The sequence below is a fragment of the Ornithodoros turicata genome, chromosome 4 (assembly GCF_037126465.1).
Source record: "Ornithodoros turicata isolate Travis chromosome 4, ASM3712646v1, whole genome shotgun sequence".
NCBI lineage: Eukaryota > Metazoa > Arthropoda > Arachnida > Ixodida > Argasidae > Ornithodoros > Ornithodoros turicata.
The window spans coordinates 66,357,732-66,590,785 of record NC_088204.1 but is presented as its reverse complement, the minus strand read 5'-3'; the positions used below and the strand labels follow the sequence as shown (position 1 = coordinate 66,590,785).

The 233,054-nt window shown below is 45.6% G+C and overlaps 6 protein-coding genes, 1 long non-coding RNA gene, 1 other non-coding gene and 1 pseudogene across 10 annotated transcripts; 6 read left to right on the top strand and 3 right to left on the bottom strand.

Moving 5' to 3' along the window:
* Positions 1 to 5,645: 5,645 nt before the first annotated feature.
* Positions 5,646 to 125,077, bottom strand: LOC135393348 (uncharacterized). Its single transcript, XM_064623818.1, has 7 exons — positions 124,767 to 125,077; positions 70,581 to 70,982; positions 19,558 to 19,640; positions 18,537 to 18,793; positions 12,536 to 12,836; positions 11,084 to 11,344; positions 5,646 to 9,119 (listed from the first exon to the last, which is right to left on the bottom strand). Exons 1-7 carry the CDS (start codon positions 124,774 to 124,776, stop codon positions 8,565 to 8,567), a joined length of 1,869 nt encoding a protein of 622 aa, XP_064479888.1. The 5' UTR covers positions 124,777 to 125,077; the 3' UTR covers positions 5,646 to 8,564.
* LOC135393618 (U6 spliceosomal RNA) lies at positions 13,853 to 14,012 on the top strand (annotated as a pseudogene).
* LOC135393612 (U6 spliceosomal RNA) lies at positions 72,647 to 72,749 on the top strand. The gene has a single exon (XR_010422708.1). It is a non-coding gene; the product is annotated as a U6 spliceosomal RNA (small nuclear RNA).
* Positions 105,924 to 114,275, top strand: LOC135393347 (uncharacterized). The gene is made up of 3 exons (XR_010422583.1): positions 105,924 to 105,960; positions 106,041 to 106,478; positions 113,658 to 114,275. It is a non-coding gene; the product is annotated as an uncharacterized LOC135393347 (long non-coding RNA).
* Positions 125,078 to 171,896: 46,819 nt separating the features above from the next.
* On the top strand, positions 171,897 to 186,988 carry LOC135391742 (probable endonuclease 4). Of its 3 annotated transcripts, none has more exons than XM_064622164.1 (7): positions 171,897 to 172,054; positions 172,669 to 173,181; positions 182,896 to 183,192; positions 183,701 to 183,796; positions 183,886 to 184,017; positions 184,095 to 184,199; positions 186,038 to 186,988. In XM_064622164.1, exons 2-7 carry the CDS (start codon positions 172,671 to 172,673, stop codon positions 186,211 to 186,213), a joined length of 1,317 nt encoding a protein of 438 aa, XP_064478234.1. In that variant the 5' UTR covers positions 171,897 to 172,054; positions 172,669 to 172,670; the 3' UTR covers positions 186,214 to 186,988. The 3 variants fall into 3 exon arrangements, with proteins under 3 accessions (XP_064478234.1, XP_064478233.1, XP_064478232.1); XM_064622163.1 differs by having other exon boundaries at positions 172,666 to 173,181; XM_064622162.1 differs by having other exon boundaries at positions 172,659 to 173,181.
* An 8,401-nt stretch (positions 186,989 to 195,389) lies between these two features.
* LOC135391739 (meiosis-specific with OB domain-containing protein-like) lies at positions 195,390 to 212,729 on the top strand. The gene is made up of 12 exons (XM_064622159.1): positions 195,390 to 195,964; positions 196,156 to 196,287; positions 196,400 to 196,475; positions 197,101 to 197,299; positions 206,810 to 206,910; positions 207,004 to 207,056; positions 209,673 to 209,765; positions 210,407 to 210,484; positions 210,598 to 210,751; positions 211,256 to 211,445; positions 212,305 to 212,391; positions 212,477 to 212,729. Exons 1-12 carry the CDS (start codon positions 195,799 to 195,801, stop codon positions 212,582 to 212,584), a joined length of 1,437 nt encoding a protein of 478 aa, XP_064478229.1. The 5' UTR covers positions 195,390 to 195,798; the 3' UTR covers positions 212,585 to 212,729.
* On the bottom strand, positions 199,402 to 206,594 carry LOC135391738 (ubiquitin carboxyl-terminal hydrolase 39-like). The gene is made up of 6 exons (XM_064622158.1): positions 206,303 to 206,594; positions 205,420 to 205,668; positions 205,068 to 205,217; positions 204,780 to 204,983; positions 201,249 to 201,407; positions 199,402 to 199,940 (listed from the first exon to the last, which is right to left on the bottom strand). Exons 1-6 carry the CDS (start codon positions 206,561 to 206,563, stop codon positions 199,476 to 199,478), a joined length of 1,488 nt encoding a protein of 495 aa, XP_064478228.1. The 5' UTR covers positions 206,564 to 206,594; the 3' UTR covers positions 199,402 to 199,475.
* On the bottom strand, positions 212,595 to 213,629 carry LOC135391741 (ADP-ribosylation factor-like protein 16). Its single transcript, XM_064622161.1, has one exon. The coding sequence runs from the start codon at positions 213,415 to 213,417 to the stop codon at positions 212,899 to 212,901; it is 519 nt and encodes a 172-aa protein (XP_064478231.1). The 5' UTR covers positions 213,418 to 213,629; the 3' UTR covers positions 212,595 to 212,898.
* A 1,136-nt stretch (positions 213,630 to 214,765) lies between these two features.
* Positions 214,766 to 230,448, top strand: LOC135391740 (ras-related protein Rab-40B-like). Its single transcript, XM_064622160.1, has 5 exons — positions 214,766 to 214,981; positions 223,293 to 223,594; positions 224,920 to 225,058; positions 226,538 to 226,760; positions 228,770 to 230,448. The coding sequence occupies exons 2-5, from the start codon at positions 223,338 to 223,340 to the stop codon at positions 229,000 to 229,002; spliced, it is 852 nt and encodes a 283-aa protein (XP_064478230.1). The 5' UTR covers positions 214,766 to 214,981; positions 223,293 to 223,337; the 3' UTR covers positions 229,003 to 230,448.
* The last annotated feature ends 2,606 nt before the right edge of the window (positions 230,449 to 233,054 follow it).

Below are 233,054 nucleotides of genomic sequence, written 5' to 3'. Positions count from 1 at the left end.
AAGTGGAATTCACCTCTTTCCTCGCGTCTGTTTTCCAACCAGCTAGGAAACACGAGGGAGGCGGTAGAGGATAAGCGCATGCGCTGTGACGGAGGAAGAATAAGTGGAATTCACTTCTTTCCTCGAGTCTGTTTTCCAACCAGCTAGGAAACACGTGGGAGGCGGTAGAGGATAAGCGCATGCGCTGTGACGGAGGAAAAATAAGTGGAATTCACTTCTTTCCTCGAGTCTGTTTTCCAACCAGTTAGGAAACACGTGGGAGGCGGGAGAGGAGGATAAGAGCCCGCGCATGCGCTGTGACGGAGGAAAGATAAGTGGAATTCACCTCTTTCCTCGCGTCTGTTTTCCAACCAGCTAGGAAACACGTGGGAGGCGGGAGAGGAGGATAAGCGCATGCGCTGTGACGGAGGAAAAATAGGTGGATTTTCCACTTTGGCTGACTTTTAAAGCAACAGTGAAATGCCCCTCCATTTACTCCTGTGTGGCGGTGGCGTGTTGTGCAACAAATAACATACATGCTCTTGCGTAGGAACGACGAGCGCATCTGACCAACAACGCGCGCGAGGCCTCTGGGGCCCTATTCTCGTCAAAGTAATCGACCTGGATTACTTTGTGTCTTGCCTGTCATTGGTCATTGCGTGAAGAAGGCGTAAGGAACAGAAATGAATGTCACGCGCCCTCAATCCGTAGTCGAGCTCTTGGTCCTGCAATCTTCGTGATAAAGTAGATAAAGCTTGAAGAGTCAGAAGAGTGCAGGATCAAGTGCTCGACTATTGGTTGAGGGCGCGTGACATCCAGTGGCAGTTCCAAGGGGGGGGGGTCGCCCCCCCCCCCAAAGCATAGCCTGGTCCCGTTTTCGTCTCTTTCCCTGTGACACTCTCAAGGAGAGCGAAGAGGGCGCACCCCGAAACTTGTTACTCATAAGACTTCCCATCGTCTAGCATACCAATCCTTCCCGCTGACCGCAACACACAACAGACGGGAGGTAGAGGTGCGGTCCAGGTAGAGTACAACAGGCTTTATGCTGGGCACTATGCCTAAAATGGATTACCAGTTATAGGATTTCGTGCGAGAAAAGGTTGAGCCCGTGTCCAGAACCCCTCCCCCCCCCTCGCACCCAAATGGATAGCGACTGGCTAAAGGCTCGCAGACATCGCCCCCCCCCCCACACACACAAAAAAAAAAGCTGGGACCGCCCCTGGTGACATCAATCTCTGTTCTTCACGCCTTCTTCACGTAACGACCAATGACAGGCGAGACACGAACCATCAGGAACCATCATGCACAATATTTTCGCTGTACGGTGTTCTATCACTGCACAATCAAATTTAGAAAAACAGCAAAGCTCCAAATCTTTACAAACAAGCTTGGAGAAAGCAGGCCCGGCCTGATCTCCTCGCGTGACGTCATCATACCTACGTAGGGAGCGCGTCTCCGTGGTTACGACCGCTCGAAGCACGTTCGTGATTGGCTACGGCCGTTGAAAACACGATGAACACGGAATGATATGGAAGTCCGTGTTTCAATTGGTACAATGCAAGCGAAATTAGTTCACAAAGCGTTACCGTTTAGAGAAGAACAACACAACGCAAACCCTCCCATGGAAGAAAATCCTGGGAAAATCGCTGCTTCGTATAGCGACCACCAGTCCGCTTCGTTGTCGCACTATGTTCTTCGCAGCAGAGCCGTATATTAAAAGGGAGTCTGGCCATTGGGAGGAGTCACAAAAAGAGGCTCGACCTGTCAATCACAGTCTCGCTCCTCTGATTGGTTTGCTTTTTACCAAGGGGGTCGCCATGACACCATACTGCCACCCAAAATGGCGTCGAAAGCAAACATAGTGAAGCAGGGATTTCGTGACAAATTTTTTTCACAGACTACTCTGATTTTACACTGCAAATGCACATTGTCATATACGTTTCTCGGAAATCAGTTTCAACTTACGCTCATCCGTCGATATCTAATCGAAAATAATACGTTTTGTCGCCGACGTTAGGCCTAGTGAACACGGCGATCGCGGCGATCACAACGAAATCATAACAAAAACGGCACTGTGCAGTACAATCTTATATTTAATTGCTGGATTTCATGGATATAAACATTCTTGCCTTTTATATTCCAACTGTTCATGTAGATTTGTTTAAAAATCATTCCGACGACAGAATGTGTCCCAGCAGGTGGTTCTGCCGGCAGCGGTGCAACGACGGAAGCAGACGACAACTCCCGACGTGCCTTACGCTCCCTAGGTGGCGCTCATCAAATTTGCACCAAAAATCCACTAGTTCTGCGGGTTGCGAGAAGTATCCATTTCAATCCCATCCAATCCACTTGCCACCCAAAATGGCGCTGCCCATGTTGGATGGGGGGACAAATAGTGAGGATAGGTTGATTGATAGCGCCCCATATTTCAAGACTTCATTGGTCAGAAAGCTGAAAAAGTGGGTGGAGCTTCAGGTATAGGCATGACCCATTAATGGCCAGACTCCCTTTTAATATACGGCTCTGCTTCGCAGGAACTGCTCCGTGGCGTGGTACGCGCGTACACGTGCAGCATGGACTAAAAACACCGACGCACGAGCTGAAGCGGCGTTCACTGCTTAGTGCCAAGGCAAGAAAGAGTCCGGTAGAATTCTGATCGTAGCTTCATAAAAGAATCACAGTTTTGAATTACGACAACAAGTGCGAAATTAACATAGCGTAGTAACGTAATTTGAAGTGAACTTGTGCAAGCATTTTAGTGTCGCTTTAAGGTATTATAGTGGTGGTGGTGGTGCTAGTGAAAGGACTCGCCATTGTCGGCCTCACAGAGGTGGGCAACGTTACGACTGACGCTCTGTGGGAATGTGCGTCAGGGACGAACTTCTAAGGGAACCGTGCCGACATATATCTGAAAACGTCTGAGGAAAACCCAAGGAAATCCCCAGACAGCACAGCCGGCACCGAGATTCGAACCCGGGTACCTCCCAGTCTCGACGTGACATGGTCAGCACGCTAACCATTGAGCTACGCGAGCTGGTGAGGTATTATTGGACGTCTGGGGTTACCCCAACCGTCCAATAATACTTTAAGACCTTAGGCTCTGGGGTAACCCCAGGAACAAATTTTCAATAGGGCTGGGATAACCCAAGTAGATCCTCAGACAGCACTGTCGTACACCTGTAGTGTTGGGGCTACTCGCGACCTTTGTCATTACCCCAAGAATATGTTGATGTGACGCCAGGGACTTTAGGGGTAAGACCCCAAGGGTCCCTAGGGTAACCCCAGAAAGTCCTGGGTAAATAAATAAACCACAGAACTGATTTTATGGTAAAAAACATGGGTTCTTAGGGTATCCCCAGGACGTATTAGGGTAACCGAGGACGTCTTGTGGCAACCCTAAAGTGTCTTAGGGTAACCCTTAGTGTTGCTGGGGTTACCTCAGCAGAACCTCAGGATTTGGGGGGTAACCTCAAGATTTTCTGAGGTTACTTCAGACCTTTTTTCAATAGAGCACGTTCAATGACCACTGGTTTTAATGATCATTGAAAACTGCCCTTGTGACAGGTCCGAAGCGTGTATCACTTGTCATGGAACACAATTAAGCTAAATATAACCAGAAGAAAACAATGCTGAGCTGGATTTGAACTATCATGTGACAGGATCATGCGACAGGGAAGTTTAACCCAACGACGCACTGGAAGAGCCGTTCGCGGGTTCGATCCCGGTCGAGGACGGTAGCACTGTGGGGGAGTGCATACCCGTATTTGCAAACCGACGTGCTGAAAGGTTACTGCGCTGCTGTACGACGAAATCCTGTTGTTCGCCTTGGCACAATACAGGATTCCTTGGGTAACATTTTTTATTGATGGCATGAAAGATGAACTTTGTGCTTCAACTTGCGCTTCCTCGTGTGGTGGGAATGTCGGGAAGTTTTGGAATACACTTGCTGGGAGGTGCTGTTGCAACCCACCGTGAATCTTGCTTATCACGCACGGATCAAAAGCGATAATAACTTTGTCCAAGATATGGTTGGTTGGGGCCTCCTGTGGGGGCCTCGTTACGGACTAAGAGTATGTCCAGTCTGTTTGGATGTTATTGTAAAAAATAGAAATGTATGTGGTATATCAAGATGTTTTTCGAGTATATAGGGCCAAGCACAACAGTGAACAACCTCTCCTCTCTGCAACTGATGCCTGACTACGGAGCTGCACCCTTGACAATGATCCTGGTGTGTCCTGTGGAATGGTGAATTTAGTGGAGCACGTGCCGTGCTGTTTTCGTGCACAATTCGATAATAAAATCGTATTCCAACCAATTTGAAAGTTTGTAGCTGCTGATGGCGACGTTGATTTTGCACGTGGGCGGCGTTAACCCTTTGTCTTCGCTATTCTCTTCCTGACTGTTGCGTGAATTCGTGTGTCAGGTCTATTCTCCACCGCCCTGCTTGGTTTCAGCGTTTGCACGTTGGATGCCTCTACCGGAATGCACACGAACTAGTCGTGGGAGGTGTTGTAACGGTGGCAGTGAACTCATCATCGAGCCGGCTAGGGAACGGGCACGAGCAAGGAGGTTGAGGTACGGTGAGCTATAGTTGAGGTGCGCTCGAGGGCAGGAACAGACGAGGTGCGATTTAGACCTGGCACCAGAGGATCGAGACTGGGATCAGACGACCTTGTTTTATTAAGCTCTTTGTTTGTCTCGTCATCCTGACATCACCATCTTTTTACTCCACCCATTCACCAGTGTGGCTGCATTTGTGACTTGCGTCGTCTAGTTTACTGAGCTTTCTGCTTGTTGTTTGCTTTGACGCCTATGCTTTTTGACACCAGACCACCATATAGTATCTATATGCTCCATATACCAGCAGACGACGATGTGAGAAGCAGTGACACTGCGGGCCGTGGTTGGTTGGGATCTCATTCTCACAACTAACGTCACTGTCATGAGACGGTGAACGGATGAGAGTAGGGGATTGTTTTTTACAGGTGCAATTTTACAGTGTGGTTGACCATTAAAGGGGCAGTGAAATACCCCTCCATCAATTATTCGTTTTTAGCAGTGGCGCGCATTGTTTTTAGCAGTGGAGCTGACCGATGAGGCGCGCGAGGTCTCTGATCTGCACAGCCTCCAGAAACCCTCAGCTCCCACACTCACCCCTTCAGAGGGCGTGTAATTAAACGAGGTAAGTCGACATCACTTCGTGACGTCAGTAGTCCCCATGGGAGGGCTGATCAAATGTGTGGACATATAGGCCGGCGGAGCCAACACGCTGTTGCAGTAACAGACGAACTTTCAGTGGTCAGTGAGGGCTCACGGCTACACGCAGATCTGACGCCACGCTGACGTTACCGCTGACGTACTCCTGACGTCACGCGAGGATATCAATTTGGCAAATATTTTGGTTGGTAGTTCCCGACAGAATGCTCGTTGAGTGAGACGGGATTTTCGACCAAATAACAATACGAAATGAGAGTGCACGTCTTCGGCCGACTTCAGGAGGTGCTTATCTGGAACGTTTACCCGAAGGTTTAGTAAGGACTTTTAAGTACAGTCGGTCGCATCCTTAATCACTTCAGTGTAAGAGTGGACAGAGCGGTGCTTGCATTGATTTAGGCTTCCCGCCGTGGACTTGCAGTACTGGACAACGACAGAGGCAGATATTTTTGTAAACGTATCGTTTTTACAAAATAGCCATATACATATATGCACATGCACACAAAAAAGCGACACTGTTTCATATTTACTGTACAAGGAAATTCAAACGACGACATTTCAATGCTGTAAAGACACAAGAGGAACCAGAAAGGATGTGCACGCCAGTATCATAGAACAACATCGTTATAAAGAGAAAGCAAGTAACACAGAATCAATGATCGTGCAATTAGAGTTGTGAACTATGCCGTAAATAAGCTAAGAGACTACTAACGAGAACTATGATACACGTTTATACATTATAGTTCAAGTAGTTGCTGCTTTCGAACGAACGCTATGGCTCTTTGTATTAGTCATCTTTTTATCTTGTCATACATCACGCGAATGCTGACTAATGAGTTTACAATCCAGGCGAGTTTACTATGAGGAATTTTTACAATAATTTTATTTTCGAGCTGTGCAGAATATCAACTGCAAACTGCTGATTAGGTGATAAATGGTCAATTGATAAGAATGGGATATAAATATATTTCGTTGTCACTGAAGTTATGGACAACATTTACCCAAAAAGGTCTACATAATGCGCATCGTATGCGTTACCTTTTACCATAATCGTCGTTGTTTTAGATACCTCGATGAAATGTCGATATGATATATGATCAAAATGGCGATCAGTAGTATCTTCTTACTGAGTTTTTAGAAAATTTTCATTGCGTCTCTCAGTCACGATGTGCGCAGCGTGCACGGTGGCAGATTTAATCGTCATCTTCGATTTTTATTTTTTTTTACTTGTTCCTCGCATCTAACGCCGATTTCGCTTGGTCCGCTTCACGGTGCGAGAACTAACTGAAGCCATTCATACAAAATAATTGAACAACAACAAATAATTAATAAAAATGAATTGAAATAATTGTTATTTACCAACCAAAAAATAATTGAAGTTATTGATAAAAAATCGCATGCCCTGAAATACCGTTCTGTATGTTTTCTATAGCATATTTATTTATACTTCCACATTTGTTTGTATTTATTTAAGAATGTATTGCTAAAAAAACGATACAACGCCATCCGCATTTTTATGACATGTCAAATTTAGAAGACATTTGCGTATGAATATGAAAAAAAAAAGCTTTGTGCTAACATTCTGGATAAAATTTTTATTTGACTAAATGGAAATATATGAATAAAAACAGGAAAGCAGGAAAAAAGTCAAAAACTCGCGATAATGATATCAAACAGCGCAATATTTTAAAGACGGCTTCACTCAATCCTCGCCAAATAATTCAAATAATCAAAATACTACTGAATCGCCATGTTGCCATTGTGTAGCATGTAACTGTGCGTGGACGAGATGGAATTCTTAGCTAGTGTGGGATTTTTTTTTTTTTATTCCAAGAAAATTCTGGCGTCTTAAAAAAGCGTTTCGCTTTACATTTCAAGCTCTGTTTATCTATGCTTTGACATAGTCATGCGCATGTACAGTATATTACCCGCCAGCTTGCACATAGCTTTGCTACAATGTAACGGCGAAATCACGATTTAACGATTTTTAAACGTGCAAAATTTTAATTTGTAATTTACATTTAAGGGACCAAACAAAATCGGCGTTAAATGCGGGGAAAACGCTTTGCTAGTGACATGACTTGCACGCAAATATTTTCGTGCAAAATTTTATTTCTCGTTATATATCGTGATTTCGCTGTCGAAGTTCTCGCAAACGAAGCTTTTAAAAAAAGCGCGCCAAAATGCACTGAAGCCATTCCCACTCACAGCGTGCGCTATTATGGCCACTCAGCTCCGACGTCAGTGCATTTCAACCACCAAGCATTCAAACCATTTCACTCGAGAAGGGGGTTACGGGGTTGAGTTTAGAAGGGGGCGTTAGCTTGAGAAAACGTTCGGCGCTCTTGACGCATACCACGGCGCATAAGCTCGACACCAGCGTGTTGTCGCCACCACCATGACGTCATTTCCGGGCACACGACTGCCGGAAACGGCGGAAGGGTACGGTACGCTTGTACTATACGTAAACGGGCACAAAAATAGCACTCAAACAAAAAAACAAACAAAAACTTTTTTGAATGGGATGTAGTCGTCGTGCAAATTGTAAAGATTGGGTGTGATATGATGACGTACTTCCGGTTCCTTCTTTTCTAGTGTATGGCCTCTCTGTCCTTTCTAACGGCAGTGCTTAGCAATCTCGATCTCCTCAGCTTTCCTCCTCCCAACCTTCGATGGTGCTTTCAGCATTCCCAGCAACGAGCTCTCCCTAGACTTTCTCACGTACCTCTCCAAGTGGTACCTCATACCAGGTGACCATTACGGTATATAATCTTTCACCGTCCCTTCCTCCTTCTCGTGATGGTAACGCCCACTAAGTGACATCAGAACACAGGGGAACATTGGTAAATTTTGTAGGTACGCCTACCCACAGTCACGTGGAACACTCTCGCACAACATGCGATAAAATACATATATTTACATACACAATACGAAAGTACCCTTTGTTAGTCCTGTGGGTAAATTTGGTACCCCAGTGCCCAGTTTTTCTATAACACGGCCTTGTGCGTTCTAGCTATGCCTCTCACGACTTACACAAATAGGCGGTGCCGAATGTTCCCGTCTGCACTGCGTCCCGAAGGGAACACCCTATGGAGTACCCCGGCCCGTCACACTCCACGATGCCAAATATAGGATCTTCACGATACGATATGCCTTGCTTGATTTGAAAAAAAAGAAAAAGAAAAAGAAACGGTTTCCTGACCTGTACACTAACTTATACACTATAAAAAGCGCGAAGCTACAGAGGACCCGATGTCCTCTCAAAGGTACTTTCACCTCTGCACTTGACAGCGAGTGTACCACTTTCTTTCTTTTCAAATTCAACGTAAAATACCTACGCGTACCCTGATCCTTCACACGCCATTATCTTGTCAGTGGTGATACGCCACAGCATGGTGGTGGTGACCGTGCTGGTGCTGGTTGTGCCCCAAACCGACCCCCTTCTCAAGCACTACCCCGAACACAACCCTGCCGTTCAGGTTTACTTTCGGCTTCGGTAAGAAGGGTAAGAACAAGTTCTTGATCACCCCCATCGGGCTGACTCCGTAACCGTGGCTGCCGTGGTCGCCATGATCGCCGCCGCCACCTCCGATAGTAAAGGTGATCCCTTTGCCGTGTCCCCCGTGGCTCGAATGGGAGTCACCCGCGTTAATCTCGTAACCAGATCGATCTTTCGTCGGATAGGCGGCGCTTTCGGACGATGGGTGAAGTAGGCCTCGTTGAGCGTCCACCGGGTCGTAGTGACGAGAGCCGTAGCGGTGGGGAGGGTGATAGGGATTGCTGCTGGGTGGGGGAGGTGGGTTGTAAGGTGGATGCGAGTCGCTGTTTGGTGGGGGAGGGTTGTAGCTGGCGCTGTACCCGCCGACCGATTGGAAGCCAGGTTGAGGGGGCTCGGCCACGTGTGGCTGGACGGAGTTTGCGTTCGGCTGCAGAAAGTGAACAGGGTGTGAATTAATATCAAGTTTGCCACCTCTTTAGAGAGAAATAACTTTATAGAAGTTGGGGTCGGACGGCTACGTTATTATAGTGAACGTTGAGATAAATGGGAGACAGAAGACAAAAGTAGGGGAAGTAACAAAAAATTGCTTATTAAAACTTAAAAGTTATAAAAGCTAGGGGTGACGTCTATGTCACGGCGGAAGCTCCGCCTTCGTCAGGACGAAATTACTAAATGATTAATAACTAACATTTAGTTATTTCGTCCTGACGAAGGCGGAGCTTCCGCCGTAACATAGACGTCACCCCCTAACTTTTAAGTTTTAATAAGCCATTTTTTGTTACTTCCCCTACTTTTGTCTCCCACTTATCTCAACGTTCACTATATAATATAAAATATATAAATTGCTTTATGTATATATATATATATAATTAAAGTGGGTGGGTGGGTGGATGTACCGTCGTGGAGGTACGTCCGTGGCTAATTTATCTGGATTATATGCGATATGGACACGTGATATGGCCTCGTGCCCTACTTACAGGGCTACTGCAGTTAAAGGGTAGTTTTACCCTCGTATTTTCCGGCACATATATACAGTATTTAAGTTGACCCAAACGCACGGTGCGAGTATAGGCCCCGTGTTGAAACTCCGCGAAACTTGCACGGAAAATATTCGACAATGGTACGAAACAAGGGTTGACGTTTCTGCGGTGGACAGAAGTTTACAAGAAGTGTACAAAGCCTATTTCAGCCTCTCATTCGCAGTCTCGTACGTGGCAATTCGGATTTCCAGCACAGTATGCCAAGACTTGGGATCTTACCACGTAAAACACTGCCAACAGGGTGTTCAAGCTAACGTACACCGGAATATATATATATAAAAAAAAACACGGTGCGTCATATACACAAATGAAAAACTGCAGAATATTGTGAGGAGTCGCGTGTTCTAATCACATGTACTTTTTCATGCTGACTGATTAATTAATTAGGCGAATTTTATTAGCCAATGAACGATGAAAGAAGGAAGTCACTAAAAAGGTTAGCCAGCTGCAGGACTCCTTTCTCTGTGTTCCAGCCTCAGAACATACAATTCCGTTGACTAGTCAACTTTTTAATTATTAGTCTTAGGGCTGAGATGTGAATTGGGCCGTGCACGTCGAGAAGCAGCCATCGCAATTGTTGCCTGCAGCGTACGGCTTGCATGCAGTTCTTTTCTCTGTTGTTGTTGTTCCTGGTAAGAAAGAACGCGCGAGAAATCCGACAGTCTATCATGCTACACGAGGCGAGCGCACATACGCGCGCGCCTCGATTTCTTAAAGCTCTTGAATACACAAGAACACATCCGTCATCTGCCGAGAAGCGACCAGAGCCAACGCCACGTAGATAGAGAAAGCCTGAGCGCTCGTCGACGTGACGTAACAATTAAGAGTCAGCCAATCAGGATCGTGTCTTCAACGGCCGTAGCCAATCACGAACGTGCTTTCAGCGGTCGTGGCCATGGAGAACCACCACCGTCGTCTGCGAGTGTTGATTAAACATCCCCGCGTACTAAATGGGGAATTTTAAATTAAACCCTAAACGATCCCATATCTTCGTCAAGACTGATTTTCAGGAAAGCGCGTTGCACTTTTTATCTAAATATTTAGGTCTGCAGGTTCCAGGTGAGCTTCAATCATTTGCAGGTTTTTCAGTTCGCAGAACGGCGAATCGCAGTAGCGAACGAATTCTGACTCTTAATTGAAAGAGGGAGAGGAGGCAATGCGTAGGCTTTCTCTGTCTAGGTAGCATTGTCAGAGCTCACCTGACGGTCTCTTTTCGGCAAATAACGGATGTATAGTAGTTCTTCAGTGCGCTTGAGAGTCCTGAAATCGAGGCGCGCGCGTCTTTGCACAGTTCGAGTCCTTTATTGAGGAACAAAGGGGGGAACAATCATGTACGACGTTGTCAAATTACCTGGAAAGGCGACGGTGGCGGAGGCGGCAAGAAGGGGTTGGGGTTACTTCCATTTCTCCTGGTGAGCACCTGTTGAGGAGGAAGGTAGGAGGGATGATAGTGGTGGTGAGGTGTCTCGTATTCGTCCCTCGGTCGGATGGGAAGCCGTGGCATGGCGGCCTCCGAGTGGTGGTGCATGGCAGAGGAAGAGGGAGGATCAGGAGGGACGGGACGTTCCAAGAAGCTCTGCTTCGGTGGCAGCGACGGTTCATAGCGAGCGTCCTGGAGCAAGAAAGATTAAAATGCACCTTCTGTCCTTTCTTTTCTGTGACCGGCCAGTTACTGGAATGAAAGAACAAATCTACACCCTCCTATTTCCCGTTAGGGATTCTACAAGTTCTCATGGGCGTTCCGACAGGGGGGGAGCTCCAAGATCACTGGCTGTAGGAATTGAATCAACACCTCCTAGATAGCACCAGGCCTGCGCCCCACGTGACACAGCGAGCGTCACATACGAAGGCCTGCTGTGGATGCTGCTATTGAAATCAATCAAAGAGCGAACAAGAGAAAACTTGTACTATCTAGGAAGTGTTTATTGAATGCGCTTTACTCGCAGGTCGTCATTGTCAAATGTCGTCATAACAATCTGAATCTTATCCACCGGATTCCCTGCATATCAGAGGTTTCGATTGTCGTCGTCGTATTATCCACGCTTTGCCTCCCCTTATTGGAAGCTATTTGTCCTTCCCCATAGGAAAAATCCTTGGAACGCCCATGCCTCTAAGGAACGCGCCAGGCAAGGTTAGGAAGGACAGTTGCCTTATCAGAATCTATTCAGGAACAATGGACACTCCACACCACATCCCCATCGCCAGAACGCAGCATGGTCTTCGGAAATCTCGGAGATCGATTGATTTCTGCCGCCGACCTAGCAAACCTACATGTAACTTCACCTTGCACTGTAGTAAATCTACGCTCTTGCGTATTCTGGAGAGACTATATCTAAGCTATAGATCGGTTAGGTCTGTCAGATAGATATATTATTTTCGTCTCATAGTATGTTATATCTGACCACGTAATAGGTCTGGTCTAGTTCTATCTGGTAGATCACCTACATGCCGCTAGCACATACATTCCAGGTCTCTTATCTGATATGTCAATGGTGGTGGTGGTGGTGGTGATGGTGAAAGGGCTCGCCGTTGCCGGCCTCACAGAGGTGGGAAACTTCACGACCTACGCCCTGGGGGAATGTGCGTCCTGGGCCGACTTCTAAGGGAACTGTACCGACATATATCTGAAAGCGTCTGAGGAAAACCCAGGAAAAACCTCAGGCAGCACGGCCGGCACCGGGATTCGATCCCGCTTACCTCCCAGTCTGATACGACAATGAAATCTATACGTATTTGGCGGGGTCCACTCAGACCTAACGGCTGCTTCTTCCTCGTCACCCACTTTGAATGATCTTCCACCCACCTTATGGAACCCTCCACGTGCGTCTTTCTTAGCGTCCGGTAGCGGGGCGAACACCACGAACTGGGGTGTCCTGCCGCTGCCGTCCTTAGATGCACTGCTCAGGATACGGTTCAACATGTCCGCAAACTCCGGGGAATGGGGGTCCAGCGTTGACGTCGAAGGCGCTGCGGTCGTCGATTTCGTCGGCTTCGGCGTCGTAGATCTCGGTGTCGACGGCATTGCGGTAGAGGTGGTGGACGTGACTTTAGCCGATGTGGCGCGTGACGTCGTGCTCATCGTGGTGCTGGTTGTCGTGGTAGTGCTGTAAAAGAATATAGAAGAATAAGAAAGAAATAGAAGAATAATAGAAGAATCGGTCACAAAGAGATTGGACGGTTAAAGCTCGCTTGTGCCAGAGGTGTACAGTACTCTGAAGTTTCACGCCTCGGGGAATAACCCTATAACTTAATTGCTATACTTGATTTCGCGATGTCACTCTTCCCGCCCGTCGTAATACTACTGACAAAAGCCAGTGAAGTCAAATTGCAGTGAAGAGCCGGTTCGTGGAATCCAGCATTTCCCCTCCCGTTTGTTTCGGATTCAGTCTGTCTACCAACGTCACGATGACGTTTCTCGGATAGAGGTCTATTCGTTTCGTACGATATGTCCGATCCACCAAGTTGAACGTCGAAAGAATGGCTAGGAAGAAACGAGCTGGTGACAAGAATACACGATGAAAAAATCCCGAGACTAGGGAGACGACGAAAAACGGACACATGCATACGAAGTCTCTGAATGTCGAGATTTCAAGTCAGTGCAAGGCAGCTTCTCTGCATTATCGCGCTGCTTCGTGGGGAAGTTCGCTTTTCGGCGCGCTCGCATTTATTAGCCATGGAAAATGACCTTTTCGTGTTTCCGCCACTGTACCTAATAAATGTTTAATATATGAGCGAAAAACGCGAATATAACGTACGTGTAACTTAACCCTAAGGAATCAGCTGTCGCACAATTTCGTTGAAGTTTAAGGTGGATTTATGATCGGTTACTTAAATCCAACGTCCCCATCGGGTTGCTAACGCTGCTCATCTCACTATAAATAATGGGTTTTCGATATAAATACGGGTGACGCGTCTTAATAATTTTCGCGTTGTATCACTTTTGTACCTGACGAAATGTAAACTACTGAAAGAAAGCTTGTACGGCTCACGTCAAAGTTAACTTGAACACCGTTAGGGCCATCCTACGCTGTTATTTCTACTAAGCACCACTAAAGTCCGCAGTTCGGAATGGCGCTGAAATTAACTCTGCTACGTCCTGTACGTTAATAAACGGTAGTTTCACTATTTTTCTCTTTTTATCACTTGTGTTGCCCGTACTTGACAACGATGCAGAGAAGATTAGCATGGCCCCGTCGTCATTCATGTAGTAGTTGTTGTTGTTGCAAGCATGGCCCCTACGCAAGGATGACACGCAAAATCGTGAAGCGTTCCGTCCTGTTTTTTTTTTCCTTCTTTTTTTAGTAATGCTTCGCCGGAACTGCGCGTGTGGGTTGAAATTCTTTTTCTTTTTTTCGAGTTGGATGTCCTTTTTCGCTCTGCGTTTCAATTCTGGCAGCCAGTAATATAAACCGTTATCATAAAATAAATAAATCATATATAAATAACATCAGATTTAAATCGCGAAACAAATGAATTCATTGTAGTTCCAGTAGTTGTGTCTGCGTTGTTCGTTCCGTCTCCGCGTTCCTTAACCATTTATTGGTAAAAACAAATCGTTTAGGAGTATACTAACAAGTTTTGTCGGATACTTGTAGTGGGTGTTCACGCATATCGGACGTTAGCCGTTCATATATATTTTTAAGATATTCTTTCATTGTCTTACGTATATTTCTCCGAATTGTTTTCTGGCTCCCTAGGCCCTTGAAAGATAAATAAAATAAAATAAACTTCGATTCGTCTTTTTGCTTTCCTCGTTTTCCGTTTAATAACGGTTTATTTAAATTCCTACATCGTTTTTAATTTTTATGTTAGAGAAAGATTTCCTGATATGAAGCCAACACATACACGCACTGATTTTTTTACATTGTGTATAAAACGTATAAAAACGGCAAATCCTGTGCCTGTTTTTTTTTTCTTTATAAATCATGCTGTTCAAAATTATAAAAACGGCAAATCCCGTCTCTGTTTTTGTTTTGTTATAAATCATGCTGTTCAAAATTTAGTTGTGCAACGCCGGGCCCCAGCTCCCCTCTTTTCAACTTTTGCTCCGCGCTGTTTATAATAAGTTTCCTGATAAGCCATTATTTGCACTGACATTGACGTAATTTATTGCCTGATTTCCTTCGGGCTGAGTAGGGTTGTCTATAAATAAGTAATCCGCTACACTGTTCACTGAAGAAGTGTTTGCTCGCGCCATGATGAGGCGGCGGAGACTCAATGCTGCCGTTGGAAAATCCGACGTGAGCGGCTGTTGTGACGGAGAGTAGCACAATATTTGCTGCGTAGCGGTCCTTGTGGCTCAGCACATGTACACTATGAATAGAAAACACGTGTCATAGGTGATTCTACGGGGGATTTACGCACAGATACGACATAAGGGATTGTAGATTATAGAAAAAAGTTTCATTAGTCTTGTAGTTCACCGTTTGTCTTACACCTGCACAACATTGCCTATAAATACGAATGTGAACTGCTATCTGATACATACATCGGCGAGAGCCGAACACAAACCATCCAGGCAGTTCGCCTTGCAGTCCCCGGCAGTGTGCCGGGGCTTTTTTTTAAATTTGGTCATTCCATGCGAAATCACCCAAAGGTCGTGCTCGACTCCCCTCAGTTTTGCTTCCAAAAATTATCATGGACTCCTTATTGGAAATAAAGACATTTTCCCGAGTTTTACTGGACAATGTTGAACCGTTGTCGATTTAAGCGGGGTCAAAGTTCGTCAGAGTCGCGAAAACCATGCTACGAAAAAAGTTACCTACTGAGCAGGGTTTTGAGTCTAGGTGGACTTTAGTGGCATAGAATGAAAGACCGTGTCCCTACCATTCTGCCAGTATCAAGTTCTTCCATCGCGTTTCATTTTCGGCCAGTGAAACAGGGCTGCTTTTTGGCGCTATTTCTTACAACTTTGCGCCTTGCTAAGGGCACTTTTCGCACAAGCTGGAAGGGCGAAATAAATTCAGCGTGTTCTGTATCTTCCATACTTCAAAATCACATGTTTTGAAGGCCGACCACACAATACTTTTTGCCCCATTTAATCCCAAATGCCGTACTTTTGGCAAAGTTGGCCGTTTTCAACGCCATTTTTGAAAATGAAGCGGTCGGCCGAGAACAATGCAAATAGATGGAGATGACAGATCAATATCTATACTAAAGCATATAAAAAATTTGAGAAGGTACTTACTGATTAGGGTGAGAAAATAATTTTTATATCCCATCCACTCTACACATAGTTACGCTGAACGGCGCACGGGTGAGTCGCGAGGCTTGGCTCGGATAACGTTTTTCCGTGTGGTGAAGTTTCCCTATCCCTTATGAAGGACCAGAACAGACATTATATTCAGCTAAGTCACATCTATGCTACTACCGCGGACTGGCCCGAGATGTTCATGTGGTGCTTGCTAATCTATCCACACTGAACAGCTGGCTGCTGATGATCAGCCAAGCTGCTGGAATTATAAAAACAGTTTATTTGCGATTCAGACTGTCTACACATTTTATTTTCGCGATTGTAACAGTTTGAAGTAAGAGCAAAAAGATATCCACGTAAATGAATGCACAACGGTTTCATTATTATTTCATATTTTCTTTTCAAACGGCAAGCAAAGGCGACCACTGCTAGGGTATCTCATTAGAAGTGACCACTACAATTTCCTCTGTACGGCGAAGAGATAGGTCTTGAACGCTGCTCCGACTGGAGTTTCCGTGAGTGCCACGCACTTTCATACCGTAGCCCTTCATTTTGCACGCGCGCATTTGCTGACGTTCATACTTCGGCCATTGTTCAACACAACGACTTCAGCAAGAAACTTGGAGCAATTGGTTACCCGGCATGCATCACATGTGAGAAAGACGATCATAAACTAATCAGCTGAGCCGCGGATGAGCTCTCCTAAGCCGATTTCAAGGCCATGTGTTAAAGGTTAGTGGATGTACGAGCGCGTTTTTGGACGCTACAATGCAGCAAAAGCTATCCGCTCATATTAATCATAACAAACACGCATTCGAAGGGATAGTATGGTTTGCTCATAATGTTCCTTGTGAGTGTGAAAGCATCGCTGTCGTTTCTCATGACTACCACTTTAAAACGCCGCGAATGAAAGACGCTGAGAAACACCTACTAACAATACTTACCAATGCAATGATAACAATAAAAACTCTGCATTTGATTAACAAAAGGGCTGGCAAACAAGAGGAAATGCTCATATCCGGCCGCACGACGCGGCTTGTGAAACCTAGGCACGCGATCTGTTCGCGCGCCTCACAGCACAGGGAGCCATAGGGAGCCGTCTCGTGCGGCCCGCGCGTAACCATGTGGGACATAAAAAATATTTTCTCGCCCTTATCAAAAAGTACCTTTCTCAATTTTTAAATATGCTTTAGTATAGATATTGATCTGTCATCTCCATCTATTTGCATTGTTCTCGGCCGACCGCTTCATTTTCAAAAACGGCGTTGAAAACGGCCAACTTTGCCAAAAGTACGGCATTTGGGATTAAATGGGGCAAAAAGTATTGTGTGGTCGGCCTTCAAAACATGTGATTTTGAAGTATGAAAGGTACAGAACACGCTGAATGTATTTGTTCCTTCCAGCATGTGTGAAAAGTGCCCTTAGCAAGGCGCAAAGTTGTAAGAAATAGCGCCAAAAAGCAGCCCTGTTTCGCTGGCCGAAAATGAAACACGAGGGAAGAACTTAATATTGGCAGAATGTTAGGGCCACGCTCTTTCATTCTATGTCACTAAAGTACACCTAGACTCAAAATCCTGCTCAGTAGGTAACTTTTTTCGTAGCTTGGTTTTCGCGATTCTGACGAACTTTGACCCCGCCTAAATGGACAACAGTTCAACATTGTCCAGTAAAACTCGGGAAAATGTCTTTATTTGCAATAAGGAGTCCATGATAATTTTTGGAAGCAAAACTGAGGGGGGTCGAGCACGACCTTTGGGTGATTTCGCATGGAATGACCCAATTGTCTTTTGTCATGTTGTGGTTAGAACTATGCAAACAAGCAAACCAACGGGATCATCCTCTTCCCCACGTTCACTCTCATTCATGTTATGAGAAAAAAAGAAAAGAAACGTTTACTGCACAATATGTGTGCTTATATGGAATACGGAAACGCACAAAACGACAGCATGTAGAGAAGACGTTTTTGCATGGGCTACGTATACTTCTGCAAAAGCACTAGATATGATGAAAGATGAAAGTCACTGAAAAGGTTAGCCAGCTGTTTCCAGTGACTTCCATCTTTCATCGTTAATTTCTTAGGCAACTTGAGGCCTTGTATGTGATTGTCCCGTCTATGTTGTTCCAGCCTCAGAACATCACTTCTCCCATGCATTAGACATGGTTGCCTAACCAAAACCTACATAGCTGTTCACACTCATGCCCCTGTGGACGGAGAAACAATAACGAGAACCTGGAAAACAACTAATATCTAATTCTGTCTGCTCCATCTATCGAACAAAACAGCTAATTGTCCATTGAGACGACAGTTGCAGGATAGGGGAAAGGAGCGGGGTACCCATTCAAGAGGGGTGGAGCAACTTAAGCCCCAGGAGACATAAATAATGACCTTAATTGGGGACTTCAAACGACGAGGATTGGTATAGTACACCATTATAAGAATATCGTCCGCACGTGATGCTTATCTAGTGCCACGATTGTCTGAAAAATATAACGTTTTTTATTCAATGTCTGATATTTATGGTTGGCTGGTTGGTATACGCGGCTGTTTTTCTTAGCGGTAGTAGCAACAGTAGTCAACAAAACGCAAAGGAGATTAACTGAGAGTACGTACTCTTGCACGGCGTTGTTCTTGTCTTTATCCCCGACGACAAAGTGAACGACGTAGACGGGCTTTTCTCCCGGCCCGCCCCCTGAGGCTTCGATGATGGACCCTTGGGGGATCTGGGCAGGAAGGATGGGCAAGGAGTTGATGGCGTCTTCGCCGCCCCTGTTATCATCGGATGGGACATCTGGTGGAGGTATGGCCTTCACGGGAGGGAGACCGGAGAAGTCGTTCAGGTCGTATCTGTCGTCGTACAGCGTTCGGTCCTGCAGAGATAATTCGGTCGGAATTCGCTCTTCCGCGCATTCTGCTCTATTTCCTGTGTTCGAATTACGCTAAGACACAAACACAAGATGAGGGGCCATTACAATAGGGGACCCAAGAACTTTGGGACGGGCAACGTCGCAACTACAGCACAGGGGGGCCCCGTGCGTCCAAGGCAAACTTCAGAGGGGGCTGTAGCGTCTCAAAGCGTCCGGGGAGAACCCAGGAGGACACTCAAACAGCACAGCCAGCATCGGGTTCGAACCCGGGTGTGGCCACTAGGCCACAGGAGCCTCTCTCGGCAGTTTTGTAGCCGCGCTAGTACACGTGATCTCAAAGCCGCAGCCAATCAGCGCAGGGCTTATGCTGCGACATACCTGTCCTCAAGAAACCTCGAAGGGTTCGTTCATAAATGTTATTGCAATTTATAAACACCCTGTATATATGAGCTGCGCGTGGTGAGCGTTCGTTTCGTACATTATGGCGCTTGCGGTCTTCTATTCTCATGCAACCTATTCTCAAGCTATTTAATGGCATCTAGGCTTTGCGTTTCTGCTGTTTTACAACACCCAACTTTTTTCTCATTCATCGTTGCCGCCTGGGTTCAGTCAGTCAAAAATCTGCGCGTAATCTATGAGTAATAACTTATTAAACGATGATTAGTTCATTGGTACTGCAAAGCAAAGGCTGCTATGATGGCAAAGATAAGGAAGTGCATGTTTCAAGTAGCCTCGTTATCAATGCTTAACTAAATAAGATGTGGTACCTGAATTCGCGCCGTGGGATCGGCATTTTCCCGGGGAGCCGTTGCCATGACTGTCTCTGCGCTCACAGCCCATGCAACCACACCTGAAAGCAAGAAACGAGTTCATGAATTTAAGACTGAACACTTCAACACGCGGGCACAACAACTACAACAACAATGATTATCAAAATTCGAATAAGAATTCGACGCTCACTTAAAAATGAATGCCGTTGTGAATTCGTTAACTGGAATATTTGCGCTGCATAAATTTTGAGCAACAACAACTTTATTGTGAGACGACGAATGGGGGAGTTTCATCGCCAGGGGCGATGCTCTACCCCATTGCCGGTGGTGATGCGGGGAATGAAATAATGAGCCCCTTCACGATAAGGATCGACGTCCTATGGTATCCAGAAAGGTCAATAGAGCTTTGAGGGCAGAGCGTTGGTGGGCTGGATGTGGCCAGGGACCAAGCAATTTTGTGAGAGAGAGGGGGCGAGAGTATAGATCGTTAAAGTGCCACCCAGGACTTGGGAAAACAGCCTTTTTTTTGTTTAGTTCATGAAAAGAAGGCGCCTCAAGGATTCTATACGCGAAATTTCAATCCTATTTACGAACGCTGTGCATTTCCAGCCATTTTTGAAGATCTGCTGAGCCTCCACAAGTTTCAGTGACGCGAGGAGCGGGTGACCTAATCATAAGCCCACAAATTGCAATGATGTCCTAGCAACGACGCCGGCGTCAGGGGAGGGTCACGTGGTGGAGGAGTCACGTGACGCTGATCGAAAGATGGGGAAATGGGAGGGATGTCTCCTCCCTCCTTTGTGTTGTCTCGAAGGTCGGAGCCGTCGGAGTATATGTCACGTGGGACTCCGCTAACGGAGTGCAAAAAGGTAGCCCCGCGGGAGATGCGAAAGGGAACAACGTTGCCAGATGAGAGCCGGGCGCTCCGTCGGTGCCTAACATGACGTCACGGTTCTCAAAAATAAAAATTAATTTTCTCTAGCTTTCGCGTCACGGAGAGCCAAAATATTTTGCAGGAATGCAAAGTGAGACAAGAACATTTCAGTGACATAACTTTGGTAGGATTCTGAAGACACGAGGTTTAGTCTGTAGTGGCACTTTAAGGGATCCGGAGAGTACGGTTTGGGAAGGTTGGTAGTGTGGGCAATGGAGAAGAATGTGCTCTAGATCTTCTACAGCACCGCAGTGACAGCATTGGGGAGAGTCAGCTTGTCTCAAGCGGTAGCGCCACTGCGCTGTAAAAGCCACATCGAGGCGCATTCGATGAAGTAATGCGGCATCCAGACGGGAGGTATGTCGAGGCATGCGGAAAGCGAGCGCTGGATCAACTCTGCTCAGCATGGCTGGGAAGGGGGGGGATGTCAGTGGTACATTGGTGGGAAGCCAGGAGAGTCACGAGGCATCGAAGTACGGAACGACGATCTCATCTCAGCAGCGCAATACGCGCCCGTCTCCGAGACGGGAGAGCTGCTTCTGCGGCGCTGTCCGCCTTGTTCATTCCCTTCGACACCGCAGTGGGCTGTAACCCACTGGAGAACCAGCTTCGGATGCCAGATTTTTCAAGTGCAGCGCTTCAACTTCAACGCTTCAAAAATACTTTGAAGAGTCTTTACACTATTTTACAGCTTTCACTTTATGTTTATGCCCACGACTGAGCCATTCATCTTCTACTTAATGTACATGTACTTAAAGTACTATCTGAGTACTTGGTACTTCAGTTAGTTCCCATCATTGTACGGGGTGTTGGGGAGGGGGGGGGGTCTTGATAAATCACTGACAAGAAATATGAACGACATGTTCGCGTCCGGTTTCGGTTTCACCTTGACTTCAGCATGAGGAGGCACAATACCTTGGCAGACGTCACGTGGGAACGCAACCGAAAAAAAAAAAAAATAGTGATGGGGGACTTTTCTGAGACATGGCCATACGTAACACGCCAGTTTTGCATCGAATGGGCGACTCAATGACTAGCAGGACCGCATAAGAAAGCATGTGCCGACATTTGTTTAGCATTGTTCTGGGACGTGATTGCCGCTTCGAATTCCATACGCCTTTAATTACCTAATTGGTGTCGCAGACGATGCACTAATAAACACTGGAGCAATAACTATTACGACGCATAGCTGTTCCGAAGAAGCGAACAGAGGAGCTTATTATTATTCAGCATGACTCCTTTAGTCACCTGGTCTATACCACGCGACTTTAGTCAAACTAGAAACGCCGCTGCTTTGAAAGATTCCAGTAGGCACGCACGCGTCCAGAAATAGACTTCTTTGTTTACAGAACACTTTTTTTTCCTCGATTAGCAGATGCACTACCGAGTAGCAAAACTGGTAGCCCAGGAAAAAAAAAAAGAAGGAATGAAGATGATGGACGTCAAGCCTTACATTGTCTACGTACTAGGCCTTTTTTTTTTTTGCACGTGTCTTCCACGATGAGGAACTTTCACACATTCCATTCCTATTGTCTCGTGCGTTTCGTGTGTCTAGATGGACGCACACGCGTCAGTGGCTTTTACTACAAAGTGTACTGTAAACTTTTACTGTGAAAGTGTAGGTCTAAAAGAGTCACACATGAGGTGGTATTATAATAGCCGGTTCAAGAAGCAATGCGATTCAAACTGACATACGTCTGTATGTCTTGTCTTGTATATATTTGTCCCTTCTATGTTGTTCCAGCCTCAGAACATCAGTTCTTTCATGTTCTTTCATACGTCTGTCCCCGTTGTCGAATCGCACGAGGTATGTGAACAGATCCCATAGGAACTTACATATCTATATTTTTCATTTTCTTTGAACAGGGGACGAGTTTTAGCTTTCTTGAAGCATGAAGCGCCACGTTACCTGAGAAAACCTTGGGACCTCCATCGACATGTTACGACCACACTTACGCAAGAATTCCGAAGCTATGCTATGCAGCCAACTGTAAAACCGGAACCGGAAAACTCGAGGTGACGTCACGACTACCCTCTCACTCCATTTTTTTTTCCTTTCCCGGTGCAGTGGGCAGTGGGCTGCTCTCATTCCTTCCTTTATTTATACCCGTGTGAAAGGGGCGCTTTCAGCTGCCGTTGAGCCAAAGGCATTTGACCTTAACTACAGTTGGGTTGAGTTACACGGCACCACGAAACGTGAACAATTTGTGATAGAACACAATTCCAAAACAAAGCAAAAATACTCATAAGAAAACAAAAATGGCAAGCTGAATTTTAACTACACGTGACAGGACCATGCGATAGAGAATGTTTAACCCGACGACGTACTTGAAGAGCCGTGATAACCACGGCGAACTGAAGTTCAGTTAGAGGCCCATTGGGAAATCCAACTGCCGTTGGCTTCAACGGTAGCTGAGAGGGTTCGTGACAGGTACATTGCGGTATTAGAACTTCCAAATATTGCACAGTAATCATCTGCAAGAACTAGGAATTTGATCTTGATATTGTTCCCCACAACACCTAAATGTTCTGAGTGATCCAATATCGTACTGAATATCACATTTAGAAAGTGCGAGACGCAATGGAAATGTGCCGATGAAAGTCGGTTAAGCTTTCACACGTGTTTGACGGACGAGTATAGACACACCGCCACACAATGCCGTTCTGGACTTCCTTACATCAAGAAAGCCTCGTCCCCATACACCGTCGAGGAAAGAAACAGAAAATGTATCACGATTTCTCGGCAGCGTCCAGAGCGCATCCATTGACGCCCGCTCGTCACTATACACAGCAGGGACGGTCGATCATTATTAGAGCGGGAGTCCTTTTTTTTTTTTTCTTCTCTTTTTACGGTCAGCATGTGGGCCTCACGAAGCGCTTTCTAGCGCATCGTTTGAGGAAATGAGAAGAGGAATTGCTGCGGGCGGAGTGTCTCATAAGAGACCTACTTCAATTAAAGCACTCTGAAACGTAAAAAAAGAAAATCGTTGTCGCGAAAAACGGAAACCAAGGATGAACTAGATCGGAACTTGATCCACTTTTGACACCGTTGCGTCATTGGACGACGATCTTTGGTAAGGTTTCGAAATCTCGACTCGGTCTTTGAGGCGCCACTTATCTGCTTTTGGAAATCGCTGAATTGCTGCAAATATGAGTAGTGGTAGATACTAAGTTGGTAATCTTTTGTGATTGGTTCCTTTTTGTTTCATGGAATCTTAATGAGTTGTATGTGCTGCGTAAATTGCATTTATTTGTTACGTATATAATAATAAATTATGAAATACGTATATATCATTTTTTAAATATAGTATTATCTATTTGTCGTGATTTGTTTATAATATACACTCTTAGAAATGAACTTCACCGCATAGCACGCTCCTAGCCAACCATCACCTCGAATTATATCGTTATCTGCCCTGATTTGTTGAAAACGGGGGGCGTACGCCTTTTCTGTGACACTTATGCTGTTCATAATTGTCACAAAAAGGCGTACGCCCCCCGTTTTCAACAAATCAGGGCAGATAACGATATCATTCGAGATGATGGTTGGCTAGCAGCGTGCTATGCGGTGAAGTTCATTTTTAAGAGTGTACGTTTTATTGTTGGACATTTTCCCTCTTTCCGACATTAAAGGCAGTCAAGTGGGTAATTCGGAATATTTATAGAACCACAAACGCAGTCCGCAATGATGCAATCTCTGCACGACACGGATACTCCGAGCATTACAATGCAAATTGTTTTGTACTCTTTCTATAGAAATGCCGCCAACGCCGTCGCCAACCCTCGCTTTTTTTAAGCCCGCCATTATGCGCGCGAACAACAAAAGAAGGTCTGGCAACCGATGCGTGTTGAGTTTGAAAATGAGCGTATTCACATATGAGGTGAACAGCCCTTACGACCGCGATCTCTTCTTCGTATCCTTTACACGTGTATTTTTCTGAGATTTTGCATTCAGCATAATTTGTGACATCGTTCCACTTTGCTAAATATGGTTTGAGTTGAAAACGAAACAAAGACAAATGTTGCTCTTATAAGTAGTACGAGATATCAAGGTTGGTGGGGGGAGGGCATATAAGATGATATCTAAAAGCCTGCACGTACGCGCGCCTGCGAAATTAGAGAATAATGGGAAGGATAACCAACTTTATGCAAGCGTATATAGGGGTCACGCAGTATGGAAGGAAAAGTGTAGTATACTAATATAAGGCTTTCACTATACTATCGCTTACCACTGTTCCAAGCAGTAACCGCGTGCCGTGAATAAATTATGTCGGCTGGTCGTTGCGTGGTGTATATAAAGTAAAAAAAAAAAGACTTCATTCGCACAACGGGCCACGAACAGAGAGAATAACAATGATGCAATAACTAATTAAGCTATGGTAGCGGAAGACACGCAGAGTCCGATCGACACAGCGCTGAAACTGCATGTCCAGACTACTTTGTTCTTTTCTTTTTTTCAGATGTCAAGCCTAAAAGTACGTGTGTGGTTTCTGTACAGTGCAGTATGTGCAATTATTAGGTCGAATTAGAAGCCGTCGGTTGTAGCTGGTTATATCAACTATATCTCGACTATATATCAACTATATCTCGGCTATATATCGACTATATGGACTGGTTATAGCGACTTCCCTTCTCGCTGACGTGACGCGCATCTATTTATTTTTGTTTTTGTTGCCGTTGTTCTTGCGGCTTATATTGCGGTTGCGCAGTTAATTCAAGACAGGAGCCATAATGAAAGTAACGAAGAAATAAAAAGAGAGACAACAAGAACAACAATTTTATTTGGATGACGAGTAGGGAGAAAAGAGAGAGAGGAAAAAGAGAGCGAAATCTAACTTTCTAATTTAATTCAACAATCAATCTATCAATCAATTCACGCGGCTCAAATGAGATGCACATATGTGTGCAAGGCATGAAACGAGGTAACATAGCCAACATAACTTTAAACAATATAAGGAACGAACCCTGGTGTAATAGGAACGCTTTCCTATTACACAAGGGTCTGTTCCCTATATAATTGGTTAAAGGCGGTGTCAACAACCACGTGACATGAACTGCCTCGCCTTCATTGTCTAGCTGCCCCCTATATTCTGCTCGTAGTCGTAGACAGGGATTTTTCCAACACTCCAGACCCCCACTTAACAGCTCTCCTCCAAAGATTCTTACAACAACACCCCTTAAAAATACCTGCCGAAAAAATGTCCCAAAGACCAGCAAAAAGGGGTGTCACACACCTCTTCCCCTATGGAATTCCAACATCCTTGGGAAGACAAGAAAGTCCTGCGCGAATCCCTGGGCGTAGAAAAGTAAATACTATTACAGGAAAACCAGTAGTTCCAAACATTGTCGGCTTTTACGAACGCAGAACTCGACTCTTCTTTGAGAATATATCAAATAGAGATACTCCATACATAAAAACGAAGACCCAGATTTTGACAGTGGCAGTAAAACGTGTGTAGTATTTGCCTTTGCGGCATTCTCCATTGTTTAAACGCAAGGCGGAAGCTGTCGGCGCTTTATAACATCCACCGACAAAGCGCACAGATGGACCTTCTTTTTTTTCTTGCTATTTCTCGTCATGTGGGAAGTTGACAGAGAGGACGACGTCGTCGGGGTTTCTCAAGGAGTAAACTGGTGGAAAGAAGTAAATAAGTGACGCCGCTTTAATTTATTTGCCGTTCCCATTTGGAACTACAGCGGCGTACACGGGTCGAGGCGTACATTTCGCACACGGATGGAGCGGGAGATACAAATACCGATGTAGGAAAGATTACGGCTTTCCTGCTTCGCGCAGTTCGGGATATGGTTTGCGATGTTTCCTCAATCCTGGACGTGGAATAGAAGCGCCTTTCTGGTGGTACCTATATGTGGCCTTCGAAGGTGCGGACTGATTGCGGGCTTGTTGGAACTTTTACCGACGAAATATTGCTAGTAACTATCAAAATGTTGCTGAGAAAATATTTCTAGCACTGGGGTATAGCGATACATGAAAAACGGTATCGCTATACCTGTACTTTCGGAAGCGTGTCGTTATTTGACGTCACGATATTGGCTCTAAACTGGAGACCGAGCAGACGTTGGTATTTTTACTAGTGAGATATCGTTAGCAGTAGTAAAATTCTGATATAGCGATACCGTTCTTGAGTATCGCTATATCAGTACCACAGAAATTCATCGGGAACGTCGTTATTTGACGCTACGGCATTGGCTTTGAATCGGATAGTGGTCAAACGTCTGCATTTTTACTAGTGTAACGTTGTCAATAGTAAAGAAGTGATATAGCGATATCGGGATTGTGTACCGCCATATCAGTATCAGTCAGGTTCTCACATGCATGTTGTAACGAGACGTCACGACATACGTGAGGGATAGCGCTGGTAGTTCTGAGCATGCGCAAAACATAAAGAGAGCTTCACACACTGCGCAGAACCGCCACGCTATCTCTTACGTACGCAAAGGCGACAGCGTACGACACACTAAAACTCACTACTATTAGCCATCCCGGACTTCCGTGCGGACGAACAAAATGTCCGCACGCATCTTCAATTCAGTTTGATATTTATCATATGAATAATCATTTTTGTCATATCATGGTCATCGCCCTGCATCATGTAGTAATACTTATAATAAGCGATAATTCTAATAGCCAAGTATAGAAAAAACCGGATGTCGAAGAAAGTAGTATTGAAGCAGGAAGAATGCGGTAAGCTAGTTGGTTGGACACTGGCACTGAAGACATCTCCCTGACTGAGTCGAGGACAACTCGACACAAAGCTGCAAAACAACACAGGGCTCAGATGTACCTGCACGCGGCTATCAGCTATTTATCCCGACACGGCTATCTAAGCCGGGTGTTGTGTTGCGTCTACGTCGAGCCTTCCTCAAGCTCAGGTAAAGCCTTCTGTGTCAAAGTTGTTTTGTCTTTTGCCCAAGGTCTTTGTAGAATACGACACTCCGTAACCGAAAAAAAAAAAAAGTAATTCGTTTCAGCTGGTTATCTCTCTGGTTAGTGGACTTATAAAGTTAAGATACATTTAAAGGAAATGCCTAAATACTTAATCGAATGAGTCGGCAATGAGTAGAGGCGGGAAGAATAATCAGTGGACGAAAAAATAACCTATCTACACATGCTGCACCGCCGAACTCCGCGGGTAATTAGTTCAAACTGTCTTCACGGGGAAACAACGTGCAAATTTCCGCAGGATTACCTAAATTCCCAGCCCTGGAAACTGGATTTTCAGTTTCTTGATAGACGTAAAATTACCGATTTTGATAACCGTAAAATTTCGTATTTATGTGTACGGGTTGCCTATCGTCCATGTTTGGACAGCAATGACCAATGCACAGCAAATCAATAGAAAATTTGCTCGCATGGTTCTCGATCTTCAAGAACTTCCTCTGAAGATTCACCATCGTTCGGGAAAAACCAATGTTGTCGCTGATGCTCTATCACGCACAACCCCCACAACCTTTGGTTGCGTCACTAATTCTCACTGCCGAGAATTCTCATCTCTCCAATCACCAACAGTCAGATCCGTTGTTTATTAGAGATTTTTGAAGTCCTCAAAAATCCTAATATTTCTTCTCGCAAAGCTGAGAACATGCGGAATACATTCATGTTGTTGAATGGCATACTCTGCCACAAAACCACTCAACAAAACGGACTGACAAAAACAAGGATTGTCATACCAGAATCTCTTAGGAAAGAGATACTGCTTAAGTTTCACGATAAACGTGGTCACATGGACAAATTCAAGACCAAAAGCAGTATTCTGAGTAAATACTGGTGGTCGTCCATTAATAAGGACGTCAAAGAGTACGTCCAGGCACATCAAAACCTTGCGGATCTTAACGCACCAAAACACTTTTTGTTTCGCGATCTTATATACTTTTTCGGTCGTGTATACTCCATGTGTATCTTATCTACTTATATACTCTTATAATCTTATATACTTTTTAGGTTGTGTATGCTTCATTGTGGTAGCGGGTTCGAACGCGGCCGAGGAAATTGGCGGCGCGGTACTGGTTCGCAGAACGCGTCGACGTCCGCGGAGGACATTATTAAACAAGGAGTGCCGCGTGCTAAAATTTTAGCGCAAGATAAGGGACGCTAAAGTTGGTAAAATTAATGCACAGACCTTGCATTGTGGCGTGGCTCATGATCACAGTTGTCTCGCAACGTAACATTCACAATCATTATTTAAACTTTTCCGACGGGGGCAAAAGATGGGCACTTGACGGTAAGACAAAATATCACATAGCGAGGAGTAGGGAGTTTATTCACTTATTTCGAACACAGTAGCAGTAAGCAAGCGGGCTGGTGTATACAATTTTTTTCTTTCTATATATTTCTATTCTATTCTACGTGAGGAAGGTATAATATATAGCATTTCATCGACGCTGAGGAGTGGGGATGGGGACGACACGGAACAAGGATGCTCCGTCCTGTGATCCTTGTTCCGTGTCGTCCTCGTCCCCACTCCTCAGCCTCGTGATGTACAGGCCCAGCTTATTAAGTTTGGTTTCGACTTTCGCTCTTCTTTTTTTTAAAAAAAATTCTGTGTTAGCGCCGCGAAGCAACTGCGGCTATGAGCGGCGTACAGACGCGGACAGATGGAGAGAGGACAGCAGGAAGGAATGGGGACAGGGGGTTAGCATGCGTCCTGGGCCGACTTCAGGGGGAACTGTGCCGACATTCGTCTGGACGACTTTCGTTCGTGCCATCAGTGGCGTGGTCAGAGGGGAGGTGTGTGTGGGGGGGAATGGGGGGGTCGGGGGTTCACTTACACACACACACACACACACACACACGAAACCGCACCTTTGTAAGTGCATTTGGGAGAGGGTACAACAACGGCGGAATATAGAAAGTAGGTGAGTATGAAAGGATCATCTCCTCCATTTAAAGTTCCCGTAGAGCCCGTCCCGAAATATTGTTCTGGCTACGCTACTGCCTGCCATATATTATTTCGAAGGCGTGTATTGTCATCAAGCAGCAGAACATGTATTGTCATCAAGCAGGAGAACGTGTATTGTCATCAAGCGGGAGAACATGTATTGTCGTCATCAAGAAGGAGAACATGTATTGTCATCGTCAAGCAGGAGAACATGCATTGTCATCAAGCAGGAGAGCTACCTATGGAGGAGCAGGAGAATTATTAACGCTGCAAGCATGGAAATTACTGCATGGGATATGGTACTCATAACGTTCACATAGTACAAGAACCGGTGAACATATATACTACCTACATTATGGCGGCAAATTCGCTGCCGACTGTGGCGCGCCCCTGCGGCTGACGTCACGCGAATAAGCCCCATATGTCAGTGAAAATGGAAATAACATAATGGCGCACATTACATAAAACGCGTCCCAGTCAAATGCATAGAAGTAGAAAACGTTTCCGCGCTCCCTATATAGCGTGACGAGGAAGAGAAAATAAAAAAAAAATGGCTGTCGATGGCCACTTTTCTGAACCAATGGTTTTCGTGCGAATCAATCGTAACAGTAACACAACCACGCTTCGTAAGCTTCCGTTTTCCACGAGGGTTCACTCTCGCCGGCAGAGTTGGAAGCAGTCTTCGTAGGGGGCTGAGGAGTACGATTTATGAGATATTGACGTGCACGCAAGAGAGACGATAGGAAGCGGAAGTACGATATACAGACTTGACCAATGATTTGTTGAGATTTTATGCATCGCGTGATACGTGCACCAAACGTTACCTCGGTTCGTTTCTTATATACCTTGCATGCGACGATTATCCGCGTATCGCTAGGGGCAACGAGATATTATTTATCTGTGTACGTTCTAAAGCAACGATATCTAAAAGGAACGAGGCCTGCTCGAGCAGCGTGCCAGCAATTCTACCAATCACAGCCACGTTGCTATGGGAACGGTGGCGGTGGTGGTGGTGAAAGGACTCGCCGTTGTCGGCCTCACAGAGGTGGGCAACGTCACGACTGATGCCCTGGGGAATGTGCGTCCTGGGCCGACTTCTAAGGGAACTGAGCCGACATATGTCTATGGCAATGAGATGCCTTCAGCCGCACAAACACCCAATCGTAGTCTCGAGGAATACCTCGTGCAGGCCTCGCATAGACTCAGTGGCTGTGAGGACGTGTAAGGGGCTGAGAGTGAATGTGATGTGTACGCGTTCGATGAGGAATATTATTACCAGTTAACGCATTTTGTGTTTAGTATACGTTAACAGCGAGGGATTCGGCAGCGTATACCGTGTCGGACGTTTCCTCACGAAGGTGCTCACGCCTGCCGTTCGATGTCGGGAGGTTGCTTCGCCTACAGGATAAAAACAAAAAGAAGAAGAAGAAAAGAGAAAGAACATGTCCGAAAACAACGACGACATTTCATTTTGTTGACGACGAGGGGCGTTTTATCACTATAGGCGGTGCTCTACGCTATTGCTCGCGGTTTGATGACAATATAAACGTAATGATGAGCTCCACAGTGAGGACTGAACTTCTTCTGCGTCCAGAAGGGTGAGTATGAAGAGTACTGCACGTTATTGAAGAGCTATGCTTCGGACCGAAGTAACATTGTACGAGTTGGCACTGCGTCATCTGATCCATTCATTTCTGTCTCTGGCGTACCTCAGGGTAGTAACTTAGTAACTGCTCCTGTTTTTAGTGTTTATTAATGACCTTGTAAATGTTGTTAAGCGGTCTCGTGTACTCTTATTTGCGGACGATGTAAAAATATTTCGTTCCGTCTCAACTATGGAGGATAGTTTATTGCTGCAAGAGGATGCAGTAGAGATTAAGAACTGGTGTGAAGTTAACGCATTGTGTCTGAACGTGTCCAAGACTAAAATTGTATCGTTCACACGGAAGAAGACCCGAATAGCACAATTTAATTATGTTCTTGATAACTTGTCTACAGAGAGGGTTGAGGTTATCCGTGATCTTGGTGTCTTTTTCGACAGTGCATTGAAGTTCAATCACCATGCTTCGTATGTGTACTCTGCCAGTATGAGATCTCTAAGGTTTATTTCTCGTATCTGTAAGGGATTCAAGAACTTCTTCACTTCTTACTCTGTATTATAGCCTTGTGAGAAGCAAACTGGAGTTTTCTTCTGTAGTTCGGAACAGCTTATCGAAATCATCGTCGGACCATTTGGAAACTATACAACAGAGACGTGTCAGTATTGTTTTACGACAGATTTGTGAGTCGGACGTGGTACTTCAGCTATAACAATATTCTATCTAAGCTGAGCATGATGCCTCTAAGTAATAGACGACAGCTGCGTGATATGATATTTTTTCACAAGCTTGTTCATGGAACAATGGATGCTCCCACACTTTTGTCTGAGGTTTGCTTTTACGCCCCTCCAAGGCTAACTAGGTTTCCTTCTACATTTTACCCTGGTTTCCCTTATATATCCTCTCCGATTGTTCGGATTCAGTGTTTTTACAATGACTTCCAAAATAATGATGTTGATATGTTTTCTGATTTTAAGGTTTTTAGAACTGCTGTCTATTCTTGTTTGTGTGTCTAATGTTGCTTAGCGCTTTTCTGTTTTATCTGTATTATTTACTGTATTGGTGTTTTGTCAATTAGAGAGCACCTCCGTGTAGGCTTCAGCTGTTGGTGGGCACTGACAATAAATAAATAGTGCATATAGGGCATGGTGTTGGGCAGCTGGATTCATCGTCAGAGGGCGAGACTTTGGCTGATTTAAATACGCTCTAAGTGTAATCCTGCCATTGCGTGCAATGGAGAAGCCTGTGTTCCAGATTTTCCCACGTCACCACCGCTTGGAGAGTCCACTTATCGCAAACGGTAACGCAACCAGCAGAAAAAGTGACATCGAGTCGCGTCCGATGAATTAACGAAGCACGGATCCTGACGGCGATATACGAAGGGTGTTCAATTCAAACCGGGACTTTCTGTCTCCTGAGTGTGCAAATGGCTCGCGCTACTTCTTTTTCCTCATTTTCACACGCGACAGGCCTCCGCGTTCACCACGTGGTGGTCCAAAGTTTGTGCAAAACAGAAGACACGTGCTGGACAAGATGGCCGACAACGAGGTGAGCGCGCACATCGAACAGCGAATTGTCATGAAGTTTCTCGTGAATGAAGGCGTAAAGTCATCTGAAATTCACAGAAGACTTCAGGCTCAGTACGGCCACGATACACTTAGCCGCAGGAAAGCGTTTGAGTGGTGCAAACGGTTCCGAGACGGCCGTACAGCAGTGCAGGACGATCCCGGCGGGGCCGGTTCAGAGCCCAGTGTCAGAGTTCGTGAGAAGATTCAACTTGTGGAGCGCCTGATCCTCAAGGACCGACGGATAACATGTCTCGAACTGGCTCGAAAGACGGACCTTTCTGTGGCAACGTTGAACACTATCATTCATGACCACCTCCAGTTTCGGAAACTTAGTGCCCGTTGGGTCCTGAGGCAGCTCTCCGTGTTTTACCGGCAGAGAAGACTGGAAATCTCCCAAGAGCTAAGGTACCGTTTCGACACTGAAGGACAGCCGTTCCTTGATCGGATCATCACGTGCGATTAAACGTGGGTGCACCATTTCACTCCTGAGTTTAAACGCGCATTAAAACAGTGGAAGCATCCGGGCTCGCCAGCTCCCAAGGAGTTCCGAAGCACCCCGTCTGCGGGTAAGGTCATGGCCACGGTTTTCTGGGACAAGGCTGGCGTTGTTCATGTTGATTTTCTGTCCAGTGGTACCACCATCAATAGTGCATATCACTGCCAGGTTCTCAGGGATGTGCATAAGGCGCTGAAGCAAAAGCGGCCGGGCCTCATCACCAAAGGAGTCCTCCTCCTACAGGACAATGCATGCCCGCATACCGCGCATCTGGAACTTGGCTGGGAGTTGCTGCCACATCCCACTTACAGTCCATACCTCGCCCCCAGCGATTTCCATCTTTTCGGGCCACTGAGGGCGTTCCTTGGGGGCCGCCACTCGAGCTGCGACGATGAGGTCAAGGATGCGGTGCGATCATGGCTGCTACGCGCCGGTAAGGATTTCTACGTTGCTGGCATCCAAGCCCTCGTGAAACGCTGGGACAAGTGCATTAGTGCAGCTGGAGATTACGTTGAAAAATAAAACTAATTTCTTGCCTGTAAGTTCATTTTACTTTTGCGAAAAATGAAAAGTCCCGGTTTGACTTGAACACCCCTCGTATTTCGCTGCACACAGAGAACGGGCGTTGGATCAGCGCTTGCATGTATAGATGTGGAAGGAATGTCCGCACGTTGCCCGCTGGCTCGAGGTCACTGGATCCACCAAGCACTTCCCAGTAGTGCGGAACTCGTGCCTTTCGTAGAAGAGAGAGCTGCGGCGCAGTCAGCCTGCACATTCCACGAACTCCGCAGTGGGCAGGAACCCACTGGAGATCTAGCCTGTGGCCTGCTTCGTGTACCTTTCGGAAAACCATCAGTCCCGTCACCACGAAGGCGGACAATCCCCGTATGCCAGTGCTCTCAATGGCTTGCGGCGTAGACGTCGAGTCGGTGATCGCCAGAGTCGTTCCGATGGGGCAACCGAAAGAGACAACCGCCCCTGTCGCCTTCGCAAGAAGGGGCGACAGACGGCGGGTTCCGGGAGCTGTTGGACAATAAAATGAGAATCAAGAGAATTTGGGGCTCGGAGCTGCATGCTTTTTCTTTTTTCTTGTTTCCAGAGCGTCTTGTGGGGAGGAGAGGGGGCTTCACGTACGTAATCGTGCCCCAGGCGCAGGCTCGCCTCGGGGCGGCTCTGGTGAACGCTATTCATACACGGCGGCTAAAATCAATTGTGTCATGTATTGCAGAAAGAAGAGAATAGCATAAAGTTCTGTAGCTGCTGACAAGTTTTTTGTGCGAAAGGCATCGTCCATGCCCTACGCCCTCAGATTGTATTAGAAAGGCAAAAGCTGGCATGCCGTTTCTTGAAGCGTCATCCGTGTGTACCGTTACAGAAGTACCGTTACAGAGGTCGGGCGTGTCATCTGCTCCACGGGTCGGCCCCCGGGTGGGCCGTGTCTTTGAACGCGCGGCCTATCAAACGGTCGTCGGGACAGCATCGCTTGCGGGGCTGTTTCCGGGAAGATTTTTTCCTAAAAATCTGCTCCACGCGGTAAAGGTCACTTTCGGCGCGGTATCGAATTACTTTTCCGGAAGAGTGGATGACGACGGTGGTGTGCACGCAAGCGGAGGTGGTGCCGAGCTGTTTCTTTTTCGAGTAACACTTCAATTGGAAGTTGTCCGGCTTCCGCCAGACCCTGTCGTGTCTCGGATATTCAGGAAACCCCAAGGCAACGAGCATTATAAGAGCAAAGGGGCTTCGAAGAGCATTAAATGGAGATGTGGCAATTCTTTAGAGGACTGGAAGCCTGTAAAGCACCGTCGCTCCCACCAACGCGTCGTGAACTGCAAGGAGGGAGCGCTGGCCACAGACTCGTCCAGGTCCAGAGGAGATATGCAGAACAGAAAGATGCAATGGAGTCTGCGCTCGTGAAGCATGGGTTAGTCGGGATCGAAACGGTGAACGGCTGTGTTCTCATGGAAATGTGAGCCACTGTTCCGAACTTGAGCAGCGTTCACCGGAAGGGTTTGACCATCAGTTACCATGGTCTCAATTTCGTGTATGCACTGCGGCGCAGAATGCCATGACAAGAAGGGCTGTGTGGGCCGGTTTGTGCCCACTGTGGCGAACTGGAGCATGAGGGATGTGATGCACTGCGCGCCGTTGGAGACAGTGGCGTAGCCACAGGGGGACTGGGGGTTCGGAGGTTTGGTTGTGCATTTGAGAGTGGGAAAATTGTAAATAATAATAGGGAATAGGGTTTAGCATGGAAATGCAGCAGTTTACGACAGACAGGAAGCACGGAAAGCAAGCGAACAGAGGGTCAGAGTGCCTGGCAAGCTCCATTGGCTTATCAGACGCTCGGTTCCATGTTCGCAATAACGCGCATAAGTTTACCTGGGTTAACTCGCGTAGCTGCTTGCCGTAGTCGGCCTCTACTGGAGAGGGGTCCTTTGATAGGGGGTCCCTTTGATAACGCGGCCGTGTCTTTGAACGCGCGGCCTATCAAACGGTCGTCGGGACAGCATCGCTTGCGGTGCTGTTTTCGGGAAGATTTTTCCTAACATCTATACTCATGGAGCACTCGGTCGAAGGTCTTCCTCTGGTCAAAAGAGTCCAAAACATATGAACTGCGCCGACTATGTGCCCAAAAAGAGGGAATCACGGAGCACTTGAGTGTGAAGCGTGATGGACCGCCCAGGGGCAGCGCATGTGCCTGAAAAAGGAGGAATCACTTCGCCAAAAATTAGCGAAATACGATGACAAATCGCTTTCGACACAATTTTGCAGTTGGTATTCTGTAACAATACCTGGCGGTAAGCATTGGGATCTCGCTTTTTAGAAGTGTCTCTGCACAGCAAAGTCACAAGGCTCTCCCTGATGGACGGGTCGAGAGGAGGTGGCGCGTCAAACATTGAAGAGCAGTTGAAATGGATGAAAAAAAGGTTGAAGAGCGCTGTCAGACGACCAAGAGGTGTTGACCAAAAACTGGAGTTTGAATCAGAAGTGGGTGTATTGACCGCAAGTAGGAGAACTACCTTCTATTGAAGGCTGGAGGATGAGACAAAGGGCAATACTTGACCCCATCTTCATAGGAAATCAGTGCGACACGTACACTAAACATGTGACTGCGTAAAGGGAGACGCAAGTTGGCGAGTCGAGTACGTGCTAGAGCACTGCCCGGGCTTACGCGAAAACCCAGGCCGGATAAAGTTTTCTTTTTGCGGGCCTGGTCTGGGCTTGGGTTTGACCATTATGAGCCCGGTCCCGTACATCGCAGTACCTGTGTTACTCCTGTCTTAGTTAGCCACGGTCAAATTTTACAGCCTGATACAGTGGGCCGGGTATCCTATAAATTTATCGGGTTGGGCCTGTAAATTTAGAATCCTTCAGGAGAGCTATCTATGGAGGTACGTTACAATCCTACAAGCTAGATAACAACACTCTCTCAGTTTGATTTTCGTACTGGCCATAGCAAGCGAACAATCCAGACACGGGAGGGTCGCTGCGGAGAGCAGTACAGTCCTAGCGAGCTGGCTATAGAACATGATTTGCCACTCACCCTGAACGCGGCGGAATAGACGAGTAGACGTCAGCCAGCGGTGAGAGCACTCCACAAGACCGTACAGTGCTTCCTCACGGACAATGTGGCTACGAAGCCATGCCCTGACAGCGGGCCAATTGTCATTGCCATCAGTCTTGTGGCTTGGCGGGCCACAACACTGATGATCCGCATGCGGTTAGCAGGATTCGCATGTGACCGTCGGGCGAACGCAAGACGAGGCAAGGTTTCGCGAAAGTCCACGGAACACCGAATGCGTGTGGACCTTCGAAGATTCTGCCAAAAAACTTTGGCTACACGACAGTCGTAGACGACAAGTTCGCTCGACTCGGGGGTGTCGGCAAAAGGGGCACGTATAGTGTGGGGTATGATTCTCCGTATTGCCAACTGTAGGATGGGACAAGCGAAAGCTTTTGTATTGTTGACTGATTAGATGAGTCACAGAATTAGCGAACCCATTTTCCTTATCGTTTTAGCCTACCGTTCCCTATATCCTTGATCTCACATTGTATTGTTGACGCCATAAGATGAGCCACAGAAGATTGTGTAGTCATCTTCCTAAACTTTCCCTAACTTGCCCACAGTGTGTATTGTCATCAAGCAAGAACTTTTTTTGTATTGTTGACTCTATGAGATGAGCCACAGAAGATTGTGTACTCATTTCGTATTGCCAACTGTAGGATGGGACAAACGAAAGCTTGCCCACTCAATATGTATTGTCATCAAGCAGGTGATGTACCTATGGAGGTAGGTAGGTTTGCCTCCCAGCAAAAGATATATGTGTTGCGAAAGAAGTGGATATAGAACGGTCTCACCGGTCTCAACGCATAGTGCCTGCTGACATGAGGATTTAAACGCGAAGCGTAGACTTACAATTTTAGCGGTGAGTACATTGTTTTGCAATAACCGTTCACAGCTGGTCTACAAAACTGTAACAGCAAGGCGCAGTAATTAAATTGGGCGACGGACGTAAGATGGTTTGGTCCACAACCGAAAAGGAAGAGACGCTCGGAAACACAACGTCAGATTAATGTTTGTTCCCGGACTGCTATCTGGACTAAACACATGCCTGGATGATGCCGCCTTTCCCTCCTTCGCCACGTGACCTCCCCTGTGTCATGTGCTTGGGGAATGGACAACCTCTAAAAGAGTCGAAATGAGTAGGAGAAGCCAGTACCCCACGCCCGCCCCCCTCTGTTGTCATGCACCTCCAGCAGAACCACTGCCACCGTCCTTCACCGGATCCGCATGGGATCTGCCTTCACGCACAGCTGGCTTCATCATTTCGGACTTACACCGACCCCCCTATGTCGGCAGTGCTCTTCAAATTCGGACACCATAAATCACATCCTGCTCGAATGTCCCACCTACAACGAAGCACGCAGACAGCTGCTCAACCCTGACCCCAGCATCTCTACATCTGACATAATCTTTGGTGGCAACTCGCCTGGGGAGCGACGACGCCGGACTGCTGCTCTGGTCGCCTCCCTAAAGGAAACGCGGCTTATATTAGAGCCCTGCACCATCCGCGGATGGAAGCGGATATCCGCGGATATCCGCATGATACTTGAGGATTCGAATGAAAATTCAGAACTTTCTGCGGTGTTCGGATCGGATGCGGATACGAAGGCAGCGGGTCGGTAGCGGATCGGATGCGGATATACCGCGTGCTCTAATTTTTCCACCAGCAATTTATTTGTATTGCGCTGCGACAGCGAGTGCATGCTCGGGTTCACCTTTGACCATGCACGGCCAAGACGGGAGAGAAGGCATTCTGGCGTCTCGAACCGCGCGAGCACCGACGAGGTAGCTTTCCAGAAGTCTCTCCATAACGCGTTTGTTGAAATGTTTACCTTTGCTTGTCGTCGTGAGTCGTTCCGTGACAGCATGGAGGCATCCGAAATTATACCAACATATGCTTCCGGCGGTCTTTACGCGTCCTTCGAAACGTGCGGATTTTGCGGATCGAATGCGGATGGTGCGTTTTGGTCAGCGGATCGGATGCGGATGTAAACTGTTGTGTGTGTTGCGGATGCGGATCGGATGCGGGTCGGATGCGGATGCCAAAAATCTCATCCGCGCAGGGCTCTAGCTTATATCACGCCTATAGTGTAGTGTAGTACAGCCCTTTTTTTTTACTGCGTTTTAGTCGTGACGCTGCCCGCTTCCAGCATGGCCAACCTTGGCGAGCAGCTTTCATCTTCACCACCAACACCACCGCGGAAACTCGAAGCGCGTGGTTTTGATTTGTATAACTATTAATGACTGCTACTAATGACTCGGGTAGGTAGAAGACTAGAAGCCCTTTTACAGGCACTGTCCGCGCTTCTGTCGGTTGTTAGAGGCCTGCATGACGCCTATATACGGCTATCGAACACAGACGGTTGGAACGACGACACATATACCGACGCAGACACACAATTCTCTGCGCTTATCGAACACTGAATAGCCATGTACTTAGAAAATGCTCGGAGACTCTTCGAATCTGCTACGGTTCAGGCTGGCAATAAAGCTATCGACGCACCTCTTCGAGTCCAATTGTTTGGAGCTACCACGACAGCGACCGATACCCATAATCAGTGAAACAACCTCACTGAAACGTATACCCGTTCCGATGTTCACTCGCTCCAGTTCGCCAGGCAGCGGAACTAAAATTAGGTTTCCTTCGTGCAGAAGCCCATCAATAAAAAGGAGGAAGCAACTTCGCCGGGAGAAAATACGAAGCGTCTGACTCTCAATGATGTCTGGTTCCTTTCTGACCGCTATAGCTCGTCTATACGTCGCCCTGATGCCTAATTAGGAATAACATGATATACCCTCAGAAAAAAAGGGTGGAGCAGTTACACCTTTAAGGAGGTAATAGTTTTCCCATATGTTGTGCCTAAAAGGTTGCAAAGTTCTATCTGCTAACCTACGAATGATAGGGTTATCGTTTCTCATTCGGTGAGCGAGGGGGCCGTACGCCTTTTTGTAGCAATTTGTGTACATATATGATAATTGCTGTTATAAACCTTTTACACCCTTTATTAGACGCGATGTTGGCCTAGGCGGTAACTATAGAAGTTACCACCTATTCACACACTTTTTTCTTAGAGTGTATGAAGGACGTTATGATGGATGACAAGTATCCTTATCTATATGTTTCCGCCGCTTACATAATGGTAGCGGAGAAAACGAGGAGAAAATACATAAGCGGAAGAAATGTCGCCGTATACCAAAATTATGCCCGGCCCAAATTATTATTTCTTTACGAACGCCCCCCCCCCCCCCCCCGTATGGGTATGGTGTCCCTTTAACTCTCCAAAATATGCTCGTTCTTCCCGTCTTTTCCTGTGGTTGGTCCAACGATTATGGGCACACGTCGGTCGCCTTCTTTTGCTTTTTGAAGTTATAGGTCTTCTTTCTTCCCCCTTCTCTGAAGTTCATCCATAGGACATATTTACCGAACTTTCGGGTTTCACAGAGTGAACTAGTCAACGTGTCAGTAGCTTTATATTCAGAATGCAAAATCAAGCCCGTTAATAAAAGGTGGACGTTTATGGGGGACTGTATTTTTCGGAATCGAATCGTATCGACGCGGTGTGGCAAAACAATAAAAGAAAATGAGGGAGAGAAAGGACGAACAAAAAAGAGACTGGTGTATTGCAGAAATAGAAATGTACAAGCATACGTCTGCATAATAATTCGTGACGCTACGTGTAAGGTTTGTCTGCGCAGTGTGGCGACATGTTGCACGTGCCGCAGGTTATAGGACTGCGGATAATTTGAACCACCTGGGGTTCTTTTGACGTGCGCCGGAAATCTCTGACACACGGTGCTGGAAGCAATGTTTACCTCCCGGGTTCGATCCCGGCCGAGGGCGGTAGCAATACGTCTGCATGCTTGATCACACTCTAGAAAGTGTTGAGAGTGCACCATGAGGCCGCCGTCATTGGCTGGCATATTACATGTAGTTTCAGCACGTGTCACATAAACCCACATGGGTTAAGTAGTTGCCGAGAGCTGCGGCCGTGTTTTTTTCTTCTTCTTTTTCTTGTCATAACAATACCAAGTGCGTTACACGCAAGGTTAGCATGACCATTCTTATACACGTGCCTTCAGAAGGATGTCTATTACCGTCTTCGACTGACTGACTATATCCAGTACAGTGTTGATTGAATGATTACAAGGTGGTACAGCCCCTACCTTCCGCCAGCATCCCGACCCCCAAAATTAGAGTCCTGGGAAAATCCCTGGTCGTATATGGTTTCCGCCAGGCAAAGGTACCCAAGCAGCACAACATATTGGCCCAATATTGGTCCAACATGGCCAATGCTGTCCCAATATTGGTCCAACATGGCCAGTGCCGTCCCAATATTGGTCCAACAATGCCAATACCGTCCCAATATTGGTCCAGCATGGCCAATGCCGTCCCAATATTGGTCCAGCATGGCCAATGCCGTTCCAATATTGGCCCAACATGGCCAATACCGTCCCAATATTGGTCCAATATTGGCATATACCGGCCCAATATTCGTCCAACATTGGACCAATATTGGGTCAAGATGCTGCGCTGCTTGGGCACACATTCTTAAAACAGAACCTCACCACATAAGGCACTGAAGACCGACCGACTGTTGCACAGAATGATACCGATACCACTCCTGATTTTGGGAAAAGCGCATGGCGTACGGCTTTTTGTGACACTTGCCATAACTGCGTAAGTGCCACGAAAAGGCGTACGCCTCCAGTTCTCAAAGAATCAGGGGAGGGAAAGATGTCATTCGGAATAATGGCTCGTTAGAAGCACGTTATGCACTCAAAAAACAGAACTTCACTGCATAGCACGCTGTGCGCCAACCATTACCACGAACGATATGGTTTATCGTTTCCGATTCGAAGAAAGGGGTGGGCGTACGCCTTTTTGTGGCAATTTGGGTATATGATAATTGCCACAAAAAGGCGTACGCCTCCTCTCTCTTCGAATCAGAAGCGATAACCCTATCATTCTTCGCAATGGTTGGCGCACAGCATGCTATGCGGTGAAGTTCTGTTTTTAGAGTGTGTGGTGAACGTCTTTTTTAAGAGCGCAAGAAATGTGGCCTGAGTTTGCGCGAGTCGCACCCTTTTTTTTTAACTTGATTTTATTTTTTATTTTTTTTTGTCTTCTCTACCTCTTTTTCTGTCACGCCTTTTCAAACACACTCTAAAAACAGAACTCCACCGCATAGCACGCTGTGCGCCAACTATTACCGCGAATGATATGGTTATCGCTTCTGATTCGAAGAGAGAGGGGGGCGTACGCCTTTTTGTGGCAATTTTCATATATCCAAATTGCCACAAAAAGGCGTCCGCCCACCTCTCTCTCTTCGAATCAGAAGCGATAACCATATCATTCCCGCCAATGGTTGGCGCACAGCGTGCTATGCAGTGAAGTTCTGTTTTTAGAGTGCAGCTTCGCATCCACGTGCTATGAAGCGGACTGGGTTAAACTTATAATTGCCCACCATTCTTTACATCTTCGTCGTGGAATCGTATATGGAGAGGTCGCCACAAGGCAAGCTCTCAATAGGGCGAGTGTTATGGCGAATTCAGGTGATGCATTTGGGGTGCCTTTTTCTGCCCCGAACCCGAGCGGTAAATTCGGGCGGCGCGGTCAGAGCAAGAGCCGCGTGTTCGCGTGATGCACTGTCACTCTAAAAACAGAACTTCACCGCAAAGCACGCTCTGCGCAAACCATTGCCACGAATGATAGGGTTATCGATTCTGATTCGAGGAGGCGTACGCCTTTTTGTGTCAATTAACATATATCCAAATTGACACAAAACGGCGTACACCCTCCTCTCTCTTCGAATCTGAAGCGATAACCCTATCATTAGTGGCAATGGTTGGCGCAGAGCGTGCTTTGTGGTGAAGAGAGTGTTCGGAGCAGTATATCACCCCAAGAGCCCCAAGAGCAGTTTTTTTGGCTCTTGCTGCGAGCATGCGCATCTATGTGCCTTGCGAGTGTCGTCTGCTACGTATTGCTCCTGCGCAGAGGTGGCCAAATGCCCTCACGATCTTTGCCCTCACCTCAATTTTCGTTACAGATGTTTTTCCTCACCTCACCTCATTTTTGGGGGGACTTCGTTCCTCACCTCACCTCACCTCCTTTTAAAATTATTTTCCTCACCTCACCTCACCTCAACCTTCTTTCTGAAGTATCTTCCTCACCTCACCTCACCTCAACCTTCTTTCTGAAGTATTTTCCTCACCTCACCTCACCTCAACCCTCTTTCTGAAGTATCTTCCTCACCTCACCTCAACCTTCTTTCTAAAATATGTTCATCTTTGTTATAATTTTTGCCTCGTTGAGCTCACCTTAACCGGTTTCTGTAAAACGTTTTCACTTCACAATTGCTCTTTCAATTAGGAGTGGCGTTGTTCATAGCCACAGTTGCTTCGTGGTGCTAACACGAAATCAAAAAGGTATTAGGAGTGGGTAGTGTATACGTTGCAGTTGGCTTTTTACTGCTTCGTTGGTTGATTCCTGACAACAAGTTACAAGTACCCACAGCTAAGATTCATTGCCTTGCTTGGTTCGTCCTTCTTGCAACAAGTATCCACTACATGTACGATCAGTAAAAATTGGACGTAGGGTACATGGGTAGAGAAGTTGCACAAACCGAGCAATTTTGAGTTGTTTTTCATACTGACAAGGCAGGAATGGCTTTTATCGAGTATCTCTCAAGCGAGAATGATAATGGAGCTGCGGAAGTCGTTTTCGGGATGCTATGCAGTTATACGTCGAATTACTTGTACATTTTGCATTTTTGTCGGTTATGACTTTATAGTATCTATCAATATTATTTAAATAGCAGACGTATTCATTTGTAGCCGTAATTCGGGGACCTTTTCTTCATGACCCTTGTTTTGAAGCAATCAGGTAGACGTGCTGTACGGATTACTAGTCACTTATGTGTTGACTTACTAATTAAATTACTTTATGTAGACACAGACCTCTTGTGCCTTTTCACCTAACTTCATTGCCGTACTAAAAGCTAAAATATTTCAACTTGTGGCAATACGGAATATATGCCATTATTTGCGCTTATTGCACTTAAAGCGCGTGTGTCTTGCCTCCATTTATTACATCAGTCTCTTATAAGGCCATTGGTTGTCATGTACTATCGTTCCAAATAATACGTGAAAGCCATCTCCTTACAGACTGACTAGTTTGGCTTTGTTGAAATCAAAGCACACTCAAAGCACACGGAACTATACTGAGTTGTTCATGTGTCTCACATCATATATGTGACTCAACTGACTAGTTTGATTGTGTTGAAATCTGAGCTAAATACATACAAAGCATACATAAGCTATATTCACTTGCACGTGTATCTGATCTGACACGTCTATCATGTATCTGACTCAACTGAAAGTCTGGAACTAATGCGCTTACAGCGAACACATTTTAGTGTAGACAGCCTATGCTCACAGTAACATTTCTGCTACATTGGTAATAGAAAGAGCTGGCTCTCGGTGCCCTTTTAAGAGATCGCGAAAATAGCCGCTCCACATTTCCTCAACCTCCCTCTCAAAAATTTTTCGTCGCCTCACCACACCTCACCTCAATCTCAATTTCGGCGGAAATTTTTCCTCACTCACCTCACCTCAAAGTCCTTGTCAAAATTTTTCCTAACCTCACCTCAACCTCCCTCCCGAAACATTTTCCTCATCTCACCTCAATCTCTCTATTGAGAATTTTTCCTCACCTCACCTCAATTTCCCTTTTAGATATTTTTCCTCACCTCACCTCACCTCAATGTGCGTGAGGTGAGGGTGATGTGAGGGTGATGTGAGGGTGACGGCACCCTCACCCTCATTTGCCCTCGTGAGGATGCCCACCTCTGCTCCTGCGGCTGTGTGCCTGTCACCTGTTACTTTCTTGCGTTCATCATTGACGTCACGGATCTTTACGAAAGTAGCAGCGATGAAAGTTTGATTGACACCGAGAATGCAAATGACAAGGAAGATGTGACCTGCTTCTCACAAGCTATGCTTGTGCCTTGTGGTTCGGACCACAACAGGCGAAATTGCGTGACGACGCCAACGACGCTGCCGGAAGTTCATGAACGCACAATGCGTAGTGAGGCGCCTCTCGTAGAAGAGCGTTAGAGGCGGTATAGAGCGTCCGACAAGTTCGGGTGATGACTGCCCCAGAGCGACTCGTGCACTGGACTTGGGCGCTCTCGTTCGGATTCCCATATGCATCACCCGAAATCAGGATTAGTAGACCGTTGATAATGTATACTACCACACCCAATCAACGGATAAGATTCTGAGTCATTCATGCTGTGGTTCGTTCTGGTATGTACGATAACTTCACGGTGTCGTTACCAACCAACTAACGCTTTCTTATGAGAGTGAACATTGCCCAGTGTAGACTAGTGTACCGGCGAACCAGACGGCTAGGACGAGAGCTTTATAGGCTACTCAGGATGACCATTACAGTTCCACGGTTCAGCAAGTAATTCAGTTAAAGTTACTCACCAAATGTAATCGAGTTACCTTTGATTACTTCAGGCGGTGAACTATAGATTATACAAATTTTAAGTGAACAACGAAGCTTAATTGCAGAAAACAGGGCACCTCAACAGAAGCAAGATTCAACGGGATTCATAAGTTGCGCCGTTCACGACTTATGAGCGAAAGAAACCACAAGTTGCGCTTTCCATCTCCTTCTCAAAAGTGCGAAACGCGGAGAGGCCTCGTATTGGTCCCCCTAAACGATCTTCAGCGATGATTGGACAAATCGTTTTGAGGCGACCAATGAGGGCCCGCTCTGCATCGTGGGCGTTCTTCAGGAGGAAAGGGAGAAACTACACTGTTAAAGCAGAACTTCACCACATAGCACGCTCCTAGCCAACCACCGCACCGAATGATATCATTCTGTGCCATGATTCGTTCAAAACAGAGGGAGGAGCCTGGGACAAGGATAATGTGTCCCAGATAGGCGCCTCCTCCCATTTTCAGCAGATAAGGGCACAGAATACACTCTTAAAAATGAACTTCACCGCATAGCAAGCTCCTAGCCAACCATCATCTTGAATGATATCGTTATCTGCCCCGATTTGTTGAAAACGGAAGGCGTTCGCCTTTTCTGTGACAATTATGAACTGCATAAGTGTCACAGAAAAGGCGTACGCCTCCCGTTTTCAGCAAATCAGGGCAGATAACGATGTCAGTCAAGATGATGGTTGGCTAGGAGCGTGCTATGTGGTGAAGTTCTGTTTTAATAGTGTATTCGGCATCTTCCATTCCATATTCCATCTGCAAGGACAAAATTGCACTTTATTGCCCTTTCAAATAAGGCGATCCTTATTAACACATAAATGCACCACCTCCCGTGGCATAGTGGTTAGGATGACCGCTATCCACACCGAGACTGTGAGGTACGCGGGTTCGAATACCCATACCGGCTGTGCTGTCGGGTGTCTCCCCTGGGTTTCCCGGTAGACTTTCCAGACGAACGTCGGCGCAGTTCCCCCTGAAGTCGGCCCAGGACGCATACCGACCCACTCCTTCCTTTGTGTCCTCTCTCCATCCGTCCACGTCTTACGCCGCTCATAGCCACAGTTGCTTCGCAGCGCTAACGCGGAATCAAAAATAAATAAATGCGCCATTACGGAAAACGTGCACACGAATGTAATGATATCGCAAGGCCGTTGACGTAAAGAATGTAGCCCACGCCATCGTATCTCGTTACGTAAATCAAAACGGGAATGCCAGGGACGAATGCACGTTCGGGAACGCATGGTTATCAGTTGATGCGGCGATATGATTATCATTTTCGTCTCGATCGAGGCAAGGTGTATCTTAGGGCTGCAAGAAGGAGTGTAGCTAAGTTTCAATCACCCGTGTGTATGCCATGTTATCGCAGCAGAACTTCACCGCATAATATATACCTGAGCCCCGGTTGCTGAATTCGTTTTCTGCCTTCGTTTTCTGGACCGAGCTCGAGAAAGTGTTCGACGGACGAGTTTTGACTTCGGCTGGCAGCTGATCAACTTCTTGCACCCATAGAAAATCGGAAGCATATACCTTTCGAATCGGTGATCGTTTTGGTTCTGCACTCACTCACATGTATGTATCTTTCATCAATTACTTGTAGAAAAAATTTTCTATTATTTTTACTTCTTTACCTTATGGAGCAATTGGCATCCATGTTGATGGAGCCTCCAGTTCAATTTGTATTGTTTTTTTTTTCTTTTTTTCCCGGGAGTAAGAAACGATCTGGTTTGCGTTTAAAGATCCCTTTCGACGCATGAATGCGTAGGAGAAAAATGCAAAAGTAACTTGTGTCGTACCACCTCCTTCCGGCAGCTACACAGACACGCACGGTTCTATACATACGACATGCCAAAAAGCCCCCTGTGAAAGAACGCATACATGTCCTTTCTGGCGTCTAAGCTATACTATGCGCGAGACCTCGTTTCGACAGTATACGTGTTCGAGAAACAGATGCACGAGCCGGAGTACCAGATGTCTTAGAATTCCATTTCGGTCTCTGTTCGTATTTTCCGTGTCCCAGAGCATGCAGGAAGTACCTGGTCACGGACACACCCTGTTCTTTCTGTGTTGTTCACTTCCGCGCCGATACATTAACATTATTTAAGATATACGTTACACAATCGCCGCCTTTAGCGCCTCTTTATAGCCTCTCAATCGTGAGCTTTTTTACGCGCACAGAATGTGTTCTGCACTGGCCGCTTGGGAAATCACACGCTGGTACTTTCTTAGCGTCCATAATGAGATACAGTTCTATTTCTGCCTCTGCTTGTGCCGTGTGCAACTCCATGATGGCTACTCCGTATCGCTTATAGCTCCGTGTTGTATGTTCATGAAGGTAATGACGAGTTAAAAGGGAATTAAATGTTCAGAGATGATGTCACGTCAAAAGACAAACCGACTGACAAGAGGTCACTGAATTAATAGCGAATCCAAGCGCCAAATAACCCGAAGGGTCAAATAGTACTTTATCAGAAGAAAGGACAGCAGTACATTCAGAGTACGCGAAGCATATGTATCTTGCGACTGTTAACCAGGTTTTTGGTGAGTTTTCATAGCTTATACATGGTGTCCCGGCTAAATGCGAACATATTTTTTAAAGAAATATATATCACTTTTTCCGAGATGAAATCAATTGCAGTAGAGCATATATGCTGAAGGGCACTCATTAAGAAGGCACCAGCGAGCTCCTAAGGCAATGTCTTAGTTTACTTTCAATAATTAACTTTTTAATTATGAAAGCTACGAAGTTATCCCATCTGGTGCCCTCGGTCACCTGATACTGTAGCCGTTTTCAGAACAAAAATCCGTTCCGCAGAACGTCCGCAAAAAATTCGTGAAGGAACACCTTTTTTTTCTTCTTTATTTTGTTTATTGCGCATCTTTCGAGACGCGTATTTCCTTCACCCCCAATGTGAGAGGGTCGAAAGAGCACACTATCAAAATGATTGAAAGAAAACAGAAAATGCTTCCCAAGATAAGGGCAATTCCGATAGAGTCACCCGATACATTTGTTTTTGTTTGGTTTTCAGAAGTTAAATCTCCTCTTCAACTATTGGCAAACGGGAGGCGTGGGCCTTTTTTGTGACACTTATGAACTGCATAAGTGTCACAGAAAAGGCGTACGCCTCCCGTTTTCAAAGAATCAGGGCAGATAACAGTATCATTGGAGATTGTGGTTGGCTAGGAGCGTGCTATGCGGTGAAGTACATTTTTAAGATTGTACGGCTTTTTGTGACAATTGTATACAAAAAAATTCACATGTTATGCAGACGTGAACGAAAGGATGTGATGTGAATAAAGACAAAAATGGGGATGTTAGTTTCGACGAAGTCAAACTGGCTATCCCAGTACACTTAATACAGAAAGTTCAAACCGATGATGAGATGATGAAAACACAAAGGGATGATGTCCAGAGACGAACTGAGATGATAATGGAGTTCAACATGTAGGATGATGGTATGTGTTCATTTCTAAGAGGACCTGTGTAAAGTTCATTTCTAAGAGTGTATGCACCGCGCTTTCCACAGAACAGGACAGGTGTGATATACCATATGGTTTCGTTCAATGGTTTACCTTCAGCGTGCTATGTGGTGAAGTTGTCTTTTAAGAGCATATTACCTGGCTCTGCGTACCAACCAAAAAGCTGATCACAACGGAGATAACAGCTTCTCCACCAGGGGCGCAACGTGTCTGCGTTATCAGATCACTCAAACCGAAAACAAAGCTGCCGGAGGCTGAAAGCACACATTCTATGCATATGCTCCGTAGTATACGCGTACTATAGTAGGCCAGCTAACTGCCGTTTGCAATGTGTGTCATGCAGCCGGTTTTCCAGCTCAATCTCAGCACTCCGGAGAGACGACGCGGTATCCCCAGCGGTCAAGTGCGCTCCCGTCTCCGAACGCTCCTCGTAGCCTCGTTCTAAAGGAGGTTCTTTTGTTACTCGTCGCCTAAACGTTTGTCCGATAACGCATAGGTTGGGCCGTGAGTGTTTATTCTCGAATCTGTGTCAAGGTGCGTCGTATTATAATAACATGGCGTGTTATCGTTTCGTAAGATGCTACCAGAGGTAGCCGAGCCACGCCTGAGCTGCTGTATCGGCACGTTCCAATATTTATTTGTGGCGTACCGCCACGAGGACAACGGTGGCTAAGGATAAGGTAGCATGAGGTGTTTCACCGCATCCTGACGTTACCTCGCAAGGTTGTCCATGCTAAGACACAAAATGTGTCCCTGATTTTCTCAATATTCGCCTGTATTGAAAAAGCAAAAAAAAGGGGGGTCAATATTTTTGTGACATTCGCTTTTTTCTCTTTCTGGGATAATCTGCGGGCTTTTTTCAAACGGGGTAAGTGTCACTTGTCAATCTCGGTCGTTCCCGTGTTTAGGCCTTACCACCTGCGTTCAGTTTGCTTAGAGCTTTCGAACTGTTCTCTGCACTGCAGCCCTCGAAAAAGTGTCTGCGCTCCAATGCCGAAGAAAAATCTTGTGAAATTGCCGCTTGAGAAAAAGAACGAAGTTTCGGACAGGGACGAGGAACCTGCAGAGAATCTGCTGAGGCGGGGTGGGTGTGAAACAGAAGTCTTTGGCAATAGCATAATGGTAATAAGACGTTGTTCTTCAGGCATACCAGTCACTTCTACTATAGGAAGTCTGAAAACCCAGAGAAAGCCTCAGGCAGTACAGCAGGTTGTATATAGGATTCGAACTCAGTACCTCCGAGACTTCAGCACGTCCTTAGGCTACCACCAACGAGCGCACACTCTTAAAAATGAACTTCCCCGCATAGCACGTTCCTAGCCAACCATGCATAATATCGAATAACATCGCCATATGTCCTGATTTGTTGAAAACGGGAAGCGTACGCCTTTTTTTTTGGGGGGGGGGGCATTTATGTTGTTCATAATTGTCACAAAAAAGGCGTACGCCTCCCGTTTTCGACAAATCGGAGCAAATGACGATATCATTCGATATTATGCATGGTTGGCTAGGAACGTGTTATGCGGCGAAGTTCATTTCTAAGAGTGAATGCTTCTACCCACTCTCGACCACGCCTCCCACTTGATGTAAACCTCAATGAGAAATACACTCTAAAAAGAGAACTTCACCGCATAGCACGCTGCACGCCAACCATTGTCACGAATGATAGTGTTATCGCTGGTGATTGGAAGACAGAGGGGGGCGTACGCCTTTTTGTGGCATTTTTCATATATCCAAATTGCCACAAAAAGGCGTACGCCCCCTCTATTTCCGACAACAACAACAACAACATAGATGAATGGATGATGATGATGTGGGATGCCTCTATTTCCGAATCAGAAGCGATAACCCTATCATTCGTGGCAATGGTTGGCGCACAGCGTGCGACGCGGTGAAGTTCTATTTTTAGAGGAAATGTCTTATTTAAGAGACATTTAAGTTTCATTTGGGACTGCGAGGTAAAACGTGTATTGCAGGATGCAAAACCTAGTAGCGAGGACGCATCTTGTGCTGACACGGAAGTGCTTATTATTTGTTTTTCACACTGGGCTTTCTATACTGTAAAAACGGAACTTCACCGCATAGCGCCCTCTTAGCCAGCCATCACATCCCGCGAATGACAACGTTCTCTCCCATGATTTAGCGAAAACGGGGGGCGTTTTGCATAACGAATTACAAAAACTCGCAACCACGTGTGTTTTCTTCAAGAAACGGGCCTAGCACGTTCCTAGCCAACCATCATGTCGAATGATACCGTCATCTGGCCTGATTTGTTGAAAACGATAGGCGGACGCCTTTTTTGTGACACTTATGCTGTTCATAATTGTCAGAAAAAAAGGCGTACGCCTATGTCGGCACAGTCCCCTTAGAAGTCGCCCCAGGACGCACATTCCCCCAGGGCGTTAGTCGTGACGTTGCCCACCTCTGTGAGACCGACAACGGCGAGCACTTTCACCACCCCCACCCCCACCACCAATGGACGAGTTCAGAAAATCCCAGAGTGCTTAGCGTCGCTTTGAACTGTGGGAGTTTACTAATACGAAAGAAACGGATGGCCTCCAAACTGTTCCGATTTCTCCCTTGCAGGTCCATTGTCCACGTCGTGTCAAGGTCAGCGAAAGCGAAATGTAAAGGATTATTCTTCGTTCGCCCGCTCAGCAAGCGCCCAGGATGCAGTGCGTGCGCAAAGAGCACTGGAATTTTCTGAACTCGTCTATTGGCACCATACTATAGCAGTTGGCTGAAAGAACGACAACGACGCCACATGTGCCTGACTATTTGGAAGGTGCCACTGAACACAAAGCGCACGTATACACGTGTCTTCTGTTATGTAAATTCCACGCGTAGAGAAGTTCCATTTAAACTCTGCACGAAGTCGCGGAAAACTATACAAAGGCCTTGCCGGCGTGGGATGTTCATATACTATACTACATAATAGTGTCAATAGAATAGATCACGCGATGTGCTCGATAGCCATAGAAGCTGAACGAGATTCTTCTGGAAATAAAGCTTACAGTACAGTATTTACTTTTCCGTGTGGCGTCCATATGTACGCAGCGTGTGAAATGTAGCGCAAGTCAGCGAAAATTCCCACGATATCTGTGGCAACGATAGCGACCGCCGATCCGCAGCGTCCGTGAGGCTCGTCCTCATGACGTCACGCGCAACCTTTCAGTCACGTGGCATGCGCAGACACGAGGATGCTTACAGGCGTAATTACAGCCGACAGAATGAGGCAACAGCGTGTGTTTTTACAATTTCCTCTCGTAATTGCACGCATACCGCAATGATTCATGCCCTCCTAACTGTGACTATATCTCGAGTCACGTGACCGAACGTAACGTCACTGCACAAGCCCTTCGTATTCTTCGGTGCAATCTTTATTCTGTTCGTGACTGGCTTCGAGAGTGGCAAACGTAGAATAATGACCAATGAGATCTTATTTTGCACAACGCTCCAAAAACACAACTTCACCGCACCGCTGTACGCCAAACATTGCGACACTCTAAAAACAGATGGTGGTGGTGGTGATGGTCGCCGTTGTCGGCCTCACAGAGGTGGGCAACGTCGCGACTGACGCCCTGGAGGAATGTGTGTCCTGGGCCGACTTCTAAGGAACCGTACCGACATACCTCTAAAAACAGAGCTTCACCGCATGACACGCTCCTACACTGTTAGAACAGAACTTGACCACATAGCACGCTCCTGGACAGCCGTCATTCCGAATGATATTATTTGCTGAAAATGGGAGGAGGCGCTTATCTGAGACACATTATGCTTGTCCCAGATAGGTTCCTCCCCCCGTTTTGAACGTATCATGACACAGAATGATACCATTCGGTATTGCGGTTGGCTAGGAGCGTGCTATGTGGCGAAGTTCTGTTTTAACAGTGTAGCCAACCACCATCCCGAATGACAACGTTCTCTCCCTTGATCTGATGAAAACGGGGGCGTACGCGACTTTTGTGGCAAGTATGAACTGCATAATGCAAAAAATTGTGTACGCCCCCCGTTCTCAGTAACTCAGGGGAAAGAACTATGTCACTCGGGATGACAGTTGACTAGGAGCGTGCTATGCGGTGAAATTCATTTTTAAGAGTGTGGGTTATCGCTTCATGCAGCCAAGCATCTACACTGCATACTTTCCATATCGAACTAAATTGAATTAAATTAAATTGAACATAAACTAATGTTGGTGGTAGACCAGATATACCGAGGCACGCTATTCTCTCATTTATTGTTCTATAGTATCTGCGGTTCCAGAATAGGCTTCCATTGAACGTCACCACTGAGCATGTTGAAGGGCAAGCACTGTACAGAGTGATACAGCTATCACTTCTGATTTGTGGGAAGCGCAGGGCGTACACTTTTTTGTGACAATTAACGCAACTGCACAAGAATTACAGAAACGGCCCATTCGCTTTCCATTTTCAACAAATCACGTGAGTGCACGACCGATGCCATTCGCTATGACGGCTGGTATACTGTCGTGCGGTTAAGTTCTGCTGCGAAATAACCAACCAAACCAGAAGTCCCTCAATCTTCCCTGCTTCCAGACTAACAAATACCAAGCTATGTCTGTCCTGCAGAATTCAGCCACGTCAGTGGGCCTGGGTCATCACAAGCAGACGCACACACAGATGAGAAGGCATACAAAAGCATTCCCTGTTCTGCAAACTTGAGGCAGAGCACAAACCTGCAAACCTGTTACAAGCGGACGTACATGGGTGTGAAGTTATACAAATGCAGCCTCTGTCCTAGAGAGATCAGCTGCAGCATAAACACACACCAGCCAGAGAACAAGCTGCTAGCAGAGCATGAGCTATTTCAGCCAGAGCATGAACCTGTAGCTCCACAAGTGGCCATGACAGATGTCAGATAGAAACTGTAGCACAGCGTAAAGTGCAGCAAAAAAGCAAAAAGAGAAAGAAATGTGAGACGGACTTGTATTCAAGAAAGTATTGGTCTTAGTTGATAGTGAGTAAAAAACAGTATGCAAATATTTTCAACGTTAACACGGTGCGCGGCTGGTAGACTGCGAACGCACACCCTTAGAAATGAACTTCACCGCATAGCACGCTCCTAGCCGACTATCATCTCGAGTGACGTACGCCTCTTTTGTGACAATTATGAACAGCACAAGTGTTACAAAAAAAGGCGCACGCCGTCCTCAACAAATCAGGACAGATAACGATATCATTCGAGATGATGATTGGCTAGGAACGCGCCATGCGGTGGAGTTCATTTTTAGTCTCTAGTCGTGACGACGCCCACTTCTGTGTGGCAAACAACGGCGAGCCGATCCTGCCATTACACGACCACCCTCGTTTTTAAGACATATGCCGGCACAGTTCCTTTAGAAGTCGGCCCAGGACGCACATTTCCCCAGGGCGTCAGTCGTGACGTTGCCCACCTCTGTGACGCCGACAACGGCGAGCGCTTTCACCGTCCACCACCACCACCACCACCACCATCATTTTTAAGAGTGCAACAGAAAGACAACGAACTGAACACGGGCCGTCCTGGTACCCTTTGACACTGGTAGAAGTACCACTAGTATCTTACCATTCAACATTACCAGAACACTACTAACAGCCCTAGCTAAAATCCTTTCTACAATTCGAGTCCCATATAGCGTTCACTGTCCGTTTCCGTCTCCTGTGCCAGCCGCGCTCGTGTACTGAACAGAGTAAACAAGGTTTCTGTCACCATCATCAACGCATTGTGCAGGTGGGTGACGGTCGATTAGACTTCACACTTCGTCAACGGCTGAGCGCTTCGCTGCTTTCCAATTGGCCGGTTCCCTTTCATTTTCCAAGGGGTCGACAAAGTAAATAATAGCCAGCCGTTGAAGTTAGGTGAGCGTGTCCTACGTCGTTTCGTTCTTTCATCGGGGTTCGCGAAGCAATGTCGACCGTTATGCCTGAGCGAGGACGCTGGACACTACGACTGTACTCGTATAGTGACAACGCCGGGACTTTCTTCGGGGCTTTTTATTTTAAAGGGCCACGAAGGTGCAAGAATTCCTCGTCGTACGTGATTTATAAGTAGGGTTCCGCCAAAAAAAAAAGAAAAAAAATCACGGTAAATTTTCTACACTCTTAAATCAAAACTTGACTATACATAGCACCCGTTTTCCCGTTTTCAACAAATCAGGAGAGAGAACTATGTCACTCGGGCTATCTTGCATACTCACAATAATGCAAGGTATTGAAATAAAGAATAATAATCCCATTCGCCGTTATTGTGTATTCGAACCTGGGCCTGCGCATGAATTATAATGTCATTAAAAGATAGCCCCACCGCATTCATTTTCTGTTTTCCTTTCTTTCTATTAAACATATCCATTTTCTAAAATATAAAAATCACCCATTTTCTTGTGCCCTACCAAGAGGGACACCGAGGAGTTTCAATTCAATGCGATAGTCCTCACTAAACGACAAGCTGTAAGAATCTGAAATTTTATTTGACGTAACGAGTACTCGCGCGAAATAATTACGAAATAAGTAAATGCAATCTGTCAACAACATCAGCGAAGATCTTCCTTGGAGAGCACCGCGCAGAAGCAGAAGCTATATTTGAACAAACTTTCTGGCCACGCGCTCTTATGGTGTTGTATCAGCCGATTTGCAGATTTCCACTGGAGAGAACTTGACGTTCCATCACTCACAAATTCACAACGATGAAGCCACCGGGAATGAGTGATGGCCATTCATGTTCTCATCCGGCTAGCTGCGAATGAGGTCACGGGAAAGGTCGAATCGGAGAAGGCTTGTCGCTGCCTCTCCGCGATGACCTCGAACTACCTTCACCTTGCAAATTCAGGGTCATTCCATAGATGCAATCATCGCACTCTCACTGGGTGAAGTTGAACGACGTCAAGGAAGATATCAGAACAATCGGATCAATTCGACTTATAGGATAACACGGGATCTTTGCTTCGGTGTATATATCATGCGCTCAGTAGGAAGACATTCAACATGGCTTCAAGTATAGGCCATTGTCAGAAATCTTGTGCAACCCCCTCGGGGTCTTCAATTGTTCATGGAGTTCTTGACGACCACCAAATTTTTCCAGACATTTTAATGTTAGACCGTGTTTTTTTTTTTTTTAAGACCCTTTGTGTACTCTTTTTCTTGATTTCGTCCTTCATTTGTTCTGTATTGCACAGTCATTCTGAAGACTCCTCAACCGTTGTTTGGAACTGCTTAAATCATTTTACTTCAATCTCCTAGCGTTCATGTAATACCCCACATGCATGGGCTCCGGCACAAGGGGGGGGGGGTTCAAAAACGTAGGGTTTTTGAGCCAAGACAGCGTAGTTGCGGGCGCAAAAAAATCTGCGAGAATGTCAAACATTCTGCCCTACCCCACCACCTCTGGAAAGAATCCTGGCGGCGCCCATGCCCACATGTTATAGGATAAGGTGCTGTACTCCAGCGGTGTCGTCATCATCCACTTGTTGTTTTTGCATGTATTATCAACCGCACATATAGTAAATAATCGATTGGCTCATTATTTATAGAATTATCACCTCGTGTCCACGATTTCTGGTAGAGGATAATAGTGTTGAGTGGCTGTACGGGGCTATCGTCTTATACTCTTTCGCGAAAAATTCTATGTTTATGACCGTGCTCCCCACATCATTGGTTCTTGGAAACATTAGAAAAATCACTGTGCATGCTCACATTTGACGTCGTCAATAGTCAGAGGTCAGTAAAGTGTGGGAAAGGAAATCTAGAATATGAACACTCTTTGTATTCGTCCGTGTTCCTCGATTTTCTTCTTTTATCTTTATACATGCCGTTTTCACCGCCCCCGGTTTGGTGCCAAAGCGACATCCGGTTTCAGAGCAAACAAGCTCTGCGCCAACCACTGTGCCGAATGATGCAGTTATCGCTTCTGATTTGAAGAGAGAGACGGTTGCATACGCCTTTTTGTGGCAATTCAAATTGCCACGAAAAGGTGATATAATTCTGCATGGCGGCTGGTTCCGAGCGTCTTAGTCGCGGAAGGACCAAAAAGTTGTGGCGGGGGCTTGTGTATGTTTACCCGAGAATGTCATGTATAACCACATGTGTGAGAAGTGAGCAGTGACGTCACCCCGATGCCTTTGATGCGTTCAAAAGAAAGCTGACGTATGAATCTTCCAATACGCTGTGCGAGTAGGTCAGCCATCTACGCAGCTCCCCAGTTTCCCTCTTTCCTCTACTGCCCTGGAGCGACCTCAATGGTTCATCTCCCAAAATATGGGGTATAGAACACTTCAAGATTGTGACGCACCTAGCTTCTTCTCTGGACCCATGCCAGTCTACGAATGCCCATTTATTGCTGCCCTGTGAGTGTATACAGACATGCACTCTTAAAAATGAACTTCACCACATAGCACGCTCCTAGCCAACCATCATCTCAAATGATATCGTTATCTGCCCTGATTTGTTGAAAACGGGAGGCGTACGCCTTTTTTGTGACAATTATGAACAGCATAAGTGTCACAAAAAGGCGTACGCCTCCCGTTTTCAACAAATCCAGGTAGATAACGATATCATTTGAGTTGATCGTTGGCTAAGAGCGCGCTATGCTGTGAAGTTCATTTTTAAGAGTGTGGTTTCTACAAACTTTACACTCTCCCCTGTGCAGAGACAAGTTGTGGTTGTGTGATAGTTTCCGCGAGAAAAAGAAATACATACACTAAAGCAGCTGAAATCGGACAGAAATTTTCCGCTAATTATATTGCCATTTAAATTTAGAGATATTGGCCTCTCACTCTAAAAACAGAGTTTCAATCATATTGCCACGAATGATAAGGTTATAGCTTCTGATTCGAAGAGAGAGGGTGGCGTACGCCTTTTTGTGTCACTTATCATGCACTCTTAGAAATGAACTTCACCGCAAAGCACGCTCCCAGCCAACTAGCATTTCGAATGATATCGTTATCTGACCTGATTTGTTGAAAACGGGAGGCGTGCGCCTTTTTAGGACAATTATGACCAGCATGAATGTCACAAAAATGCGTACGCCTCCCGTTTTCAACAAATCAGGGCAGGTAAGATATCATTCGAGATTATGGTTGGCTAGGAGCGTGCTATGCGCGAAGCTCATTTCTAAGAGTGTATATCCAAATTGCACAGAAAGGCGTACGCCCCCCTCACTCTTCGAATCAGAAGGGACAACCCAATCATTCGCGGCAATGCACTCTTAGAAATGAACTTCACCTCACAGCACGCCCCTAGCCAACGAAAATCTCGAATGATATCGTTATCTACCCTGATTTGTTGAAAACGGGAGGCGTACGCCTTTTCTGTGACAATTATGAACAGCATAAGTGTCACAAAAAGGGCGTACGCCTCCCGTTTTCAACAAATCAGGTCAGATAACGATATCATTCGAGATGATGGTTGGCTAGGAGCGTGCTATGCGGCGAAGTTCATTTTTAAGAGTGTGGTTGGCGCAAAGCGTGCCACGCGGTGAAGCTCTGTTTTTAGAGTGCACAAGCTGGAGCCTGCTCTTTTTATAGAGCACAACACACGTACTTAAACACAGGGACCGTAACTAACCCCACTAATTTTCTTGACTTCCCTTAAAGTTTACCAAGACAGATATAGTCCCAGTTAATCTGAGCATAGTGAAATAAACAGAACTATAATTCTGAGTTTCTAGACCTCCGTCTGCCTGGCTCTATGCTCATTGTCGTTGGCGAGAACGACTTATTTGCTTCAGACTTCGCGCGCATTCAGGTCACCAACAGGACTCAGTGGGTAACAAACGGGCACGATCTAGCACTATCAACACGCCCCTGACTCGCTAACGTATCAATAAAACCAAACTTAAATCACTGTTCCGCGGGTAGGGTGAAAAAAAGAAGGGAAACTCACGCCCAAATATGGAACAGAACGCGGAACGTGTAGTCACGCCAATACGGTTGTACAATAGAGCATGACCAACAGATTTGCCCCTATGGTTTATAACAGTGATTTGGCCCATGTCCCCATGAAGGGCCTCTCGTCTCTTTGCTTCCCCCACCCCTCGAGAGATCCGTTTCCGCCGACCCCCACTCCCCTCCCTGGATCCCTGGAAAAACCTCAGCACCCACCCCTGTAATCAAACAAGCGCGTCAGCCAGACATTCATCTTGACTCGAAAGAGCAGCCCTGGCAATCTTTTCAGGAAAGGAAGAATGCGAGGCACGCTAATAAAAGTGTCCTACATGCGGTTGTAAACTCGCTTTCTTTTTTTTTTATAATTGTTACGGTTTAGACGGCTCGCTTGATGTGCTCTTTACGATGTCCGATTTTGGTGCGTGCTAAATCGGTCGTTGATGTTGATGTTGATGCTGACGAAAGAAATAATGGGGAGAGATTGAATTTGTCACACAACAAATTCGGCTACTCCCACACTCTAAAAACTGAACTTCACCGCATAGCACACTCTTAAACAACCATTGCCACGAATGGTACACTGTTAAAACAGAACTTCACCAGATAGCACGCTCCTAACCAACCATCATACCAAATGATATCATTCAATGTCATGATTTGTTCAAAACAGGGGGGAGCCGCCTATCTGGGTCAAGATAATCTGTCCCAGATAGGCGCCTCCTCTCATTTTCAACAAATCAGTGCACAGAATGATATCATTCGGAATGATGGCTGGCTAGGAGCGTGCTATGTGATGAAGTTCTGTTTTAACAGTGTAGGGTTATCGTTTCTGATTCGAAAAGAGAGGGAGCCGTACGCCCTTTTGTGTCAATTTGGATATATAATAATGGCCACAAAAAGGCGTACGCCTCCGTCTCTCTTCGAATCAGAAGCGATAACCCTATCATTCGCAGCAATGGTTGGCGCAAAGCGCGCTATGCGGTGAAGTTCAGTTTTTAGAGTGCATAGACAGACCCCCCTCCCCCCCCCCCCCGAAGGGGGAAAAAAGAAGATAATTCGCGGCTTTCACGATAACTATCGGCTACATGTCGGTCGTGTTGCTTATCAACGCGTTTAGTTCAGAGTTTGAAGGTATACCAGGTGTTTCAGTTAAAACCCCGAGCTAAATAATTCTCGAACGGGTGCGCCAATCGAAGAACTTTCTTTTTTACAAGTATCTATCCGATGCCGCCTACAAGCTGCGCGCCGTGTGAATGAGTGAGAGGCGATCATTATTTAAAGAAAAATTCAAGTGAATTTCGTAAAAAAACATAACTTCTAAAGCAGGGCGCTGTCAGCATTAAAATGATTACTACCGGTTTTGGGAACTTCAGAGGACACCTTTTAGAGAAAAATCTGCCACCTAAGCTGGTCATTTGTTGCAGTAATTAATTGGTTTCGGTTTGCATAATTTTGTCGCGGCTGGTCGCGGTGAAGCGCAAAAGGACGCTCTTTTGCTCCCTTTATTCATCAATGAATTACGTCCTTACACCAATGAAATACACCTTTTTACGCTTCGCCGCGACCAGCCGCGACAAAAATACGTAAAACCTAAACCAATTCATTACTGCAACAAATGACCCGCTTCGGTGGCAGATTTTTCTCTAAAAGGTGTCCATTGAAGGTCCCAAAAGGGGTAGTACCCATTTTAATGCCGACAGCGCCCTGCTTTAGAAGCACGCTTTTTTACGAAACTCATTTGCATTTTTATTTTAATAATCCCACTCATTCACACGGTGTGCAGCTTGTAGGTGGCATCAGACAGATACTTGTAAAAAAGAAAGTTCGTGGATTGGTGCACCCGTTCGCGAATTATTTAGCCCGGGGATTTAACTGAAACACCCGGTATGTCACAGTTAGCGAGCGGATTTCTGCTGCTCCGGGAAGCTCAGGCGCAATCATGGGCGCAATTTTAATGCCTCGCCTGTAGCACAGAGCCACCCGGGCACATGACAACTGTTTCGTGAACTATACTTCAGCCGCTTCCATTTCGGTCCAACGTGCTCTGTCTCTCACGTGTGATGGTTTAACCGTCTCGGCAGCAGCAGAAAAAAAATGTGGATAGAGGGATTTCTGTTGCTCCTGCTTCGATATCATGACATTTCATCATCTCAGTCAGTCGTTTGGGTTGCATTTAAAAAAAAAATCGGAGTACAAGGTCATCATTCGCAGAATGCCACCTCTCAATCATGATGTTCTTTAATTTGCCCTTCGTGCAGGTGCAGAAAGCTTACGAAGACTTTCTTCACAGAAGTGTCACCTTTCCTTCTGTTCTTTTTTTTTTTTTTTTTTTTGTTAATAAACATATCCTCCGTGAAGATGCGTTCTCATGGAGATGCAGACGGGGGTGCGAGAAGGGCAGCCGCCCTGGGCGCCCCCTCCAGAGAGGGCGCCGAACGGCAAGCCCTGGAAGGTTGGTTGGGCAGTGTAGGCAGGAATGAAGAGAACCTTAATTTACGGTCTCGACAGTGTAAATGGACGTTTTCTTCTCTTTGTTTACGAGGCTTCTGACGGCAGTGAGGGAGGGGAAAGGGGGCGTTTCAGATTGGCCCTGCCCCGGGGCCCAAACTCACCTCGCGACGGCGCTCTGCCCCTATAACAGCGCACGTGACGAACCACGTAACATTTCACACGCCATACTGTCATTTCTGCGCCGCTGTGACTGATTTCCTTTTAAGAGAAAGCGCACGTAAAAATATATGCGTGTTTGGGAGCAATTTGTGACGCTAGTTCCAGTTCGAAAAAATAAAATAAAATAAAAACCTTTCTGGCATCTGTTTTCGTTTTTCTTTTTACTTTTTTTATCTCTCTTTTTTGGCGATTCGGTCTCGTTCAGCGAGAGCAGCGGCCGATGTGTATTTATAGGATGAGAGTATTGCGTTTTGCTGGTTGACCTAGTTGCTGTCGAAAAGCGTGATTCGATGCGCCGCGCTGTTTGCTCTCTTCGAAGGATGCGGGCGAGCCTGGGTGGAATCCACGATGGACGGTGCACAGTCCGAAGGCTTTCGATAATGAGGCCGTGAAATCATGCAACAACAACATGTCAGACGCTTCTCAAGCATTACAGCCAGAGACGTATCGGGGAATGTTTTCTCCTTCCAGTGTAGTTGCGTGTAGAGGAATCTTTCTTTCTCGGTGTGGGAACGATATTGTTGTCGTGAGAACTATGTTGTTTGTTTTATTAATATTATTATTATTATTTCTGGGCACTGTGGTGGGACTTTGAGGCAGCGGTATTCGTCCAACGTTGACTATATGTGAGCTATTTGAGAAAAATATTAGCGAAGCTTCGCGTTATTGGGATAAAGAAACAAAAGCGCGAAACTGCACGGCGAAAATAGCGCGTTTTCCCTCTAAATTTCTGCAGTGTGGTTTCTCAAGAACCTTTATCGTTAAGACGATTAACTAGTTAAAAATCAATCACTTGATCGAGATCAATAGGAGTCCTACAGCCATTGAAGGGGTAAAAGGAAGTCTCACCGTTCCATAAATGAACCCAAACGTTGTATTGAGGCTCCACATTTCTGCCATGTTTGTGGACCATGGATACCATCAAAGGAGGCTTTGATTTGATTCTTTTAGTTACGCCATACAGAACGAGTAATAAACAACATCCTGACCAGAATTTCCAAACACTGTTCGGGCCCATAGACAATGGCTAACCCTGTGATGGTTGGTGATGGTTATGTTCGATTGGTGATGATGTTCGATTTGTTTGAGTTTGTGTGGATGGTTATGCATCGCCCTCGTAATGTCGTTTTCTTTTCTTTTTTTTTTTTTCTGGATTGGTTACCGAGATTCGAGTTGATATGACGGCATACCGTTTGAGGGAGAGGAATCTTGCCTCCTGGGACGAGTTTAGGAGAAGTTTTGCCTATACTTGCCTTAGAACGTATAAGAAAAAAAAAAAAAAAAGAAACGCACGGAAAACACCCGAACAGCACAGCTGGGGGAGGGGGGGGGAATCCAAATACCGGGTCATTCACCTTAAATTTTCTCCCGTCTTCTCCTAAACTGTTTGGCCACTTGCACCCCGTTTATTCCTCACGTAACACCAATCACGCTCCTCCGCGAAAACAATAGAGCCGACAGATGGCATTGTTGTTCGTATACGACTTTCGTCTGTCTGTTACGTGGCGGTCGTTAACGCACCGCGTGGAGGGGTCGCGTCAGAGGTCGTCGGCGAGAAAATGCATGACGTCCAACAGCGCAGTAGACGTCGGGGGTGCATCGTCCTTGTCGCCCGCAGCGACCCAGCGAGCAGGCCGTATCCTTGACATTGGGAAAAACAAGCGGCAAGATGGAAAAGCGTACGCGGAAGTAGATCAGCGTGCCACGGGGTCGGTCGCAACCTCACCCTCCTCCTCCTCTGTGAGGGAAAGGGAGAGAGAGGATAAAGGCAGGGCCGGCGGACGATAAAAAAATAAGCTTTTTAGTTGTCGTAATGAGATGAGAGCCTCGTTACGAAGGGGATAAATAATGCCGTGCCGTGATGGAAAGATAAGGAGAAAAGAAACGTTTAGGATAGAAGTAGTGTGAGAATGAGTGTGGATGTCCTGGAGTACCAGAAACTGAGATATAGTGTTGTGTGTATGTGTGTGAGAGAGAGAGAGAGAGTGCAATTAACCCTGACTGATAAGTTGTAAGACATGAGTACCTGACGAGGAAGGGGTGAGAAAGAGTAGAAGAAGAAGAAGGGGTAGAAGTAAAGTTGTTGTTGTTGTTGATAGCAGAAAGCAATAAACAAAAGGGAAAACATGTCCTTTCTATGTGTTCTCCAGCCTCAGAACATCAATTTATCATGTTCAACAGATGCCGCTTGCGTCGATCCCGTCGTATGAATGTGTGTATGAGTGAGAAAAATGTAAGAGTGAAAAGGGGGGGATGAGTGAGAGAGTGGTTGGTTTGTCCCTTCAGATGACGCGCCCTGGTAGTATACTGCAGATGTTGGGACGCGGAAGACAGGGACTGAAGGAAGCACACAAACACAAGCGTCCTGGTAGTCGCTGGAGAGGTGTGATAGCTTAGCTCAATTGGTAGAACCCTGGACCGGTAATCGAGAAGATGTGGGTTCGAGTCCTACAGCTGGCTTACCTTTTCAGTGACTTCCATCTTTCATCATGCAAAATTAAATTTTCTTGCAGCGACAGTGTTCTGTTTGGGTTCGTCTGTTTGTGTATTACAGCCTCAGAACATATATACTTTTCATCGTGTTATTTTCCGAAAGTGGCAACGTGTCCTTCAGCTTGGGGAATATACAAAGAACACACAGAACGAGGTGGACGACGCAGGACTCGTGTGACAAGGCGCGAGGAAGTATCGGCCCTTTCTACAGTACACACAAAGCTCCTTTGCAGTTTGCACTAATTTGTTCATCGATGTTGCTTTTCTCGTGTCCAGTCCAATCTGGTCCAGTGGTGGTGGTGGTGATGGGACTGCTCGCCGTACTCGGCCAAGGCGGGCAACGTGACAACTATAATATGATCCAGTGCAAGGTCGATGAAAGAGCACGCGGCAATCACCTTTGTGCACGATGATCATCACTGGAGTGAGCGTCGGAAGAGCAGAGATATCCGCAGGACTTTCATCACACTCGCAGGAGTGTACGTGCGTGCGCGCGCGTGTGCGTGAGCGTGTGTGTGTGCGTGAGGGGGGATTTGCATCGGGGGTGCGCGCGTGTGTTTCGAAGGTTTCAATTCAATACACGAGTGTGACACCCATATCTGATGGCTTTGCTTTGCCCTTTCTAAAGCAGATATACATTTGTAGGTGCGTTGTAAGAATTTTGAGGGGTGTATGGGGGTGCTGATAACATGTCTGCGGAAGAGCAGTTCCGTGGTAATAAATTCCCCTAAATTGGGCTAATAGTTGTAAAAGGGCATCTAATCCCCCAAAAGAACTAAAAGTAAGTCCTCTCTTTCCCCGTATAGCGTATGGGACCCGTACTAACCCTATGGCTTCCTACCGTCCTCTCTTCTTCAGTACACGTCTTTACGTTGCTCACGACGACAGGTCCTTCGCGGTGTTGACACAGTTTCTTTTGAAATAAAATATATCCGTTTTGCGAGAAGCCCCATTCTGCGAACTCATAAATTTTTGCGAGGACTTCATTTTCGAGATGGGCGACCAGGAAACCCTGTATACGTTGTGTCTGAAAACAGGCGAAAATTAGTGCCCGTTTGCATATCATTAACCCCGCCTGGCAGCTCGGCTGTATATGCATGCCGTATCCGTGGCGAAAGTCACTCAGTACGTGGTACGACCCAGCGCATTCAAACATGACCTCATCTCAACACGTCCGTGCTTCTTGCAAGCGCTCTACCAACTCAGCGCTGCAACGCAGGCGACTGCGGACAACACCGCAATAGACCTCTACCAGAGAAACGTCTTGATGACGTTGGTAGACAGACTGAAACCGAAACAAATCGGAAGTGGAGGGCTGGTTTCCACGAATGGGCACTTGTTCGCTGTCTTCTATTGAAAGAAAAGTAGGACCGAAGGTCGCATCCCTTTCAGGAACCATCGTAATCCCTTCAAGACCGTGGCTTTCGGGCGCGACCTTGTTCGCCCCTACCTTCCAGCGTAGTTCAACTCTACCAAATTGGTGGCGCTGTCGAACACTATGACGTCACCTGTTTACAAGCAGGGAGAGGCCAATTTCGAAAGTGTTGTTTCAAAGTAACACGTTTCTACAAGGTCAACAAGTAATTTACGAAAAATCGAATGAGTGCCAGCGCCAGGGATTGAACGTAGACCCTCCTGATTAGCGGTCATGGGTACTACCTTTACACCACATTGGCTTGGCGTTCTCCTGAATTTGTGAGCCTAAAGTAATCTGGACGGACATGTGACACACTCCTTTCCACTCACTCACACATCCATACACAAGGCAGGCGGCTGCTGTGAAATGCTACTGCCGTAAAATGCACATAGTAAATAATGACATTCTGTGTATCAGTGTTTCTGCGGATCCTTACTGGTGTGGTCGCCACAGACATGAAATCAATCAATCAAAACCACTGCCTGCCACAGTAGCTCCTTCGCGATCCTGATGTCACTGAGTTGCGACCGGGCCCAATCTTATTCAAGCGGTGTCCGCAGAGCCGCTTAAATGTCCCTATCATTTATCACAGCTTGTCCTCGTCCTTATCACAGGCTTTCTTATTTTGGATAATAAAGCCTACTCAAAACACAGAAAACAATAAATAAATAGAGATGCCAATGACAAAACGTCAAAGCAGCGCCCAGAAACGCTGACAACCCAGTGAGCACGTACATGCCCATTATATTTGCCAATCCATATATCAGATACACAATGGCTGTGCTCAAAAGACCAGTGACAGACACGCTTCTGAGTGGCGACGATCTACCGTTTACAAAGCCCACCCAATCACGAAACCACGCCGGCGTGATGTCATGAATGGCCAGAAATGTCAAGTGGCTTTGTAACTGTGCACCAATTCATACGCAAAGTTCGTTCTTTTTTTGTTCTAAATAACGCAGGAACGAAACCACGATGGCGTCCGACAAGCATGGTTGCCAGCATTCATCAGAAAAACGCCGATGTCGCCCTCCACGAGCATGAATGGCATTCGGTAGTATAGTAGTGATCACAATGGCGGTCAAGATTTCAATGGTCCTTTTCTGCGCGTCAAAACGGCTGCACTCGGGTCTTTCTCGTCCTGTCATTATTAAAATGGCGGCATGTAATCCGAAGCGTGTCGTCTGCTCCGAAATGAATGCTGCATTGTGTGACCGCCAGGGGAGGCGGCGGCCAAGAGCCCATTGTTGGTGTTCGCTTAGCGAGTAACACTGGATTCTGTTGACGTTTTGTACCTGTTTACTTGGCTTCGCATTTGTCTGTTTCTTCTTTCTTCTTTTCTAGTTGTGGCACTTTTACGGTAACCATTTTGAATAGTCTCCGCTGTCCAGTTAGTGTCCGTTAGTGTGTTAATGTCCTGCCTTCGCCTTTTCCTTCTTTTTCTTTTTCTCTCCAACCTTCTTAGGGGACACCGACCGACCAACCAACTATTAGGGGCTAAGAAAAAACAACAAGGACTGGTTTAAAATACGTCATATAGGCATGACGTTGTCCGCAGAGGCTTCGACGATGAGACACATATGTTGACGTCTCAAGCTATATAGGGTGTTTTCACATGACGTCAAACGAACGCGTTTGGTCGCCATGGTGGTGGTCACTTTTTCGGCGCGGGTGCCGAGATCATCTATAGCATTTACTCGAAAACGAAGCCTTGAATGGTGCTTTGAAATCCGGTAGCGGCCGTACCCTTCTTTTATCTCGAAGGCACTTCGTCATTGTCGTTCTCACGTTTTCTTTTATGAAAACTATGGTTGTCGCATTGAAAATTATCCACCAACGTGGTGCGGAGAGCGGAGACGCGCTGTTGGGAGGACTAGAAAACTCCGTAGCTCCCCCTAGTGGCGTCACCTGTTCTTGGAGAACACGCGGCATTGTCGACGCGCAAGCGTAACACACAAAATAATTAATAAAGTCGGAGGGCCATTGAAAAGCATGCCACGTTTTATGTCTCAGAGACCTTTCAGAGACCTCTCAGAGACCTTTGCGTGAAGTATTTTTGCCACATGGCGGATTCAATAAACTCCGCAGTAACCAGGTCAAATGTGAGACAGGACCTCTTTTACATCAGCTGTTGTCAAAACCGATAAATTGATGCAAGTCGATGAACGGCCTTCCTGCTGAGCAAGACATCATTAAAACGGCGCGTACGCAATTTTTATGTGTGCACAAGACATAGGCGACAAGTTACGTGATTAGACCATTTTTCTTTCGTCAGGGCTGTCCTCCTCTTACGACGCCTCCTTATTCTGAAACTACTACGGTCGTCGATACACTTTATTGTAGATAAAATCACCTGATAACTATTCCCTGTGGCAGCGATTCATTACGGTATCCAAGATGGCGAAGAGTCAATTAAGAACAAATGGTATTCTCATCCTCCTGCCTCGAAAGCACGATGTTGCTCTACTTTCGAAATTATAACGTCTGCTAAGAATGTGGGTAGCCACTGCTATGCGTCAAACCAAAAATAAAAACTGACAAAAGAGCTCGCACCCGACACGGGGGAGTGAAAAACTATAGTTAATCTAAAAGAACCAAGGAAGGGAAAAGGCGACTAACCTATAAACAGCGAGCATAAGCGCATTACGTGTTTCACCTGAGAATCAAGAAAAGTCGCAGAAACAGCAACAAGAAAACCTCGTCTGCTATATACGAGAGAGCGCTTGCGCGATCAAAACCAGTTGCAGAGCGGAGCGTGTCGTCTGCTATTTTTAAAAGTGGATGCGACCGCCGAGTTAATGGCGATGAACGATTTTGATGGCCCATCTATTTCACGTGTCTCTCCTTTTGTGTTGGGGGTCATTTTGCGAGTGTATCTGTCGGCACGAATGGACATGAAGGCGTTTGAAGACGTCACTCCGTTTCGGCGTCCGAAAGTGCTCGTCTGCTACGCTACATTTGACGGTGCTCGGCCAAGAAGAGCGTTCTGTTGCATTGGAGAGCGACAAGAGCGACGTTCAGCACAGTTAGAGGCTTCCTATGCAGAGAGTGGCGCGGCTCCTTAAGCTTCTTTGAGTGATAGGGCAAAGCAGAAAAATGCCCACCGTATGGCTGAATGTTGATTGACTTGCGACGACTTGAGACAATGATGCAATAATTTGTTTCTGAATATATCCTCACCAGGTGTGTACAAAACGGATCACATAATGAGGCATCTGACCACAAAAAGAAACTGTCCAAGTTAGGACCGAAAAATCGCGCTAGCAATATGTTTTCATCGTTTTGTGTTCACAATCGACATCACTTCTACTTGGATGATTGACCATCTGTCCATCACTCTGAAGTATGTCAGGTGAAGAGGCCAACTTATATCTGTTGGAGTTACCGACCTCTGACATGTCTAATGCAGAACCTGGCACCTTTACGCCCGCAGACCTATCATATGGGCGAGAAGTACAGGTCAGAGTGAGAGGCGTGTCTACACGCTTCGGTCACATTTACATTGTCTTTTAGGAAGAGAGTAGGCAACGTTGCAAGTAGGTGTCCATAAGAGTACGGGAATGAGTTTGACCCAGACACTTTTGAAACCGGTGCGTTATTACACAAACATCGTGCTTGGCACTTGACCCGAATGAATAGTATTTCCATTTCATCGGTACCTTCTTCAATATGAGAAAGTACACCGAAAGAAAGTTTACACGACTGTCATATCACAGATGGCGGGGTCACTTTGTCTGACCCATAACCACATTAAATATTTGAAAAAGCCATAAGTACTGGTCGAGAATACTGCTGCTTCCAGAATGCGTGAATGACTTCTCGACAGCTGTAACTGCGAACAGTTCAGAGACTCTACTTGAACTGTTTGCAGTGCTACGCATTATTATTAGGGCCTGACTTTTTCGGGTTTTATTTTTGGCCAATTTCGGGGGGTAAATATCGGGTGATATTTTTCATTTGAAAATTCGGGTGTATTCGGGTTAAATCCCGTTACGGCATATTCTGTCGTCAGGAATTCGGGTGATTTTTTTGTTTAATAAAAAATTGTCTTAACATGGAACTAATGTTTAGCAATAGTATCAAACTTTATTTTAATGCACGCTTACGAGTGTGCCAGGCGACCCTGATGTTTTCGGGTAGATTTGGGTTAAACCCGAATTTTACAGATTTCGTTGGGGGGTAAATATCGGGCGGATACGGGTTTAACCCTAAAAAGTCAGGCCCTAATTATTATGCATCAACTTCACCAGCTCGCTTGCTCGTTAGCCATCTTTTCGTTGCATTACGCTTGTTTATGTTATGCTTACTTCTATGTGAAAGTCTAACGAACTATACGGTCGGCTTAGGGTTCTAGCTTCATCTAGTCCTCCATGCAATACACTATAGGCCTGAAAGCTTCACTATTCCCCCATTGAAAACTTGTGCCGAACTTAGTTTATTGATGCATAATGTAAAACCCCGAGACTAGGGAACATGAAGGGACAGACGCAACACGAAGTCTCAATGTCTCTCTGAAGTCTCGCATGTTCCCTGGTGTCGGGGTTTTACATTATGCATCAACTTCACCGGCTCGCATGCTTCTTATAGCCATCTTCTCATTAGTTTACTAGCTTACCGCAGGTGGCCCTCGCTTACGTGACCCAGATAAAGTAACTGGTTCCAGTGATTTTAGGCCCAGAAAGGCCCCGAATGGAAGCTATGTCGCTGGATGGCGCAAGGTGTATAGATTGTGATAACATGTCTAAGAGTAACAAGATAGAGGTTTATAGCACGCATATTGAAGAATTCGATTCTAGAAAATACTCGAATATCATGCATGTTTGCGAATCATAAAAAGTGTGAAGATGACGGCGATCAGCTATGATCATCCCATGACGCACAGCGTGACGACCGACGGCTAGCGTTCAAATTACCTCCAACTAGTATTCTTCCTCAAATTCCAAGACATGTAGCTTCTACTCGAAAACACAGCTGTAACGAATTAGATATTACGGGGCGGAGGGAGGTACTTTATAACTGTTTCTCGTTGCAGGTCGCGATCTGCACATAACAGCTTGTTTGGGCCATCTAGGAGGCGCCAACCTCGCTGGTAATCGAACTAAGTCTGGGGCACATCTGCTGTCTCTTAGGAGATTTCAGCCCTGGTGTACGTAATACATGGATAGCTAGGCCTTATAGTAGCTGGTTCTCGTCGGTAGCATGAGCCTACGGATCTAACAGCCTCTGGTGGGCAGCTGCCCGTGTATCGAACAGAAACCGAATGTACGGAAGAGGATTGATGCACTCATGCAGTTCGTGTACATTTTTGAGGTTGACATCTGTGGTTGTTGGTCTACAACTACGCAGACCCCCAACAGCGTCGGTCATCGTTGTTTGGCCTGAGTGGGGGCTGGTGATGTAGAACGGGTTCGCAGACTATTGCAACTTCCGCGCCAGTCAGGTGCGGAACTACTTCACCCTCACCAGATTCTCGTAGAAAAACGTACGAACAAAGAAAAGTTGAGAAGCACTCACCGATGACTCCCGCCAGCGCAGGCAGTATCAATCCTAGCGAGATAAGACAACGCATCCTTCTTGTTCTTGCTTTACTGCTGCTGCCACTATTTGAAGCCGTGGTATTATTCCCGTGTGGTATCCTTCCGCCCTTTCTGGCCCCTCCTGACACGAGGGCAGCCGAGGCACCGCTCCCGGCGTGTGCCGTCCCCAGGCCGCCGCTGTGGACACTACTGCTCGCAGAGCTGCTGCCGTCGAATTGATGGGCTGTCTGTGCTGCAGCGTAGGCACTGTTGTACGCGCCTTTCGGAGTTGTTTGGTAGTGAGGATGGGAAGGATGGTAAGCCGGATGATGGTGTAGGGGGTGCGGGTAGTGAGGGTGCTGGAGACCCGAGTACGGCGGCCGTCCTGGGTAGCCCCGGTCTGAAAAGTAGAGAACAGGAGGTGAAGCATGCTAGAGTAATGAGAAAAAAAAAAAGAACTTTGTGGACATCAATGCCTCGAACTGGTATTCAACGCAAAAAGTTTTTCTACGTGCCGTACTTGGCGAGATATAAATATAACCCATAAACACGTGTACACGTGCAGCTGTGACGTCGGAAGGACAAGCGCTGCGGCCATTCCCATTGGTAGTCACAAGCACGTGATTCCGTTCAAAATTCGAATATACAGAGGTCCAGACTCGATTCGAAATCGAACGGTGCTCGAAAAATTCGAATATTCGCACATTCTTAGGTTGCAATATTCCTCTCTGAGCCATTTCACGGCGCTTCAACGTCACCGCAATAACCCTTCACGAAACGTTGGCTCATTTTTCACGACACATTTTTCATCCGACGTATGGAATATATAGCGTGCTCATAGATTTCAGGACCTTTTACTCGCTCCGCCGGAAGTGGAATGGATGACGTAACCTCCATAGACTGATATGAACGAATCGAATCTTTTATCAGACGACCGTTCGACTATCATTTGGGAGTTTTAGGAAATCGTAAGCGCCCTCCGATTCCGATTCCGTAGCGCTGATAGTCAATCAGATATCAGCAACGTGATGTCGGCCACCCCAAAGGAGTCAGGCGATTGGCTTGTTTTCGGAAATGTGAAACTTCTACGTTCTCCTAAAACCCCCTGTAGATTGTGTGGCTTTGATGTAGTAGTGATGCCACATTGAAGTACCACAATGAGTGCCACATTGAAGTTTTCGTTTGTTTGTTTGTTTTTACTCGCGTGTTGCAGTATCTGGACTCGTGAAGACGGGCGGCATGTCGCGATTTTTGCACGTGGTACAGTAGTGTAGTGCCTATTTATCCTAAGTATCCACGCAATCTTTAGCACTGACGACAGCATACGAAATGTGTACACACAGCCGTGGTCATGAAACATTGACAAACGTGGTAAAATTTTGCGTGCTTTTAGACTTCGTACTCATCAGAGGCCTATATTGTCATCGCAAGGGCAATGGTGGGATGCATGTGCCTCTACAAATTGGGAAATGTTGGCGCATGACGTCCCCACCCCACACACCACCACCACCTACATGGTGGCTAACATTTCCCTTCTTTTCTTTGTTTTTTTCTATCAGCATAAAACATATATACCCCCCTCAGCGCATGACAGCCATCCAACAAAGGCGCTAGAGATCAACAGGCGCTACAGAGTAAACACGAGGCTCAGACCTCCTCAGAGGCTCCCAGACGTTACCCCTTCCACTTCCCTGTTCGTAAGGTGCGCGTGCAGCATGTAGCATAGAGGGCATTCCGTCTCTTTTTCGGAGTTTCGTTTCTGCAGCTTATCGATCACTAGAAGCTCTAAAAATGCGCACAAAAAAAAGAAAAGAAAAGATGCTGTCGAGGAGCGAACGGTCGCCGAGATGGGGTTAATTTCTAGATAAAAATGTTCCAGCAGCGTGTGTACTCTATTTTGATAAGAAAACACGTGCTCAAAGTCTTCCTTATACCGAAAAACATATGAGCTCTTTTGCTGTTATAACGGTGTTATGAACATCTAATCAAAAGCTTGTGATCACACCCTTTCGGAGAAAATCCCAACCATATCACTATAAATACCAACTCGGCGCCCTCTCTGTCGTACTTCCAAAGTACATATACTAAAATTGGAACGATACAGAGAAGATTAGCATGGCCCCTGCGCAAGGATGACACGCAAAATCGTGAAGCGTTCCACATTTTTTTCGGAATGCTCCGCCGAAATCGGTATGAATAAATTTTAGTCTGGCAAACCACCAAAGATGGGGTTATGTTTTTTTCTCTTCCTTTTTTATTGCCTGCTCGTTGACGGCTCAACTTGGGGCAAACGTATGCTATATCTTTCCACATTTCGTCATGTCGTAAAAATATATGATGGGGCCTACCCACCTTATACGTTGCAGACTGATAGTCACTTTTTGTTTTGTTTTTACCTTTTATTTAGTTGTTTTTGAAACGTTATAGTCCCGTAGAAACAAAACTAAATATCCGGCAAAATCTCTCCCCCAAGTTTTTTGATTGGCCTATCTCACCTAAAACTGTCATTTCTTTTATTAGTTATTTATTTATTTATTTTTCTCTGTGTCAGCTGCAGTTTTATGTCGCCCTAATTTGGTCTCCTTTCGAACTGTCTCAGGTGCTGAGATCCAATAAAAGACACTGTTTCTTACAGTATTTAAAAGGTCGGTAAAAGTACATATTCATTAAGCGGAAAAACAAATTCGGAAACTGCAAATATGCTAACACTTCTCATGCTGGCTTTCGTTGTTATATTCCATTCAATTTTTTCGGTCTCCTACAAATCTAATCATAATCCAGTGATAGTCTGCACGATAGTCGCTTGTTTATCTGTTTGCTTTCAATGCTTTGTAATGTGCCTGTACTTCACCATCCCTATCTTTCGTTGCTTAGCTCCTATACAGCTAAATGTGGGCCCGTGCAAATAGCCATTTTGAAAAACGAAGCGATTACGAAGTGAATAATTGTATAGCGGAACCGCATACATGTACGGTATACATACGAATACACACATGTGTAGAGCATGTTTAGGCGACATGCATATTCGGATCAGAATAAATAGCGCTCAAATTGTTTCATACTCGCCCCGGTGCCATTTTTCGATCATATCGAGTGCAGCTTCGGGACTATCTCAATATCGGTTCGGTTCAAGATTGGAACGTATAATTCCATATTTAATTCCTCCATCTGTCCACGTCTGAACGCCGCTCATAGTCGCAGCTGCTTCGCGGCTCTAACGTACGGAATAAAAAAAATCTAAATATCCAATTCGAAATTCGAATCCAGAATTCAATTCACAATTAATCGCTTCCGTATTCGAAAGATTCCAATATTCGCACAACCCCAACTTAATGGAGTCTATGTGAATGTCCTGGGTAAATGTTACCCTTATTGTGAAGGGGCTCATTATTTAATTCCCCGCATCCCCACCAACAATAAAGTTGTTGTTGTTGTTGTCCTATGTAAAATGTAAATAGTGACTGTCCTATGGTATAAAGAGTGCCTCTCAGCAATTGGTTAATATTAACCGTCGTAGAACATATCAGGCATCGGAATAAATGGTGAGAAAATATGATTATTAATTGACTGGCTGAACCGGCCACGATTACCGTAATGACACACGCGTATACGCATCTTTTCATTCATGCAATATGTATGAAAAGAAACAAAAGAGCGATGAGGCGATATGTATGCTTTATCTTGCATGGAATACGTCACACCGGTCTGCAAGTGCAGGTTTTCGATGCTGTCGGGACCTCCAGGTTTATATTCACGGGAACAAGATGCAAGGGCTCTGTCATTCCAATACGATATACAAAGTATCTATGTAGACTGTTTGATAATTGAGAGATAAAGTATTGGAACAAAGGAACTTACGAAAGGAGCAAATATCCTTGATGAAATGGCACTGACGAACCAGAGTTCCTTACTAATCTGAAAGCGATTGTGTCTTCTTCGTGTTTCTGACTTTTAGCTCGGGTTTTTATATTGGTATCAACAATAACCTTAAACTCGTAACCAATCTGCTGTTCCATAATTATAACATATTCCTACAGCCTCATCGACTGACGTTGAATGAAGTTTCATACCTTGGCAAAGCTCAGTTAAATGTATTATCTGTATCTCGCCATTATAGACACGCTGTATTGAACCAATATCGGCGATTTCATCGGCTCGATAACGGGACTGCATCGGTGTTGGTGGTGATGAGGGAACGGCTTGCCGGAGTCGGCCCACGCTCAGCCATGATGCCGGACAATGTTGCACGGCCAATAGTTCACCAGTATACTCTACGTTGGCTGCCAATGTCGAACCTATATTGGTCCAACGATGGTGTGCTGCCCGCGCATGTAATCCAATATCGTCAGCCGGTCCGCGTGTGATACCATGGGTCCACTTACGCTCGTACATATCGGGCACAGTGCCTTGACGGAAAGCGAGAAAGTCCGCACTGAAGCATGTAATCAAGACAAGGCTCTCGGAGAAAGCACCAAAATGGAGTCGACAAGTATCGTCTCTTGCAGAAGCAGGAAGCCTCCGTGTTACAATACCGTTGAGGAAAAAAAGAACGTTAAATACATAGCTTCTTTCTTCCTTGGAAGCAAGAATGTCTGATCTTAGCATACGGCTACAGTTGGGAGTGGGTGAGTGAGGTTAAAAATGCGCATTAATCTTACATCGCTGCGAGGTGTTTAGATAACGATTTGATAAGGATTTTCTTTTTCTAGGACGGGTCATATGCAACGGTTGTTTGCTTCGGCTGGAGCATTGGCGTTAGGAAATGTAAGGTACGGCTAGCGGTTCTCTTCAATATATTTTGGGAGAGAAGTGACGCTAATTCATATGGCGGATAATAATACTTGGTAAGCGGTGTAGTGACGTCGCGCACCTTCACCAGTGCAACCTCATCCAGAATCGCAAGCACGGGGGGTGAGTGGGGTCTGAATGAATAACTGCCCTCACCATGCAGTTAGCTGATCAATTCGATCATCACATCAGTCAGCGCTTTTTCTTGTGCGTGTGTGAACACACACTGATGACATAGTCATATTACTCTTTTTATAATACTCGTAAAAATTTAGTTCCACATATAGTTCATAGTGGAGACAGAATCCGTTGAACTTTTTCCACTGATAATACACTATATACGATAGTGCCTATGTTACTGTTCCTCTGTGTGTGAAAAAATTGCCGTTGAACACAAGTACCGATGAGAAAAACGAGGCCAACGCACGAATGTGATTGTAAACTTGTATCGTATAATAAAATTAGTATAATTAGTAATAAAAAATGCAGAAAGCGTTGAACCGTGCGACACCCTGCTTGCATGGAAACCTCCCACGACGGGTCCTTTTGAGACATATTTCCCTGTAATCTATCGGGTGGTGAAGAATACGTAGCGACTCATATCGTGTGCGACCCAAATAACGTAAGTTATGCGAGAGACTTGCCCGGTGGTGTTGCTTTTTTCTACTCCTGCCGTCTCCAATATTCTAGTCACGAACTACGGAAACTTCGACTGCGGCAGGACACTCCAGTCGAAGAGAGCGAGTTTTCGTTGTAGCGTATACGCAATAAAGTAGCATGTTCACAGTGCGCACGCGCCGTACGCAAAGCGGTACTAATAATCTCTATTGCCGTTCCTGACCATATCTTCTCAATCCACTCATATCGAATGACGTCACGGTGTATCAGCGTTCGGCGCCAACGAAGTGTGTGTTACCACCGCGAAGCAACCGTGGCCATGAGCGGTGTACACACGTGGACAGAGGATAGCAGGAACGAGTGGGGTTTAGTTTGCGTCGTGTGCCGACATCAGCGGGAACTGTGCAGACAACCTTCTGGAAGGTCTACGGGAAAACCCGAAACAGCACAGCCGGTGGTAAGAATTCGAATATACCACCTCCACGAATTGATGCTTTTATCGACTGGGCCATGCCGGTAGTAAAAAAAAATGAAGTGAAGACTATGAAAAGATCTTCAAACGCGAAAGTGAAACCGAAACTAAGATACGTACGCGCCATGTCACAGGTTTTGCTCTTTTGCTCTAAAGTAGCGGCCGAAGAACATCCGGGTCGAAGTTAGACATGTCTTAAAATCAGAACGTTAGCGTATCTAAAATCACACAGCTAACATTACGTGGGCACGATGTTAGTGCTGAACGAAAAGTTAAGAATCAGGATTTCTAAATATAGTTTTCGTTTCAGGTCGCCATTGTTCTGACGTCACAGTGTGTCTTATTGGGGCTACCGTGGGAGAGAAGGACGTATGACTCAAATCTATTCCAATTACCTGCCGTTACCTATTACTCAAGAACACGCGGATGTAAGACACGTGTTATAGGCGTGAATCACGTGCTTGCACGCGGTCGTGTTCCGAAAAATTAATGTAAGGTGTCCCTTTGTGCAGTTCCAACCGTGGCGTCAGAGATTATAGGAGGGGGATTTGTTTCAAATGCGACATAACGGAAATCGCCGAAAACAAAAAGATAAGAAAACAAGGATACGAAGGGTCCAACACACATTTTAGAAGGCCATCAAAGCCGCTTTCAACTGAAATCCTTTACTGGCCTTTGGCATTGATCGGTACGTGGAAATTATGTTTCAATAAAAGTTATTCAAGTGCTAAGTTTTTCACTGACAGGTTGTTCAGAAGTCCCGGTATAAGGGCTACATTCACTATGCTCAAATGTTTAATTTCACAAGTGACAAAAAAAGTGTATATCCTCCCTTTTGTTCATACTCCAATACAATAATTTTTCGCAACTCAAATTAATGAAAAAGTGCCCGTTCTGCGCAGTGTTTGTGATATTATGACAAGTAAATTGCAAAGTTTTGCAAGTTTTAAAGACGGTGCCGCATCAAGTGATGGAAGACAGTAACACTGGGAACGTACGGTGATATCACCTAAATTGAACTTAATTTCAATAGATATTCAAACTATATCGATAAATAAGCACATAGTACTAATATTCTAACATTCAATCGCTAACTCCTCATAATCGCAATATGAGTGTTGATGTACCTCATATGCTATGGTCTGCTTCGAAAGCGAAACCAGGACCAACAGCATACTACCATATCGTAAACATCCAGCACATCTCACGCATATTTCGAAACTATTTAGAAAGCACTGCATTAACGTAATACATACCAGCAACCAACGAACCCAGTGTCACGACAAAGCTCAGTCATCCCGTAACTCCTGAAGGATGCAAATCCGAAACCGAAAGCGCACGTATCAGGCGAACTCTCTCCGAAGCTGACGGGTAGGCACGTCCGCCGCTTTGCACCGAAGCACAGCACGAGTAAAGGAACGACCAGTGTGGTCGAGTCACTGCACGAGACGACCACCACAAGGGGTAAAAGTGAAACACAGAGGCTACTCAGAAAGCGTAACTAAAACCCAAAAAAACGAGGGCACTGTTCGCAGGTGAAAGCCCTCGAGAAGAAGAACTGTTGCCCAGAACGGGACCAGTGGAGCCAGCGTCCCTTTCCCACTCGTTTGCCTTCTCTCTTGTTTCTTCTTTGTGTTGTCTTGCCGATTCTGTAAAGATTTGCTTTCCCGTTCGGGTATCGGGCAAGTTTGGAGTCCGTTTCGTAGCCCACATCGGCGCCGTCTAAGCAGACGAACGCGCGTTCCAGATTGGCAGACGAGATGGATGAGGCAGACGACACTGGCTTTAACGGTTTCGATTTAAAGGTCACGGGCTTCGCTTTGTTTGAAAAGGAGGAGAATGCGCTCTTCAAGATCAAGGCAGTACGTTATAATTAAGTGCTTGATTATCTTATCTCAGCTTTCATCTTATCCTTTTTGTGCTGTTGTCGTTGCTGTTGTACCGTTGTGTGTACCAGTGTTGCGGAGTTGCCACCCCGGAGTTGGAATGATTCCGGAATCATTCCAGATTTATCAGAGCCTGGAATGGAATTGGAATGGAATGACGGATATTGTCCTAGGAATGGAGTGGGAATGCAATTATGCAATTGCATGTATGCGTTTTCTTCCTTGCTTTTCTTTCTTTCTTTCTTTCCTTTTTTTTTTTTTTTTTGTGGAATTAAAGGAATGGAATGGGGTTGCCGAGCCATTCCAGGAGTGGGAATTGACCACACCTTTCCATTCCGAGGAATTGAAAGAAATGGAATTATCACAAATCTCCATTCCTGGGAATGGATTTGGAATTGAATGGGTGTCCCCATTCCGCAACCAACCGGCCTCGGTGGCTCAGTCGGTAGCGTGTTCGCCTTCTGATCCCGAGATCGCGGGTTCGAACCTGGCCGAGGACGCCAGCAACTTGGTGGCAGGGTACAAGTTGCTTAGACACGCCGTCTTCGGCGAGGGACGTTAACTACGGGGTGCCGTGTGATGAGCCTTCATCGCACGTTAAAGAACCCTCAGGTGGGCAAAAGTAATCCACAGACCGACCGCTGTGGCGTCGCTCATGATCTCAGTTGTCTCGCGACGTAAACACCCAATTATTATTATTATTATCATTCCGCAACCCTGGTGTGTATTGCGTCTCAGTGAATGCCATGAAAGAAGAGCAGACGACGATTGAAGCAGAAGCCTCAGATAGGCATCTGCCTAGCCGATATTTCGAACAGTTGGCGGGGTTATCTCATTTGTTTCTGCTGTTAGTCTGCGTGCAAGGAAAATGAGAGTTCTGATGGAACATGATTGAGAGACTTTGTCTGCGCACACAGAAGCTCAATACTGGTGATAACTGCAAACCAATGTGTAATGGTTAAGGAAGTGTACGTTACCTACTTACAATGATGAGCAATATCTTCACGATTTTCCTCGATGGGAGATGTGACGGAAACAGATTAATGCCTGCGCATATGGATATGCCTGCACATGCCTGAATTATGAAGGATTGCGCTAGAACACGTAGCCCTGTTCGGCTGGGACGATTATGTCTTCCGTCAAATATACCACCCCGTATTAAATCAGAGAGTAATATGCATATACCGACCTGGCAGTTATCTGGGGTAGTTGAACCGGTTTGTGCTTAATCATGCATAGTGTTCGCGCACCATTCTTTAATCTACTAGACAGGTACATCAGTATTTTTAGCAGTCGCGCTGACTTTTATAACTTTCGTTCAGTTTCCTGATATTAACCCGTTTTTAAGTGTTCAGGGGTCATTTTATATATGCCCCCGGCGTCGCAGGTTATAGTAATGGATTTTGGCGTCAGCTTCTGACTTCCTGTAATCGTCCTGTTTTTCCACTGGCGCAGTATTTTTTTTTTTTTCGAGTCTCCTATGAATTCCGGATCCAGGATGTGACACAATTTTAGCTATACTTCATTTCAATAACTTGTCAATGAATATTCTTGTCCTTAATATATTTGTAGTTTCTACACACCTATAATTTTCGTTTATGTGTATTACCGTGTTCAACAAACAACAGTGAACTGCATTGAATTTCTAGACAAAAAAAAAAAACGTGTTTTATATGATGTCTGTAGAATGCACAAAAATGTGGCCATAGAACTCTTACTCTCGTAACCCTGGCATTTTTGTTACGTTCATTCACGTTTGCTTCCAAGAACAACTGTCGTCTGCTACAGCTCCCCAACTTTCGTGTTCAGTTTCGCTTTCTTTTTCGTGCCTCCTGCGCAGAGGCTTCGTTCTGATTCCTCCAATACTGAGTTGGCGTGCGGACAAACTTGTTTTCTAGGTTAACATAATCCTGATTCAGATGTGGCTGGGCGATTTTATATGGATCAGGTCGATGACGCTGGAATAGCTGACGCCCAATGAAGAAACAGAAGTTCGTCTGCAAAGCGAACGACTTTGTTCTGGAACTAAGGACGGCATGGTGGTCATACAAATGCGCCTTTTCTTTCTTACATAACGCGTGAGTAGACGCTGAAGCAGGTTATTTCTGTCCTTTTAAAAAAAGGGACGCGCCACGTTCGGCTTTACAGGTGAAAGAGGAAATGCCTCTCGGGTGGTTCGGGGTTCACCTTCATTAGTTTCGCCCGACCGATTTTCTTGTTTTCAATGTGGACACTGAGCTTCACGCCCGAGGAGATACTGAAAACGAAAATAAGCTGGTACCGTAGAATCTAAACCGTATCCCTTAATGACGTCGCAGGTACAGCAGGACAATACAGAGCTGGGTACCGACGCGCAACAGGATTGCAGGTGTGGCAAAGAACGTAGAGCACCTGCTCCTCGTGCATAACCAGGAATGTAATCTGGTATCTCGTCGGTAAGGAGGAGTCTAACCTAGTCTTTCCGGGAAGCACACTTCTGGTGCAGCGCTTCCCGAAGTTGACCCCCGACGCGCGTTGAACTCGTTTGGGGAAGAAAATCTGTAAAACTATTTAAATTCGCGGTCGTCTCACGCGAGTCCTCTAATTAGCTATGTCACACGTTTTATGCCTTCCTATAAAGCCAAGTTCTTGTGCATAGGTGGGCCTGTAGAATGTTTGCCGGTTATGAAAATAAAGTCTGTTATTATTGTATACATTGTTTTGGACCTCGATTGTCCGAACGAAAAAAAGAAACTTTATATCTATCGCCGTCGCACCAATCAATTCAAACTTGCTACGTGCGTCTTCTACTTTCTTTTCAATACCATCGATTGATTGATTACACTGACCCATATGGAAACGGATGTACACAATTTTGGTGTTGCGCTTGCGACGTGCTCCTGTAAGTGAAAAAAGAAAAAGAAAGAGCCTGAAAAGAAACAGGACAAGAAAGGACGGACTACCAAAGGGTCGGTATGCGTCATATGCCAACTTCTGGGGGAAGTACGCCCGGACATGCATCCGGAAGTATCCCGGGGAAATTTTAGAGACAGCAGTAAGAATGAAATCCCGGGTCACTGCTCGTAGCCTTGGCATGAAGAACGGGTACTAAACTACAACCGTATAAAGTAAATTACGTGTGGGCTGCATCTCTAATCATGATTGATTCTTAACTATCGAAAGACTGATCAGCGATATCCCGTCTTGCAGATCGTACCTCACACTAATAATCTGGTAGAAGTGATACGGCTGACAGATATGCCACGACACGCTTTCTTGTAGGTAAGCATGTATGCACGTATGGAGTGATTTTAAATAGGAGGTCATACTTATAAAGGGTCAACCCTTTTACACCGTTTGATTGATTTCAAGTTTTCTCTATTTTAAACCGACTGCCAGCTAATTTTCTTACCATTATATAACAATATTTTTCTTCGTCACACCCTGAAAACATATGTACAAAACTGTATTTGTATTTGTCTAATCATTTTGGGGCACTGCGTTACTGTATTGTGCAACAGTGCATACGTAATGACGTAATACGTAACAGTGTATCAGTATATCCGCAATTAGTGTCATGCTGTACCTTGTTTAGTTTATTTTGGTTAGGTATATGTTTTCTACTTCGTTGTGGATATTTTTCTTTTTCCTTCTAATTATACATTTCCTGTTCTTTGTTTCGAAGGGCATTATCGTACGTGTAGACATCTGCTGATGGGGGCACGAGCAAAATAAAATAAGAATGGTTCACGGTTGGTATTTTGTTCTATTAGTCTCTCATGCCTCCCATTATGTAGTACATTAACTCCGCTAACCTACTGACAATAAATAAATAAATCCGTAAATAATTACACGTCTGCAGGGCTGCGGTTGTACCCGCGAATCCGCGCTGATACCTGCACTAATCTCGAATATGCGGATAGGACATGTGACTTAATGCGAGTCGCGGCTAAAGTGCGGGTGCGCCTGCGTTGCCGCTACGGGTCGTGCGGGTACCCGCGCTGTACCCGCGTTCACGCGTTTTCGCGAAATTAACGCGCAAAAGTCCGGACTTCCAGTGTGTCCTTTTTTTTTTTTTTTTCAACAATTATGTACCACGCGTTTCATGTACCAAATGCAAACTGCGACTAAACGTCCACAAACGCTTTCGAGTTTTTCTTCTTTCCACTGCAGTCACTGTAACTTGTGCAATTCGGCTGCACGCCCCTGTAGTGCGAGTTAGCGGATATACCCGCACGACCCGCAGGTGCGGGTAGCTCCACCAAGAATCGTGCGGGAGCGGATTGGGTGGGACACCCCGTCTGCGGGTATACGGCGCGGGTCGAGGATTAGGTACCCGCGCATACCTCTACAAATAATCATCTCAATCTACCGGTAGTCCAGTCGAATTAATCGTTTTATATTATTATTATTTCGCTCATCAATTCATCAGATTGCGGTAGCCCGTTCGCCTCTTGCATCATCCTTCAAATGGTAACGAAATGATTTTCTTAGAACTATACTCCCATTGGTGCTCGATGTGACTGTATGGGCACCATCTGTGTTAATGACGTCCTGACGATGCGCTTCTTCTGTGTGGTCAACAACGGCGAGCCGATTCAGACATTACCCCCACTCCTGTGCAATGACAGGTGCATCTAATATGTAGGGCGTTCAACGGTCCAGTTTCTCGCCGTAATCCGTGTGAAGTGACGCATTTATATCCTTCTATATATCGTTGAGGAAAAATGGCCACAATTCGTAGAAAGCAAACGGAACATCCTTTCTTCTTATATAGCTGTTACGCAGAATACGCGGACGATTATATTCTTACGTACGCGGCTAAAGGGGGAATGCTATAGGACATCACGTCGCGAGACAACTATATGGATCACTTCTGTCCGCATGGGTAGTTGATGTACGATAACTTTTCATTTGTTTCAGGCCATTGCTACATTAATTAATCAATTATCTTTTTTATAGTCACTTAGCTTCTTTTTGTTATTGTTGTTGTTGTTGTTTTTTGTTCTTTGATTCCGTGTCAGAGCCGCGAAGCGTCTGTGGCGAACTAGAGCGAGGACAGCAGGAATGAGTGGGGGACCGGGGGGGGGGGGTTAGTATGCGTCCTGGGCCGACTTCAAGGGGAACTGTGCCGACATTCGTCTGGAAAGTGTAACGAAAGCCACAGGGAATAGCGCAGACAGCACAGCCGGTGATAGGATTTGAACACGCCACCTCCCATGCAGTCTTCAGCATGACCTTGGCTGACACGTGACGCCAACGAGCGACCATGCGCCGCCGGTGAGGTAGCATTTTGAAAAATCTGAATTGCGAGACGTCGCACCGTGGAGTTACTGATTATATTTGTTAAAAGTAATTGAGTCATGAAAAAATAAATAAAGGAATATTAATCCAGCGTAGAACACTATTTTTCGAGCGCTATCTCGATATTGGCTCGATTAACAGACTATTTTTATAGTCGAGGGAACTCATTTTTGCGAGTACTTAAAACTGTTTTTTTTTTGTATGTTCCGAATAATATGATAATTGCTAATGATGCTTGATGTTGATATTATGAGACGGAAGATGTTCTATCGCGATCATCATCATCGTATCATCGTGCCCCACTCGTTCCCTCGCTCTCTCGCCTCTCTTATAGTTCGGGGATCTGAATAAATAATTCCCCCGGTTCCTGTTTCCGTGTCACATTATTGCTAATGATAATAATTTGATATTGTGAATTTTTGTCACAATTGCCAGTTAAGACTTCATTTAAATAATGATTAAAAATATAAGAAGACGTACAAGAGTGTGAAGCTCCATGTTTACTTATCACCCCTATGAATGATTTGATTACGTACCAACGCGTGGGACGGGACACATCAAGTCTTGCATTCGGAAACTTAATCGCACATCCAGTTCCGCAACATTTCTATTAATATTATTTAGGAATCCCTTCAAAAAGAATGTATTACTAGTCTACTTGATAAAATCATTAGCCCAATGAAATTACCAATCATTAATTAGCCATTACAAAAAAAAAAGACATTTTCTGGATTATGTCAGATTAGAGGGGGAAATGTGGAGTCTGAGGACGGGGTCAGGAGTAGCGTGTTGGAGGAAAATTTAATATAACGTGGTAATGCATACAAGTGTGAATACGACAATTAGTACAGCAAACAAACAGCAATACTTGTAGCCTGGGAAAATATACAATGACAAAAAAAAAAAAGAAAAAGAAAAAATTGAATAGCTGCATCACCAATGATAGCTAGATACTATAGATGTAGAAAGCTCGAAATGAAGAGATCGAGGACTCTAAAAAGGGATTGAGGAAAATTACAAACTGACAAATAAATCTCGAGCAAATCTCACGACATAGTCAACATAGGTGTACGGTACGGTCGACTAGTATGGTACGTCTGACACCAACAATAATAAAAATCGACACAAGATCACAGGATATCAATAAGATTAGATCACCTTAAAAACTTCTTCAACACCGGCGGGGCCCTCTCCATTGGAGATCTCCGCCGGGTTTTGGGTGTGAAATTTACATCGGTCACTTTTGATTGAATTGAACAAATATGTTTTGTTTTCGCTCGTCAATTAAGTTAATTAATAGTTTTACGCCACACCAAATTTTAACGCCAAAGCGTTACATTAAATTTGTATGACTATGACGTTGTAAATTTCATGAAGTATCAGCCACAGAAACTGCATGTGCGGAAGACCTCTGCGTCAAAAACAGATTACATTTTCATACGTAGCATTGGGAGTCTTATACTCAAAACGGAAATCTTTTATTTTATTTTATTTCTTTTATTATTATTATTATTCTCTCTTTTTCTTTCTTTTTGCAATTCCCGGAATAAACTTCTGTCTCACATGGCAGTGTTGTAAGCCAATTTTCGGGAAGCCTCCGATTCAACGGCGCTATAGTAACGACAAGGGAGCGGTCATTTCGGGCCGAAGGAAGAATACACAGAATTCAATCAACGGAAAAGCTGAGGAAAGTGGGCTGTATCCCACGTTAGCACCGGGAGAATGTGATATGGCTCTACGGGGCCCCCTGCAGTATGTAGCACCATCGCAGGACTCTGCAGAAAGCAGCTGCTTCAGAAATGAGCAGCTAATGAATGTGGATTTTGACCCGGCGACCGGTTTTCGTCATTATTCATCTCCGTGTTTGGACACGCATGGAGGTTATTTTTAAGCTCGTGCCGCCTTTTAGGAAAGCAGAAATGCGTTCGCTACACCTGCTACAGCAACATTCCGTCTCCTGACTTCCGGAACAAGGGTGCTTCTGCTGGCCATTACGAAAGATATGTTTCTTTATCTTCTCTTACGATTCGATTGGTTGATTTCATAATAACGAGCTCCGTGGATAACATCAGTTCTAGTCGCGAAGTTATTCTTGGTTTTTGATGGAGATGAGGAACATGGGAAGTGTTGCGTGACTTAGCAAGAAGGGATAAATTTTTTATGACGGAGTATTTTATCTCGTGTAGTGCTTATATAATACAACGAAACTACATAATATTATTTAAAAAATAATAAAATGTTTGACGTAGTAGATTCTTTAACTACATATATATGAAGGTATGAAGGGGCTCATTGTCTCATTCCCCACATCACCACCAGCAATGGGGTAGAGTATCGCCTCTGGAGATGAGAGAGAGAGAGAGAGAAATACATGATGACGATGATATGGGGATGACTTCCGCTCATTGAGCGGAATGCTACCCCATTGCTATTGGGGGAAAATGAGAGGATGATGCTGACGACGCTGACAGGGTTTTAGAGAGAGTCGATCAGGCCGGTAGTTTGCAGGAATTTGATGAAGGAGATGAAACCCTCATTCATCATCTTAAAATAGGGTTGTTGTTGTTTAACTACCCAAGCACTGATAAGCTCAAAGGGGCTGTCCCAAGCTGTCGACTAATTTCAATATAAGTTCTCTAGACTCTAAGTTACGTGTGGATGCCATATGCAAAATGTCACCCAACAGAGCCGTATATTTCTGAGTCAAACAAGGAAAATAAAGGATGTGTTCACGTCCGTCTTTGTTTTCACGATGATCTATGCTACCGCACCTTGGTGGGTGTCAAAATAAAAGTATGTGAAAGAATAAAATTCTTTCCCGGAACAGCACCGCAAGCGGTACTGACCCGTCGACCTTTTTATCGGCCGTACAAGTCAAAGACTCGGCCCACCCAAGGGCGAACCGCGTTATCAAGGGGCCCTTCTCCATATATGAATGATCGGCTCCCTTTCGCCTCCCTCCACCGCGAAAGATCTGGCCCCAAAAGGCGAAAGAGTATGTGACAGATGAAGGTGACTGAGGCTATGTCACTTAGGCAAAAGACAGACCTGCTTAATGCCTTCTCTTCTTCCTTCGCTACGTGAATATACATATGGTGGTGGTGAATGCGATGGGACTGCTTTCCAAAATTGCTAAACTGCTTGCCAAAGTGCTCGCCTCAAAATTGTCGTCATATTAGACTGTGACGTCTCTTGCACTCAGTGTGCTGTGTTCTTTGTATCACACATAAAAATAACCGTTTTCCCAGAGTTCTTCATATAGTGCAAGAGCCTTTCTCTGAACCTTTCCTGCATCGTCGAGCACGAAAAAATGGCTCACGATGTCCTGACGGCATAATTTTGAAGGAGTTTTTAAAGGTGAAAAATACGGACGAACCGAAGAGCTTTAAAATGTTATTTCTCGAACGGTTATGTTTCTGAGTGTAGAAGATGCTCATCCCATTCATACTGAACGTGTCCTAATTCGTTCTTAATTGTCAAATTAAAGGAAAATGTCGAAGCAGGAAACTGGTTTTCGATATTAGAATGATCTCCAATCCTCGATTGCGTGTAAAAGCAAAATTGTATTCGTCAGCGCTTCGTAGTTTTGGAATTAAATTGAAAAATGGATCGCATGCGCAACCGGAGTCGATTTTACGGTGACGTAAGCATTAGCAGGCGCACCTTTTCGGACGTCACGGGAGTGGGCGACGGAGATAAAGGCAATTGAGAGAAAGGTTTTGAGACCCACTAAGAGTCTGAGTTACGCTATGCTGCGATTAGTTCCGGTAAGTACGACACTCCCACGTTGACTTTACCAGCGCTCTACTAAAACTTACCCCCGTCAGGCGGTCTAATTTAGTGTCACTTTCAACGAGTTACACTTGGCATCTAGCATCATTCGTGTGCTGTCACAAGGTATCTTTTAGTGACACTCGGCAGAAAGTGCACTAAAGATATACTGGGTTCCCTAAACTCACTTCTCTTCGGTGACCGATTGTGCAGCCTCGACGGCAGGCTTTGTGGAGCAGGTAAACATTTTGAGAAAAATCGAGGGGCCCCGACACCACAATATTTTAAAAAAAGTATTTTCAACAGAGTGTTTATATTATTTTAGTACAGTGTGCCATTGTACAAAAACAAAACAAACACGTAATTATACTCTCGATAACAGCCTGTGAGAACTTCGCGATCTCGGCGATCCGGCGGCGGCCATTTTTGTTCTGGCACATGTTTGAGGTCAATTTGTTCAATGTTCGAGGAAGATTAGCAGGAGGTGTTCCTAAATAAAAGAAAAACATTCCGAGGAAGGTATTGTGGAGCGCGCCTAAAATTTGCCGACCGTTTATTCTTATCTATCGTAATTGCCATCATTGTTGCGTTTACGTTACGGTTACGTTATCTATTAGGTTACTTCTCCAATGACATCCTAAACATCCCTATCGCGTCCTTTCCTTTCGTTTTCTTCTTGTAGCTCACAACGAGCTTCTGGTAGCCAGTGATCCAGTGATTCTTCAACAACCCAAGTTAGCGATACTGATAAAGACGAAGCACGTGATATAGTCGCTCATCGCATCAGCACCATCCTCATCATCACGATGCGTGAGACCTAGTCGGACTATCTTTTCCTTTTTTCTCTTTTTTTTTTTTTTCAGTATTTCCCCGTGCTCCACTTTTTGAAGATTCTCCGCCCGGCCGATGTAGCCCACAGCCATTGCCCAGCTCGGGGATTTATACTACGCGATATGGTGTGCAAGAGAGAAAGAACGAAAGAAAAAAAAAAAGGAAAGAAAAACCGGGCCGGCGCTTTTTACGTAAAGACGTCACCCTGGGGCCTGCTCTAAATGGAGCCCAGTAAACATCCTTGTTTGTTGTCCGTTCGCGCCATTCTCTCTCCATGGCCGCGATACGTGCCTATTAGACAGTTAGTAATTAGTCGCCGTTTTTCGCGCTGAACGCGAATGAGGACCTACACCGGTTTCTGCGGGGCGGCAGCCTGCGTCATTTGCTTTTCAACACAGTGGGGTAAGATTGAGGTATGGCGTAAGGGAGTCACAAGTTATCTTCCTCATGTTGGAGAATGTAACGCCTCCGATCACTCAGTGATCTGCCGCTAGATGGCGCGGCATGATGTGCGGTAACGTTTTCGTGTCTAGGGCCGGCTTGATGAAGCGGGTTCGACTCCTCTTTTTTTTTAATTCCGTGTTAGCGACGCGAAGCAACTGTGGCTATGTGCGGCGTACAGACGTGGACAGATGGAGAGAGGACAGCAGGAAGGAGTGGGGAACAGGGGGTTAGTGTGTGTCCTGGGCCGACTTCAAGGGGAACTGTGCCGACATTCGTCTGGAAAGTGGTTCGGCTCCTGCCTCCGGCGTGCTGTATGGCTGTTAGAACAACGGCTTCATAAACACTCTATGACCACGTGACGTGGTCACGTGATATGGCCACGTGAGACCCTACAAAGCTACCGCATTTAAATGTTTTTTGGCACATTGCCCCAAGATGTAGGTAATGCTTTTCTTTGTTTATGTTTTTGTTTGTTTGTTTTTTCTTTCTCCGGCGCCTTAGGACAAATACCGACACGGTTCTCGATGAAGTCGTCCCAGGACGCTCGGTCCTCCTCGAGCAACATACTGCACTGCGTGGTATAGGCAGATCGTTTCGTGGTCACATTTAGTGAGAGACTTGTGCAAGTATCGGCCTGAAAGGCATTCCTGCTGGCGGGTATCGATTGATTGATTGATTTGTAAAAGAAAAAAATGGAGATGTTAGTCTCGAGCCGCTCCTGACTGGTTACTCCAGGACGCGTTATTCAGGAAAGAAACTAACGGTATCGAACTCCGGTTCTTTGTAATCATTGCGTGAGATGGAAATCGGTCGAACGAATTGACAAAACGTGATTCGAACGTTCCTTTGATGTTTTTTCCAGGTCTGTTTTACTGTGAAAAATACATTGGACAAAATGTGTCTGGAAATGAGTGATTTCAGGAGTGCAATTGAAGGAAGGCGCCGGATTCATTTTGAAAGGACAGGAGGTATTACAATGCGCCTACACGTGAGCTTTATCATTCCGTAACACGCAACAAGGAATCCTTTCATAATTGCTAGTTCACTAACAATGCAGTAATTGCTGTAAGGAGAGAAGCAATGCGGTGACATTATTACGAGAAAGAACAAAGACTAAGGCGAATATATAGGGTTACGCGGTGGCTAATGCTATTGTATAGTGTGTAGGCTTTGTGGAGAAGCTCGAATAAAGTGGAAGCTTCAAATGACACTCAGAAGACGTCGGACGTGTCAATATGAGGATAGCGTACGCTGCTCAACCAACCAGTCTTGGGTAGTATAACTTGCAACTGTAACGAATTACTTGTTGCAGTAAGCAGTTGCTTTTCTACAAAAGTAACTTTCCTAGCTGTCACTATAGTTGCCACTTTTGGCAGAAGTGATGTAACTCTAACCAAGTTTCTCAGGTATTCTAGTATTTTCTTCACATTAGTCCTCTAGCGCCATTTTGTTGAGACTTCAAGTGTCCTGCTGTTTTTCCAAACCAAGAGTTCCAGGAACTGTCCAGGAAGCGCGCGGATCGGGGGGGGGGGGGGGTTCCAGGGGTCCGAACCGCCCTCCCCCCCTCAATTCTAGACTTAAACATAGGGTTCAATGCACCAATCCCGGCATGCACGTGGCACTTGTCCACAGCGGGAACCTCCCCCCCCCCCCCTTCCCTCGGGAAAATCCTACATCCGCCTCTGGTCCAGGAACCTCTGGGAACTGTCATCCCATACGTAACCGGCCGTGATGGCCTTAGACTGGCCCGTAAGAAATGCTCTGTTTATATCATGGGAGAACTCTGCTTGGACAGTACAAGCACTAAAATAATTTTTAGTCACTTTTATTCAGCTTTTTAAAAACGTACATGTAAAGTAAATAAGTTACTTTATGTGGTAAATGTAGCTGTAACTGGTTGCATTGAAAAATAAGTAATCATAACTCACTTGCTTGCAGGCCAACTGTAACTGTAGCTTAAATACCCTTTTTTTTTTCTAGTAACTTACCCTTGACTGTGCTGAACTGACATCTCAAATTAAGAGTACGTGCCTCGTTCTTAAACGCCACCATGTATAGAGTTTATTCACTGACGTCACCCCGCCTGAGGGCACTAGCTTCGAAAAGGCGAAATCGCCGCCATCTTGTCGCAACATGCGTTGAAATATCTCATAGCCGAATCTTGACATGCAAATGAGCCGAAACCGAAAACACGGCGACTGGGAGCGCCAAGAGCACTGCGCTCATTCTACGCCAGAGGGCCACATGCTTTGGAGCGATGGCGATGATTGGAGTATAGGCGCTGATCTGCTGGCCAGATTAACCGCTTTTCGGCACCGATAAGCCGGCTCATTCGTATATCACAATTCGACTATGGATATATTTCAACGCACACATGTTTTTCATCATCATCGTCTTCTTCTTCTTTTTTTAAACATGGAATGGCTTTCAACGAGTCATCCGTTCTGCTATCTCGCTTTTGCTCGAAATCACCAAAAATGATGTCCACCTCGCCATATAACTCAATTGAAAAAACGATATTTATGTTGCTCTCATATGGCTTTTTTTTATAGAAATGTGTTGCGGATAAAATTGAACACCCTGTATAGGAGACACATGATTATGGCATTGGTATCGTCTTCTAGTATAGAAACGATAGAACTGTCTGTGACGTCTTAGTAATAATATCGCGTTATTTTAAGTGTTCTAGTATCGAAGCGAATAATATGTCTGTGTTCAATTCGAATTCGAAATCGAATGTGTGTGTGCGTGTGTGTATTCCAATTTCGAGCCGCGTGCAACAAAAGTGAGCGCTGCTTCACGCGAAGATCCGCATGCGAATAGTGCTGTTCAGTGATGCGAGTCGTCACCTGACATAAAAAAATATATAAATAAATAAAATAAAATTGTACAGGACAGACGTCTTTAAATATTCTTTTTGTCACGTACTATAACGGAATGGAACAAACACATCTACACAAAAAACAAGACAAAATGAAGTAGTTGAATATGTCGTATTTTTGAGTTTTGTTACACGAGTGACTATACGCATGATTGTGTATTGTTGTATGTATAGTTTGCATCTGTCAGTATTTTTTTTTTCTAGTTCTCGTATGCTTTTGTATTTTGCCCACTCCTGCTATTGCTCCGACGGGAGATGGCAGTATTTTGAAATAAATAAATCACAATTTGTTCCGTAACTGGTGCGGTGATATTACTATACGTTTCGTATTTGTTTAGTAGTGTTTTCATTGTGTATTGTAGTGTTTTTCTGTATTGCATTGTGTTCCGTTTTGAAATGGTCGTTCGCAGAGCCTTAATTATATCTAAGCATACGTGATGTCTACAAAAGGAAATATGGAAGAAAATATTTCTCCTCTTTTTTTTTTCCTTACAAACAAACAAATAAAATATGCGTGAAATTGTATACCCTAAACAAATAAAACAAGTGCGAAGCAGAGCATAGCACGCTTTGTCAGCAAACCGAAACCGCTCCCGAGCCTTTTAGATACGCTAGTCATCATCTTTGTCTTCATTCTGAGACGAGCGGTGGGTGAAGTGACTTTTCTTACACCTGTAACGTACTGTCTAACGATGACAGGGATGGGTGAGAAATATCCGTGTGGCAAGATGTGTGAACATCCCTATTCTATACCGAGAAGTAACTCTGGTTTCAGCGATGGTTTCAGTGCTCTGGAAGACAGCAATTACAAGAAACTGCAAATGAAGTTATATTGGTTATTTTTATTTTATTTATTTTTTTAAAATCTGAAGTCGTACAAATATTGGACAGTGGCGCAGTAAGTCGTAATCTTCTTGCGTTGCTCTGCGCGGCACTTATTTCGATTTCACTGTATCAGAAATTCTGCGAGCAAATGCAACATCTTTTATACTGACATATGAATACGACACGTACTTCATTGGGCATTTAAATCTGAGTATGGATACTTGTGTTTCTCCTCAACTGTGCTATTACAGAAAATTAACCCGAGTCCTGCGGGTGCACTGTGCACAGTGCGGGTGCACTGTGGACACTTCGGAACGCACCTGCTCTTTCTCTTTTCGTTTCTTTTTTTTTTTCATACTGTAATGATTGTTGTTCGGTACCATACTTAAATGATATTCGATTTAATTATAATAGAAGGAAAATAAAAATGCTTCAAGACTTATCCTTTTCTCTATCTTACACATATCTCAGTTTTATCATCATCATCATCATCATCATCATCTGTCTGCCGTTCCCAGTAGAGAAGCAGTTCGGCTATAGTTCGGCTTAGGCGGGCCTACGTTGTACTATATAATGATAACTGCGAATAAAACGAAATTGACTTGAAAATAACGGATAATTATTATTAGATGCACTACTACTACACGTACAACGTGTGCCTTTTACCATTCTACACGACGTCTCCACTGTATTTAAATTGTGCTATCAGACGTGACTACGGCGATCGCACTTCCAGTTCCCGTAACAGTTTTTGTTGCCACCCGGCTGGTATTTAACCGGCACGGCCGGTTATTTGTTGCTCGTGCCGGTTGCCGGCTGAAACTTGAAAGGTAGTACCGGCAGCACTTTGCCGTTATTTTACCATAGCAGGCGTTCTTGTGAGGAATACGCGAGGCATATCTCCAAAAATAAGCGATTTTTGGTAGTAGGTTTTCGTTATTTCGTCCTTTAGTAGTTAATCTTCAAGTTCTTTATGTGCTTACATTGTAACAGGAGCTGTCCAAACGGAACAAGCAGCAAGTTTGTTATCTAAGCTGCTGAATGATCGAGCACCCTTTCTCTCTTGATACGCTCCCCCCTTTTATTTTTTCTATTTTCTTTATGTATTTCCCTCGCCCTATCAACTGCATGCTCCTCATCCTCTCCCTTTCAATCTCACTCACTCAGTCGGTGTTTTTCGTGGCGAGAGGTGGTAGTAGGTATCAGGTACCAGTACCAGTGGCAGTATAGGTATACAGTGAACCCTCGTTATTATGACCATGGTCGTTCCAGAAAATTTTGGTCATTATGCCGAATTGTCATATTAACGGAGGGATTTGCAGAGGTTTCACTGCATTGTTCCCCGGGAGTATGGTCGTAAAACGCGTATGTCGGATTATCGGGGGTCATATTAACGAGGGTTTACTGTAGATACCAGGGAGGTACCAGTACGCTTTTCGGTGGTATCTTTTTCAACGTGGTAAATACTGCAATTAGTTTTTGTTGAATTATAGCCAAATCGTCTACCAGGAAGAACTGCCTCATGCGCGGAACTCGTTTGAGCGTACTATTTTCAACTTGGGTTTCGCGTTCAACTTCTCTAATATTGCTATACGTCAGCTATGAAGTCGTCAACGTTGTACTACGCTAAGGTTTCTCGATCGGGGCGCCGCGCCTACGTGAGCATTCAGCGCGAGGTCGCTTGTTCTATAGATTGCAGTGCTGCCGACCTGTCCTGTTCAGTTGCACACTGAAATATACTTTTAACACCGGACATGCTTTTAATACACTTACAATTCAATCCATATATTCAAGTACAGTGGTAATGGCTCTGCGATTGCAGCTTCTGCTCCTCTCAGCCGTCTTTCTTTTTTTTCTTTTTTTAATGCGGTAGAAGCTATACTCATGAGGCACGTACCAAAAAGGACAAAAGTATATGATCAAGTCCCTGTTTCTTGCGTGCACAAGGTTTGTCTTTCTGTTTTATAGAATAGTGGTCAGTAACCTCGAATATCGCGCATATCGAAGCTATGGAAAAAGTCGGAAATCTGTACTATCGGTTCTTCTGGCACCTCCACATTTCAAATGCTTCCACAGCAGAATCTTCTTCAGGAAGCTGCGAATAACGTTGAAAGGGGAAAAAAAACTATAGTATAGACAGAAGCTGCGGACAGCTTATTGTTCCTCCTATATTATGGTCGAGAACGCAAACTGTCACCTACGACATAGAATGCTAAAATCATCGACGATGCCATCGATAGCTCTGTCGAGCGTCGGTTGTGGCGCTCTTGCCACGCTAATCGCGCGATTGACTATCGACTGCCTATGGTCGATAGCGCTTTTTTTCGATTCCAACGAACCAGGAAACCGCACGTCTTTAAACTCTGCCCCGTAAAGGTAAAAATCTCGAATCTCGTGACCCGCGCTTCCCGCACAACTGAGGGGGGGGGGGGGAATATGTTTATTGCGAAAAAAAAAAGAGGCAGGTAAAAAGGAAAGGTCAGCCAGGCAGGAGCCGACTTGCTATTCCTTGTAAAAAGAAAAGAACTGACACAACTGACTAGCATCTTCCGAACGCTCATTTTTCCGCTTCAGTGCCCACTTACCATAATAGTTGGCAACCCTGTTGTGCCTCATGTTGGCGATTTGACACTGTGTCGTAGATGGTCAAGTAGGCAGGCACGACGAGCAAGTACAGCTGCACACATGTAGGCAAACGGTTGGAAAATAAAATCCTTGGACGATGATCAGATTTTATCCGTCGTTGATGGCGACACAAGAAAACGACGTCCACTATGTCTGTCTTTGTGGGGATGCACTTTTCTGCGTTCTATTCGTCTTGTTTAACAGTTTCTTACATAGGGCGAAGACAGAAGTCGGAAACCCTTTCAAGGTCGCAGGCGAGATTGGGTCAACGCACTACCGTGTTGGAAGGGGCGTTTAGAAGATGTTCCCCTGGATGTGGAACACGCCGCTTAGGAGATTATCCTTTCTAATTCATCGGCACAGCTCTTCTCCACACTTCTCCTCCTTCCTTCTGTCGGTAACTCCACTAAGAATAAGTTGTCACAATCCATACACCTCACCACCCACCAGTAGTCATCCCCGTTCACGTCCACATCCTAGTCAACACGACTTCAACATGATTTCCACTACGATTCACCGCTAAATGTCCACAAGAACGCACCAGGCAGACTTCGAGAGCGGAATCCTTCTGAAGACCTCTGCCAACACGTCGCACGTGACAGCTCTCGACGTCGTCGATTTCCAGGCGACGTCCCCTACTATTTTACACGACGTGAAGCACAGTATGACGACCTCAGAACCGGTGTCCCAAACCGTACACCCGTTCGAAGACTGGATATAGAAGTTCCGGCAAAAGCGGGCTAAAGTGAACCGCTTGGCCTAAAGAGCAGAGACTGGACTGGATAGGAATTCAAACTGGTCCCGTTACGGAGCACACGGAGCAGCCGACGGTGGAGAGAGGAAGATGGCTCACGGGTTTAGCATGAATAACCTACTTTGAGGGCGAATCCAGCTCTCTATGCCTGGGTACGGTTGCCTGTAGTAGGGCTGTTTTGCGCCCTCTTCCGAGCGGCGAAAAGAACCTCTCTCTCTCTCTCTTTCCATCATTTGATGTCAGGATGTCTCGCCTGTCTCGTTTTGATTGTCTTCTTTTGTGAGAGAAATGCGATTCAATTAAGCGAAGGTGTAGGATGCCACGTAAGAGGCGTCTGTTGACTAAGCAGGGCTTGTTTGTCGCCTGATTGACGTCGTAGCGGAGGGGGTGTTTATCTCGTGTTTAGGAAGGAGCATTTAATTTATAAATAATCACGAAAAGAGCGATGGTTGTTTGACGATGGAGGCATGGAGGCGGTAATTGGAATCCGGCAAACGGAATTGTATGCAGCTGTTGCTGATGTTTGACGGACAGCATAGAGAAAAGCGAAAATGATTGACATCCCGTTGGCTACCGTTGGCGTACTACAAAAGTGTAACTCGTTAAACATAGATAAATACAAAACAAAGCACATAACGATTATTCTGCATTAGCAAGCGAGCGAAGCTTCTGCATAATGTCATTCCAAATGCGAAATGACACCTACAAACCCTGTACCAACACACCTCATTGTTAGAGCTGTGACAGGAACTAAAAATGTTTCCACTGAGAGTTTGATTAACTGTATGTGGCATTCTGAAACTTGCTACAACCATAAAGCTTCCTAGCACGCGATCTTTCTATACTAATTCTTCTGTTTACAGGTGTGCAATAAGTTGGCACAGATTTCTCTTTTTTTTTACACATTCAGTGTCTAACAAAGACGCTATCTTATATGTTTCAGTGGGGAAGATCTTCAGTTTCAGTTCCTATGCCGTTACAAAGATGGACTGCTTTCGCGAACGGCACGGCTTTCGTCCTTGCAAACATTCAATGTTACATTGTCTCAGACAGTATGGCGTTATAATGCACGCCTAGCTGGTGGACACACTCTATAGTGCAAAAGCAAGAGCCTGGGCACAAACAGAAAAACGATGCCAACACAAAATGGTGATGGTGATGAGGTATAGAAAGAAAAGGGGACAAACACAAGACTCAGCGTTGACTTGAGTCTTGTGTTGGTGGCATCCTTCTGTTTGTGTCCAAACTAAGGCTTTTGGACACGGAGTTTTGATCGAACAGCTTCTTTAATGCAAGTAGGGTCCCGTGCTTTCGACATGTTCCGGAAAACTCCGAATTATACTTTTGCATATAGTGCTACATGCTGAAAATGCCTGTACCCGATTGCATTTTTCTTCCTCCGGGTCACAGTTTCGTTCTGCCCTCGGTGGTGAAAGGTGATGGTGTCGGCCTCACAGGATGTAGGCAACGTCACGACTGACGCCCTGGGGAATGTGCGTCCTGGGCCGACTTCTAAGGGAACTGTGCCGACATACGTCTGATAGTGTCTGAGGAAAACCCAGGAAAAACCCCAGACAGCACAGCCGGCACCGGTATGCGAACCCGGGTACCTGCCAGTCTCGACGTGACATGGCCAGCACGCTAACCACGCATTTTCCGAAATATGCAGAAAAACACCGACCGAACATTTTTGTTTTTGTTTTTAATTCGGCATGTTCCGGGAAACTCCGAATTATACTCTTGCATATGGTGCTACATGCCGAAAATGCCTGCACCCGATTGCACTTTTCTTCATCCGCACTCTTAAAAGTGAACTTCACCGCATAGCACGCTCCTAGCCAACCATAATCTCAAATGATATCGTTATATGCCCCGATTTGTTGAAAACGGGAGGCTTACGCCTTTTTTGTGACAATTATGAACAGCATAAGTGTCACAAAAAGGGCGTACGCCTCCCGTTTCCAACAAATCACGGCAGATAACGATATCATGCGAGATGATGGTTGGCTAGGAGCATGCTATGCGGTGAAGTTCATTTTTAAGAGTGCGGATCACATTTTCGTTCTTCCTTCACCTCGTTTCCGCAGGTGGAATGTGTGGTGGTGGTATAGTGGTGATGATGGTGAAAGGGCTCGCCGCTGTGGGACTCACATATGTGGGCAATGTGTGGTGGTGGTGGTGGTGATGGTGAAAGGGCTTGCCGTTGTCAATGTGTGAAATAGCAGCCTGCGGAGCTGCTAGCCACACAGAGTTCAGGGTGAAAACCGTCCTCTGTAATTCACCAGTGAGTCCAGAGGGTTCAAGTACAAGTGGAACCTTCCAACACAGGAAAGGAAACTTTTCTCTTATAGTACGTACCTTGTATTTCTTGTATACTGAGACTGGAGAAGGTAAATGACATCGTTTCTAAAGGACGGCGGCCGTGTGGCGCGCACTAGTCCGAGATTTTTCAGCAGTCAGGTTTTGTCATATTTTGAACATTTCGTAGACAAGTGAAGTAAATATTCTATTCAGAAAATTATTTGCATTCTCAATGTCCTCCTACCAGTCACATCTCCATCCATAGACCTTCTCCTTAGTGATTATAGCTGCCGATTTTTCGGCATCTATTTTTGTCGCAAATTTTTGAAATACTCCAAATAGTTCGAGTTTGACAAAACATATAAATACCGAAAAACACCCTCCAAATACAATGAGCCCTAAATAACACGTCCTGGAGTAGCCAGTCCCGAGTAGTTTGGAACAAACATCTCTTTTTTTTTTTTTTTTTTCAATCGATCAATCTACCCAGGAATAAATGCCGAAGATGCGGAACCTTAAATACAGGTGTAGACCAAGCACGACGAGGAAGCAAAGCAGCTAGTCGTCTGGTTTTACCTTGGCTCACAGCATGCGATATGCTAACGCTAATGATATATGCTGATTTCCCCATTCATTATCTTTAATTTATTTGTTGTTGTTGTTGTTGTTGTTGTTGTTGTTATATGTTATATTCGTTGCGCGAGCCTTCTCTGTGGCATCCTCTTGAACGAAGGCGGGTTTATTTTACTGTTTATACTTCTTAGAAAAATATTCATATTTTATTAGATATGCCTTCAACGCAATGCTTTGTCACCAAGAACAAGAAGAAGCATTGCATATGTTCACGAGTTTTACTGCATGTTTCGAAGATTTTTAGTGGACAACTGCATGCATATTTCAAGAGCTTTTAGTGCATATTTATATCCGCGCTCTATAGTAATAAGCATAGACATACATTCGAACGACCACCATCGTCAGCTACTCCCTCCCTCTGCACATATTCACATGATACACACACACATAAGAATAACGACAGCATTTACTGGGACGTTACTGGGAAATTACTGGGACGTATCATCGCAATGAGAATACGTTGCTAAGGATATCTATTAAAACAGTACTCTATTACCTCTACGACCGCATCTATGGTGTTTAATATTATCCATATTTCCTACGCCTGTTGGGGCATGACCTGGAAACTTTCGCACGACTCTATATACAGTATTGGAACATCTTCGTTCACAACTCCACACTGTGTGGTTCATTCACAAGGACCCTCATTTTACAAACGATACGTCCATTGTTCATCGACTGCTGTTTATAGTGTTACTAATAAACATATTGGCGATCGGCAGAGAAAGTCACCCGACCATGGTCTAAGGGCTTTGCCTAATAGATTCTTCATACTCGTGAGAAGGAGGAAGGTTATTTGGTCGTAACGAGACGGTGGTATTATTAGCGTCATTATTGCGGGAGAAAACCGTGGGACAGTCAGTTCACGCGTGCTACAGCTGAACTTTGAGGAATTGCGGCATGTGCCGGATCGAAAATTAGGCTAGTAAAGAATAATCAGGAAAAAAAAAAAAAAAAGACAAATTGTGTATCAGTACGCATTTGAAACACTATATAGGAATAGAATAGAAGTAGAAATTTAAAAAAAATGGAAACGTAGGTCGCACTGGTGGGGTTTAAAAGATGATTTAAAAGATTTTTTCAGCACGTATATCTCCTTGAGGGTGTCCGCCAGTGAACACAGCGTAGGTTGTTGGTGCTGCTTTGGCCAGCTCCCCAGTACCTTCTGAATACTAAAAGGCCGGTTGTCAAGTTTAGCGAGGGCGTTCTTCAATGTTCGCCAGTCGAAGCTTCGGAAGGTGATCAGCACGTGCTCCGTGTTCTTCACAGCTCCGCAAGTCAAACAGTTCGACGATCAAACGACACCTATCCTATGAAGGAATTATGCTGCTGGAAACGGGACGTTGAATCGTACACTCTTAAAAATGAACTTCACCGCATAGCACGCCCCTAGCCAACCATAATCTCGAATGATATCGTTATCTGCCCTGATTTTTTGAAAACGGGAGGCGTACGCCTTTTCTGTGACAATTATGAACCGCATAAGTGTCACAGAAAAGGCGTACGCCTCCCATTTTCAACAAATCACGGCAGATAACGATATCATTCGAGATTATGGTTGGCTAGGAGCGTGCTATGCGGTGAAGTTCATTTTTAAGAGTGTAGGCGATGGATGACGGATACTACACTCCTAAAAATGAACTTCACCACATAGCAGGCTCCTAGCCAACCATCATATCAAACGATATTGTTATCTGCAGTGATTTGTTAAAAACGGGAGGCGTACGCCTTTTTTGTGACAATTATGAACAGCATAAGTGTCACCAAAAGGCGTACGCCTCTCGTTTTCAGCAAATCAGGGCAGATAACGATATCATTCGAGACGATAGTTGGCTAGGAGCCTGCTATGTGGTGAAGTCCATTTTTAAGAGTGTATACACTCTTAAAAATGAACTTCACCGCATAGCACGCTCCTAGCCAACCATCATCTCGAATGATATCGTTATCTGCCCTGATTTGTTGAAAACGGGAGGCGTACGCCATTTTTGTGACAATTATGAACCGCATAAGTGTCACAGAAAAGGCGTACGCCTACCACTTTGAACAAATCAGGGCACCTAGCGATATCATTCGAGATAATGGTTGGCTAGGAGCGTGCTATGCGGTGAAGTTCATTTTTAAGAGTGTATAGGACTGTGGCAGTATTATTATGTAGTTACTCGTTTTTTCTCACTCTCCTACTCGTCTGCATCAAGTGTGGAATGTAACCTAAACGTCTCCGTCATAGTTAACGGCCTTTAACTCGAGCGGAAAAAAAAAGAAAAGAAAACGAGAAAGAACTATGGACTGGCGCCCTTTTCCTGGTGCCGCGGGCCTTTCGCTTGGCTAGCCAAACGTTCGAGATGCTTCGATTTATAGACGCTTTCCTCCTCCTTGGGCGTTCCTCGACATCTACTGACCGAGAAGTATTACGCAGTGAACGGATGTAATGGAGTTCATTCCTACGGGCGTTTCTGGATATGGAATGCCGGTTAATTAGCGAAAAGGGTTATACCGGCCGGACATTTTAGTCATAGGAAAGTGAAACTGGGTATGAAAAGGCGGATGTGTTCGCCGAAAGCATCTGTGTCCTTTTACAAGGCGAGACTTTACGTCGATTACTTTCATCAGTTTCGTGCTCAACGCTAGATTTGTAAAGTAATTAATTACGAGTAACGCAGTTACTCTAATTAATTACATTCTCAGTAACTAATTACTTCCTGATTTAATTTACGATATGATGTAATTGTAGCTGTAACTTAATGACTTTCGTTAGTAATTTGTAATGCACTTGGAGCAACTTTTGGAATTACTTTTCAAATTGTCATTTTTCACCGTTTTACTTTGGGCGTGCATTCATGTGCGATGCTTTGCAGACGGGGCCAGGCATATTCCCATGTTTGTACCACGCATTGGTTTCGAAAATTCGCACTTCACTACTCATTTCATTAGCCATTTCAATATAGTTTCATATTTGCGCTGCATCCACACGAGAGAAGTCAAAAGTAATATATATAGTAAAATTACGTACTAAAATGAATGTAAGTCGATGTACCTCAATTGCTTTTCAGAGTAACTGTAATGTAATCAAGTTTCAATTACGATTCTGTAATTGGAACTGATATTACGAGCATGTACTTCTAACCGCAATCTAATTACTTCTGAAAATGAAATTTACAGGTCTCATCATTGCTGCGTGTAATTGGAAACACTGATGGGTAAACGGATGGCCGGGCTTTTAAAGAAAGCAGAGTTCCTCCTTAAATGGACTGGACCCTCGTAACCTCGTACTCCTACATGAAAATACACGTAGCGATCACTTGTGTCGTGGTGTTCCTTGAATATCACGCGTAATCCAATTCTGGGACCTTATCTGTCTCCGGGCCATTGCAACTGTGGGAGGAAATCTGCATGACGAACATTACGTTACAAATGTCTTTTCCCCTTCAGCAAACGAACTCTCGGGAACATTATGTATACAGTTGTCCAATTTAAAGGAACAACAGTGCAAGGGATGGCACACTTCAGCCCCGTTTTGGATTTGCCGCAGGCTCTAAATTATGTGTCCCCTATAGGCAGCCCCGTTCTCTCTTTAATGTTGCAACACTTCGTCCGATGCCGGTAAATGGGAAAGCCAATTGTCCTACCTTCCCAGTTCACCAAAAGGGTAATTTGATGCGTAGAAGATCGGCAGCGCAAACTACAGAAACCTGATTGGACTCTGACACCCTGCAGGTGTCTCAACGAATGAGGCAGCGCCGGAGAGGCCACGTGCTTACGACTACCAATGGGAATGGCATGTATATATAGCTCTTACTCTTTTCACGTCAGGGCTTGAGGCGTACGTGTGTTCGAGGGTTTACATCTTGTGTTATGCGTGTGTGTTCTAATATGCCACGCTTAGCAACATGAGCTAGGGCGAGCGCTTGTGGTCGCGTGGTCTCTTTTCTGTATGATCTGGGAACCGGACGAATAAAGGTTGTTCGTTGGAACTCCGGACTGGCAAACGTCACTTACTTCCGCTTGTTTCATGTACTCTCCTGCGTGCAGCTCAGTGTGTGCACAATGTAATGAACCATAAATATCAGAGTGTCATTTAGAGCGCTCCATAAGAGGGCACTCAAGTACGAAAGTTTCTCATCGCGGACAGCAATACAAAAGGAACGGGATTCAACGGTGGCGTCGTTCCTGATTTATGCACGAGGGAAACCGCAATTTACACTTCCCCTTTCTCTCCTTCTCATTGGTCTCCTCAAATGGTAACCCGCGATGACTGGACAAATCATTTGAGGAGAGACCAATGACAGGGCACTCTTCAGAAGGAGAGGAAAAGCATAAATTATGTGTTTTGTTATATCGATCATAAAGCACAAACGAAACAAAAGATGCATCCCGTTCCTTTCGTATCGTTGTCAAGGTAACAAGATATTTCATTCCTCGATGAGAAACTTTTGTACTTTGGGGTACCTTTAGGAGTAACGGCCGTGTGTCCGTGTCGTCCTTGTCACATCCTATACCGCTTCAGCCTTAGCGCAACTGACGTACGTTTATCTCTCCGTTGACCGCGGCCTTAACAAAATGCATTGAGGCCGCTCTGACCAACCGCCATCTTCCGCGATCGGCCGCCGTACTTCTTTTCTTTTTTTTCCCCGTTTCTTTCTCTTTTCGGCCTAAGCTGCTCAATGTCCCTTACACGATGATTGCGTGGTATACCATGACACGTGAAAGATGAAGAGGGCGCTACTTGTTAGCGCACTTTCGCTGACCATCGACGGAGTTTATTTTTAGTTTAGAACAAGACGCGGCGGCGGATGAAGCATTGTTATTAAGGTTGAGATAGCTGACGTGCTGTTCAGGAAGGGATTATGATGATACGATGATGAGAGGCGTTCATTTGAATACGGGCCAAGCGTGTTGGAAATGAAGGCATCGCTTTTCTTACCGAGACAGCGATCCGGACACACGTCGAATTCGTTGAAAGGAAGAAATATGATACGTGTATGGCCGGAGTGCAAGTGAGGAAGGTTCAATGCATCGATCGCGGCTTCCGGGAGATTTAGGAAGATTAAGATGGCGGTACGTGTGAGAAGTGTGTTAGTTCGTTATAAAGGTTTTATGAGGTGTTTTTGATCTTGCCTCCGTCCGGGGAGTTTTAGTGTCAGGAAGAGCTATCATGTGTGACATACAACACCTCTAAGACCCCTTCTCTGAATGCTTTGCGGAAATCGGTGATAATCGCGTTAGAGGGAAGCCCAAATGGTAATCTTCGACAGACACGTATTGTTCAGGTGTGTAAATGAGTTCAAATGTGATTCAGGCTGTCTTCCCCGATGGACGTTAATGTGTCGCGTCCTGATTCAAGGCACGTTGCACAGCCTTCTGGTGGGCACAATTAGTCCACAGACCGCCAACTGCGGCGTCCGTTATGATCATCAAGTTAAGAATTACCACTTATCGTAACATTATTGTGCTATAATAGTCACCTAAATGCCCTGTACGCGTACATATACCACTTATTAAGCATTGGACCGGCAATCCAGAAGATATGTGTTCGTGTCCTACACTCTTAAAAATGAACTTCACCGCATAGCACGCTCCTAGCCAACCATCATCCCGAATGACAACGTTCTCGCCCCTGATTTGTTGAAAACGGAGGCGTACGCCTTTTTTGTGACAATTATGAACAACATAAGTGTCACAAAAAAGGCGTACGCCTCCCGTTTTCAACAAATCAGGGGCGAGAACGTTGTCATTCGGGATGATGGTTGGCTAGGAGCGTGCTATGCGGTGAAGTTCATTTTTAAGAGTGTACAGCTAGTTAACCTTTTCAGTGACTTTCATCTTTCATCGCTTATACCTCAGCCAGACGGCAAACTGAATGCCGTTAGCGGAACGGCCGTAACTTCACCTCTAGTCCAACCATCATTTCGAATGGCATCGTTCTGTGCACTGATTTGTTGAAAACAGGAGGCGTACGCCTTTTTTGTGACAATTATGAACTGCATAATTGTCGCAAAAAGAGGTGTACGCCTCCCATTTTCAACAAATCAGTGCACAGAACGATGCCATTCACTGCCGTTCCGCTGACGGCCTTCGGTTTGCCGCCTGACTATAGGGTATTAAACTGCGCTCAAAACTTGACATAATCTTAAAAATGAACTTCGCTGCATAGCACGCTCCTAGCCAACCATCACTTCAAATGATATCGTTATCTGCCCTGATTTGTTGGAAACGGGAGGCGTACGCCTTTTCTGTGACACTTATGCTGTTCATAATTGTCACAGAAAAGGCGTACGCCTCCCGTTTTCAACAAATCAGGGCAGATAACGATATCATTTGAAGTGATGGTTGGCTAGGAGCGTGCTATGCGGCGAAGTTCATTTTTAAGAGTGTATAGCAGTAGACAGTTTCAGGCTTATATTTATAGTCTGTCTGTTTTTTTCTGTTCTTTTTTTTTTTTTTGGGGGGGGGGGGGGGTGACGTCTTTTCAAACTTTTGATGGAGAGGGGTAAAAACCGTATTTTAGCAGAAAGGAAACCTTTGTTTTGTGGGAGAACATGCATATTCACTAAGCACACTGTTTATTGTCATTGCCATTGCTATCTCTCTCGTTTTCGTCATTTACGTCCTGTTATCCTTATCAGATATGGTGGGACCGCGGCGGATGGGGTTGCCCCCCCTCTCGATGCCCTCTTTAAGTTTCTCACTAGAGTGACCCTGAGAACGGATAGCTGTAGAAAGCATTCCCACGCGCGGACAATGAGAACGTCCGCGCTCCCGTTCTCAGATCAGCCAGGTTTGCATGGAACATTGAATCGGAGATACATGCATATTATGCATGCAATATCGTTTCGTCTCTTCCTTCAACTTTCGAAACGACTTTTGCTTTTCGATGTTTGCATAAGTACTGCTGGAATAAATTGCCGTGGTAATAACGAAAACACAATATATTTAAGCCCCACCAACGTCCAAGCAATCATCTGAAATATGGCCGTTGACGAAAACTCAGCGAGTATATGTCCCTGTGGCTGCACTCGAACACACACCCCTGGTGGTGGTGGAGGAAGAACACGAAGTTAAAAAACTGTAAGGGAATGAAGGATCCGTACACCCCTGGTCAATATCCCTCCGTATAGATCACGGCAACTGCGTGTGTGAGGAAGAAGGTGCGGTCCGAAAGAAGAAGAGAAGGAAGAAGAACAAGAAACGCGTAACTAACCAGCGTCTGAGGTGGAAGAAGAAGAAGAAGAAGAAGACCTCCCAGTCTTGGCCCTTGGTGTACGTATGGTAAGCCAGCTTACCACACTTGGTGGATCAACGGCAGAAAGTGCGAGAACGTGCAAGGGAATAGGGGCTCTGATTAGCAGGCAACACCGATAAATGCCGGCCTCGGTACCAGTGCCCCACGACAGATCATGGCATACCGTCGCCGGAAGACATTCGAGACGCAGAGCATGTCGACAGCGGAAGAGAACCTCAAGGCGCCAACCACTGGTACCCATGGAGAATACAGCCTGAGCCTGGGCAGCAAACAAAAGAAGGCGACGCAGACGGCGGCTGTCGTCTGTGTCACCTTGTTATGTTTGCTGCCCAAGCTCAGGCTGTGTTCTCCACAGATATCGTCCAGCAGCTGTCCTGCGTCCATGCGATATCCCAACCACCACCACGACACATGAAGGCGACGTCTGCGAGACAGCATCAGTAATGGGAAGTATGACTGCGAAGGACATCAGGGACATCATAGGTCCCTATGTTTCTCCCGAAAGAAGACGGCATCCCGCTGCCGGTCCCTCGACCGCTATACGGTGAGTCAGACGTCGACCCCATCCCCAAGGGATCCATAAGCGAAGATCAAGAGAGCGCTGCACGGTTATTAATTAATCAATAAGGTTTTTTGTGTTTTGTGCTTCTCCTCATGTGCTTCAGCAGTTCCAAGCTGAAATTTGCGTATATGGTGTCCAGGACGCCGGTCGGCCCTGAAGACACTGCATCCCTCGTCCTGCAGGCCACTCGGCAATGGTGAACATAAGCGCGTTCGAGGTGCAGCTGTGGGACACGCAATCGTGTATAGTCCTACTTCTGTACAATCTTAGTTCTAGTACTATATAGTCCTTGGTATAAAAACAGAATAATCGTTCTATACCGGAAAGTGAATCTCCGTTCGCCAACTGTCTATACTCCGGGGACAAGTTCAAAGACATGTATAGGAAAGATATGTTGCTGACTGTAAATGTCGAGACTTGGACGACAATGCATTACAGAAGGCATCTATATATTGCATCACAACTGCATTCGTCACGCACTCTGAAAGGAGAACGTCACCGCATAACGCGATAGAGAGACACGTCGTCATTCTGTGTGGCGGTTGCTTCTGAGCATATTATATACGATGAAGTTTCCTCTTCAGAGTGCAGTGTTGAAAGTGAAGACAAAGCTATAGGCCGTATTGCGTACACACTTAAAACAAAACTTTCATCAAAATTTCAATTCCACAGAATACCTTTATCACTCTTGATTTATGGAAAACGGGGTTGTGCACCTTTTTGTGACAATTAACGTACTAACTGTACAGGTGTCACAAAAATGCGTACCCCTTTCCAAGAAATAAGGGTAGAGAACTGTATCGTTCGGAACGGTGGTTGGCTAGTACCGTGTTGTCTGGAAGGCCTGTTTAACAGTGAAGTTGGTGCAGAGAGTGTTACGCAGTGAAGCTCTGTATTAAAGTGCAAGAGGCGGTCTATCATGTAATCCCATTTGTCGACCAGCAAGACAATCCACCTCGCGGTTAGTCTCTCCCTCATCTACACTCTCACTCTACACTCTTAAAAATGAACTTCACCGCATAGCACGCTCCTAGCCAACCATCATCTCGAATGATATCGTTTTCTGCCCTGATTTGTTGAAAACGGGAGGCGTACGCCTTTTTTGTGACACTTATGCTGTTCATAATTGTCACAAAAAAGGCGTACGCCTACCGTTTTCAACAAGTCAGGGCAGATAACTATATCATTCGAGATGATGGTTGGTTAGGAGCGTGCTATGCGGTGAAGTTCATTTCTAAGAGTGTACGTCTGCAGGGGAGGAGGGCTTGAGGAACGGCTATCTTGCTTACACGAGAGAGGCCATCACAATATGAATATTGCCCGGATACTGACTGCTTTTTGGTTTTTTGTTACTCTGAGAAATAATAGAGGTTTAGTTAATAATGTTAGAAATGTTACATTTTCATTTCATACAATCTTCGAGGTGTGTTCTAGTAGAGAAGAGGAACTGCCTTCTCAACGTGGAGTTTGAGGCAAGGATTCAAAAACGTGCAGGCTGTCGACTGCGTCGGTGGGCGTCTGTTGCACCTATTTGGCCATCACGCGTCAATTGAAATACCCCAAGCAGCACAATGTACTGAAAGTCGAGTGCAATAGGGGTGGACGGGTAGGTGGAAGGCCTTGAACAGACTCGTGAAACTAAAGAACTTTGATAAGACACATACCGTCCACCCCTATTGCACTTAACTTTCAGTACATTGTGCTGCTTGGGACAACGTCAAGGAGATTAAGCGTTAGAGAAGTCGGAGATAGCACGCGTCAGGGACAGAGCCTCCCCAATGACCGCATCATGCGGCGTTAACTATAACCTAGATCAGTTTCACGCAGCCATGACCCAGCACTTCATTTAATGTGCGTACTTATTTTTCCTTTTCTGTACTCACATAGTGTCCCTCCCTATAAGGGCCCTTTCCCGTGTGCCGAAATAAATAAGCACTTTCTATGGAGTCACGTTTGGTACCATTCCAACAACCTCGATCAGGATCAAACAGCCTTGATAGGGGACAACTCGATTACGGCAATCTACAACCCGTTATGTATTACTATCGATTACAGGAGGCGCGTGTTGCACGCGTTCTTGCATGCTTCGCTACCCAGAATACGGCGATCTTGTCATCTGCTCCCGTAATTTGACCAGGAAGCTCGCGACGAAGGGTGCGATAAGGATCTCGCTTCCGGTGCAAAAAAAGGAATGCTATAGGGCTGCTTTCGAGGGTGGGTATTACCCGGAAAGATCCGATATTGCCGGCCGATAATGCGAGAGCAAATATAGAACACGATGCGACGGCGGCGTGGAAAACGTTTCTTTCCGGTGCGACTCCTTCATTAATTGTTGTTGTTGTTGTCGGTTTACGTTGAAGGAAAAGATTTTCCGGAAATTGGCTACCGGTCTCGTCATCGTTTTGTTTTGGCAGTCTTCCGGTAGCACCAGGGTTGCTCCTGCTGCGTTTCGTGTGGTGTGTTCGCTCCACAGTCGTCCGCTCTGTTTGCACCTCACTCGACACACTCAAGGGCCGCAAGAACGTGGTTCAGCGCACCCTTGGGTGCAGGGAACGGTAATTAAAATAGATTTAAAAAACCAGTGCTGGACAGCTAAAATAAACGGCACACCACACAAAGCACTGCAGCAAGGAAAGCATTGCGGTAGAGTTTGCTTCGTGAATCGACGCTATAAGGATATCTCTGAGGACGCGCAGAGGCTGCGATAGGGTTCATTACGTCCCGTATGTTACTCAACATCACGTACAGCCTTGAACAGAATTAACCTAAGTGAGGTTTCGGGGGGCGGCCTCCAGGGTGCCAGTCAGAGCTCTTTGGTGTCGTCACCATTTCGCGGCACCTGCGCAAGGTGCCGAAGCTCTTCAATTACTATTGGTTCCCGCGCACATTATATGGACGCGTAGGGCCTCGTACACGCTAGGAACTGCACGGTAAGAATCAGCCGTTCGCGGAGTAAATGAAAGTGAAATGAAAGTTAAAAATGAAAGTGTTTTGTCTCACCTTATACGTGTACTGGGGTAGCCAGTCCGATTTAGTTGTGACTCAGCTCCCCGTTTTTCCCCTCTTCTATCCATCATCATCATGATGATCATCATCGTGCGTGTAGCTCTAATAGACGATTTTCAAAAGATGCGCGCGCCACCAAGCGCGCGGCGCAAAGCAGCATGGGAACTTAGAGCGACACTGCTCCGTTAGCTCTGTTGTCTGCTATGGTTTACCCCGGCTGACGCTGCTGCTGCGCACATCGGGAATGTTGTTGTTCTTCTTCTTCTACCTCCGCCTGTGGCCATCTCGTAATGCTCTGAATCGCTCCAAGTTCCCATGATCCCTTGCGTGCCACAGGTGGCGCTTGCTTTTGCAAAAAGGCCGAATATACCTTTTTTTTTCCTCGTCGTTCGCTTCGTTACTTCCATAAGTGCCCTCACCGGTTGTATCAGACAGCGTCGAATTACGTAGCACATTAGTCGGTGAATTTCAGCCTTCGTGAAAGGGAGGAAGTTGGGATAACTAGTCACTAAAAAGAACAATGAAATCACTAAATTAGAGGTGGCGAAATTAGCTTCGTTTTTCAAACATTCAACTAGCAACACTGATCTGAAGCGAGGAGACACCAGAGGGCGCCAGAGGAGGAAAGAGAAAGAGGGAAAGAGAGAGGGGATGGAACTTGGATCGAGCAGCGATGCAAAAATATCGAAGGTTTCGATATCGATAAACATCAACACCGCAAAAAATAATCGATACAACCGATTAATATATCGATAATTACATCGATAAATTTTATCTCTCTCTATATATATATATATATAATGAGGGAAAAAAGCCATTAAAGAAACAAGTAAATGACACTAGACGTGTTTGAGATTACTTGTTTCTTTAATGTTTTTTTTTTTTCCCTAATTATAATCCACTGGCTTGCACTGTGGCATTGAGGAGTGCTCAGTCACCCTCCCAGGTGTATATCGCTCGCTGAGCGACCCCTGGTTTGCCAATTCCGAACGATCCGCAGCTACCCAGAGCTGACGAGCCGCAAACACGGCAAAACACGTGTCCTCTGGTGCTGTCGCATCGTTACATGAGTATATATATATATATATATATATAAAGAGGGGGGAAAAGCCATTAAAAAATAAGTAAATGACGCTAGACATGTTTGAAATTCAAACTTACAGATTAAGATGGCTTCTATGGCTGCACGTAGAGAAACAGATACTCATGGAACGAGCGACAGCACCAGAGGACACGTGTAATTATATATGTAATTATATATATATATATGTATATATAACTAGTGCAAGAATTTTGGTGAGAGCAGAGGATGTTGCCCTCTCCGGATCCGCACCAGCTTGACTGCCTCCTCCTTTGTTCTTGGAGGAGTGGACATTTGCGGAGACAGAGCCAGGGCAGCAACAGAAAATCATCGGTTTCGGCTGCCGTGTACGTTGCGCGCTCGGTGAACTCGTTCCGCACATTCCGATACGTTGTTCGGCACGAAATGCAGCCCCGGACGATCTAGAAACGGTTACAAAACTATACAAAGTTTTCCCCTAATGTGCACCACATCTTTACAGGAAATGTCGGCATCGTGTTGTTTCATTTTCTCCCCATCCCCCACCCTTCCTCATCGTCACAGCAAGCCGAAATCATGAGAGAGAGAGAGGAGAAAAATCCGTCAAGTTCGGTTAATAAACTCGTTGACCCGCTCCTTTTTTCACATCCTGTTCGGGCGCAGGAGCCACCGAATTATTGATATTTCTATCAGCATGTGTGTCGATATCTATATCGGTGTGGATATCGATACTTTTATCGATAAATATCGGTATTTAAAAGTATCGATAACATCGCATGTAAAAAATACCGATAATATCGATATATGCTTTGCTTGATAATGTGCTCTGGCGCATTAAATATCATGAACAGTAAGCTACCGTCGCTCCACATCACTTTTGTTCGAGTTTGTATGATATACAGGCGTTTCCCCGTTGAATCCAAAAGCTGATGCTCCAGTTTACTCGTACATTGTGTTCCTCAGTGGTCTGTACGCAAAACCTTCGATGCGCTAATCCGTCTAAAGGCAAGTTCCAGAGTTCGTATAGCAGTGGCTTCATCCAACGTCCGTGACACGGTATAGCTATAGCTTTGTATGATATACGTCACTGCACTCTAAGAAGAGAAAAAACGGGTGAAAAGGGGGAGTACTAATTGCAGCTTCTAGTCCCTTAGACTGCAATTACTCCCCATTTTACTCCCCTAACCCCGAAATTTACTCCCCAGCACTGCAAACAGTCACTGAACTTCGCGAACGGTCTTCCGAATGCAACAGTCTATACGTAAATATGTGCTCTAGGTCAATTTGATGGCATAAGGCTGTATAACTCAGCCCACTTAGAGATTTTCCACCCACACAGAGTAAGAGACATTTACGCTTCTTTCTTCGCAAATTGTGCCCTATGTACTCGCACGATTTTATATCACTCAATATATTACGGTTGACGGTTTGATTTAAAGTATTTTCATATATGCACACAAATTATGTACCTGGGACCATTGCAACAGAGCGTGATATGCGTTCCCGCTCTGTGACATGCATTTACTCCCGTGCATTTACTCTCAGAAGGGACTATTTATTGTACATTTAGTCTCTCTCCTCTCTCTCTTTTTATGTTTTCTTTTTTCTTATAGAGTGTGCGTGGCGGGGTGAACCGAATAATATTGACAAATGAAAACATGGTTGCAAAGCTCGGTGGCTGCAAATTGCTCGTTCTAAATCTCGGCATGCCCTGTCGAAGACAAAAGCTCCCGGACGCAATAATGGCACGAGGCGATATTAGTTCCGCCGGCCATAACCCGAAACATGGGCAGGAAATGGACCGTCTCCACCGGTCTATACTTAGAGGCCGCGGAGACATCATTCAGTGTCTATGCGTCCTGGCCATTCGTCAGCGCACAGGTAGCTGGCTTTCTATTTTTTTTTTTTTTTTTTCATCTTTGCTATTCTTCATTGAAGCATGACCGTAACGTCGTCGTTCGGTGGGCTTGGCCATACATTTTGTCTATTTATTTCCTTTTCTGGGCGGGAATGCGCGTCTGATATTACGTCATTCGATTGACGGCCAGGCACAGGCTAATGGATATCTGGGTTTGTACGATGAAGGCCACTGAATTGGGTACTATAGAACCCAACTTTGTAGGTCTCCGAGCTCCATGAGAGATTTGGAGAAGCGACGAGGCATCGTAAAAGTTGTCTTGTACAGTCGTATTACGGAAGAAACTTCTCCTGAATCTGTCGTCCGGACAGCACCCAAAAAGTATGGCATCTAGAGATCTGCTTCACACCGAAAGGTCCTATAGTCCTTACAATTAAAATTGAGGACGTCCATAACGATGCTGCCTGCCTGTTTCCCTGCTCCCGCAACGCATATGAAGAAAGTGTCATATGACAGTGTAAAACAGGACTTCCCCGCATAGCACGCACCTATAGCCAACCATCATCTGGAATGATAGCGTTATCTGCCCTGATTTGTTGAAAAAGGGAGGCGAACGCCTTTTTTGTGACACTTATGCTGTTCATAATTGTCACAAAAAAGACGTACGCCTCCCGTTTTCAACAAGTCAGGGCAGATAACGATATCATTCGAGATGATGGATGGCTAGGAGCGTGCTATGCGGTGAGGTTCGTTTTTAATAGTGTAACTTAACACGCGACAAAAATATGTAAACCGAAACCAATTAATTACTGCAACACATGACCCGCTTAGTTGGCAGATTTTTCTCTAGAAGGTTTCCACTAAAGGTCCCAAAAGGGGTATAATACCCGTTTTAATGCCGAAGGCGCCCTGCATTACAAGTTACGTTTTTTCACGAAACTCATTTGAATTTTTATTTAAATAATGAGCGTCTCCCACTCATTCACACGGTGTGCAGCTTGTAGGCGGTATCGGACAGATATTTGTAAAAAAGAAAGTTCTTGAATTGGTGCACCGGTTCGCGAATTATATTTAGCCCGAGGATTTAACAAAAACACCATAAACGTACGCATTGTTGTGCAGTTACGTTAATTATCACAAAATGCCGTACGTCCCATTCTCTCCACAAATTAGGAGTGATAACATTATCATTCTGTTCTCCTCCATAGTGTTATCTGATGAAGTTTTGTCTTAACAGTGTACGGCCAGCTGAAAGGACTTACGAAGAACAAGTCCCACTCTAAAACGAGTCCAGAGACGACTTTTAACTGAATCAATCAAGCCAACCCACTCGACGTCCGGACGACGACACGTCGGACGTTGAATAAGACAAGCCAAGAGAAATGACAAGACAGAAAGTATACCAGTATGCCAGTGAACTGAAACGAGTCCACTATGTGTCACCTTCACTTCACGAAACGCGTTATGTAGTATATGCACGATACGGCTTCGTGTTTAGACGCGGTCGCACAAGTGAACCGGTTCACAAACGCTCACCGAAATACCTCCTGCCACTCAGGAGTCAGGACGGATTTTCGGGACGACGCCGCATAATGCATAATGGCACGTGACGTTCTCTTGCTTTCGCCCCCTTTGAAACATCCGAGCCTTATGGAAATGGTGTTCGCCTGTGGTTGTGAAGACCGCTTTTGACTTTTCAGTCGTTTTTGTTTAGTTTATCTTTTCTTGCTGTGCGTGGGACGTTTCCGTATAAAATGAGTTCGAGAAGAATTGATGGTCAAGGAAGCGAATGGTATACGCAGGGGTTGAAAGGTGACGCGTCAAGATAGGTCGTCTAGTGTCACTGTGGGACATGCTGTCCATGTGAAGTGTTGTAGGGTCATCGTGTGGTTGTGAGGTCACAGTGCTGAACGCAACAAAAAAAAAAAAAAAAAGAAAAACCGGGGGGGAGGCGGGGGGGAAAGAACAACGTGGAAATCGTGGCTGGAAAGTGATGGTTATTTTTCTCTCTCTCTCGCTTTTTTTTTTTGTATAATAATAACGCGGAATACTTCACTAAGATGTGTATTATAATACTAATACAGTAATAACGTATTGACCGGTGTATTATATTACTGCCTAGACTCTAGAAACAGAGGGGGGAGGGGGGGTAATGGAACACACTTAGAAATGAACTTCACCGCATAGCACGCTCCTACACTCTTAAAAATGAACTTCACCTCATAGCACGCTCCTAGCCAACCATCATCTCGAGTGATATCGTTATCTGCCCTGATTTGTTGAAAACGGGAGGCGTATGCCTTTTCTGTGACAATTATGAACAGCATAAGTGTCACAAAAAGGCGTACGCCTCCCGTTTTCAACAAATCAGGCCAGATAACGCTATCATTCGAGATGATGGTTGGCTAGGAGCGTGCTATGAGGTGAAGTTCACTTTTAAGAGTGTAGCCAACCTCTCGAATGATAGCGTTATATGCCCTGATTTGTTGAAAACGGGAGGCGTACGCCTTTTCTGTAACAATTATGAACAGCATAAGTGTCACAAAAAGGGCGTACGCCTCCCGTTCTCAACAAAGTAGGGCGGATAACGATATCATTTGGGATGATGGTTGGATAGGAGCGTGCTCAGCGGTGAAGTTCATTTTTAAGAGTGCAGGATCGGCTCGCTGTTGTTGGCCACACAGAAGTGGGCGTCGTTACGACTATAGCAACAAAAAAAAAAAAAAAAAAGAAGGAAGACGAATGGAGGATAGAGGATGAAGGGCGGAGATGCGCAGAGGGTGCATGAGCTAGAAACAGAGCTTCGCCACATAGCACGCTCAAAGCCAACCATCACCCCGAATGACAATGTTCTTTCCCTTGATTTGCTGAAAACGAGGGGCGTACGCCATTTCTGTGGCAATTATGAACGGCATAATACCACAAAAATGGCGTACGCCCCAGTTTTCATTGACACACACACACATGACACACACACACACATATCCAGGGGAAGAACAATTTCGCTCTCGCTGATACTTGGCTAGGAGCGTGCTATGCGGTGAAGTTCATTTTTAAGGGTGTATAGTAACATTGAATTACAATACCTTGGTGATGCAAAGTACTTTGCTTTTAACTTATTTATCTCCTTTGTTCGATGGCTACAAAAGCACGAAAATGTAAAACTCCGACATGACTAATATACATTCACAGTGTTTTTGTTGTTTCTCCTTTTGCAATTGGCAGCCTCGAAAAACGTTGGTTTGGTTTGGTTTTAAGAAAAAATAAAATGAAGAGTTTGGAAAACGAAACGAAAGGAATGCATATACCCTAGCCATGCTGCCCCGCAGCGGCAGAAATTGCATTGAATTTGAAATAGAAGAAAAATATGGAAAGGTTAGTCCCGAACCAACCCAGTCATGACTGGCTACTCCAAAAGAAGCAGAACTTATCTATACCTTTCTTTCCTTCCAATTTCTAGGAAAGCATCGAAATACATATCTGGAGTGCTGTATAGCGATTCTAATCTGATTGATAAACACAAAGATCCCTATGTCTTGACAGGTACCATACAGCTGACTCATAGGAACAGTCAGTGCTAAGGTTGTGAGATTATTACTCTCTAGCGCAGTCATATAATGTACTCGTAATCCGCATGTTCTCCACTATTACAATATGTACACAATTACTTCTTTCAAACGTGCACTCTAGGAATAGTATAATTACATGATTTCTAACGTTGTCAAAATTAGTAGGAGTCCTCGCGAAAACCACCAAAGATTGACTGCTCTCATAACTACACTCTTAAAAATGAACTTCACCGCATAGCACGCTCCTAGCCAACCATCATCTCGAGTGATATCGTTATCTGCCCTGATTTGTTGAAAACGGGAGGCGTACGACATTTTTGTGACAATTATGAACCGCATAAGTGTCACAGAAAAGGCGTACGCCTACCACTTTGAACAAATCAGGGCACATAGCGATATCATTCGAGATAATGGTTGGCTAAGAGCGTGCTATGCGGTGAAGTTCATTTTTAAGAGTGTAGTATATGCAACATGTGTGACCAATAGAAAGCGGACTTTTAGGCACTAACAGGGGGGGGGGGGGGGGGGCTCTTGACCGCATAGGACGAAGTATGCCAATCATCATCGCGGATGATATCGCTCTATCTTCCAATAAGCTGAGAAAGGGGGCATACACCCTTATGTATCAACTCTCCTTCCAATCGGAAGATAAAACGATACGATTCTGAAGGTTGGGTGGCCTATAGAGGGATTTGTGTGACGAAGAGCGTTACCTGTTAGTGCCTAACGATTCGCTCTCTAAGTATTGACCACCCCCAGGGGAAGGAGGTGTCGTCCAAGTAGAGACAGGCGGGTTTTGAACCCGTTCGCTCCTTGACGTCCCGTCGAATGTGTTCACCGCACAAGCGCTAACCATTCATCATGTTAGGCAGGTGACGTTTGTTCGGAACACGTTCACTCACGTGACTCTTCCATTTTTCTTTTACTTTTTGTTGAGCAGAGACTGCAGTTTGCTCATTACTGACAGTGTTCGCAATCGACCTTGGAGTTTATGTTATGTTATGTTCAAGATAAGCTTGTAAGAAGTCGCTTGTTTTCCTTGCGACATTGGTTGTATACCAGAATGTCTGTCAAGCAAATTGGTAGAACAGTTGCGAACACTCTGAAATGACGCGAGAATAAATAACAGGAACAAGCGAGCCCTATATACGTTTACCTCTTATTTCTTTTCCCCGTCGAGGACGCCTGCTGACATTTCCTGACATTCACCCTACTAGAACTCCGTCATAATGTTTACTGACAGCTGGTCACAGCATTAAACACGAGACGAAACGAGTTTGTGAAAAAAAAAAAAAGAAGAAGAGAAGAAATTTACAATTCTCACCACACGAAAGCGCTCAATTGATAGCAGACGACAGCGGCAAACTCGAGCAGACGACAGTCACGAACCGCGTACATTTTCTACCACGCCGAAACATTAACGGAAGTTCCCCACGCGTGTCAACCCATGACGATCAGTCGCTTTTCCTCACCACTTCCGTTAGCCTAACGATGCTTGATGAACACAGTCATCTGCCGTCTTACGACATTTAAAAGGCTCAACATGCGACCTGCCCCTACCTTTGTTTTGCCAGTCATCTAGAGGAAGACTATTTCACGGAAACAGACGATGTGAACTCTATAATCAGGAAGCGAAAGAGACTTGCGGCTATATAAACGCACTGTGTAGTGCTATGCCTAAGCTAAATCGTACGGAAGTCGCAGGGCGAATTATGAATGCGGTTAAGAGATTTAAAAATGGTGTGCACGTGCGAGTTCAGTCAACTTGTCCGTTGGATGGTGGCTCAAGAGTATTATGCAGCGGGAGATTAATGTCACTTTGACTTTTCTGCGAGGAGTTTACACTGGAGGTGGAGTTCGAGTGGAATATCATATGCAGTGACCCTTTATATAGGACAGCTGCTCTTACGTTTATTCCCTGTGGGTATAGTGTCCTATCCAAGCTTCCGGTGTCACTGCTTCGACTATTTTTTTACATTCAATTGCTTTGTGTCCGACTTAAATATATTTATTTTGTTGTGAGTAGGGGTGAGAGCCTCGGTCATTGCTATTGGTTCTCGTAAACACGTGACCGCTCCAGTGACTGGCTCACTGACGACGATGTTTGCCGTGATGTCATGACATCCCTGCGAACAGTCTTACAACTGAACTGCACCACAGCTTCGCCTCCCTTTCTCAACAAATCATGGTACGCATTCTTAAAAATGAACTTCACCGCATAGCAAGCTCCTAGCCAACCATCGTCTTGAATGATATCGTTATTTGCCCTGATTTGTTGAAAACAGGATGCGTACGCCTTTTTTGTGACACTTATGCGGTTCATAATTGTCACAAAAAAGGCGTACGCCTCCCGTTTTCCACAAATCAGGGCAAATAATGATTTCATTCGAGACGATGGTTGGCTAGGAGCGTGCTATGCGGTGAAGTTCATTTCTAAGAGTGTATGTTGACCTATACTGTTAAAACAGAACTTCACCACATAGCACGCTCCTAGCCAACCATCATTCCGAATGATATCATTCTGTGTCATGATTTGTTCAAAACAGGGGGGAGGCGCCCATCTGGGACAAGATAATCTGTCCCAGATAGGCGCCTCCTCCCATTTTCAACAAATCGATGCACAGAATGATATCATTCGGAATGATGGTTGGCTAGGAGCGTGCTATGTGGTGAAGTTCTGTTTTAACAGTGTACACTCTAAAAACAGAACTTCACCGCATAGTACGCTGTGCGTTAACCATTGCCACGAATGACAGGGTTATCGCTTCTGATTCGAAGATCGAGGGGGGCGTACGCCTCTTTATGGCAATTTGGATATATGAAACTTGCCACAAAAAGGCGTACGCCCCCCCTCGGTCTTCCAATCACCAGCGATAACACTATCATTCTTGACAATGGTTGGCGCGCAGCGTGCTATGCGGTGAAGTTCTGTTTTTACAGTGTAGGTGGTAACTATAGAAGTTAGTACCTTCTCACACCCTTTTTTCTGAGAGTGTATGATGGTTGAGTGGTTGGTGCCGTCTCGGCGGCGAAACGTCCTACAACATGGTCATCACTTAACACCCTAGCCATACGGCAAACTTTATGCATTAAACGGAATGGCATTTACTTCACCTCCTAACCAACCATCATCTTGAATGACATCGTTCTCTCCTCTGATTTGTTGAAAACAGGAGGTGTACGCCTTTTTTTTGTGACAATTATGCGGAACATAATTGTAATAGAAAAGACATACGCCACCTGTTTTCAACAAATCGAGGTCCATTTTTTTCTTTTAAAATCAATCAATCAATCAATCAACAAATCGAGGTAGAGAACGATGTCATTCCACGCTCTTAAAAATGAACTTCACCGCATAGCACGCTCTCAGCCAACCATCATCTCGAATGATATCGTTATCTGACCTGATTTGTCGAAAACGGGAGGCGTACGCCTTTTCTGTGACAATTATGACCAGCATAAGTGTCACAAAAAAGGCGTACGTCTCCAGTTTCCATCAAATCGGGGCAGATAACGATATCATTCGAGATGATGGTTGGCTGAGAGCGTGCTATGCGGTGAAGTTCATTTTTAAGAGTGCAGATGATGGTTGGTTAGGAGGTGAAGTAAATGCCATTCCGTTTAATGAGTTAAGTTTGCCGTGTGGCTAGGGTATTATTTGTTGTTATTATTGTTGTTGTTTGGGGTGTCGTGACTACCTCGCATCGCGGGTTACCAACCCCTGCGACAAGTTAGTGTGGCACTATAGCTGCTGAACAAAATTCACCGTACAGCTGTCTTTCGCGAAGCATCCGCGTGTGATGTGGTGAACTCCATGCTTGCCTAGAGGTACAACAACAACAACAATGACAACATTATATTATGAGATGATGAATGGGGAGTTTCATCGCCAGGGGCGATACTCTATACCCTTTGCTGGTGGTGATGTGGGTAATGAAATAATGAGCCCCTTCGCAATAAAGATCGCGGTCGGTATCCAAAAAAAGGTCGAAGGAGCTTTGAGGGCAGGGCGTTGGTGGGCTGGATTTGGCCAGGGACCAAGCAATTGTGAAAGAGAGAGAGAGAGAGGGGAGGGGACGAGAGTCTGAGAGAGAGAGAGAGAGAGGGAGGGAGAGTGTGGTTCGGGCGACACTGATGCGTCAGGTCGCAACGGTCATCATGCCTGATGTTCAATAAAACCGAGCGGCATACGGGCGGTTAGTTCGGTTGCCGTGCATCAGGCACACGCGTTCGCTTTGTCTGGTTCCGTGGGCAGAACATGTTCCCACATTTGGTGACCCGAACGTTCCAGTCACTGTTCTGATGGACGTCACTTTGCCTCCTGCTACGGGAGCGCAAGCTTCTTCTCAAGCCCACGACATCGAGGACAATCAGACCATCCCGCAGTCGGGTCAGATATTCGCCTTCCTCCGTTTTGGCTCAAGAACCCTCGAGCCTGGTCTTCACCGGTCGGCGTGTCGCACAAGCGCGCATGTTTGTTTGTGAATATGTGTTTCAAAGCTGTGGCTTTTTCTCCCAACTTAGGATATGTACAGAGATATGATAAACTCTGAAGAACATCATCCGTATATGCCAACAAATACACTCCGAGAGCCAAGAACCCCACGTAACGCTCATCAAGTGGAAGTAATACTCATTGTCGATTACAAAAATAAAGTTGCGATACGCTGGTGCTGCTGTTGGTTATAGCCTGTAGGTAACGCAGACTGCAAGAGCGTAAGCCAGGAGCGCTACCGCTCCTGGCGGATCCAGCCAGTGGAGTGTCACAAAAGCGGATCTCCGCTTTCTGCGTGACCCCTCCTGGGCTCCCTGTGAGCCGAGTGTCTTTTCCATTTTTGTTTTTTGTTTTTAATTATTTATTTTATTTATTTGTCTTTTTGTTATTTATTTTTCTTTCTTGTTTATATTTCTTTTTCCTTTCTTTTGTTTTGTTTGTTTAGGGAGTAGCAAGCTGACGTGCTGTATGGCTGACCTTTCCTTTTTTTTCTTTTCTTTTTTCTGCCAATAAATCCCCCCCCTCTTCCCGAGGAGCAGCCGTTGGACAGACGTCCACTGTCGCTGGCCGGCGTCTGTCCAGCTTCTTCACCATGTCGGAGGTGAGTTACGAACTTCAATTTTAATCAATATAGCCGTGATTATAGTGAGGCATGCACAATAACGCTTCTCGCTCGCGGAACAGCGGGTCTGAAACGTATGCAGACATTAGTTTTGTTGTATGTCCTTCTATAGGCATACACGGGGCATGTATATACCAGATATACTAGGAAAGAGGTTGATCTCAGACGGCTGCGAAGTTGAATAAAAGTAAAATAATAAGACGAGGACGACAGGTTACAGAAAGTTAACAAAAACTAGTTTATCTAGTGGGTAATCTAGATATACTATATATACCTAGATAAAAATGAAAAGCTATAGGAATGTCATGTACACGAAATTTTTAATATAAATAGATATTCGATAACAAATATTATATTTGTTCCATATATTGTGATAATATTTAAAAATAAGATGTTTGTTACTCATTTAGGTAACCTGAGAGATATGCCACAATTGAAATCACGTCGTCAATGGTATACAGGCACAATAACAATAAAAACTAGGAAGCTCAGCTACGTGTATTGTGCACAAGCTTTCATGTAGTGGCTTGCACTTCAAGACAGTAGACTGCTAGGTGAAAGTGCAGAAAATATAAAGTTTCGCCATTTTATATATTCAGTGCGCCTTATTGCTATAGGTGAATGGATCCATATTAAACGCCAAGTTCGAAGCTGATGACGAAATGCACGCGTGATAATGTTATTCCGTGTGCCAACGTACGAAGACCCCACTGAAGAGGCCTGTGGCGATGAACCTCCCCACTCTCCAAAGCCAAAATAAAGTTGTTGTTGTTGATCCCACTGAAAGAAAGATATATTATGTATGCCTCGTAACGCGGGCGTCTAGAAGGTGAAAATGAGGTACTGTAACCGCAGCACTTTTATCCGGCACGACCGTGTCGGGTGGTTACTTAGGCCCCGAAAGATTAGGGCGAATTATTTGCTTCGTGAGGTAGTTGCGTTCGTGTTGTAGCGGTTCTTTTGCGGCCTCTTCCTGTTGGGGACTTTAAAAAGAAGAAATCTCGATGTGCGTGCGCTAGAGAAGCCGATCACTGTTCTCAGCCCCTTATCCGGGTTGAGAGCGCACTCTTTTAGGACAACGCGCTATCTCGTTTCGCCATGGGTTGCTTCGCCAATTCGCGCAATATTCTGTGATGTTCGAATGGGTGTGAACGGTGCAAATGTTGCCTCTGCGCTAAATGTTGGCACAGTTCCCTGTGAAGTCGGCCCAGGACGCCTCCTGCGGTATAGTAGTGAGTGACGTTGCCCGCGCCTCAGCGTGGTCGACTATATATAGGCGAGCTGTTCCATCACGACCACCACCGCACCCGTGTACTAAAGTGTTGCTACACCATAGATTGCACTCTGCCATTGAGTTCGAGGTAAGACACAATCGTTGCACACTGTTTTTTTTTTTTTTTTTTGTATTCTTTTCAAGGTTGTGGAAATATTCCGATTTTTCGAATATCGAAGCGATTCATCGTGTATCCCATTCGAATTGGAACTCCGAATCGAACATTGAATTTTGTACTGGAATTCCGAATCGAAGCGGTGTCTCTTCCAAATCTAAATATATACTCGACTAGTTTCGAAGTTGCACTCATACGCCCCAAAACGCCAGAAGAGAGTGTATATAAACAAATGCTGCTTCATACGGACGTCCGCATGCACACGTATTTGCTGTATATCCGTTTATGAGTTGTATATGTTCGGTTTAGTTATATAAGTATTCGTATATTTAATTCCAGTATATGGCTATTCGCTTCGTATTCGCATAGAGTACGTAACTATTCGCTTCGCCGATTTTAAACTTACTATTCGCACAGCCCTAATACTTTCCCGTCAATATTTCCTGCGACTCGGGAAAAATAACTGTTACGAAATTCACGAAAATTACAACTTTTACGGTATACTTCACCAAGAAAAATTAAACGCGCTTCTAAGAAAAAAACTCAATATTTTATATGAAGCTTTATAAGGTGCCACAAAAAGGGTCTGAGGATGCTGGCAGCCCCCCAGCAGGCTAGCCTCCGCACAGCTGCACCCACGAACGGGAGTACCGGCACGGGACATGACAATTGAGTCCCTGTATAAATGCGAAACGGCGTACGTGTAGTTGATCTCGAAGAATGGAAGTCATTAGTGTAAGTCTGTTCTATAATGGCTCCACACATCCGGATGAAAACTGACATTTTCTGCGCGAGCCGTACAAAATGTCACTTTTCATTCCGATCGCTCAGTTTTCAGCCTTCTTTCTTATCGAACTTCCTATCAGATAAGCACGAACAGCAGGACAGGACGTGCAACTCCCCATCTCAAGAAACAACAAATTTTCATAGGCAGGGGACGGGAAGATATGATAAACACTAAACGTTAAACGTCGGCACACGGTATAAATTCTGTATGTATTCTGTATGTATATTCTCATGTCAGCTGTATTTGGAGTTGCCACCCCCTTTATGTATAAGAGTCTGCTTAGTTAGACTGACAACAACAACAACAACTTTTATTTAATGGGGAGTTTCATCGGCAGGGGCGATACGCTACCCCATTGCTGGTGGCACTGACTTTGGCTATATCTAGGGAGTGACTTTTTCGGGTTAAACCCGATTCCGCCCGGTTATTCCCCCCCCCCCCCCGAACTGACCTCCGACCAATTCGGGTTAAACCCGATTTCTCCCCGAATTCCAGTCACTATGAAATCCTCAAGTGACGTTTCCACTGAAGACGAGCAAAGGTCGTCACGTGTAACACATGTAAGAATGGGTCACTTACTTTCCAAGCAATACACCCAAGTGTGTCAACACTGTCTATGCCTTCGGGTATTACCGCTGGAAGGTCACGATCTCGCAAAAACAACAACAAAAGAACAAAAAAGAGAGATTAGACAAGAGGAGAAACGAAAACACCCGAAGGCATAATTATCGCCCGATTTCTCCCCGAATTACAGATTTAAAAATAGCGCCCGATTTTTACCCCCCCCCCCCCCGAATCTGAGAAACGCATTTAGCCCGGAAAAGTCACTTCCTAGCTATATCTCAATAAGAAAACAATTCCCCTACACATCTCACTTCACAATTTCATGTCGCCATCCTTTTCGTATGCATATCCACGATACTGACTATACCGCTCGCTAAGTTCGTCATGCACTTCTACGAGCAATTACGTCACACGCTTTTCGTCAATTAACTTTCCACCGCGTTGTAGGAGACAAAATTAGATTCCCGCACGGAAGGCTTGTTACAACTGTTCAGCGTTGAAAGGTCTAGACAAGACATTAATAGAAATTAAATTCAGGTCACCGATCATTGTCTAGTCCCTTCAAGGCTGCAGATGTCGCGCAATATCAGACATGGATGTCGGAACATGCGAAATTTATCACGCAATTTTCATTTCGCTGTGGTTGCGATCGAATGACGGAGTAAGTCAAGCATGCCTTCATGCAGACCGATGTGATCGTAAGAGAGATGTTACAAATGCGGGTATCACAAAGTAAATGTTAATATTATATAAGGATAATGTAAGAGCATTTCTTGTTTCTGTCAGCATAGAACGATGTTGTTGTTAGACGTAGTTAACGTAAATAATGTGCAAAGAAAGTCGCTGTTGTACGGCCCAGCATAAATCGTGAACCTGGTGATTTTGAAGATGACGAAGATAAGAACGGTAGATTTACCTTACCTTTAGCCATTTTTCACAGTTGAAGCGCGGGCTTTCGGAGGCACCGTATTCGTCCTTGTGACTCGAAACACCCGGCGTCCAAACGAAGCAAACGTACTTTCCAAAAGCTTCTGTGCGCTCACAGAAATACTGTATCCGTGCGCAAAAAAACACTTTCAAATTCACAAACACATCACAGACGGCCTCAGAAAACTGTAGAGACGCCGGTCAGAACAAATCAAACTCCATTAGCAGACGACAAAGAGAACAGTTAGCAGACGACAGTTGTTCGTGCCGCCTTTTCCCGCTTCTGGCATTTCGGTATTACGACGTTTGTGCTAGAAATTGACGATGAGTGTTGAATGCCAGTTGAAGCTTTGGTGTGGGATGGCTTTAGGTCACTGACTGGTCCTCAGAGAGTGACTCTCATTTTGCGAGTCGCTAGAAACTGTGTCACACCCTCGCACATGGGAGGGCGCTGTTGGGACTTTTCCTGTCGTTTCGTGATGTCTTATCGTGATCGAGGGATATCTGTTTCTTGCGGACAACCGCGGCACATGCTGGGAATGTCCTCCTCTTGTGCTGCTGTTGCCAGCACAAGCGTGCGTAGTTTGTGAGATACTTCCGTTTTATGATTTGCATATCTATCGATTGGATAAGAAGTGTGAAAAAAAGGACGAGTTCCGGTGGTTTTGTTGTATGCGGAAAACCTGCTTCTTCTTTCAGTTTTTACTGTAGAGCTCTTGATCTCTTTTGTTTTTCTCATTATTAAGGATGTTATGTAAGTTAGGAAGCGAAGGGGGAAAAAACGCAGGATTTTCTTGTGGATAGAAGCCCCGTATCCTAGAAATCATCCTGTTCCTTTCGCCTTTCACTTTCTCGTTTCACAACCTCGGTCAAGTGAGGTGTTTATTTATTATTTACTTTATTATTGCGTTCGCTATCATAGCGTTTTATTAGAGCGTTACAATGAAATAACATTATTGAAATAAAACGATAAATTCAATTCGTTCTCATGATGTGCTCAAAACGTGTGCTCTTGGAATACATAAAGTCACGTATATTACTCTTTTGTGTGCGGCTGCTGTGCGACAATAATATGAATGAAAAGCCACACAATGCAGTTCGTTGAATTGAATAATGGATAAATAATAAAGAAGAGGCGCCAGCAGTGAGCCCACACCCTCCGGTGCGGTTTCTTCAACTGACATTATTCAATTGAAGTATGCAACTGAGGCCTGTGTGTTGTATTCGTCCTTCAATCAATCAATCGATCGATCATTTTATTTATTTCATTCATTCATATAGTACATACAATTAACATAGAACTGAAGGAACCAGAGGTGCTTAATTGCTTAATTCAATTGTATTGTGCTTATAATTCAATGCTTCAACTCTTAGTTGCCTCGTCTACTAGCACGTTGGAGTTCGCTGTGTTAATGGATCAACGCCTACATTCTAAACAGAAAACTTCCCTGCATAACATGCTCTGGATCGACCGCCATACAGAATGAACGTACACCTCCATCGGCGTTGGAAATCGGAGGTGGGGAAATTACGGTACTTTTATTCTGTAGTCCATTGCTGGTCAAGTGGTCCGTGACCAAGATGATTGGCAAAGACCAGCTTGGGGATTTTCTTTAGCTGTACGAGTCGTACAATTCGTAACTACAAGAGTTTGACGACGAACTTTGAGCCTATAAGCGTTGCTCGGCCAAAATGTTTTCTTTTTTTTTTTTTTTTTTTTGGAAGGGGACTGTGCCGACATCCGCTTAGATAGCCTGCCGAAAAACCCAGGGAAAACCTCAGGCAGCACAGACGGTGGTAAGATTCGAACCACCACATCCCAGTCTACAGCCCGACGTGCCTTCGCTACCACTAACGTCTTTACCCGCTTTGCATGCATACCGCATACTTCGCCGCATAGCACACTCAGAACCAGTCAGCATTCAGAATGACAAAATTATATCTTTATTGATTCATTGAATATCGGAAGTGACCGCCTTTTTCTACCACATAATTAACATGGATCCAAACTGATACAAAGGGGTGTATACATTTCGTATTTTCAACGAACCAGGAAAGGGAAAGATGTAATGAGACTCGTGTTGATGACGTCACGCGCAGCCTTTGAGCGCCTTGGAGCCACGTGACATGGGAACATCCGGGTCCGATGCGTCACAGGCGTCTTTACTGCGGGTCGAATGAGGCAGCACGCGTGTCGCAACAGCTCACTGCATGCCCTCCAGCTGTTACTCCGGTCAGTGCCGGGTTTAGAGAGGGGCAACCGGGGCGCGTGCCTCGCCCCCCTCCCCTAAAGGGGCCCCCACCACTGCAGTATTTTATTTTTATTTTTTGTAAATGGTAGTTGTTCTATAAATTGAGGTTCTGGCCAAAGTGCCGCTTACAAGAAGATCAAGATGTATCAGAGATGTTCAGGAGATCAAGATACAAGATGCTCCTGCAGAGCAGTTGCCGTGGGAGCATTATTCAATGGCTACACTTGGCGCTGTATGATATTGCTAACAATGAAGATGGAACTACAACTTTTCCCGTCCATTTTAGTCCAAGTGCCATCTGAATTAGTCTCAGGTGCCATCTGAAATAATCCAACCGCCATTCAATTTAATCCGGCCGACATCAGAAAAAATCCTGATGCTATTCCATTTAATCCGGATGCCATCTGAATTAATCCATGGTGTTTTTAAGCACTATAACCGTGTATTCACACGAGGGACATTCCCGAAGAATATTAGTGGAAGTGCATGTAGTGAAGGAAAAGTAAAAAGCTGCTGACGGGACTTAAATTCTGCTGCGTCATATGTTGGTCGTTCGCACGGCGCCGAGATATCGGGAGTGGGAGGTGAAGTATAGCAGACAACACCATTGGTCATGTCGTCTGTTAAGTATCGTCTGCAAGATACTACTTGACACCGAAGAGATCAGGAAGACTGCGTGTTGTCTAGCAGAGGTGTACAAAGAAGTTTTAGATTATCGTTTTCCTGAGGAGATAGTACAATTCCATATCTTTGCATGTACATTTTTCCAAGATGGTGAAGATTTTTCCAAAGGACAGCCGGGAACCGTTTCTTTACACGCTCATAATTGAGAAGGGTTTAAAGGAAGTTTTTATTTCAAATGTTAAGATGATCATTCGTATGGTCAGCAACAGTTATTGTGAGCGCGCGCATTCTCCAAATTGAAGTACATAAAGAACGGTCATCGGACAGCCCTACCGCACAGCAGATTCAATACTTTGTCATTGCTATGCATAGAAAGGGATTTTATGTGAGAACTTGATTTTACAGGACTCGTCATTGATTTTTCGGTTAAAAAGTCGCGAAGAGTGCCAACTTACGCTAGTAGCATAATCTAGCCTTGACCAGCAAAATACTGTTTTTGATAACAGAAAGATAATAAAAGAACCAACCGCTGTACATGCAATGTTTTCATCTATATCACAGGCAGTAGTCGCACCATGACAAGCACTTCTGAGGAGGGCACCACAATTTACCCTATGAACGCCCACAAACCGTTCTCAGAAGGCAAAGGCCTCTACCGAGCAGGCTGCCACGGGCCCCCACCACTGTAAATCCGGCACTGACTCCAGTGCGGCAATATGTTTTCCAATGTCACGTGACTAAACGTGACGTCACTGCACAAGCGTCATTCTGTCTAAAGTCATGTTCTTAGAGTGTATGGTCTGTACCTGTGTATTGCTTTGTCGAAGCGACTGAACATCTTGAAAGTCTATCCTGTTCTGATGAGTACAATCAACAATATCCACAGCACAGGCGAGAAGAAAACGAGAAAGAGAAGTTGATTTGCTTTGGTTTTAAAGTGATAAAGATGCAGCCGTGCGTCCTGCGTTAAAACTTCACGATTAGTACAAAAACAATCAGGAACCGAAAAATAAGGGAGAAATGCAGGTACAGCTGTCCTAGGTTGGCAGAGGTTTCGTATTTCAACTGCTTAGCAAATTTCAGTACGAATATAAACAAAAAAGGGGTGGGTGAAGAAAAAAGAAAAAAAGTTTGGCGCAGTCATCGGAGCTTGGTAAGTGTTTAGTTGTGTGTTTATCAAGTGTCGACCCGCGCTCGTACTATGTAACGTGTACAACGTCGTATATATGCTCAGAAAGGAGCAAAACGCAACGTATCGGTGACTTGGAAAAAGAAAGGTCGTTTTCACCAAACACCAGTTTATTGTTTCGATTACTGTGTAATCTTCCATGAATATCGGTAATGTGGTCACCCGTTTTTTACTCAAGTGTTAAAGTATCTTGCGCAGCGGAGGTCTCCGTCACTCTATTGCCCAATTTCTGCCGCTCGTCGGCGGCACGTACTTTCTCCAGCCAAGACAGGGCGATCCCGCTTTCTCCCTGTGTGCGTACCTGCGTTCTCAGTGGGCTGGCATTCCTCAGCAGTGGATCCCCCTGAAACTCAGAAGGGCGGAGGGCTACTCGCTTGCAAAAAAGTTGAAAACTGGTCTAGACATGAGAGAACTGATGTTCTCTCAAGTTCAACAGTTACCGCTTGCGTCGATCCCGTCGTATGATTTTGTGTATGAGTGAGAAGAATGTAAGAGTGAAAGGGGGATGAATGAGAGAGAGTGATTGATTGGCCCCTTCAGATGATGCGCCCAGGAGCGGATCTAGGATTTTTCCGAGGGGGGGAGGGGGGGTCCGCTATCGACAAGTGCCAGGTGCATGCTGGGATTGGTTCATTGAACCCTATGTTTAAGTCTGGAATTGAGGGGGGTCCGGACCCCTGGACCCCGCCCCCCCTAGATCCGCGCCTGGATGCGCCCTTGGAAGTTGCTGGGGAGGTGTGTTAGCTGTGTGTACTTGTGTGTTTTGTTAATAAAAGGTGGAAAAGAAAAAAGTGTTAGCTTAGCTCAATATAGCCGAATATGAAAACATTCTTTTTCAAGCTTCATACATCAACGCTCTCTGTGAAAGCATGGTTGGAACAGAAAGGCATATATGTTCCATGGTCTGCCAACTGCAGGTTTTGCAAAGTCCCTGAAACCGTTGACCACATCTTTCTTGATTGTACGGAAGCACAGTTTTTCTGGGACGACATACAGATTAAAGTACTGAATAAACGCCTCTCTCTGAACCCACATACAATCAGATTCCTACCTTTACATCCGAATGAAGATATACGCTACGATATTATCATGCTGATAGCTATGTATTGCTTGTGGAAGCTGCGTATGGCAGACAGAAATGAAGAGCCATTGGCGTCGCCCATGCAGTATTTTAAAGTAGAAATAACGCAGCTGAAGCTATGCTGCATGCAGCATTTGGAAGCACCACCGTGGTTAGAGCATCTGTGTGAATCGCTGTCCTCTATGTAAATTATTAATCTCTGTGTGGGACGTGTTTAACCTGTGCGTTGTGTACCATGTATTTTTTTGTATTCTGTGTATTTGGATGCTGTGTATTTTTTTTCTATCCTGTGTGTATGTAAATTTTTACTCTCTGTATGTGACCTGTGTAACCTGTGTGTTGTGTACCATGTATTTTTTTGTATTCTGTGTATTTGGATGCTACGGTGTGCACCATTCATTCATCATACATCACTCATTAACACTGTACAGTCATAGCTTATTTTAATGTTTGTAAATAAACGTTATTACCTGGTGGAAAAGAAAAAGGTGTTAGCTTAGCTCAATTGGTAGAGCCCCCGACCGGTAATCCAGAAGATGGGGGTTCGAGTCCTACAGCTGGCTAACCTTTTCAGTGACTTCCATCTTTCATCGTTAGGCTGCGCAAGGTTTGACCGCTACGCTGCAACAATGCCAGTTCATTGCTGAAGAGCCGTGGAGCAAAAAGACCTTTTTCGCTTTTTTTTTCCTTTTATTTATTATTATTATTATTTTTTTTTTTTTTTTGCAATGCTTGCTAAGTTGCTATACCAGCGGCATGGCCGAACGCGTTGAGGCGTCCCGCTCGTTGGTGGTAGACGGTAGGTAGGTGATCAATCAATCGATTGATCATTTTATTTATTTCAGTCATTCATATAGTACATACAATTAACATAGAAGTGAAGGAACCAGAGGTGCTTAATTGCTTAATTCAATTATATTGTGCTTATAATTCAATGCTTCAACTCTTAGTTGCCTCGTATATACTATCACGTTGGAGTTCGCTGTGTTAAGCGATCAACGCCTACATTCTCAAGCAGAAAACTTCCCTGCATAACATGCTCTGGACCGACCGCCATACAGAATGAACGTACACCTGCATCATTCGTTGGAAATCGGAGGTGGGGAAATTACTTTTATTCTGTAATCCATTGCTGGTCAAGTGGTCCGTGACCAAGATTATTGAGAAAGACCAGCTTGGGGCTTTTCTTTACCTGTACGAGTCGTACAATTCGTAACTACACTCTTAAAAATGAACTTCACCACATAGCACGCTCCTAACCAACCATTATCTCCAATGATATAGTTATCTGCCCTGATTTGTTGAAAACGGGATGCGTACGCCTTTTTTGTGACAATTATGAACAGCATAAGTGTGAGGAGAGGAAAGGGTGAAGTAGAAGACCGAGCGGAATCCGCTCGGGGGGAGGATAGCTGCGTCCATGGGCCGACTTCAGGGGAACTGTGCCGGCACACGCCTATTACACATATGAGGGAAACCCAGGAAAAACCCCAGACGGCACAGCCGGCCCGCGGATTCGAACCGCGGACCTCCCAGTCTCCAAGCGCACGCGTTACCGCTGCGCCACCGGAGCTGGTCGCCGCATAGCACACTCAGAACCAGTCAGCATTCTAAATGACAAAATGATATTGATTCATTGAATATCGGAAGTGACCGCCTTTTTCTACCAAATAATTAACATGAATCCAAACTGATACAAAGGGTTGTATACATTTCGTATTTTCAACGAACCAGGAAAGGGAAAGATGTAATGAGACTCGTGTTCATGACGTCACGCGCAGCCTTTGAGCGCCTTGGAGCCACGTGACATGGGAACCTCCGGGTCCGATGCGTCACAGGCGTCTTTACTGCGGGTCGAATGAGGCAGCACGCATGTCGCAACAGCTGACTGCATGCCCTCCAGCTGTTACTCCGGTCAGTGCCGGGTTTAGGAAGGGGCAACCGGAGCACGTTCCTCGGGCGCCCCCCCCCCTAAAGGGGGCCCCCACCACTGCAGTATTTTATTTTTATTTTTTGTAAATGGTAGTTGTTCTATAAATTGAGGTTCTGGCCAAAGTGCCGGTTACAAGAAGATCAAGATGTACAGAGATGTTCAGGAGATCAAGATACAAGATGCTCCTGCAGAGCAGTTGCCGTGGGAGCATTATTCAATGGCTACACTTGGCGCTGTATGATATTGCTAACAATGGAGCTGGAACTATACAATTTTTCCCGTCCATTTTAGTCCAAGTGCCATCTGAATTAGTCCAGGTGCCATCTGAAATAATCCAACCGCCATTCAATTTAATCCGGGCGACATCAGAAAAAATCCTGATGCTATTCAATTTAATCCGGATGCCATCTGAATTAATCCACGGTGTTTTTAAGCACTATATAACCGTGTATTCACACGAGGGACATTCCCGAAGAATGTTAGTGGAAGTGCATGTAGTGGAGGAAAAGTAAAAAGCTGCTGACGGGACTTAAATTTTGCTGCGTCATATGTTGGTCATTCGCACGGCGCCGAGATATCGGGAGTGGGAGGTGAAGTATAGCAGACAACAACATTGGTCATGTCATCTGTTAAGTATCGTCTGCAAGGCACTACTTGACACCGAAGAGATCAGGAAGACTGAGTGTTGTCTAGCAGAGTTGTACAAAGAAGTTTTAGATTATCGTTTTCCTGAGGAGATAGTACAATTCCATATCTTTGCATGTACGTTTTTCCAAGATGGGGAAGATTTTTCCAAAGGACAGCCGGGAACATTTTCTTTACACGCTCATAATTGAGAAGGGTGTAAAGGAAGTTTTTATTTCAAATCTTAAGATGGTCATTCGTATGGTCAGCAACAGTTCTTGTGAGCGCGCGCATTCTCCTAATTGAAGTACATAAAGAACGGTCATCGGACAGCCCTAACGCACAGCAGAGTGAATACTTTGTCATTGCTATGCATAGAAAGGGGATTTTATGTGAGAACTTGATTTTACAGGACTCGTCGCTGATTTTGGGGTTAAAAAGTCGCGAAGAGTCCCGACTTACCGTAATTTCACGCGTATTAGCCGCGGCTTATGCGTGATTTTTTTTTTCTCACGGGCGCTCTGCAGCTTATCCACCGGTGCGGCTTATCTGATGACTATTTTTTCCTGGTATTTTTCCCATACGCCGGTTTTAACGAAAGGACCGACAGTGTCTCTGGAACAGCACTGCCCTGCCGATGCACGAACAGTGCGTAGCAGGGACGGGTCCACATTCGAGTAGACTGATCTTCCTGGTGCATTCCCCCAAGCAGCTTTAACGAAAGTGGTGACAGTGATTCACGTCTTCTGGAAGACCACTGACCCATCAATCCATGAAAAACTCCCATCAAGGGCACAATCCGATCTTGGTAGAACTCTAGAGCTGACCTCCTTTGCTGTACACTATGCCGACCCTGTAGTATGGACCACAAAGTTTATGGCCTTCTCTATGGTCTCCTTTGTCTCACAAATCAGTCGTCTCATATTGCCCGCGGCTTATCTGCGAGTGCGGCTTATCTGCCAGAAAATTTCCAAAACGTTCCTTAAAACGCGTCCTGCGGCTTATCTGCGGTGCGGCTTATACACGTGAAATTACGGTACGCTAGTAGCATAATCTAGCCTTGACCAGCAAAATACTGTTTTTGATAACAGAAAGAGGATGTAGTTCGTTACCGGGATCACTGCGTTTTTGTAACCAAAGAAAATAACTAGGTAAATGATATGTTTTTACCTGAAGCAGGAGCAAATTAGGAACGAAATTAAACAGGAATAACCCTCGTATATTGCGTGAAACGTTTAAAAATTAAATTTTATCGCCCGTTTCTTGATGGCGCTCCGCCATCTTGGGTGAGAACCTTCTGACCTAACCCGAGGCACAGTCTCGACGCCCGCACCGCCTACTGCGTGCCTGGGGGGGAAGGGGGGGCGCACCCCCCCAATCTGTAGAACCTATCTTAACCTAACCTCACTAAAGTGAGGCGATTTAGACCAATTCTCTTGCAAGTTTCGAATCCGTTAGGCTTACCATTCCCGTGTTTCTCCTGTGCTAAAAGTGAATCAGATGGGGTTGTTGAAATGCCTATAAAAAAACTTCTAGTCCACAGATTATAATTCTTACCTTTTTAGATTCAGCATATGAACTTCTTTCACTTCTATGCAATATTTACCTTTCAAACGCCGTCACAAATTTTTAAAAACGAGTGGTCCCGGTAACGAACTACACCCCAGAAAGATAATAAAAGAACCAACCGCTGTACATGCAATGTTTTCATCTGTATCACAGGATGTAGTCGCACCATGACAAGCACTTCTGAGGAGGGCACCACAATTTACCCTATGAACGCCCACAAACCGTTCTCAGAAGGCAAGGGCCTCTACCGAGCAGGCTGCCACGGGCCCCTACCACTGTAAATCTGGCACTGACTCCGGTGCGGCAATGTGCAACATGTTTTCCAATGTCACGTGACTAAACGTGACGTCGCTGCAGAAGCGTCATACTGTGTCTGTACCTGTGATTGCTTTGTTGAAGCGACTGAACATCTTGAAAGTCTATCCTTTTCTGATTAGTACAATCAACAATATCCACAGCACAGGCGAGAAGAAAACGAGAAAGAGAAGTTGATGTGCTTTGGTTTTAAAGTGATAAGGATACAGCTGTGCGTCCTACGTTAAAACTTCACGCGGTTAGTACAAAAACAATTAAGAACCGAAAAATAAGGGGGAATGCAGGTACAGCTGTCCTAGGTTGGCAGAGGTTTCGTATTTCTTCTGCTTAGCAAATTTCAGTACGAATATAAACAAAAAGGGGTGGGTAAATAAAAAAATAAAAAATATTGGCGCAGTCATCGGAGCTTCGTAAGTGTTTAGTTGTGTGTTTATCAAGTGTCGACCCGCACTCGTACCATGTAACGTGTACAGCTTCGTATATATGCTCAGTAAGGAGCAAAACGCAACGTATCGGTGACATGGAAAAAGAATGGTCGTTTTCACCAAACACCATGTTATTGTTTCGATTATTGTATAATCTTCCATGAATATCGGTAATGTGGTCACCCGTTTTTTACTCAAGTGTTAAAGTATCTCGCGTAGCGGAGGTCTCCGTCACTCTATTGCCGAATTTCTGCCGCTCGTCGGCGGCACGTACTTTCTCCAGCCAAGACAGGGCGATCCCGCTTTCTCCCTGTGTGCGTACCTGCGTTCTCAGTGGGCTGGCATTCCTCAGCAGTGGATCCCCCTGAAACTCAGAAGGGTGGATGGCTACTCGCTTGCAAAAAAGTTGAAAACTGGGCTTAGACATGAGAGAACTGATGTTCTGAGGCTGGAACAACATAGAAAGGCTATGTTGTTCCAGCCTCTATGTTGTTCCAGCCTCCGCATCCGATCCGCTACCGACCGCTGCTTTCACATCCGCGTCACACAATCCGCAAGCATCTTGCGGATATCCACTTCCATCCGCGGATGGTGCAGGGCTCTATTTGGAAGTCACTGAAAAGGTTAGCCAGCTGTAGGACTCGAACACACATCTTCTGGATTACCGGTCCAGGGGTCCGGACCCCCCTCAATTCCAGACTTAAACATAGGGTTCAATGGACCAATCCCAGCATGCACCTGGCACTTGTCCATAGCGGACTCCCCTCCCCCCTCCCCCCTCGGAAAAATCCTAGATCCGCCCCTGGGCGCATCCCCATCTGAAGGGGCAAATCAACCACTCTCTCTCACTCATCCCCCCCTTTCACTCTTACATTTTTCTCACTCATACACACAATCATACGACGGGATCGACGCAAGCGGCAACTGTTGAACTTGAGAGAACTGACGTTCTGAGGCTGGAACAACATAGCCTCTATGTTGTTCCAGCCTCAGAACATCTGTTCTCTCATGTCTAGCCCAGTTTTAAAACTTTTTTGCAAGCGAGTAGCCCTCCCCCATTCTGTGTTTCAGGGGGATCCACTGCTGAGGAATGCCAGCCCACTGAGAACGCAGGTACGCACACAGGGAGAAAGCGGGATCGCCCTGTCTTGGCTGGAGAAAGTACGTGCCGCCGACGAGCGGCAGAAATTCGGCAATAGAGTGACTGAGACCTCCGCTACGCGAGATGCTTTAACACTTGAGTAAAAAACGGGTGACCATATTACCGATATTCATGGAAAATTACACAGTAATCGAAACAATAAAATGGTGTTTGGTGAAAACAACCTTTCTTTTTCCAAGTCACCGATACGTTGCGTTTTGCTCCTTACTGAGCATATATACGAAGCTGTACACGTTGCATGATACGAGCGCGGGTCGACACTTGATAAACACAAAACTAAACACTTACCAAGCTCCGATGACTGCGCCAATTTTTTTTTTCTTTTTTCTTCACCCACCCCTTTTTGTTTATATTCGTACTGAAATTTGCTAAGCAGTTGAAATACGAAACCTCTGCGAACCTAGGACAGCTGTACCTGCATTTCCCCCCTTATTTTTCGGTTCTTAATTGTTTTTGTACTAATCGTGAAGTTTTAACGCAGGACGCACGGCTGCATCTTCATCACTTTAAAACCAAAGCAAATCAACTTCTCTTTCTCGTTTTCTTCTCGCCTGTGCTAGGTTTGACCGCTACGCTGCAACAATGCCAGTTCATTGATGAAGAGCCGTGGAACAAAGAGACCTTTTTCGCTTTTTTTTTATTTTTTCTTTTTTTGCAGTGCTTGCTATACCAACGGCATGGCCGAACGGGTTGAGGCGTCCCGCTCATTGGTGGTAGCCAGGGGCGGATCTAGATTGGAGGGGGGGGGGGTCAGGATTTCCTGACCCCCTCCTCAATGTCTGCCTTCACATGTGTTTAATTGACCTAGATCGTGTATCTACCATGCTGGCCAAGGCTAGACCCCCCCCCCCCTCACTGAAAAATCCTGGATCCGCCCTTGGTGGTAGCCAAGGTCGTGCTGAAGACTGGGAGGTGGTGGGTTCGAATCCTACCTCCGGCTGTGCTGTCTGAGGTTTTCCCTGGGTTTTTCGAAGACTTTCCAGGCCAATGTCGGCACAATTCCCCCTGAAGTCGGCCTCAGGACGCATACGAACCCCCTGTTCCCCCGCTCCTTCCTGCTGTCCTCTCTCCACCTGTCCATATCTGTACGCCGCTCATAGCCACAGTTGCTTCGCGGCGCAAACACGGAACTTAAAAAACAAGGTGCTTGCTATGAGTACTTATCAAGTTATCAACACTCGTTTGTTAATTCAGGGTACAAACGCGATAGGAGGCACTGAAGAATGTGTTTATTGCATCGTTATACGACATTTCACGGATGCGGATATCATTGAGTGATTGGTCGATTGATTGATTGGTAGTGCTTTTCCGTCGGAGATTGCATTGCAGGATGGGTCAATTGTGGTTTTACGTGACGAGCGAGTTTTTTCGGAGCCACCATTACCTTGACAGTTCCGTTGACAGCAATACAAAAGGAACTGCATTCACCGGTCGCGTCGTGGGCGATTTATTCGCGAACGAAACCTCATGTGACGCGTTCTCCTTCTCTGAAAACGTGGCGTTTTTTCTTTTCTTCTTCTTTTTTTTCTTTTTTGTAAAGTTTCTTGGTTTCCAAAATTCCTAAATTAAGTGAATAAAGCTATTTAAGACGACATTGATTCGTGTGGCATGTGTTGTTCCTGCCGAGCGGTTAAATCGTACTGGTCGTCATAAACGTTCTGGGCGTTTTGGCTACAGTATACGGCCGCGGTTCAGATTGGATTGGACCCGTACAATATCGTATGTTGCAAATCAAAGGTGCGGAAATTACTTTTTTTTCTTAAAATATTTATTTCGTAATACGACATTGCTATTACTCATCACAGTTTTGGAAAGTAGTACATTACATTACTCGTTACTTTTTCGTGCTTACTAAAGCATATCCTCATTACTTTAATCAAGTAACGACTTTACTTTGGCATCCAATTTTCTTTGAAGTCTCTACCGCGTACAGTCCTCGTACAGTGAATGTTGGCAGCACGTATTGCAAAGATACGTGATGCACATTACTGGTGATAGTAAGTAGAGTTTCTGCAACATCGCTACGTATGAATGATACGTCGTCGAGAGAGGTGAGCAGTATGTAAATGAGCAATCATAGATAAGGTTAAATGCAACGCAGGAGGAGTTGGTGTTCAGAGACTCCAGCTGGACTCTCTCCTCCTCTCCTTGGTGCTTCTTGAAGTGGTCCGTGAAAAAGATGACTGAGAAAACCAGCTCGGGAGTTTCCCCGTTGCCTGTACTAATCCCCCACCCAATGTACCCCCCCCCCAATACCGCACTGCATACTTCACCGCACAACGCACTCAAAACCAGTCGTTGTTCAGAATGACATCGTTTTCTTTATTGCTTTGTCTGTCTGTCTGTCTGTCTGTCTGTCTGTCTGTCTGTCTGTCTGTCTGTCTGTCTGTCTGTCTGTCTGTCTGTCTGTCTGTCTGTCTGTCTGTCTGTCTGTCTGTCTGTCTGTCTGTCTGTCTGTCTGTCTGTCTGTCTGTCTGTCTGTCTGTCTGTCTGTCTGTCTGTTTGTTTGTTTGTTTGTTTGTTTGTTTGTTTGTTTGTTTGTTTGTTTGTTTGTTTGTTTGTTTGTTTGTTTGTTTGTTTGTTTGTTTGTTTGTTTGTTTGTTTGTTTGTTTGTTTGTTTGTTTGTTTGTTTGTTTGTTTGTTTGTTTGTAAGGGAAAAAAAGAAAATGGGAAGCGAACTGTTTTTTGTGTCAACTAACATGTATCTAAATTTGCTACAAAAGGGCGTACACGTCATATTTTCCAGAAATGGGGAGACAGAAAGATATAATTAGGAGTGTCTTATGCGGTGCGTGTATGATGTTGTTCCTTTGTTAACTTTCTGATGAACTGCCATTTTTCATACTGCCACGAATGATCCCGAATGAGACAGTACTTCATAAAAGTTCTGTACTAGATTCATATTTTGGCTAACGAAGGGCAAGAGATTCACACAAGGTGTTCCAAAAAGTAAAAACCACAATCCATCTCTAGCCTACCTTCAAGCACCCACAAGAAACCTCGTACACTGAAAGGAAATCATTACCGCATTCAACCGCATGAGCTAACTACGCCAGTAATCCTGGCGGTTACCGTGATACAGGGAGCATCCCAACGAAGACTACTGAGGGATGCTCGCACGTTTTCTGTGGTGGGTAGTCCTCTTGAACTACCCAAATCACAGAGCAATTAAGAGGGTTAGCACGCCCTTCCCTCTCCTGTGCCACCATAATGTCTCCTCTCCCTCTTTCACCCTTCCCTCTTCTCCCTCCCCTGGCAGCACCGAGCCGCCGACTTCAGAGCAGGCTGACCGCACCTACCCCCTACATCACCCCCCCCCCTAAACACACACACACACACACACACACACACACATTGAACCCTCGTTGACGCACGTTTCGGCTCTTGAATTCGGACGGAGGAATGAGCTTGATTTTCCTCATCATAAGATTTCCACACAGGAACACACGCATAAATGGGATGATGATGTGGTGGGTCATTCTCCGCCGTTATGGCGGTATACACTGTCCCATTGCGCTTGTGGAAGGAGCAGGGTGTCGAACCGAAACGTTTTTCGTTCCGGTTTTCGTTCCGGTTACATCACAAACGATCCGGTACCGGTTCTGCTCCGGAGCAAAAAATAACGGTTCATACCGGTTTTTAACCGGTTCCGCTTCTGCTAGGAATATTCATCCCCACAAAAAAAATCAATGTTACAAAATGTAAACCCGTTTATTCCGCATACATGGTATTTAATATTAATAGGCAGCTGTGAAATTGGTAGCTCCTGGTTCCTGTAGGTTACTGTCTGTTCAAATGGGCTTTCTCCTTTCTTCAAGCACATGCTACAAACGGACTTGTTTGTCGTGATGTCATACGTAAAGTACTTTCTTGCTGGATTGGAGCGATCGCGTCCCATCCGAATGTCTGTTGCTACTGTCTAGCCAGCAAGCACCACCGCACGAGTAGGACGCAAATCGAGGAACACCTTCACTCACAAACGCGCTCGACGGCTCCGTTTTATTTTCTTCGTGTCCTGTCCACAAAAGAGTTGCCACTTCGCACGGGCTTGCCCTCGCGTATACGTAAATGTATTCAACTTAGCTGCTCTCCCACAAGGGACGCGTTGCGCGACATTACCGATAAAGAAGCAGTTAGGCAGCCCCCTTGGGTCGCTATTTACCGTATTTTCACGCGTATTAGCCGCACCGCAGATAAGCCGCAGGACTCGTTTTTAGATATACATTTTGAAAATGTTTTTGCAGATAAGCCGCACTCGCAGATAAGCCGCGGGTAATAACGACGCGACTGCTTTGTGCGCTAAACCAGTGATGCACAAACAAAATCAATATAGACGCTCAACACTCGTCGACGCCGTACTCCCTGCCAGCTGCCCTGTTCTCGTACTGGTCCGCGACGTCGACGACCTTTAGTTTGAAGCCGCTGTCGTAGCTGTGCCTGCGCGTTGGAGCCATGCCTCACCTCTAACTGCCGTGCCCGTGTCCACGAATGCTGTTGCTCTGGTCAAATGAGAACTGACGCTTAGCTGACCATGTTTTATCCCGATGTCAGGTGTATTGAGCCCTTCCTGTGGGTCTGCCGACAAAGGAGACCGTAGGGAAGGCCATAAACCCTGTGGTCCACATTCCGGTGTCGGCATAATGTATAACAAAGGAGGTCAGCTGTAGTGTTCTACTAAGATCGGATTGCGCCCTTTTTGCGTGTTTTTAGTAGATTGACGAGTTAGTGGTATTCCAGGAGACATTAATCACTGTCACCCCTTTTGTTAAAGCTGCATGGGGGAATGTATTCCGAAGGTCAGTCCACTCGAATGTGGACCCGCCCCTGTTCGGTATTGTTCGTGCACTGGCAGGGCGGTCCTGCTCCGAAAAACATGAGGCACTGTCGGCCCTTTCATCTAATCCGGGGTATGGGGAAAATACCAGGGAGAAATAGCCATCAGATAAGCCGCACCCGGGGATAAGCCGCAGAGCGTCCGCGAAAAAAAAAATCGCGCATAAGCCGCGGCTAATACGCGTGAAAATACGGTAGTTGAGGAGAGTTTGCGGGGATCAAATTAAAACGAACACTACGGCACACTGCTAGAGAGTCACATGTACCTCTAAGTCTGTGTGCGTGCGCGAACGATAAACCATTACAAAGGGAGCCTAAGGGTCATAGTATACCGACATACATTCCACCGTAACCGTAACCCTCGTATCCATGACATGACTTCAGAGCACACGACGTCTGTTTCATTCGCCTATCCGTAGTGCAAACCGGCGAAGTTTTTTCTTGGATCGAAAACCGTTAAATATATTTTTCGGTTTCCCTCCTGAGCGAAAAAAACGTGTACGGTTTCGATTCCGTTCCGGTTCGCACCAAAATAGCGTTTTTTTTCGGTTTTCGGTTCCGGTTTTCGGTTCGCTCCGACACCCTGTGAGAAAGTGATGATGATGGAAAGGTGTCCTATTAGAGTTCGTCCATTAGTCCAGTGCTGGAGAGGAACTCAGCAACAGCTCGTAGGCCTTGCATCAGATGTGAGGGTTCCGAACATGGCCCGATAATTTTGGCTAAGTCGAACTGGCGTTGATCAACGCGTTGGAGAGCAGTTTCCATGAGGGCGCGCTCGCGATCGTACTGTCCGCAGACCAGGAGGACGTGATGGAGGTCACCGCGCACACCACACGTGGAACAGAAGCGCCGACACCGAGGAGGTGTTTCAAAGCAGGTGTAAAAGCCACATTAAGTCTCATGCGGTGGAAGACTGTGGTAAAGGAACGTGGCATTCGGCGGGTGTGCTAGTGTAACTAGGGTATGTGGGGTCAACGGAGTAAAGCAGAGAGTGGGTGGTGATGTCACGTTGCCATTGAGACTGCATCATGGGGCCAGTGAGGCTTGAGACGAGGTAACGGCGATCACCCGGAGACAAGATGATGGGGACACGCCGAGTGTACTGGTGCGCGCCTGCGGCTGTCCGTTTCCACTGATGCCCACGTGACCCGGAATCCACTGGAAGACGATAGAGTGGCCCTGTGCGCTTGCTTTCTTATACGATTTCCAAAACGTAATGGAACCATTGAAATTCCGCTACCTGGTTTGTAAGTGAAACACCGTAGGGCTGGCTTGCTGAAGCAAACAACCCATCTAAACCGTTTTGTGAACCGGTAACCGCTTGAGATCTATTTGGGGTTAGTTTTGGTTCGGTTCGGCGATAAAGTAAACAACTTCGGTTCGGTTCAGCTCCGGTTCAGTAAAAAATGACGCTTTAAACTGTTATCGGGACGGGTTCAGCTCCGGTTCCGATCCCTGCCCGCCAGATGCGTAATGGCCCTGTAACACACCGACGCCACGCAACTAATGCAGCATGTTTTTGCATATGTTGCAACCGCAAGCATTTAGACAGTCACGAAATATATATATATCAAGGCGATAAATGACGTGGCTTTTTAGAAATTGGCTCGAATGTATTACCTACTTTCCGATTCTTTCTTTCTTTTTTTTTCTTTTTTTTTTTTCAGTTTTGTGCGCTGCACCGTTGCAGTGTGCGACACACTGCACCTACAAATATCAAACCGGAATATCAGAAATACCAGAAAGCATATTTCAGGGCGAACAAAATGGTATACGTATTGCTCATCAAAAACTTCTCAAGCTTGTTGAGAAGTTTTTGATGAGCAATACGTATACCATTTTGTTCGCCCTGAAATATGCTTTCTGGTATTTCTGATATTCCGGTTTGATATTTGTAGGTGCAGTGTGTCGCACCAGTGGCGTAGCCAGACCTCCAAGGTAGGGGGGGCTCGATACGAAAACTCGCCCCCCCCCGCTGATCGTGTGTCGACAACACACACATACTTGTGCACACTGCAAACTGAGGATTAAGAAAAGGAACGAAAATAGTTGATTTAGACGTTCACAGTACGATTACATGTATAGGCTGTCATGACCAATGAGGTGGTGTCACGAGATTGGAAGTATTTTGAAAGCTCATGCTTTGAAAACCATTCAAGAGTGCTTCTTAGATAGACGCCATGAACTGCAAGAACTTTCGCGATCGTCACACTGGTACCCCCCCCACCCCCATATATTATGTTCCCGGATTTGCACGATTTGTGTGGGTCCGTCCGTGGCAGGTAGGGGGGGGGGGGGCTCGAGCCCCCCCTAGCCCCCCCGTGGCTACGCCACTGTGTCGCACACTGCAACGGTGCAGCGCACAAAACTGAAGAAAAAGAAAAAAAAGAAAGAAAGAATCGGAAAGTAGGTAATACATTCGAGCCAATTTCTAAAAAGCCACGTCATTTATCGCCTTGATATATATATATTTCGTGACTGTCTAAATGCTTGCGGTTGCAGCATATGCAAAAACATGTTGCATTAGTTGCGTGGCGTCGGTGTGTTACAGGGCCATTACGCATCTGGCGGGCAGGGATCGGAACCGGAGCTGAACACGTCACGATAACAGTTTAAAGCGTCATTTTTTACTGAACCGGAGCTGAACCGAACCGAAGTCGTTTACTTTATCGCCGAACCGAACCAAAACTGACCCCAAATAGATCTCAAGCGGTTACCGGTTCACAAAACCAGAAAGAGAAGTTAATTTGCTTTGGTTTTAAAGTGATAAAGACACAGCTGTGCGTCCTACGTTAAAACTTCACGGTTAGTACAAAAACAATTAAGAACCGAAAAATAAGGGGGGGGGGAAATGCAGGTACAGCTGTCCTAGGTTGGCAGAGGTTTCGTATTTCTTCTGCTTAGCAAATTTCAGTACGAATATAAACAAAAAGGGGTGGGTAAATAAAAAAATATTGGCGCAGTCATCGGAGCTTGGTAAGTGTTTAGGTGTGTGTTTATCAAGTGTCGACCCGCGCTATATATAAACAAAAAGGGGTGGGTAAATAAAAAAAATATTGGCGCAGTCATCGGAGCTTGGTAAGTGTTTAGGTGTGTGTTTATCAAGTGTCGACCCGCGCTCGTACCATGTAACGTGTACAACTTCGTATATATGCTCAGTAAGGAGCAAAACGCAACGTATCGGTGACTCGGAAAAAGGAAGGTCGTTTTCACCAAACACCATTTCATTGTTTTGGTTATTGTGTAATCTTCCATGAATATCGGTAATATGGTCACCCGTTTTTTACTCAAGTGTTAAAGAATCTCGCGTATAGGAGGTCTCAGTCACTCTATTGCCGAATTTCTGCCGCTCGTCGGCGGCACGTTCTTTCTCCAGCCAAGACAGGGCGATCCCGCTTTCTCCCTGTGTGCGTACCTGCGTTCTCAGTGGGTTGGTATTCCTCAGCAGTGGATCCCCCTGAAACACAGAATGGGGGAGGGCTACTCGCTTGCAAAAAGTTTGAAGACTGAGCTAGACATGAGAGAACTGATGTTCTGAGGCTGGAACAACATAGAAAGGCTATGTTGTTCCAGCCTCAGAACATCAGTTCTCTCATGTTCAACAGTTGCCGCTTGCGTCGATCCCGTCGTATGATTGTGTGTATGAGTGAGAAAAATGTAAGAGTGGAAGGGGGATGAGTGAGAGAGAGTGGTCGATTTGTCCCTTCAGATGGGGATGCGCCCAGGGGCGGATCTAGGATTTTTCCGAGGGGGGGGGGGGGGTCTCTATGGACAAGTGTCAGGTGCATGCTGGGATTGGTCCATTGAACCCTATGTTTAAGTCTGGAATTGAGGGGGGGTCCGGACCCCTGAACCCCCCCCCCCCCCCCTAGATCCGCGCCTGGATGCGCCCTTGGAAGTTGCTGGGGAGGTGTGTTAGCTGAGTGTACTTGTGTGTTTTGTTAATAAAAGGTGGAAAAGAAAAAAAGTGTTAGCTTAGCTCAATTGGTAGAGCCCCGGACCGGTAATCCAGAAGAAGTGGGTTCGAGTCCTACAGCTGGCTAACCTTGTCAGTGACTTCCATCTTTCATCGTTAGGCTGGGCTAGGTTTGACCGCCACGCTGCAACAATGCCAGTTCATTGCTGAAGAGCCGTGGAGCAAAAAAAATTTTTTCGCTTTTTTTTTCCTTTTATTTATTATTATTATTTTTTTATTTTCATTTTCCTTTTTTTGCAATGCTTGCTAAGTCGCTATACCAGCGGCATGGCCGAACGGGTTGAGGCGTCCCCCTCGTTGGTGGTAGCCAGTGGCGGATCTAGATTAGAGTGGGGGGGGAGGGGTCAGGATGTCCTGACCCCCTCCTCAATTTCTGCCTTGACATAGTGTTTAATTGACCTAGATCGTGTATCTACCATGCTGGCCAAGGCTAGACCCTCCCTCACTGAAAAATCCTGGATCTGCCCCTGGTGGTAGCCAAGGTCGTGCTGAAGACGGGGAGGTGGTGGGTTCGAATCCTACCACTGGCTGTGCTGTCTGAGGCTTTCCCTGGGTTTTCCGAAGACTTTCCTGGCCAATCTCGGCACAGTTCCCCCTGAAGTCGGCCTCAGGACGCATACGAACCCCCTGTTCCCCCGCTTCTTCCTGCTGTCCTCTCTCCACCTGTCCATATCTGCACGCCGCTCATAGCCACAGTTGCTTTCTTAGAAATCATCCTGTTCTTTTCGCCTTTCACTTTCTCGTTTCACAACCTTGGTCAATTGAGGTGTTTATTTATTATTTACTTTATTATTGCGTTCGCTATCATAGCGTTTTATTAGAGCGTTACAATGGAATAACATTGAATGAAATAAAACGATAAATTCAATTCGTTCTCATGATGTGCTCAAAACGTGTGCTCTTGGAATACATAAAGTCACGTATATTACTCTTTTGTGTGCGGCTGCTGTGCGACAATAATATGAATGAAAAGCCACACAATGCAGTTCGTTGAATTGAATAATGGATAGATAATAAAGAAGAGGCGCCAGCAGTGAGCCCACACCCTCCGGTGCGGTTTCTTCAACTGACATTATTCAATTGAAGTATATGCAACTGAGGCCTGTGTGTTGTATTCGTCCTTCAATCAATCAATCGATCGATCATTTTATTTATTTCATTCATTCATATAGTACATACAATTAACATAGAACTGAAGGAACCAGAGGTGCTTAATTGCTTAATTCAATTATATTGCGCTTATAATTCAATGCTTCAACTCTTAGTTGCCCCGTCTACTAGCACGTTGGAGTTCGCTGTGTTAAGCGATCAATCCCTACATTCTAAACAGATAACTTCCCTGCATAACATGCTCTGGATCGACCGCCATACAGAATGAACGTACACCTGCATCGGCGTTGGAAATCGGAGGTGGGGAAATTACTTTTATTCTGTAATCCATTGCTGGTCAAGTGGTCCGTGACCAAGATGATTGGGAAAGACCAGCTTGGGGCTTTTCTTTACCTGTACACTGTTAAAACAGAACTTCACCACATAGCACGTTCCTAGCCAACCATCATACCGAATGATATCATCCTGTGTCATGATTTGTTCAAAACAGGAGGGAGGCGCCTATCTGGGACAAGATAATCTGTCCCAGATAGGCGCCTCCTCCCATTTTCAACAAATCAATGCACAGAATGATATCATTCGGTGTGATGGTTGGCTAGGAGCGTGCAATGTGGTGAAGTTCTGTTTTAACAGTGTACGAGTCGTACAATTCGTAACTACAAGAGTTTGACGACGAACTTTGAGCCTATAAGCGTTACTCGGCCAAATTTTTTTGTTTTTTTTTTAAGGGGACTGTGCCGACATCCGCTTAGATAGCCTGCCGAAAAACCCAGGGAAAACCTCAGGCAGCACAGACGGTGGTAAGATTCGAACCACCACACCCCAGTCTACAGCCCGACGTGCCTTCGCTACCACTAACGTCTTTACCCGCTTTGCATGCATACCGCATACTTCGCCGCATAGCACACTCACAACCAGTCAGCATTCAGAATGACAAAATTATATTGATTCATTGAATATCGGAAGTGACCGCCTTTTTCTACCAAATAATTAACATGAATCCAAACTGATACAAAGGGGTGTATACATTTCGTATTTTAAACGAACCAGGAAAGGGAAAGATGTAATGAGACTCGTGTAGATGACGTCACGCGCAGCATTTGAGCGCCTTGGAGCTAGAGCCCTGCGCGGATGAGATTTTTGGCATCCGCATCCGACCCGCATCCGCGCACACATTACCGCATCCGATCCGCATCCGCACCATACACAACAGTTTACATCCGCATCCGATCCGCTGAGCAAAACGCACCATCCGCATCCGATCCGCAAAATCCGCACGTTTCGAAAGACGCGTAAAGACCGCCGGAAGCATGTTGGTATAATTTCGGATGCCTCCATGCTGTCACGGAAGGACTCAGTCATGACGACAAGCAAAGGTAAACCTTTCAACAAACGCGATATGGAGAGACTTCTGGAACGCGTGGAACGCTACCTCGTCGGTGCTCGCGCGGTTCGAGACGCCAGAATGCCTCCTCTCCCGTCTTGGCGCCGTGCATGGACAAAGGTGAACCCGAGCATGCGCTCGCTGTCGGCGCGCAATACAAATAAATTGCTGGTGGAAAAATGACAGCACGCGGTATATCCGCATCCGATCCGCTACCGATCCGCTGCCTTCGTATCCGCATCCGATCCGCATCCGACGTCGCGCCATCCGCATCCGATCCGCACACCGCGGAAAGTGCTAAATTTTCATCCGAATCCGCAAGTATCTTGCGGATATCCGCGGATATCCGCTTCCATCCGCGGATGGTGCAGGGCTCTACTTGGAGCCACGTGACATGGGAACATCCGGGTCCGATGCGTCACAGGCGCCTTTACTGGGGGTCGAATGAGGCAGCACGCATGTCGCAACAGCTCACTGCATGCCCTCCAGCTGTTACTCCGGTCAGTGCCGGGTTTAGGGAGGGGCAACCGGGGCGTGCCTCGGGCGCCCCCCCCCTAAAGGGGGCCCCCACCACTGCAGTGTTTTATTTTTATTTTTTGTAAATGGTAGTTGTTCTATAAATTGAGGTTCTGGCCAAAGTGCCGCTTACAAGAAGATCAAGATGTACAGAGATGTTCAGGAGATCAAGATACAAGATGCTCCTGCAGAGCAGTTGCCGTGGGAGCATTATTCAATGGCTACACTTGGCGCTGTATGATATTGCTAACAATGAAGATGGAACTATAATTTTTCCTGTCCATTTTAGTCCAAGTGCCACCTGAATTAGTCCAGGTGCCATCTGAAATAATCCAACCGCCATTCAATTTAATCCGGGCGACATCAGAAAAAATCCTGATGCTATTCAATTTAATCCGGATGCCATCTGAATTAATCCACGGTGTTTTTAAGCACTATAACCGCGTATTCACACAAGGGACGTTCCCGAAGAATATTAGTGGAAGTGCATGTAGTGGAGGAAAAGTAAAAAGCTGCTGACGGGACTTAAATTCTGCTGCGTCATATGTTGATCATTCGCACGGCGCCGAGATATCGGGAGTGGGAGGTGAAGTATAGCAGACAACACCATTCGTCATGTCGTCTGTTAAGTATCGTCTGCAAGATACTACTTGACACCGAAGAGATCAGGAAGACTGCGTGTTGTCTAGCAGAGGTGTACAAAGAAGTTTTGGATTATCGTTTTCCTGAGGAGATGGTACAATTCCATATCTTTGCATGTACGTTTTTCCAAGATGGGGAAGTCCAAAGGACAGCCGGGAGCCGTTTCTTTACACGCTCATAACTGAGGAGGGTGTAAAGGAAGTTTTTATTTCAAATGTTAAGATGGTCATTCGTATGGTCAGCAACAGTTCTTGTGAGCGCGCGCATTCTCCAAATTGAAGTACATAAAGAACGGTCATCGGACAGCCCTCACGCACAGCAGAGTAACCACTTTGGTAGCACCCCGATTCGTCCAAATGTTTATTTCGTCCAAGTATTCACAACGTCCAAGTACTCAGCACGTCCGAAGAAAATTGGACATAGTGGGCATTGGACGAACTGAACCAAAGGGGGGAAAACTCGACCAACCCGTCCAAATAACCGTACCGTCCAAACGCTTGTTTCGTCCGAAAAGGGAGGGGGATCTCCGAATGCGAGTGAACAATTGCTTCGTTTACGATTGAAGGTAGGATTTAAACATTCACACCGAAAGATGCTGTGCCATACACCAAGAGAAACAAATGCTCAGCCTGCTCCGTTTAATTTTTTCTTTTTTTCCCTTTGAACAACTAACTTATTAGTTAGCATGGCCCAGCAAGTGGGACATGCGCTGCAGGTGTGCCTTGATGACATGAGCAAACTGCTCTGTTACGTCTGTGAAGGGTGCTTCGTTTCCCAGCATCATTTCCCCTGAGCTGTATTTGGTATCATCTCATATGGCCCAAGTGTGCATAAGGCCCAAGTGATCAGAACGCCCAAATGTTCATAAGACCCGAAAAAATGTTGGGCCTTTTGAGCATTTGGGTCAAATGCGAAGGGCAGGGTAAGGTGTCCAGAAGGCCAAAATATTCATATGGCCCGAAAACCAGGAGGGAAGACTAGGAGTGACCTAGATACTGTATTTTCTTTGCACATATGCGCAATATTAATTAAATGCTGAATGCGACAGAGGAGAAAAAAGTAACTGAACTAAAAAAATTAATAAAAGTAACTTAACTAAAAATATTAATAAAAGTACTGAAATGAAGAAAAAAATTTTCAAGCAAATAAGATATAAATGTGACAAAAAGTAAAATACAAATAAATATTGAATCCTTACAGCGTTCAATATTTCGCTCGGTACAGATTGGTAAGCTCTGTGCCTAATATATTTATTGAACAACTGATTCGTTTGCCGCATTAAAAGCTTTTCAACTTTCGCTTGAATACTGCTATGACGCACAATATGTAGCGCTTTTTCTGCGAAGGTATCCAAGCCGAGCACGGCAGTAGCGTAGCTAGAAAAAAATATTTCTGGAGGGGTTCAGGAGGAAATTTGCATAGGAGATAAGGGTTTACTCCTCGTTTCTCTCTTCCAGATGCGCTACCAAAGGTACGATTTCGGGAGGGGTCTGAACGTCGCAAACCACGCCTACGCATGGGACCGTTTTTTCCGCTCTAACCCATCGGTGTAATTTTTTTCGAGACCATTTGTTCCGTCACCAAATTTTCCGGGGCCATTTTTTCGGGGCCGTTCGACCAAATGGCGCTCTATCAAATAGGCGGACACCTTCGAATTGATTCTGTAACTGAACTCTTTGGAGACTACATTTCACAAAACAGAAGAAGCGATTGTTTGTGTTCACGTGAGATGCGCGCTGCAGAAGGAGCATATTCCACTGAGTGACCAAGTGAAATTGTCCAAAATGGGCACTGCTTGATGAACTGCTGACTGCTCCTGCGCAGTCACACCTGAAAAGCGATTTTACAGAAAAATATTTCTCGCACATAACTCGCACTGATGAAAGTACCGCATTTTTCTGTGTACAAGCTCCGTTATATATAAAAAAGTTCTCTGAAGAAGTCCTGCGCAGAATGATGACGCGCATATGATGACATTAGATGACGCGCAGGACTTCTTCAGAGAACTTCTTTCAATGTATAACGGCGCTTATACACTGAAAAATACGGTCGAAAAAATACACTGTGAGTCTTCCTTTCTGGTTTTCGGGCCATATCACCATTTGGGCCTTCTGGGCGTTAGGGCCTTCTGGATACCTTATCCTGTCCTGCTCATTTGACCCAAATGCGCAAAAGGCCCAATTTTTTTTTTTTCGGGTCTTATGAACATGTGGACGTTTTGGTCACTTGGGCCTTATGCCGTCCGTAACGTCATGTGGGGTTGGCTCTTGAATTTCATGCGCAGCGAATTATGCCACCCTTCGGCGTGATTGTTTGTGCAGAGATCGTCCTCATCCGCAAACTAATTCCAGAGATGAACATTGGTAAGCCACTGCCGCTCGAAGTAGTCTGCGTAAAGGCAAAGGACCGCAAGTTTCCTTTCAGATCCCTAGATGTTTCCAAGAAAGAATACTGACATTGGGAAACAACACATAGTTAACTGGACGGTCACTGTGGGTCAGCGGTCCTGTGAACGGGTTTGTGTTCTCTGTGATTCCCCGTTTGATCGATAATCCATTTGCTTTCATGAATACAGTCACCTGCCATTCACCCAGTGTCAAAATGGCCTGTGCTTTCATGAATGCAGCCAGGCAGTCGCCTGCCGAAAGATTTTGGGAATTCCCCCATTTGGACGAAATGGGCTATTGGACGGTACGGGTATTGGACGCGCTGGGCAAGTTTCTCCCCACCTGTTCATTTCGTCCAAGTGTTCAGTACGTCCGATTTTTTTCGGACGAATTAAATATTTGGACGTTGTGAGTACTTGGACGAAATAAACGTTTGGACGAAATGGGGCGTAACCAATACTTTGTCATTGCTATGCATAGAAAGGGATTTTATGTGAGAACTTGATTTTACAGGACTCGTCACTGATTTTTCGGTTAAAAAGTCGCGAAGAGTCCCGACTTACGCTAGTAGCATAATCTAGCCTTGACCATCAAAATACTGTTTTTGATAACAGAAAGATAATAAAAGAACCAACCTCTGTACATGCAATGCTTTCATCTATATCACAGGCAGTAGTCGCACCATGACAAGCACTTCTGAGGAGGGCACCACAATTTACCCTATGAACGCCCACAAACCGTTCTCAGAAGGCAAGGGCCTCTACCGAGCAGGCTGCCACGGGCCCCCACCACTGTAAATCCGGCACTGACTCCAGTGCGGCAATATGTTTTCCAATGTCACGTGACTAAACGTGACGCCACTGCACAATTGTCATTCTGTCTAAAGTCATGTTCTTAGAGTGTATGGTCTGTACCTAGGGTTGCCACCAGGCCGGTATTATACCGGCACGGCCGGTTATTTGCTCGCTCTGCCGGTTGCCGGTTGGAAGATGATACCTGCAGCCTTTTGCCGGTATTTGCGACTCAGCACCTTTCATAGGGGCTTTTACGGGGTTTTCCTTTCAACATTCCACTACAGCTTGAATAAATCTGGAGCACAGACCGAACTCCGTAGTCACCAGCCGTTTCTTAGTTACTCATTATTATTATCATTGTTGTCTTGAGCGAGTACGCTCGTTCTTTCTTTCTTTCTCTCTGTATACTCTCCACCCCTCACCCACGTTCCCTTTCCCGCGAACATTTCATCCTTTCTCTCTATTCCACCTCCTCTCCCTCAGCCTGTATTTCTCACTACGAAAGGTGGCAACCCTATCTGTACCTGTGTATTGCTTTGTCGAAGCGACTGAACATCTTGAAAGTCTATCCTGTTCTGATGAGTACAATCAACAATATCCACAGCACAGGCGAGAAGAAAACGAGAAAGAGAAGTTGATTTGCTTTGGTTTTAAAGTGATAAAGATGCAGCCGTGCGTCCTGCGTTAAAACTTCACGATTAGTACAAAAACAATCAGGAACCGAAAAATAAGGGAGAAATGCAGGTACAGCTGTCCTAGGTTGGCAGAGGTTTCGTATTTCAACTGCTTAGCAAATTTCAGTACGAATATAAACAAAAAAGGGGTGGGTGAAGAAAAAAGAAAAAAATTTGGCGCAGTCATCGGAGCTTGATAAGTGTTTAGTTTTAGTGTATATCAAGTGTCGACCCGCGCTCGTACCATGTAACGTGTACAACTTCGTATATATGCTCAGTAAGGAGCAAAACGCAACGTATCGGTGACTTGGAAAAAGAATGGTCGTTTTCACCAAACACCATTTTATTGTTTCGATTACTGTGTAATCTCCCATGAATACCGGTAATGTGGTCACCCGTTTTTTACTCAAGTGTTAAAGTATCTCGCGTAGCGGAGGTCTCCATCACTCTATTGCCGTGCATGATCAAAGGTGAACCCGAGCATGCGCTCGCTGTCGGCGCACAATAGAAGGAAATTGCCGGTCGAAAAATTACAGCACGCGGCATATCCGCATCCGATCCGCTACCGACCGCTGCTTTCACATCCGCGTCACACAATCCGCAAGCATCTTGCGGATATCCACTTCCATCCGCGGATGGTGCAGGGCTCTATTTGGAAGTCACTGAAAAGGTTAGCCAGCTGTAGGACTCGAACACACATCTTCCGGATTACTGGTCCAGGGGTCCGGACCCCCCCCCCCTCCCCCCCTCGGAAAAATCCTAGATCCGCCCCTGGGCGCATCATCTGAAGGGGCAAATCAACCACTCTCTCTCACTCATCCCCCCCTTTCACTCTTACATTTTTCTCACTCATACACACAATCATACGACGGGATCGACGCAAGCGGCAACTGTTGAACTTGAGAGAACTGATGTTCTGAGGCTGGAACAACATAGCCTTTCTATGTTGTTCCAGCCTCAGAACATCAGTTCTCTCATGTCTAGCCCAGTTTTCAACTTTTTTGCAAGCGAGTAGCCCTCCACCCTTCTGAGTTTCAGGGGGATCCACTGCTGAGGAATGCCAGCCCACTGAGAACGCAGGCACGCACACAGGGAGAAAGCGGGATCGCCCTGTCTTGGCTGGAGAAAGTACGTGCCGCCGACGAGCGGCAGAAATTGGGCAATAGAGTGACAGAGACCTCCGCTGCGCGAGATACTTTAACACTTGAGTAAAAAACGGATGACCACATTACCGATATTCATGAAAGATTACACAATAATCAAAACAATAAATGGTGTTTGGTGAAAACAACCTTTCTTTTTCCAAGTCACCGATACGTTGCGTTTTGCTCCTTACTGAGCATATATACGAAGCTGTACACGTTACATGATACGAGCGCGGGTCGACACTTGATAAACACAAAACTAAACACTTACCAAGCTCCGATGACTGCGCCAATTTTTTTTTTTCTTTTTTCTTCACTCACCCCTTTTTGTTTATATTCGTACTGAAATTTTCTAAGCACTTGAAATGCGAAACCTCTGCCAACCTAGGACAGCTGTACCTGCATTTCCCCCCTTATTTTTCGGTTCTAAATTGTTTGTGTACTAATCGTGAAGTTTTAACGCAGGACGCACGGCTGCATCTTTATCACTTTAACACCAAAGCAAATCAACTTCTCTTTCTCGTTTTCTTCTCGCCTGTGCTAGGTTTGACCGCTACGCTGCAACAATGCCAGTTCATTGATGAAGAGCCGTGGAACAAAGAGACCTTTTTCACTTTTTTTTTTCTTTTTTCTTTTTTTGCAGTGCTTGCTATACCAACTGCATGGCCAAACGGGTTGAGGCGTCCCGCTCGTTGCTGGTAGCCAGGGGCGGATCTAGATTAGAGGGGGGGGGGAGGGGTCAGGATGTCCTGACCCCCTCCTCAATGTCTGCCTTCACATAGTGTTTAATTGACCTAGATTGTGTATCTACCATGCTGACCAAGGCTAGACCCCCCCTCACTGAAAAAACCTGAATCCGCCCCTGGTGGTAGCCAAGGTCGTGCTGAAGACGGGAAGGTGGTGGGTTCGAATCCTACCGCCGGCTGTGCTGTCTGAGGCTTTCCCTGGGTTTTCCGAAGACTTTCCAGGCCAATGTCGGCACAGTTCCCCTGAAGTCGGCCTCAGGACGCATACGAACCCCACTGTTCCCCCGCTCCTTCCTGCTGTCCTCTCTCCATCTGTCCACATCTGTACGCCGCTCATAGCCACAGTTGCTTTGTTGCGCTAACACGGAACTTAAAAAACAAGGTGCTTGCTATGAGTACTTATCAAGTTATCGACACTCGTTTGTAATTCAGGGTACAAACGCGATAGGAGGCACTGAAGAATGTGTTTATTGCATCGTTACGACCTTTCACGGATGCAGATATCATTGAGTGATTGGTCGATTAATTGATTGATTGATAGTGATTTTCCGTCGGAGATTGCATTGCAGGATGGGTCAATTGTGGTTTTACGTGACGAGCGAGTTTTTTCGAAGCCACCATTACCTTGATAGTTCCGTTGACAGCAATACAAAAGGAACTGCATTCACCGGTCGCGTCGTGGGCGATTTATTCGCGAACGAAACCTCATGTGACGCGTTCTCCTTCTCCGAAAACGCGGCGTTTTTTCTTTTCTTTTCTTCTTCTTTTTGTTTTTGATGTTTCTTGGTTTCCAAAATTCCTAAATTAAGTGAATAAAGCTATTTAAGACGACATTGATTCGTGCGGTATGCGTTTTACTGTTCCTGCGGAACGATTAAATCGTACCGGTCGTTATAAACGTTCTGAGCGTTCTGGCTACAGTATACGGCCGCGGTTCAGATTGGATTGGACCCGTACTAGCGCACTACAATATCGTACGCTGCAAATCACAGGTGCGGAAATTACTTTTTTTTTCTTAAAATATTTATTTCGTAATAAGACATTGCTATTACTCATTACAGTTTTGGAAAGTAGTACATTACATTACTCGTTACTTTTTCGTGCTTACTAAAGCATATTCTCATTATTTTCATCAAGTAGCGACATTACTTTGGCATCCAATTTTCTCTGAAGTCTCTATACCGCGTACAGTCCTCGTACAGTGAATGTTTGCAGCACGTATTGCAAAGATACGTGGTGCACATTACTGGTGATAGTAAGTAGAGTTTCTGCAACATCGCTACGTATGAATGATACGTCGTCGAGAGAGGTGAGCAGTATGTAAATGAGCAATCATAGGTAAGGTTAAATGCAACGCAGGAGGATTTGGTGTTCAAAGACTCCAGCTGGACTCTCTCCTCCTCTCCTTGGTGGTCTGTGAAAAAGATGACTGAAAAAACCAGCTCGGGAGTGTCCCCGTTGCCTGTACTAATCACAATTCGCAACTGCGAGAGTTCCACAATGCTTTACAGAACTTATTGGCATTTATTTATTTATTTATCCTGCGTTAGCGCCGCGAAGCAACTGTAGCCACGAGCCGCGTGCAGACATGGACAGGTGGAGAGAGGACAGCAGGAAAGAGGGAAAAACAAGATGTATATAGCGTCCGTTCTGGGCCGACTACCGCCGGAAAACCCAGGCAGTCAGGCTTTCCAGTTTGCAGCACGTTAATGCATTACTCACCAGCTTTGCTGGCAGTGGGTGACACTGAGCGCGTTATGTGGTGAAGTTCTTGTCTTTAGACTCTCATAAATAGAGGCAGTGGACTTGGTGGTAGAGGCGGTGTGTGTTTCTTTTCTTCCCTTCTTTTGATGGCCTACGCCTAACTAACCTTTTCTCCCTTTTTTTTAAGTAAACATATCCCCCCCCCCCATACCGCACTGCATACTTCACTGCACAACGCACTCAAAACCAGTCGTTGTTCAGAATGACATCGTTTTTCTTTATTGCTTCGTTTGTTTGTTTGGTTGGTTTTTGTTCGTAAGGAAAAAATGGAAAATGGGAAGCGAACGGTTTTTTGTGTCAACTAACATGTATCTAAATTTGCTACAAAAGGGCGTACACCTCGTATTTTCCAGAAATAGGGAGACAGAAAGATATAATTAGGAGTGTCTTATGGCGGTGCGTGTATGATGTTGTTCCTTTGTTCACTTTCTGATGAACTGCCATTTTTCATACTGCCACGAATGATCCCGAATGAGACAGTACTTCATAAAAGTTTTGTACTAGATTCATATTTTGGCTAACGAAGGGCAAGAGATTCACACAAGGTGTTCCAAAAAGTAAAAACCACAATCCATCTCTAGCCTACCATCAAGCACCCACAAGAAATCTCGTACACTGAAAGGAAATCATTACCACATTGAACCGCATGAGCTAACTACGCCAATAATCCTGGCGGTTACCGCGATACAGGGAGCATCCCAACGTAGACTACTGATGGATGCTCGCACGTTTTCTGTGGTGGGTAGTCCTCTTGGACTACCCAAATCCCAGTGCAAGAGGGTTAGCACGCCCTTCCCTCTCCTGTGCCACCATCATGCCTCCTCTCCCTCTTTCACCCTTCCCTCTTCTCCCTCCCCTGGCAGCACCGAGCCGCCGACTTCAGAGCACGCTGACCACACCTACCCCCTACATCACCCCCCCCCCCCACACACACACACACACACACACACATTGAACCCTCGTTGACGCGCGTTCCGGCTCGTGAATTCAGACGGAGGAATGAGCTTGATTTTCCAAATCATAAGATTTCCACACACGAACACACGCATACATGGGATGATAATGTGGTGGGTTATTCTCCGCCGTTATGGCGGTACACTGCCCCATTGCGCTTGTGGAAGGGATGAGAAAGTGATGATGATGGAAAGGTGTCCTATTGGAGTTCGACCATTAGTCCAGTGCTGGACTCAGCAACAGCTCGTAGGCTTTGCATCAGGTGTGAGGGTTCCGACCATGGCCCGAGAATTTTGGCTAAGTCGAACTGGCGTTGATCGACGCGTTGGAGAGCAGTTTCCATAAGGGCGCGCTCGCGATCGTACTGTCCGCAGACCAGGAGGACGTGATGGAGGTCACCGCGCACACCACACATGGAACAGACGCGCCGACACCGATGAGGTGTTTGAAAGCCGGTGTAAAAGCCACATTAAGTCTCATGCGGTGGAAGACTGTGGTAAAGGAACGCGGTATTCGGCGGGTGCGGATGTGGGGTCATCGGAGTAAAGCATAGAGTGATGTCAGGTTGCCATTGAGACTGCATCATGTGGCCAGTGAGGCTTGAGACGAGGTAACGGCGATACCCCCGAGACAAGATGACGGGGACACGCCGGGTGTACTGGTGCGCGCCTGTGGCTGTTCGATGTGCGTCCTCGTTTCCGCTGATGCCCACATGACCCGGGATCCACTGGAAGACGATAGAGTGGCCCTGTGCGCTTGCTTTCTTATACGATTTCCAAAACGTAATGGAACCATTGAAACAACCCATCTAAACCGTTTTGTGAACCGGTAACCGCTTGAGATCTATTTGGGTTCAGTTCTGGTTCGGTTCAGCGATAACGTAAACAACTTCGGTTCGGTTCAGCTCCGGTTCAGTAAAAACTAACGCTTCAAACTGTTATCGGGACGGGTTCAGCTCCGGTTCCGATCCCTGCCCGCCAGATGCGTAATGGCCGGAAGGCTGAAATATTGGACCCCTGTAACACTGACGCCACGCAAATAATGCATAATGTTTTTGCATATTCTGCAACCGCAAACATTTAGACAGTCACGAAAAAAATATATATATATCAAGGCGATAAATGGCGTGGCTTTCTAGAAATTGGCTCGAATGTATGACCTACTTTACGACTTTTTTTTTTTTTTCAGTTTTGCGCGCTGAACCGTTGCAGTGTGTGGCACACTGCACTTACAAATATCAAACAGGAATATCGGAAATACCAGAAAGCACATTTCAGGGCGAACAAAATGATATATTGCTCATCAAAAACTTCTCAACAAGCGCTACGCAGAACGGACCTGAATGGAACAGATGACAGGCCAAGTTTGCATTTTTTTTTTCCATAAAGATGGGATTTCGTAGACCTTCTTTTTTCTTTTTTTTTGTACATCTCTGCCCACTGTCCCCTATCTGGACCACAAGAAAAAGTTGGCAGAGTTTTCGCATTTGAATTTGAATTTGAACAAAAACTGAAAGACAAAAATAATTAGCGCAATCATCCGAGCTTGGTAGGAGATTGTTTCGTGTATTTATCAAGTACGTATTTCTTCGGCTTTGCAAGTTTCAGTAAGAATTTGAAGAAAAACTGAAAGACAAAAATAATTGGCGCAGTCATCGGAGCTTGGTAGGAGATTGTTTCGTGTATTTATCAAGTACGTATTTCTTCGGCTTTGCAAGTTTCAGTAAGAATTTGAAGAAAAACTGAAAGACAAAAATAATTGGCGCAGTCATCGGAGCTTGGTAGGAGATTGTTTTGTGTATTTATCAAGTACGTATTTCTTCGGCTTTGCAAGTTTCAGTAAGAATTTGAAGAAAAACTGAAAGACAAAAATAATTGGCGCAGTCATCGGAGCTTGGTAGGAGATTGTTTCGTGTATTTATCAAGTACGTATTTCTTCGGCTTTGCAAGTTTCAGTAAGAATTTGAAGAAAAACTGAAAGACAAAAATAATTGGCGCAGTCATCGGAGCTTGGTAGGAGATTGTTTCGTGTATTTATCAAGTACGTATTTCTTCGGCTTTGCAAGGTTCAGTAAGAATTTGAAGAAAAACTGAAAGACAAAAATAATTGGCGCAGTCATCGGAGCTTGGTAGGAGATTGTTTCGTGTATTTATCAAGTACGTATTTCTTCGGCTTTGCAAGTTTCAGTAAGAATTTGAAGAAAAACTGAAAGACAAAAATAATTGGCGCAGTCATCGGAGCTTGGTAGGAGATTGTTTCGTGTATTTATCAAGTACGTATTTCTTCGGCTTTGCAAGTTTCAGTAAGAATTTGAAGAAAAACTGAAAGACAAAAATAATTGGCGCAGTCATCGGAGCTTGGTAGGAGATTGTTTCGTGTATTTATCAAGTACGTATTTCTTCGGCTTTGCAAGTTTCAGTAAGAATTTGAAGAAAAACTGAAAGACAAAAATAATTGGCGCAGTCATCGGAGCTTGGTAAGTGTTTAGTTTTGTGTTTATCAAGTGTCGACCCGCGCTCGTACCGTGTACCGTGTACAACTTCGTATATATGCTCAGTAAGGAGCAAAACGCAACGTATCGGTGACTTGGAAAAAGAAAGGTCGTTTTCACCAAACACCATTTTATCGTTTCAATTATTGTGTAATCTACCGCGAATATCAATAATGTGGTCACCCGTTTCTTATTCAAGTGTTAAGGTATCTCGCGTAGCGAAGGTCTCCGTCACTCTATTGCCCAATTTCTGCGCTCGTCGGCGGCGCGTTCTTTCTCCAGCCAAGATAGGAGATCTCGCTTTCTCGCTCTGTGCGTGCCTGCGTTCTCAATGGCATTCCTCAGCAGTGGACACCCCTGCCAACTACTCATAAGGGGTGAGTACAACTCGTTTGCAAAAAAGTTGAAAGTTGGGATAGGTTTGACCGCTACGCTGTAACAATGCCAGTTCATTGCTGGAGAGTCGTGGAACATCAAGTCCGTTCTTCTTCTTTTTCTTTCTTTTTTTTTTTCGTTTTTTTTTTTTTTTTTTTTTTTTTGGCAGTGCTTGCTATACCAGCGGCATGGCCGAGCAGATGTAGCATGGCCGAGCATGGCTGAGCGGGTAAAGAATGTATTTATTGCATCGTTACGATCTTTCACGGATGTGAGGATGTCATTGATTGATTGATTGATAGTGCTTTTCCGTCGGAGATTGGAGGATGTGTCTATGGTGCTTTTACGTTACAAGCGAGGTTTTACATGAGCGAAGCCACCGTGCCTTGACAGTTACCTTGAAGGCAATACAAAAGGAACGGCATTCATCGGCCGCGTCGTTGGCGGTGTGCGAAATAAAGCGTGCGGCGGAGCTGCCCTGTGGAGTTTTGCAATCTTTACGACAAACAAAACAACAACAACAACAAATAAGTAATGAAGATGTAGTGATGATCTAGTGTAGCGTGCTCTGTTCCTGTGGAACGATTAAATCTTACGGGTCGTTCTGGGATTCTGGCAACACCACATACACTCTTAAAAATGAACTTCACCACATAGCACGCTCCTAGCCAACCACCATCCCGAATGACAACGTTCTCGCCCCTGATTTGTTGAAAACGGGAGGAGGAGCCTATTTTGTGCCGTGCATAATAGGCTCCTCCTCCCGTTTTCAACAAATCTAGGGCGAGAACGTTGTCATTCGGGGTGATGGTTGGCTAGGAGCGTGCTATGTGGTGAAGTTGATTTTTAAGAGTGTAGATAGAGAAAGCCTGCTCATTGCCTCCTCTACCTCCTTCACTACGTGGACATATATAGTTAGAATTCGTCTACTACTGCGGTTCACCGTTCTACGAATTCAAGAACCCGCAAATGATTGCGGCTTACCAGGAACCCGCAGACCTAAATATTTAGACAAAAAGTGCAAGGCGCTTTCCAGAAAATCACTTTTGAGAAGGATCGAGACCGTCTTGCGCTTCATTTCCAAGTTTTCCCATTTAGGTCGCGGGGACGTTCAATGACAATTCGCAGACGACGGTGGTTCTTCTCCGTGGCCACGACCGCTGAAAGCACGTTCGTGATTGGCTACGGCCGTTGAAATCACGATCCTGATTGGCTGACTCTTAATTGTGACGTCAAGTAGACGAGCGCGCAGGCTTTCTGTATCTAGGTTGTGTTGGTTCTTGCTACTACGGCCGCGGTTCAGATTGGATTTGGCTTGCACTCGCGCACTACAATCCGCTTTGAGCCGACTTCAGAGCACAGTGTATGCAGACAAGTTCTACTTCGACCCAGATTTGTGCGCGCTATTTCTTGTGCCGGTAACAACGGGGCAACACATGATGAAGGAATACATATGAGGAAATAGTGATTTCGGCCCGCCTGGGAAAATACTTTCGGATTACCGGAGGGCGTAACAGCTTTCTGTCGCGTACATTCATTACTAATGCACCCCCCTTGCACCGGTTTATTACCCGGGTAATATTTATGCCAGCCGGATCTCTGTGGATCAGGATATCCTCTATAGCCCCGTCCTAAAGCGCAGGCCATTCGAACGTATAGTCCACACCCATGCACTTGGCATTCCCCTGTCGCTATCAATACAACTCTCACAGAGGAAATCCCAGGGCAGGGAGGAAAAACTTGAGGATGTAGCCAGAATGACGTCATATCTGAGTTTACGACGCTGGCCGGTTCGCCTCCTTAACACCTTCAGAGCAGAAGAAGGTCGTCATCTTTAGCTAAAAACGACCCCCGTTTCGAAGGCAAAAGCATATATTTTTTTCACGATTTTGGTACACAACCGTAAGAGGTTTTGCATGATTCTTATATCAAATGATTTGATCGATGAAAGTAAATGATTTGATTTGATGATTTTGTTCGATTATTTTTCGACTGGCGTGTCCATCTCACCGCAAAGCACGCTCCAAGCCAACCATCATCCCTAATGACATCGTTCTCGCCCTTGATTTGTTGAAAACCGGAGGCGTACGCCTTTTTTATTTTTTACCAATTATGTACTGCCTAAGTGGTACAAAAAAAAGGCGTAGGCCTTTTAGTTACGTTAGTTAGTTACGTTAATTGTCACAAAGGGGCGTACGCCCCTCACTTGCTACAAATCGGGAGTGATAACTGTATCATTCTATGCTATGGTTGGCCTTCACCGTGCTGCGTGGTGAAGCACTTTTTCGAGACTGAACCATTAATTGCCACGAATTATAGGGTTATTGCTTCTGATTCGAAGAGAGAGGAGGGCGTATAGGCCTCTTTATGTCGATTTCGATACAGGTACTATAATTCCCACAAACAAGGCGTACGCCCCCCCCCCCCTCTTCGAATCAGATGTGATAACCCTATCATTGATGACAATGGTTCGCTATATAGCGTGCTATACGCCACGGTGAAGTACTGCTTTTAAAATGTGCTACCAGCTCTCGTGGCATAGTGGTTAGGATGATCGCTTTTCCACGCCGAGACTGGGAGGTGACACGGGTTCGGATCCTGTCACCGGCTGTGCCGTCTGAGGTTTTCCCTGGGTTTTCCGGACACTTTCCAGACTAATGTCGGCACAGTTCCCCCTGAAGTCGGCCCAGGACGCATACTAACCCCTCTGTCCCCCACTCCTTCCTGTTGTCCTCTCTCCATCTGTCCACGTCTGTATGCCTCTCATAGCCACAGTTACTTCGCGGCGCTGACACGGAGCTTAAAAAAAAAGTGCTGCGAGTTTTGGAGTATATTTCAGTGAAAGAGCCCCCTCGTGGGATGCAGGACACCATCTACCGTATACACTCCTGCAGTGTCCAACGTTTTTCCCCCACACCTCAGCGCATGCACGACAATACATAAATAAGGATGTGTTCGATAGTTTCGGTTTGCTGACGGTATGCGTCTGCAGTTTTGCGTTATCCATTGCATAAGATTTATACGATGCAGAGAGCCGATCTTAAATTGTAATGTAATGAAAGCACATCCTCCTCGCAGCCTAAAGAACAGGGTTCGTGTATTCCGGGAAGGGCCTTTTTCCCCGATCTGAGAGTGCTGTGACTATGACTCAGAGTTCACTTGGTCACGGGACTTCTCACTACTCGTAACAGTGACCAGTGTGCTACTGAACTTTCGAAATAAAGTTTCAGCACCGGCTTGACACAACAGATTGATTGAGATTGATTGAGATACAAAAAATAATGAGATGTGAGATCCGACAGAGTCGGGATCAGGCAACTCGACTACTCGTGATTAGAAAAAAAAATAGAAAAACCAACCTCAGAATGACCAAGAAGCAATTTAAAATAAGGAAGAACAAAAACCACGAAAGAAAACAACGAATCGAAACAAGTAGGGTCCACCCGATGAATGTGTCCAGTAAATTAAATTAGAGTTGAAATGAACGTATACTAAATACACCAATGGCCCTCTTCACACTGCACAATGCTTGACACAATAGAAAACAACATTTAATACTTACGCGTATTGAATTTGAATTTGAATTTGAATTTGAACATTTAATAAACAGACGTTTCATACGAGAGACATCTTTGCAGCCACAGGGCAGAATGCGTGGAAAAGTCAGAAAAGCTATACTTGAAAACGTCGACCGTCATTATTTCAGCTTCTCATATCACATCATCGCTTCGCATCCGAAGAGAAAGCTTGTGAAATAGACCTCTACACTCTTAAAAATGAACTTCACCGCATAGCATGCTCCTAGCCAACCATCATCTCCAATGATATCATTATCTGCCCTGATTTGTTGAGAACAGGAGGCGTACGACTTTTTTTTTTTTGTGACAATTATGAACAGCATAAGTGTCACACAAAGGGCGTACACCTCTCGTTTTCAACAAATCAGGGCAGATAACGATATCATTGGAGATGATGGTTGGCTAGGAGCGTGCTATGCGGTGAAGTTCATTTTTAAGAGTGTGGTGGTGGTGTACGAAAACCTCTGTGAGGCCGACAACGGCGAGCCTTTCACCATCACCACCACCTTAAAACGGTGCTGGTGGTGGTGGCAACGGCACGACTGACGCCCTGGGGAATGTGCGTCCTGGGCCGACTTCTAAGGGAACTTCACCGCATAGCACACTCCTAGCCAACCATCATCGCGAATGACAACGTTCTCGCGCCTGATGTGATGAAAACGGGGGGTGTACGCCATTTTTGTGGCAATTATGAACTGCTTAACGTCACAAAAATGGCGTACGCGGCCCATTTTCAGCAAATCAGCGGAAAGAACGATGTCGGCTAGGTTAGCTAGGGGCGTGCTATGCGGTGAAGTTCATGTTTAAGAGCGTTGTCAACCGCCGTAGCGGATGACATCATTCTTTTACCTTATTTGTTGAAAACGAGGGGTGTACGCCTTTTTGTGAGAATTATCATAACTGCGTAAGTGTCACAAAAAAGGCGTACCCTCGCGCTTTTCACAAGTCAGAAGCGATAACGGTATCATCCCGTGCAATGGTTGGCTTTCAGCGTGCTATGTGGGAAAGCCCCGTTTCAAGAATGTGGGGTTCATCGCCTATTCTTCTTCTGTTCTTTCTATCCTTTTTCTTTTTTCACTTGTTTGTGTCTTCCCACACTAGACCTACACCGGCCAGACAGAGCATATCAAGAAAAAAATATATGACCTATAAATAAATGATGTTTTCATTCGGTCTGAAGTTTTTTCCTCTACATTCTCTATACCATTGTCTTTCAAGCATGATCTTTCCGAAGCCCCTTTTGAGAATGTAGATATCGCAGTTTTAGCGTCACGATCTACGCGTGCTCTTGAAAACAGCGTAAACGGGTTATTGTAACGGGAGTGAAAACGGGGGGATGAAGCAATTCGAACCATGCTTTTGGAACGACGGAGACGCGCCGCCTAAAATAACTTCTGCTCCTGTTTCTGTATGGCGCGACTATTCCGGAGGACGTTAAACAAGTAAACTTGTATTTAGCGCATTAATGTGGAAGTTTGGGACACGCGTTTTGAAGAATTCCGTTCTAGCACTAACTGGAATCGACTATTTTTATATTCATACATGAGCGGCGAGGTGTAATGACAACGGCGAGTGTCGTCTGCTATGATCTGAAGTATTACACCAGGCCTGACAGCTCCCAAGAAACAGCTGTGCCACACCAAGTTCGCTTACCCGCCACATTGGCGCTCTCCACACGACCCAAACAGTGCCCCCCCCCCTTCCCTTCCCCCCTCTGGCAATCGAGGACTGCAGCTTCTCCTCAACGTGGTCTCAAGCGTTGTCTGTACCGCTCGCACTAGTAAACGTTAAATCTGTTGAAATTTGAGGCAGAATGCAAATTTGAAATAATTTGGGTGAACGCTAGCAGATGATCATAGCAGGCGACGCCAGCAGTCATCATCACGCTTTTTCTATTATGTGTGCACATGTGCATTGTTGCACGTAACACACATTAATGCACATATGAACATTCGCATTGTTTCAGTTATTGCTTGAACTGAATTCTTTAAAACGCGTACTATAAGCAGCTATTTACTCTCGGGCATATTATCACATCTTTATACTTATCGCCATCCAATAAAATCGCCTTTTCTGATTTTTTTTCTGTATATTTGTATCTGTATTTATTTCTGGGACGATGTAAACCAAGATGAACAAAGTACGATCAAGCACGCTGGCTGGTGTATTTGTGTGTTTGTCTGTCTTCTTGTGTTGCCCTGCCCTCAACCCCAAGGAAATGATGCCTTTTTTAATTAGACGAAGTTAGCCACAAGTTTTCTATGGGAGCATCGTGAAGCTTTCAGGGCGTGTAATACATGGAGGCCTGTCAGTATCTGAACATCTGCTAGTGTCGTCTGCTATGGTCTGAACATCGGCTACTGTCGTCTGCTATAGTGCGAACATGCCTACCAAAGTCCAGCTCGTCAATCACGTCAAATATGTATACGCGTCAAAGTTACACATACAGTATAACGTTTACTCTCGAACACGCTGGATTAACAGATTACACTGGAAGGAGGTTGGCTGGAGTACGCGATCACGATCAATTGCGCCGATGTGACAGGTGAATGAACTAATCTTGCACACTGTTATCGTGCGAGCTTGAAAGACTGGTATGAAACATGGAGCTCCAGATACGTACGTTGTTCAGCGAACTAGGAGATCACCCAGAGTATTGCCCATGTTTTTTTCTTCTAGTTTTCCTGCATAATATCCAGACCACTCATGTACAACAGCAGGTGGCCTCAGTTGTTTCGCGGTATTCAAGTGAAATGAAAAGTAAATTCGAGTTCAGTCTGTTTCATTACGAAACCATCCGACAGAACTGTATAATCTAAATCTGTCAATGCGTCAGTCCATGTAGTGGACACCCCCGAAGTCCGTAAGCAGATCTGCGCTGCATGCAGCCATATCACGTTTTAGAAACTTCAGTCAGAAAAATTGCCACCCACATTTCTTTACTTCAAGCACAAACACTTCTTGAAACCATGAATGCGTGTGCATGCCCATGCGACAGTGAATTCGTAAGAAATGTAGGAGACCATGACGAGAACGACTTTCTGTCCTTCTTAGCAGACGACAGTTGCTGATTTGAACAAACAGACCATGATACGCGAACCGAGAGACATGTTGGAGAAAAATGAAATTCAGACACACACACACACACACACAAACAAGCAAAAAACTAATTTGCATGGGTGAAGCCTGGGCAAAATCATCCACGTCTGACTGCGCGTGTTGTCCTTGAAGAAGCAGCAACCAGAGCAAGCAGCCGTAGCCAAAATGATCCGCCCGCTAAGTCTAGTGGCATGATCGGTTGAGTAACGTCCGTCTCCGGCTGGTCAAGCAGACGACATTTGGTGGCGCAGATGGTGCTTTCTGATTACGTCGTCTGCTTCCACGTGGAGGAAGAAAGCTTGACCCGCATCGGGGATATTGTAATGTTGCGCAACACAAATTAATTCAGGGAGGAGACATCACTTACTGATGGAGCGGGACGAACGGGTTACTTTTTATTTTCTCAAAAAAGAAAATGAAAATCGTCGTTTCCTTAAAGATAAGACTGTGTGGTGGCATTCGGAAACGCTACTACGCCATTAGCGGTAAGCGTAAAAAATGTGCTTCACTTCACTTACGCTTCGTTTGTTGTTTTCACTTCATTAGGCACTTGATTAGTAATGGCAAGCTTTTTTTTCTTTTCTTTTTTTTTTTTTTTTTCACATGTGAATGACTCTTATGCAGCAGTGGCAGGGCCGGCGTCCACGATCTACTAGATTATAACGACCATGTCATAATCGGCAACCCCTATGAGGAGCCCGTCCGCACGATCCGCTAGGGGCGCTACTCATCGACCCGTGAGACCTGATAGGACTGGACAATGGAAATTTGAATTTTTAACGCGCAGAAGCGGATGTACGACTACCGCAGCAGACGACAGCAACAACTCCTATGTAAACGCGTAGAATGATTATGATAATCAACTTTAGAAAGAAGCATCTCTCGTGGTACATCGACTGCTTGTACAAAAATACTAAGGTAAGCTAAAGTACAAAGTATTGCAGAAATTGAAGAAGCAGAAACCGAGCCGATAAGTAGCGCCACCGCTAGCATCCAAATGCGGCGCTGGGAAAGGGTACTTATGACATGGTCGTCATGATCTACAAGGTCGTGTCGGCGTGTATGGGAGACAATAGCCCTCCCTGAATTCGCCTAAAGGGGACACTCTTCAGAAGACAAGAATACGGGGAGTAGGAGGCACACACTTCCCACTTATCCAAACGGAGGTGAAAACATGGACGTGAAACGGAGGTGAAAACATGAAAAACTGGGAGACAGACATTTTTCCGACAGACGTCCCCCACATCTCCGAGTGGCCACGGTTTGGACTTCCCACAAATATCCGTCGTTTGTCCTCACAGGAGGTTACACGGAGAGGCCGGGACGTTACACGGACTTGCTTGCGTACGTGCTCAGGGCCCTGCATTTTCTCATTATTATTGATACTGTTTATTGAGCTGCTGCGTAAGTGGACAGATTCCTACTAGGTGTTTTTTTCTGCCATTTTGTTTCAGCTTCGGCCACTGCATCTTTCTTTCTCAGTTGCTCCTCTTTGTTTCTTTCCAGTATTTCTGCTGTGGACAATGAGCATGAAGTTTTAAAAAGCAAAGAAGCTCTTAGAACCATGAACTTAGAAAGGCAGTGCCATGCCTTTCCAAAGCGAGAACAGATACTGTATATTGCTTGTCTCGCGAGCTTTCAGAAATTCGAGAGTCCTGTTTGGCTGCGAGTCAAACTAAAGGGTGAGGTGTTTAAGTTTAATGCGATTGCGTATACCGATAACGCGGGACTGAAGAACTGCTTGGCGTATTAACTCACTTTAACGATAACGTCTGTGTTTCTTACTGCTTTTGATTTGAGGCATTTAGCTGGTTCAGCGAAAGTAGAACTCACGACGCGACACACCATGACGTGTTTATCTCTCTCATCTGATAATGTTCCCTGCAATATCCCGCCTGGGACCCTATTCGGACAATTCTTCAAACGGCCGTCACGGTACATCCTGCGGATGTACGGTTAGGGATGTTAGGGACGTCCATTCATGTAGCTCCCAAGAGATGTCCATCTAATATCTATTTCAGGACATGGACGTTGGGATCTATTTCGAACGTCCACAGGACATAGTGTTCTGTCTGGGCCCGTGCTTGCGATTCTGAATAAACCACTGGTAAGATTGTCTTCCATCCTTTTCCGTCAGAAAGAAGACGTTATGCCTTCTGCTGCGAAGATTGAACTAGTACAGCCGCAGCACACAAGGTCATCGACTAACACGACGAACCGACGTAGAAGCCAGTCGCAAAGTTGCTTCATGCTGGAAGGCCTGCATCTACAAGTGTCAGCTGAATGCATGCTGCAGCAGCTGGCAGCGTGCCTATAGTATAGCTGGACGACGCAGAACATAACTTGGGTGGTCAGCTGCGTTAACACTCCGTCAATAAAGCGTTATTATTATTGTTATCATCATCATCATTATTACCGTTGTTGTTGTTATCAAACAAAGAAGAAGCCAGTCAGCTGTCAAGAGGTTGAAATTCTTGTTGTTGAAAGTAAAAATAAATGGTAGACCACTTTTACGATTTCATAATAAACTTTTGCTTATGGCCTCCTTGATCTGCTATGACTGTGTAACCTGCTGTATAGTCCTGCTAGTCCACCGTACTCTGACGTCGGTTGAACTGAAGTTCGTCGTCCACCCGGTGGTGACACTGACAAACGGCTCAGGCCTCCGAGACTGGAAGACCGACTTCGAAAATGGCTGACATATGCTAAGGAAATGTTTAAATTTTAACTGTTGGGCAAATCGTGGCCAGATGACCAATGGCCAAAGACCAAAGACCAATGGGAAGCACCCGCGCCTGTTGAGAAGGAGAGAAGAGGAAAAGAGTAAATTGCGGTTTCCTTTTAAGGGTAACAATTCTTTACTCAAGGCTCACCACTCTTAACCCTTTTTGCTCCCGGAACATGAACTAGGGGGGCGCCGCCTCCCCCGGGAAGTCCCGCTAAGACATTGACACCAACCTTTGGGGCTCGGCGCGCCCGGGTCAAAAGAGCGAAGAGCACCAACCCCAAAAATGCATCTTGCAATTTGTAAAATATGTATCTGCACACCATCATTATCACAGTAGAAGGTGAGGCGAAGAAACACAGGGGATGACACAACACATTGCCTGAATTTCGCCCAAAGCAATCAGATCAATGAAACGAAGCAGTCGAAAAGGTACCAGCAGCTGCCTGTCGGGTGTAACGGCAGGATCTTCGGAACGCATATCCGTCGGAGCGGGTTCAACTCCTGCAGCTCGATTTCATTGACCATATTCATTATATTGCGCGCATTTCGGGTCAAACACCGAGGATTCAATGCATTTTGTTCCTTTTGCACTCAGTTTTCAAAGGCGTAATGCCTTCAGTTGTGCACATGCTCACTGTTTACGTTCTCTCTGTTTTTTCTTTTTCTTTTCTCTCTCTTCTTCCTTCCTCTTATTTCTATACCAGTTCTGCATACATCATAGGATCCCGCCAGAGTGTGTGATTCTTCAGCTTTAGTTTTGTGTTCTTCATTTTTCTTTTCCTTTTCTTTCCTTCTTTCTGCTTTCTTTTTACTTTGCCTTTTTTGTCTTCCCCTTTCACTTTTTTTTGAATAACAAGCCGACATCCATCTGGCTTACTTTTCCTTTCTTTTTTTTTTTCTTAATAAACACATCCCCCCCCCCCCCCGGGAAAATGAAAACTCTCCGCCTCTGGTTTGACTGTTGTTCGACGGAATACATGACTGAGACAGAAATTACTGCTAGCCGCAAAGGGAAAAGATAATTTCAATGCTGACACAGCAAGGATGTGTTCACAGCATGTCAAAGAGACTGATTTTGTGCCAAACGGATTCTCTATGAATTTGCGGTGCCATCAGTCTTCACATTCAAGAAGAAGAGGAACGCGTACCAACTACCAAAGGAACGCGTAGTAGTGATGCAAAACAATCGATAGGACATCGATACTGTCGATAAACTGTATATGGTTTTAGGGTAATTGACCATCGATACTTGCCGCAATCGAACCAAGCTTTTATGTTGTACCAAATGTTTCTGTTGCGCACTAAATAGTTCTTAAATGGACTCTGCTAACCTGTCTAAATATTTCATTGGATGGGACAAAAGAGCAGCGTTGGTGTTGCACTAGGTTAATTTAATTATCTCTCCCAAAGTCGAAATGACCGCGCTCCAATGCTTTTAATGCAATAAAGAATACAGTAGCACTCTTACTTCGCTTGCATTCTCCTCTTCGTCTCACCGTGTGAATAACATTGTGGAACAGCACATGTGTGCTGTACACAAGCAAGCACACGACAGGCGATAGAACAGCTGAACGTGAGTCGTGTGTATGGCTCGGGTCGGGTGCCTTAAATATGGCGGAATTACGAAGGTTTCTGTGCGCACTACAAGAGGGCGCTGGGTTTTTCATATCGTCTATTCCCTCTCTGGAAAAACCAGAAAGCGTCACTCCCTAGGAACCAATGAAAGCGCGGCCTTGAAAACAGGAATGCCGCGGCCCGGCAGGCGACTCAAAAAGGTCCGGACGGCGCCTTTCCTCCTCTGAGCACCGCGCTCTCACTCCTCCGATTAGGGAGTGATGTCCCGCCTCCGGAGCTGCTGCGGCCGCGGAACCAGCGCTGATCTTTAAAATTCGTTTTGTTTCAAATATCGAATTCTACCTATGTCAAACGGCTGCATAGATGAGTTTCCAGATGCGACCGCCCCTTTTATATCAAGGAATAAAGCCATTCCCTTTGTATTGCCACGGTCCCTTGCTATCAAGGGACCGTGGTATTGCTGTCAAGGTAACGGTATCGTTCATTGCGCGATTACAGATTTTTGCACTTCACTGACCCTTTAACCGTGTCACGCGTCATTCCATGGAATGGTCAAGTATAGCCGGAAGCTGACACACATGAGAAATGTCGTCTGATAGAGGATTATGCCGCCCGCTATTTCTTTTCTTTTCGTTACTTCAAAATCACAGACACTGTGCACTGTCATGCATCTTTACCGTAACTGATAATCCATCGTGGAATCTTGTGGTCGAAAAACATTCTAGTCAAACGCTTCGCAGGTACGCACTCAGGTTCTTGAGCTCGATCCTATTCACGTTTTCTCAGTTCCGTGCCAAGACACATCATCGTGCTACCTCTTTGTTTCAGAGCCAATGACCGCACGCGCACGGTTATTGCGAGCAGACGAAAAACCTCCGACATAATCTTCGCAACATCAACAGGGATAAACGGGCTTCGCCCCTTGTATATAATGATCAGTCTTGAAGGAAAGTTCCACATAAATGATTGGCGAACACGAAAATAGAGATTAGGAAATAGAGCGAGCAGTAGCTTCGTTTCCTTTTCTTTTTATCCAGCTCACGCAGAAATTTTTCGCGCGCGCGCGTCTTGTTTCTCTTTTGCATAGATGGCAGCACGGTCTGAGCCAAAGTGTCTCGTGTGCGAATGGCGGATGACGTGTAGGGACACCTGACGGTGTTTGCCACAACTAAGGTGTTGTTTCGTTTCTTTCATGCGCGTTGATGTGTGTTTAATCGGGGGTGCGAACCCGGTGTTCACATGTGTGAGGTCAGACTGGTTTGAGCTGTGGTATTGATTGGCGTCAGATGGAAGGATTTCATCGATTTCGAGAAGCGAGCTCAAAATATTGACAAGTGGTAAGAGCGTTTCCACCGCAGCTGCTGATAATGCGACCGGGAGTGGAGAGTGTGAAATACAGCGCTACACATAATTTAGGGGGAGGGCAGTGAAAAGTACGTTGCGGCTTTGACATAGCGAGAAGTGAACCTGCGCGTGAGGCGGTCTTGTACATCCTGTTGCCTGGTTCTCCAAAGGGAAACTGGAGGCATTGTACTGCCGAGCTCTTTGCACCGAGGTCCACGTTATTGTCCTGTTCCAGCGCTGAAGATAGAGGATTAGATGAGGAAAATGAGTATTTTCTCTCACAGTACACGCCCCCCCCCCCGCACTCTCAAAGAAGTGACGCGGTAGATATGGTACAATACCACATACCTACCTCTGCTTTTATGTGCAGAGGTACCCACGTGCCCGCTTCTTTTCTTCCTGCTATTGAGGGTTTTCCTAACCGTGGGTACTGCCAATTCCTTGCAATTCGCACGTTTAGCACGTAAACGCGAGGAATAAATTGCAAAAACCTCAAAAGCTGCATAGAGAACTTTGTACAATTCCCACAAGACTATCTCGTAGAGAAGTGCTTCAACATCCTGACTATGTTCTTTTCTTCTTTTTTTTTTTATTGAGGACATAGCAGGAATGGCTCCAAGAAAGGCCCCATCAACCACAGCCACTAAGAAACAGGCTGTTAAGAACAAAGCACAAAATAAAGGAAAAGCAAACAACACATCCACACCTCCTGGGAAGCGGGCCCCTCCTACGAAAAAGCCGTCTTCGCAAAACTCATCACGATCAAAAAAAGCACCATCGACACCACCACAGGTATCATCTGCCACTGGAAGGCCACGACAGTCTTCGAGGGTAGCCATCAAGAAGGAGCCTGCTCTGGAAGATTCCCACACTAAAAATGGATCCGTCACTACAGTACAAATCAAGAAGGAGAAAAATGTTCCATCTCCCAAGAAGCCTGCGGCAAAGGTCAAAAGAGAGATTTCAAAGGTCAAACGAGAACGGCTGCCGTCGGCAGAGAAGGACAACGAGGAGACTCCTCCAAAAAAAATGGCTTCAAATAACGCAAGAACAGCAAAAGTAAAAGGTAGCAGAAAACCAGGACAGTGCAAGTTTGTCGGTGCCCACGTTTCAGTAAGTGGTAAGTGTGATATCCTTCGTGTGGGTCCAGGGTCTGCGTGCATGGGAGTTGGAATGCATGCATGAAATCCTCAGCAGCTTCAGTAGTGCTTCTGGCACACGCTAAGATCTTCAGTTCTGGTCGTGTGCAGAGCACTGAGGAATCTCAACATTAGTGCAAGCGACCTCAGGTTGTGGTGTTGTTGCTTGGTAGGGTGGATGGCCTTGTCCATTGTTCAATACCATGAACTAGGGCAATATATCCTCGGCATTTGGCATTCTTAACTTGCAAACGTGTGCAGCAACTTGTGTTGTTGTGTCCAGTAGAGAGCCCTCCTTATGATATTGCAACTTTATGTGAATGTGAATATGTTGTGCCAGGTTAGGTGCGCATAACCAGAAGAGGATTGTTTGGAGACAAATATGCTTCCCCTCAGATGTTTTCCGAAGACTGCACATGTCTATACCTCAAAGTATGTCCTAAGTATATACGTACCACGAAACAGTCATCCTTAGGCCGCATTTGCACGACCACTTTTCTGGACTAACTCCAGCCAACGTCTTATGACAAACTTTGAGCCACTGCTGTCTCAGAGTTCTCACATACCAACACAAAAGTCTGCACTTGCATCCATTGAGAACCTCCAAAAGGTAAGGTCATGAAGAAGGAAGGAAGGGACATCACGAGTGATGACATAGGTCACATACCAATGCCTGGGTGATTTGTCAGGCTGCGACCAATTTCTGAAGTTTTTGCTCCAGGACCAGTTCCCAACAACTCATGTTGTCCTTGAGAACTACAAAGTTGGTCATGATTGGTCTAGAAAGTTGGCCCGTGCAGTTGTGGCCGTAAAGTGCTTAAGGGTTACACATCACCTTATACGAGGGGCGTTCAAGTCAAACCGGGACTTTCTGTCTCCTGAGTGTGCAAATGGCTCGCGCTACTTCTTTTTCATCATTTTCACACGCGACAGGCCTCCGCATTCACCATGTAGTGGTCGAAAGTTTGTGCAAAACAGAAGACACGTGCTGGACAAGATGGCCGACAACGAGGTGAGCGCGCACATCGAACAGGGAATTGTCACGAAGTTTCTCGTCAATGAAGGCGTAAAGTCATCTGAAATTCACAGAAGACTTCAGGCTCAGTATGCCACGATACACTTAGCCGCAGCAAAGCGTTTGAGTGGTGCAAATGGTTCCGAGACGGCTGTACATCAGTGCAGGACGATCCCGGCCGAGGCGGCTCACACCCAGCGTCAGAGTTCCTGAGAACATCCAACTTGTGGAGCGCCTGATCCTCAAGGACCGACGGATAACATGTCTCGAACTGGCTCGAAAGACGGACCTTTCTGTGGAAACGTTGAAGACTATCATTCATGGACACCTCCAGTTTCGTAAAGCCGGCCCTCATCACCAAAGGAGTCCTCCTACAAGACAATGCACGCCCTCATACCGTGCATCACACGACACGCACCTTACAGGAACTTGGCTGGGAGTTGCTGCCACATCCCCCTTACAGTCCAGACCTCGTCCCCAGCGATTTCCATCTCTTCGGTCCACTGAAGGCGTTCCTTGGGGGCCGCCACTTCAGCTGCGACGACGATGTCAAGAATGCGGTCCGATCATGGCTGCTACGCGCCGGTAAGGATTTCTACGTTGCTGGCATCCAAGCCCTCGTGAAACGCTGGGACAAGTGCAGTGCAGCTGGAGATTACGTTGAAAAATAAAACTAATTTCTCGCCTGTAAGTTCATTTTACTTTTGCGAAAAATGAAAAGTCCCAGTTTGACTTGAACGCCCCTTGTAGAACCGTATGATGCTGCAGAACGGCAGACATTTTGGTGCTGGCAAAAACCGGCGAGCGAGATACACAGAGACAACGCTTCACAGGCTCTTCCACGATGGCAAGCATAATAGGATGCCGAATAGGTTCCTCACTTCTTGTGGAAAGAGTGGTGAAGCATGACGGTTCTTATGATCGAGGGTTCCGGAGTTCCAAGGGTTTAGCAGAAGACTGTCCGAGATGTCTTGAGGGGGCCGTCATGTGATTATTTTGAAAGGAGTGAGTGTCGACTCCGAGGAGGTGAGGACATAACAATAACCCTTTCATCCTGCCAGGAACATTTTGAAGTTTGGGACCATATGTGAGTGTTGTTGATTCTTTACTGTTACTGACACCTGAGGTCTCCTGGGCTTCAAGCTGGTCCGTACACATGCTTGCTAGCAATGCTTCTGCTTGCATGCTTCTTCTGCAATGATATAACATCAATGATAGATGGCAGAACACCCATGTAACCTAACCCAGTAGCAGGGATCCTGGGCTCTGAAAGATAGCAGTTGACGAAGAGAGTTCAGCCACCAGCACTCACTGATTTTTCATCAACTGCCATCTTTCAGATCATTGCTTGGGCGCTGGTGAGGTTTAAGTGTTGTGTTTATCTTAATTGTTTGTTCAGCCTCTTCAATTTCCACTTTTCTAGAATATCCCATGAATTGTTAGAGACAACACCAGCCAATTTTGTTATGCTTTAGCTGATGCTCTAACCATAAAAGAAGAGGGACATCGACTGGAGGGACTCATCATATGCGTTGTTCCCATGGCTAACACCTTGCCGATCATACACGAGTAATATACTACCAATACATGAGTTGTCATTTAGTATAGGAGAATATTGCCACCAGTGGACAATACCCATAGAGGCACACAAAAAATAGGATACACAAGATAAGAGGCAAGGCAATTCGTATTGTGGGGTTTCTAAGGTTGATGCCCTTTTCCTATCCTAAAGCCAGAAAGAGCTGAGCTAGTTGAGGCCAACTGGTTTGTGGACTAACGTTCGGCAGCCCTATCACAAGCATACCGGAATTTAGGGACCGTGCCACAGCGCTATCGCAGCACCAGAGTAAAATTTCTTCCTCCACTTGCTTCTCTAGCTGGAAGGTCGGTTCGCTGTGACGTCCGATGATCGGGAACTGATTTCCATGAAGATGTCTGACGGACAAGGGGCTCAACAACGACTAGGTTTATTTACACTTCTGTACAACACCAATTTACAACATACTGCTACAAAACTCTCCGGGCTGGAGGTAAAATTCACATGGGTCCCAGACCTTTGGCAAGTTTTTCTCTCCCTCTCTTCGGGCTCCGACACCTCCTTAAAAGGGTGACAACCTGGACCACAACCTTAACCCAGGACCACCAATCGGACTGCCCGGGTTCAAAGTGTTGCAACTCACAATTGGATTGTTTTAAAATCTTTGACAGGAGTGTCACCTCTTAACCCCGCCCTCTAACGTTGAGCAGTGCAAGGTCCAGGCGTCCTTCTCCCTGATTTAGTGCCGGGGCTAATGAGGTTTTCCTCGAACTCTCGCACTTCGTGCTTTCGAGCGTCCAGTGTCGATGTTGCGAACCTTACAACCAGAATCCACTTGGATTGTAACCCACAAACTCCTACAAATTGAAGCAACATGTTTTGCCTATCGTAAAAGGAGATCATATGAAGATATGTAAAAGTGGAAAATGGAGGGATCCGATGATCGCAGATTTTAGGCAGAAGCTTAGGGTTGGGAGACGTTGATATTTCGAACAAAGACTGTTCCTGCTGAGCCCAGCAGAATGCTGCCCAGCTCCAATTATATGAAGTCTGTACATTTTGGCTACCTTACCAGTGGACACCTGCAACTTCAGCATTTGTTTTGTCATTTAGATCAGACTTCAAGAATTTGCTGGTCTGATGCATCTTTTTGTATAAGAGGAATAGTGCACATGCAATTTACATTGCTCAGAATTATGGCTTTTGGAAATGCATCAGCAACAAACTAAGATGAGAGAGCACTTGCCACAGTTGCCTTTCGCTGCTTTTCTCCATAGTCTGGGCATTAGTCCCAGTAGAAGTAATGGGTGACTTTTTTATGGTTCCACAGTTCTTTTAGAAGCTCCATCTCAAGTGTTTAGCTTAGAGCCCTGCACAGGCCACGGGCCCGGCCCGCAGGCAGGGCCGAGTTGATTATTGACTGTGTGCCATCACCGCAGACCGGGCCTGCCCCAGGCCCGGGCCGACAAAAGATGCCAGCACGGCGGGCCGGGCCCGGGTCGACAAATAAGTTTCCGAGAGTCAGGCTTGACAAGGTCACGCAGCTAATTACACGCACTGGAGGACTATTAGTTGATATCATCACGCGCCTGTGTCATTCCTGTGCATATATTTGCAAAAACAAGTAAAGGACACTGCATTACGCATATGATACAACCCTCTAGAACCTTCTTAAAGCGACTTCACATTCCTCCTGACTCCTCACATAACCCACAATCACGTTCATATAGCTTGGTGAGAGGGGCAGGGATTGGGAGAAGGAGTTTGTCGACAACACCCTATTCTTCCACAAAAAATTGGTAGTGCAACGATAATGTGCATGCCCACGTGCGTTCTGGACTGAATTTAGTCTCGTGCTATTGTGGTGTTAAACCCACAGTTCTTGTATGTTGGTGGCAGTGTCTGCTCTTATCAATTTACTTATAAATATGTTTGATAAGCGCTAGAAACGCATTCGTCACGGCTGGAAATACTGGGCTGGGATCTACGGGCTGAGTCATCGGGCCGGGCCACTTTTCGATGCGCCCGGGCCAGGTCGGCCTGGAAAAGTCGGCCCATGCAGGGCTCTAGTTTAGCTGCATCATCACCTTGTCTTGTAGCTCCTTGCTTTTGTGTATCCTTCATCTTTGTCAGTCACAGCATCTGCAATCTTTGCCAGACATAGCTATTGCCAGACTATGGTTACCCATGCCTCGGTGAACGTGGAACACAACTGCGGTGATAAATCTACAGGCTGTAGCTTGGTTCCAAGCATGTGGGTCACTGTTGTATCCCACCAAGGCACTTGTATCCGCTTGCTTAGCGGAACCTTGGGCGTCAGAGTCAAGGTCGAGGTACCGGATCCCCTGGACTCGCAGGCACGTGATGAGGATGGAAGACCAGTTTTGATGCGTTCCACACTCGCTTGTCTCCTAGCAGAAATGAGTTGGTTCCGCACTTCTTTCGAACCTTGAGGGGTTTAGAGTACCTGGGCATGGCTTTGCCCCTGTCCTTGAGCTTGATTCTGACAAAATCGCCAGGCTAAAAAATTGGAGTCTTTGCATTTCGGCGCTCATCTGTGTAACGTTTCGTATAACGCTGACGAGCTTCCACTCGTTTGCGAAGATATTTGGCATGGCCAGCTGCACTTGATCTTTCAGGGTCCGGTTGAACCTTTCTATCAGGCCGTTAGCCTGTGGGTAGTATGCAGACGAAAAGGACTGCTTGATGCCACGGTCCTTTAGGAACTGCTTGAAAATGAAGGAAGTAAACTGTGGTCCGTGGGTCGGCACCAGTTCCTCGGGTAGACCCTCCCGGTGGCCGAGTGGGCTAAGGAGTCCGCTCGTTGGTGGTAACCAAGGTTGTGCTGTAGACTGGGAGGTGGTGGGTTCGGATCCTACCACCGGCTGTGCTGTCTGAGGTTTTCCCTGGGTTTTCCTGAAGACTTTCCAGACGAATGTCGGCACAGTTCCCCTTGAAGTCGGCCCAGGATGCATAGTAATCCCCCTGTCCCCCACTCCTTCCTGCTGTCCTCTCTCTGTCTGTCCACGTCTATACGCCGCTCATAGCCACAGTTGCTTCGCGGCGCTAACACGCAATAAAAAAAAAGACCCTCCCGGCTAAATACCTGTCTGAGGAAGGTGATGATGGCCTGTGACGTCACGGTGCCGATGAACACAACCTTCGGCCAGCGACTGTAGTAATCCATCAAAGAAATGGCGAATCTTGATCCTTGAGGAGCTCTCTGAAACGGACCAACAATATCGATGGCAAGCTTCAGCCAAAGTTTCTTGGGAAATGGTACCGGCCGCAACGGTGTAGGTGACTGCTTCGCGGACTTGTCTGCCACCTGTCAGATTCCGCACTTTTTCGCATAGCCCTCAACTTCACGGTCGATGCCTCTCCACCAATAGGCATCTCTTATGCGCTGCTTGGTTCTGACGATTCCCGGGTGAGACTTGTGTGCCTGAGATATGATTATTTCAGTTAGTATCCTGGGCACCACCAATTTCTCTCCCCGGAACAACATGCCATCGACGATAGATAAATCTTCCTGAATTTAATAGAAGGGAACCATTTCTTCTGCCACGCGTCGTTTTGGAGGCCGTGACGTTGTGACGTATTCCATGACCTTCTGCAGAATTGCATCTTTTTGTAACGCTTGCTATAGATCTTCCTCGTTCAGACACGTCGTTACCCAGGAGACTACTTCCTCGTCGAATTCAGTCTCTTCATTAGTGGACGGTGGCGCTCTTGATAATGCGTCGGCAATGACGTTTTTCGCTCCCTTTCTGATATTCCACGGTGAAGTTGTAGTTCAGGAGTCTTGCCGTCCATCGGAGAATATGCAAAGGTCGCTGCCCTGACCCTCGTGTTGACAGCAGAGCCACGAGTGCCTGGTGGTCAGTCATGAGCGTAAACCGCCTGCCTCATAAGTAGACATGCCACAGCTCACAGGCCCAAAGACAGGCCAGCACTTCTCGTTCTCCTGCAGAGTGCTCGAGCCCTCTACCTTCAACTGATCTGCAGGAACAGTAGCGCACCCACTTTCTATGGTCTACCCAAAATCCACAAACCCGGCATACCCCTCCGACCCATTGCTCTCAGAGCGCTTCAGCGCTCTGAGCACTGGCCAACTACGTGCACAAGGTCTTGTCCCCCCTAACTGGCAGGACGAAAACCTTTGTACGCAATTCCAGTGATTTCGTGGAACGCGTCTCATCCATATCTGTCAGCTCCGAGGAGTGTTTGGTTTCTTTTGATGTGGTGTCGCTCTTTACAAACGTGCCCGTACCACATGCTGTGGCTGCCACAAGAGCCGCCCTCCAAAAAGAAACCAATTTCAACACAAGGGCTAACCTCAACATCGACGAACTGTGCCACCTCCTTAAGTTTTGTCTTTGCGCCACGTACTTTACATTCAAAGAAAACTTTCAGAAGCAGACCTCCGGTACAGCCACGGGTGCCTCGATATCCGTAACAGCTGCAAACCTCACAATGGAGTCCATAGAAGAAAGAGCTTTACAGTCATCGGACATAAGACCAAAGGTATTTCTACGATACGTGCACGACTGCTTCGCCATCTTAAAGAAAATGGACGTTGATAGGTTCTTGTCGCACTTACTTCAACGGCATCGAGCCATTGATACAGTTCACCCTCGAGTACGAGAAAGACAGCACTTTACCATTCCTCGATATCCTTGTGAAGAGACAAGGAACGCACCTCAAGTTCACTGTGTACCGAAAGCCGACGCACAGCGGACAGTACCTACAATTTTATTCCCACCACCCGATGAGCCATAAGACGTCTGTCGTATCATCGCTTCTGTCAAGAGCGCGCAAAGTTTGTTGATCCGAGGCAGACAGGAGGAAGCAGCAATACGGAAAGACTTGCAAAAGAATGGCTATACGAAGAGCTTCATACGCAGGGTCGCCCGCCGCCAGTATTGTGACATCCGTCACCGCCCGCCTCGGACGGACAACTCTGTCGTCCCCTACGTAAAGGCAGACTTGTACACGTTACTGAAAAAAGGTAATTGATTACAGTTACCTTTACCCTGTACAAAAAAGTGATTTTTTACCGTTACAAATTACTCACCGGAAAAAGTAATGATGTAACGTCTAGAAAAGTAACACGTTACTTTGCCAATTACTTTCTATATCTGAGAGGAAAAGTACAAACAGCAGTGTCTGAGCGTATACTGCAGGCTGCAAGGCACCGAGAAGTTGCATGAGTTAAAGTCCAAAGCTGACAGGTTTTTTTCTTGAGGGAGGCACAGCGGGCAATTGAACAATATGTTTATCTCTCCTTTCCCTCCACCGCTCTGAACATGCCAGGTAGCTGAGTCCACGGCAGTAAGTCACTGCAAATCGTCGACATCGTTGAGACATCGACAGTATTCCGCAGAAGACTTATAGGAGCTCATGAATGCACAAGAGCCGCAATAGGTTATCGGGGTAGAGAGTTCTGTGTTCTGTGCATCTCGCATAGTGAGAGAAGACAAAAGCGTCCCAACCTGGGCTCCCAGAAATGATTCATCAGGTTCATGATACAGCCGTGCGGAGCATTGTGGCAATTGACCTCGGGTAAGAAATTGTTGGGGAGAAACTCCTGCAGCTAAGACGGCTGTCTTGGAATTTGCGGAGTGCAGTTAGTTTTGTCTTCCCCAGCAACGTGCATACTTTGGTCTCAAAGTAATCGATCACATGGTAATTGATTACTGAAATTGTAATTGAATTACCCAAAAATTACTTGATGAGAAAAGTAATCGATTATGTTACAAATTACTCAAAAATGTAATTGATTACTTGTAACGCAATTACCCGTTACACGTTACGTACAAGTCTGCGTAAAGGGAATTAGTGAAGCCTTGGCACGTGTACTGAGGAAAGAAGGAATTCACGTCGCCCACAAACCCGTATCTACTATTGGCCACCGCATCCCACGCCTGAAGGACGGACTTCCCAGAACAAAAGCCCAAGGGGCTGTGTACAAAATCTCTTGCTCTATGTGCAACGCCGCTTACATTGGCGAAACAAAGAACTTTCAGGAGAGACTTCAACAACGCAAGAACGGCGTACGTAAATCCGATGTAGAACGGAGCGCCCTGGCCGAACATTGAGGATCTGGCCTTTGCGAACGCCTATATCATTGATCTAGAGACTAATCTGACAAGGAGACCCTTCTTGGAATCCTGGCATATCCAGCTAACCCCGGGAAACATCAACAAATCCATTGGGACATTACCTACGGCTTACGTCAACGGCCTGCGACATGTCGTCCACATTAGTGTTAGTATGTTGTGCAGGATTCAGCACGAAACGAAATGCTTACTAGAGCACTAGGCAACCATCATAGGACCCTGTCGTTAACTGGGAGGATGACAGCGTCCTCAATACTCTCTCAACGTACCACATCACACCTTACGTTTCACATGGCCTACAAGGCCTCATGCTTCAACCTTTACTCATCATTCTTTTTGGCCGTGCCTTTCCACACAAGGTGGAAGTTGTAGACATTTCCAAGTGCCTACATGCCTGACATGAGAAGAGGCAGAGAACATAATGCATCCTGTTGAGCTTCATGTGATAGAAGATACTCCTCCTGAGCATTTGTGCACATAGAGCATCTGGATGTAGGAGCTAACATCTGTAGGTTTTCATTCCTGACTCCATTACCAGCAAATCATGCTATGTCCTGGTCACTTTGAATGCTGAATGATCTCTTCTCTTTTTTTCTGTTAACATTGGCATTTCTAATATCACCTCGTGAGGAGGCACTGTCTGAAGGTCATGTACACTCATAAGGAAACACATTGGCTCTCACTTATTTCATGTCGCTACACTGCAGCACTCAGACAGGACGAAGGGGTGTTAAAACAAGGAGACAAACGTATCTGCAGACTCTCACTGATAGGAATTTCATTTGCACAGGCATATTTAAACAATCACAAGAATGATAGGTGGCGCACTAGCTACACAAAATTTCCTTCCCTTAGTGTGGCCCACGTGGGTCCCCAAGGTCAACCCCACACTCCATGTTTAGAAAATCCTTTTCTAGGTCAGTCAATGCAAGGGACGGGGTGCTGATACAATGCATCCTTTTTCTGTAAATACAGAAATACAGTATAATCGGGGAATGCATTTCTCTTTGTCTACTTCCAGGTGGTCTAGAACATGCAGTGACACGTGCAGTTGAGCTTGGAGCCCAATCATTTGGCCTGTTTCTTCGCTCACAGCGCCAGTGGGCCTGCAAACCTCTCACTCAGGAGACTGCAAATCGATTTCGTGATGCCTGCCACGAGTACAACTTTGCTCCGCACCAGATCTTGCCACACGGTTCTTACTTGCTCAACTGCGGCTCCTCTGACCCAGAAGTGTTGCAGAAAAGTCGGGCAACTCTGGTGGATGAGCTCAAGAGATGCGAGATGCTTGGCCTCGTCTATTATAACTTCCATCCTGGTGCGTTTTAGAAGCAGCGATGTTCGGCACGTTAGATGTTAGAAGCAACATGTTTTTCAGTACAACCGACATGCCCTTCTAATCCTGTCTTTACCATTAGCAGTTTGGGTACATGCAGTACTAGCTACAGGGATATCAGTACATTAATTATACATTGTGATTATATTAGCACATACAGTGGAGAAGGACACAAAGGAAGCACGAATTGTCACTTTTCTTCATTGTCTTTTTTTTTCCTTCAAATTATTTGTTCTGTAACCAAGCTTCTTGCTCCTACTTGCTGAGAACCCAACCAATCGAGTCACCAATTACACAAGTACTTTAAACTGAACAATATCATAGTTGGGAACCACTCTAGGCCTTACTGCATGCCCCCTTGAAGTGTGCCGAACTTCTCGAATATGGGCATAAGGTCTGCCAGACGTTGTTTAGCAGTTGCCACTACTGCAGCTTTCTTCTTCTGCGGCCTTCCATAGCTACTAACTACCTTAGCTTTTCTATGCTACAGGCTCAACATGCGGTGCCATCTCAGTAGAAGAGTGCATCGACCGCATCGCTGAGAGCATCAACCTTGCCCACAAGGAAACCTCATATGTAATTGCAGGTTTGTACAACCATTTTCCATGTGTATATGACACCTCTCATAGTTTGGGGAATGCTTGCATTACAATGAAACGTTACAAAAAATCCCAGTCGTGGAGAACATGTGCAGGCAGGGCCACACCGTCGGTGGTGACTTCCGAGAGCTGAAGGCCATCATTGACAGAGTCAAAGACAAGTCTCGTATCGGAGTTTGCTTGGACACGTGCCACGCATTTGCGGCAGGTTTGTGTGCATGCATATTTTTAGGCACCTTGTTTTGTGTTGGATAATGTGTAATACAAATGTTGATTCCGTGCCAGGCTACGACCTGTCGAAAGAAGAGGGCTTCGAAGAAATGATGTCGGACTTTGACACAATCATTGGACTGCCGTACCTGAAAGCCTTGCATTTAAATGACTCAAAAGGTCTGTCTGTCTGTTGATTCATGTCAGAGTACTGTGGCCAAGCAACATCGAACATGTGTACCATAATTTTGTGACAGACGAGAAGGAAAAGAAACATGGGATAGCACAGGCAAACATCTTTATGCAGTCACAATTAATGAATGAGCAGCTGAGTAGTAAACAAATCAGTCATCAACTTGTGCGTACAGCACCCATGCTGGCTACTCAACAATTATCAGTAGATTGTGATGCTGCCACTGCCAACAAGTGCCAAAATAACGTGTGCAGTACTCAACCGTGAAAACCAGTCCGTGCCAGCCAGGCCGTCGCAATGTCCTGTCTAATGAGGGTGCATCATACTCGGAGAGAGGGGTTCTGCTTGTATCAGCTGCATAAAACACCATCTGTGGAGTACACAGCTAATGTTCAATGGAGCCTTCAAGGCCACAGGCACCACACACACGTCCATTACTTGTGCCGTATCTGTCGATGCTGAAACGTGAGGCATGCGTTCGCCTGGCCTTAGTTTTTGCAATGTTTCATATCATGTGTATGCCCCAGAAAAAGAAGTGGTTTGCATACCACTGATTTTGTTCTGCCTGTCTATACAATACATCCTGTGCCTGTTTCTCCCACTCTAACCTACCAAGATTGTATGTGGCACTATTCCCTACACAGTTAACATAAAGGTTATACCTGAGGTTGTTAAACACGATTTCTTGCAAGTACTTGTAACTCGAGACCATATTTAAAAGTGTTCCGTGTGATGTGTGCTGTAAGTAGAGGGGGCTTGGTTTTTTGGTTACACACACTTGTAAACTTTGTTTTTTGAAGCGATGGCTTTGTAGGGCCCACCAATGTTTATAGCCATTTAGCAGTGATGGCCAGTAGTTAAACTACTAATTAAACGACCTGATTGTAGTTAAAAAGTAGTTATCAACTACTTGCAGAAATGTAGTGTGCAACTACTAGCTAAACTACTATTCCAAGTAGTTAACTACAGTAGTTAGGTTACTGCAGGCGCCAACTACTTCCGATTTTGCCGCAAGTTTTACGGCACGATTGTGCTTCCGACTTTTACCTTGAGCTGCTTGTTTGATGAGAATGGAGGTGCAGAGCAATCGTGCTGTGCATGTGTACTAAATCTTCACTTTTGTTACTGCTTGCGATTCATATTTAGGTGTCCAAGAGCACTATAGAATGGGATTGGTGTTGATGGACAACGTTAAGTACTTAGAGATGTAGTTAAAATACATTGCAGTAGTTAAAGAAGTAGTTTTAACTACCTCCCCTGAAAAGTAGTTGAACTACTAGTTAAACTACTCTATCGCGAAGTAGTTAGTAGTAATAGTTAAACTACTGTAGAAGTAGTTAGTGGCCACCACTGCCATTTAGATCTGCCCGTAACAGTTGTGAAGAGAGAGAAAAGAAGTAAGAAGTGCCCGGAGATTGGCATTGAAAGGTGAAAGGGCCCGACCTCCCTTTGATTTACCTCCCCGAGCCCGGCCTGACACCTGCATACTTGGCCCTGGCCCGAAAAATTCTAAGTTTCTCGGCCCAAACTCGGCCCGAGCTCTTCATAGGCTACCCGGCCCGGCCCATTGTGTCAGGCTGTAAAATTTGACCGTGGCTAACTAAGAGAGGGGTAACACGGGCTCGAGTCCGACCTAGGCCTGGCCCGGGTCCATAATGGTCAAGCCCAGCCCAGGCCCGCAGAAAGAAAGCTTTACCCGGCCCGGCCCACGAGCTGGGCTGGGCTCGGGTAAGTCCGAGCCCATGCAGCGCACTATTCTTCAGTAGTGTTCACTTATGGTTCATCATCTAAATGGCAAAGACAGCTTATGTTCTTTTTCCTGCAGGCAAGTTAGGATCACACCTCGACCGTCACGAGAACATCGGAAAAGGTTCTATTGGACTGGAGGGGTTTCGTCGAATCATGAACGACCCAAGGCTGGACCACCTCCCCATGATCCTGGAGACTCCAGAGATGGATTACGCCAAGGAAATCGTCCTCCTCTACAGCTTGTATTCTTAGCACCAGTGCTTACTGCTGCAAGCTTTGTTCACCGAACGTTGGCATAGTTTGTCACCAGAGTGATCAACTTTTAACGTGACAATGTGCATGAACCCACAGTTAATGACACAAACTCAACTTAGAGAACATATTGCATCACAATTTGACTTTGCAGTGATGTGACCTTTGTTATCTATATGGGTATAGATGTTAATGCTTATCAGGTTTTATTTTTGCCATCGTCGTAACGTTTCCTTTGCGGTGATATGTTGCGTTGAAGACGGAAGGAATTGTGTTGGGTGCCTGTGCACATGACGTAGTGTTTAGTTGAAGGTTAGCAGCTACCTTGTTTTATACTCATCTCAGGGCTTCGATCGATCTCACGTGATTACAGAAATTGTAATTGATAAATGTAATATAATATACATAAACTGTGTGCATGATCAATTTTGTGATACTTTGAGGCTTTCTTTGATCTTATGAAGCCTCACAAGAGCTCAGCATATTTTGAAGGAAAGGTAATGGAAACTTTCTTTAGTATGCAGAGCTTTCTACCACATCTGACCTACCTTGACATGCATGCCACATAGTGTGGCACTGCTGTTAACTTGCCCTGATCTCCTGGAGTCTGAGTTAGGTGACGTTGGCAAAGGTACGTTGATGGGATCATGTGGACAGCACTCCCAGACATAAAAAAGAAGTGTGGTTTGTATTTGTTTCAGCTGTTCCATCGTTAGGGGTTTTGAAAGTAATCCTTGCCACTCGAAGCAAAATAAAGATTGATCCTCTCACAAGAGCCTGCTTGGTCTTTGTTTGAATAGAATGCAAACTGCAAAGCCTGTATACTTTGTGTCACAAGCACAGTTCTACTGGCACAAAATGAAACTGGATCATTTGTTGGTACAGGGATTTAATTTTGTTGTTTATAGGAAAACAATGGACCTCTCCCTGTTTGTAAACAAATGACGTCATAGTGTTCGACAGCGCCACCAATTTGGTAGAGTTGAACTACGCTGAAAGCTAGGGGGCGAACAAGGTCGCGCTCGAAAGTCACGGTCCCTAGGGGATTACGATGGTCCCTGAAAGGGACGCGACCTTCTTTTTCACATAAGCGTCGTATCCTAGCGACTCCAACGAACCATGCTCGGCGCGCGTCAAAACATATCCCCGTGGGTAGCACAAAGGACCAAAACCGGTCCTGAGTGGGGCAGACAAGCTCGCGCCATCCGTGCGCACTGGTCCCCACTTCTGTCGTCCCCATAGTGCGCCATCTAGTGAAGAGGGCGATAATCCTCTCCGGTGCCTCAAGGTCATACGCATGCGCATCGGCCATTGTGAAAAAAGTCAAATTAATGCGGCGGAAATGCGTGTGTATTAGGCGTATTATCTCAATGTGTGTGTGTTATTATTTATTTATTTTTTCGTTTCCAGCCGACCCACCACCCACCCACTACAACTATGCTGCTCTATACGCCCCTAACTCGCAACTGTTAATAACTACCACCAGCACAACCGCGGCGCAAGCCTTCTTCCTCCCCGGCGAGTTGCCTCTTCGCCGCGCTGCCGGAGAGAGATGGGTCTTCCCTCTACAGGTGCGCATGCGCAGCACGCGGTTATGGGAGGAGGAAGGGAGGAGAGAGCTTTTCTCTGAGGCTTCACACATCCAACAGACAGTCACGATTTTCCAACTTGGGGGTTCTAATACTAACGCATTAAAAAAGGCTGCATTTACAAATCGGGTACTGAAAATATGAAAGACGGAATTCAAATAACACAGCAAAATGTGCTGACGCTTACTTTTATTCCTAATTCTTTATTAAATTTTTTTTAGAGGGCAGCTTTCCTTCTCTTCAGTGGTCAACGGCTCTCGGGCCACAGAGCAGCTTCCGTGCCGTGTGTTTGAGGCCCCCGCTCTATAGTATATTAGACACGGACATTCTGCTCTCTGAAAATGTTGGGCCGAACAGGACTGGAACTGCTGGATTGGTTTACCATTTCCTCTGTTTTCTTTTTGTCTCTCTCTCTCTTCCTCTTTCCAGACGCTGATGTGCTCCTACGCATGTCTGGCTCCAGGCGAGACTTTTAGAGAGCTTTAGGGAAGGGTGCCGAAGCTCTTCTTTTGAGCCCCCCGTCACTGAACACAGGGATTTTGCCAGCACCCCCTGATGCCCCCCAAAATCTTGCAACCCCCCCCCCCACACACACACACAAAAAAAAAAAAAACCGCTCAGAAAGGCTTTGCAGATATGATAATACGCTACGACAGTACGTCTCTGCGCACGAGACAATGAAAATGTTGGAGAAAGCACATGACAAATCGTCTGTCCAATCAGAAAGCAGCAATAATGGGGGCATTCGCAGGTGGGCCACACACTATGGCGGGTGAAAAATGTGAAGCAACGTGGACCTCACGTGTTGTTGTGGTACCGAGACCGTTCTACTATGCCATAGTCCTACGTGCACGAGAACGAGAGGAAACGGAAAAGCTGAGGGGCGGCGCGAAGGGATGACCTACTTGCATCGCATAGCGTATACGCTATGCAATGCAAGTAGGTCAGCCTTTCGCGCAGCCCTTCAGCTTTTCCCTTTCCTCTCGTGCACGTAGAACGGTCTCATTGGATCGCTCTGAAATAAGGTACCACAACAACCCGTGGCACAACATAACCCGTACAATAACCTGTACAACAACCCGTGGTTCAGTGGTTAGCGTGCTCGCCATGTCATGTCGAGACTGGGAGGTACCTGGGTTCGAATCCCGGTCCCGGCTGTGCTGTCTGGGGTTTTTCCTGGGTTTTCCTCAGAGGCCTTCAGACATATGTTGGCACAGTTCCTTTAGAAGTCGGTCCAGGACGCCCATTCCCCCAGGGCGTCAGTCCACCACTGCACGTGAGGTCCACGTTGCTTCATCTTTTTCACCATAGTGCTGTGGCCCGTCTGCGAATACGCCCTTATTGCTGCTTTCTGAGTGGACAGACGCTTTGTCATCACCGACCTTTTCTGGGACTGGGAGGTAGCCGAGTTCGAATCCCGGTACCGGCTGTGCTGTCTGGGGTTTTTCCTGGGTTTTCCTCAGAGGCTTTCAGACATATGTCGGCACAGTTCCCTTAGAAGTCGGCCCAGGACGCACATTCCCCCAGGGCGTCAGTCGTGACGTTGCCCACCTCTGTGAGGCCGACAACGGCGAGCCCTTTCACCATCCACCACCACCCTTTTCTTTCTCTCATGCGCAGAGACCCAGTAAACCACCGATGTCCCAAGGACGTCTACATGATGTTACCTTCAGGACGATGAAGACATCCTGAGGACATCCTGAAACATAATTTTGACATCCTTAGGACGTACTCAGAACTGCCAAAATAACATCCGCGCACGTCCCAAGGAAGTCCATAGTACGTCAATGACGACCTTTTACGGACCTCAAGTGGACCTTTTTCCCGTGCCTTAGCCAGGCTTACTGGCGTTCTCTGAACATTACATCAACACCGCACAGCAGTGCGTATCAGTGGCACAAACAAGCAACGTTAGATCAAACATTTTATTTCGTATGAAACTGAGCGTCATAGCATCGTATTACCTCACCAGGTACTATATCACAGCGTAACATGACCAGCATTTTTTTCGCATTATTATTGAGAACTTACATGTCTTTGAAAACATGATGTCCATGAACACACACAGCATCGGTCCACAAGGGGAAAAACTTAAAGGTATATGCCCGCAATGTCCGAAGTGCGACGCTGAAACATATGTTGAAGCACTGGCATAACCGACGACCATGCTGCACTGTGTTTCGTACAACTGGAGATTTGCGATGTGTTCAGCTTGCCTTTCGTGCGCAAAAATTAACGCTATCCAACTTCGGCTATATTCACTTTTCGCCACGGACTCCCTTCCCTGCCGCGTCATGTGAGCTTAACCTGCAAGAAATGTAATTTCAAAAACACTGCTACAGCAAAATGTCACTGTGAAGTACGCATCGACGTATACGCATACCTTTAGACACAGCGCCTATGGTTGCAGTCTGCAGTAGCCTAGCATTCTCCCTATCAACAGCCCTATTGCCTGCGAAGACGGGAAACGCATGGATAACCACGTAGTAGGAACGTGAATGCCTCGCACATTCACGACGTACCTTCAAAACGGGTAAAATCTTGAAAATGACGCGGGCGACGCCACTTGGAGATCCATAATTCACATTCATCCGCTACGACGTTTCCACACATCTGTAAAAGAGTCAACAAGGTGCGACACATTGTACTCCCCTGCAAATTCTTTATTAAAATCACTCAGCATTTTTTACATACAGTGGCACAGCCGTAAAGGCTTGTGCTGCCGTGGAGCACATGACGAAGTTGCACGGGTGAAGCGTATGCCCAATCTGTTTCGCAGTAAACACAAGTCACTGAAGAGCTCTGAAACGCACTTTAGCGTAACTTACCTGATGTCTTTCAACATTTCTGTGGCCTTCCCACGTCGTGAGTGTGCTGTCCCAACCGCGTTGTTCACCGCAATGAATACGTCGAAAGTATCTGAAATTCATAGATTAGACATTAGTAACGGGGCCACTGACGATGTTGCATCTTCACCTTGAAAAGTGCTGGTAGGGTCACGAGTACACTTAGCTGAAAGATAAAGCATAGGGTAATAGGAATCAAAAGGGTAATAATCACACTGCTAGCATAAAGTAATATAACCCACACGCTAGGAATGATACCAAACAAAAGTTGCACGAATCGTACAAACATAGAACTAACCTTTAATCTAAGAAATCGCAAGGCTTCTGGACCTATCTTCCAGGGTGCACACATAAAAGCACCCCCAGGCAACACTAGTAGGGCATAAAAACACATTCACAGCAGTCCAGGGCACCAGAGCAACGACGGAACGCGAGACAACGGGAGCCAGAAAAAGGCGCGCGAACGCAACGAAGCTTGCAAGCGAAATGGACGCCGCCCGCAGCGCAGAAACGGCAGGAAGGCCACCTGCCCGCCAGCCCATGCCCCAGCGCCCAGGCGCTCCTCGGAATGTAGCAAGGGAACGGAAAGTCGCGCGAAGACGGGACCAACGCTATCGGAAAGAGAACGTTTTCCTCTTCAAAAACACATCTCAATCACCTTCCTACGCGAGCAAGAACCCGATATCGAAAAAAATGCCCCAGGCCCATGTATCAGAGAACCGCCGTTGCCACGGTGTTCTAACTCGAGAACCGAGAGGGATAGAAAGATGCGGCAAGTTTCTACGCGTCCCATGTATTGGGAGGAGTGTGAACGCGGAATCCTCTAACTCGAGAACTGCTAAATTTAGAGAGACGCGGTGAATTTTATCACGTGCTCCGCGTCGAGAACAGTGGGTTCTCCAAGTATGAACCCTGTCCGAGGCGAACTTCTTTCCAACAAGGGCACGCGTCTCCGCCTACGAGTTCGAAACCACTACAGATCAGTTCCTGTGTGATTTGCGCGATCACACAGCTAATCCAGGCCCGTTCGGACCTGAATTTTGGTCTCGATCCAACAGTCCGGGCGGGATTTACAAGACTTTAAAGGTGTCAGAAGCACCGACGGTTGCCTAGAATTTTCAAATATCTGGACAACCGCCAGGATTTCTCACAAGCCGCAAGGTGCACGCGTAGGGGGATGGAAGGGAAATTCGTCACAAGAAACAGCATCCCGATATCGCTGCTGCAGGCCAAGATATAAGACACGGGAACCCATCGCGAAACACCGCGATGTCACTCTGATGGGGTTAAACCATCACTGGATGGCTAAAAGACGCCGCGGTATCAACCACCACCTCAAGTGCCATGTGCAGTGCTCAGTTGGAATCTCTATGCATATCTGATCTATTCTGACCGATGATGTCACTACGGTGCCGTAGGGGACCTGGGCACATTCTTCTTATTTGTCCATGCTACCAACCTTCCCGAACCGCGCTCTCTCAGATCCTTAGTCAGTTGGAATTTCACCCTTTCTATCTCTATGAAAATTGCTTGGCCCCTGGTGAAATCCAGCCCATCAACACTCTGTGATGAGAGCTTTTTTGGTCTTTTTAGACACGTCAGGACTTCGATCCTTATGGTGAAGGGGCACATTTCATCGCATTTTATGCCAGTGGGCTCGGGTATCCACACTAGCGACGAAACTCCTCATTATTAACCTTAGAAATAAAGTTGTTGTTTTATTGATACTCTAGGCCAATTCCTTCAATTGGTTTCGCATTCTTTGAACTGGTGCAGTGTGTACAAAACATGTTGGATTACATTAAATCAAGTGGAAATCAGCGTTTAGCATTTATATCCATTAAGCCAATTCATTGAATTGCTTCTTTATTCCGTGGGTACGGTCTTCGCCATACAACATAGTGGAACATGATGTCGCGAATGTATAGCTTCTCTTCAAAAACCCTGATTCTGTCAGTGAGGAACTTGTACCTGACGGCTACATAATGAACGAATTGACTGTCTGATTTGTCTTTGGATCTCGTTGGAATTGTGGCGACAATTCAATGATGTTATGTCTTCTCGTTCCGGCAGGGAAGCACATCTGGAGATGTAGTTGTGTGTGTTCCGTTCTACATGGAGATATTGCAAGAGATATCGAGGTCTTCTCCGCCTTCCCAACTACCTTTATTAGCACTACAGTAAAAGGAAACAGAAGCTAGATACTGTGGTACATCTGCTAAGCTCGGACCATGTCGGGAGTTTCTTTGTAAATTCAGATGAATAATTTCTGTGTGTTGCCACTTCGGTAACACGGATAAAAATTAGTGTCACTGTTTTAGTTTCTTGCTCCACGCTGTTGAACGTTGTCATAAGGATACAAAAATATAATGAGCACCGAAAGTATGTTTGTATTCTACTTCTAAATCAACATCCGATCGGGACGCCATTTCGAAGTCCCAGCGATATCATTAAAATACATCCTGGCTAGACAACGCTAGGACGTTTCGAATGACGTCTTATTTACATCATTGGGGCATTTTTCGCGGATCAGGACTTCTGGATCTTTTCAGGACGTCCATGGGACATCGGTGGTTTACTGGGGACGTACTGTGTTGTAAGGTTCGCTTTTCTTTTTTCTCTCTCTCTCTTCTTTTTTTATGTGGCACGCCTTTACAATTCATTACTTCATGCACCCGATAAGGAACTCATTTTTGCACGGACTTGTATCCGCTTTCTCATGGGCACACACCAGGTATTCCTCGCAGAACAAATCAGTGCCGATCTTTCGCGTCTCGTCACCAATATGACGTCACACTCCGTTCGTTTTTTTTTTTTTTTTTGGGGGGGGGGGATAGATTCTTATCAATAAACAAGAGGATTCCACGTCAAGCGACCCAACGGGTCAAGAGATCTCTTGACCCGGTTGGATCTCTTGACTCGTCTGAGGGTTCGCCAGACTTGGATCTTTTGACCCCTCGTTAACTCTATAACATCGCTAAGCAAAAATTACGCGTATCTAAATGCGAGGGACTCGTTTTATGTGCGGTATAAATAGAATACAAATTCAGGTGACAAATCAACATCTCATTTTTATTGACTTAGTTACTTGCTTTGTAACATATATGTATGCAGTCAAAGAACGCGACAAGGATAAGTTTTAAGCCCTGCAGCCTACGGTTCTTTGTAAGTTGAGCTCAATATTCCTGGTAACCGCTTGTGGAAGAAAGATCCAATGGGAAAAAAGATCCGTCGGGAAAGAACATCCAACAGGGTCACGTGACAGATGGAAAAAAGATCCAAAGGGAAAAAAGATCCAAACGAGAAAGAAGATCCATGCGGAAGAAAAATCCATAGGGAAAGAAGATCCACGCGGCAAAAAGGTCAATGGGGAAAGGGAATCCAAGTGAGGAAGCGCGTTAATGTGTATATCGGATCGAAAAGAATGCATAATCAGCAGGCCATCGTATCCTACTGCCAGTTTGTATTAAGTTTAACCCGATATTTCCACGAAGACCGCAGGATCAGGGAACCATGACCACAGAACTTGTGGGAATCCGCCCGTCGAATCCCACTTGGTTGAAGGGCGCGACCCGTCCAACACACCAAACCGCCACGCGAAACAAACACACTGCGGAATGTCCTGTGTCTACTGGTGTGTAACGTGTATTATGCAGAGGAATCCGAGGAATTGCACCTGCTTCAATTAGATTCCACCAGAAATGGGTTGAATCAGATCCAGCTGAACCCGATTACACCCTAGTTATTGAGGAAATACATAACCCTATTTCCTTCCCCCCTCCCTCCCCCCACCCCGCTATAACAAAAAATGTCAGACCGTACGGCATATATGCCTCGTGTGAGATTCGCAAGAATTTGGAGCCACGCACATTAGAGCTTTGCATTTGTCCGCAGCTTCCAGCATGCCGTGGATAGGTACTACATTACTTCTTAGGAGGAAAGCATGTACGCAAGGAGCCATGTCGCAATGCGAACTGCAACTGTACAACACAAGGAAGTTTCAACGTGGTCACGTGACAGAGGGAATAAAGATCCATACGGAAGAAACATCCATAAGGAAAGAAGATCCAAGCGAGAAAGAAGATCCATGCGGCAAAAAGATCCATAGAGAAAGAAGATCCACTAGTGAATCTTCTTTCCCTATGGATCTTTTTTCCCTTTGGACCTTTTTTCCTGAAATCCTGGTAACAAACGCCCGTATTACGGCGCAGGTGCAAAGACAACTTTAAGCCCTGCAGAGGGACTGGCCGCCGTCTACAGCTCAACCTCAGGATTTTCTCGCTTACTTTTTGTGCGCGTGTGTGGTAAGAAGAGAGAAAACACCGAAAAGAAGTATTAACTGTTACCGGGCATATTACTTTCCAACTTAATACTACGTATAGCGCAATCGTTCTGCAATGCGATAGACTTTCTTTCCTGGGGACCTCGGGGTCCTCGGGGTCGGGGACCTCATCCCATTCATGTAGTTGTTGTTCCTGTCGGGATCCCAACCAGTATGACGCTTTGACTGGTTGGATCTCTTGGCTCGCCTGTCGACCGGTTGAATCTCCTGACTCGATGGATCTCTTGACCAGGTTGGAACTCTTGACGCTTTGGATCTTTTGACTCGCCTGTCACGTGACCGGTTGGATCTCCTGACTCGATGGATCTCTTGACCGGAAGCGAACAAGAGCAACAATCTTTTCAGAAACGGAGACAGCGTTTCCCATTCCATGAAAAACAGGGAATCCCAAAGTCAACGTCGCGAAAGGAGCACAAAGCCGAATTAAATTTCCCGCTCACCGGGACGGCAGCGGCGCACAGGTCTAGCAGACGACGCGCAGTCGGATTCGTAACATTTGTTTTGTAAATCGCTAGCGCAACGACAGTGCATGAACATTCAAACGTTTCAAAATGTATATTTATTAAGAATTTTACCATTCGGCCCTCGTGATTTTTCCTATTGTCCTAAACAGATGAAAGCGTGTCCGATAGCAGACGACGCTCTAGGTGGAAGTCTTTCTGCGCTGACAGGAATTAGCATTTGTACCAAGTTTTTAAAAAGAAAAACTTTTTATCTGATATTCTAGACGATAATTCTCGAAAGCTACGGACTGTTTGTAACGCAAACAGCGGGAGGGTTCAGACAACTGATCACCGCATACATTAAGATGGCTAGTTGGAAAAAAGGTCGCGAAGGGAAAGCGGGCGTTCTTGAAAGAGAAAACGTCGAAAACAGGGTATACATCGCTAAAATGTCGCAAAACTTACAAAAGGCGACGGTGTACGGTGTCGTCATCGCTAAACAGAGCCCGCGGACTGTGTCACCTAGCGCACGTAAGCTGACGAATTTGTTTCGGCTGATGCGGTTTCCATAGTATTTCAATTATATAAAAAGGAAGGGTTTCCTGGTCGTTAAGCGCATGTCAGGATAACGTACCAGAAGACATCTCCCTTCTCCTGTTTTTGCAATTTTCTGTTCCTTATTTAATTTTTCATATCTGCGAACTTATCTTGTACTACACTAGAAACTGGTGAGGAACGGTGTGTCCTCAACTTCACCATGAGAGACAGTGAAGTGGATACGATCAATGTGGCATGCTGGGGAGACTCCGCAGAAGTGAGGGCCATCGGCTCCTTGTTTAGGATAGGGGACTGCAGTAAGTTCAGAAATGCAATACATAATTTTTTTTTTCAAATTTTCATATCTCTTTCTTGTGTTTGCACGAGAACTGGCTAAGAAAATAAATACTTTATGTACATCTTTGGCAGTACAAATCACCAATGTTCTGGTAAAACCACGCAACATAGGAACAGCTAGCGATAGCTTTGCTCCAAGGGTTTCCAGGTAAATGTGTTAACATTTCCATTTCATTTTTGAGGCATTTTTAATTTTGTAAATATTTCTTTGAATACATTTTTAGAAACAGGCTCTGCTCTCACGCTGTCAGAATGCAAAGTGATCCCGCCTGCATTGAACATGCTGCAACTTTAGATTTCTCATTTCAAACTTGTTTCCTAATTTGTCAAGTGTCAAATAACCTTACTGGGATGGTCCTGAATTGGTTTAATATTTTTGATGCATTTAATATGGATTTAACATGATTTTATGTGCTGGTTTTGAGCCATTTCCCAGATAAATTTTTAAGCTGCTCACAGTGACAAGAGCTACTACCTGATAGGCAAAACAAGAACTCACAAACAGAAGAAAGCATACAAGTTAAGCTCTTCATTACAATAAGGTTTTCAGAAGACTGGTGTTCTGCAATGCCATGAAAATTTTTAGATTAACATGAAGCATTCACACAAGACGTTGGCTCTTTTGTATCAACGATCAACACCACTGAAATAGAACGGATAGAAGGTTCTTACCAAATTCTATTTGATTAACTAAACACTTTTCACTGAAGTTCAAAGAAATGGAGCGTGATAGCTTGGAAGCACTATAATGCTTCCTATGCGATACTTTTCAGCCAATACCAACTTGTGGCAAACATCGGCAAAGACCAGTGTGAGCTGAAAATGCTGGAAGAATCCCTCTTCTGTCAGTTCATGCCACTGCTACAAGTTCCATCTGGCTCTGCGGGGGATGTGACGCAAATAGCAGACATACTGTACTGCGGTCGAGGCATGGCAGATCAGCATGTCACCATGCTGGTTGGTGTAAAAGGGGTAAGTCCCGTTTGTGTGCTTCTATTGATGAGGTACCTTCGAACGGGAGTACCTCAATATGGAAGTGCATGTACAGTCAGTCCTGGTTATAACAACCCTGTAACGTCTGTGGCACAAAGCACGTCCTACACAATACTTACAATTTGCATTAACCTTATGAAATACTAACAATATGACTTCAGAAAATCCTAGAGAGCTTAGCGCTGCTTTGAACTATGGGAACTTGCTAAAAACAGAGGAGGAGAAGGTCTTCAAACTGTTTCAGTTCCTCCTCTCTCGGCCGATTGTCCACAAGGAGGGAAGGTAAGCGAAAACCAAACGTGAAGGACAGTTATCCCTTCCTCATTTCAGTAATCTCCCAGGATGCAATGCATGTGCAAGGGGCACTGAGATTTTCTGAAATTGTGTATTGGAGCCCTGCAAGGGCCCGGGCCCCCGACCTGGCCCCGCGGGCCGGGTTTCTTATTTGCTGCGTGCTCCGGGCCAGGCCCGGAGTCAAATGATAAACAAACATGTTTCCGAGAGTCTGGGTCATGCAGCTAATTCCACACAATGCAGGGCTATTAGTTCATATCATCACATGCCTGCGTCATTCCCGTGCATATATTTGCAAAAACAAGCAAAGGACGCTGCATTATGCGTATGATTCGACCCTCTAGAACCTTCTCAGAACTTTCACATTGCTCCAGACTCGTCACATCTTTCACAATCACATTCGCAAAGCTTGGTGAGAGGGGTAGGGACTGGGAGGACTTTGTCGACAGCATCCTCTACCTCCACAAAAACTTATAGTGTAACGATAACGCACTTGCCCGCGTGCGTTCTGGATTTAATTTGGTCTCGTGCTGGTGCAGTGTTAAACTGCCAGTACTCTTATGTTTACGGCCTTCTCTTCTCTTTTCATAAATTTACTTATAAATTTGTTTGATAAGTGCTAGAAACGCGTAAGTAGTGGCTGGAAATGCTAGGCCAGGCTCTATTCGCCGAGTCACCGGACTGAGTCGGGCCCAGAAAAGCCGGCTCGTCCACAGCTCTAGTACCAATGTTCCGATAGGTGCAACAAAGAATTTGTTGTGAACACATGAAACATATGTGTCAAAAAAAAAAAAAAGAAATCACTCAGTGACCAACAAGTTAACTGCGTTTATTATCACAAAACATTATGTTGTGTATAACATACGGTCTTCGGTAAGAAGTAGTGATGCCAATTTACTTTTGCTGTTTTGCAGTCAGCATTTAATTTGTAGTCAGCCTCTGAGCTCCGTAAAAGGACCTTTGACACCATGCACACTAAATTGTTTTGTTAAAGGGACTATCGCATCGGGGAACGTATGCGTGATACCGATAGGGTAATGTTCGTCACCGCTTCAGAGTCAATTTGGCCAAATTTCTCTTCCGAAAACAGCTTACATATTAAATAAACGAGTTTTAAAGGTTTGCACTCCATCTGCAGCCAACACGATGATGACGTAAGCCAGGAACACGAATGGGAGCGCAGCGCAGGCGATTGTCTCCGAGGTCGTCTGCTTGGCGTTCGCATAGCAATATACTGAGTGAAAAGTCCTCGGTGAATACGCTGACTTTCGCTTACCAGTGTGAGTCCTGACGTAACCATGTTGCTTGAAACACAGTGTTACGCTCCTGGCTGTACGAACACGTTCGGCGCTAACCAGAAACAACATTTCGCGAGTCGATCACAGAGAAGACGCCGTCTTCTAGCATTCCGGCTCGCCCGCCCGCCTGTCGGTCGGTCGCCACGGCTACCGAGATCTCTCCAGCCACTCCATGATTGGCCTCCTCAGCGTCAAAGGGCGCACAGTAATTTGCCTCGTCTGGGTGATGTTTACAGAGAGGGAAACACTGAATGCGTCGTCTGCTCTTGCCAAGTTTTATATCAAACTGCACAGGAACAACGCCACCAATTCGCGTCAGGTCTTCGGCGTTATTATCGGTGATGAACGCGGAGTAAAATGGCACTACAGTTTCGGAATCAACCGGGATGGTCACCTGCAAGATGCGATGGTCCCTTTAAGATTAGGAAAGCACGCGTGAACCCTTGTTCTACACTTCCACCCCCCAATGTAATAATGTCACAAAACACCTTTTATCGTTTCACAAATATTTTTATTGTAACAACTCGGAACTTAACCTTAAAATCTTGTCCAGTCTCCCCTACTCAGTGCGTAGCATCCTTCACTTTCCTCCTTCGCTCCCAGATCTGAATGTACGCCTCGGATAACGTGATCATCTGTGGCAGGATCTCCGTGACGTGTAGGTCCTGCATTTCGTACCATTTCCCGGAACCTCTGTGCAGGATGTGAGCCCTGTACGTCCCCTTTCCCGATGCTGGCTCCCCCTCGTGGACAATGTTGGCAATGAGGTCGTAGACGTAGCGCCCTCTGTCGGGAGTCTCGTCGGTGACGGCCACGAGGTCGCTGAGGTCGACGTCCTTGATTGGAAAGTTGACGATGGTGGGGTTCTTCTCGACAAAGAAAGTGTTCTTGGTGAAGCGTTTGATGTAGAGGATGAGGTATGGAGGCAGAGAGGTGATCTCGAAGCGCTTCATCGTCGAGTCCTTGTACGTGCGGTACTCTTTCTCGCTGATGCCGTTGAATTTTGAGAGAATTGTGAAGAGTGGCACCTACAGGAAGGCAAAAGAACAAAGCGTGTGCAAAGGGACATTGAAAACCTGCCATTGCTGAGGATGCAACTGAAGCAACTGCCATATTTACTTCCATAATTAACACACACCTCAAATTGGGCTGCCTAAATGCTCATATATTTAACGCACACAGACCTTAGTAGAACATGTGGTATGTACTGCACAGTGTCAGCCACTGCAGAGTGGGCAAGTACTGGAGCTAAACACACTTTGTAGAGGCCTAGAAAGGCAATCCCAACCAACGCATGAGGTGAAAACATCGTATATAAGAAGAAGAGAAAATGATCAACAAAGCAGTGGCTGTGCATTGGGGCGGCTGCAGTTTTCATACATAGTAGTCAGCGGTAAGTTTAGTTGCACTGGCTCAGAAGAAGCTCACAGAGTGCCATACCAACATGGCAGTGATAATAGGAAGATGCTGATGTCAGTGCACTATGCATCTTCTGGATGTTTCCGACAACAGAACATTCAAAGAGAATGCTTAACAGAAATGGGGAATCTCATGAAAACGGGGAAGTGATGCGGCTGCCACCACTGGCATAGTTCATTAGATCCCCTGACACTACTGCGGAATGCTTCACAGTGACTGAAATTCCTTCGAGGCTTTATCAAAAAGGCTTTATGGAGGCTTCGAGGTTTTATGGACCTATCGTGGAAAGATCATGATTTGAGTGACATGAGGAAATGCTCTTTCATTTCCAGGAAATGCAATTTCAAATCAGATGCTTCAAAATAAAATGTTAGCTAAGTGTACTTCGGGATCAAATTTTTCCCTCGCATAATTAATGCTCCCCTCTACGACGCTATGTTCTTATGTAGAAAAAGTGTGCCAATTATGCGAGTAAACATGGTACTATATCGATAAACATCAGTGGATGTGACAAACACCAGCTGTGTCCTTAAAGGGACCACGAAGAGATCCCAAAAACCTCTGCAAGCATATGTGATGCTTTCCTAGCCGCTAATCCATTCACCATGTGGAGTATGAACCCAACATTGGTTACAATAACGGAGATACTTATTAACTAAAAACCATGCCTAAAAAAGGCGACTGCTGCCACTGCCGGCACGAGAGAGAATGTGTGGCTGTGACGTCCAAAGCAGGCTACATTGGCCACTGACATGCTAGCTTGTTTGCAACCTTAGAGTGAGCAAAGGATGTAAGTGACGCTAGTCCACTTGCAGGGGGTGTGTCGGGTGACCGCTCAATGCTTTTAGATTTTTGGGGAATCTCTTCATACATAGATCCTTTGACCTTTGAAGAAGTCCAATCATGTTGTAATGTACCTGAGGGATAATGTTCTCCCTGACATCATCCTTGAAGAGTGGCGGAGGCGGAAGGTCGGCTGTCAAGTACATGAAGCTCGATTTTTCAACTTTTTCCTGGTATTCTTCGGTACGCAGCGCAGCACGCCGTTCCGCTTCTGTGTGCTCCACGGGAATAACCTACACAGGGTGATACGTTTGAATTTGTAGAAGAACACGCTTGCTTTTACTACCAGTATGCTTTCTTGCGCCTCCCTTTGTGAAAGCAATGTAACTACAGTGAAACCTTGTTCATTCAACTGTATTTAATATGATATCAACATGCTTTGAATTCAACATCAAACTTGTCATGTGACATAACGTTATTATCAACATTAATTTATGTCACTGCATAAAAAACCACGGACAAAAAAGAAAATCGCTTGTACTGGCAGTCATGTGACAACTATGTAGCCGAAAGTTGCGAAAATGCCTGTCCACATTCTATCTTTGGTGACGTAATGTTTTTCATACTCTACAGGGCATTTTTTGTTATCCTTTACAGAATTTTTATAATAAAGCTACGAGAGCTACCTTGATGCAGTTTTCACAGGTGGGTAATGCAGCCAAGCAGACATCCTGTGGGAAAGAGCATGTAACTACTGGACTAATTACCTAAAATTCATTAATTGACTTATTAATTAGATGTCTTTGGAGGAATGCAAGATAGCAGAATTGGAGCCAGCCATTATGTAAATCCATCCTCTTTTTAAATATCCTGAAACAAGGCTTTTAGTCTGAGACATAAATAGTCAAATTTAGCTGTGCAAAAGAGCTGAAACTGAAAACACGCACTTCTCGAGTGCAAAAAGAGGGAAAGGGTGTTTGTGTCAAAGGGTCACGTGTTTTGTAGCGATCGAGCTGATTGGAATAAAAGCAGATCTGTTGGCCAGATAGACAGCTTTCCTGCCCAGATAAGCCGAAGCGATAGCGTTTCTGTGCTCTAGAAGTGCATAGCTCTGGTTTCGCCTCATTTGCACACCAAAGTTTTGTATATCTCAAAGTACATATGCTTGTTTCAGGATTTTTAAGAAAGATGGTGGATTCAAATAATGACTGCCTCCAATTCTGCAGTCTCACATTTTTGCAAAGAACATCTAATTGAAAAGATAATTAATGTATTTTATGTAACTAGTCTACCAGTAGTTACATGCTCTCTCCTCAGGTTCTCTGCATGGCTGCGTAACCTGCCCGCAAAAATGGCATCAGTGCTGCTCTCACAGCTTTTATTTTTTAAAAATCTGTAAAGGATAAAGAAAAACACCCTGTATACAGACTGTCTCTTTTTTTCTATACAGATTAAAAAAAAAAACTATAAGGTCTATAGACATCCTGTTTTCACTTCTATCATCTCTGGGCCGGCGGACGTTTTTGGCCATCTGTTGCTCAACTGTCGAATGACTAATTACCTAAAAATTGTTAATTAACTTTTTAATTATAAAAGCTACAAAGTTGTCCCAATGAGAACATCTGGTCCCTTCGGTCACCAGATACCGTAGCCGTTTTCAGAACAAAAATGCGTTCGATAGATCGTCCGCAAAACATTCATGAAGAACACAATTTTTTCTTTATTTTGTTCATTGCGCATCTTCGGAGACGCGTCTTTCCTACACCCCCAATGTGAGAGGGTGAAAGAGCACACTATTGCCTCTTGCGTCCTGGGAAAAAAATTAAAAGAAAACAGAAAATGCAAACCAAGATAAGGGCAGTTCCGATAGTGTCACCCGATACATTTGTTTTTGTTTTGTTTCCGCAAGTTAAAGCCCATCTTCGACGCATGAGGCGGCACTGTGCTCCTCCACCCTCTCACATTGGGAGTGAAAGGAAGAAGCGTCTCTGGAGATGCGCAATGAACAAAATAAAGAAAAAAATTGTGTTCCTTCACGAAGTTTTAATGGACGATCTATCGAACGGATTTTTGTTCTGAAAACAGCTACGGTATCAGGTGACCGAAGGGACCAGATGTTCTCATTGGGATAACTTCGTAGCTTTTATAATTAAAAAGTTAATTAACGATTTTTAGGTAATTAGTCAGCAACATGATGGTCAAGAACGTCCACCGGCCCAGAAATGATAGAAGTGAAAACAGGATGTCTATAGACCTCATAGTTTTTTTATGAAAAATCTGTATCAAAAAAAAAAAAAAAAAAAAAAAAAACACCCTGTATATGCTATTACTCATTAAGTAAGTTAAGTAAGCAGTGGTTCTCAACTTATGTTATTCGAGAGAAACTACGACCGTGCCAGAACAACTGCAAGGAACCTACTACTAGACGCAACTGTGCAGAAACGGGTGAAGCAAACTAGATGCCGTACAAGCAGCAGACTATTTATTGAGTTAAATTGTTTATTTATAATTTATAGAATTACTCATTGTTTCATAACAAAATGTCGCTTGAGCTTTATCAGATTCCTTGAACTGTTTGTCAGTACTTCTGCGCAGATAACGCATTGTGGATTACCACTGATGCTTGTAAATCCCAAGTTCATGTAGGCAAGGGAACAACTCTGCACCGATAAAATAGTATATATGCAGGCAAACTCGTGGGCAAGATCCATGACGATGGATCCTGAGCTTGTGCACAACAACTATAAGGACATAACGTATCGTGTTTTGTTGTTATGTTACCTCCTTGTAGTTTTTGCGGCCGCATTCTTAGGCCCAGGCCTGGCTGGAGCCCGGCCTTTCTTTGATTTACCTGCCCAGGCCAAGCCCAGCTTCTCCATATCTAACCAGGCCCAGCCCAGACTCAGTTAATTTTTATGCATCCGGGATCGGGCCGGGCCCAAGCAATTTCTAGACTACACAGCCCTAACCAGTGGAGTGGACTGTGAAAATTAACCACGGCTAGCAAAAAGTAGGGTTACACAGGTTCGAGCCCGATCTGGGCCCAGTAATGTATGTGCCCGGGCCCATTAATGTGAAACCCGAGTCCGGCCCAGGCCCGAAAAAAGAAGGCTTTACCTGCCTTTACTCATGGCTTTACTCAAGGCTGTCCTGGCACATGAGCTTTACTCAAGGCCTTTACTCATGGCTTTACCGATGGCACCATCTTTACCGTGGCATTATCTTCCAGAAGACACCAGGAAGGTCAATCTACTCGAATGTGGACGCGCCCCTGTTACGTACTGTTCGTGCATCGGCAGGGCTTTGCTGTCCCAGAGACACTGTCGGTTCTTTCGTTAAAACCGGCGTATGGGGAAAATACCAAGGTAAAATAGTGATCAGATAAGCCGCACTGGTGGATAAGCCGCGGAGCGCCCGTTAGAAAAAAAAAATCTTGCATAAGCCGCGGCTAATACGCGTGAAATTACGCTACTTTGCCACCTACAAACATTTCTCGGAACTACTTAGTCTACTGATCAATTAAGCGTCTGCTGTGCGTGCCATTTCCCCCCTGACTGGATGCAATAATATAACGGGTCTATGCTGGCTACAACGGTTAGCTCGCATCACTGTACTCAGTGGCCTATTTGCTCAACATTGCACTACGTATTTTCTCATGCACGTACCTTCCGAGAGTAGACGTTCATCTTCCCGCGGAATGTCTTGTAGACGATGCTGCTGCCCTGGCTCTGCGTTCCATTCAGTGCAAGATGCAGGCTGTTGAGAAACCACGAGAGAAAGTCGATCGGATCACCCTGTTCCGTGATCTGGAATTTCTTCTTGCTGCACAGCACCACTGCTTGCAGCATCTCGTGCGGGCTGACATGGGCCTGGAACCGGTCGAGAGCAATGTCGTTTTCACGAGTGCCATTCGATGTGCGATGCTTCGCTCGTATTCTCTTTGATGTTCTCACCTTAAAGTTCCTTGGGTTCCACAACTTGCGGATGAGTTCTCCGAACCTCTGCACGAGGAGTGCCTGAATGTCTCCCGGCAGTCGCTTGAGATCCGCGTAGTTTTCTTCGCGGAGGAAGTAGTTCCGCAGCGGTGGCACGTGGGAAAGAGCCTGTTGGCAAAGCAGCGACATCAACACACACGTTCGGCGATGAGTTTTCGACGTCAACTAATCTATTTTACAAAGACCCTGTAAGCCACTGATAACGAATTCTCTGTTCCCACTAGTAAATACAAAACACAGACAATGTGACAAAATGCCGTGCTGAACCACAACCATTTGAATGGTGACTGTGATCGATGATGTTATATACCTGAAGGACGACATTGCAGAAATCGTTTGCTTTGATATTGTTGAGACCCACAATTCCAGGCAGATAGGTTGTGCCATCGTACGCACGAGAGAGGCGCTCGTTGCGGTCCAAGCGGGCGATTTCGTTTGGGGTGAACGTAGGCCGCAAGACGTAGGTGATGTCGTTTAGCGAGGAGTCAATGATCTGGTAGTTGTCTGGTAGGCAATAAAAGCGCAGGGTTTGCAAGTTCAGGAACACGTGATGGCTGACCTGAAGAGATACGAGCACGTTTTCATGGTTTCATGACATAAACGACTTGAGAGTATTTGATTGTGATAATTAATTATTTCAACCTTACAATTAATTAATTAATTGAGACACCATTAAGCCGCGCTGCTGTTCGAACCTGCTCGAAATGTATGACGATATCAGATCCTTTATTAAGAACTGAAAAGAAACTCAGCTGCTTTATTCTAGACGTGAATTAGCTATGTAACCTTCATTGCGTGTTCACGTTGTAACTTCTGTTGTAACGTTCTAACTTCAGCATTATGCAAGCATTGTCGGGAATGGTTGTGTTCATCTAGACCCCTGTCAACGAAGTTTAGTAGTTTACTGTGAACTGAATGGAATTGTTTTTGAAATACCCGACTACGTACATCTAAAGACGCAGGTCGATTTCCTGCTTATTGCAAGTACAACACAGTCGAAATGACCTGAAAGCCGTAGCGCAGCTGGGTGATTATGAAGCTAAATAACACTACTACATGGTACGGCGGTGATACCGACTACAACAACGAACTAGTAGCAGAAGCATAACTTCCGCACGTGTATGCGACAGACTCCATGTCTGAGCACGAGTACAGCGATGAATTCTGACGTAAAAGACAATTATAGCCAGTACCTGAACGCTGTGTGTGTATGCATGTGTGTTTGTACCCCGGCCTTGGAAATATTTGCCGCAGATGAGACAAGCGTACACATTGATCCGTGACAGGGAGACAGAGCACAGTTTTTCGAAATCAAAATCTAGCACGTTCCGGTTAATCGTATCTAGATACGGACAATTCCTGCTTTTGTTGATCAAGCTGTTCTTTAAGATGGGAGCCGGCTTTTCGTTGGCTTTCTCGTCCAAACGTTGCCTTTTCGCTTCGGGATCCGCCATGTTTGACGCGTGATTGTAGTGGCGATGCCGATTACTGAAAATCAACTAGCGAAGTATGGCGAAGTATTCTGTCGTCTGCGTTGTCTATCTCTATGGTCGTCTGCAAGCATAGGCACTGCGAGGGTTTACTACTGGCAATGGACCATGCTACTGGTCTATATGCCATCTGAAAAATATTAATAATAATAATATAAAACACATTAATAATATTAAAAACACAGATGATAGATTCATTTTTCCTCTCAGGTTGGTCCTCCAACACCAGTATCGACGAAGGATGGAAGGCAAGCCCAAAAGGTCGAAGTTTCAGTATTGGATCAATCGCACCATGATTTCAAAGTCCTCTTGTAAGTAGTAATAATTATCCACACCTTAAATGCGTATCTTACGTCGGGTGTGACTTTGTCAAATTTGTGTGAAACATTTTCTGGTATTTTTAGATGGGATGAAGAACTGATACACTTGTCGCAATTCTGGAAGGAAAAAGAAACAGGTAATGAACCGGAAAAAGTGGGGAAAATTAAACTGCGTACTAAACCTCATGTCACAGTCCACATGTCTCATATTGTATTCTCACAAAACATTGTTTCTCTATGTGACACAGAAGTATTGTAGAATTAATTGATAAATCCGAGAAATATGAGGTCAGAGGGTGCGCAACTGCCACCCGCCTGGCAACATTGCTCCTCAAAGGTCTGTTTTCGTCTCTTCACCATAACTACAGTGGCTAGAAGGAGAAGTGTGCCGGGCGCCGGGAAATAAGCGCACAAAACTGCAATGAAAGGTCCAGGTGGCGCTGGTCGCAGTAGGCGAGTTACCTCCCGAAGGGCCCAGACGTGGAAAGTTGCGGAGTTCGGCACTAAACCCGAGGATTTCACGTTAGCTTGAAAAGGAATCTTGTTAGTGCTTGATTCATGTCCTCTTAATTATGCAGCGATAACTACGAGAACACGAGCACGCGCAATTTAAAAAAAAAAAAAAAATAGAGCCATGATCGTACAGTACTGAACACATTTATATTTTACCGAGACGTCATAGCGAATATTTTCAAATGGCATATTTTCAAGCAAAAATTATGTATTTTCGCTGAACATAAGTGAGGGGACAAGCGAGCTGGTGTATACATGTACGATTGAACGGAAACATCTCGTTGATTTCCGTTCAAGCGTATTTTCAAATGCTTCCGTCGCTCTCTTTTTGATACATTCTCCTTATTCAAGAAAATTTGGGAGAGAAAGAAAAAAAGGAGACTTTGTAAGAGAATGCAGTCGTGTGACTAAAAAGATCTGAAGAACACGTCTAATCAGTTCATTGCAGTGCACGTCACAGCCAATTTGTCCAAGCTTTAGATTGGTCAAGGACTTGCATAAAGTCAAAGATACTGCGGTCGTAGAGCTTCTGAGTGGAAAAATATAACGTAAATGCTGCTTCCAGTACTGAAATGAGCTTGGCCAGTCCATGGCCAAGGTATAGTAGACTGGTGAACTCACTTTCTTGGATCTGTGCGGCTTATGAAAGTGATCTCTTAGTTTATGTACAGCTCTTATAACCATGGCCTATCCAGCCTATTCGTTCCCAATCTAGCAGACAGAAACCTGAATAAAGGTGCGTACATGGTTTATTATGCGCACTGTATACATTTTCTAAACAGGAATTCTCCACTTTCTAACCAGCCCTTATCAAATTCTGTATCAAGCACACTGCATACAGCTTTTATACGGCACTTTTTCCGTTTTGTAACCAGTCCAGACTAAGTCTGTGTGTAGCAAAAAGGGAATTTTGGACACGGAATTCCATTTGATTTTTTTCTGATGCGTCATGTCATTGACCATTCTTTCACGTGCCGTACGTTGACAGAGATTTCAAAATCGTTTCCATTACTGTTGATGCACAACGGGTTGAAGTTGTGCACCTGCACACCAGAACCCAGGTTTATTTTGATGGGTGCACTTTCTTCGTGAAATACTTCGGCGCGTCCGGAACAGGGCTGGAACGGCATCGTCCGTTAGCAGCGACCTGTCCCTCGGAATTTCAACGTTTTCGTCGCCAATGATGTGCCGAAGAATCCTTATGGTATACTGTTGACGTACAGTAAGAGGTAGACGGCGTAGCTTGCCAGCAACAGGCTTAACGTCAGGGCGCGTCTTCACCTTGTGGATATAATTCTTGCACAGCCCAAGAGCTCCGTCGAAAAGGTGCCCGAACTCAACTGAAATACCTGGCGGTACAGAACCTCGAATTACCGTTCACACACAACGCAATCAATTGTTAGTCCTTTCTCCGCGCGCTTTACGTTACGCGTCGACTCTTCTCTGCGGATAGTTTCTGTCGGTGGTAGGAACACGAGGACCTCATGTTCATCCCCACGGTGGCATGGACCATGTCGTGAAGACTGGATACCCAGACTTCGCTAAGTGACACACAAAAGCGCCAAAAGAGACACAAATTGAATAAACAAATGCTCGAAACGTCACACGTTGAGTTGACAAGTAAGCGTCTGCTTCCCGCGACCTGACTCGCCTAGTGGTTGCAGCGCCCTCTGCGACGCCAGAACTTGTCATTGCGGTTTGCGCTTCCCTATCGCATGGCGTGTATATGGCGCCCGGCACACTTCTCCTTCTAGCCACTGTACCATAACTGCCGGCAGTCTTCCAACGTAGGGTGGGGAGCGGAGACCGGAAAGTAGGGCGCACTGTTGTCCATCAGAGCTCTCGATGATGTCACCTGCTCTGGAAGAATCAGGAGGAAACTATGAAGTTTATAGTCTTTTGTGGAAATTTGTGGAAACGCCAAATGCTCGCCAACAGCATTTATGCACATGAGAAAGTGTTACATTTATACACTTTTGTATTTGTGTATTTAGTACATTTTTGTATTTATGTATGCATTAAAAATACATATTTTGCATGCTGACTCTGAGCGAGGTTGATTTATAATTCTGGCATAATGTATATCCCTGGTAGCACTGGAGTTCCATTTGAAGAGAATTTTCAAATTTAACACAACCCATTGCTGTATGCTGTGCATTCTCCTTAATAATTATGGCCGAGTAAAGGCAGCATTAAACTATAGATTATTGCTCTGTTCTTATCGTTTTCTTTCTTCCCAGTCTTATTTATTGCAGATGTTCGAGTAAGATTTAATCAGTTTTTTGGAATGACTGCATCAGCCAGTGGGAAGACAGTGGTCACTACAAACCCCAGTAAGTTGCATGCGCACAAGAGCAGAGTGGAAATAATTTCAGTTCATTTTCATCAGCACTTCCAAAAAGACATAAAGTATTTAGGGTTCTTATGAGCACGTGCAATGCAAAAGTATTCTGCTGCTTCCATCTTCCTTATACAGTCCCTGAGAGGGCTTGAAACCCTGCACTCCCCCCTCTCAAATTACAATAAAAATGCAAAAAGCCTTTCACCATTTGTAAGAAGAATTAACACATAGTTGGCTTTCTTTCATGAATGAAAATAAGTATGTTTATTTTTATGACAAAATTACAATGAGATTGGCATGTTCTTATTACATTATTATTAAAAGCACGCCTGGGGCTATTGCTCCCTCTGGCCCTCCCTTTGCAAAATTATGCTACAACCTGCTTTCTAACTTTCTGTGGTCATGTTAAACCAAAGAATGGCAGTGCAGCCACTCTTCTCTAGTTCAATATTGAATGCGTAAAACATAAAAATATTTTAGGAAATGTGCTATGTGATATTTCTTAATGTTAAGCTTACGCTGCACAAGTGTTACTTGTATAAAGAAATTATGCAAAAAAAGTACTAGAAAGTGCCATTCTTATTTTCAACACGACTTTAGCAATTTTTCCTCCCTTATTTTTCCTGTTTACAGATATACCTGAAGCAGGAGCACTGTTTGAGTATCTACAAAGTGTCGACCTGACTGGCACTGAGTTAGGAGGGACAATGTGTAAGGCTCTTGTGCTATCACTCTGAATCAAGATCTGTCTTCAGACAGTGTCCTGTACCACAAATTTAAGGGCCCTGCAACAGAAGTTAATTAATGCTTAGTTTCATGCCCAGTGGACACCACCGTGTACACGGCTAAACAGATTGGTGACGAAGTGGCCACCAGATTCCAGACTGGCAGCGCGACCCCGTTTAGCGGCATTTTATTTGCCATTCTCTCACAACTGGACCTTGATGGTCCAGGAGTTAGGCTGACAACATTCCGTTGGTAAGTTGTATATATCACTGCATTTAAATATTCAAGCTTTCTTCTTTTGTTGTAATTTTGTCTCTTAGAGAAAGGTGATAGTAAAAACCCCTATTTCTCCTTTCTGCCAAGGGTGGGGGCAAGACTGATTGGTCCGACAATACCCTCGCTCCCAAAAAAGAAATCTCACTTTAGTACATAGGTCTTATAAAATTAGAAAAGTGAAAGTAGTTCGAATATTTTTTATAGCTGTACTGAATATGTCCCTGTCAGTAAAACATAAGTTCTAATTACAAACATTACAGATTATCATGCACGAAACCAAAGATACTGGCATAGATCCGTACATCAAATTAATTATGACAGCCTAGCTACGGTAAAAAAAAATTCAAACTTATAGCCCCACTTCAGCAAATTTTTATCACCTTGTTTGGAACTAATTTTTACCACCCCGTTTCCCATCTTCAAATATGAATATAAATGGCACAAATAACTGAGGATACCTTCTTTATTTGTCACCTTTAGTGGACACTGTAACTTCCGTGTGAAACCTGAGACAGGCTGCACCAATGAAGGCTGCCCGACCACACGTGGTGAAGCAGAGCCAGAGGTTACGGAAGAATATGACATTCCCGTTGTGTGGACAGATCACACCGGTTCCATCCTGCGTAGCCGAATCACGGGATTGGTTGCGACTGGACTCTTTGGAGTTAAAGTGAGTTAAAGATCTGTATGTGTATCTGTACACAACTGTAAAAGAAAAACAGACTGCCATAGCAGTTTACTCATCTATAATAATCTTTACCTGTTTTCGATAGCCCGCTCATTTCTAATAGTCACAACTTGGGTGTCGTATCCTACGCATTTATGATAGATCTTACTCGTTTATGGTAGTCTACCCATTTCTAATAGTTGGTAGCCTTCATACACAGTAGTCTACTGACCTGTATAATGGTCTGTCTTTCTGTATAGTAGTCCACTCACCTATAAGACTACTACTCAGCTTTACTGAGACTACTCATATCAGCTACACTCGTGTATAGTGGTCTATGGGCCAGCAGCGTAGCTTGGGGGTGGGGGTGGGGGGATTTCAGGGGTTCAAACCCTCCAAAAGTTTCATCTTTGGTAGTGCATTTGGGAGAGGGGTATGAGTGTGAAATCCTCCTCTTACATGTAAAGTTCCAGTAGAGCCCCTCCGGATATATTGTTCTGGCTACATTAGTGCCACTGGTCCATGCTAGTGTGTACTTGTAAAAATTAGGAAATTACAAATTGTGATTGCATGACTACCTGTGATGATCTGTCATTGTGCTCAGCTCGCAGAGGAGAAATGTACTTGCAGGCTTACAAAAACCACCACTTGATAGGGATACATATCGTCATCAGAGGAACGAAAATTCCACTATTTGCACCCATGCCTTTCTTTTGTGTGTGTACTTTTCTACACCTCCTCTATACCTGCTGCAAAGAGCTTTGACTGTTGTTCTATTGCGTGCGCCTTTCAACGATGATACATAGCACACATTTACGCTGTACAAATTGACCTGAGACTACAAAACAGAAATTCCATACAGGTTGAGGAATTTGTGAAGATGTCCGAGAAAGAACTGACATCTCTCAAGTGGAAGTTTTTACTGGAGCGCTTCAAAATGCAATTCAAGGTAAATTAAATAAAAAATAAAAGGGTAAAGTTTGTAAGACTACGGAAGTTACCTAATGTATCGCCGACGTTTCCTGAATTTCTAGGTTAGCCTCAGAACGGGTGCGAAAGGATCAGAACCAGTTCTCAGGGTGATCTCTTGCGAACCCGCCGATCCTCGGGAGTATTTGGAAAAAGTGTTCCACTACTACTGAAGCAGAAGACAGTATTCGCACTCTTATTTGTTTTATTTCGTTAGTAGTACCTTTGTTTCATAGTTTTTATCTGACACACATTTGTACAAAAGTGTTTTCTCGTATTGCACATTAAAACATCTTGTATTTAATAACCTCAATTCTCGTGGTGTTGTGTCTTCTTATCTTTCAACTACTCAACGTGCATCCTACTTTATAATAAGGTTGTACTGTCAATGTGCATGCAGTGGCGGTTTAAAAAAACATGCCAATTTCTAAAAAAGAGGAAATGAAGAGCTACATGATAGTAACAATCTATCGCTCTCCAGTGACATCTATTTTGTGTGCGTTTCTAAATTTTTTAGCCACTCCAGCATATCATCCAGTCCGTATCCCGTCAGCATGCTCGAGTCGACAACCTTTATAGCCTGTTCCGCGTGGTGGATTATGTCGTTCAGCCTCAACGCTGACTTGTACTCGTTCAGCGGAATGCACGAATACGCGTCTATCTTGTTAAACACCAGTAGAAATGGCACCCTCTGCAATCCCTCCAAAGTAAGCAGTTGGAGCAGCTGAATAAGGGCAGGGCTGAACTGCTGAGGATTCGCTGAATCGATGATGTACATCACCCCTTCGGCGTCCGAGCACTGTTGGGCCCAGAGCGGAGCCATGGCGCCGCCCACCTCTCGGATGGGGAAAGTCTGTTGTTTAGCCCGGACCTCGACCATGTTGACGCCGACCGTAGGAATGGTCGACGGCATCGGCGTTGTCCGACTTTCACCACTTTCATGCTGCTGCAGCCTCTTCAGCAACGTAGTTTTTCCGGACGAGGTTGGTCCGACACAGATGATCATAGTCACTTTTTATGAAAATATTTCACAATTCTGCCCAGAAAAGATTATGGGATATGTGAGGGCTTCGTAATTGCACAATCTGAATTATTATTATCCGTCGTTTTCCTGCCATATGAGTGGCTTTGAGCTTTTTCCAGAAATTGATATGCTGCTTATACCTTGTCCAACCGGACACCATGCATTACATTGATAAAAGCCATATGTGTCTTGATCTGTCGGAGCTCACGACTCTGACGCTTCAAAGTCACCCACAAAGTGCTTGTCCAGGGTTGTGTGAATGAACTTCAGCACGTACTGATGTGCCCTCTGACCCAAAATCGCCGCTGTCGCGTCTTTCCCAGCATGATTCAGCAGAATGATCCCTCCAGGATGTTTGTCGATGTAGCCGGTGAGGTCGTAAACTTTTCCTTTAAACACTATCCATAAGTCGTCCTTCTTGCAGTGCTTGGCCACTGCATCTGGTGAGAGCGTTGTCATGTGTAACCGCGCGTTTTTTCTATATCTGCTAACTGTCCAGACTCCCACGTAGCACAAAAGCACGCCACCGTACCAACCGCACCGCTAGAATGTTATCGTCGTTGACCGTCGTAAACAGCGGTTGCTATGGGAGATTACCGCGCAAAGTAGCGCTCGTCGAGCCATCTAGGTGTGCCTGTGCCAACTAAGTGAGTGGATTTCTTCTTCTTGTCTGATATTTTTTTTTTTAATATCGTGTTAGCACCACGAAGCAACTCTGGCTCTCTGGGCGGACGTGGAGATGGAGAGAGAACAGTTGCAGATGGAAGGAGTTCGTATGGGACAAGAGGGAGTACGCGTCCTGAGTGGCCCGTGGACCTCCTGGACCGACTTCAGGGGCGTTTTCACGTTTGTACTCCTTTTGCTTTCTGTTTCTCTCACAAATGCCTGACTGAAACACCACGACACACCAATGACAGTGACCAACCGTGAAAACGCAGCAGAGAACCTCGCCGAAGAACACGGAAAAACGATAGCGAAACTCACTTATGTTATTAAAAATTAAAAAGTTGAAATGCACAAGAGGGAGAAAGAAATAAGAAGGAGGGTCGACGACCAGCTTCCTCTCCTTCTTTTTGTTTGCAAAGTCTCTCACTACGGGCGATCAATGACATTTTAGAATCCCTTTTTGTGCTCTTTTCTTGGAGTGTTAACCGGTTAAATAAAAATTGTTTCGATTCCCTACCGTCATTATTCGAGCTTTTTGTGCTTATGATCGCGCTCTTTCGTGGTTTCTGGGCACGTTTGCGCAGAAATCATTCAATTTGCGCGCCGAAGTTCAACTTTTCCATCATGAGTTGTTGCGGTGTCGCCGTGTCGCCACCGTCGCCCGTGCCGCGGCGCGCCGCGTCGAAGAACAGATGTGTACCGTGTGGTTGCTTGTTGAGCTGATTTGCACTGGTAGATTGAGGTCATTTCTTTCCTCGAATCTGTGTTTTCTCCATGTGTATCATTATCCGAGTGCCCGAATAGCCGTTAGCACCTCCGATCTTCGCTGTCTGTGACGATCTCGGATCTAGCAGACGATGTTACAACCTTCAATTGAGAGGTAAGGCACCGAACCCACTGAACTGTTATGCTTTTTTTGAAACACGCCTTTTGTGCGACAGAAAACACTCTGGCTCTTAATTTAGTGACAGCTTTACCAAAACGAATGTATGTCAATCACGTAGCGCGTACGTGACATTTTCCATCTCTAATTTCTGTTCATTACGCAATTTTAATACACTACGTCTGAGCTTTTAGGCCTATTTTGTGTTGCGACGTCTGTCTCACAAACTTTGATGGGGTCGCAGATCCGTGTGCGATTGAATGTCTCCTCGCGGTCCACTTTAATCCAAATCTTCCGCTAAACAAGATAAATTGCTGTGGAGCCACGCCAAAGGCACACTGGAATTGTTTTCCGCTTTTGAAGTGTGCAGCTATTTCGGTAGCTGGCTCCGTGCTGGCTCCGGACAAAAACGAAATGAATTCGCTAACTTCTTCAGATGGTGTGCTTAGGGACGGGTGTCACCGCGGTACATGTTGCGTTTTCCAATTAAACCTGTCATGGTTTAATGTTCACGCCATTATCTTATGTATCTGCGTTGCACTTGTTGCATGTCTTCGCCTGTTACTTCGTGAAGGGCGCTGTATGTGGCATACGATTAATTGCTCGACTAAGATATTGGAGTATGTTGCTATTTGCCATTTTATAGGTGTGTTGATCAGAAGTGGTGTATATAATGCAGTGTTATTGCTGCCAAATATAATAAAAGCGAATATAGCGGCGTCCTTTCTGTTGCGTGCAGTACCCACTGCATTGTAACGTGGAAGCAAGAAATGAACAAGGTAAAACGCTCATTGCAAGCATTTTTGTTGAGCCTCGTAAGATATTTTTTTTCCTTCGCTTACAGTTGACGTAGTCCTTGTTGTTGCTTCACTCAGTGAGAGATATGGTATGAGCTGGAGCGCTGTTGGTTTTGTTGTATAAAGCGTACGGTTTTTCCATTGAGCACCAACAAAAACCTTGTTGTGGAGGCAGAAGCTGCAGGACATCTTGTTTGGGTCACTAAAGTGCTTTATCTCGACGCTAGGAATGCACGTAAGAGGTTTATGGCGTTGGGTACATGCCAGGGCATTCTTGCTACTGCTCAAGGCTACCCTTGTTGTGTTGAACATCATCGCATATGTTGATTACATTTGCTAGGCATCGCGTTTGTATGGAAGTCACATCAGTAGCCTGCAGAAGACCAAAAAAAAAAAAAAAAGAGAAACATCAGGACAACTGAGAGCATCTACTTCTCACCATGAAGTCGCTCCTTTATCATTTACAGAACTAATTTCGACAGTCCTGAATACGTTCATCGGCAGATTAGGAAGCACACTGACGAACGGCTGATGCAACTCAACTGGTTGTGTATGATAGCAGACGATCGTGTAGCAGACGACGCTCTAGTGCGCGATAAGAGGCAGCAGATGGCCGGTGCTTTTTCAGAATAATCTCCGTTCGCTTTGTCATTTGTTGCCGTTTCTTCTTTTGTCCCTCTATTTTTGTGTTTAAAAAAAAAGCGCGCGCGTTTTGTGTAGCGCAATTGTTTTTTGCAGCATTCGTGGTGGCAGTGTGTACAGCTAGACCATATTTAGTGAGTCTATGTACAGCAACTGTCGTCTGCAAAAGACATATACTACTCCACTGATCAGTGATATACTCGCGAGCTGGAGGTATAGCTTTGTTTTCCCGTTGATATATTTCTAAGGATTAAAGATAATCTGGAGCAGCGACATCCCCTCCCAATCGTGCCTGTGCCAAGCTTTTTGACTTGTTACATTTTATGCATCGGGCATGTCTGATCCTTCACAAATGTTCGAAGTTTGTTCGCAACCTATGTTAACTCTAGAGTTAACTATGTTAACTCTAGGTCCGCAGTATACATTTTGACGTCACAGGCCCGTCTACCTGTCACATGTTCTATGCTGTGCGAGTTCTTTTCTGACGTAGTCTAGCAGACGACATGCATTGTTGAGTCAGTTTAAACAGAGCAAAAGCTATTTTTCTTATTTTTTATCTCATTTCCAGTAGGCTACATTAAAGAAATACGTATAAACTGTCCGATGCATTCAAGGAGTTTTCTCAAGCGGACCTGCGGTTCCGAAGTCCACCGTGCCAAAGGGATGACCTTGAATGGTTACCACCTGTTCGCCGTCTGCTGCTTTTACGAAATCTGTTTACGGCGTGCAGTTTTCTCAAAAGGAGCATGACTGGGCCACGCCGGAAAATGTTTTAATAAAGGACGTGGAAAAAGTAGATAAAGCAACGATTTAGGACGCGCTGACGCGAATCCGTCGGGACGCCTTGTTTTTTTTCTTTTTCCTCTTTGTGCCTTCAGCATTCGCGAAAAAAATCGCGTTTTCGTGAATGGTGCGGCACGAATTCCAGTAGCCATTTCAAAACCTAGAAACAAGGAGGGCAGTTCTCTCGTTAGTAGCAGAAACTGTGGAGGAAAATGATAAAGCCGAGTTCGGTTTTGAGGATGCGTTATGTATCTTCCTGCTATGTAGTATTGAGCTGCGATGCGGATATCTAGGTTGCACGGTACGAAATGTTCATGTCAGGAAAAAAAAAAAAAAAGAAGAAAAGAACGCGGGATGAAAAAAGTGCATTATTTCACCAGATAGAAGAACGGGTTCGGTGGATGGTTTTGTGAGACAGACGACAAAACTAAGAACTCGTTGATTGCTGACCGGTGTTATTTCTAATGGATCCAATCTAGTAAAAAATGTTGGCCTGCATTGGGTACAACTTCCCATCGGACGCAGACAGTCGCATAGATAGTAGATAGTTTGCATGTAGTTCTTAGATCTCATTCAGGTTTTGTGGTTTGGTGCCAAAACCTGTCTTTTCTTTGTTGTACACGTGTTTCTGGCTTGTATATTTGTCATTCTGAACATATTGTCTGGATCTCAGGAAAACATTAACGGAACACTTCGGCTTGCCTAAAACACGTTTTAGTTTGATATGAATATGCTTACAACAAAACTATAATTAACGTGTCTGACGTATCTACCAATTATGTCAGCCACGGGTCACGAACGTGAGCGAAATTTTGCGACCACGTCTACGACGTGTGTTTCACGTCACTGATTCTTAATATAATGCAGAAACTGTCGTCCTATCAGCTATTTGGGTCATTAAAACGTAGCTGGACAACCTCACAGAATTACATTTCCTGATAAAATTTTGTGTAATTCCGCAAATGTTGTAAAACGAAGGTTTCGTAATGCGGTTTGTGACGACGTATTATCTAGCTTTCCCTATTTGCTTTTTTGACATGCCAAAAGGTTATCAAGGAAGCTGGGAGGCTGCGTCACTCGGAAATGCGATGTCTCGAAACTTCGTTTCATCGAGATGTTCGCTATATCGTGGATCGTTATACCGAGGAATTCGTTAAATAGGTGTTCGTTATATCGAGGAGTTCGTTAAATCGTTATTCGTTATGTCGAGTTAATCGTTCGTTTTCGCGAGGTATATTCGCTAAATCGTTGGTTATGTCAGAGTATGCGTCGAATAGTGGTTCGTTATATCGAGACATTCGCTATATATAGGCACTTGCTACGTCGTAGTGCATCATATCAGGGAAGTGGAGTAATGTGGGGTTCGCGAACCGCGAGTTTGCAGCAGTGAAAGTGATTATACAACAACGTCAATAAAAAAAAAAATAAAAAAAAGAGAGAGGGAGAGAGAGGACTGCTTCCCCGCGGGAATCCTCATCCACGAGAGGGGTCACATGCTTTGGTGACAGTGGGCATCTAACATAGAGGGACGTTGTCGCTGCTGCGTGGCACACAGGAAAGCGGAATGTTTTGCTGGTTGTGTAAGTGTGACTTCTCGTGATTTACCGCTTATGCTGAAGAGCTCAAACCTTTTCATTCTATTGTATGGAGTGACTGCAAGTTTTGTGACTGACTTCCACGGGGTAACCGATAGTTAGAGCAGGTAGCTGCTTTCTCAAAAGTAGCTATTAGATTGTTTACTTTCGTCAGGTGCATGTGTACCTACGGTGTACCACACTTTCTCCGGGCGCACCGTGGTCAGGGAGGCGTCGTGTTCATCCCGAACCCGTACCGTACGGCGAGTGCAGGTGCACTTGTGCAAAGTGGCTAAATTTAACCTGAAAGCAAAATCATTGAAAATAATCGATAGGAAGTGCTCAATGCGTTGACCAGGTCCCACTCGTCGGCAAGCGTATAGCAATTCCTTTGAGAACGGCGACATTGACAAGGGCACAAAAGAATGGATATTCTCTATAGCAGCATGAAATTGCGGACGATCTTTTAGTAGCAATGAAATGAGGCTCATTAATTAGGCTCCTTACTGGACTGTGCACGAGGATCTTGAAATTAAAATAATTACTACAAGGCTGCATTGAGTTGGGCTGCAGGGGCGGCGGAAGGGGGGCCGGGGATTACAGGGGTTACTGTAGACACTCTGAATTTGTGAAGGTGACGCAAAATTCCCATGAGGTAAAATACCCATGGAGGTGAGGCGCCAAAGTGTTACCTCAGGTGCCGCATGCGAATAAAATGCCATAAACCCTTTTCCTTTGTCTTTTTGGGACCCGGACATGACTTGGTGGTGGCGGTGGGAGATGGGAGGGGTCGCCGGTTGGGATCTGGGGTCCCCGTGTATCAGGACATTGCGCCGCCTCTGGGCTGTATAGTGCAGGTATACAGCTTGCGCTGGGGACCTGCGGGACCGCTTGCACGAAACTCTTTGAGTGTGACCACTCAGAGTTTCGTGCAAGCGGGCCCTGGGGTTGACAGCGTTCTCATTTGGTTGTCACGATTGGGAGGCAAGCATTTGATTTCTCTGTCGGGTGCGGACAGATGCTGTACAACATTGCACTTCATCAGCAGCAGCAGGACGGTGTTCCTGACAGGAACCATGAAGGCGCTGAACAACTATATTGAGTCTATTTTTTGCAACTGGCACACTCTCACTGCGGGAAAGAGGTCAATAATCGCCAGCATGTTACCAGGTATAACAAGGCGGCATTCAGTCGAGAGTGCTTATCGTCCGTGTCACTTATTCTCCGGAGCACTTGTCGATGCAGCACTCGCAACATTTTGATCGCTTCGAATGGCAGAAGGACGCACAATCGATTCTCTATGGAGCGGAACAGAAACGAGACGTGCTGTACCTTGTTTGCAAAATCTGTCGCCGCTAGCAATAGGAACCAGGTACATGCTGGAATGATTTCCTTCTACAATGGACGTCGGTGGACGTGAAGTGAATGCTGATGTTCAGCTGTGAAGTGACTGACAACAAGCGCAGGCAGCGTGGTGACAAACGCAAAACAGGTCGCCTCTATTCATTGAGATGTATACTGTGGTTTATGTCTCGCACTCTGTTTTCCACACCACAAGGCAGTTGCAGAGATGGTTACAGAATGCGAGCCATAAACCCACTTTGCATCCCAATAGACAGAGACAACCCTTTTTGCGTTTGTGCCACGCTCAGGGTGTCGAACCGAAAGGTTTTTCGTTCCGGTTTTCGTTTCAGTTCAAAGAAAACGGTTCAGTTCCGGCTCAGCTCCGGAGTAAAAAATAACGGTTCGAAACCGGTTTGAACCGGTTCAGTTTCACATGGTGTAAGGAGAATTGATTAAAATAATCCCCTTTATTCTTTCCAACACAGAGAGAAATAAATTGTGAGGTTAGAAGGTCCTACCATGTAACTTAGAGACAAAAACAAGGAGCCCGTCGATGGATGCCATGTCTTGTGCACTTGAGGTCTTGCGTTACGTACCCTTGAAGGCCAAATAGTTCAGTTTTGCATTTGAACCGAAAAATTTTCGGTTTCCCTCCGGATCATAAAATTTTGTTTCGGCTTTCATTTCATTCTGGTTCGTCCAAAAATAACGTTTTTTTTTTTTTTCGGTTTTCGGTTCGCTTCGGAACCCTGGCCACGCTGTCTGGCTGCATTGTCAGTCACTTCACAACTGTGGAAACTACCTCGTGATTTGGGCAACAGCTTTGTAGTTGTATATACGGCTACGGCAGATATTGGTCGCTCGAATGAGATATACTAGCTTCCTTGTTGTCGTTGTATGGATTACGCGCTCTTTGTTTTACGGTGGTCACTATATGGCCAAAGCCAGCGCTGATTCCAGTTAGGCTGTTTGTCACAGCTTATCGATGGACAAAGGGGGAAAGAATGTTTCAGTCTCTGGGTATTCTGCCAAACCCGTTTACATTCATAACTTTAATCATTCTATCTTTGCGCGCCCGCACTCGTTTCGTTCCCTTCTCCTCTCTCCGGACGTACTTACACAGCGGTCGTTAATGGGCCCTATCAAGCCGTGGCTTTAACAAAAGTCGCGACTTGTACCTTCGTGATTATGCATGTTTTGCGAACGAGAAGTTTCATTGACTTGAAGTTTCCTATTGGCTTCGCTCAAAATGAAGCCAGCTCAAATTCCATTAAAGGGCCACTCAAGTACGAAAATTGTCCTCGCGGAATGAGACATGGCGTTATCGAGACACCAACACAAAAAGAACAAGATTCATTCACTGCGTCGTTCGCGATTTATGAGAGAAAGAAACTGCGAACTCCCTCTCCTCCTCAAGATGCCCGACAATGCGGAGAACCCTCGGATTGGTCTCCTCAAACGACCTCCCGCGGTGATTGGACAAATCATTTGCGGAAACCAATCGGAGTGCGCTCCGCATTGTTGACCTTCTGGAGAAGGAGTGGGAGAGGGTAATTTGCGGTTTCTTTCGCTCATGAATCGCAAACGACGCAACCGATGAGTCGCGTTCCTTTTGTGTGCTAAAGAAACAAAAGAAAAAAAAATCCCCCGCAGAAAGTCGGATACAATTACTAATGCACTACGACTACGTGTTTGTGGTTATAGTCATCGGCTTTGCGTTGTGTTCTTCGGTTCTCCTTCTAAAAATTACTGATTGCTCGCAATGTAGTTAGCAGCCCAGGGCGTAATATTTTCTTTTTTACAAAAGTACCTTTTAACACCGTCTAGGCACCAGGGTAGGACATCCTTACTACGTACATACATCCGGTGCAGCACAACAAGCAAAAACAGTTAACTTGACGTTTCGGAAGCCAGTGTTCAAGTAAATAGGCTCTGGGTTGTATTTCTTGTCTTCTGACGGTGGATGTCGCGTGACTTCCGGAACGTCAAGGCAACCGTTTCTACTTGTTGTGTTACACCGGTATATTCTATACGTGTAGTAAAAAAAAGTACCTTTATTGCGCAAACATTAGTGACCATGATCTGAATAAGGTATTACGCAGGTAGCACATGAATGAATGGCACACAGAGTATGAAATCCCCAGATAAACTGATAAAGGGCTCCATTCATCAAGCTAATCTTCTCTGTTGGAAGGCAGTACCCTCGATAAGGTGTTCAACTTCCTGTCATATGTTACACACAAACAGTTTGTTTGCCATTTTTCTCGTGGTGGTGGAGAAAGGCTCAAGTGCCTCAGGTACAGGGGCGGATTTAAGGGTCTGTCATGGGGGGGGGGCGGTCGCCCCCCCCCCCCCCCCCTCCGCTCTAAATCCGCCCCTGCTCAGGTACTGGTGTCTTTTCGTGCCGATGATGTTCCTCGTGCTGCATTTTCACTTATTTGAAGACGATATAAATATGCTCGTATATCTTTTATACAAAGACACGTATTTACTCGCACGACAAGAGAGTTCGAGTGTCGCGTTTGAACCTCTTGCGTACGCCGCGCGCAAAGAGCTTGCAGCCCCCAATCTGACCCCGCCGGATAGGAGCACTAACGTAGCCATACAAGAATAATAATACAGCGTTTTAGTATCGTAGTACGCTATCGCCTTTGCGTGCATAAGGAACAGCGTGGTGTTTCTGCGCAGTGCGCGAACCTCTCTCTATGTTTTGCGCGTGCGCAGAACCACCATCGCTATTTCTTACGTACGCAAAGGCGCTAGCGTGCGATGCACCAAAACTCTCTAATATTTTGGGAGATGTTCTACGGGAACAACGCAATTCACTTTGCGTGCCGCGCGCAAATACAGTATTCCAAAGCTGCGGGCGCACGCAGCGCGCAAAGGTGGCCTTGCGATCGGCGCGCGCTCAGTGTGCACGCGACATTGGCCCAATCTTCTGCGAAATGGCTACGAAAATGTTGGCATATTTTTCTCCCGCGTATTTCGCGCACACGGACTCTCTCGTTTCTCTCTCGCCACAATGTCGTCTTGGCTTTAAATAGCGCGTTCATTACGCGAGTAAACGCTTTGTCTTTCTTTTTTGTTTTTTTTATCGGGCACGAATTAACCCGATGCCCGCCGCTTACAGCGCCGTGTACTTGACGCATGCTGCGCTTCTGCTTACAGCCACATCTTGAAAACGAGAGGCAGGCCCCACCAGAGGCTTTTACCATGAACAGAATGAGCATCGTCGCCGCCGCAGTCGGGGGCTCCGCAACACCTGGCGGGGCCTCGAGCAAAGGCTACGACTACCTCCTCAAATTCCTCCTCGTCGGCGATAACGACGTGGGGAAGGGGGAGATCTTGGGGGGCCTGGAGGACGGCGCCCTCGAGTCCCAGTTCGACGGGGGCCCTGGCGGTGGGGCCTTCCCGTCCTGCAGAACGACAACCGTGCTTCTGGATGGAAAGCGTATTCGACTTCAGCTGTGGTATGTAACCGTTTTAGCTGCTGTTTGTTTGAGGGAAATTTCGTTTTCGGCACAGTTCGATTTGTTGTGGGCAGTACCCAGCCGCGTTTGTGTTGTCAAGTGGAGTGATTGTTCCTGCTTCAACTGGCTGGTGAGCTGAAAATGAAATTTTAAGGGTTACGTAACTATTGAGAAGTAAGGAACAGTAAGCAAGCTAGTGGTATGACAACTGAGGACACATATTCCTGAGTATGGGGAGCAAAATAAGAAAAATTTTCATGGGCTGTCACACTCAACTGGAAAGCAGGCTACCTCTGCAGGCAGTAGATTAGCGTAAGGGGTCGATGATAAAGTGTTGCATCTAACACCCTTCAACAGAAACCCAAACGTCAACAAACATTCTGTTAAGCGCAGGAATCAATATATTTCTTGTAAGAAGAATGTGGTCTACAAAATTCCCCTTTCCGGCGGCATTTGTTACGTGGGGCAGACGTCAAGGTGTGCTGTAGACAGTATTAAGGGATCGTTCCCGTGCGGTGATAAACAATGATGCTAACTCAGAAATTGCAAAGCATGTCGCAAGCTGTGCAGGTTGCCAGCCTTTATTAGATAAGATGGGATGCATGAACTATGTCAGTCAGTGATACGAAACAAAGAGCCATCCAGGAATCAATGAAGATAGCAACAACCCCATGTCCGTAGACCTCCCCCTTTCCATTATCAACTTTCTTTCACATTGACAGTGCATACTTGCTGGTTTGAGTTCCGTGTGTGTGTATGTGTGTGTGTCTTGTCTTATTAACACTACCCATACAGAGGGATATGTGTCCTCAAATATCCAGATTTTGCTAATACTGAAGGAAATAGTTGTGTATTCAATTTGAACTGAGAATCGAACTTAGAATTTTATAAACTAACAGGCAAAAAATGGGAGAAGTCTAGCACTTGCAAGTGAATAAGATAAGTACTTGTAGAATTTTATACTTACATTTTGAAGCAAAGGAACATTTCTCTAAAACCGATTGCATTCAAATAGTTTCGAAGCTGCGTGCATAAGCCCAAAAACGCCGAAAGAGAAGGTGTAAAACAAATGTAAGTGCTGCTATGTACTAGGATCCGTATACATATATTGTGTGTGTGTGTGTGCGCTGTTATGCTGCATGTGTATTGTGTTGCGCTGCGTAACTATTCACTTCGTATTTGCTGCAGTTATAGTATTTTTATTCGCTTCTGTTTTAAAGAGGTGCGTGCTGTTGTTGATAACCAGTAGTGGGACAGTGTGGTTTCCACTTTATTCTCTGGTTGTGCCGAAGCTAAGCCGTTAAATATCACTTTTTCCCCCCAAGGGACACGTCGGGACAGGGCCGTTTCTCGACGATAATCCGCTCTTACTCTCGTGGTGCCCAGGGAATCATACTTGTGTACGACATCACAAACCGGTGGTCGTTTGACGGCATCGACCGGTGGCTGCAAGAAGTTGAAGAGGTATGTGACACGGCAGCTCTGTTATAGTTATGGCCTGTTCCAAAGAATAGCCACCTGTACTGAGGTATATCCCATATTGTCTTGTACAGGGGCGGATTCAGGATTGTTCTGAGGAGGGGGTCCAGCCATGGACGGCATGCTAGATACCCGATCTAGGGTCAATTAAACACTATGTGAAGACAGAAATTGAGAAGAGGGTCAGAACATCCGGACCCCCCCTCTAGATCCACCCCTGGTCTTGTACTGCCTTACAAGACGACCTAAATTCTAAAGAAAATGGAAAAAGACTGCAAAGCACCATACCTGACATTAATTTCTAACACTTTGAAATGGTGTGCAGCTGCGACATCGTTGCTGAAGTTCATATTTTTTGTGAGAACTACTCCATTAAGTCGCCGCAATCTGCTACGTCTATAGCGAAGCAATGTACCGTATTTTCACGCGTATTAGCCGCGGCTTATGCGCGATTTATTTTTTTTGCGGACGCTCTGCGGCTTATCCGTGGGTGCGGCTTATCTGGTGACTATTTTTCCTGGTACTTTCCCCATACCCCAGGTTAAACGAAAGGGCCGACAGCGCCTCATGTTTTTCGGAACAGGACCGCCCTGCCAGTGCACGAACAATACCGAACAAGGGCGGGTCCACTCCACATTCGAGTGGACTAACCCGTCAATCCACGAAAAACACGCAACAAGGGCACAGTCCGATCTTAGTAGAACACTAGAACTGACCTCCTTTGTTATACATCATGCCGACACCGGAACATAGACAGGGTTTATGGCCTTCCCCACGCTCTCCTTTGTCGGCAGACCCACAGGAAGGGTTCAGTACACCTGTCATCGGGATAAAATGTGGTCAGCTAAGCGTCAGTTCTCATTTGACGAGAGCAGCAGCATTCGTGGACACGGGCACGGCAGTTAGAGGTGAGGCATAGCTCCAACGCTGAGGCACAGCCATGACAGCGGCTTCAAACTAAAAGTTGTCGACTTCGCGGACAAGTACGGGAACAGGGCAGCTGGCATGGAGTACGGCACTGACGAGCGTTGAGCGACTCTGTTGATTTTGTATGTGCATCACTGGTTTAGCGCACAAAGCAGTCGCGTCGTATTACCCGCGTCTTATCTGCAAAAACATTTTCAAAATGTATCTAAAATCGAGTCCTGCAGCTTATCTGCGGTGCGGCTAATACGCGTGAAAATACGGTAATACTATAGCTCTTCATCCTACAGATGCCTATTTTGTTGCAAAATGTGATATGGGTAGGTGAACTGTTTCAATACTACTGTTTAAACAATACAGTAGTGGCCAAGACAAGACAGAGTCTGAAAAAGAAAAAAAAAAAAAACGTTTTCCCTGCGTCCACTTGGTAACACAGGGATGTCTCTCTCGACACATTGCTGCAGCCAGTTTTCGCAATTAGTTTTTGCAACATGGAATTGTTACGTGCATAACCCACAAGCATGTCCACGTATGGTGTAGCATGCACCTGGAGTGCCAAAGATCCTCATGGGCAACCGACTGCACCTGGCATTCAACAGACAAGTTGAAGAGGAAGCGGCCAAAGGGTATGCGCGAAAGAACGGCATGGCCTTCTTCGAAGTGAGTCCGCTCTGCGACTACAACATCACCGAATCCTTTGTGGAACTGTCACGCATGGCTCTGCGGCGCAACGGCATGGAGCGGCTGTGGCGGACAAATCGCGGTGAGCCATCATTCATTGTTAAAGCCCTGGATTTTCTGCTGCGGAAAATCTCAAATTCTGCAGTTTTCTGCGGCAAGTGCTTGCGCATCTAGGCCGAGAGAAATATACAAAGACAAAATTTTTATTAACTTGCGTGACGTAGAAGTAAAGTGTCTACAAATAAAAAAAAAGTTACAGCTGAGCATCACGTGGTATTTTATGCTGTTTTAACACTAGCATAACATAGTTAACACTAATGGCAGAAAAACAATCGGGCACTTTCTTAGAATTCCTCTGTACCGTACCAATTTTTGCATCCTTGTTTCCCCATGTGGCAAAGTTTAGCTGTTGCACGCTTCACCATGAGGAGTGCGCTTGATGGCATTGGCAGATGAGAGCAAAACAGAAGTAGTAAAGACAGGATGGATGCAGGCTTAACCAGTGTTGCCAGCGTCAGATGCGTGGTACACGTTTATTTTCGTCTCAGTTTTGTGGTGCAGGAAAGGGCGTCATGAGCCATAGGTACGTCCTTATCTGGCACCAAAGCTTTGTTCCTGAGTCAAGATTTGTAGTTGCGTGAACTTCCATACAAAACCCCAAATTCCGAGCATTTTCGCGGAAAAGTCGGGGCCTTATTCATTGTGCAGCTACCTCTTTTGTCGTGGTGCGACACTTCCCAAGCCATACGCAAGCTGTGACTGCAGCCTTGTGCAGATAGACAACTTAATTAATTTGAACTTGGTTTGGACAGTTTTTCTGCCACCTCTTACACATTTCGGATAGTTCAACCTAATTTCTGATCCGATCAGAGTCAGATTAACGAGAGTCTACTTTACCGCAACTGGCTTAAAGGCCGATATCAGGTACCTTATCATCTGAAACTTCTGAATATCTGCACAACTCATTCTTTGTATCATATGCGCTTTCAGGGTGTCTACCAACCTGGAAAACAGGGAATTATCAGGGAATTTTGATGCGACTGGAAAAGTCGGGGGATTGTCAGGGAATTTGCACAAAAGGCAGCTGAAGCGAGGGAGAACCGCAGACAAGTGCCGTCACCATGCGCAGTGAATCGCGAATGCTGATGAGTGGTTGAGTGGCCACGCTGCAGCAATGTTGCCGCAGGTAGCAGTTCGCCAATACGACTAGCTCAGAGGCAGAAAAGTAGGGCAGTCTTACTAATTTCTCAATAAATTGCCTGTTTTACGAGGGATCTGGTACCAAAACGTAGCAGCATGCACCATGTTCCCTTCTAAGTTGGTCAGGGAATTCGCTTGAAATAGTCCGTGAAAACCTGGAAAAGTCAGGTAATTTGAAGGCTACAGTTTAGTAGACACCCCGGCTTTGGCTGCGTTCCAATACTCAGCGCAGGAGAAGCTGTCTGAATGGACAGCTAGGTAGACACCTTATCGGCGGATATTTGGGACAAACTTGCGGACTTGGCGCCGCTATCGCCATCTGTCATGGCCCGTAGGAACTTTAATTCCGCAATTTGGTTTAAACGCCGCGTAATTCATTTATAAACGCTCAAATAATTAAATAATTCAACTCAATTGTCGATGCATTCTTCCTGCGTATCGTTATATTGCAGAACACAGTGATCAGCGAAAATGCCGTCACGGCTCATTGCTCTTACGGCGTAGTATTCCAATAAATGCGCGATTCTTATATTTTCAATAAATAAATTAGATAAAATACCTCTTTTTTGGACTTATTGTTGAACGTCGTAAACGCACCAGACCTAAAAGCATCGATGTCGTCGACAAGCGTATTAATTTTCACGGCTGCTGTCAGCGACGATCACTGAGACGCATAGCTAGTGTGCATCGATGCAGACCAGGCGAAAGACGCCTGGATAGCAGTCTAGGCGGGAATTGGAACAAACCTTAACATGGCGGCACTTCCGGTTAGACCGCTAGGCAGTCGACTAACCGGGCTATTGGAACGCAGCCTTTATGTGCACTATGCTTACCACTCACTCAAACTTTCAGCGTGACAATAAGCTAATAGAGTACCTGGCCATGTTTCAGTACTGTCGCTGCAAGAGCTGTGCTGCAGAACCATCGTGGCCCGAACCACCGTCTACAGCATCGAGCAGCTTCCTCTGCCTACCTCCATGAAGTCGTGCCTAAAGTCCTACGCCATGACTTCGCACCCGCGCACAAACTTTACACAGTCGCACAAATCGCTGCGCAAGCATCGACACAGGCGCCACTCTGCATCCGCGGCACTCCACTGCCGCAAGAGCTGCTGCATCTCGTAGCAGACGTGCACGTGATATCGTCACGGAAGGAGGGCCGAATCATCGACGTTCGTGTGCCCGCTGCAACAGACCTGTCATCGGCAGTGGGCCTTTAAACACAGTGTCTCGCGAACCGAGCGGGACGTTACGTTTTTGAGTGTTTTTATTTTTACGTCGATCGCAGGGAGTGGAATACTCCTCCAGTGTTCACCGAAAATCCTCGGAAATGAACAAAAATAATGTAGCCGTTTCTGAGGCTAGCGTAGGAAAAGAGTATTTTACGGATTTTCAAACAAGGCGAATCGTGCAAAAATTTGTTTGACGTAAACATCCCACGACTTCACGTGCGGTTTTTACGCAACGTCCCGTCGAAGTCCGTGTGACAGTGTTGTTGAACGAATGCCCTCACCGTATTCCACGAGCTGTCGTCGAACTTTTTTTTTGGACGGCACAAATTTTGGTGTTGTTGCGTACGGCGCATGTGTGTATAGTCGTCTGTGTGTGTGTATGTGTGAATGGGATGTGTACATAGATGTGACCAGGTGCACAGTGCTGTTTGGGACAACAAAGTGCCGCGACAGTGTGTTTTGGGCCGTAACGCTTTTTCCTCCCCCGACTTGCTCCCCTGCGGCTCGGAGCTCGCTGCAGCGGGAGACTCTCCGGCGTGGTACAAATTCGCAGTGTCGGACGATTTAATTTTTTTCCGCAGTATTCAGAAGGGTTGTGAAAGATTCAGCCACAAACTTTTTTTTAGGAATGTGCTAGACTTATCTCGACGTGTTGGATGTTATTCGTCACGTGACATAGTTTTTCACTGTAATAGATTGATGACTGCTGTGTAGCCATAGATGACTAGGGTTAGTAAACACTGCATTTTTTTATACACCATTTTCTAGCAGTGGGGGACGAGGCGCAGGATAACGACGGCAAAAAATACTTGCACGATACACGGTTCCGTTGTGCTTGAGACTTTTTTTCTTTTTGCTTAAATTTACCGCAAAATGTGGTGCGCTTGACAGCATATAAAAATACTGCGCTCATTTAATCGCTGGACTGAAATTTTATTTGACCACGCGCACGACGTCTAGCGCAATTACGAGGAAGACAAGTAACCGAATCATTACAGCTTTCCGGGATGACACAGCTAATTTTGCCCTGCAGCAGCTTCGTTAATTTCATGTAAGCACCTTTTGTGAGCGAGTGTGGTTCCACAAATACTTCGCGACAAGTGAAGTGTGTATCTGCCCAACAAGATCTGCAGAGTGCAGCAGGTGCGCAGTTTATGCCAAAGAGTTGAGTCGTCTTTGCTTGTATCTACACATACAGTTTATCCATATTATTATTATATAGTTTATCAATTTGTGCAGATTATTTTGTATCGTGCAGCAAAGGTGTTCAATAAGATCTTTAGTGCCCGCACGTGTTCATTTTGATTAAAAATACGAACACTGAACCGGTGTGCAGACATTGGTTTGTCACTGTGCAGTTCTTGACACCAGTCAGTGGAATGGTTGAAAAGCACGCATCCTGGCGGCATAGATATGCAACAAAAAGGGACTAGGGGCGACAATACACACAAACAAGGTCTTGTGTGCATACTTTTTTTTTTTTTTTTTAATTATGGACGATTTACTTATCCATATTCCCACACCACCCATGAGGGCATTACGGTGGAGGGTTCAGTACCGTAATTTCACGCGTATAAGCCGCGGGACCCATTTTGAGGAACGTTTTGAAAATTTTCGGGCAGATAAGCCGCAGGCAATATGACGCGACTGACTTGTATGACAAAGGAGACAATACAAAAGGCCATAAACCCTGTGGTTCATACTCATGGGACGGCATGGTGTACAACAAAGGAGGTCAATTCTAGTGTTCTACCAAGATCGGATTGTGCCCTCGTTGCGCATTTTTCATGGATCGACGGGTGAGTGACCTTCCAGATGACATGAATCACTGTCACCACTTTCGTTAACGCTGCTTGGGGGAAGGCACCAGGAAGGTCAGTCTACTCTAACGTGGACGCGCCCCTGTTACGTATTGTTCGTGCATTGGCAGGGTGGTGCTGTTCCAGAGATACTGTCGGCCCTTTCGGTAAAACCGGCATACAGGGAAAATACCAGGGAAAAATAGTCATCAGATAAGCCGCAGAGTGCCCGAGAGAAAAAACCTTGCATAAGCCGCAGCTAATACGTGTGAAATTACAGTACATCAGACAAAAAACAGTCCGCAACGATTGAATGATACACACATCATTCAGAGTGCTTACTGCACGAAGAAAAACGTATATAGTGAAGCTAGAAATAGAGTTTCATCACATGCGATACTAGACTAACCAGTTTTGAACACGCACACAGACATGGCTAGCCTTTTCATCCTATGGTCAACATGAACGATTCACAGGGCACACAATTCCAGCAAAATTGTGTCCACTGCGCTACTTATCTATTCCGAACAAAAGTACGAGAGGTGTTCAAGTCAAACTGGGACTTTTCATTTTTCGTAAAAGTAAAATGAACTTACAGGCGAGAAATTAGTTTTATTTTTTAACGTAATCTCCAGCTGCACTAATGCACTTGTCCCAGCGTTTCACGAGGGCTTGGATGCCAGCAGCGTAGACATCCTTACCGGCGCGTAGCAGCCATGATGGGACCGCATTCTTGACCTCATCGTCTCAGCTGAAGTGGCGGCCCCCAAGGAACGCCTTCAGTGTCCCGAAGAGGTGGAAATCGCTGGGGCCGGGGTCTGGACTGTAAGGGGGATGTTGCAGCAACTGCCAAGTGGCCAAGGTCCTGTAAGGTGCATGCCATGAGATGCACGGTATGCGGGCATGCATTGTCCTGTAGGAGGAGGACTCGTTTGTTGATCAGACCCGGCCGCTTTTGCTTCAGCGCCTTATGCACATGCCTGAGAACATGGCAGTAATATGCACTATTGATGGTGGTACCACTTGGCAAAAAATCAACATGAACAACACCAGCCTTGTCCCAGAAAAGCCGTGGCCATGACCTTACCCGCAGACGGGGTGCTTCGGAACTTCTTGGGAGCTGGAGAGCCCGGATGCTTCCACTGTTTTGATGCGCGTTTAGACTCAGGAGTGAAATGGTGCACCCACGTTTCATCGCACGTGATGATCTGGTCAAGGAATGGCTGTCCTTCAGTGTCGAAACGGTACCTTAGCTCTTGGGAGATTTCCAGTCTTCTCTGGCGGTCAAACACTGAGAGCTGCCTCTGGACCCAACAGGCACTAACTTTCCGAAACTGGAGGTGTTCATGAATGATAGTGTTCAACGTTCCCACAGAAAGGTCAGTCTTTCGAGCCAGTTCGAGACATGTTATCCGTCGGTCCTTGAGGATCAGGCGCTCCACAAGTTGGATGTTCTCAGGAACTCTGACACTGGGCTCTGAGCCACCCCAGCCAGGATCGTCCTGCACTGATGTACGGCCGTCTCGGAACCGTTTGCACCACTCAAACGCTTTGCTGCGGCTAAGTGTATTGTGGCCATACTGAGCCTGAAGTCTTCTGTGAATTTGAGATGTACTTTACGCCTTCATCCACGAGAAACTTCATGACAATTCGCTGTTCGATGTGCGTGCTCATCTCGTTGTCGGCCATCTTGTCCAGCACGTGTCTTCTGTTTTGCACAAACTTTGGACCACGTGGTGAACACGGAGGCCTGTCACGTGTGAAAATGACGAAAAAGAAGCTGCGCGAGCCATTTGTTCTCTCAGGAGACAGAAAGTCCCGGTTTGACTTGAACACTCCTCGTAAATTCTCCCGCGAAAGCCGCTGTTCTGGTACAAAACACCGCAGTGACTAGACGCCCCAGTTTAGACAGCACTCAGTCCCATTTTTACAGCTGTAGTCCCACTGGACTGCGGGTGGGATGGCGTTCTGTCCCGCTTTTGGCTGCAACAAACCCCGAATGGAGAACAGAGGCAGCTAGACAGTGGAAGAGCTTTCAATTTCCATGTGGCCCTTTCCTGGATCGCATTTTTCCACTATGTAAGTCTGGAACTTTCCGATGTGTTTGCTAACAAGCCATTACCAGAGCCGAAAGCAAAGCTCACTT

Excerpts from the sequence above, each read along its gene's own strand:
- LOC135391742 (XM_064622164.1), top strand. The coding sequence starts at position 172,671 with ATGGCTCCAAGAAAGGCCCCATCAACCACAGCCACTAAGAAACAGGCT. Across the intron at positions 173,182-182,895 it reads TGCCCACGTTTCAGTAAGTG|GTGGTCTAGAACATGCAGTG; the intron begins GTAAGTGTGATA and ends GTCTACTTCCAG. Across the intron at positions 184,018-184,094 it reads GTGCCACGCATTTGCGGCAG|GCTACGACCTGTCGAAAGAA; the intron begins GTTTGTGTGCAT and ends ATTCCGTGCCAG.
- LOC135391739 (XM_064622159.1), top strand. The coding sequence starts at position 195,799 with ATGGCTAGTTGGAAAAAAGGTCGCGAAGGGAAAGCGGGCGTTCTTGAA. Across the intron at positions 206,911-207,003 it reads CATGATTTCAAAGTCCTCTT|ATGGGATGAAGAACTGATAC; the intron begins GTAAGTAGTAAT and ends TGGTATTTTTAG. Across the intron at positions 210,485-210,597 it reads TGAGTTAGGAGGGACAATGT|TGGACACCACCGTGTACACG; the intron begins GTAAGGCTCTTG and ends TTTCATGCCCAG.
- LOC135391740 (XM_064622160.1), top strand. The coding sequence starts at position 223,338 with ATGAACAGAATGAGCATCGTCGCCGCCGCAGTCGGGGGCTCCGCAACA. Across the intron at positions 223,595-224,919 it reads CGTATTCGACTTCAGCTGTG|GGACACGTCGGGACAGGGCC; the intron begins GTATGTAACCGT and ends TTTCCCCCCAAG. Across the intron at positions 226,761-228,769 it reads GCTGTGGCGGACAAATCGCG|TACTGTCGCTGCAAGAGCTG; the intron begins GTGAGCCATCAT and ends GCCATGTTTCAG.
- LOC135391741 (XM_064622161.1), bottom strand. The coding sequence starts at position 213,417 with ATGATCATCTGTGTCGGACCAACCTCGTCCGGAAAAACTACGTTGCTG.
- LOC135393348 (XM_064623818.1), bottom strand. Across the intron at positions 19,641-70,580 it reads TGCGCTGGCGGGAGTCATCG|GTGTGGTTGCATGGGCTGTG; the intron begins GTGAGTGCTTCT and ends TCTTGCTTTCAG. Across the intron at positions 18,794-19,557 it reads ATCCCACGGCGCGAATTCAG|GACCGAACGCTGTACGACGA; the intron begins GTACCACATCTT and ends TTATCTCTGCAG.
- LOC135391738 (XM_064622158.1), bottom strand. The coding sequence starts at position 206,563 with ATGGCGGATCCCGAAGCGAAAAGGCAACGTTTGGACGAGAAAGCCAAC. Across the intron at positions 205,218-205,419 it reads TCTGCAATGTCGTCCTTCAG|GCTCTTTCCCACGTGCCACC; the intron begins GTATATAACATC and ends CTTTGCCAACAG. Across the intron at positions 201,408-204,779 it reads TGAACGTCTACTCTCGGAAG|GTTATTCCCGTGGAGCACAC; the intron begins GTACGTGCATGA and ends CACCCTGTGTAG.